The sequence below is a fragment of the Chelonia mydas genome, chromosome 11 (genome assembly GCF_015237465.2).
Source record: "Chelonia mydas isolate rCheMyd1 chromosome 11, rCheMyd1.pri.v2, whole genome shotgun sequence".
Classification (NCBI taxonomy): Eukaryota; Metazoa; Chordata; order Testudines; family Cheloniidae; genus Chelonia; species Chelonia mydas.
Genome location: NC_051251.2, coordinates 79,107,891 through 79,388,478, shown reverse-complemented (window position 1 = coordinate 79,388,478; position 280,588 = coordinate 79,107,891). Strand labels below are relative to the sequence as shown.

The following is a 280,588-nucleotide window of genomic DNA, read 5'->3' as shown; positions in this document are numbered from 1 at the left end:
ATCTGGAGGGTTGTTGAGTGTGGGTGGGAGAAGCCTGGAACACCTTCTTTGTGGGGGGAGGGATTGTTAGGGAGTTGGGGAACCTCCCCCTGCAGACTCTGGCTGACCCCGAGCCTCTCCCATTCAGTCAGGCACATCTGCCCCATCCCTGCATCCCGTTCCCCCTCCTCATGTGTCCCGTCACTCACCCTTCCCTCCATCCCCATGTGCCCCGTCACTCACCCTACCCTCCATCCGCATGTGGAGCCCCCCACCCACTCAGACCCTAGCTCAGTGCTGTCATCCTACTAGCTCCTGAGCCCACGCCCCAGTCTGTCCCCACAACTAGCCCTTCTGAACCCCAGCCTGTGGCCCCTCAGCAGCCCTGTGTGGCCCCCCTCTGCCCCCGAGCCTGGCTCCACCGGAGGCTGCTCTGATGACAGCAGCCAGCTGTTGTCGTGCCACATTGGCCCCTGGTGGGCGAAAGGAAGAGCTGCCTGAGCGTGTGTGTAGTGATGTTTATAACCCGTGAACATTGTGCTGTACGTAGAATTGAATAAACTGGTCTGACAGTTTTATAATTATTTTGTAACAATAAATATTTAGGATTTCTTGAAATAACAGTTAAAACAACAACAAAAATCAGCTATTTAGAGAAGTTAAATTTTAATGTACATGTCAATGAACATTCAAACAATACGTGCTAATTCCCTTTCTAAGAGTGTGTTTAGAGGCATGTTTTTGAAATACTGTTGAAATGTAAATTAAAATATTCTCGTATGTACACCTTGTTACAATCATAGCATTTTCTAAATCAGAAAAATCTCTTTTTTTCTTTCTCTTAGTATTTAAAATTGAGCTGTTACGTGGGTAGAAAGTCTGACAGGAGTGAATGATTCCTGTCCATCACAATCTGCAACCCCTGGGCAAGGTGATGGGTAAAGGGGGGAACAAACTGTCACGGGGCAGCAAAAACCCATTTGTGGTGCTATCTGAGTATTTCTCGCCAGTGTTGCCCCATGCTGGGAGCCGTTTGTCACAATGCACAAGGGAGGAGCAGAAACCCATTAGCGGTATCTGAGTATTTCTCGCCAGTGTCACCCCGTGCTGGGAGCCGTTTGTCACAATGCACAAGGGAGGAGCAAAAACCCGTTAGCGGTATCTGAGCATTTCTCACCAGTGTCGCCCCGTGCTGGGAGCCGTTTGTCACAATGCACAAGGGAGGAGCAGAAACCCGTTAGCGGTATCTGAGTATTTCTCGCCAGTGTTGCCCCGTGCTGGGAGCCGTTTGTCACAATGCACAAGGGAGGAGCAAAAAATTGGAAGGGGGGAAAAAGCTTGCTCCTCCCAGCAAGTGGGTGCCATTCGCCCAGCCCAGGCCCTCGATCACACCGCCCTGGGGCTGGGCTCTCACTCCCCTTCCCCTGCCCAGCCACCGAATCCCCTCCCCAGCTCTCCCCACCCCTCCCTCCTTCGCGCTGGGACTAGCTCCCCCCCATTGCTGAGTCTGCAGCACAGAGCAGCCCCTACAGCAGGACCCCGGCGCTCTCACTCCTGCCCCCGCACCATCCCTGTGGCCGCTTCGCTCCCCTCCATGGGCAGAGACTCCCCCAGGCCAGAAAATGCTGGGATGTACCTGCCACTCACTGGCCCCATCGCACTCACTGGGCTCCTCTCCTCCCCTCTGTCATTTCTGCCAGGGGCTCTTCCTCCTTGGGCCTCTCTCCCCTACCCCCTCATTACAACCGCCTCCGCCCAGCCTGCCTCTTGTGATCTGGGCTTTTCCATTCCTGCTTCTACAAACTCCTCCCTGCCCTGGATCCTACACAGCCCAGCAGCCTGCACCCCATCCCCTCATGCCTGCACCCCCATCTCCTCTCCCCCACATCAGAGGCTGGGTTCTGGAAAGTGAGAGGGGTGAGGGTGGGAAGTGGGGGGAAGCTGATGTCCTTTCCACCATCACACCAGGGGTGGCAGGAGCAGGCTGTTTCCAGAAGTGTCAAGAAGTCTGGTATTCCGGCAATGTGTGAGTGGCCAGCTTAGGTGTCACCTTCAGGGACCAGGATTCCCTCTGGCCTGAGCTCGGACTGAGCAGATTATGAGGGGAGCTGCATTTTTACCTCCAGCATTGGCACAGGGACTGAAGAAAGGACGGACTGTTCCAAAGAAGGTGTCAGTGAAAGTGAAGAGATGGGATCTGTCAGTCACATTGTAAAATGAGACCTCGCCTGCCTTATAGTCCAGGAAAATCCCAACCTGGCTGGGCTTGATGCCCACGTGGAGGGGGGTTGCGGGGAAGGTGAGGGCCTCATATTCCCTATCTCTCAGACACATAGTCCAGTATCCATTTTTTGGCAACAGGTGATCTGGACTCTTCCTGCTCACAGACTCCTTACAAATCCCCAGAGTCCATCTAGTCTTGTCTCCCACCTCCACCTCCCAGTAATGCCTCCCTCCTGTGAATCCCTCAGCACCCAGGACAAAGACACAGGGATCAAATCTCTCAGGATTATTGGGCAGATTTTGTCGTTTGGTTTTGCGTATCACACGTTTCCTATCCTGAGACAGAACAAGGTTGGGATGAGCCGTGTCTGGATCCAGAGTCATGTCCACTGGGGAGAAAGTCACAGAGTTAGTGCTGAGGGCAGGGGCTGGTCACTAAGATCTAAGGGAAATTAACCTGTGTCCCAGTTAATAGCTGTGTCGGGGTGTTGTTGCCTTAAAGGGGAGTTAGGGCCTTGTCCACCCACGGGAAAGAACTTGAGGAGAATATTGGTGTGTGAGTGTGTGTGTGTATGTGTCAGTGGGGTTAGAGGGGAAGGGCAAGACAAAGGGGAGATATCAGTGGGGGTAGAGGAGGGGCAGGCCCCAGAGGGCAGATACTAGGCTGGGAAAGCAAAGAGAAGAGGAGGATCAGGCTTGAGGGAACCAAGGGTGTGGGGAGGGGCAGGCATTGGAGGATGAGGGGTGGCCCTGGAACCAATGCAGGAGAAGCAGGTATTGGGAGTGTCAAAGGGAGTAGGAAAGGGGGAGCGTAAGAGTGCCACAGTGTAGGAGGAAGGGACTAACTGGTATTGGAGGGGGCAGGGGGAAGGGGAGGGGTAGAGGGAATGAGGAGAGAGGTGGGTGCCTAGGGTGCAGAGGGGAGCAATGGAAGGGCCAGGCCCCAGGGAAGCTCTATTGCTTTGAGGCCATGTGTGGCTGGTTTGTTACGAAGCGTAGGTCGGCGCTGTCCCCACACACACTGGATGGGCAGTCCTGCCCCAGGGGGCGCAGCAGGGACTCTCCATGCTGGCCTGATGGGCATCACCTTCCAGACAGGCAAACCCCACAGCCAGGCCCTTCCCTTGCTCAACCCGGCCTCTCCCCCAGGGCATGGGAAGGATGACTGGGCAGGGTAGAGAGGGGTGCTGGGAAGTGTACCTGGGCATTGGGGGAACAGGGGCTGTTGCTAATGAGGCTGGGGCAGTGAGGAGGGGAGGGGCCTTTACCCCACTTACTGCCTCCTCCATCTAGGATAAGCTGCACGGGCTGCCAGTCCCACTTCACACTTTATGCTACATCTTGTACAAAATGTGCCATGTGAGGTGTATATGGAAAAGTTATGATTTGCTGAAAATGATTAACCTATTTGTGTGCATGTAACATTTTTGTCTCTCACGTTATGAATATTGACTATGTATCTGTATTTCAAATGTGTGTGCTCTGGGTAACACCCACAACTAGCCTTTCAGGTACAACAATGAAAAAGCTAGACAGGGCCAATGGTCCAGCAGCGAAAACAACAGGCCATGGAAAAGGCTTGTCCTCACCTGGGGACGCTTCAGCCACCCTATGGATAATGGCTGCCATGACTCATCAAGCATGCAAGGGCATGTGACTAGACTGAATGTTACTGAACTCCATTTGGGTACCTGTATTTTTCCACAAATTGGGCTGGGAACTTGGCTTGGAACAAAGGGGTTCCTGACATATGAAAGAAACTATAAAAGGGGGAAGTGATCTCACCAAGGGGCCTCACTCCCTCTACAGCTCAACACTCAGAAACACCTAAGGAACAAAGACTGACCTGGGGGAAGTGCTGGTCCTAGGCTGGAAGAGAGGATTCCTGCCTGTGTATAGAACATCTACAAACTGCTTGTACTCGCTAACAGGGTGAGACACTGTTTGATTTAAATCCTGTCTAGTATATTAGGCTTAGATTGCATTTTTGTTTATTTGCTAGGTAATCACTTATAATCACTTAAAATCTATCTTTCTGTCATTAATAAATCTGTTTTATGTTAGCCAGTGTGAGTTTTTGAGTAAAGTGTTAGGGAATCTTAGCTCTGTTAACAAAGGCTGGTGCATATCTTCCATACAGCGAGGAGGGAGCAGAATAATTAATGAGCTTGCACCATACAGATCCCTCTCCAGTGCAAGATGGTATAATTCTGGGTTTATACTCCAGAAGGGCAGGGCTTGGGATCTTGGAAATTGGCTGGTGCCTCCATGGCTTAGGTAAAGCACTCAGGTAACTCAGCTGGGGGTGTGGCGCCACCTACTGTTGTGTTGGGTGATAACAGGGCCAGGAGGGGCTGGCTGTGTGCCATCAGCAAAAGCAGTGTGAGAGGCCAACCCAGATGGATAGTTCGGGGGAGGGCAGTGGTTCCAGTAGCTTCCAGCCTTCACCCCAGGAGTGCAGCCCACCACAGCACCTTTTTCAGTTCATTTGAAACTATTCAGAAAACTCAGCATGAATTCACAAATCGTTTCAGTCAACCCGAAATATAATTTTTTGGCAAGTTAACTAAAAACATTTTGCCCAGCTCTACTTCAAACCTCTCTAAGAAATGGAGCCCAGATCCCAGTGACTTGCAGTGAATGACTGTCAACACCCCAGCAAGGGGATTTCTCCCAGTTTAGGGAGGCCAGGTCTTGGCTTTGGGGCTGCTGCCACACCAGCCTGCCGGTCACAATGTGGCCTACACCATTTGTCCCCATGCACAACACATGTCAATTCTCCTCCCACCCACATGTAAAGGAAACCCAGCCAGCAGCTCTCACTCACGGGTGAATCTTGCCAGCATTTCCCTCATGTCAAGGCAGATTTTATACCCATTCTTCAGGGCAGGAGAAATGGCTTCTGGTGGCTGGAGTTTCACATGCTCAATCCTGTGAAGAAAACGTCCCACGATCACTCATCTGCTCTGCACCCACATTGCTCATGGGAACAGAAGGAGAAATGGAAATCGGCACAGACCTGATCAATGTACTTTTCACACCCTGAAAGGAGACAGAAAGACAGGGAGCTGGGTTAACACCATGTGCAAAATCCTTCAAAAAAAGGCTTCAGACTTTCCATTCTCTACCACATTGAATCCACAATATTTAACACAGCCGCTTCTGTGCAGGACACTCAGCAGTGATCACCGATTTCAGGTGCCCCATCACCCTGGCTCTAACTCTCAGAGGAGCTGAGTGTCATGTGACAATGGCACAGACGGGGGGGATGTGACATTCTGCGAACACTGAACAAGGAGCTGTGTTGGGACAAGGAAACAGCAGAATCCCTAACACACCTCTGTTTGTCCCGCCACTTACCTGCAGAGTTTCCACCAAACTGTTCCCAGCCTCACACCTGTGTGGCTTCCTGCTGCAGATCTAAGGAGACAGGGCCCAGATCCTCACCCTGAGCAGCTGCAGCTCCCATTGCTTCAGCTGTTGTGTGGGTGCTCAGCCCTTCTCAATATCAGCCCCCAGGTATCCCACGCTGGCACCCAGAGATGGAGGCCCCCAGCACCAATGGCCAGTGATGAGATTCTCGGCCCTTTCATTTCATGAATTTGAGAGTTCACTTTGTCTTGTGTTTCCCCGCTCTGGACGCCCCCTTGTCACCACTGAGAATCTCTGCTCATCAGCAGCATTGGGGCAGGTTCCAGCTGGCGCCGCAGGGACCACATCAGCCCCTTGCTCCTTCTGCTCCACCCGTTCAACAGGCAAAGCCCCCGCTGTATCTGCCTTTCTCTCTAACATAGACTGCGCGTGTCGGCACCGACAGGATGTCACGCCTGGGCTTCTGTTCATGTCGGGAAACTGTCAGAGCAGGCGCAGGAAATAGGATTGGTCACTAATTCCTGGGATCTAGTCACTGACCAGAGAGTTTAAGGCCACAGGATGGATGGGGAGATTGTTAACAGTCTCACCTGCAGCAGTTCAGCGGCCCGTTGCTGACACTTCTCCTCCATCTCTGTGATGAGATTGATCAGTGCAGCACTCTGCTCTGAGAGCTTTGTTATATTGCCCTGTAGTCCCTGCAGACTCTCCCTCTCCTCCTCCGCCAGTCTCCGCAGGAGCAGCTGCTCTTCCTCACTCAGAAGCTGGTGCAGTTTCTTAAATTCACGTGTGATCGACCGTCTCCGATTCTCCACTTTGTCCTTTAGTAAAAAATGGAGAAGGAACAAACTGCAGGAGCCAGAGCTGGGCACACACTGAACTGAGTCTGCTCGGGGTTAGGGAGCAGGGCTGCTAGTCTTGGGCTGCGAGGATCACGTATCCATATGAGGCTTTAGAGTAATGGATCACCATAAGGGAAATGCAAAATGCCCTTCTGAGAAAAAGTACCTGGGTCACACGCCCAATCGCTGCTCCTGTATCTCCACCCCCACCCCCTCCCCTGATCTGGGGGTGGGAGTCTCAGGGGCAGGGTGGGAGGGCAGTGTCCCTCTCCTGTAGATCCTGGTGCTCTTGCTGGATTGGGGGCAGGCAGTGGCCACCCTTGGTGACCCTTTGAACAGTGAAGCTGGGGTGGGAGCATCTGGCCTCTCCCTGAAATCAGAGGGTCCCAAGAAGACCCCTGTGGTAAAAAGGGCGAGCTGGGACCAGGGACTCGGGGGCGGGGGGAACAGACTGGGGGAGGATAGGATCAATCATGGGGAGTGGGATAGGGGTCCACACACAGAGGCAGTGGTACATGGGTGCCGGACAAAGCTCAGCAGAGGGGCAGTGGTACATGGGTGGGGGTCAGCATATGGAGGCATGCGGGAATAGGGGCAGGAGCTCTCCTTACTACACAAGCTGAGGGACCAGGCTGTCCATCAACATACATCATAGCTCTGATTGGCTGCCCTTCACTATCAGGAAGGGGAAAGGCAGCCAATCAGAGGGGATTTCCCCTCAAACGAGGGGTGTCTCCTGCCCACTCTTTAGAAAGGTCTGACCCCCCCCCCCATTGGCTGCTCTGGCTGCATGAGGAGCGAGTGGGTCTGTGTGTACTGGACAGTGGGTGGGTGGGTGCAGGATGAGTTGGGGGGGTGCAGAGGTCAGGGTGCAGTGAGTGGGGATTGGGTGTATGGACAGTCCTGTGGTGAGTCTGTGCTGCTACCCATGGGCCAGGAACTGCTCCTCCGCCCAGGGCTGCTGCACTAGGATTCCTGTCAGAGACATTTCCTGCTCCTGGCACCATTGCACTGTCCCAGGGCAAACAGCCAGAGCAGGTTATAATCTCAGCCTGCAGCTTTACAGCCCCGCATCCCCAGGAGCACTGCAGGGGGAAGGGCTCAGGGAAGGATGAACCCAGACACCCACCTGCCAATTAATGTATTTCTTCTGCTCTTTAGATGTCAGCTCCAGGGCCTCCTCCAGTGCCTGCCTCAGAGGGCCCAGGGCTTCCTGGAGTTTCACCTTCAGGGGCACCGTGTGAGATAAACATCCATTAGTCTGCTTGTCTGTTGGGTGGAGGCTGCAGGAGGCAGGGTCGGTGAAAGCAGAGGCCCTATAGGACCATGTCTAGACCCCAGCTACTGGAGTCATGTGATTACCTCAGGCTCTTGGCATCATTAAAAATGCATGATTCAAACCCTCCGGGTTGCAAATTAAATATTGAAACATGCCCTGAGTGTGACAGACACAGTGACACCTGCCTGAGTCTGCAGAGAGCCTGAGCCAGTCACCCAGAAAGGTAATGCCATGTGTCTCTAGGGGGTGTTAACCTGCCAACCGTACCCCCGCAGAGGACGCTGTGTGTGGCAGGAAGGGGAGAGCTCTTCCACCCACCAAAAGAGAGACAGTACTGCGGGGAGAGGGGATTCCCTGATCCTGTATCTCCCTTTCTCAGCGGAGAGGGGACCCCCCCGCTCCTGTCCCCAGTGTCCCCAAGGGGAGGGAGCCCCCAGCCACACCCCCTGCCTGTTCAAAGAAGTTTGCAGGCCCCACCCGCAGCAGACAGCCCTTGGGTGTATGGTCCCTTTTACGGCCACTGCTAGTGGGGCAGGGTCATAGCAGGGCCCGGTGACAGTGTGTGGAGCCTGGGCCTTGGGTGGCCTCAATCTGGTCCTTTGTGAAATGCACATTTCAGTAACAAAGCCAGGAGAATGCCCTGGGCAGAGATAGCAGGGTCAGCGCTGCAGGGCCTGGAGCATGGTCTGGCTGAGATGCTGATCCTGGGGGAGACTCTTCCGCACCCGGCTGTCGCACCCAGAGCCCTCTGGAACGCAGGAGTTTAGCTGAAGTGTCAAGACACTGAGTCCAGCCCAGGCCCTGCAGCCCCTAGCACTAACCAGGGCAGGGGAATCCTCGCGTGGGGGGGAAGATCTATGTGTCTATGGTGCAACACCAAGCACAGACCATGGGGCCCAGGATCCAGCCCCATCTCTATTCCCCTTTCCCCATTTCCTCATCTCACAGGTGTCATTTGTTTGGGGGATGTCATTCATCTCAGTCCAGCTCCCAGTGTCCCACACTGGACATACCTCCCTCTCCTGCTCTCACACACTCCACTTCCTCTCCCCTTTGGGCCCCTCTTCAAACAACCCTCCCTCACCGAGCCCCACAACACACATAGACACCCATGCTGGGTAAAGCCCCAATGGGATACGCCTGGGTCTCCATGGGAGATGCCTGCAAAATGGAGAATCCAAGGCCTTTCCTTCCTGATGTTGCAAAGTTGCAAGCAAGCCCCAAACCTACAGTCTGAGCCAACCCCTCAGCCCTCACCCACACACTGACGAGGGAAGAGCACCAGTCCTGGTTTCCTCCACTCAGATGCCATAAGGTGGCCGTGGTCACCTCGCATTGGAAGCCCTGCCTGGCAGAGAGATGGAGCCAGACGGACCCCTCACTGCCCAGCCTGGCAGCACCTGGATCCCTGGATCCACCTCCCTTAAGTCGTGTGAGGTCCCACTCCCCCCCTCCCAGCAGCTGGCTCTGGAGAAACACAATGGGGCATTTAAGGGGTTCCTTCACCAAGAGCAGCAGTGATTCCTACCTTATAACCCTGGGCAACTTCCTCTGTGGGGACCACATAGATGGCTTTTCCATCCTCCTTACAGAAAAGTTGGAGTTTTTCCTTGTGTGTCTCACACAGATTTTCATTCTGAGCTTTCTCAGGCTGTAACCTCAGTGGTTTGATGCTCTCTACAATATTGGCCAGCTGCCTGTTTGGCCTGAAATTCCCTTTCTGGAACAGCGCTCGGCACTCAGGACAGGGGAACTTTGTGCCTGATTCAGGCTTCCTTTGCGCACAGTACTGGGTGATGCAGGCTTGGCAGAAGTTGTGCCCACAGTCTATGGTCACTGGCGCCGTCAGATACTCCAGGCAGATGGAGCAAGTGGCTTCTTCTAACACTTTCCCTATGGGCGCTGCTGAGGCCATGGCTGTCTTCTGTGTCTTGCTGCCTGAATCAGCTCTTCACATGCCCAGAATAAGGTGAGAACAGGAGGGGGGGGGGGGGGAGAAGGGGGGGTGCCACAGAGAAGGTGGGAAAGTGAAATGGGGTGAGATGAAGAGAAGAGACACGATTATTGACCTTCTGTAGGGTTTTGGAGCCTCATATGGAGATGGATTTGACTTCACTTCGTTAACATTAACTCTTTATTTTGGGGTTGGGGGCAGCTATATCAGAGGAACCCCTTGACCAAATGAGTCCAACTTGCACCATTCACTCTAACCCAGCCCTAACCCGACACAATAATATTTAAAGTAATCTGAGTCTGCAGGGGGATTTACAGCACTTGGAACTATCGGCTCTTTGAGAGGAAAGCTCTGCTCTTGAGGCAAAACTTCCAAGAAACGCCCATTTCCTGGAGCAGACTGAGTAATAACATGCCCAGCAGTCAGACAGCCTCAGACCGCTGTCAAGGGACCGGCTCCAACTCAGTCTCTGGCAGGGATGAAAGTAGAAATAAGGACTTACCGGTACCGGGCTGGGTTGGGGCCGGCTCTGGCCCCCGGAAGGGGCTGGGCCTTGGGCGGAAGGGGCGAGGATGGGGGCGTCAGAGCCAGCCCCGACCTGCCCTGTACCAGTAAGTGCCCTCCTCCGCTAGGGTAGCAGCGGCAGCTGGGGGATCCAGCAGCAGTTTAAAGGGCCCAGGGCTCGGCCGCTGCTCCTGCTCTGGGCCCTTTAAACCGCTGCCGGCGCCCCGGGCTGCCGCTGCTACTCCAGGGCTCTGGCAGCAGGGCTCCAGGGGCTATTTAAATGGCCTGTGGCTCCAGCCGCTGCTGGAAGCCCCAGGCCTTTTAAATTGCCACCTGGGGAAGCCGGGCAGCCCCAGTACGGTACGGTACAGGGCGTACCAGCTTACTTTCACCTCTGGACTCTGGTCTATACAGCACGGTGCCTTGAGCTACCCCGTGACCGATGTCAGCTGTGCTTCTACACACACTTGTCGGCCACAGAACAGCAACCAGTGTGTCAGGCAGACTGGAGCTGGCGATTAGAGCTAACTCTAATCCCTCCTAACAACTCCAGTATTGCTTCCACAAAGGGGCCCTGGGTGCTGGACGTTACCTGAGCTCAATCCTGATCAGCTGAGATCCACGTGGGGCGGTTCAGAGCCAAAGGTAGAGCCGTAGGTTTGTGCAAAAATCTAAGAAGCGAGCAGGAAATGTCCCTGTCCCTTTTTTGGAGCAGTGTATGGTCTGAGGTCTTTTTCTGCAGCCAGATTAGGAGAAAGCAGGAAGTCACATCCTCACATTCTATCTAAATTACATTAAAACATGTGATTTTGGGCTGTTAAGGAGGTGATCCTGCCGTAAGAGCACCCAGCGTCACCAGATAAAGAAACAGATCTTAAGACGTTTAAAGAAAACCTTGTTTGACAGCATCCTGTCTGGCAAGGAATCACTTATGAACAGTTGTGGGTGTGAAACCTCCACTTCTTTATTGTTTTGCCATTATGGTCCCTGCTTCTCTCTTCTTTATTGTTTAGCTGCATGGTTTCTGTTCGGTTCTTTGCTTCTTTATGTCTATTACATAACTACTAATTTTGCAAGTTTGTAAATGAGCTAAGGTGGTAGGGTCTGGGTGGGTAGAGAATTTTTTCTCAATATGGTAGGATTGGTCAAGGAATTACTTTGTAATACTTTAGTAAATGATTAGTTAAGGTACAGCTAAGCAGGACTCAAGTTTCACTATATAAACTGGGGTCCAAAAGGAAGTTCTTTGGAACCTAACTCCAGGACACAGCCCCAGAGCAGAGCTGCCAGACCTCAACACTCTGCCGACTATATCGTGCAGAAACTGGAGTTCCCAGGTTACCTGATTCTTACTGGTTGGCAGAAAAAGTTCGTCTGTTGGGAGTGGTGAGCAATATATACTTAGTGTGTGTATTCTGTTTTGGTGATTGTTAATAAAGAGATGTTAAGTAGGATATTACTGTGTAAGGCTCTTTCACTGGTAAAAGACCCTGCAAACCCACAGAGTGTGAGGTTATACCCTGAGCCCAGGGAAGGATGAAGGTGGGTGCCTAAGTTAACAGGGTTACACCTTGAGCCCTAGGAAGAGGGTAAAGATGGGTGCCCCTAGAGTGTGCAGATAACATGAGGGACTGTATCTTGGGAACCCCTCCCTCAGATAACCTTAAATTTGGACCAAGAACATGACCACAGACCTCGACAGGTCACAGCAGCTTTCCAGAGAGCCCAAACCAGCATGTGGATTTTAGAGCACTTCAAAGACCAGCTATGAAACAATAAGCTCATCTCAGCCTTATCTATATTGGTGTAATAAAGCAGGAAGAGATTAGGTATTGGTGGTTGTCAGGGCCTATGACCTCGAGCCTGGATCTACAGAGGCACAGCTAGGGATCACTGTGGTGCGATGGTGCCGCAGAAATTACCACCCAAGGGAGCCAGCGTGACGGCACCCTGCTGCCCTCTGATTTGCCTAGCACCCTATTTAACCCTGGGCATTGTCCAGGAAGTTGTCTGGGAAACCCCCGGGTTTGGCTTGCTGTGACTCTACACTTTGCCTTGTCTCCTGATTGCCGGTCTCTAATTGCAGCCTGAGTCTTGCCTCCTCGCTGTGGCCTGGCTGTGATCTCAGGTCTCCGACCCTGGCCGGACTCTGTCCATGATCTTGCTTTCCTCTCAGTCCTGCTCAGTGACTGCTGTCACTCATGTGCAGACCTCAGCCCATCAGTGATGCCTAGGCAAGGCTGCCTAGGCCCTGGTCCCTTACAATGGGGTCGGCTGGATTCTCAGTACCACCAAGGGAGAGTTTCTTAAGCTGAAATTGTAGCACAAATCCCAAGAGAGAAGCCAGTGCCTGCCCTCCATCAGGGAGCCATTGACAGCTGCTGTCAGGAGAGCTGAGTGGTGGAGGTTCAAGGGCAGGTTCTCGGGCAGAGGCCCCCAGCTCCCACGGATGGTTCATGGCCTTATTTTTCAGAGGGTGCGAACCTGCAGTCCACCTCCGTTTCAATGGGAGCTGGGGCCTCTCAGCACAGCTGAGGTGCCAGGACAGAACTGGGGGTTGTGAACTCCTGCCCCACATATGATGACTCAAACAGATCAGTCTGGCTACTCTCAGCTTTACCCACAATGGGCCAGATTTCCAAAGGGGTTTAGGTGCCTTCAGGCCCGTGTAACAAAAGGAGGATTGGGGGCTGCTTGCTCCACCGATTGCCATGGAAATTTCCAGAAAAATTTATACCTTGCCCTGGTACCACTTGTCCCTACTTTGCCCATTAGTGGGGCTCAGGGCATAGGGGGCGGCAGGGCGTGAGGATGGGCAGAGGAGATGAAGTGTGATGCTTGGGGGGAAGAGTGGGGATCCTGGGCAGAAAGGGGAGTGTTGGGGACTGAGAGGAGGCAGTAGCAGGCAGTGCTGTGCTGAGGGGGATGTTACAGGGGGTCTCTGCAGCTGGGAGCATCTGTGCTGAGCGGTAGAGACATGGCACCATCTGGGCTATTTGCTCCCCTCCTGCTCCCATTTCCTGTTGTGGAAGGAGCCAGGATTGATCAGAATCCAGCCTGTTGGCCCAGCCCCAGGGATCCCATGGACACCCCAGCCCGCCCCTCAAACCCTGCTCGGATGGGGGCAGGGTCCCTTTCTTGGGGCTGCTGCTGTTGCTGCCCTTAGGACAACACTGAGAGGGGATCCTGCTGCCTCCTTGTCTCAGCCCACAACAGGCCTTCAGCACCAGCCCTGAGCCTCCCTGGACCTTCTACTTAAACTTAGAATTCTGTCCAAAGGCGGACATTCTGCGGGGGCTGGAGCCAGCCCCTGGGGCAGCCCCGGGCTCTGCCCGCACCAGCCCCGCACCCGGAGCCTGCAGGTGAGGGGAGAGACCCAGGGGAAAAGGCTGGGGCCAGGCAGGAAAGTGACTCTGCACAAACGGACCCGCATTACACAATCACGGTTACCGGGGGGGCCTGCGAGTCCCAGAGCTGCTGCCCTCACTGATCCCCCTCCCAACTCTGCTCCCATGAGCGTCCAGGAGAGTGAACGCTCTGAAGGAGGAAAGGGGAAGGAGGGGGAGAGACTGAAAAGGGCAGCAGGAGCAATAAGTTAGGAGGGAGAGTCCCAGCTCCCAGATCTGCTTGGATCCACAGGTGATGTGATGGGAGGGGAAGGGAGGTTTCCAGTTCCTCTTTGCGGATACCCCAGGCATGAGAAGGTTTGGGGGGCTTCTGTTCAAGAGAGGAGAAGCCCTGTCTGCACAAACCCTTCGCCTTGGGGATTAAAACCCTGGTGGCCCCAAACAAGCCCTGAAGCTGAGCCACATACAGCCCCCAGTTACTGATGAGCCCTGCCCTGCTGTTGTCCTACTCTGGGCCTGGGGGCTGGTGAGCCCACCTGTCTCTGCGCCCTGCCCCAGAGCAGAGATCTCTCCTCTCCAGGGCATGCAGGTAGAAGTGGGATCCCGCATCAGCTCTGCCCCAGCTGCACGGAGACAAATTGTTCTGTATCCTGGGGAGAGTCAGAGACACACGGGACCCTGAATCTGTCTCCAGGGTCTGGGGCTCTGTCCTGGCTCAGGGCCTGAATGAAGAGATGGTGGGGGTGGGGTCAGTCACTCCTCACCTTTCTGTCTCTGGGCTCTGTGTCTCCCCAGGCTGTCTCTGATCCTGGGAGCTGCCAGGCCCCCTGGCTCCTCCCGAGTTCGGTGCCTCTCTGCATGCCCCGGAGAAAGCAGCCCTGTGTCATCTCCACCCAAAGGTGCCAAACTCCCTTGGGGCCTGGGGAGAGAGACCGCCCACAGGCACAACAGCCCGGACCTGTCAGGGTGCGTCCTCCCCACCCTGCTCTGCACGGAGCAGCTGCTGCAGACTTGGAAAATGACACAGGCCATTTGGCAGCTCCCTCTCATTCACTTGGACTGATCTTCTGTTGCTCACCACTGTGTGAACCAGGAATAACAGATTTAATTTCATTTCCCTGTTCCCATAAAAGTGCTGCCATAACAGCAACCGGCCATTTCTCTTCTGCAAACTTCCTACTGCTGCGGGGTGAGTTGGAAATAGAGATTGGGATGAGAAGCCATGTCCCATCCAGGGAGGGCTCTGTTCCTCTCCCCTTAGGACTGTGATGAAAGGGGAATTTTCTGTAATATTTTTATGAAGCCTATGTGTATCAGTTTCCCTCTGTACTTTGCATTGCTGCCCGGGGGGGTTAACCTGCTCCTGGAGCAGCACAGGAGACATGGGGTGTGTGTGTCACCTAGCTGTCTGGAGCGGGCTGAATGGGTCAGTGAAGGGCTGGCCAAGGCCCACCATATCCATGGAGAACCCGAAAAGACAATGGAGCCACAGGGACCAGAACATTCACACCTAGCAATCAGTGACCAAGAGGAAGGAGATTTTTTCCCCACTTCTCTGCAGAGAAGCAGAGCAAAGCCCCAGCCTGAGAGCAAAGGAAAAGGTGTCACGTGAGGGGTTAAGTGCTGGCCTCTGGAGAGACACAGGACTCTCACCTTGGCCTGACAGAGACAGAGCCTGAAGTGGCGGCCAGAGCAACTTGGCTGGTCATTGCACTGGCTTGGCCAGGTGGATGACGTCTCTCAACCTTTATTTCTCTCTAACCTAAGGAATTCTGCTGCTCTCTTTGCTTGATTAATAAACCCTATTCCATGACGAAAGGGCTGCCATACTTGCGGAGGGGCACTGGTCCCTGTAGAGTGCACAAGCCTCTGACGAGGAGCCTGTCTCAGCTGGACTCCCTGGGCAGAGCTCATGGTATGAAATGGGAGTGCTGAAGCCAGAGGTTGAGTCTCAGAGGCCGTGTGGTCTACCCTCAAGGAAGAGTGAGACCCCTTTGGGGGTGTCATAACCATACAGCTAAGGGTAGCATAAAATCCTTCTTTACCCTGTAAAGGGTTAATTCCTCTTTTACCTGTAAAGGGTTAAGAAGCTCAGATAACCTGGTTGGCACCTGACTAAAAGGACCAATAAGGGGAGAAGATACTTTCAAATCTGTGGGGGAAGGTTTTTTGTCTGTGTCTCTCGGAGCCAGCCAGGAAACAGGGCAGGGAAAAATACATCTCCCTAAGCTATATCTGAACTAAGCATCTAGTATTGCAGAAATAGTAAGTAATAGGAAAGAAATGCATTAGGTTTTCTTTTGTTTTAGCTTGTGAATTTTCCCTGTGCTAAGAGGGAGGTTTATCCCTGTTTTTGTAACTTTAAGTTTTGCCTAGAGGGGAAATCCTCTGTGTCTTTGGGTCTTTTGTTATTCTGTAAAGTACTTACCATCCTGATTTTATAGAGGTGATTCTTTTACCTTTTCTTTAATTAAAATTCTTCTTTTAAGAACCCGATTGATTTTTTCATTGCTCTTAAGATCCAAGGGTTTGGGTCTGTGTTCACCTATACCAATTGGTGAGGATATCATTCTCAAGCCTCCCCAGGAAAGGGGGCGTAGGGACTTGGGGGGGATATTTGGGGAAGGTAAAGCTCCAAGTGGCCCTCCTGAATGTTTGTTTAAATCACATGATGGTGGCAGCGATATTAAGGCAAGGAAGGAATTTGTGCCTTGGGGAAGATTTTAGCCTAAGCTGGTAAAAATAAGCTTAGGGGGTCCTTCATGTGGGTCCCCACATCTGTACCCCAGAGTTGAGAGTGGGGAAGGAACCCTGACAGGGGGTCTGCCACACAGAAAGGGTTCCTGTGGGGGCACAGCACAGATCCTGTAGATCCATGACCAGGACACAGAAGGATGAGGTGACGTTGTTGTAATAATTGGGGCCTGTTAGGCTCACAACTGAGGTAGGCCTAACTATGGGAAAATGGATGGAAGTTTCTGAAATGATTTAATCACCTGCTGTCAGGGTTCCCTCCCCACTCTGAACTTCAGGGTACAGATGTGGGGACTCGCATGAAAGACCCCCTAAGCTTATTTTTACCAGTTTAGGTTAAAAATTCCCCAAGGCACAAATTCTCCCTTGTACTTTGGATTAGGTAAACGCTGCCACCACCAAGTGATTCAAACATTTACGGTGGGCCACTTGGAGCCCTATCTCCCACCTAATATCCTCTCAAGGCCTACACCCCCTTTCCTGGGGAGGCTTGAGAATAAACAAGATGAGCACAGACCAACCTTGGGTTTTTAGGGACACTAAAAACTCCAATCAGATTCTTAAAGAAAACAGAACTTTATTAAAAAGAAAAGTAAAAGAAACACCTATGTAAAATTAGAATGGGAGATAATCTCACAGGGCAATCAGATTCAAAACACAGAGGATTCCCCTCTAGGCAAAACTTAAAGTTACTAAAACAGGGATAAACCTCCCTCTTAGCACAGGGAAAATTCACAAGCTGAAATAAAAGATAATCTAACGCATTTCCTTGCTATTACTTACTATTTCTGTAAAATTAGATGCTTAATTCAGATATGGCTTAGGGAGATGTATTTTCCCTGTCCTGGTTCCTCGCTGACCCCAGAGCAAACAACAAAGAGAACAAAAGCAAACCCCTGCCCCCACAGATCTTGAAAGTATCTTCTCCTCTCATTGGTCCTTTTGGTCAGGTGCCAACCAGGTTACCTGAGTTTCTTAACCCTTTACAGGTAAAGGAGGAATTTTAGGCTATCCTTAGCTGTATGTTTATGGCACCTGCAATAATAAACACCGAAGGGAAAAGGTAACGAAAGTCCAACTCAGCCTGTTACATAAGACTGTTTATAAAAAACCGGTAAAAGTGAAAAACAGAAAAACTAAATGAATCTAAACAAGCAGGACTTTTCTGATGCACCTGAAGGATTGTGTTGAGACCATCTCTAGTAAACAAAAAGAGTGGGGAACCAGAAGTTAATGGGCCAAAAATTGGAAGTGAGGCCTAATTGGTGAACAGAAGACTAAGAGGATGGACAATTCTGTCCATCACCCTCTTTCAGGGGCCCTTCAAAAGATACTTTGTGGGGCAGGAACATGTGGGGGGACTGCGGGATTCCCAGAGGGGGGCAACTGTCACCGCCACCCCAGGGACTTTGTCCTTCACCCGGGGATCTCAAAAGTCATTGCATCATCAGGAAGCCCAGACCTCTGCACATCAGTGGGGACACCCAGCCACCACTGTCACACCAGAGGACATGCCATCTGGAGACACGTGAGAGCCTGCTCTGTCTCCCCTTCCCTTGTATGTTCCTTCTACCCCCACTATTTGTCCTCCTGGCCTGTCTCTCTCCTGGCTTTCCATTTGATCCTAAGATCAGCCACCCACACGGCACCAGCACAGTAAGAGAAGATGACCCATCCGGCTCTGCCCAGCCTGAGGGAGACTGGAGAGAAGAGGGACCAGACCAGCCAGATGACATCCCAGACCACAGACCGGAAGAGGAGCCTGAGCCCCAGGTAATGGCTTCCATGGCTGACCTGCCAACCCAGAGCATCCGTCTGTGACTTACCTGCCACCGGAATCCTGAGAACACCAACAAAAGCCCCATTTCCACCCCACACACCCCTTCTCTGTTTCTTTACCAAACTACTTTTGTTGTGTCTTGAAAACCAAGAACACAAAGAGCCCATTAAAATCAGCAGTGGACACAGACAGCACATTGGCTGTGAATAATATTTCTAAGGAAAAACAAACACAAAAGGATCTGGTAGAAGAGATTTCGATATATAGGAAAACAGAATTTGAGGTTGGGGATCATGGTTTGTTAATTGATGTGAGAAGGAGAACAAGAAAGGGGGGAGGGTCATATCTTGATCAATGATTATATGTAGCTAGAAAGCTGCAAATCACATGAATTAATAGTAGCAGAAGTTCTAGGAATATTATTATCTTGTGTGAGTTATTGAAATATTTTGCTTTATTAATTCTGTCTCATCATTTTTTTCACCTATTACTTGGCAAAGGTGCAGTGTGAGTCCTGCATGTGCCCTAGCTTCCAGAGGGAACCAGTCAAGACAATAAGGAGAGAGAGAGAGAGAGAGAGAGAGAGAGCAGCTGCACATGTGCGTAGTTGTGATGTTTATGACACATGTACATTGTAACTGAACAAACCTGTCTGACAGTTTAATTAATAATAATTAATGACACAATTGGTTCCTGAAAATTGCATCGTAAGTTGAAACATCATAAAGTTTAAACCAATCATCATAAGTCAACTCAGGGGATCAATTCAGAAATGTCGTAAGTGCTGTTTTTCATAAGTTGAATGTCATAAAGTCAAGAACTGCCTGTACAAATGATGCTACATAGACAAGGCAAACTTTAATGGAGATTTGAGCCTGGGCCCCTCGCTCATACCGCCCTGGGGCTGGGCTCTCACTCCCCTTCCCCTGCCCAACCACTGAATCCCCTTCCCCAGCTCTCCCCACCCCTCCCTCCATCGCGCTGGGACCAGCTCCCCTGCCCCGCTCCGCCCCCCCATGGCTGAGTCTGCAGCACAGAGCTACCCCTACAGCAGGGCCCCGGCGATCTCACTCCTGCACCCACACTGCCCCTGTGGCTGTTTCACTCCCCTCCATGGGCAGAAACTCCCCCGGGGGCAGGAAGTGTCGGGATATTCCCATTGCTCACTGGCCCCATCACACTCACTGGGCTCCTCTCCCCCCTGGGTCATTTTGCCAGGGGCTCTTCCTCCTTGGGCCTCTCTCCCCTCCCCCCTCATTATATCTCCCTCCCAGTCTTCCTCCTGTGATCATGGATCTCCCCTTCCCTCCCCACCTTCAGCATCCACCTCTGACACTGCACCCACCCAACCCACAGCCCCTTCCCCCACAGACCAGCAGCTCGCTCCCTCCACCCCTTCTCTCCCCCTCTCCCCTTTCACAGCTCACAGGCCTGGGGCTGGGAGCTGAAGGTTGGGGGAGGCAGGTGATGCCCTTTACACCCTCCCCACAGGAACAGGCCTGGGGGCTAGCCTGCGCTCAGAGGGGACAGTCTCTGCTGCAGGGTCACTGTCAGGGACTGAGATTCTCTCCAGCCTGAGCTGGGACCGGGCTGATTATCAGGGGAGCCGCATTTTTACTGTCAGCATTGAGACCAGTATAGAAATAAGGGTCCTGGAGAAGGTGTCAGTGAAAGTGAAGAGATGGGACCTGTCAGTCACATTGTAAAATGAGACCTCGCCCCACTCAGAGTCCAGGAAAATCCCCACCTGGCTGGGTCTGACACTCACGGGGAGCAGAGTCGAGGGGGAGGTGAGGCCCTTGTATTCCCCATCCCTCAGTCACACGGCCCAGTATCCATTGCTAGGTGATGCAACAATCCACTTTTTCCTGGTCACAGATTCCCTGCAAAGCCCCAGAATCCAGTGAGGATTATCTCCCACCTCTACCTCCCATTGATGCCACCCGCCCGTGAATCTCTCAGTGCCCAGGACACTGGGCAAAGGATCAAATCTCTCAGGATTGCCGGGCAGATCCTGGTGTTTATCTCCACGTCTCACACGTTTCCGATCCTCAGACAGTACGAGGTCGGGATGAGCCGTGTCTGGATCCAGAGTCATGTCCACTGGGGAGAGAGTTACAGAATCAGTGTGGGGATACAGTCGCATGAGTGACATAGATACAGTATCCCCAATAATGTCACAGCAAACCTGGTGGCTGGACTTTGTCCTCACCAACAACTATTTCACATTTGGGGACAATATATACCTTCAAGTCAGTGGCATTGCTATGGGTATCCGCATGGCCCCACAGTATGCCAACATTTTTATGGCTGACTTAGAACAATGCTTCCTCAGCTCTCGTCCCCTAATGCCCCTACTCTACTTGCACTACATTGATGACATCTTCATCATCTGGACCCATGGAAAAGAAGCCCTTGAGGAATTCCAGCAGGATTTCAACAATTTCCATCCCACCATCAACTTCAGCCTCGACCAATCCACACAAGCGATCCACTTCCTGGACACTACAGTCCTAATAAGTGATGGTCACATAAACACCACCCTATACCAAGTGAAACATACTGACTGCTATACTTACCTACATGCCTCCAGCTTCCATCCAGGACACACCACATGATCCACTGTGTGCAGCCAAGCTCTAAGATACAACCACATTTGTTCTTTGACAGAGACAAACACCAATAAGATCTCTATCAAGCATTCTTAAAACTACAATACCCACCTGCTGAAGTGAAGAAACAGATTGACAGAGCCAGAAGAGTACCCAGAAGTCACCTACTACAGGACAGGCCCAACAAAGAAAATAACAGAACGCCACTAGCCATCACCTTCAGCCCCCAACTAAAACCTCTCCAGCACATCATCAAAGATCTACAACCTATCCTGAAGGACAATCCCTCACTCTCACAGATCTTGGGAGATAGGCCAGTCCTCACTTACAGACAGCCCCACAGCCTGAAGCAAATACTCACCAGCAACCACACACCACACAACAAAAACACTAACCCAGCAACCTATCCTTGCAACAAAGCCCGGTGCCAACTCTGTCCACATATCTATTCAGGGGACACCATCATAGGACCTAATTACATCAGCCATGCCATCAGGGGCTCGTTCACCTGCACATCTACCAATGTGATATATGCCATCATGTGCCAGCAATGCCCCTCTACCATGTACATTGGTCAAACTGGACAGTCTCTACGCAAAAGAATAAATGGACACAAATCAGATGTCAAGAATTATAAAATTCAAAAACCAGTCGGAGAACACTTCAGTCTCTCTGGTCACTCAGTAACAGACTTAAAAGTGGCAATTCTTCAACAAAAAAACTTCAAAAACAGATTCCAATGAGAAACTCCTGAACTGGAATTAATTTGCAAACTAGATACCATTAAATTAGGCTTGAATAAAGACTGGGAGTGGCTGGGTCATTACACAAACTGATATCTACGTCCCAATGTAAGTTCCCCCTACTGTTACTCACACCTTCTTGTCAACTGTTTGAAATAGGCCATCCTGATTATCACTAAAAACATTTTTTTTTCTCCTGCTGATAATAGCTCACCTTAACTGATTAGCCTCTTAGAATTGGTATGGCAACCTCCATCTTTTCATGTTCTCTGTATATATATATATATATATATATATATATCTTCCTATTGCATGTTCCACTCCATGCATCTGATGAAGTGAGTTCTAGCCCACGAAAGCTTATGCTCAGATAAATTGGTTAGTCTCTAAGGTGCCACAAGTACTCTTCGTTCTTTTTGCGGATACAGACTAACACAGCTACTATTCTGAAACCTGTCATGGAACACTAAACTGTATTTTACTGTTCAGCCACTAGGCGGTGCTGTGTGTCACAGCCCTTATTTAAACTGACGCCAGCCAGACCTGGCAGAGCATTGAAGGGCCTTGGGATGAACACATCTGGTGTGTACCTGGCTGAGAGGGAAGCTCTGTAGCCAGTGCGTATCTGTCACAGCAGCATGACAGCAGTGGTGGAAGCCCGGTGCTATTGCCTACCTTTGCTACGGCCAGAGGGCCTGACTTACAGAGTACAAGCTGTTCTGAACTACGCCATGATGAAGACTAGGGGGGATTTTGCCAATCACATGAGTGACATAGGACTGTGGGGAACACAACTCCTGGTCTCTACATTTTTTCACAATTCAGTGATGAGAATAAAAATATGGTCAAAAGGGCCTTGTAGGATTCCTTGTGGCAGCCGGGCAGGAAGTGCCCCCCGGCTGCAGAACATAACCGAGTGTTAGCCAGGGTCAATCCTGCCTTTAGGTAGAGTTCGGCTTTGGGGGACCAGGTAAGGGAGGTCATGGGGGCCAGCCCTTTAAGGGGAGTCAGGGCCCAGCCTGCCTGTGACAGCGCAGGGCCTTCCCCATTGCACACGGGGACCCTGGGGTGCAGGGAGCTCTGGTTACTGCCCCACACATTCACCCAGCGACTCCCCCAAGCTGCCGGACACAGGTCCCTGGGATCAGAGTTCAGGCAGTCGAGTGGCACTGGGGCTGGTAGGGTGGGTGGAAGGAAAGGGTTAATCCCAGCACGGTGGTGCTTTGCTGCCCGGCCCTGGCTGGTGTCTGCCCTCTGGGTGCAGCACAGGGCGTGTGTCTCTGAGCGGATCCCTGCCCACTCGCCCGGCCATTTGTCCCCAACACAGAGAATCCAGGTGCCGAGGGAAGGAGCAGCCCCAGCAGTGCCGCATGGGCCCTGGCACGGGCTGAGCCTGCGAGCGCAGCAGCAGAGGCAGCGGCAGAGAGGGGGGCTCAGCCAGGCAAAGCGGCGGGGTCCCCACCTGCAGGGGAGGGGTCAGCGCTGGGGCAATAGGCCAGGCTGGGTCAGGGGCTGGGAGCTCTGGCAGCGAGCGCGGTACCAGCACCTACAGCCCTGCTGGAGACCCTGTGCCCAGCCAGCCGGGAACCCAGGTCTCAGGCACCATTTGGGGGTGGTGCCAGGAGCAGCTGCAGGGACCTAGGACCTCTTCCAAGGGAGGGGGCTGGAGTCACTGATACAGGATTGGCCTCAGGTACCTGCATATCCAAGGGAGGGGGCTGGAGTCACTGATACAGGATTGGCCTCAGTTACCTGCATATCCTCTTGTGAGTCCTGGAACAACCGGCAGAGAAAGAGAGGTGAGAATTCACACAGCAGAGTCACCCAGAGCAGGGTTCGTTGCAGAGACTGTGGGGCAGACCCAAAGTCCTGACACAAACAGACCTGACTGTTCAGCAGCAGCTATAGCCAGGTACGGACATGGGCCTGCTCCCCACAGCACCCGGCTCTGCACCATCTCACAACAGACCAGGGCTCAACAGGCTCCAACTCCCTCTCCTCTTTTCTGTCCCACATTCCCGTGTCGGGTTTCTCCCCTGTGCAGATCCCGTCACACACGCCCAGCCTGGGGGCTGCTCCATACAGGGGAACAAGCTCCCAGCAGCTGTCGTGCCCTGCCCTAGCACAGAGACCCGGGAGTCTCACCTCTCTCTGCAGCCAGCCCCTCTGGAAGGAGAGAGAGAGAGAGAATAATTAGTCACAATCCCTGTCTCACCACTACTAGAGTCACAGCTCTTTCAAGCTGATACAATATCACAGGACAGGCTGGCGACCAAGGCACAAGGAGGGAGCTTCTCCTAGATATTTAGGCACCTAAAGATGCAGGTAGACACTGAGTGGGATTTTCAAAAGGGCTGAAGCAGGTTAGGCAAGTCCATAGGAGTTAGGTGCTTTGGAGGTTCCCACCAGACACCTAAATACCATTGAAAGTGTGGCCCAAGGTGCTTAAACACCAGGGCCCTGATGCTCAGCTGGTGTCAGTCAGGGAGGCTGAGAATCCATTATAACGTCTCCTGTTAACCAAGAACATCAGCCCCTGCGCTCAGATAGCCAGGGAGAGAGCAGGAGACAGCACTGGGCACACAGATTCATGATTATGAATTATCTGCTCTCCTGAAATCTTCCCCTTTGGGCTCTGCTCTGAGCAGCCAGGGAAGCTGGGACCCCAAGGGCTCTCCCAGGATCTGGGCCCCTCTGGGCTGGGCAGTCACAGTGCTCTGAATGAAGCTCTAATCCACAAGTAATACGGGCACACAGGATCTGATAATAACCCAACCTGCTGGGCCAAATCCCTCCCCCTGCCCTGCTCGAATACAATGAGAGAAACCCGCAGCAGCGCCCCTTACCCAGGAATCCCGTCACAGCCTCCTGGAGATTGTTCTCTCGAGGGAAATCCCGGATTTTCTTTTCCAGCTCAGGGGACTTGGGCCTTGGAGACATAGCCTTCTCATCCCTGCAGAGACACGAGCGTGTTTATTCCTCCCATTCCTCGGCCCTAAGTTCCCGCCCCCCCCTCCCGAGCCAGACGGGGAGTGGGTGGGAGCTGGGCCACAGGCAGGGCTAATGGGGCCATGACCTCTATTTCCCAGGGAATTTACTGCCTGCACAATCTGCCAGGACCAGCCTCTCCATCCAGAGAGAAAACCCAGCCTGGGCAGGGCCAGCCCCAGCTCCCCTCACACCTGGCCCAGCCCCACGTTCCCCACCAGGACCTGGAGGGGCTTCTCCCAGGGATGAGAGAGGGGTCCATTCTCCAGGCCTACCCGTTCCTCAGCTTCTCCTCTCAGCCTCCAAAGGGCCTGGTCACTCCCCGTGGGGTGGGGGTTCTGGGACCGAGACACTGCCCCACTAGGGCCTGGCTGGGACACTCAGCTCTTTCCCCACAGGCCCCAGGGTCCCCTTCACACGGGACAGGCTTTGGGCCATGACAGAGCTGGGGCCAGGTCCTAGCTGGGCCCTTGGAGTGACAGGCCCCCAGCCCCATTAATGATCCCCTGAGCCAGCCAGGCCCCCAGGGAGGGTTCTGCAGCCCAGAGCTGTGGGGCACTCCCCTCCCCAGGGTGGGTCACACAGACCCAGCGGCTTCAGCCTCAGGGCGATGGGGACGGAGGGGGGCTGGATCCAGAGGGTGAGACCGTCCCACGGTTGGGCCGCTGGGGGCTGGTCTGTAGCCTGGGCTCTGAGTCTCTTCCCAGCACAACGGGGCGTGAGGGGCAGACGGAGCCTGGACGTACCTGCTCACGGCACTTCTGACACCCTAGAGGGGAAGGAGAGACAGAGCAGAGAGTCAGTGCCCATGGCCCAGCCGGCCCCCTGCCCCAGACGGGTCACTCTGCTCCCCCAGACCCGGCCCCACAAGCTGCTCCCCCAGTGGGGTGGAGACTGAAGGGCTGTGCTAGTGAGAGCAGAGCCCCTTTCACAGCAGCTGCCCTGCAGAGACGGCTGGGCCCCCTGCACTGAGCCCCAGGGCTGGGGCTGGAACAGCCTTTCACCAGCCTCCCCCCACCTCCCCGACAGCCCAAACTCCTGTCTCTCTGCAGCCCTGGGCCCCTGGCCCTGCAGACGCCCCGGGCCGTGCTCCCTGCACTGAGTTACCCTGTCAGCCCAAGTGACTCAGGGGCCGTCTCCTCCCTGCACTGGGCTCTGGGTGCATCTGACACTGTCTCACCTGCAGCAATTCCAGCACCGGCTGCTGACGCTTCCCCTCCAGCTCTGTGATCAGGGCGCTGAGCTGGGAAATCTCCTCACCCAGGTGGGTGACATTTTCCTCCCTCCTCCTCCCAATCTCCTCGTCCAGCTCTCCCAGCCGGGCCAGGAGGAGGCGCTCCTGTTCAGCCAGAAACTGGCGCAGCCCCTCGCACTTGGACACCGCCAGCGGCCGCTCCACTTCCGTCTGCCTCTGGGGTGCACAGAGAGACGCAGGGGCAGGGCAGGGACACGGGGAGAGCGGGTGTCATGGGAAATGGTACAAAACCTTGTCCGGGCTCCACAGAGCCTTTCATTCAATATCTTCGCCAGAGTCACTGTGGCTACACTAGAGCTTTTGCCAGTATAAAAATGTGACCCAAAATCACCAGCCCCCAGCCCGTCCCCATCACTGTCCCAGCACCAGAGTGAAGTGCAGACCAGGCCGTGGCAAATGGTGCTTCCCAAACTGCCCAACGGCATCACTGGAACATCTGACACTCAAACCCTGGGATCAGCAAAAGTCTCCCCCTGCTCCGCCCCGACCCCTGCCACATCTGTGTCTGTTCAGTGTTTTACTGGCCTCTCCCTCTGGCCCCCACTCCCAGTGCTAGAGAGACAGAGCCAGAGGCTGCTCCCAGCTACCTGGTGTAAACCCACTGACCCCAGTGGGAACTAACACCAGGGTCCCAGAGGAGCCTGACCCTGACCCCACTGACTTCGGTGGGGTCACTGCTGATGTACACCAGGTCCCTGAGAGCAGAGTCTGCCCTGCACTGGTTACAATGACCCTGATCTGTCTCCCTGTAGCGACCCTGGAAACCCTTTCACCTTCTGAATGCCCCAGACCCCAGCCAGCGCAGAGACCCCCTGCTGCTGTCGTTGACACCCCTGTGCAAAGCGGCCGGGCAGGGCAGGGCACCTACCAGGAGCCTCTCCCTCTCCTTGTCCCAGTCGGATTTCAAGCCCAGGAGCTCTTCTGTCTCCTCCCACAGATGCTGCAGGCAGCTCAGGATTTGCTCCTGCAAACAGACAATGGCTCTGGGGGCTGGTTTGGGGTCACTGGTTTGTGCCCAGCGATAACATCGTCACTGAGCAGAGTGAGGCTGTGGGAGCAGGTCCCCCTTCTCCAACCCTCTGAAAAAGTGACCTCAGCTCCAAGGGAGCTCCCGGCACCGCTGCTGGGCCTGGCCCACTCCGCCCCAGCACCATCATCTCCAGGCGGTTTCCCGGCCATAGGTCTGGTGCTCTTGATCAGTCCCTGGGAGGAGCTCTTTAGTGTGGCAACCCCTTAAGGTCACACTTTTTCCAGTGAGGAAAGTCACCTGGCTTCACCGCCTCCTGACTCTGAATCTCAGAGTCTTCAGCACCCCGCTTCACGTCAGCAAGTCCACCTGAGTGGGACACCCAAGGGAGACTTGTAGGCCCCCAGGGAGCCATGTACCCCCACTTCCTTACCCTGGAGTGACTCTCAGCCAGCATTGTGAAAGCAGGGGGGTTATTACAGGGGCAGTCAACAGGCAGACCGCGGGCCAAATCTGGACCACCAGATGCTTTTGAGCAGATCCTGAAATCTTTTTATTATTTTATTATGATCACGATTGTTATTATTTTTTTATTATTTTCTCTGAAGTCTGGACCTTGACTATGCCTTGACCAAGAAATTTGGACCTTAATTAAAAATAACTGACTCTCCCTGTTTTTTGACATGTCTGGAACACAGCGCAGAGAGTCCTTAGTTAACACAGAGAACGGAAAGGTCCATCTGGGTCAGTCCCAGAGCCCTCTGTCCCCTCTGTCGTCCGAGCCCACAAGCTGCTCTCCTGCCTCCAGATGCCCACACTTAGAACCCCACCCCAGTCCTTTGTCCTCCAGCTGGGCACACTTGGCTGGCTTCCCACGGAGCGTGGGCTGTCCATGGTCATTTATTGTTTGGTGCCCAATGTCCAGGCAATTGGAATGGCCATTGTCTTCTGGGACACTCCATGGGCATGGGGCCCCAGGTAGCCAGCTGTCCCTCATGCCTATATCTCTGGGTCTCTACAAGTAACACCTTTCCCCCCTCCCCTCACCTACTTAACCATGGGTAAGGCTAAGATTTTGTCAGGGATATTTTTAGTAACAGTCACGGCAGGTCACGGGCAATAAAGAAAAATTCACAGAAGCCCGTGACCTGTCCATGGGGAGTTCAGCTGCGGGGTCCCCACACCGCTCACAGTGGCTGGGCAGCTGTGGGGGCTTGCTTGGAGCTACAAGCTGAAGTCACAGAGGTCTCTGGAAGTCACGGATTCCGTGACTTCTGCAACCTCTGTGAAAAACTCATAGCCTTAACCATGTGTAACCCATGCCTGCTTGGTGTGGCGCTCTGTCCCCCTTCAGCAGCACCTAGACCAACTAACGATGTGTGAACCTCCTACAGTCTTGGAGAAGAGAACGGGTCTTTCAGCTCACGCAGTAGAGGCTCGTCCATTCAGCTCCACAGGTCCCCCTCTTTGATCCCAGCTGACGACAACTGGGATCTGTGGGTGTTAAACATGCACCACATAGGGGACACTGAGGCACACACAATATTCATCCAAAATATTATGAAAAATTCCCACTGCCAGCAATCCCGTTATTAGGCAGCTCCCTGGCTCTAACCCAGGGCTGGTCAGACACATGGGGGGGAGGGGGGGGCGCTCTGTAGCTGCAGAGAAGCTGCCCCTGTAACTCCCAGCCATGCAGATAACTGTTCCCTACCCTGTGCTCCTGGGTAGCCTCCTCCATGGGAACCACCGTGTGAGTGCGGTGCGCCCAGGATCGGTCACACACCAAGCAAAGGGGGGGTTGATCCTCCTCGCAGGAGAGTTTCAGAGCCTCCTGGTGCCTGTCACCCACTCTCTGCCCCTCGGGCTCTGGCCCCGCCTGCAGCCTCAGGCGTTTCACTAGCTCCGCCAGGTTCCCCAGCTGCCCGTGGGGATGCAGGTCTCTCTGCAGGGCGGTTTCTCTGCACTGGGGGCAGGAGAAGTTTGGCTCCAGCTCCCCCCAGCACTGGCTGATGCAGGCCCGGCAGAAGTTGTGCCACACTCAATGGTCACCGGGTCTGTGAAATACTCCAGGCAGATGGAGCAAGTCACTTCGTCCTGGAAGCTCCCAGCTAGGTCCCCGGCAGCCATGGCCCCGCCACACCCGGACCCAGCCGCTGAGGGTTCGTTTCACTTTCCTGCGCTGAGAGGAGCCTGTTTGGCTGGAGCTGGGGCGTTTCCTTCCTGCTGCTCCTAGCAGGGCCTGTGCTGAGCTGCAGCGAGTCACCCCCAGTGTCACAGCCTAGGGGTCAGGGGAGACAGAGCCAGGGCTAGCGAAGCGTTAACACCAGCTCCTCTCCCCCCCCTCACCCAATCTGTGCAGAGCCTGGCGCTGGCTGGGGACTGGTTCTGAAAGCCCCTGTCCCAGTGAGGGCAGCAGCTGAGGTTGGGATGGAGGGAAGGGGATGGAGCAGCTGAGAGCGTTTGTGGCTGGTGCTGGGAGAAGTGGGGAGAATACACAACAGAAATTAGAAACTCTGCGGCCCCTGGGTCTGAGTTAGTTATAAACCCTGTTACATGATGCTGCTGCCTCCATTGGCAAGTTTGGTCGATGAAACTAATGTCGACACCAAAAAATCGACAAAAAGCAATGACCCCAATGCGAGTTTACATTTGCTCCCTGTGTCGACAGATCGTGTCCACATTAGGGGCACCACTGTCACCAGGGGTGGCAAGTTGTATGGGCCCTTGGTGCCCGGGCTCCAGCAAACTCAGAGCCCAGGGACCCAGCTCCACCAATGTTCGGGGCCAGGTCTCTCCCCTGGCTCCGCCTGCTACCCACGCGCGCCCCCTCCCCCGCATGTCCCCCGGCCCCATCTGCCTCCCCTGTGAGTCCCTGCCTGCCCTAGGCAGCGGGTGGTTGCCCGCTGCAGCTCTGCACTGAGCTCCATCACCGGCCGCTGCTGGCTACAAGGGAATGGTGCTGGGGGCAGGCTGAGGCGGCTGCTGTTGCAGCTGTGGGGGGGGGAGGGGGCAGGGGAGAGGAGGAGGCGCATGGCAGACCCCCCTCACAGGGGACTCTGAGAGGGAGAGGCTTATCCTGGATGGACCTCCTGAGCAGCAGCCTGGGGGGGCTTGGGTGAGTGTTGGGCTGGGGAGAGGCCCTCCCTCCCCACAGCTCACTGTTGCTAGTGGGGAGAGGGCTGGGGGAAGTCCTCCTCTCTGGCCTCCTGCCCCAGCCCCGGGGCAGCCTTTCTGCTGCACCCTGAACTTCTCATCCCTGGCCCAGCACCATGCCCCACACCCCAACCCTCTGTCCCAGCCCAGAGCCCACACCCAGCACCCAAACCCCCTCCCAGAGCCTGCAACCTACACCCCCTCCCACACACAAACTCTCTCCCAGAGCTTTAGGCAGGTGTGGTGGGGCGGGAGTACCACCAAAAATGATGCAAACCTGCTGCTCCTGTCTGTTGCTAGGTGTTGTGGGAAGGCGGAAATGGAGCACGGTGCATCCTGGGATGTGCAAAATGTCCCGTCATGCACTACTTTGTGTCCCAGCCCTCCAATGGTTTCCGGCTTCCTTTTGCACCGTTTTTCCAACAGTCAGTCTTTGCAAGCGCGCGACAGCATCTGCAGTGAGCGAGGATGGATCCTGCACATCTCTCCTATGAGCTGTTAATTGTCGTGAGGACATCACACATGGCAGCACAGTTACTCGCGAAGTTACTGACAGAGGGGGAATCGCAGGTGCCCAACATTCTGCATGATATGGACAGCAGCAACGTAGTGCTTTTGCCATTCACAGAGCAGCTGCATACGGTAGACCCTCGCTTTTGGGCTAGGAAAATAAGCACTGATTGGTGGGATCGCATTGTCATGCAGGTGTGGGATGAAGACCAGTGAGTATAGAACTTTAGGATGCGTAAAGCAACCTTCCTAGAGCTATGTGCTGAGCTGGCCCCCGACCTGCGGCACAAGGACACCAGAATGAGAGCTTCCCTTTCGGTAGAGAAGCATGTTGCAATTGCTGCGTGGAAGCTGGCAAGTCCAGACTACTACTGGTCAGTCACAAATCAATTTGGAGTGGGGAAGTCCACTGCTGGGGCTGTATTACTCCAAGTGTGAAGGGCAATAAATCACATTCTACTCTGGAGGACCGTGACTTTGGGAAATGTGCATGAAATAGTGGATGGCTTTGCAGAGATGGATTTCCCTAACTGTGGAGGGGCGATTGATGGCGCACACATTCCAATTTTAGCACCAGAGCATCTTGCATCAGAGTACATCAATAGGAAGGGATACTTCTCTGTGGTGTGGCAGGCGCTTGTAGATCACCGTGGACATTTCACAGACATCAATGCAGGCTGGTCTGGAAAGGTGCATGACACACACACATCTTCAGGAACAGTGGCCTGTATAGAAAGCTGCAGGCGTGGACTTTCTTTCCAGACCACAAGATCACAGTGAGGGATGTGGAAATGCCCATAGTAATCCTGGGAGACCCGGCTTACCCCTTACAGCCCTGGCTCACGAAACCTTACACAGGGCACCTGGCAGCAGCAAGGAGCGTTTTAACTGTAAGTAGAGTCAGAATGAGCTCTACCCTGACATCTGGTGGTGAGCTGTGGAAAAGGACTTCAGGGGCTGATCTCTTCTGTATGGGCACACCCATCCTGCCTAGCATGATGGGACTGCTTGCTCAAATAATCACTTTGGCTGCTGTGGGATCCCCAGTCTCTTTGTTATTGGGGCAGGAGTAATAAAGCGTTGTTATTCTGGTTATGTGAATCCAGGACAGTAGAACTGTACTTGGCATTTTATGACTGAGGGACTCGCTCTCAACTAAGTAGCACTTGCTAGGCAAAGGACATGGGTTCCAAAGTCTAGTGAATTGAGAGAGGTTGGGTGTAGGGTTGTGTTTACAGAGTGAATTTTGACTTCATTAGGAGTCTTGTTATATACTGCAGAGCTGAAATCACTGATCTGTAGGTCTAAGCCTTAGACCTGCTCTAAGTTAGTTGTTCTGAGAGTGCCAGCACTGAGGTTCCCCTGCTAAGAGCAGAAGTCACTGACAGCTGTGTTAAGTGGGGCTGGGGGCTGAAATAATATTGATGAGCAGCTGGCAGATAGGAGTGGTCAGGGAGGTGAGGTGAGGCTGGGGATGAAGACTGCAGCAGAACCCCACGGAGAGGTGTGGCAATTGGCTGTTGACCTGAGCAGTGGAGCATGTAAGATTCACCCATACATCCTGCCCCCTTCCACCCAGGCTGGGAGGTAAACTATGCAGATGAACTTCTGAACTCTGGGGGTTGCACTGACCAAGTACAGAAACTGTGGGAGGGGTGACTTTTGGGTTGCTGGACTCAAGAACCATTTTGGGGCTGCACTGACCAAGAACAGAAACCATGGGTGGAGTGACTGTTGGGTTGCTGGATTTAAGACCCTGAAGGGAAAAGTTTCAGAGTAGCAGCCATGTTAGTCTGTATTCGCAAAAAGAAAAGGAGTACTTGTGGCACCTTAGAGACTAACAAATTTATTTGAGCATAAACTTTTGTGAGCTACAGCTCACTTCATCGGAAAAGGACACTGCCAAACTTACGTGGGGGTGGGTCTTTTGCTCATGGTTTATGTTATGAATCCTGTTTGCGGTGTTCCCCACATAATGCTGCACGGTTTCTGCATAATCTGATGAGATTCAACAAGGACAAGTGCAGAGTCCTGCACTTAGGAGAGAAGAATCCAATGCACCGCTACAGACTAGGGACTGAATGGCTCAGCAGCAGTTCTGCAGAAAAGGACCTAAGGGTTACAGTGGACGAGAAGCTGGATATGAGTCAACAGTGTGCCCTTGTTGCCAAGAAGGCCAATGGCATTTTGGGATGTATAAGTAGGGGCATTGCCAGCAGATCAAGGGACGTGATCGTTCCCCTCTATTCGATACTGGTGAGGCCTCATCTGGAGTACTGTGTCCAGTTTGGGGCCCCACACTACAAGAAGGATGTGGCAAAATTGGAAAGAGTCCAGCGGAGGGCAACAAAAATGATTAGGGGACTGGAACACATGACTTATGAGGAGAGGCTGAGGGAACTGGGGATGTTTAGTCTACGGAAGAGAAGAATGAGGGGGGATTTGATAGCTGCTTTCAACTACCTGAAAGGGGGTTCCAAAGAGGATGGCTCTAGACTGTTCTCAGTGGTAGCAGATGACAGAACAAGGAGTAATGGTCTCAAGTTGCAGTGGGGGAGATTTAGGTTGGATATTAGGAAAAACTTTTTCACTAGGAGGGTGGTGAAGCACTGGAATGCGTTACCTAGGGAGGTGGTAGAATCTCCTTCCTTGGAAGTTTTTAAGGTCAGGCTTGACAAAGCCCTGGCTGGGATGATTTAATTGGGGATCGGTCCTGCTTTGAGCAGGGGGTTGGACTAGATGACCTCTTGAGGTCCCTTCCAACCCTGATATTCTATGATTCTATGATTGTTTCCCTCCTTTATTGAAAGGCTTTTGCTACACTCAGACTCTGTGCTTGTGAGAGGGGAAGTGTTGCTCTTAGAGGTGCCCAGGGGGGTAGTATGTAATTGTCCCAGGTACTGGGCGGGGGCTCGAGCTGGTTTTGCATTGTGTTAGTGAAACGGAACCCCTAGATACTGAACCCAGCCCTTGTTGCTGCCAACTTTGACGACCAGAAGGGTTGCATAATAACATGCTGAGCAGGTGCAGCATGCTAGTTGAATGTGCCTTTGGCCATTTGAAAGCTCGCTGGAGGTGTCTCAATGGCAGGCTAGACCTTACCGAGGATAATATTCCCGTGGTCATAGCTGCATGCTGCACTTTGCATAAGCTGTGTGAATCTAAGGGTGAAATGTTTGCTCAGTTGTGGAGCACTAAGGCAGAGCACTTGGCTGCACAGTTTGAACAGCCGGATGCTAGGGCTGTCAGAGGAATCCAGAGGGCCGCTATTAACATCAGAGAGGTTCTGAGGAACCACTTTGACAATGAGGGGCACTAACACATGTCTGCTTTGGAGGTGCTTCCCTGGTGCATCCATGTTAAATTTTGAGGCCCAAGATCCGTGCAACAAAATGCTTTAGAAGCCTGTTCCTGATGCTGAACTGATTGCTATATGATTTTGTAGAACACAGAATAAAAACATTGTACCATTAGAAACCTTTGCCTTTATTTATTGTTAAAAAGGGTAAAACCTCACAACTGTGTGCAGCTCCAACCATCATTGTCCAAGCTGTGAGAGGGGTGGAGTGATGGGGAAACTGAGGAGCACCATAAAGTGAAAATGAATGTGTGGGCGTAGAGAGGGGTGGGGTTGGCAAAGAATTGTGCATGTGCACATGCTGCAGTGGAGGTCGACCATGGATCTGCTCAGTCTGCAGCTGGATCAAAGGCTTGAACATCTCTGTCTGATCCTCCATTAATTTTAACATCTACTCAGTCGCTTGATTCTCTTTTCTGTCCTGCCTTTTGGCTTCCCAGCACTCTTGTGTTCCCTAGTCAAAGCGATGCAGCACCTCTCTGAACATATCTTCTTTGCTGCATCTTGGCTTCTTCCTTATCTGCTGAAGCCGGTCGGCAGGGTGTGTTCCTCAAGGTCTCGGCTGCTGTGGACAATACATAGAAGAGGGATTGTTACAGGGAATGGATCACTTGAGGTTTACCTGTTCTGTTCATTCCCTCTGGGGTACCTGGAGCTGACCACTGTTGGAAGACAGGATACTGGGCTAGATGGACCTTTGGTCTGACCCAGTCTGGCCATTCTTATGGTCTTATGTTTTTACATTCCAGCAAATGATTGAAACATTTTGGTAATAAGGGCCTTTTGCAACTAGTAGCAATCACTTTATCACTGGTTCTAGGCAGGCACACAGCTCCACAAGCACCCAAATCATGGTGAGTGTCGGGATTGGGGGGAGAGTGGTTGTGTGTATGGACAAAACAGTCACGGCTTGCAGTGCAGCTTTCCCGGGAACTCATTCTAAAAATTATCAAATACTTTTCCACAGGCGGGCACATCTCTAGCTGACATCTCACTGCTGCAGGTAATCAGGGAAACCAGGGCGCAACTACTGCATTCCTGCAGCTTTCACCCTGATTTATATGCAGCTCAGCTATGTGCCGCTTTGGTCCCAGCTCCAGTGATTGCTAAATGGTAGGGGACAGTTTCCTACAATGGAGGAACTAACAAGGCTGCAATCCCTTGGAATCTGCGGCAGAGGATTAACAAGTATCTCTTGGAAATTTTCCAGAGCCTCTCTCTGGAGAATTCCATGGAGATCTCGATGTCCATTGACACCCTGCTTGGCCATACAGATTAGCTACACAGGGCAATGTCCAGCTCTCATAAAAACACAACCTGCCTCCCACTCTTCGATTCCTGACACAAGCCACAGCAACTTACACTGCGTCTCATCTGCTTCCTGCTCCCTGGAGAGCACTTCTGGAGTGAAGAAAAGTTCCTGGCTGCCTGCCCTACCAGGAGATCCTGCTGGGCGCTCTTCACCCTCTTCTAGCTCCACTTCTTCATCAAGAATTTCAGACTGCAGGTTAGCCCCTCTTTTTGCTGCCTCCAAAGTATCCACGGGGCTATCAGCGATGGAGGTGGGGTTACTGCCAAGGATAGCATTCAGCTCCTTATAGAAGCGGCAGGTCTTAGGTGCACCACCGGAGCGATGGTTTGCCTCCCTCGCCTTATGGTAGGCCTGCCTCAGCTCCTCTATCTTCGCTCTGCACTGCTGCGTGTCCTGATCATAGCCCTTTTCATACAAGCCTCAAGAAATTTGCCCATATGTGTCCCAGTTCCTACGGGGTCACTTTCAGCTGCGACTAAACAGACTCCTCTCCCCATATACTGATCAGATCCAACAGCTCCACGGTGGTCCAAGTGGGAGTGCATTCGGTGCGATAGCCAGCCATGCTTACCTGTGTTGGGGACACTGGGCATGGCCACTAGGTAACTCAAGGGGATGGAAGACCACGAGTGTCGATGAAGCCCCCTCGCACTAGGCCCAAGTGACCTTGGCCCCCCCCACCTGGAGGCACTCGCAGCAGTTATGCTGAGGATCTTGCAACAATATGTTGCAAGTGCAGACTGTCCAAAACCGAACAAGGCCAGACAGGGCAGATATGGCAAAACAATGCTGAACAAAACAACTCCATATATAGTTTAACAGATGGTAAAAAGATAAAGGGAATTAGCTGGTATACCGGATTGGCTGGCTATATGGATACTTAGGGCAGCTTGCTATTGGATAAGTATGCTGAAAAAAAGGATGTATAAAAGTCTGTGTAACTTCCTGCTCTGTGTGCAGGATTTGAGATTAATGTCTCCCTGTACCACTTGAAGCTTCAAATAAACTTTTCCGCTTCTCCACCCCGTTGTGATTATTGGGCGACGCATACCGGGCAACGAACCCTGCTGTTGCTTGCCTCGGGCACTCTGTGCCAGCAACACCTGGGAAGATACCAGCACACCTCTTCACACTGAGCCAGCAAACAGGAAATGGGATTTAAAATTCCCAGGGATTGCAAGGTGGATTGCCTAAAGGGCAGCGGAGTTCAAACTGCTGAGCAGAGTGGCAGCATGGGTATTGTGGAACACTTTCTGGAGGCCAATAAAAGCAAAAAAAGGCGTGCTGTCTACACTGGCTGTTTGTTGACAATAAAGGGAGGGGAAAAGACAAAAGTATCTCACAGAGGTTGAAGTTTTTTGTTGCCAAACTGGGAGTTTTTTCCAACAAAAGTCCCATTTCAGTTTGTACGCTCTCGCTGTTTTGTCGCCAAAAGGCAGTTTTTGGTGACAAAACTTGCCAGCGTAGACAAGCCCTGAGTTAGTGATAAAGTCTGTTACATGATGCTGCTGCCTTCATTGTGATTTGGGATCCCAGGCTAATCAGCTGCTGCTCCCCAGGGGGGTCTGTGCCAAGGAGAGACCTTCATTAAAGCCCCTTTCTGTGCCCACCCCAGGATGGGTTTCCTGTGGCTGGAACCAGCCCCCCAGGCAGCACTTGGCTCTGCTGACACCAACTCCTGAGCTGGAGGCTCTAGGTGGTGAGAGAGACCTGGGGGAAAGTGCTGGGGCCTGCACGAAAGCAAAACTGCACAAAGGGCCCCAGGAGCCTTTGATCTCGCTGCCCCTGGGAATCTGCCCCTTGTTGTTCATGTGCCTGCAGGAGGGCTCTGAGCTGTGTGAACATCAGTGAAGCTGCTGCCCTCACCCAGCTCTCAGCTCTGCTCAGGATCTGCCTGGGGGAGCTACAGGGAGACCCAGGGAAGGAGAGGCCTGGAGGGAGCTGCCCACAGACAGGGCTGGTTTACCCAACAGGCAGACTAAGCACGTGCTTAGGGCACCAGCAAAACAGGGGGCATCAAAAAAAAACTAGATTTTTTTTTCTGAAAAAATTTGATATTTGATATTTCAAAAAAAGCATTGAAGTAGTCATCATGGGAAAAATCAGAACTTTGTTAGACTTCCTTACACTCCACTACACACTCAGAGACTGACCCTTCTTCTATTGGTGAAACACTATTCCAGAACATGTGGATGTGTCAGAGACTGTAACTGATCATCCTACTCCTGGTGGTAAAACAGACATTGTTCTAGAAGGTGTGGATGTGTCAGAGACTGAATCTGCTCATGCTGTAAATAATAGGAGAAAAGATCCTGGGATGTGGGTTGATTTCAGAACCGATGATGTAGCTTACTAGATAGATCGTGGACCAAATGACTGTCAACACCACACTGAGCCATTTGAGAAATTATGTCGGACTTTTACCACTGGCAAACAAACAAGATATTGTCCACAAAAAATATTTTTCAGCATGAAAGCGAATGGTGAGAAATATACTTGAGAATGACTACTGTATTCACCATCAATGCGGTCTGTGTACTGTTTTGTTTGAAAACTTTTTGCATATGACCCTTCAACATCCTGGTTTGCGGCAGATGGATTTAGTGACTGGTGGAATACTGTTTTAATTGAACAACATGAAAATAGCACTACTCACAGAGATTCAATGTTGACATGTTTAAATCAGAAACAGGGCTTTGGATTGATACAAAAATTGGAAGAACGAATTAAAGGGGAGCGTGAATACTGGCAACATGTCTTGCAGTGTGTTATAGCTGTTGTTCAAACATTAGCTGAACGTGGTCTGCCTTTCCGGGGATCAAATGACACGTTTGGATCATTGCAGAATGGAAATTTCTTGGGATTGTTGGAACTTGTGGCTCAGTTTGGCCCATTTTTAGCAGGCCATATCTCAAAATATGGGAACGCTGGCAAAGGTAACCCATCATACTTATCTAAGACAGTATGTGATGAGCTCATTGGTCTAATGAGTGACAAAGTTAGTTCAGCTATTGTGGATGAAATAAGTACTGCTGGGTACTTCAGTTTATCTGTCGACTCTACACCTGATCTTTCACATATTGATCAATTGAGTATTGTACTAAGATATGTGTCTCCCACAGATGGAAAACCAGTTGAACAATTTATAACATTCCTCAATTTGAAAAGCCACACTGGTGAAGAAATGGCAAATCAAGTACTGCGTTATCTGTCCCAAGTTTGCAAAATAGATTTCTCAAAGTGCAGAGGTCAATCTTATGACAACGCTGCCAACATGTCAGGGCGTTATCAAGGAATGCAGAAGCAGCTTTTAGAACAGAACAAATATGCCATATTCATACCATGTGCTGCACACTCTCAATATTGTTGGCCGCAGTGCTGTTGATTGTTGTCCAGTGGCAGTAAGTTTTTTTCTCAACAGTCCAGTTACTTTATACATTTTTCTCTGCCTCAACACACTGATGGGCAATTCTTAAAACATATTTGGGCAATGATCGTGTGTTGAAATCTCTTTCTAATACTTGCTGGGAGGCACATGCAGTGGCAACAAGTGCAATTCTGGAGTCCTACTCAAAGACTGTGGATGCATTAGAAAGTATCGCTGAAGACCAACCACAAAAGGGAGAAACTATACGAGAGGCAGAAATATTGCAAACAAGATGCAAGAACTAGAGTTTGTATTCATGTTGACCATGATGAATGAAATTTTACAACACTTTTACCACACAAGTCAAGCTCTCAAAGAAAAAGAATTGGATTTGAAAACATGTGCAGACCTCTGTCAATCATTAGCAGACCACTTACACACTTTGAGGAATGATTTTGAAAGATTTGAAGACATATCAAAAGATATCTTGCCTGATACTAACTACAAAAAGCCCAGTCCCACAAGCGAATCAGGAAAAAACAAGCAAATTATAGCAGTGCAACAGAAACAGCATTGAATTCTAGAGACAAATTTCGTGTATCTACTTACTACACTATAATTGATACACTTGAAGCTCATATGAAGAGGAGAAGTGAAGTGTACAAAGAAGTATCAAGTAGATTTTCTTTTCTAAATGCTATGGACTTATCTGAACAATATTCACAAGGTTCCCAGGAGCTAGTTGACTCATACTCTGTTGACTTCAACATGAATCTCTGTGGAGAAGTACGGCAGTTCCACTGTTTATATGCATGCAAAGTTTAATGAAGCAGAAAAAATGAAATTCAGTCACATTGATCTTCATGACACAATATTGAAAGGGGAATACAATGTGTATTTCCCAATGTAGAGATCGCACAATGTGTTTTTCTAACATTGATGATAACTAACTGCTCCGCAGAAAGCTCTTTTTCTCAGCTGAAAAGAATAAAAAACCCTCAGAGAACGTGTCAGGACAGACTTGATTCACTTTCCCGATTGTGTATGGAAGCGGACATGCTTCATCGAGTCAGCTTCGATGACCTTATCCAGAATTTTGCAATCAGAAAATCTAGAAAGAAGCTATTTTAAATTCAGCATACATGTAAGTTTTGTGTCATTTTGAAAAATACAATTTTATTTTACAGTATGGTATTGTTTTTATTTTGAATTACATATGGGGGGGCACCATAATCTTTTCAGTGCATAAGGCCTTTAAAGGTCTTAATCCGGCCCTGCCCACAGAAAGCAGTTCTCTGCCAGAACCAGAGAAGGTTACCAGGCAGGAGGTACGTGCAAGGCCCTGAGACAGGAGGTGATTTAAATACAGTCCCTGACTGCATCACTCAGGCTCCCTGAGCTGGGACCCAGAGGAGAGGATGGGCCTGGGTCCCACTACCACCTAGGAACGGATGTGGGTAGAGACTGCCGAGAACCCTGACCAGAGGTGGTAACAGGAACAGGAATAGTGAACTTTGCCTTTGTGTTCCTGCTGTAATTTACTGTATTTCTGTATTTTGAAGTAAGAAGGGAAGAAATCTGTACAGGAGGAGTAGCAGAAAAGGGGTCAGGAGAGGCCCCGAGACAAAGGCCCAAACTTCTGGGCCTCTTGAGCAAAGGTCCACTAAAGGAGCCAGGAGCACTGAGGGTGGGGCAAGACTCCTTTCAGCTTGAAAGCAAAGAGACTCAAGTAAATCAGCCGGAGGACTGGAGTTACAAAGACTGACAGATCTAGGTTCAATCCCTGAACCAGGTAAGGGAAACTGAGGCAGGGACAATTGCAGTTTTGCTACAGACTGCCGGGGTTGCTACAACGCTAAGGTCCCTCAGTTATAGGTGCTTGTTAATACATAAGAAATTAATGGTCATTAGGCACCCAGACACTTTTGAAAATCCCACTAGGCATCTATCTGCATCTTTAGGTGCCTACATACTTTTAAACGCGTGGCCTTAAATGGACTGAGAGAGGGAGTTAGTTTCATTCTGTCAGTTCAAACGGATTTTTTTATTTGTTTGTTTTTGTGACACTTATTCAACTGCAGAACACCTGGGGGAAAAGATCTGCTTTTCCAGATTCAGCCCCTCCATTTCCAATAAGAAACCTTCTGACATAAGTGGGGGTCCCCAACCAGCCCCAGAAGCAGCAGGGAAGACCAGGCTCCACTGCCTGGAGGCTGCTGGAGGGAAACAGACAAACGACAGAATGGTTCTTTTTTTCAGGATGGAAAAGCTCCAGGAACTTGTCAGGCCTCCCCTGTGCCCCGAGAGACGCACAAAGGGGCTCAGCCCCCCAGTTATTCTCCCCTCTTCGGCTCAGCTTCAGGAACGGCCAGTTTATAAATTACTGGACACGTGTCGTCACTTATTTCAGAGTAACAGCCGTGTTAGTCTGTATTCGCAAAAAGAAAAGGAGTACTTGTGGCACCTTAGAGACTAACCAATTTATTTGAGCATGAGCTTTCGTGAGCTACAGCTCACTTCATCGGATGCACAGCATGCATGTTAGTGTTAAGGTGCCACAAGTACTCCTTTTCTTTTTGTGTCGTCACCTAGAGTTTTTGCCATTTTCTCTCACTTGGAAATAAAATCACCTCAGGTTTTGTCACTTGAACTATTGAAAAGAAAATTATCTCCCATTTTGCCTCTTTTTGTCTCTAATTATCAAATATGGAGAAAAAAATCCCCCTAGATTTCCCTTTTCTCTCACATTATTGAATATTGATCTATGACAACCCCCCAATCAGGTTCTGCCCCATTTCCCCCCTAACTCTCAAATATCCCCAAAGGAAACTGTTCAGCCTAGGGTTGCCAACTCTCCCGCACCGGACAGACCGGATGCCATTTTGCAGCGACGGCGTCAGTCAGTAGTGTCCGGTCCACCCAGTCCAGGAGAGTTGACAACCCTAGTTCAGCCCCAGGCCCCCCTGTCCCAGTTGCTGCCCCCTCCCAGCCCAGCTCCCCCTCCCCCGACCAACTGCCAGTTACCTGCCCCTCCCCCGCTGCTGTCCCCTCCCAACTGCCATGCGAAGCCCAGCTCCCCGTAGCCCCTGGCACCTGGCCGGTACAGACTGGCGAGTGGGGGGTGCGGGGGCTTTACCTCCCGGGTCCCACTGCCAGGGTGGGTCTCCCTGCTGAACTCCCCCCGCCCCCCATGGCTGAGCCGGGCTCTTTGCTACTCCAAGGGCGGTGGCTCCTGGGAGCTAATAGGGGCCACCCCCCAACACTGTGCTCACTGCCTAGATACGTGCCCAATTCTCACACCGCCCCACAGCCCCACTCAGCTGGACAGAAACCCCAGCAATGGCAGACACGCCCCGTGCACAGAGCCAGTGACACTAATACACACACCCGAGGGGGCTGGGGTTTGAACCGTCTCTGCGCGGCCACCCCTGAGGCTGCCGTAACCTCTCTGGTGTCTGTTTGGTCACTAACACGCCCCCGCAAAGTCTCCCTGCCCCAGCTGCTGAGCCAGCCCGGTAACACGTCAGCCCCAGGCCAGTCCCCGTGGGTGGGGCGCTTGTGGCTGGTGGGGCGCTGTGCTCCGGGGTCTGTCTCGTCTGAGGGGGCCGGTGACCCACGGAGCCGGCTGGGTCTGACGCAGCCTTTCCGCTCCCAGGATTTCTCTGAATCCTCCTCACGCAGGGTCCCGAGCTTAGCTCTCGGCTTCCCACTCGTCCTGAGGCTGAGGGACTGTCAGTGACCAGGCTGGAAGCTGAGCGGCGGGGGCCAGCTGAGCTCCCGTGGGGCCGTCCCTCCCTTCCCCACGCTGGGCCAGGCCCTGTGGGGACCAGCTCTAGGGAGTTTCCCGGCTGAGACCTGGGAACAGGGAGAAAACAGCTGCACAGTGCAGGGAGCTGGACGGTCCCTGCTCTCTGGCTCGCGCTGCCCTCTCCTCCCTGGCAGCTGTCACCCGGGGGAGGGGATGGCTCCTCCCTGGCACCTGGGCTCTGGAGTCAGGAACCCCCCAGAGCTCCCCGCTCATGAGGCAGCTGCTGCTTCAGCGCCGTCCCTCCAGCCTCCTCCCTGCTTCAGGGGTGGGGGGTCACCTGGCAGGGGGCAGCAACGGCCGGGATGTAAACTTCAGCCCTGGCTGGGCCCCAGTAAGTGTCACCGCCCCCCTTATGGTCAGGGGTTTACAGCCCCCCCTGCCCTGGTAACGCGGCGTGGCTCCCTGCTGCCCGCGTCAATGGCAGGGCCGAGGGACCCAGCACATCCCTGAGTGTTGAAGGAAAGTTCCCTTGGATTTCGCCCTTTTCTCTCTGATAACCCAATATTGACCAAACCCCCAAAGATTTCCCCCATTTCCCATTGAATTCCCAAATTAGATGTAAAACACCCTTCAGCTCGGCCCCTTCTCTCTCGTTACTGGTGATTGATATAAGATCTCCTCACACTTTCTGTCTAATTCTCAAATACTGATGTAAAATCCTCTCCAGCTCTGGGCTCCCCAGTCCCTGTCTGCCACCACATCTTGTTCTGAAGGGAAACTGTTGCCCTCGGTCATTACCCCAGTGCAGGGGAGGGGAGCTAACCCCCAAAGGACCAACTTTCCCCTCATGTCTGAGCATCAGATTGTTTCCACCTTTACATCAATTAAACCCCATCCTTTCCTCTTTAATAATTGAATGTTGATATAAAATCTCCTCTGGCTTTGCTCTTTCCCATATAATTATGAGTTACTGACAGAAAATTCTCTCAGATTGGGGTTTTCCCCCCTCACATTTTAAGTGCAGCAACTTCTCCTTTTCTGGAGGGAAGCTGTTGCCCTGAGTCATTCTCCATGTTGGGGGGCTGCAGGGAAAGGGGCTCAAACCCCCCAGTGACTAACTTTCCCCTCATGTCTCAGAATCAAATTGTTTCCCCCTTTACACTCATTAGAATTGACCTGTCGGTGGTGACCATCAGAGCCAGGAGCCCTCCCCATTTGGGAAACGGGGTCTCTCAGCTGCTAGTGGGACACTTGGCCAGACCTGATCTGGTTTTAGTCCCAGATGCAGCAGGATGAGGGGTCACTCCCCCCTCCCCCAAGGGGGGGTGCTCTTTGTGTGACTGGGTCCCTGCTCCCCACAGGCAGCGCACAGAGTGGCTGAAAATCTGCACTTAACCCTGCCCCCCCATGCCCCAGCCCGGCCACTGACATGGCAGACTGGGTGCTGTAGGTGATGCCTGGGCAGGGAGTGGGGTGGAGCAGGAAGCTCCTTTGGCGAGTTGGAGGAGACAGCAGTGGGGAAGGGGCAAGTGATTGGCGGCTGGGTTGAGTTAATTATTTAATCTTTTGGAGAAATGGGGCACAGGCTGCAGGGGATTTTATATCAATATTTAATGAGTAGTTGGGAGTTTAACCCAGTCAGTCGAGATCCGGCCAACTGCCCTGTTAGCAGCCAGACAGCACCGCTCCTCCATGTTCTGTTCTGTTCTATTCAGTCCTTACAGCACCGTCTAGCTGGGCACCAGCCAGACAACTCGCATTCGTCCCTGGGATTCTCTCCTGCTCCCTTCTCTCCCCAATGGCAGGGATTTTAAATCTGTTTAACCGTTGGTGGATGTGGTGCCTGCCGTGCTCTGTGTGCAGTGACTGGAAGTTGCTCTAAGCAGGACCGGTTTAACTTTTTGTGGGCCCGGCGCCAAGCATATTGGTGGGCCCCCCTGGGGAATGAAGGGGCCAGGGGCAAGAGCACAGCAGGCAAGGTGGATTTGATTTAAATCACAATTTAAATCACTGGTCAGAAAGACTCGATTTAATCATGGTTTTCTACATAAAAGTGCATTCTTGTTGGTTGTTATAACCTTAATACATATTTTTCACAACTCAGAGATAGATGTAGGTTTCATTTTTAGAAGGTACACACTATACATTTTTAAACCGTGATCTATTTTGAAAACTTTTCAGATGAGTTTTACAGCTATATCAGAAAATGAATGATTGTTTGGTTATTTCATTTACTAAAGATAATTGAAGCAGATATTTATGAAGTCACTGGGAGGTGAACTATCTCCAGTTCAACAAGTTAATCATTAATATTTGGAGGATTTTCTTGCCAGGCTGTATTAAGAGGAGAACATCACCAGACAGACATTTAAATTCTTTTACTTAACTAAAACAACAACGTTAAGTATTCTGGATTTTTTTCTTCAACAGCAAACATAATATTTTAACAAAAAAGCATATGTCTCTCGCTTCTCACATTTATCTCCAGACTTCTTCTCCTTGTCCAGATCTATTCTGCCCCCAACAATCTTCTATTCATTGAACTTTTTGAAACTTTTCACTTTTAAAGAGAGGTAAGGGATTGACTCTGTGTACACAAATTTGCAGAGGGACAATAGAGTTGAGGTCTGTTATTTCTCACCTCTATATATTATTTATTTATTTAAAACATTTTTGCTGTTAACAAGTATGTTATCTCTGGAGACACAAATCCACAGTTTGAGAACTGCAAAACTAAGCATCTCTGATGGTATCTTCTAGACTGAGCACTGAGCCCCACTGGGTAGATAGAAAGATTAACCTAAATAATCTATACAGAAGCCTGTGGAAATTGGTGAGGCTTTTTACCAAACCTTGTCCAGGAAGTGGGGTACAAGGTTTTGGGAAGTATTTTGGGGGGAAAGACGTCTCCAAACAGCTCTTCCCCAGTAACCAGTATTAGTTTGGTGGTGGTAGCGGCCAATCCAAGGACAAAGGGTGGAATATTTTGTACCTTGGGGAAGTTTTGACCTAAGCTGGTAAAGATAAGCTTAGGAGGTTTTTCATGCAGGTCCCCACATCTGTACCCTAGAGTTCAGAGTGGGGGAGGAACCTTGACATGGATTAGGTCCCTACTCCATGAACTACTGGAACTCATTTACAAAACTTTTCTTAAACATGGCATGAATATATTGTCTCATACTATAGAATTAGAATTTATAATCCCTGTTCCATGATGAGATATAATACATCTTAATTAAAACTATCTTTAGATAGGTTTTTTCCTCAAAAATCTGATTTAAATGTAAGCAGAGTCAGGATGAGCTCCACCCTGACATCTGGTGGTGAGGTGGCAAGTTGGCATCTGGTGGCAAGTTGTGGAAAAGAACTTCAAGGGCTGATCTCATTTGCATAGACACACCCACCCCGCCTAGAATGAGGGCATAGCTGCCCAAATGGTCACTTTGGCTGCTATGGGATCCCCAGGGTCTCTGTTACTGGGGCAGGAAGAATAAATTGTTATTACCCTGATTATGGGAAACAAGGACAGTGGAACTGCACTTGGCCTTTTGTTATGATGGAGGAACTCGGCATCAACTAAGTAGCACTCGCTAGGCAAGGGACATGGGTTCCAAAATTCTGTGAATTGAGAGAAGCTAGGAACAGGTATTAATACTTGGTGGCATGGGCCCCCTGGTGAGGGCCTTACATGCTAATTGCACTTCCTCCTTTCTCCACTGTGGAATATCAGAGCTAATTTTGATTCCATTAAGAGTCTAGTTACAGGCTACTGAGCTGAATTCACTTTAGGCTAATGGTGCACCAGAACTGAGGCTCCCCTACTACAAGCTGAAATCACAAAAGAGCTAAACTTACTAAGAGCTGGTTTTAGAGTAACAGCTGTATTAGTCTGTATTTGCAAAAAGAAAAGGAGTACTTGTGGCACCTTAGAGACTAACCAATTTATTTGAGCATAAGCTTTTGTGAGCTACAGCTCACTTCACGAAAGCTTATGCTCAAATAAATTGGTTAGTCTCTAAGGTGCCACAAGTACTCCTTTTCTTTTTACTAAGAGCTGCAATCACTGAGTGTTGTGCTAACTAGTGGGGGAGCCTGAAGATATATGGTGGAGCAGTTTGCGGGACACGGAGCGGCTGGTGGAGCAGAGCATAGAATCATAGATTCATAGAATATCAGGGTTGGAAGGGACCTCAGGAGGTCATCTAGTCCAACCCCCTGCTCAAAGCAGGACCAATCCCCAATCAAATCATCCCAGCCAAGGCTTTGTCAAGCCTGACCTTAAAAACTTCCAAGGAAGGAGATTCTACCTCCCTAGGTAACGCATTCCAGTGTTTCACCACCCTCTTAGTGAAAAAGTTTTTCCTAATATCCAACCTAAACCTCCCCCACTGCAACTTGAGACCATTACTCCTTGTCCTGTCCTCTTCTACCACTGAGAATAGTCTAGAACCATCCTCTCTGGAACCACCTTTCAGGTAGTTGAAAGCAGCTATCAAATCCCCCCTCATTCTTCTCTTCCGCAGACTAAACAATCCCAGTTCCCTCAGCCTCTCCTCATAAGTCATGTGTTCCAGACCCCTAATCATTTTTGTTGCCCTTCGCTGGACTCTCTCCAATTTATCCACGTCCTTCTTGTAGTGTGGGGCCCAAAACTGGACACAGTACTCCAGATGAGGCCTCACCAATGTCGAATAGAGGGGAACGATCACGTCCCTCGATCTGCTCGCTATGCCCCTACTTATACATCCCAAAATGCCATTGGCCTTCTTGGCAACAAGGGCACACTGCTGACTCATATCCAGCTTCTCGTCCACTGTAACCCCTAGGTCCTTTTCCGCAGAACTGCTGCCGAGCCATTCGGTCCCTAGTCTGTAGCTGTGCATTGGGTTCTTCCATCCTAAGTGCAGGACCCTGCACTTATCCTTGTTGAACCGCATCAGGTTTCTTTTGGCCCAATCCTCCAATTTGTCTAGGTCCCTCTGTATCCTATCCCTGCCCTCCAGCGTATCTACCACTCCTCCCAGTTTAGTATCATCTGCAAATTTGCTGAGAGTGCAATCCACACCATCCTCCAGATCATTTATGAAGATATTGAACAAAACCGGCCCCAGGACCGACCCCTGGGGCACTCCACTTGACACCGGCTGCCAACTAGACATGGAGCCATTGATCACTACCCGTTGAGCCCGACAATCTAGCCAACTTTCTACCCACCTTATAGTGCATTCATCCAGCCCATACTTCTTTAACTTGCTGACAAGAATACTGTGGGAGACCGTGTCAAAAGCTTTGCTAAAGTCAAGAAACAATACATCCACTGCTTTCCCTGCATCCACAGAATCAGCAATCTCATCATAGAAGGCTATTAGATTAGTCAGGCATGACCTACCCTTGGTGAATCCATGCTGACTGTTCCTGATCACTTTCCTCTCGTGTAAGTGCTTCAGGATTGATTCCTTGAGGACCTGCTCCATGATTTTTCCGGGGACTGAGGTGAGGCTGACTGGCCTGTAGTTCCCAGGATCCTCCTTCTTCCCTTTTTTAAAGATTGGCACTACATTAGCCTTTTTCCAGTCATCTGGGACTTCCCCCGTTCGCCACGAGTTTTCAAAGATAATGGCCAATGGCTCTGCAATCACATTCGCCAATTCCTTTAGCACTCTCGGATGCAACTCGTCCGGCCCCATGGACTTGTGCACGTCCAGCTTTTCTAAATAGTCTCTAACCACCTCTTTCTCCACAGAGGGCTGGCCATCTACTCCCCATGTTGTGATGCCCAGCGCAGCAGTCTGGGAGCTGTCCTTGTTAGTGAAGACAGAGGCAAAAAAAGCATTGAGTACATTAGCTTTTTCCACATCCTCTGTCACTAGGTTGCCTCCCTCATTCAGTAAGGGGCCCACACTTTCCTTGGCTTTCTTCTTGTTGCCAACATACCTGGAGAAACCCTTCTTGTTACTCCTTGACATCTCTTGCTAGCTGCAGCTCCAGGTGCGATTTGGCCCTCCTGATTTCATTCCTACATGCCCGAGCAATATTTTTATACTCTTCCCTGGTCATATGTCCAACCTTCCACTTCTTGTAAGCTTCTTTTTTATGTTTAAGATCCGCTAGGATTTCACCGTTAAGCCAAGCTGGTCGCCTGCCATATTTACTATTCTTTCGACTCATCGGGATGGTTTGTCCCTGTAACCTCAACAGGGATTCCTTGAAATACAGCCAGCTCTCCTGGACTCCTTTCCCCTTCATGTTAGTCCCCCAGGGGATCCTACCCATCCGCTCCCTGAGGGAGTCGAAGTCTGCTTTCCTGAAGTCCAGGGTCTGTATCCTGCTGCTTACCTTTCTTCCCTGTGTCAGGATCCTGAACTCAACCAACTCGTGGTCACTGCCTCCCAGATTCCCGTCCACTTTTGCTTCCCCCACTAATTCTTCCCTGTTTGTGAGCAGCAGGTCAAGAAAAGCTCCCCCCGTAGTTGGCTCGTCTAGCACTTGCACCAGGAAATTGTCCCCTACGCTTTCCAAAAACTTCCTGGATTGTCTATGCACCGCTGTATTGCTCTCCCAGCAAATATCAGGAAAATTAAAGTCACCCATGAGAACCAGGGCATGCGATCTAGTAGCTTCTGCGAGTTGCCGGAAGAAAGCCTCATCCACCTCATCCCCCTGGTCCGGTGGTCTATAGCAGACTCTCACCACGACATCACTCTTGTTGCTCACACTTCTAAACTTAATCCATAGACACTCAGGTTTTTCTGCAGTTTCATACTGGAGCTCTGAGCAGTCATACTGCTCCCTTACATACAGTGCTACTCCACCACCTTTTCTGCCCTGCCTGTCCTTCCTGAACAGTTTATAACCATCCATGACAGTACTCCAGTCATGTGAGTTATCCCACCAAGTCTCTGTTATTCCAATGACATCATAATTCCTTGACATCACCAGGACCTCCAGTTCTCCCTGCTTGTTTCCAAGGCTTTGTGCATTTCTATACAAGCACTTGAGATAACCTGCTGATCGCCCCTCCTTCTCAGTATGAGGCAGGAGCCCGCCCCTCACAGACGTTCCTGCCTGTGTTTCCTCCTGGTATCCCGCTTTCCCACTTACCTCAGGGCTTTGGTCTCCTTCCCCCGGTGAACCTAGTTTAAAGCCCTCCTCAGTAGGTTAGCCAGTCTGCTCGCAAAGATGCTCTTCCCTCTCTTTGTAAGCAGTTTGTTGGAGGCCTAGAGCAGCCCATGGGGTGGCTGGCAGAGTGGAGCCCCATGGAGGGGTGGGGCCATCAGCTTTGGACCACGTAAGGTGCCCCTTAACTCCCCCAATCTCCACCCAGGTTGGGAGGTAAAACTCTGCAGATAAACTTTTGGACTCTGGGGCTGCCCTGACCAGGGACAGAGACTTTTGGGTCATTGGACTTTTGGGACTTTGGGTGATTTTGGGTTGCTGGACTCAAGAACTAAAGGGAAAGGACATGCCCCAATTTGCTTGGGGTGGGTTTTTTGTTCATGGGTTGTGTTATGAATCCTGTTTGTGGTGTTTCCCCAACATAATGCCACATTATTTCTCTCTGTTATTAAAAGGCTTTTTGTCACACTCAGACTATGTGCTTGCGAGAGGGGAAGTATTGCCTCTTGGAGGCGCGCAGTGGGGGTGGTATATATTTGCCCCAGGTCACTGGGTGGGGGCTCGAGCCGGTTTTGGAATGGAACCCCTAGATACTATTGTGTTATTGGAATGGAACCCCTAGATACTGAACCTGGCCCTTGTTGCTGCCAACTCTGACAGGCAGAAGGGTTACATAAATAAAAAAAAAAGGAAAGTGAATGTCTGTGAGGCTCTCATGACCCCCATAGTGTGTGTGGCTGGTAAACCATTTGCACCATCTGCTGAATCAGCCATGTCACTAGAAGTGTACAGTGAAGCCCTTTTAACACCACAAAGCCAACCTGCTTCCAGCCTCCCTTGCCTGACCTCAGCACAACACTCACCCAGCTCAGGCTCCCCCGCTCCCTCCCCAGAGACAGCACTGAGGGGGGGAACTGCTGGGTACAGAGCAGGGCAAGGAGGGGTCAGGTGTGTGGCTGTACAGGAAGGTGCCCAGGCGAAGGATGTGGAGTTGGGGAGGAGCCATGTGGTTGGGTGAACATGTGGTGAGAACATGTGGTGCCCCTGGGAGACAAACTGCTTGGGGGCACCTTCCCATGAGTTGGTGCCGTTTACCCTCGCTCACACAGCCCTGGGCCTGGGCTCTCACTCCACTGCCCCTGGCTCAGCTACCAAATTCCTATCCCCAGCTCTCCCCACTACCCATCCCTCCATCACGTGGGGACCAGCTCCACCACACAACTGAGTCTGCAGCACAGGGTGGCCCCTACAGCAGGGCCCTGGCGCTCACTGCTGCCCCCTGTGGCCGTTTCACTCCCCGCCATGGGCAGAGACTCCCCCAAAGGCTGGAAATGCAGAGATGTTCCCATCTCAGAGTCAGATAATACAGTTAATGGCCTTGAGGGGACCTAGGAATCCCCCAGACTGACTCCCCCTGCTACCTCCTTCCCACTGCACAGATACAGCCCCGCCGGCAGATAACGCTGAGTGAGGGCCTATCAGGGCAGATAAAGGTCTCTCTCGTGCTGGTCACTGTGTGTAACGGTGATGTAAATTCCTTTACCAGGCTCTGGTCAGCATCCCAGTCATCTCCTCTCAGGGGCATCAACTTAGCAATGTCCACAGCCAGATCTCTATGGCAGTGACTGGCTACAAGAGCTTCCTGAACCAACAATCCTTCCCCGATGGCAATGCTATCCAGGTCTCAGAATGGCTCCCAGAGGCTGCTCACGGGGTGTTGTAGGGCTCCTGGGGTAATATTCAACAATAGTGATACATTCAAACCCAGGAGCAAATAGGCAAAATTTGGCCCCATCCCAACTTTTAAACAGGGGTTGGGTCATCCGGTGAACTAGACACCAGAGCAGGGGAGTAACAGTTGCCTGGAAAGCAGTGTGGAATAGTGATTGGAGGACAGTCAAAGTGATGCGCAGCAGGCTTGTGTGCACACAGACAACAGATGGATAGAACTATTTGAAGCATAGGTAGCCCACTTTGCAAGAGGACTCCAGAGTTCACAATAACCACAGAACTAGTGTGCTGTGAAGGGTTGTAGTGTGTGTGCGCATACATTTTAAAATCAGATTAATTCAAATTAATCCAGTTTAACCCCGCTGTGTAGACATGTAGGGTGGCCAATGACCATCCCTAAAATACTGGACATTCCAGAACTTCAGGAACAGGATGAACCTGCCCTCACTGGTGTGACCCTGGCCCCGCCGCCATGACTTTGCAGGCACTGTGCATATGAAGTCAAGCTGTACAGAGGAAGCCATTTTGCAGAGTGTGCCACCCTGCTCCCACCAGTGTGTCCGAGGTCATGCTGGCAGAAGCAGCATGGCAAGCTCTGCAAAATGGTGTCCTCCATAATGATACCAGACAAAACCACGTATGGTACTAGACTGGGATAAATCTTTCCAAAACCAGCACTGTCCAACTTAAACTGGACAAATGGCCTGCCTAGAGACAAGCCTTAAATAAGTTTTTTAATCCATTTAGTTAAACCTGTGCGAAAGGCTATGTGGACAGTCTTATTGCGGTTTGAACAAGGCTTATTTCAGCTCATCTCAAGTCAATTAGGAATCAGGTCATTGTAAACCTCCATAAGATGCATTTAAAAGGAAATAAGAGGAGCATCGACGCAGGGGTTTGCTCTGGTTTAACTAAATTGGTTTAAACAACAATTTCAGGCCATGTCTACACTGGCAAGTTAAAATGCTCTAACTTGCTGGCTCAGGGGTGTGAAAAATCAACGCCCTGAGCGCAGCAAGTTTAAGTGCTTTAAGGCACTAGTGTGGACAGGCTCCGATCGACTCCCCTCGTGGAGGTGGATGACCAGGAGCACAGGGAGCGCTCTCTCCCACTGCGTGTGCACGACCACACTTGCACAACAAAGCGCTTATCGTGGTCCAGAGTGGTTTATTTTGGTGTAGCTTAAGCCAGTGAGGCCATGTCTACATGTGCAGATGTAAAGTGCAGGGAGTTAAACCACCCATCAGAGAGCGCTCCAGGGAAAGCGCTGCTGTGTGTTCACACTGTCCACTGCCAGCGCAATTGCGTGGCCACACTTGCGGCACTTGCAGTGGCATTCGGAGCGGTGCACTCTGGGCAGCTATCCCACAGAGCACTTCTTCTCCTTCTGCAACTAAGGGCTTGTGGGAAGGCGGAAGGGGGGATCACGGGGCATCCTGGGTCCTGTCCCAATGCCCCGTCATTCATCTCTTCACATCCCAGCAGCCCCACTGCTTCCATCTCCGTTTGGCACCATCTTTCAATGGTTTCTGTACTGTGTGCTCTGTCTGCCACTTCGGTCTGTTGGAATGGATCCTGACCTGGTGAGGAATGTGCTGATGGATCTCACTAACACCTCACAAATGGCAATCCAGTTACTCCTTAAACTACAAAGTGACGATGAGGAGTCCGACGATGATATCGCCACACATACTAGCTACAAGACGAGACTGGCACAATGGCGTGGGAATGTTACCCTTAATGGGACAATGAACACAGCAGCGTTGCCAAGGAACCTGTGGAACCGGATTGCCCAGTATCTACATGTCAAGGTTCCTCCCCCACTCTGAACTCTAGGGTACAGATGTGGGGACCTGCATGAAAACCTCCTAAGCTTACTTTTACCAGCTTAGGTTAAAACTTCCCGAAGGTACAAATTAATTTTACCCTTTGCCCTTGGAATTTCCACTGCCACCACCAAACTTTAACTGGGTTTACTGGGAAACGTAGTTTGGACACGTCTTTTCCCCCAAAATCCTCCCAACCCTTGCACCCCACTTCCTGGGGAAGGTTTGGTAAAAATCCTCACCAATTTGCATAGGCGACCACAGACCCAAATCCTTGGATCTGAGAACAATGAAAAAGCATTCAGTTTTCTTACAAGAAGACTTTTAATAGAAGTAAAGAAATCTCCTCTGTAAAATCAGGATGGTAGATATCTTACAAGGTAATTAGATTCAAAACATAGAGAATCCCTCTAGGCAAAACCTTAAGTTATAAAAAAGACACACGGACAGGGATAGTCATTCTATTCAGCACAGTTCTTTTCTCAGCCATTTAAAGAAATCATAATCATAATCTAGCTAGATTACTTACTAAAAGTTCTAAGACTCCATTCCTGTTCTGTCCCCGGCAAAAGCAGCATACAGACAGACCCAGACCCTTTGTTTCTCTCCCTCCTCCCAGCTTTTGAAAATATCTTGTCTCCTCATTCGTCATTTTGGTCAGGTGCCAGCGAGGTTACCTTTAGCTTCTTAACCCTTTACAGGTGAGAGGATTTTTCCTCTGGACAGGATGGATTTTAAAGGGGTTTACCCTTCCCTTTATATTTATGACACTACATGAGATCTTTAATGAAATCTGTGAGGCCGATTACCAAGATGTGAGAGAGTGCATCAATGCCCTGTTCTGCTGCTAGGGACCACAGAGACCCAAGCCTGCTTTCTGCAACTCTCCTTGCCCCCCAACCCTCCTCTCCCCAACAACCCACTTCCCAAAATCAAAGGCGCTTACCAGGGTGCCTCCTCTGATCTTTGCGATTCCCCAAGTTCCAGCTGCTGCGACTGGCTAGCTTCCTCTGGGCTTGAAAACAGCTCCTGGCTGCATACATCTATGGATGCTGATCCTCTGTCTCTGGGCTCCACTCCTCCTCAGCACCCTCGCTCCCGATTTCCTCCTCCTGGCTGGCATGGCCTGTGAAGTGTCCATGGTGCTCCTTGAAGTGGAGGTGGGGTTGCCCCCAAGTATTGCATCCAGCTCCTTGTAGAACCGGCAGGTCGTGGGGGCAGCACTGGAGCGGTGGTTTGCCTCCCGCGCCTTGTGATACGCATTCCGCATCTCCTTCACTTTCACACTGCACTGCACTGTGTCCTGGTCATGGCCCCTGATATCGTCCATAGGTATCGTAATCCTATGGCTGGAGTGCAGCTGGGACTGCACAGCCTCCTCTCCCCAAATGCTGAGAGGTCTAGCACCTCGGCATTGCTCCATGCTGTGATACCAGTCAGCTCTGTGTTCTTGGGGAGTATCCTGCCTGTCTGACCCACGAAGGACATCCACCCCTCCACTCCAGCCTCTGCTTGAACCAAAATCAGTCAGAGAAAAGACTTGCAGAGAGCTGTGAAGGGTGGTGGGAGACACCTAGACCCCTCCTGACAATGGTGACAAGATTAAGGCAACTCCCATAGCCTCATCTGCATCAGAGATGGGACAGGGAGGCATCTCCATTAGCACATAGAATGGAGAACAGAGATTCCAAGGCAGGAACCGCACTGAACTCTGGGAGCAGAAAAGCAGGGAAGCATGGCATCATGGGGGATCTCTGCTCCAAATGTTAATGAACCTATGCCTGCACACACCCAGCTCAGCAGTTATCAGACCAATTCTAGTAATAAATCCTTGACTGATGTCCAGAATACTGAAGGAGACTAATTGCATTGTGAGTTCCCTGGAAGGAACACCACCCATAGCCAAGAGTGATCAGCTCCTATTGTTTCGCCCAGGGGTCTCAAACACGTGGCCCACGGAGCTATTTGCTGCGGCCGCCAAGCTCCTCTCCCCCGCCACCCCCCCAGCGCACCATGTCCCCACTCCTCTACCTACCTCCACGCGCTTCCTGCCGCCAAACAGCTGTTTGGCGGCACTTAGCCCTTTCCAGGAGGGAGGGGGGAGGAGCGGGGAGTCACGTGCTCAGGGAAGGAGGTGGAGAAGAGGCAGGGCAGGGCGGGAATTTGGGGAAGGGGTTGTAATAGGGGCAGGGAGGGGGCGGAGTTGGGGTGGGGACTTTGGGGAAGGGGTTGGAATGGGGGCGTGGAAGGGGTGGGAAGAGACGGGGCAGGGGCAGGGCATCATGGAAGGGGTGGAGTCGGGGCAGGGGCAGCGGCGGGGAGGTGTCAGTGATGCGGCCCTCAGGCCAATGTACTAGTCTTCATGTGGCCCTCCTGGTAATTTGAGTTTGAGACCCCTGGTCTAGCCTAAAGAAAACCCTTGAGTCATCAGTTTACCGATAAACAAATCTAGTGTTCTCCCTTGAACCATTGTTGTTTCTCTACAAAAACTCCTACCTATGTTCAAGTAAGTGTTCTGATGCATGGATCCAAACTCTGTTTGTTTAGGCTCTCCTTGTGTAGTTATCACTATTATTCAATAAATAACTTTTATGGTTAAACTGGTTGCTTCCCTCTCTCTCTCTCTTTGAACTTTACTCTTTTGTGTTTTTAGCTTCCTCATTTACTCTGCAGCAACGCTTCTCTTATCTAAGCTAAAGATCCCTGTAGTGCCCAAAAATCCTGTGGGGTTTGCTCATCAAGTGGGTTACGACCAGAACAATTGTAACGTGAAAGTGGGGATAGGGACGTGCTGAATCTGGGACATACGAGGGTGGCAACTGGGAAGTGCTGCTCGATCCAGACCATTGAGTCCAGGGGCATACGAGCGTGGCCGCCTGGAAGTGCTGTTTGACCCCGCCTGCTCAGGCTTACTCTATTCCGGTGCGGTACCTGTGGCATATAAGGGGTTGGCTTGAAAGTGCTGATTGACCCGGTCCACTCAGACTTGCTCTGTTAATGTGTGTGTGTGTTCCTCTGGTTCTGGGGCTGGAGGAACCCAGCCCTGGGGAACCTAGGTCCTGCAGGATAGCTCCATTGGGAGGGGACTTGCAGAAGGGAGAAGCAGAGCTCCATATGAAAACACAAGCAGTACATGGATAGAATTACAGAACCCTGCCCCCTTCCCCCCCGAAAAGTAACCCTAATAAATGAGCATACTCCAAAGTAACGGGCACATCTGGTAACAGCTGGGGATCGCCTGGCACGTGGAGGCATGGTCACCTGGAAAGATGCGCAGAGAGCGCTCCATGCCTTGCTGAATAAATAGGAAGGAGACTTTCCAAATTCCCAGAGAATTTTAAGGGCAGGTCTGACAGTTGATCACCTGAGGCCAGGACAGTAGAGTTCAAACCGATGACCAGAGTGGCTAGAACAGGCATTGTGGGACATGTCCTGGAGGCCGATGAGAGCGCAGCAATAGAGCAGGGCGTCCACACTGGCACCGCGGCGCTTTGGCCCGGGCGCAGAAAGCTCTACGCCTCTCGCCGAGGTGGATTACCAGGAGTGCTCCAGCCGTGGCGTCGGGGCGCTCTAAGTGCCTTGCCAGTGTGGACACCTCCAGTTTAGAGTGCCCAGGGCTGATTTAATGCGCTCCAACTTGACAGCACGTGAGGTGGAAAGAGAACATGTGAAAATTATATATCAGCATGGCTGTCCAGAGCAGATACTGGCAGATCTGGGTTCTGAATATAATAACGAGGTAACAGTTTACATTTGGTGTTATTGTCACTACATGGTCACCTACACAATCATGGCCTTGTGACGGGGCTGTTGGCAGCTACCAGCTGAGCCCTTTGAAAGCCAGCACCCTGGTCAGTGAGCGCACCCAGGGCACCGGGTGCAGTTAGAGGAGGAGGGACAGAGTAGTTTGGGTTTGGAAGGACAGCGGGGATCACTGGCACCTGGAGGGGGCCTGATGAGGTCACTAGTTCAGCGCTGAGAAGAAAGCAGCAGTATAAAAGGCTGAACCAGGGAGCAGGAAGGGGGGGCCACATAACTGCTGCTAGGTTGTGATGCACCATAAAGGGTAATAGAGACACTTGGTGGAGGTTCCCTGGCAGACTGCCTGCTGCTTAATTCACACAGAGGTCTGCCAGCCAGCCAGAGTTGCAGGAATCATAGAATCATAGAATATCAGGGTTGGAAGGGACCCCAGAAGGTCATCTAGTCCAACCCCCTGCTCGAAGCAGGACCAATTCCCAGTTAAATCATCCCAGCCAGGGCTTTGTCAAGCCTGACCTTAAAAACCTCTAAGGAAGGAGATTCTACCACCTCCCTAGGTAACGCATTCCAGTGTTTCACCACCCTCTTAGTGAAAAAGTTTTTCCTAATATCCAATCTAAACCTCCCCCATTGCAACTTGAGACCATTACTCCTCGTTCTGTCATCTGCTACCATTGAGAACAGTCTAGAGCCATCCTCTTTGGAACCCCCTTTCAGGTAGTTGAAAGCAGCTATCAAATCCCCCCTCATTCTTCTCTTCTGCAGACTAAACAATCCCAGCTCCCTCAGCCTCTCCTCATAAGTCATGTGCTCTAGACCTCTAATCATTTTTGTTGCCCTTCGCTGGACTCTCCAATTTATCCACATCCTTCTTGTAGTGTGGGGCCCAAAACTGGACACAGTACTCCAGATGAGGCCTCACCAGTGTCGAATAGAGGGGAATGATCACGTCCCTTGATCTGCTCGCTATGCCCCTACTTATACATACCAAAATGCCATTGGCCTTCTTGGCAACAAGGGCACACTGCTGACTCATATCCAGCTTCTCGTCCACTGTCACCCCTAGGTCCTTTTCCGCAGAACTGCTGCCTAGCCATTCGGTCCCTAGTCTGTAGCGGTGCATTGGATTCTTCCATCCTAAGTGCAGGACCCTGCACTTATCCTTATTGAACCTCATCAGATTTCTTTTGGCCCAATCCTCCAATTTGTCTAGGTCCTTCTGTATCCTATCCCTCCCCTCCAGCGTATCTACCACTCCTCCCAGTTTAGTATCATCCGCAAATTTGCTGAGAGTGCAATCCACACCATCCTCCAGATCATTTATGAAGATATTGAACAAAACCGGCCCCAGGACCGACCCCTGGGGCACTCCACTTGACACCGGCTGCCAACTAGACATGGAGCCATTGATCACTACCCGTTGAGCCCGACAATCTAGCCAGCTTTCTGGAACTGATGGGGGAGCCCATTCATAGTTAGAAATTTAAAAATGAACATTGCCAGCAATCTCTTAATGACACCTCATGCTGTAAATTGTTAGTGACAACACACTTGTATGTCTTGTCAGATATGTTAATATAAATGGGGGGTCAGTCCATCATTGTGACACAGCGAAGCTCACCAAGACACGTCTGGGCAAGTGACATACAGGCACATGGATTGAGGGTACAAAATGAGGGATGTTGGCATCATGGCTCGGCCTTTCTCTTCCCCCACGTATGCTGGAAGGGGCGGGGCCTCAGGCAGAAGTGGTGGGGCTGGGGGCTAGCCTCCCCCAGCCAGCCTTTCAGCACCGTCCAGCGCGCAGCACCTGGGGCTCCTGCTATGAGTTAAAGGGCTCAGGGCTCCAGCCACTGCCGCTACTGCTGTGGCGGCGGCAGGGGCTGGGAGCCCCAGGCCCTTTTAAATCACTGGGCCCTGGGGCAGCTGCCCTCTTTGCCCCCCCCATCAGCTGCCCTGCCAGGCAGGCCCTGAACTCTTTGATAATGATTTCTTTTCGTATTTAAGTCAATAATGTTTTTCATTCTTGAAGTTCAGGATTTTGCCCACTAATAGTTTTATAAAAGTTGAATTCAACACTACAAGAAATTCACCATGAACGATTTTATGCACTTGTTCTACATGGTCGCCTACGCCCTTCACCCAGGGGTCCCCAAACTTTTCCCCCGAGGTCTGCCTGTGCAGCTGCAATAGGCACAGTGGCCCAGTATTCACAATTCTGGAGGAAAAATGATCCTAACTGTTACATCGGTATAAACTATAACACTGTGACTAAACAACGTGCAGGTTTCCTTTTGCTTTATAACACACTGAGGCAATGGGTTCTCATCTGACCCCATAAAGAAGACTCCAAACTTCAACTATGTCTCATCTTACATGTTTACACTTACTTTATGTTATTGGCTGGCTCATTTCGTTTTGCTGTAGCTGGTCCATGACTTTGATGATCTTCTCCACCCATGCACCCTTCTCAAAACCTTTTCCAAAAAAAAAAAGTGACCCCCCGATTAGACTGAAATACTGCTGGCTGTTTTTTACAGTTGTAAATGGCAGACTTGTGTGTACATTGCTAGGTCACTTTGCAGTAATATGCACCGCTGTACTCACGAGAATTAAACCGGCCATATTGCAGCTTCTTTAAAAAAAAATAAGAAAGAAAGAAAGAAAGAAAAAGTTTATTCTATGTTCTGTCCAACATATACAGCTCAAAACACGACATTTATGTAGCGTTTACTTAGCTTATATGAGTCACACGGTATTAAACATTTATTAAGAGCTTGACTGGAGCATGCAGTTACACCAGTGGACCACCCAGGAGTGAGGGGCCGTGGCCCATATTTTGGGAACCCCTGCCTTCACCCTTCTCAACTTGAGAACATACTCTTCTCAGACATGCAACCCAATATCCAGCTATCCACTGGCATAGCCTTAGTGCCTGCACTATAGTTAGACATCTATAGCTGGCCTGTATCACCTGACTGGACCTGGGGGCTGTTTAAGCGTCCTGTAGATTTCCAAGCTCCCTGCAGCCTGAGCTCTGGGACTCTCCCACCTCACAGCCCCCCAGGTCTCAGCTGGCGTCCAGAAGTCTACACTGCAATTAAACAGCCCCGGAGCTAGAGCCAACCACAGGGCATGGGCCAACCACAGATGTCTAACTGCTGTGTAGACACACCCTTAGAGATCTAAGGAAAAATGGCTCCTGATAGCACGTCTGGGGTTTTTTATGGTTCTTCTTAAGCCAGTGAGAGTTCAGTCATTCTTTCTGGTTCTCTATCAGTTCAACTGGTTGATTGCTAGTGCCCTAGAAAAGTTTTTGAATTGCAAGGGGGAAAAAAACATTTATGACACTAATGGGGCAGTAAGTATGTGCCAATAAAATGTTGTGACACTTTTGTAGCGCTACAGTTGTGTGTTAATCAGACGTTGTTTAAACTTAGAGCAAACAATTGCAGTTAATAGGTAACCACCAATTCCAGACCTTTGCAATATAGGCTTAAGAGTGTAAATAAAATGAGTTTATCACTGCCTTTCAGAAATAGGGCCTAACTATACTCCATTGTAAGAAAAAGTAAAGCTATGTTTAAAACTCTGTTTTTATTTAAAAATATTATATTGTAGCATAAAACCTATGAAAAGAGTTCCCTACAAACACAAACCAACAGCAACTGTTTGAAATGGTCCCATCTGTTCAATATTTGGAAATGCTGAAGAGTAATAACCTAAGGAGGGCATTTACAGAGCAAAGTCTCCAAACCAGGCTGTCGGCTCACTCAGGAGGAAGGGGAATATCCTGGCACTGAAGAGGCCCAACCATTTATGACTAAGCAGGTCTCACCAGGGTAAAGATTTGCCACATTATTTTGTAATTTTCATTGTTACCGGAGGGCAATAAGCAACTCTCTCCAGCCTTGGCACAGATGTGTTTTGCCTTGTTGGCTCAAAAAGAAGAACATTGGTCCATTTCAGTGACAGGGGCAGTTGCTCTATTTGCGGGGTCAGTGATTAAACCAGGAAAGGAACTGGGTGAAATTAATTTTCTTTATGCACTAAATGGATCCACATATTCATTTCTGTAGGTGTATTTTTATTGTCTCATGGGCCGTTTCTATGTGTAATTTGCATTTGGGAGCAGGGTTGGATCTCTATCCATGTTATCTTTTGTACTGCTGTTGCAAAGTGTGCATATTTCATGAGCAGTATGGTAAATTATGAAGATACGGCACTAATGAATTTGATCTGGCAAACACCTGGGAGATTCCCGGTTCTCTGCAGTCCCACAGAAGAGTGCCTGAAGCAACTTTCCCCTCCCAGGAGTTCTTTGGGCACAGTCCTGTTTCATTAAGAAATCCCCCGGAATGGGAGCCATGAAACAGGAATATCAGGATCCTGGCAGTTCAGGGCCCAGGGCAGCCAGCTGGGTCCAGGCTCCCAGGTGGGTGTCCCCAGAGCTGTGCAGAGACTAGAGTGACTCTCCCCTCCCTGCTCCGCTCTGTGGGCTGTCTTTGCCTGAGAATCACACTGGCCTTTGCTGATGTTTTATCACATGGAAAACTCCTGGGTCCTTGGCTCCGACTCCCGGCCTCTTGTCAGTCTCCCTCAGCCAGTCGTGCTGCCCATGTTTGCCCTCCCATACGGTCTCTGCATGGCAAATTATTCTCACCCCCACCTACCCAGCTTTGCCATCTTACACACACAGGATGTTCTGGCCCTGCAGCTGCTCTGTGTCCATGGGAAATGTCACAATTCTGCCCTGGAGTCACACAGCAGCAGGGACAGATGCTGGAGACGCTGCTGGAGAGACAGAGATGGGCTGCTCCCCATCTGGAAATGTCCATCTACCCATCGTCTCCAGCTGTGTGTGTCCTCTGAGGCTGCCACCTGGCCAGGGCTCCTGGATTCTATTTCTGAGGCTGTTTCTCTCCTGCCCCAATTCAACCCCTTGTGGAGGGGAAGGGAAGACCCAAAGATCAAGCCAGAGGCCATCAGAGCTGCAAGAGCAAAGACACGGATGTACCTGCATTCCCGCTTCTAAAGCTGGATGGGCCAAGACATCAGTGAAAGGGCTGAACATGGGGGAATGAGTGATTCCTGCAGAGGGAAACAAATTGCCCAGTCTGGGACACTTGGCCTCTCCCCCTCCCAGAGCTCAAGAACCAATGAAATTCCCAGGCTGCTCAGGAAAATGAGATTTGCCAGAAGTTTTATTTGCATCTTATTTTGGGGGAGGGAACAAATAACTGAACAATACTGAGAAAATCATTCAATGAGCAATAAAGACTCCACAGACACCTGACTTCCCAGAAATTTCAGACCTCTCCCTGCCACCCCATGCAGAAATGGGGAGAAAATGCCTCCCAGGGCGGCAATTTCAGGAATAATCCCAGTATGCAATAATGTGAACGGAGCCCCGGGCTGAAAACAGGGACAAGGAACTTCAGCTAAATCTTTCAGCCTGCCCCTGACAGAGATAGCTGGGAAGGGATGGGAGAGGGTTAGAGAATACTGCAATACAGTAATAATAATAATGTCACTTGCCTGGTGCCTCCATCTTATTGAGACACACAGCACACACGTCAATAGTGGTGTCACTTGATTCTCTAGGGAATTGGGCAACTGTTCATTATCCCCATGATTCTTCCCATCTCTACAGATGCAGAGAGAGGAGGAGGGGAAGTGGCCGGCACTAGTCTGTATGGCGTTTCATGTGGCGTGTTAGAGAGGTCCTGGTCTTGTATCTTTCCCCACAGATGGAACATTGATAGGGGCACTCTCCCGTGTGCCTTCTCCGATGGATTTTGAAGCCAGATTTACTTTTGAAGCTCTTCCCACAGTCGGGGCAGATATAGGGTCTCTCTCCTGTGTGGATTCTCCGATGGTCAGTAAGGTGATGGCTGTGACTGAAGCTTTTCCCACAGTCGGGGCAGTTATAGGGTTTCTCTCCCATGTGGACTCTCTGGTGTACAATAAGGTCAGAGGTGGAAGCGAACCTTTTTCCACACTCGGGGCATCCGTAGTGTCTCTCGCCCGTGTGAGTCCTCCGATGCCTAGTCACATGCCCTCTCTGAGTGAAGGTTTGTCCACAGTCAGGGCATTTATGCCATTTCTCTCCCATGTGGATCGTCTGATGCATAATAAGGCCTGACCTCTGACTGAAACATTTCCCGCAGTCAGGGCACTTATGGGGTCTCTCTCCTGTGCGGGTTCGCTGATGTCTAATAAGGATTGATTGGTCATTGAATTGTTTTCCACACTCAGGGCAGTAATAGGGGGTCTCTCCTGTGTGAGATCTCTGATGTCTAATAAGGTGTTCTTTACAACTGAAGCGTTTCCTGCACTCAGCACATTCAAACCGCTTCTCCTTAGTGCAGGTTCTTGGCTGGATCGTGGCCTCATTGGGATCCTCCGAACCTCCCCCTCGGTGAGTGGATTCACCCAGTGTCTTCCCTGGGGGGTTTCCCTGCTGCTTCTCTGGCCTGCACTGAGTTTCTGGGGCTTGTCCCTGCCCAGGACTCTGGGGATCATCCACTTCACACCTTCCCAGCAACGTCCCCTTTGGTTCCATTCTCTCAGGACCTGCTGGACAAGGATTCTCTTCGCTCACAATCTCATCACCTGCTGGGACAGAGAGAATCCGGACAGGAGTCAGTCCCTGTGTGGGGGGAATGGGAAGGTCAGAAAATGGAACGGGGAAATGGGGACACAAACCAAAACAATGGCTGGGAAGAATGATATCCATTTAACCAATTTCTCACCTCTGGGGATGTTTCTCAGGACCTCTCTAGCCTGGGACCCCTGGACATTGGGGACCCATGGCTCTTCCCCTCGGTCCAGCTGGGAGATCACGCTGGGCTTGGGAATTGGAAAACCTGCTCCGCGAAAAGAAATGAAGTGAGAGCTGAGTTTTACCATTGTTCTCAGACGGCTGTTTCCAGGTGTGCTGGGTGGGTGGGTGCCCTTGTTTAAACCAAAGGGATAGGAAGTGTTCCTGGAGAGCCTTTGGGGAGGGCAGAAGGGGATTCTGGGATCTCCACTCACTGGGGGATTTTATGACTCTGGTACAGCATCACTGTGCAAACTCTTTACACCTTCCCAACCTTACTGAGCCTGGGACTATGGGACTGATTCCCCTGAAATCTAAGGGATCAGGGAAGAACCCTGGGGAGAAGCCGACCTGGGCACGTCAAAGATGCCCAGTTTCTAACACCAAGGGGACAGGAATCCTTACCCAGCGAGATCACGTTCTCATAGTTCTCCTGCATGACGTCCCTGTAGAGAGCTCTCTGACCCGGGTCCAGCAGGGCCCATTCCCCCTGGGTGAAATACACAGCCACCTCCTCAAAGGTCACCGGCATCTGTATCAACAACAAGAGTCCCCCACTTACAACCTGCTGTCCCAGCCACAGCTCTCCCCCCCACCCCAGCTCAGTCACAGAAAGAGCTGGGAACATCCCCCTCGGCCACAGAGAGAAGGAACAGTCCTGGGGGCTGGGAGGAGGGGGGAAATTTCGGAAAGATTAAATGAAAAGCACGCTGTTACTATGCTGAAACTGAGATGCCCAGAGCTGCCAATTCTGGTGATTTTATCCTGGATCTCACAGTGCTTATCTGGGATTTGAAAAATTTCTCATGATCGCACCATTCCTGGCAATGAAATCACACATTTTCCCCTATTTGAAATGGCCACCTTCTCCCATTGTGAGGGAGGGCCTGATGCCAAAATGCCCTTACTCAAGATGGCCACTATTTCCCTACCCTTTGGCATGTGGAAGAGAGGCTGTCCTGAGTGAAGGTGGCCACCAGCTCCCATTGTTTTCACAGAACCATAGAATTGTAGGACTAGAGGAGACCTTGCAAGGTCATCAAGTCCAGTCCCCTGCACTCATAGATTCATAGATATTAAGGTCAGAAGGGACCATTATGATCATCTAGTCTGACCTCCTGCACAATGCAGGCCACAGAATCTCACCCACCCACTCCTGCAATAAACCTCTCACCTAAGTCTGAGCTACTGAAGTCCCCAAATCATGGTTTAAAGACTTCAAGGTGCAGAGAATCCTCCAGCAAGTGACCCGTGCCCCATGCTACAGAGGAAGGTGAAAAACCCCCAGGGTCTCTTCCAATCTGCCCTGGAGGAAAATTCCTTCCCAACCCCAAATACGCAGGAGGTCAGACTAGACTATCATAATGGTCCCTTCTGACCTTAAAGTCTATGAGTCTATGAGAACATGTGCTGGGTCATCATCTGAGACTGCTATAACATGAAACATATGGCAGAGTGCCGGTAAAACGGAGCAGGGGACATACAATTCTCCCCCAAGGAGTTCAGTCACAAATTTAATTAATGCATTATTTTTTTAATGAGCATCATCAGCAGGAAGCATGTCCTCTGGAATGGCTATCGAAGCATGAAGGGGCATACATCTGTTTAGCATATCTGGCACGTAAATGTCTTGTAATGTGGTCTACAACAGTGCCTTGTGAATGCCTATTCTCACTTTCAGGTGACATTGTAAATAAGAAGCAGGTAGCATTATCTCCTGTAAATGTAAACAAAATTGTTTGTTTTAGCGATTGGCTGAACAAGAAGTAGGACTGAGTGGACTTGTAGGTTCTAAAGTTGAACATTGTTTTGTTTTTAGGTGCAGTTATGTAACAAAAAAAATCTACATTTGTCAGTTGCACTTTCATGATAAAGTAATTGCACTACAGTAGTTGTAGGGGATGAATTGCAAAATACTATTTCTTTTGTTTATCATTTTACAGTGCAAATATTTGTAATAAAAATAATCTAAAGTGAGCACTGTACACTTTGTATTCTGTGTTGTATTTGAAATCAATATATTTGAAAATGTAAAAAAAATCCACATTTTTTTAATCCCAATTAATTTTTTTGAGTTAATCACGTGAGTTAACAGCCATTAATTGACAGCCCTACTAAAAAAACCCTGCTCTCGTTTGGAAAGGGCTGCTGGGTATCACTGCAAATCCTGGCTGAGGTGCACTGGGCCTTGCAGAGTGGACAGGTCTCTGCCCGGGACCCTGGCTCACTGGGCAGAGCACACAGCATGAAGAAGCAGAGTTGGATCACTCTAGGGCAGCATTTCTCAAACTGAGGTCTGTGGACCCTGGGGATCTGCAAGGGTACTCCAGGGGGTCTACGGGCCCCACGGATCAACTCCTCCCCATCCCTCAACTCCTTCACCTCCCTCCCAGCGTCTCCTGAATGCCGGGGAACACTGCCGAGGGCTGAAGCATGTAACTTAGCTTTGCAGGGCCCCCTTTGGTATGGGGGCTCTGGGCAATGGCCCTGCTTGCCATCTCCTAATGCCAGCCCTGCACTTTGGACCCCCCTAAAACCATCCTGTGACCCCCCAGGGCGGGTGCAATCACCAGGCTGAGAGACAGAGATCTGGATGAATTGGTACCACCTGGAAGACCTCTGTGTACACCCAGGGGTATGTGTGCCCCTGGTGGAGAACCACTGCTCCAAGGGACTGTTTAAAAGCTAGGGGGTGTAGCACCGATCCTGTGGATCTGTGACAGCAGCTAGGAGGCAGATTGAGGAGGGTGCAGGGGGATAAGAGGGGTGGAGGCAGGAGGGAGGCCTAAGATTGGACAGGGGGATGTTGGGAAGGCAGGAGGCAGAGGAAGGAGCTCATAGGGGGATGTCTTTGTGCAGGAATGGGAACAGACCAAGGCTTAGACACAGGGATGAGTGGGCAGTGGGGAGGCAGGCTGAGGAGGGTGACAGGGATTTGTTTGTTGCAGGGGACTGGCAGGAGAAAGCTGGACTCTGCACAAACTGCCCCTCCTCACCCCATCTCGGTGAGTTCCAGAGCTGCTGCCCTTACTTCAGAGATGGTCCCTGCAGCCTCAGATCTCAGAATCTGCTCCCTCTTACAGGGCACACCACATTTCAAACCAATATGCACCTGCACGAGGATTTTGGAGCACACAGAATCACTGACTTTCACACAAGAAACTGTTCTCCTCCTTAGCTAGGGGAGTCGGTGTTCCCCTGTGCATCTATTGGCATGGTGTAAAAGCCAGAATGGCATTTTAATAAATACAATTATTGCACAAAAACAAAAATGCATCCGATGAAGTGAGCTGTAGCTCACGAAAGCTTATGCTCAAATAAATTTGTTAGTCTCTAAGGTGCCACAAGTCCTCCTTTTCTTTTTGTGGATACAGACTAACACGGCTGCTACTCTGAAACCTGCAGAAAAACACTGGATCAAGTTACAGACACGTAAGAACAACATTTCAGTAATAGGAACCCACTAACGACACACGGTTATTAGCCCATTCCAGCGCAGAACCTTTCAAAAGGACCCAGAACACTTGGTTCCGAGGCAGCTTGGGAACCACGCTGTTATATATATATATATATATTTATAATGAACAGAAGAACACGAGACTGCAGAAAACCGCTTCTGAGCCTATCTTCAAGTGCCCATGCTGGGCAGCAAACGGCTTTATTAATAAAACCAAAGTGCCACAGAGAACAAAAATATAACAGAATGAGCCACAGCAACATTTTCATAACTAAAATTAACTTAAAATACAGCAAATACAGTTAGCCAAACTTGAGAGCATTTCGCTAATAAGAACTGATTAATAGTGCACTGTCGTTAGCCCATTCCAGTCACATCCACGTTTGGATCGTCTGTAGTCTCAGAGAATAGGGAAACAGAAGCTCATGTTGAAGCACTTTCTGCCAGGGCTATTTCTAGACCCACACATATAAATCCCGCTCTGATTTCATATGAACTTTGCCCATCACAGACCTTGAACCCAGCATCAGATAAAAACCCAGATTGCTCAACTTTCTCTATAGAAAGGGCCAAAAATCTAATCTGCAGGGGAAAAAACATATCTGTGTCAGGCTTACACACACACACACACACACACTTTTCTTTAATGTGTAAGAACAGCAAAACATCAGGGCAGGCCTTCACTACCCGCCGGATTGGCAGGTAGTGATCGATCTATCGGGGATCGATTTATCGTGTCGCGTCTAGACAAGATAAATTGATCCCCAAACGCGCTCCCCGTGGACTCCGGAACTCCAGCTCACGAGAGGTGGAAACGGAGTCGACGGGGGAGTGGCCGCAGTCAACCCACCGCCGTCCTCACGGCCAGGTAAATCTACCTAAGATACGCCGACTTCAGCTACGCTATTTTGCATATCTTAGGTCGAACCCCCCCACCCAGTGTAGACCAGGGTTAAGCGTCCTCCTGGGTTGAAGAAGAAGGTTAATGTCTCCCTGCTGGACCTCTCTAGTTCCTGAGGGCGAATCTGCAATACCTACACTTGCGTGCAGGGCCGTACACCTGACGCTCCGGGTAAAGCAGCGGAAGAGAGAAGTGTCAGGGTGTTTGGGCCTCTGGAGCTGTGTAAATGAGGAATTTGTAGCCCCTCTGCAGCCTTCCATATTGACTCATTTTGTTACCCCGAAAAATGGATTCTTGGCCATTCCAGGAAAAACCTGCCTGTTGCCCCCTTAGGCTGTCCTTCAGAAGGTATACGTTTCCAGGGCTGTTAAGAGAAACACTAAAGGACCTGGATATAACAATCCGATGAAGTAATTGATACAGGCAGTATTCTTTTCCAAAACAGTCTCCTTTTATTAACGAAGCTAGTAATCCCTCGTACACTACAGTCTAAAAATCCTAAACAAGGCACAAAGACCCTTACCCAAATCCCCTAGTGCAAGTGGAAAGAGCATTCAAACTACAATGGCACGCTGTTTAAACGAGTCTAAGCGAAGCACTTTGTTACAAATGGGCAGTTTGCAACCAATCGCCGGCAGCAGGTTTTGAAAGAGCTTTAAGGATTACATAGGTCCATTGCAATCAATAACAGAGTTTTCTGCATTCTTATAAGCATACACACACACGCACGCCAGTCCTATATACTATCCTGCTCTGTAATTTAAAACAGCCGGCTTCCTTTATAAATCCATGGGTACCCCTTTAACTTGCAGTTGCTGCCTGCTTCTCTGCCCTGCTCACAGCCGCTTTCCTCACTCTGTCCTGCGTTCGTTACTGTATCAATGTTGCTGCCTCAGCTTCCTTCGGAACTCGAAACTGTCTTTCCAGCTGTTCTTCTGCCCTCTTGGTCGGCCCGGCGCTCTCTCCCTCCGGCAGCTCTTCCAGCAGTTCTTGCTGGCTGTCAATTCCTCCCTCCGTCTCCATACAGCTGTGCTCTCTCCAAATCCAAATCTGCTTCCTGGCAGCTGTTTTTTTATTCTGCACTTTGGCTCCTTCCTTATAGGTCTTTCTGTTCTTAGCAGCCATTACCTCATTCGCAGATGCTCAGTATCAGCCATTCTCTCCCAGCGATGATGGACAGTGCTGATCTGTAGAACTAGTTGTAACCTGTCTGAGCGGCCTGTGACCAGTCAGCTACTGACCTCTCTCTCACCGCTCATCCCACACATGCAGAGTAGCCATTAGCCTGGCAGAGGCTGGCCGTTGTTTACCTCTGGATAATGATTCTGCCGACCCCTACACACACACACAGCATTTTGCCATCTTAGAAATTCCGGGGTTTCTGTAGGGTGACCATATTTCCCAAAGGGGAAATGGGATACCGTGTGAGGCTAGCCAAAGCCCTCCCTCCACCCCTATGCGGGGCTGGCCTGAGCCGCTCACCCCTGCCCCCTTCCCCCCCCGCATGAGGCTGGAGCTTGTGTCGCAGCTCGCCCCCCATATGAGGCTGGCATAGGCATTGCTGCTCGCTTGAGCTGCTCCCCTCCCTCATGTTCCTCTGCACTCTACATTTTTGACAAAAGTGGGAAACTTGTTCAATCGGCAAGAGCAAACGGGACAAATGCCCATTTTTGCCAAAAAAAAAAAGTCAGGATGGCCGGAACAGGGCTTAAAAAAAGGACTGTCCCGGCAAAACAGAGCACATGGGCACCCTAGTTTTCTATCCGCTGAGGAGTGGCAGTTCCCATCTTAGCGTGAAGTAGCTCTTGCTTGTTCAGAATAGAGATTCGGCAGACAGTGTGGAGGCTAGAGAGTTTCCCTAGGAACAACACCTGCCTCTTCCTTTGTATATATCTGATAAAGATCAAAATGCTCAAGGAAAGCTGGTGTCTCTTGGTGCCCTTGAAGGGAGCAGGGCAGAAGTTCTTAAGCTGTGGGGCCCACCTCCCTAAGGAGGCGTAGGCATGCACCAGGCAAGGTGACATTTAATTTTTTTGTTTGGCCAGGCAGCTCCGGCGCCTGGCTGAGCTATAGCTGATGCTGCCGCTAGATGCCACTGTTGAAAGCGCTCAGCTGCTAGGGTAGGACTGCTGTTCTGGCTGCCCCCAGTAGATGCCACGGTAAGGCTCACTGGGTCCGGCAGAGAGAGGTTACTCCTTGCCTGTGCAGAATAAGAATGCTGCAACCCGTGTGGACAGGTGGAGCACAGGTAAGGGGGCAGTGGAATCAACTGCCTCCTTTCGTTCTCCTGCTCTCGGGAAGGATACATGCAAAGGTGAGCTAAATGTGTGGGGAGAAGGGCACAGGCACAGACCCAGGAGAATGTGCATCTTCTTCTCCAGCCAGCTGCACTGCTTATATGAGCTGTGGGGGCAAAGTGACTGCTTCCAGTGGGCCAATGAGAGTGGCGGTGGGAGAGAGTGATGTTGCTAGAACCACCATTTAGATTTGTCTTTCAGCCATCTCCCTGGTGTCTGCAACTTAGGAAGTCACTGATCAGGGAGAGGTGGAAACTTTACTCTCCCAATCAAAAAAGAAATTCGTCAAACAAAGTATAACTCCCACCCTTTTCCTCTGAGTCTAACTCTCACAAGTTTTCCATCACATGAGACAAATTGCAACAACTTCAGAGAGGGAGTTTTGGTAGGCTGTGTGTGTGTGGGGGGGTGTGTGGTAATTTTGTTGAGGCATAAATGTCCCTGTTTCTCTTCCACACACAGACATGAGGTACGCGTCCATCATGATACTGTACCAGATTTAGGCAATGTTCACCACTATTTCTGATCATGCAGAAAATTCGCACCTGCTTTTGGCTGGTACCGTTTAGTCAGTGAAAAATTCTGGCAAGCTCAAGATCATGCATGAGAGAAAGAATCTGAAGGCTCGTTTCATTCCTGAAACCATTTCTCTTCTAGAACTAATTCTTGACTACAGTTTGCTGCTTACCCAGTATTTTCATCTGTGCTCCCCTGAAGTATGGAGCCCTGGCATTTCCCGCCAGCTTGCAGCTTTCAGTCGGTGTCAAAAATGCACAAAGCCACGGAGCGGGTATGGAAATCCCACGGCCACAACTGATATGTGGAGTAAAGAGCTCCAGAATAGGCCTCTCAATTTCTAGGTCCCTGTTGTGGCTGCCAATAGTTCAGCTGGTAGTGAGTGCCACATAATTGCAATACAGTATTCCCTTTTACTCACCCTGCTCTATGATCGGTTGCCTCTTGACAGCTGTCCAGCCGGCAGCGTGTCTGACTCTTCACTGTGCAAAGCATGATTTGTCCAAAGCTTTGAGGAAGCTTTAACGAAACCTGCAGTTCATAAAGTGCACAACTGTAGTAAAATACATGGTTTAGTTTTTATTTTCTCCAGCATGAGTAGATTTGTTTGTATGAATAAATGGGGACCACTTTCAACCCAAGAAAGGGCAGGGGGAGGGATAGCTCAGTGGTTTGAGCGCTGGCCTGCTAAACCCAGGCTTGTGAGTTCAATCCTTAAGGGGGCCATTTAGGGATCTGGGGCAAAAATTGGGGATTGGTCCTGCTTTGAGCAGGGGGTGGGACTGGATGAGGTCCCTTCCAACCCTTATATTCTATGAAGAAGCACTGGATATTTTAAGAAGTCCTACTGAAGAAAAAAATGGACTCTGTGACATGATGTACCTCAAAATAGCACCCTGTAACCCCCATATTCATTATACATAAATGGTTGTGATATTTCATAAAAAGCATGCCATGTAAGGTATCGTATGAGAAGTCATGATCTACTGAAACTCATTGGTCTGTCCCATTATGCATATCATTAATGTGTATGCAGTTATGAGTTTTTGCTGTATGGTTGGTACTGAAACACGTTGTAAGTTCGAGAATCTCTACTGCCAGGTGCGTGTTAATCAGCCACTAATCAACTTTATGGCTCAGTTGCACATGCACAGTGGGGGTTTACTCGTTCATGGCTGATCTGGGATATGTCTGGGCAAGTGTCTTCTAGGCACATGGACAGGGGTCGGCACCACCATGTTGCACGATGGACACTTGACAAAATCACTGGACTTAGTGACAGACATTGGAGGGTGGTTATGTCATTCAGTCATTCAACCCGCAAAACAGCACACAATTTTCCACACTGAAAAACCCCAGTAACCTAGCTAGCTAGCTAATAATAACAACAATAATCATAAATTCAACTCACTTTAGCGGTTTTGAATGTACCTCACCACCACAGCTACACTGAAGTCCTTTGTTCGGGGGGGTGGGGGGGTTGCAAGTGGGAGGGTGGGGCGCAGGCTCTGGGAGGGAGTTTGGATCTAGGATCAGGAGGAGGCTCCCTGCCCTCAGCAACTTATAGTCTAACAACCAGATTCCAGTATTGTCTAACCCAAGTGCTTAAAACACCAAATATTACAAGGCTTGTGATAAAACCATGAGAGTTGGCAACACAGATTTTGATACCCTTCCCCAAGCTGAACAGACACTTACTCCACTAGAAGTCCATTGACAAAGTGCCTGCCCCAATACATGCTTTCAACCTCCCTTCTCCAAAACAGACAGGGGCAGGGGGTTGGGATGCGGGGGAGGGGGCGTGGTGCTGGATGGGGTGGGGGAGCACTCACCTCCAGCAGCTCCCCACAAGCAGCAACCCGTGCCGTGCCTGCTTTTGCTGGCGGAGGTGTGGCCAGGCAACTCTGTGAAGGTCATGAACACTGCCTCCATCTGCAGGTGCCGCCTCCTGCAGCTCCCATTGGCCACAGTTCCCGGCGGCCTAGCCAATGGGCTGGGAGCTATAGAGTCAGCGCTTGGGGAGCGGGGACAGAGACAGCGTGCAGAGCCGTCTGGCTATGCCTCCGCCACTCCCACCAGTTACAGCAGCAGGGACGGGGACAGGGAGCTGCTTGAGCTGCCAGAGATGAGCGCCCCCCATCCGACACCCCAAGCCTCCCCAAGCCCCCACCCCGAGTTTCCTCCCGGACTCAAACTCCCTCCCAGAACCCGGCTGTGCCATGCAGCCTCTCCCACCCCAGCTCCCTCCTGCCCTGAGCCCACAGACCTAAACGTTTTTATGGTGGACACCTGTCTCAGTGTACAGACACGTTGCCGACCCATGCACATGGACTGAGAATATAAATTGAGGGACAGTGGCATTGTGTCTTAGTCTTGCTCCCCCCCCCCACTCTGGAATCAACAGGAACACTGAGAACACAACAACTTCACCTACGGAGACTGGTCTAGGTGAAAGAAGGAAACCTGTGTATTATGAACTGTAACATCCAGAGGGGTGAGGAAAATTGCTGCTGTAAATACTGCCTGGTGTAATAAGGTTTAAGATTTAGATTGTGCATTTATCTTCTACTTTCTTTGGTAACGATCTCCAACCTTTTTATGCCTATCACTTATAATCACTTAAAATCTCTCTTTCTGTAGTTAATAAATCTGTTTTATACTTTACCTAAAACCATGTATTTTTCTTGAAGAGCTTGGGAAACCTCAGCTTACAAAGGTTTACAAATGTTTTTGCATATCCTCTCCACATCGAGGAAGGGACGGACCACAAAATAAAATTACACCAGTCAGGCTTTTGAACAGGGCAGGACGGTACAGCTGTGATGTGCAAAGCTGAGGGGTAACTGGCTGGTGCCTTTCTCTGTGTGATTTGTGAGAGGCTTTGGGGTATTCATGCAATCTAGCTGGGTGTGTGGCTCCACATGCCGTTGTGCTGAGTAACAGTGTATGGAGGTGTTTGCTGGTTGTCACTAGCAAAGCATTGTGAGAGACAGCCCAGGCTGGAGAGTTGAGGGGGCACAGTGATACCCTATTTCCAGGTTGCACCCCAGGGATCCCGTCACAGACTCTCCCAGCCCCTAAACCCCAAAATGGAAAGCTGTTCCTGTACAACGACGAAAGGCAAAAGGATAGAGAAGATGACTGGAGTTATGATCAACACAAATGGATCCACAAAGAAGGTATCTTTCGCCAAAGGCGGATCCTCTGGTAAGGAAGACATGTTTTTGAAGACTGATTGATACAGATGAAGTTATGTTTCACAGATATGGATATTAAGTTCCTGATGAATGTGTGGACAAGCTGATTGTTCATTCTTTGGGACAAGATGAAATACCTGAGCTACGTGTGCCCCGTGGAAATATGAGAAAATATCCCTTGAGAGCTCATATTCATACGCTGCCATCCGTATTCTCAGAAGCCATGGAGTGGAAACATTTAGGCCTGTCTAAAATGTACCAGTGAAAAACTGCATAATCTGATGCTTCACCTGCCCATAAGAGAGTGACACTAGGCAGCTAAAAAATAAACTAATGTATGTGTAACCCTTCTGCCATGTGCAGTCAGCAGCAACCAGGCCAGTTCAATATCTAGAGGTTCCCTTTCAACAGTAGAACACAGAACTGGCTCAAGCCCCCATCCAGTAACTGGGAAAATTACACACTATCTCTGGGCACCTCTTAGAGGCAATCCTTCCCCTCTCACAAGCACAGAGTCTCAGTGTAGAAAAGAAACTTTTACTGAAAGGAGGGAAATCACTTGACATTAATTAGGGAAAATGCTGCAAACAGGATTCATACTCATGAAATTGTGAGCAGGACGCTGACCCCAGAGTCCATGGGGCAGAGTCTTCTGCCTCAGGTTCTTGAGTTCTACAACCAAAAGTTCCTTTACCATGCCCCCCTCTACTCCCTCATCACACCCTGCTCACAGTGGTTGTCCTTGGTCAGTGAGGAGCCAGAGTGAAGAAGTGCATCTGTGTGAGGTCACCTCCCACCTGGGGGTGTGGGGAGAAGGCACCTTGCTTGCGCTGCCCTCTGAGCACTTGCTCTGGCTGGCCGCCCCGCCAGTCGCCGTTCCACTCCACTGGCCACTCTACCAGCTGCTGCACTGCACACTGTCACCCTCTGCTGCCACTTGCTTCTCCACTGTGACCTCTGCAAGTCAGCCTCTTGACGTTCCCCCCACCCCAGCTATTAGTGACTTTCAGCTCTCAGTGATTATCAGCTCTTGAGGGGGGGAACTTCACTGCTGAAGCAGGCTGGGCAGAAATGCTGTCCCACAACCAGTGATTTCAGCTTTAGTGAGCACTTACCAAAATGGAGCCCTACTTAGCTCTGTCTTTGAACCGTGGGGAGAGGCAGGTTAAACCATGCCTGGGGCTCTGAGACAGAGCCAACACCTTCTGGCAGGGACACCTGTCCCCACCCCCTCTTATTTTCACAGGGGTCCAGCCTTCGAGCCTCTGGCTTAGCAAGTTCATTTCAGTTGAGGGTGCCCCCCTCAATCCAGACAGGCTAAGCAAAGATGCTGACTTTTACTTCCCCCACCCCCGGGTGCTCCACCTTCTCTCTGCACTGAGGGCCTATCTCCTAGGGCCCTGCCTTCACTCCGCCTGTTCCCATCCCCACAAGGCCCCCACTGGCTGCTTATTGGTCTCCACCCTCCCCCAAGCTGCTGATGGCAGTGTCACCTATCAGCTGTTTGGCATTGCCCCCAATTAGCTGCTGGGAGGGGGGAGCTTGAGCTAGCTTGGCCCTTGTCCCCGGCCGCTGAGCCTGGGCAGGAAACGGGCCGCTGCTGCCTCCCAGCCAGACTCTCTCAGGCAGAAGTGGCTCCGTCCTCGTTCCCACCCAGCTTGCAGGGAGAGTGGCCAAATGTGCGGTGGGAAGGCACTGTGAGAGAAGGAAAGAGAGTAAACTCCCTTCCCCTGAGGTAATGTCAGGCAGGAAGAGAGCTGTGGCCCGAGGCTGCATGCAGGGCGGGGTTGGGGGTGGTACTGTGCAGGGGAGACACATGGGGTGGTCATGTGTCCTCCTCCCCTTTAGATTGTGCCCCGCCCCGTCTAGGGAGGCACTAGCTTTCTATGCAGCCAGGGGACCTATCTCAGGCTTTTGCTCCGCAGCCATTACATTTCTGTGTGGAGTATTTCCAGGCCGCAAAGCTCCCTGCCTTCCCTGTGTTATTCCCAGCTCAGACAGTCTGCCCCAGGACACCTGCTTGCTGTCTCTTCAGAGTGTCACCACACAGCTCCTGATATACAACCCTATTTTAGTCTTCACGTAAAAGAACTCCAGAGAAAACATATTGAAAACAATGAACGAGCCTTCATGCATGCTCATAAGCTTACCAGAGTACACCTGAACCCTTGTGGAGGGGAAGGCAAGACCCAAAGATCGAGCTCAGAGGCCAGCAGAGCTGCAAGAGCAAAGACATGGATGTACCTGCATTCCCGCTTCTAAGGCTGGATGGGCTGGGACATCAGTGAAAGGGCTGAACATGGGGGAATGAGTGATTCCTGCTGAGGCAAACAACTCGCCCAGTCTGGGACACTTAGCCTCTCCCCCTCCCAGAGCTCAAGAACCAATGAAATTCCCAGGCTGCTCAGAAAAATGGGATTTGCCAGAAAAGTTTTATTTGCATCTTATTTGGGGATAAAAACCACATAATTAAGTAATACTGAAAAAATAATTCAATGAGCCATAAAGACTCCACAGACATCCGAATTTCCAGGAATTTCAGACCTCTCCTCATCCCCACCATGCAGAAACAGGGAGAAAATGCCTCCCAGGGCGGCAATTTCCAGAATAATCCCAGTGTGCAACAATGTGAACTGAGCCCCTGGCTGAAAACAGGGACCAGGAAACCCAGCTGAACCCTTTGGCTCGGTAAAAGTCCCCCTGGGACATAGAGCGCCGGGAAGGAATGGGAGAAGGTCAGAGAATAATGCAATACTGTAATAATAATGTCAAGCTCCCGGTGTCTCCATCTTCCTGAGACACACAGCACACACGTTAACAGTGGTGCCACTTGGCTCCCTAGGGCACTGGGCAACTGTTTATTATCCCCCCGTTCCTCCGATCGCTACAGATACAGAGAGAGGAGGAGGGGAAATGGCCGGCACTAGTCTATGTGGAGTTTCATGTGGAATATTAAGGAAGTCTTGGTCTTGTACCTTTCCTCACAGACAGAACACTGATAGGGGCACTCTCCCGTGTGTCTTCTCCGATGGACATTGAAACCAGATTTTTGTCTGAAGCTTTTCCCGCAGTCGGGGCAGATATAGGGTCTCTCTCCTGTGTGGATTCTCCGATGGTCAGTAAGGTGATGACTCTGAGTGAAGCTTTGTCCACAGTCGGGGCAGCTATAGGGTTTCTCTCCCGTGTGGACTCTCAGGTGTATAATCAGGTCTGAGGTACAAGCAAAGGTTTCTCCACACTCTGGGCATCCATAGGGTCTCTCGCCCGTGTGAATCCTTTGATGTCTAGTTACATGTGCACTCTGAGTGAAGGTTTGTCCACAGTCAGGGCATTTATGGCATTTCTCTCCTGTGTGGATTCTCTGATGTACAATAAGGCCTGATCTCTGACTGAAACATTTCCCACAGTCAGGGCACTTATGGGGTCTCTCTCCTGTGTGGGTTCGCTGATGTCTAATAAGGTTTGATTGGTCATTGAATTGTTTCCCACACTCAGGGCAGTTATAGGGGGTCTCTCCAGTGTGAGATCTCTGATGTCTAATAAGGTGTGATCCAGAACTGAAGCATTTCCTGCACTCAGCACATTCAAACCGCTTCTCCTTAGTGCAGGTTCTCGCCTGGATCGTGGCCACAGTGGGATCTTCCAAACGTCCCCCTCGGTGAGTGGATTCATCCAATGTCTTCCCTGGGGGGTTTCCCTGCTGCTTCTCTGGCCTGCACTGAGTTTCTCTGGCCTGCCCAGGACTCTGTGAATCATCCCCTTCACACCTTCCAAGCAATGTGCCCTTTGGTTCCATTCGCTCAGGACCTGTGGGACAAGGATTCTCTTCATTGCTCTCACTCACAGTCTCCTCACCTGCTGGGACAGAGAGAGAATCCAGACAGGAGTCAGTCCCTGTGCCGGGGGAACGTGAAGGTCAGAAAAGGAGAACAGGAAAGTGGGGAAACAAACCAAAATAATTGCTGGGAACACTGACAAATCAGGAGTTGAATCCTGCCCCCTCCCACCCAAAACCTTTCCATGAAGAAAGAGAGAAGGGGAAAATCAGCTACCTACATGTACTGTATTTAATGTTTTCAAAATGTTGCGCATGTCTATTCAATTTCATGTCTATTCCAATTTATGGGTGTGAATGCTGAATGCACTGTAATTGGAGAGTTTCTGTAGTGGTACCCACTGGGGTGGCACATGCGCCATACATGCTCTCATGCATCCAGGTGAGGACATGAAGGACAGAGCTCCCCCTGCGCCATCTCAGTTCATTTGCACCATAGAATCATAGAATATCAGGGTTGGAAGGGACCTCAGGAGGTCATCTAGTCCAACCCTGTAGGATTCATAAAGGTTTATGCGCTTGGCAACATTCAGGGCAAACCCGGAGTGTTGTGTAGGAGCTGTGCACACACAGCTCCTCTCAAGGGCATGAACCTTGGAATCTCGCCCAGATGACATGAACCATGGGAAGCCTCCCAGGACTGGGCTCAAGGCCTGAGAGCAAGGAATGCGGTAGATAGAAATTGGTAAATAAGAATGTTAAACAAAGCCAGTGTATTCCTTTTATCTGTTGGAGAATGTAATGCGCGGGGGGAGAGAGAGAATAACGGGGAAGGTGGAAAGCTGACAGGCGGAAGCCTGTTAGCAGAGACCAGCCGCTTGCTTGCTAAAAGCTGTGTTCTGTCTTGTCATTGAACCGCCACACAACCCTCTGCTCAAAGCAGGACCAATCCCTAATTTTTGCTCCAGATCCCTAAATGGTCTCCTCAAGGATTGAACTCACAACCCTGGGTTTAGCAGGCCAATGCTCAACCCACTGAGCTATCCCTCCCACCAGCATCCTGTCATAATGGACTCTGAAGGAGAAGGGAGCAGAGCCGGTGCTGGAATAGATATGTGCAAGATGTCCTGGAAAACAACCAGTACAGGTATGTATTTTTTTTCTTTGAGTGATTCTGTGTGCCTAGTCCACTTCAGGTGACTCCCAAACAGTGTTCTATGGAGAAGGGTTTGAAGTCTAGCTGCTCTGTAATTGCTTTTCAGAATTTCCAAAGCTAGCGCAGTCTCTGGAAGTGGCTGAAGGGGCACCGTGCTTGGGAACAGTGTGAATTGAAGACCAGGTTGCTGTCCTGCAGGTATCTGGGATTGAAATATCCTGTAGGAAAGCTGCCGAGGCTCTCACACAAGGTGCTGTCAGCTTGGAAGGAGGTTTTAACTTTGCAAGATCATAACTTGTAGTGAATGAGAGGTGATCCTCCCAGAAATTCACCGTATGGGACCTCCTGTCCTCTCATTCTCTCCACACAGGAAACAAAGAATTGTGTCAAAGACTGAAACTGTTTTGTCCTGTCCAGATAAAACGCAAGGGCCAGCAGACATCCAGCAAATGATGTTTCTCCTCAACCTTACGTGAACATGGTTTGGGGGAAAAGGGAGGGAAAAAGATGGTTTGATTGAGATGGAAATCGGTAACCGCCTTTGATGAAGAACTGTGGATGAAGCCTTAAAGCAACTTTATTCTTATAAAAAGAGTACACCAAGGGGTGGGGGGAGTGATATGAAATTCATGCTTGTGGTTTCCAAACCCTTCTAGTAGAAGTAACTGCCACTGGAAAGGTGATCTTAGCTGATAAATCAGGCAGGCCACTGGTCTGGTATTAAACCAGATAGTCCTGCTTTTCTAGAGCACTTCCTCATCCGTTACTCAGACAAAACTGGTTTTGTCCCGTATCAGACAGGAGATGCCATACTGAAGAGCGCATCGCTCTACCCCTGACAGTGTGTCCTTGCATGCTGGTGAGTGTGGGGTGGCGTGTTCTTAAAAATTCCACCCCCCACGTGCAGTGAGCTCACACACACCATGCATGAGAAGTCACACTCGTGGGGTGGGGTCATGTCAGCAAGAACAGGCTCATGACATTCTGGGAATTACCGGAATGTCCTGTTTTCCGGGAGTGCATGAGTGGCCACCCATGATTTTGTGGGTGTTGGTCCTGCTTTGAGCAGGGGGTTGGACTTGATGACCTCCTGAGGTCTCTTCCAACCCTGATATTCTATGATTCTATGATTCTAAGTACTGAAGAGGACAAAAGCCATAGGCTCAAAGGGAGATCCTGTGGAGGAGACAATACTAATCTCTAATCTCAGGGTTGTTGGCACCGTAACTTGAGAAAAAAGACTAGTTATTTCTTTCACAAATCTTATTGGCAGAGTGTGTCTTCACAGCACAATTAGCCTGAGTTATAAGGTGAGTCTTACCCCTTACTCAACTCCCGCCCACACAAAACTCTCTTAAAAAACAGTCTGGAGAAGCCAGCCCAGAGGTTGGAGGGACGCTGCATAGGCTCTAGTACAGCTATTGCACGCACTCATATGACACGGGGTTCATCGGCAACATCACTGAGATCTATGTCTAGATCTACCGTTGTGGTATCTCCACTGAATGCTCTATTTTGTCACCAAAAATTGTAATGGAGAGAATCTAGATCTCCCTCTCTGGAACAAGAAGTATAGGGTTCTTCTTCTGAATCTGATAATGAATATGGGCAGTCGGTGGCCATTGGTGGTGTGATACTAGGAGGACTCACCAGAGTACAGCCTCTGGATCTGTGCCTCTTGGCGGTAGGTTTTAATGTTGGTACTGATGGCTTGAGTCATATAGGAACAATCTGTGTAGAAGAAACCGGTACTGGAGGCTTTGAAGATGCCGAGAATGCCATGGCTGATGGTATTGGTCCTACAGATGTTCTAGCCAGTGATGAGGGCATCTCCAACTGTAATAAAGGCTGTCCCTATGAGTAGTCAGAGTTGGACCTTGTTGCACCAAAGGGGAATCCTGCACCCACAGACAGAGCAAATCTCATGACATTGCATGAGCATCAGGTGTCGTGGATCACAATAATGTTTCTGGCAGTACTGAAGTTGATGCCTTTATCACATTGTCAGAGCCATTCTCAAGGAAACATGCTCTGGTCCTGGAGTCAATGGCTGGATTTCCTGCTCTGACTGACTGTCAGCACTGGGCAGCAGCTAATCTCTACCTGCTCTCTAACCTTGTTACCTGAGAGTTCCCATGGGGACTCTGCTGAGGCTTTTCAGCTCCCAGGGTCCAGTTCTGAAGAAGAAAAGCTCTTTGATTTATAAGTGAAGTCTTGCTGTGAGACTGACTTACAGCTCTTACAGGATATGGTGAGATAAGGGGAACAAAGATCCATAGGAAAACTCCTGGTCTAGGACAAAGTACTGGACTCCAGATGACTGAGGTCTGAGAAGAGATGTACAGCACACTCCACCTTATGTCCCTATATTTTTGTGTTCTTTTCTTGAAAGATCCATAAATAGAGTATTTGTCTCTAATGTGCCCCTCACCGAGTGTGAGGATTGTTCAGTGGATTAAACACCCTGCAAGTGAGACAGTGCTGAACTCTAGGAGACTTTGACGTAACCAAGCCCCTAGGTACCAGGTAATAGAGCCGCAGAGAAAAACAAGAAAAAACAACTTTATAAAATAAGAAAGAATCAAATCTCCAGTGGGAAAAACAGGGGTGCGCAATAAGCTACTAGAACTATTTACAGAAAAAAGTCTCCTCGGAAGAAAGAAGGAAACCTGTGAACAACAGCCGATGGAGAGCTCTGACCACCAGCCACTGCCGGTGAGAAGGAGCTGTCTGGGTGCTGGGTGTCTCCACCTTTTATTCCTTTGCCTGGATAAATGAAGACATGCATGGCAAACTGACAGGAACCACCAGGGAAAATTCTCTGGCTATAGGTCACTCAGCTCTCACACACCTGGAAGGAGAACAGCCAATTTTGCCTCCACATCCCATCTGAACAGTCAGGGAGCAGGGAGCTACTGTCAAGAGTCCGTCAGAGTGAGTGGAAAGCCATGAATTACTTCTGCCAGCAGGACACGACACATGCTAGGCACAGTCCTGACCTGGGGACACTGAGTTAGAACCGGAGGAGCTCAGGGGGCCTGCATGGGAATCCCAGCACTGTAAGTCAATGACGGACGGTTTCCACATGCGTTTAACCAATTTCTCACCTCTGGGGATGTTTCTCAGGATCTCTCTAGCCTGGGACCCCTGGACATTGGGGACCCATGGCTCTTCCCCTTGGTCCAGCTGGGAGATCATGCTGGGCTTGGGAATTGGAAAACCTGCTCCGCGAAAAGAAATGAAGTGAGAGCTGAGTTTTACCGTTGTTCTCAGACAGCTGTTTCCAGGTGTGCTGGGTGGGTGGGTGCCCTTGTATAAACCAAAGGGATGGGAAATGTTCCTGGAGAGCCTTTGGGGAGGGCAGAAAGGGATTCTGGGATCTCCACTCACTAGGGGATTTTATGACTCTGGTACAGCATCACTGTGCAAACTCTTTACACCTTCCTAACCCTACTGAGCCTGGGACTATGGGATGATTCCCCTGAAATCTAAGGGATCAGGGAAGAACCCTGGGGAGAAGGTGACCTGGGCACGTCAAAGATGCCCAGTTTCTAACACCAAGGGGACAGGAATCCTTACCCAGCGAGGTCACATTCCTGTAATTCTCCTGCATGACGTCCCTGTAGAGGGCTCTCTGACCCGGGTCCAGCAAGGCCCATTCCCCCTGGGTGAAATATACAGCCACTTCCTCGAAGGTCACCGGCATCTGTATCAATAACAAGCATCCCCCACTTATAACCTGCTGTCCCAGCCACAGCCCCCCCAGCTCAGTCGCAGAAAGAGCTGGGAACGTTCACAGAGAGCAGGAACAGTCCTTGGGGATGATGGGGACGGGGGTAATTTCTGAAAGATTAGCTTAAAAACATGCTGTTACAGTGGTGAAACCATGACTCCAGTAATTTTATCGTGGGTATCACAATATTTATCTGCGAATTGACATGTGTGGTCTCAGCATTCCTGGCAGTGAAATCGCACATGTTCAACATGGCTGGCCTCTGCCATTGCTTTTGTGATAGAGGAGAGCCTGATGCCGAGATGCCCTTACTCAAGATGGCCGCCATTTCCCCACCATTTGACGTGTGGAAGAGAGGCTTCCCCTAGCGAAGGTGGCCACCAGCTACCATTGTTTTCACGGAGGCTGAAGCCAGGCTCTCCTGGGGGGACGTGGCTGGGGTTCTGGGGTTGGCAGACTGAGTACAGAGCTAGAGACGGGAAGAGGAAGAAACAAGTGGACGGCATGTGTGGGGGGGTGAGCTGGCAGACTGGGAAGGTCACAGGGGACGTGTGTATGGCGGGGCGGGATGCAGAGGAGGGCACATATTTGGGGTGGCAAACTGAGGAGGGATGAGGGGGACAACAGGGAGTCAGTTGGCAGGGGAAGGAGGATTTGTGAAAAATAGAATGAAAAGGGATGTGTGTGGGGAGGAGCTTAACCAAGAAGAGTGCAGGGTCATTGGGGTGGGGGCAGGCTGAGGGGGTGCAGATGGATGCGTGTTGGGGTAGGTGTGACCAAGTGGAAATTTTCTTTAATATTTTCTGTGATTCCTATGTGCATGTCTCAGTTTTCCTCTCTACCTTGCATAGCTACCCAGTGGGTGCAGGAGGGTTAACACCTCTTCTGGAGAAGCACAGAAGACATGCAGGGGGCCAGGAGTGTGGGGGGTGTGGTCATCTTGCTGTCTGGGGTGGAATGACTGGGCCATTAAAGGGCTTGCTGGAAACCAACCCCCAGATCAATGGAGAATCCGAAAAGACAGCGGGAGCCCCAGTGGCTGGGACACACCCCTGGCAACGACCCAGAGGAAGGAGATTCCCCCCCAACCTCCCCCATGGCTGGGCTGGGAAGATGAGCTGAGGCCCCAACTGGAGAACAAAGGGGAAAGGTGCCAGGTGGCAGGATTAGGTGCTGCCTTCTGGAGGGACATGGAGCTCTCGCTTTGGACTGACAGAGTCTGACTACACAGCAAAGAGAAACCCGCTGCTGGCCTGTCCCAGCTGACTTGGGCTCATGAGGCGTTGGCTGAGGGGCTGTTTCATTGCTGTGTAGACTTCCAGGATTGGGCTGGAGCCCCAGCTCTGGGACCCTCCCACCTCACAGGGTCCTACAGCCTGGGCTCCAGCCCAGATGTCTACACAGCAATGGAACAGCCCCACAGCCTAAGCCCCACAGCCCGAGTCAGCTGGCACAGGCCAGCTGCGGGTGTCTAGTTGCTATGTAGACACACCCAAAGAGACAGAGCCGGTAATGGAATCCATCACAGATTGGCTGGCTGATTGCACTGGCCTGGCCAGGACGGGCTATGGCTAAACCTTAACCGTAGCTTCTCTCTGCTAATCTCAGGGCTTCCCCATGCTGGGTCCCAGCTCAGTAGTAAACCCTGCTCTGTTTGGAAAGGGCTGCCGGATGTCACTGCAAATCCTGGCTGAGATAAACTGGTCCTTGCAGAGCGGGCAGGTCTCTGCCCAGGACCCTGGCTCAGCAGGACTCGCTGGGCAGAGCTCACGGCATGAAGCAGCAAGGCTGGAGCCCAGACCCTCGTTCTTGGTGGCGGTGAGGCCGTTACAGAAGAGTGGGACCACTTAGGGGTCTGGCCAACTGAAGGGGATCCTCCAAGGAGCTTTTTAAAAGCTGGGGGGGTAGCATGGATCTTGTGGATCTGCAACAGCCACTAGGAGGCAGACCAAGTTGTCGCCAAGGGCGGTGAAGGCAGGAGGTAGGCCAAAGATCGGACAGGAAGTGTGAGCGTGGGCAGGAGGCAGATGAAGGAGGTCACAGGGGTATGTGTTTGGGAAGGGGTGGGAGCAGACCGAGGGCTGGACAGGAGGATGCATGGGGGGTAAGTGGGAGGTGGGGAGGCAGACTGACCCTTAAGGGCACACAGGGATTCATGTGTTGTGGGGAACTGGCAGGAGATCGCTGGAAGAGGCCCCGGGAGGAGGGGAGGATAAGCAGCAGGAGATGGGATACGGGAGGCAGAATGAAGAGGATGCAGGGGGTTACTTGTGGCAGGGGGGTGGGTAACAAGCTGAGGAAGGTGCTGCAGGTGTGGAGGTTCAGGGAATAGGCAGCAGACTTGTTACCCCAAAATAGATTTTGGGTGCCCCTAGGTAATGACCTGCCTGTTGCTCTCTTAATCTGTCCTCCCCAAGGTATAAATTCCCAGGGTTGTTAAGGAAAATACTAAAGGACACAATATAACCTTCAGATAAAGTAACTGACACAGGCAGTATTCTTTCCTAAACAACAGTGTCCTTTTATTAAAGTAACAATGCCTCCTACAATCTAATCTAGAAACAGGAATCAAACAAATCCCTTACTGCAAATTACAAAGCATTGAAACTGCAACAGCATACAGTTTAAATGATTCTAAGAGAAGCACTTTGCTAGAAATGGCCAGTTTGTAACAAATTGCTGACAGCATTTCTTAAATTGCTTTCAAGTTTGCATAGTTAGCTTGCAATCGGTAACACAAATGTATGCATTCTTATAAACTCAAAGACACAAATCCTATATACTATCCTACACTATGTCTATTCTCTACTATAATTAAAAGAATAGCAGGCTTACTTTATAAGTCCATTGGTATCCCTTTAAATCGCTGTTATAAATGCTTCGGTATTTTTCTTTAATCGCTATTGCTTTTCAGTTCCTGGTCAGTCAATTTTGCTCCGCTCTGTTTTTCTTTCTCTCTCTCTGAAGCACCTTTTTTAATATGTTTCCAGTAGCTCTTCTCCGGCTTCCCTGCCTGTCCCACTTTTTCTGATCAACTCTCTCTTTCTTTCTAATCCAAACCCTTCTGCATGCTGGCTCTCATCTAGTATACCTTTCTAGTCTTGGAAGCAATTACTTCATTTGCAGATGCTCAGTATTCACCACTACCTCAGAGCTAAAAGAAAGAGGAGTACTTGTGGCACCTTAGAGACTAAAATTTATTTGGGCACAAGCTTTCATGGGCTAAAACCCACTTCATCAGATGCATGCAGTAGAAAATACTATAGGAAGATATATATGTTCAGAGAACAAGAAAAAATGGGGGTTGCCATACCAACTCTAACAAGACTAATCAATTAAGGTGGGCTATTATCAGCAGGAGAAAAAAAAACTTTTGTAGTGATAATCAGCATGGCCCATTTCAAACAGTTGACAAGAAGGTGTCAGTAACAGTAGGGGGAAAATTAGCATGGGGAAATAGTTTTTAGTTTGTGTAATGACCCATCCACTCCCAGTCTTTATTCAAGCCTAATTTAATGGTATCCAGTTTGCAAATTAATTCCAGTTCTGCAGTTTCTCGTTGGAGTCTGGTTTTGAAGTTTTTTTGTTGAAGAATTGCGACTTTTAGATCTGTAATTGAGTGTCCAGGGAGACTGAAGTGTTCTCCTACTGGTTTTTGAATGTTATAATTCTTGATGTCTGATTTGTGTCCATTTATTCTTTTGTGTAGAGACTGTCCGGTTTGGCCCCTCTGTACATGGCCCCTCTGCCATGACCAGTAAATGGTCTCCCCGACTTCTGCATGTCCTGCTCCCTCCCCTTTCCACTGCACAGTCAGGCAAAGGCCCTGCCTCCACAACCCCTTGATAATCCCCTACCTGAGCTGGCTTCACGGAATCCATTTCCCATCCCCTGTGACAAGGTGACAATCTGGAGTGAATCTGGAGCGAAACCTGGTTGTTACTCTGCAGCCTGTCAGGGTGAAAAGGGCATTGAAGAGGTTTCAGAACGGGCTTCAGTTCACTCCCTGATTCCACTGCCCAGGCCCTACACACTTGGGGCTGTCTACACTGGCAAGTTACTGTGCTGAAACTTTCTCGCTTGAGGGTGTGACAAATCACCCCCGAGCGCAGCAAGTTTCAGTGCAGTAACTTGCCAGTGTAGACACGCTCCTAGTGCTGGAAGCTACGCCCCTCATGGAGGTGGTTTTCCTACAGCGCTGGCGCCATGACCACATTATAGCATTAAAACGCTGCCGCTGTCAGTGTAGACAAAGCCAGACACCTAGACTCTTCACGCTGGGAAAACCCTCACTCTCTTCAATTGCACTGGTAACCGGGATCATCCTGTGAACTTGCTCCCACCATCATTTTCCAGGCATTCCCCTCCTGCCCATCCCCCAGGTGAACGTGCAGATGGCGTCTGTGGCACAAAAGCAGCTTTGTGCACACGGAAACCTCGCAGGGGATTGCCACATTTTGGGGGGCCATGAGTGTCTATTTTGCCTCTGATTTCCTGGTTTCTATGGGAAGCCACTAAACCAACACTCCCGCCCTGCCCCTCAGGGGCAGTCAATAGGTGGACCACGGACCACATTTGGACCCACCAGAAGCTTTTGAATGGATCGCAAAATCTTTCTATTTCCATATTATTGTCGCTATTGTTATTGCGGTGTGAAAAATGTTTGGGGTCTGGCAGGGTCTGTGGAGAAGAGGGGGCGGGGCAGGGTCTGTGGGAGGCAGTCTCTCCCCATGGGGGCGGGGTCTGTGGGGGAGTCTCCTCAGGTGGGGGGGCAGGGCAGGGTCTGTGGGAGGGAGTCTTTGCCCCATGGGAGGGGCAGGGGGCGGGGTCTGTGGGGAAGAGGGGGCGGGGCAGGGTCTGTGGGAGGCGGTCTCCCCCCATGGGGGCGGGGTCTGTGGCGGAGTCTCCTCAGGCGGGGGGGCGGGGCAGGGTATGTCGGAGGGAGTCTCTCCCTGTGGGAGGGGCAGGGGGCAGGGTCTGTGGGGAAGAGGGGGCGGGGCAGGGTCTGCGGGAGGCGGTCTCTCCCCATGGGGGCGGGGTCTCTGGCGGAGTCTCCTCAGGCGGGGGGGCAGGGCAGGGTATGTGTGAGGGAGTCTCTCCCTGTGGGAGGGGCAGGGAGTGGGGTCTGTGGGGAAGAGGGGGCGGGGCAGGGTCTGTGTGAGGCAGCCTCTCCCTGCAGGAGGGGCGGGGTCTGTGGGAGAGGGGGCGTGGCAGGGTCTGTGTAAGGCGGTCTCTCCTTGTGGGAGGGGCAGGGGGCGGGCTCTGTGGGGGAGAGGGGGCGGGGCAGGGTGTGTGGGAGGCGGTCTCTCCCCGTGGGGGCGGGGTCTGTGGGGAGTCTCCTCAGGCGGGGGGCGGAGCAGGGTCTGTGGGAGGCGGTCTCTCCCTGTGGGAGGGGCAGGGGACAGGGTCTGTGGGAGAGGGGGCGTGGCAGGGTCTGTGTAAGGCGGTCTCTCCTTGTGGGAGGGGCAGGGGGCGGGGTCTGTGGGGGAGAGGGGCGGGGCAGGATATGTCGGAGGGAGTCTCTCCCTGTGGGAGGGGCAGGGGGCGGGCTCTGTGGGGGAGAGGGGGCGGGGCAGGGTCTGTGTGAGGCGGTCTCTCTCCCTGTGGGAGGGGCAGGGGGCGGGCTCTGTGGGGGAGTCTCCTCGGGCGGGGGGCCGGGGCGGGGTCTGTGAGGGAGGCTCTCAGGCAGGGGAGTGGGAGGTGGGGGGAAGGGCCGCACTCACCGGTCCGCAACGGCTCCGCGCCGCGCGCCGCCAGGCCGAGCCCCGCCCTCTAGCCCGTTCGCCGCCTGACCCAGGCTTGACAAGCGGAGCGCCGAGCTGCTCGGCCCGCCGGCCGACGTCTCTGGCTGCCGCTTGCAGCCCTGAAGGCTCTGTCTCAGCCCACGCTGCGCCCCCTGGTGGCGAACACGCCCGCTGCAGGGCGGGGGGCGGAGACACGAAGCCCCTGGGTGTCTCCCCCCGCTCAGCTCCCACCTGCCCGGGGCGGGCTCGGGGGGGGGGGTTCATGGTTCAGGCGGAGGAAATGCAGCCAAAGGGCTTGGAGGGGGGCAGGATCGGACTCCAGCGGGGCTTCCTTCCCCCGCCCCCGTGCGGGGGCGCAGACAATGGGCAAGGCAGGGGCGCCCTCTCGGTGGGGGAGCAACTTTAACCGGGATCCCTTTTATCCCCCCCCCTCACAGCATGCAACATACAAGTCTGCTGAGTTACTTTGCACAAGAAGGAGGACGTTTCCATGGCAGCTCCGCTCAGCGCTCCCAGGGGCGCCAGCCTCCAGGAGTCAAGGTTCATCTTTCATTAAAGATCGTGTCGTGTGATGGACCCCCAGGAATACACCCATCCCAAGCTGGCCGCCCGAGCAGAGGCAGAACCAGTGAAGGGACTGAAGGCAGAAGTTTAGGGACTCATTACCGGCACGTTTCCCAGTGTGGACTTTTAAAGGGGTTTGGGTTCCCAGGTCGGAGTCCAGTTTTCAGCTGGAACTCCTGGTCAAAAAGTGACCCTGGCAGCTCCAGCCTTTAGTTGGCGGCACAGCAGGGCTAAGGCAGGCTCTCTGCCTGCGTTGGGCATTACCCCTCCAGCTCCTACCTGCAGGGACAGCCAGGGGGCTCGGCATGCTGCCCCGCCCAGGCGTCGGTTCTGCAGCTCCTATTGGCTGGGAACAGTGGCCAATGGGTGGTGCCTGTTGACTGGGCACCGTGCAGAGTCACCTGGCCACACATCCGCCTGGGAGCTGGAGAGGTGACATGCGTCTGCTTCCGGGAGTTGCTTGAGGTAAGCACCTCTGGGAGCCTGCACCCCTCACCACCTCCCACGCCCCATCCCCCTGCCCCAGCCCCTAGCCCCCTCCCACACTTCGAACCCCTCAGCCCCAGCCCGGAGCCCCCTCTTCCACCCCAAATCCCTCATCCCCAGACCCACACCACAGTCCGCACTCCCAGCCGGAGCCTTCACCTCCTCCCGCAACTCAACCCCCTGTCCTGCCCAGCACGGTGCAAATGAGCGAGTGAGTTCAATCACTCTGGAAAGTCCTGCTCGGGGCGACTGGTCCCTGGAAAGATCTGCCATTGCAACCACATGCCGTGTTTTCTCAAAAGCTCAAAATAGGAGAAGACAGGGACTACTTCTAGCCTCCATCAGCATCTATTATGAGCCTATGTAGTTTCTTAAAAACAGCTAGTGGCCTACCCAGCATCTCTGCTTTCACCCTACACATACCGTCTCAACACGCCAGAAATGTAATTATCAGATGACAGGTGGTTGCATCCTTGCCTCAGGTAAGAAAATTAGGGAGGAAGCCAATGTGTTAAAGGTCATGGCTTGTCTTAGTTTCTTTTCATCTATGGACATAGGACTGGAAGGGACCTTCTGGGTTACAGAGTTCAGTCTGTGCTATCGCAGAGAACCCCATATATAATCTCGTTCACAAACTTTTCACAATCCCTCCTTGAATAGGTTGTTTCCCCCAGCTCCCCCCAACCCCCATCCCATCCAATTCCAGTTGGGAGGCTGTTCCAGAACCTCACTCCTTTGATGGTTAGAATTGAAACCTCCTCCTTATTTCCAGCTTCAGTGTATTTATTGCCAGTTTATACCCTATATCCCTAGAAGGAAAGACCTGCATTGCCATCTTATCTTTATCAGTTCCCTCTAGAACAAAACAATGAATGTTTGTGCTAAGCCAGAATTCTCGTTTCTCCGGTACAGGGAAGAATTGGACCAGCTTAGCTAGCTACAGGGGGACCCGGTGTATTTCTTTTCAATTGGAGATAGAGTAGGATAGGAAAGATAAAGAAGAGTCATAGTCACAGCAGATCACCTGCCTAGCCCTGATCACCAGCCTGAGTTCTGGAGGCATTGTGGCAGAGACGGCAATTAAGGAGGGGAAGGAGGAGGTAGCGGCTGCTTGGGTTTTATTAGGGAGCATTTCCCATCCATGCACAAGGGGCAGCGTGGCAGGCAGAACAGAGGTGTTTACGGGAGATGCTGCGTCATAGGCTAAAATCCAGATGCATTACCCTGCTCACACTTCAATCTCTGGCTGAGACAAAACACCATCCAATGTCCATTGATGTCCTTAGAAAGGGCAGCAGCCTCTAGACCGTGCCCTCAGTTATTGGAGAGTTGCGGGGGGACACAGTCTAAGGGAAGTCCCTACAGACCAGACCCAGAAAAATGGGTAGATCTTCCCCTTGAAGGAGGACGTGAAGGCGTGGATGGGGGCCATGGTGTCTGCATCATAGAAGCACACAACCCCACCTTCATAGTCCAAATACACTCTGATCTTGCTGGGGCTCTGGGGCGGGTCCAGCGGGCTCCAATCTGCAGTGACTTCCCGGTACTGGCCCATGGAGAGCTGGATGGCCCAGGTTCCTTGCTCGGGACTGAAATTGAACCATCCCTTCCTGCTGGCGGACTCCTTAGTGACACCCAGAGCCCAGCCCCCTGTGCCGGCCACCTCCATGTCCCAATAATGCATCCCTGATATGTAGCCATCAGAGCCCAGCACGCAGGAGTAAACATCGAATCTCCCCGGGTCATTGGCCAGAGCCAGCCTTGTGTTTGTGGCTGTCACACTTCTCCGATCCTTGGAAAGGGTCAGACTGGGGTGAGCTGTGTCTGGGTCCAGAATGACATCCTCTGTGGAGAGAGACAACCCAGCAGGGGAGATCCTAGGCTTACAGATAGAAGCAGCAAAGCCTATTGCAGTAGCTCAAACAAGAGCTCGTCCATTCCCCTTTCTCAGGCTCTGGAAACTAACTACAGCACGGAGGACCCTGGGCAGAGATTCTCATAGAACATAAAAACATTTACAATTAGGGCTGTTGATTACTCGCAGTTAAATAATGCGATTAACTCAAAAAAAAATTTTAAATCACATTTAATTAATTGTGATTAATCACAGTTTTAATCGCACTGTTAAACAATAGAATACCAATTGAAATTTATTTAATATTTTGGATGTTCTTTTGTCTACATTTTCAATTATATTATTACAATTACAGCACAGAATACAAAGTGTACAGTGCTCACTTTATATTATTATTTATTACAAATATTTGCTCTGTAAAAATGATAAAAGAAATAGTATTTTCCAATTCACTTCATAAAAGTATGGTAGTGCAATCTCTTTATCATGAAAATGCAACTTACAAATGTAGGTTTTTGGTTACATAACTGCACTCCAAAACAAAACAATGTAAAACTTTAGCGCCTGTAAGTCCACTCAGTCCTACTGCTTGTTCAGTTAATCGCTAAGACAAACAAGTTTATTTACATTTGAGGGAAATAATGTTGCCCACTTCTTATTTACAATGTCACCTGCAAGTGAGAACAGGTGTTCGCATGGGACTGTTGCAACCGGCATTGCAAGGTATTTACATGCCAGATATGCAAAACGTTCGCATGCCCCTTCATGCTTCGGCCACCATTCCAGAGGACATGCTTCCATGCTGATGACACTCCTTAAAAAAATGCATTAATTAAATTTGTGACTGAACTCCATAGGGAAAAATTGTATGTCTCCTGCTCTGTGATTTACTCACATGCTTTCATATATTTCATCTTACAGCAGTCTCGGATGGTAACTCGGATGTGCTGGACATGTTCATTTTAAGAACACTTTCATTGCAGATTTGACAAAACACAAAGAAGGTATCAATGTGAGGTTTCTAAAGATAGCTACAGCACTCGATTCAAGGTTTAAAAATCTGAAGTGCCTTCCAAAATCTGAGAGGGACGAGGTGTGGAACATGCTTTCAGAAGTTTTAAAAGCGCAACACTCCGATGCGGAAACTACAGAACCCAAACCACCAAAAAAAAAGAAAATCAGCCTTCTGCTGGTGGCATCCGCCTCAATTGATGAAAATGAACATGCATCGGTCCACCCTGCTTTGGTTCGTTACCAGGCAGAACCCGTTATCAGCATGGACGCATGTCCCCTGGAATGGTGGTTGAAGCATGAAGGGACATATGAATCTTTAGCACATCTGGCCTATAAATATCTTGCATAATCGGCTACAACAGTGCCCTTTAAATGACTGTTCTCACTTTCAGGTGACATTATAAACAAGAAGCGAGCAGCATAATCTCCTGAATACATAAACAAACTTGTATGTCTCAGCGATTGGCTGAACAACAAGAAGGACCGAGTGGACTTTAAGCTCTAGTTTTCCATTGTTTTGATTTTGAATGCAGTTATTTTGTACATAATTCTACATTTGTAAGTTCAATTTTCATAATAAAGAGATTGCACTACAGTACTGGTATTAGGTGAATTGAAAAATACAATTTATTTTGTTTTTTACAGTACAAATATTTGTAATCAAAATATATATACAGTGAGCACTGTACATTTGTATTCTATGTTGTAATTGAAATTAATATATTTGAAAATGTAGAAAACATACAAAAATATTTAAATAAATGGTATTCTATTATTGTTTAACAGCATGATTGATTGCACGATTAATCACAATTAATTTTTTTAATGGCTTGACAACCCTATTTATAATCAGAGACTTGGGAGAGGACAGGTATCCCCAAGGCCCAGATTGTGAGAGGTGGGAAGGGGCGGCTATACTGTGTAATGGGCACAGGGCAGCAGAGGGTGGGGTGGGGAAGGGGAAGGGGTGGCTATACTGTGTCATGGGCTCAGGGCAGCAGAGGGTCGGGTGGGGAAGGGGAAGGGGCGGCTATACAGTATCATGGGCACAGGGCAGCAGAGGGTGGGATGGAGAAGGGGTGGCTATACTGTGTCATGGGCACAGGGCAGCAGAGGGTGGGGTGGGGAAGGGGAAGGGGCGGCTACACTGTGTCATGGGCACAGGGCAGCAGAGGGTGGGGTGGGGAAGGGGAAGGGGTGGCTATACTGTGTCATGGGCACAGGGCAGCAGAGGGTGGGGTGGGGAAGGGGAAGGGGTGGCTATACTGTGTCATGGGCACAGGGCAGCAGAGGGTGGGGTGGGGAAGGGGAAGGGGTGGCTATACTATGTCATGGGCTCAGGGCAGCAGAGGGTGGCTATACTGTGTCATGGGCTCAGGGCAGCAGAGGGTGGAAAGGGGAAGGGGCGGCTATACAGTATCATGGATTCAGGGCAGCAGAGGGTCGGGTGGGGAAGGGGAAGGGGAAGGGGAAGGGGCGGCTATATTGTGTGATGGGCTCAGGGCAGCAGAGGGGAGTGGGGATTGTCCGTCTCCCTGCAGAGGATGGGAGAATGGGGTATCTCGATGGTGTGGCTAGCTGGTGCGTAGCGCCCCGTGAAGTTGCACCGGGGCCTGCAGGGGTCTGTTTCTTTGATACCCTGGGAACCATGCAGTAGTTACCTTTTTCTCTGTAGACCTTCATCTTGGGGTAACCCCGCAAGGAATCGGAGCCCAGGAGGACAGCTAGGATGTGGGGAACGAAAGGGGGATATGGGATCTGCAGTGACCGACCAGCCTCCGGCTCAGGAGCTAAAGCAGCTGTCCGGAGTGGATCCTTGGAGGAGAATCTCTGCTGCTGTGGAACGAACCTGCCAGACATAACTTCCAGTTTCTGTGCCGCCATCCCACGGGACTGTCCTTTCTATGGGACTTGTCGGTATATCTTTGAGCCACCCCACCCCCATTGCCAGACTATCCCACCTCCCTTAGCCAACATTAAATTATCCGCACAACCCCCCTATAAGGGCATGGGACCACTACACCCATTTTATGGAGGAAAAACTGAGGCATAGACAGACTAACTGTGATCACACAGGAGACCTGACCCCAGCTCCCCCTGCTTTAATCTGCTTGACCCCACTCCCTTCCACAAACCAGGAATGGACCCCAGGAGTCCTGGCTCCCAGCCCCCCTGCTCTGACCCACTTGACCGCACTCCCCTTCCAGAGATAGACCCCAGGAGACCTGGATCCCAGGCCCGCACTAGACCTCACTACTCCCCTCTCCAAACCAGGGATGGACCCCAGGAGTCCTGCTTCCCAGCCTAGTGCCCTATCCGCTGACCCACCCGGTCCACCCATACAAATTGCCCATTATGAGGGACTCGCCTCATGCCTTCCTACCTGCTCAGGCCCAGCTGCTGCCTGACCCCTCCTGGCCCATACAGATCCTTTGGGGGCTGCTTATCCAATCCCCATGTGTTCCCAGTCCCTGAAGCGCCTGCCGAGATGAGGCTGGGTGCCTGGCCTTGCCCTCAACAGTGCTGGGCAGTTGGAATTTGGTTTGGGGCTGGGGGCCAGGCAATCTCCCACCCTGCTGGGTTCAGTCCTCTTCCCTCCGAGGGGGCTGCCAGCAGCCTGGAAAACAACTCAAAGTGCGACGCGACAAGGAGGGTGGACTTTTGTCCCAGTCACAGGTCACCTCTAATCACGCTCGGGACATGGCAACCCTGGGTGCAGGAGACAGCTAATCTCCTGCTCTGAGATAGCTGCGGCTTGTGCCTCTGCGCGTGGAGGCAGCAGTAACAGACAGGACTCCTGGGTTCTCTCCCCGACCCTGGGAGGGGAGTGGGGGCTGGTGGTTAGAGCAAGGGGGGCTGGGAGCCAGGACTCCTGGGTTCTCTCCCTGACTCTAGGAAGGGAGTGGGGGCTGGTGGGTTAGAGGGAGGGGAACTAAGAGCCAGGACGCCTGGGTTCTCTCCCCGGCTCTGGGAGGGGAGTAGGGGCTGGTGGTTAGAGCAGAGGGGCTGGGAGCCAGGACTCCTGGGTTCTCTCCCCGGCTCTGGAAGGGGAGGGGGGGCTGGTGGGTTAGAGCAGGGGGGCTGGGATCCAGGACTCCTGGGTTCTCTCCCCAGCCCTGGGAGGGGAGTGGGGGCTGGTGGTTAGAGCAAGGGGGGCTGGGAGCCAGGACTCCTGGGTTCTCTCCCTGACTCTAGGAAGGGAGTGGGGGCTGGTGGGTTAGAGGGAGGGGAACTAAGAGCCAGGATGCCTGGGTTCTCTCCCCAGCCCTGGGAGGGGAGTGGGGGCTGGTGGTTAGAGCAGGGGGCTGGGAGCCAGGACTCCTGGGTTCTCTCCCCGGCTCTGGAAGGGGAGTGGGGGCTGGTGGGTTAGAGCAGGGGGGCTGGGAGCCAGGACGCCTGGGTTCTCTCCCCAGCCCTGGGAGGGGAGTGGGGGCTGGTGGTTAGAGCAAGGGGGACTGGGAGCCAGGACGCCTGGGTTCTCTCCCCAGCCCTGGGAGGGGAGTAGGGGCTGGTGGTTAGAGCAGGGGGGCTGGGAGCCAGGGTGCCTGGGTTCTCTCCCTGACTCTAGGAAGGGAGTGGGGGCTGGTGGGTTAGAGGGAGGGGGACTAGGAGCCAGGACGCCTGGGTTCTCTCCCTGGCTCTGGGAGGGGAGTGGGGGCTGGTGGGTTAGAGCAGACGGGCTGGGAGCCAGGATGCCTGGTTTCTCTCCCTGGCTCCATGGGCGGGCGCGTATCTGAGGCACAGGGAGGCATGGCCTTCCCACACAGGTGCCGCAGCCAAGTCGGGGCGGGGAGGGGGGTATCTGAGGGCACCCGGGTCACGTGCCACCCCCCCATACGCAGAGCTGCCCTGCTGTCTGGGGCTCCACAGACTCTGCAGCTGAACGCAGCCCCCTGGGCCCTAGAACCAGTCGTGCTGCCCCCCTGCGTGCTGGGAGCCTTCCTGTTTCCTGTGGGGCGGGGTAGAGGGGTGGGAGAAATGAGGGAAGGGTCGTGAGGGTGGGGGTAGAGGCAGTGGGGAAGGAAGTGGGTGGAATAGGGTGGGGAGGGGAAGGTGGGAGTGAGAGGTGGGGAGTGGAGAAGAAAAGGGGAATCGCAGGGGGAAGTAGGAGCCCAGCATGAGGCGTCCCCTCAGCAGCCGCTGGGCCTCCCCCGTTAAGCAGGCCCATTGAACCCTCTCCCGGACAAGCCCCAGCCCCCTGCACCTGGGTCCCTCCGATGAGCCTCCCACCCCCAGATACCCGCCCCACTGAGCTCCAACAACCTGCACCTAGACGCCCACCACATCAAGCCCCACTTCCCCAGCACCCAGACCCCCCCCACCAAGTCCCATCTCTCACAACCAGACCCCCCCCCGCCCCCGCTGAGCCCAACCACCATCACCTGGATCCCGCAGAATCCCATGGCCCCTGCACCCAGAACCCAGCAACGAGCCCCTGTGCATCCAGATCCCCCCACCGAGCTGCCCACACCCAGATTGCCCCACACACAAACCTCTCGCCCCACACTTGGATCCTGCTGGGCTGAGCCCGCCCTCACCTGGTGCGCCTGGCACAGGGGGGCAGGGCTCTGGGTTGTTTCTGGGGCAGGCCCAGCCCTTGCACTGTGTCAGGGTCAGGTGCAGCCTCACTGCTGAGTCGCTGTACTGGAGGAGGTGGGGGCTTCAAGTTGATTGCCCACCTCAATGCCGCTGGTGGCCTGTGCGCCCCACTGCTAGAAATGTGAAAAGCTGGGGTTTTATTAATGCCCCTCCTCACCATCACAGACTTCCAGGTGACGTTGGACCCGTCTTTTAAGGCTTGATCTCAAGGGCAGTCTTTCCATTGATTTAAAAAGGCAGCAGATAGGGGACTTAATTAGCCTGTGCCTCAGTTTCTCCATCTGAAAGACAGGGATAATAAGAACACGAGCCTGCCTCACAGGAGTTTGTGTAAATTCCTTGGTTTTGGTTAGGTGCTTTGAGGTCCTCCGGTGGAAAGTGCTTAGAAGTGCAATTTTTCAAAGTGTTTTTTACAATTCCCAAACCTTTATGTTTTGTTCATGCAGCAGGCCCTCCTCCTGGATCACAGGAGAATTTCAATTTGGGACTTTATGGGACGTAGGGTGACCAGATATCCCAATTTTATAGGGACAGTCCCGATTTTGGGGTCTTTTTCTTATACAGGCTCTTATACCCCTGTCATAAATATAAAGTGAAGGGTAAACACCTTTAAAATCCCTCCTGGCCAGAGGAAAAACCCTTTCACCTGTAAAGGGTAAAGAAGCTAGGATAACCTCGCTGGCACCTGACCAAAATGACCAATGAGGAGACAATATATTTTCAAAGCTGGAGGGGGAGAAACAAAGGCTCTCTCAGTCTGTGTGATGCTTTTGCCGGGAACAGAAAAGGAATGGAGTCTTACACCTTAGTAAGTAATCTAGCTAGATACGCGTCAGATTCTGTTTTGTTTAAATGGCTGATAAAATAGCTGTGCTGAATGGAATGGATATTCCTGTTTTTGTGTCTTTTTGTAACTTAAGGTTTTTCACACTTGCTGTCTGGTTACTCTAATGGGATGACACCTCCTCCCACTGTGTGATGCTGGAGTAGCTTGCGGGAAGCAGGGCCCGGCCAGGCCTGCTCCCATCATAACTTTCAAAGTAGGAGGTGGGAGGGCTAAGCAAAGATGCAGACGGGCCAGCCAGCCCAGTCAGCATGCTGCTGGGAGGGCTGGATCACTTGTGGCACCAGGCATCCGATGCTGTCTTGTCCTCTGGGCCAGTGCCAGCTAAGTGGGACTGGGTGGCTGAGGCTGAACAATAAATGGCCAGGAGCAATGGATCCCCCTGGGCCAGAGTCCTTCAGAGCATTCCCACGGATAAGCAATGGGCTGGGGTCAATTAGGTGTTTTTTATTTGCCCAAATTCTGCAATGGGCAGGGGGAGCACGCGGGGGGTGGGGGGGGGAGAGCTTGAGTGGGAGGAGCCTCGGGGGGGGGAGAAGGGTGTGGAGGGAAGGAAGGGGGCAGAGGGAGGAGGGACGTGGTGGTGGAGGGGAGAGGAGGTATTGGTAGGATAGGACTCAACTCTTTTCAGTGGATGGGAGATTGCATTTGCCTGGTGGCTAGCTCCTCATGAGAATGGGGTTGGGGTTTGGTTCCTTCACCCCTCGGGATATCGCGCCTGCCAGTCTGGCGCATAGAGCGGGCACCACCATGCTGCCTCCGTGGGACTTTTTGCCTCCTTGGTTCTGTGAGCTGAGCGGGTGTCGTTGTTAAAGTAGCAGCCAGCCTTTATTTTCCTGCCAGGAGCCATGTCCCTGGGCAGTTCTTATTCATTGCCTGAGGCACTTGCTGCTGGTGAACGTGTAAACACGGGAAGTGCTCCAGCTTAGTTTGTGTGAAGTGAAAATGAGGGGGCAGCTTTTGCCATCTGATTCCAGCTATTTCTTCCTGTCAGGGGGCAAATGCCAGCTCAGGGTGAGGCCTGGCAGCTTGTTTTATTGTGTGAAGAAAGGGCAGAGCTTTCTCAATTAGCTTTCACTGCTGCTTGCCATTATATGTTCCCCAGGATCAACGAGAAGGGGTTGGGGCACTTGCAGGCTGCCTGCATGTCCACTATCCACATATAAAAAAACCTGTGACTGACATTTTTTATTCCCAAGATTAGTGCTTTTAATTAGGTACCTGCTGCATGTCTAGTCTTCACACACACACAGTGGAGAATATGCTCCGTTTTGTTTAGAAAGAAATTGCAGAAAAGTGGAGGGTTTTTTTTCAAATATCATTTACTTGGGTTCAGGAATTTGGCTGGAAGGGGACAAGCACGCGGTGGCGGGGAGGGGGAGGGAACAGTGGGGAGGCGTGGAGCCTCAGCGGAGCAAGGGGCATGGCCTGGGGCAGAGCAGGGGTGGAGTATGGGCGAGGGCAAAGGCAGAAGAGGCGGGCTGGGAATTACTGCCTCCTTCCCAAGTGGAAGCTTCACCCACTGCCCATGCCTGGTTCTGGGAGGGGAGAGGAGTGGAGTCTAGTGGATTAGAGCGAGGGGGGCTGGGAGCCAGGACTCCTGGGTTCTCTCCCCACCCCTGGGAGGGGAGTAGGGGCTGGTGGTTAGAGCAGGGGGGCTGGGTTTTGGTGACGGATGGAGCTCTCAGTGCTTATCTGGCTCCCATTACTGTCGTGTCTGAACATCTCACACTTTGAGCATGATGAGTTCACCCTCACAGCCCCCTCTGAGGCAGGGAGCGATGGTTACCCCCCAAGATACAGATAGCATGGAGGCTTCAGGTGACATGGGCAGTTTTTGGAAGAGAATCACTATGCTGCAAAATAGCCTCGTGGGGCCAGTGGAAGCTACGTTGTATAACCAGCCCAGTGACTCCAGTGAGGTTACTCCAGATTTCCACCGGGCTGAGGGAGTGGAGAATCCGGTCGGTATGTGTATTACTGTATTACCTTGAACCATCCAGTCACTTTGTCCATGGCAACAAATAGTATATTTTTACAGAGCAGAAAGTACTGGGCCAGACAATCAATTGGTGTAAACTGGCATTAATTCCAGTGAAGCAACACTGATTTACACCAGCTGGGATCTGGCCCCATTGACTCCAATGAGCTACAGCCCATTGACCCCAGCTGGGATCTGATCTCGGTCACCGTATGTCTGTGCAGCGCCCGGCGCGACGGGGGCCTGATCTGGGTCACCGTGTGTCTGTGCAGCTTAACTACCCTAAAAATTTGAACGGTTTTTCTGATAACTAACCTAGGGTTAGTTATTCTCCCTTGCTGTAGATTTAGCCCATTACTTCTTGTCCTGCATTCAGGGAACACGATCACCATCTGCTTTAGAACAGCCCTTAATATATCTGAAGACTGGTCCCCCCAGTTCTTCTTTTCTCAGGACTAAACATGCCCAGTGTTTTTAACCTTTTCTCATAGGTCATGTTTTCTAGACCTTTAATCATTTTTGTTGCTCTTCTTTGGACTTTCTCCAATTTGTCCACATCTTTCCTGAAATGTGGCGCCCAGAACTGGACACAGTACTCCAGCTGAGGACGTATCAGTTCTGAGTAGAGTGGAAGAATTCTTCTGTATTGCTTACGACACTCCTCCTAATATATCCCAGAATGATGTTTGCTTTTTTTGCAACAGCATTACACTCATTGACTCATATTTAGTTGTGATCCACTATGACCCCCTCAGATCCCTTTCCGCAGTACTCCTTCCTAGGCAGTCATTTCCCCTTTTTTAGATGTGCAACTGATTGTATATGTAAGTATATTATGTCAACACTGTTGCCTTTATCAACCAAATTTGTTATCTCATCGAAAACAGATATCAAGTTAGTTTGACAGGATGTATTTTCTATAAACCCTTGTTGATTTGCATAATTACACCACCTCCCTTTAATTCTTTATTAATTGAGTCCTGTGTCCCCTTACTGAAATGGACTGGGGGTTTTTTGGTTTGCCCTCTTCCGGCACCAAAAGAATGGGGAAGGGGTGATGAGAAATCAAGACCCTAACACTGACAGTCCCCAGGGCGAAAGGGGAGAAGCCAACGCTCCAGGTCAACCTGGTTGACAAGGCAGGCAGGCCAATGAGGGAGTGAGGACCATGGGGTCCTGTCCTTCATGTGAGCTGGAGGTGGCTGAGCGGAGCGGGGCTGAGTTAAGGGGAGCAGCCATAGGCACCGACTCCGTGGGTGCTCTGGGGCTGGAGCACTCACAGGGAAAAATTAGTGAGTGCTCTGCACCCACCAGCAGCCAAGCTCCTGCCCCGCCTCCCCCCAGCCCCACCTCCGCTCCGCCTCCTCCCCTGAGGGCGCCGCGTCCCCGCTCCTCCGCCTACCTCCCAGCAATTGCCACCGCCAAACAGCTGTAGCCAGCTCCGGGAGGGAGGGGGGAGGAGCAGGAACGCAGCGTGCTCAGGGGAGGAGGCGGGGAAGGGGTTGGAATGGGGCGGGGTGGGGCAGGGTGGAGTTAGGGTGGGGGGCTGAGCACCCAGGGGTGCAAGCAGAAGTCGGCGCCTATGGGAGCAGCAGCCAGAGAGAGCCAGACAAGCAGCCCAAGGAGCTGTGCTGGAGGCAGAGTGGAGCTGGGGCTGGGGCTGGGCCCCATCTCAGGCACTGCGAGACCCATCTGGGCCCCTTTGAATTTTCCTGAGCACGCCCTTCCTGGCAGACGCACCGTAGCCTGGGCACCACGGGCCATGCTCACGTTTGCAAATACCCGGTGGGTGGAATTTCAGACTGTGCCCATTCTCCTGAGCTTAAAGCAACAGGGCTCCTCGGAGCTGCAGCATTTCGGGGAAGCCCAGGCCCTAAGAGCAAAGTGCGTTGTTAAAACAAATACAAAAACTGAGCAGCATTGGAGACTGCGCAAGGGCTGGTTTTGGGACAGGCAATGCATTGCTGCTCAGGCAGAAAGAGGGGACAGAGAGGAGAGTGGGCAGCTCTGTGGGGCTTTCCATCAGGGCCAGGCAGCTGAGACAATCTCCTTGTGAGTCTGCTGCAGCCTTGGTGCTTTAGGAACTCCAAAGGAGGCCAGGGATCTACGGCAAGGATTGCGCCCCCTGCCCTTCTTTGTCGCTGCAGTAGTTTACGCTCCCCACCCACTCTGAGCACCCAGCCAGCAGCCACCGCTTTCCGGCCGCCCAGCTCTGCAGCCAGAGCGCAGAGCGGCGGCTGCCAGGCGAGCACCCAGCCCTGAAGGCAGCGCCGCAGACAGCAGCAGTGCAGTAGTAAGGGTGACAATACCATACAATGCCGTGCTTACTTCTCCACGGCTGCTGGAGACGACGCTGCCTTCGGAGCTGGGTGCCCGGCCAGCAGCTGCCGCTCTGCAGGAGCACAGCTCTGAACGGGCACAGTAAGGTTTGTTTCCTAAAGTTTTGCATGCCACCCCCCAGAATACATTCTGTGCCCCTCCAGGGGTCTCACCCCCCCAGTTTGAGAACCTCTGCCATAGAGGTTAAACCAGAGCTCTCTCTATTAGCTACGTAACTAGATGGCTCCCAGATTCTGAGCATGCAGCTCGGAGCGTGTCCAGCTCCTGTGAGACAGCCCCGCGGGCACTACACAGGGCTCGTTTTAGACAGGCCCACAGTACAGTACATCTCCCTTCCTGCATTCTCTAATTCCCCCCTCTCTCCCCAGTCAACAACATCTCAAACAGGCTATGGCCTTGACCCCAGGAATGAGGCCTCAGTAGACTCATAGAGCCCTGCTGGTGCTGTGGGTCACCCTTTCCCCCCGGGGTGTCTGGCCATGGGAGTGGCCCAAATGTGAGATCGGGGGTGATGCAGGTGCCATGTCCAGCCAGGACAAACCGCTACCCAGTGATGGCTGGTCTGTGTCAATCTATGGCTGGGCCAATGAGAGGATGCATGGCCCCGTTTCAAGACTGGCATTGGAGACAGGCTGTGATGGGTCCCCTTGAAGAGAGGCTTTGCTGGGTACCATCAGAGGAAGGCTGTGGTCCTCTCAGGCACTGCAAGACCCAGCTGAGCTCCTTTGAAATCTCCACCCTGGGTTCATTTTTCTGGGCAATCGATTCGTGGCAGATGCAGTGGGTCATGTTTTCTTTTGGAAATACTCTGTGCCTGCAGTTTCAGATTGCGCCAGTGCTCCAGACTGCAAACCACCCCACTTCAGGGAATTCGAGCCTTTACAATGCAAAGTGCAATGTGGATTGTTCAAATAAATACAAAAATTGAACAACAGGAGAGATTACACAAGGGTTGATTTTCTGGACGGCAATGTCTGTGTTATCTGGGGCAGTGGATTATTTCTGCAGCTGCAATAAAACCAGTTCTTCTTTTGGGTGGCAGCTATTCCACCCCAGATCCCCAACTGCCATAAACCGGCTTTGCACCGCTGGGGGCTCTGGGGGGGAAGGGAGAAGGGGCTCAGGTCAGGCTCCACGTCGGGCTCCGGGGAGAAGGGAGAGGGGGCTCGGGCCAGGTTCCATGTGGGGCTCTGGGGGGAAGGGAGAGGGGGGTTGTGCCAGGCTCCACGTGGGGTTGGGAGAGGGGGGTTGGGCCAGGCTCCACGCGGGGCTCCGGGGGGGAAGGAAGAAGGGGGTTGGGCCAGGCTCCGTGTGGGGCTCTGGGGGAAGGAAGAAGGGGGTTGGGCCAGGCTCCATGTGGGGTTGGGAGAGGGGGGTTGGGCCAGGCTCCACGCGGGGCTCTGGGGGGAAGGGAAAGGGGGGTTGGGCCAGGCTTCACACGGGACCCTGGGGGGAAGGGAGAGGGGGGTTGGGCCAGGCTCCACGTGGGGGATGGGAGGGGAAGGGAGAGGGGGGTTGGGCCAGGCTCCATGCGGGACCCTGGGGGGAAGGGAGAGGGGGGTTGGGCCAGGCTCCATGCGGGACCCTGGGGGGAAGAGAGAGGGGGGTTGGGCCAGGCTCCATGCGGGACCCTGGGGGGAAGAGAGAGGGGGGTTGGGCCAGGCTCCATGCGGGACCCTGGGGGGAAGAGAGAGGGGGATTGGGCCAGGATCCATGCGGGGCTCTGGGGGGAAGGGAGAGGGGGGTTGGGCCAGGATCCATGTGGGGCTCTGGGAGGAAGGGAGAGGGGGATTGGGCCAGGCTCCATGTGGGGCGCTGGGGGAAGGCTCCCAGGGTTGCCTCGCAAAACAAGTCTGTGTACTTTTTCAGGACAAACACTTCCTGTCCTCTTCACTTAAGGATTCAATATAAATGCGTTCATTAGTCAACTTTTGGACTGAAATCTTTGCTTCTTCCAGTACTTTTTCAATGGCTAGCTCTCGGATTGATCCAAATGTATCTTCTATTGCTGGACAAAGATCTACTACTGTTGTAGCAGATGCCTGGATAGCACTGTTTAATGACCCTAGTGGTTTCAACAGTAGACTTACAAGAAAGAAAATGGCAATAGTCTTCTCTGAACGTAGTCGCAAAAGTAATCCACCAGCCTCACTACTTAGATCCATCTCATCTTGGTAGATACTTTCCAAAGCCAGTCCGGCTGGAATAATTTTAAGACAACAGCCAAGGATCGCTCATGAGAAAGCCAGAGGGTTTTCCCAGGTTGGACTAATCTGAACTCCAGTCCCAGTGTATCTTCTATATTTTCCAAGATATTCAGTCTTTTTGGACTCTTGCTGAAAAAAGAATATAATGAAGACATTAAATTTATAGCTTTTTAAATGTCTTTGGAAGAGTCTGCAGCTTGTACTAGTGCTAGTTGGAGTAGATGGCCTCTGCAGTGTGTATGGGAGAGATTAGGGTTACACTTTTCTCTGAGCAAAGCTTGTGCTCCACCATGTCTTCCAGAGGAGTTTGCAGCTCCATCAAATGCACAAGCAGCCATCTGTTTGGGGTCCAACTGACAAGCATTTAACTCTTCTAAGATGTGGGTTGTCACAGATGCCGCCGATGTGTCTTCTATAACTTGAACATCTAGAAATGCATCTACTGGCCTACCCCTGACATCAAGATAACATACACAATGACTTAATATTTGATGACCATTTGCATCGGTGCGTTCATCAGCCATGCATGCAAATTTTTTGAATGTGGTGAGAGAGTTCTTCACTTTTTCAACTCTTGAGTCTTTCACTGTTGCACCACATGCGTCTAGCCAGTCAGTTGGTTTCTTGCAGAAAGACGGTGAGCATTTGCTGGTCTTGTTCGGAACCAGTGTTCAACTTCAGGATGAACAAGTGTCAGTTCACTTAACATTGGCCTCCAGTTTGTAGTTTTGTGGCATCTCTTGCTTAAATAGAAAGTAGGATGCCACAGCCATGTTTGGTCACATGAACTGCGTTGTGTCTCCAGCATTCTTAACAGCCTCATTAACTTTCACCGGTGTTGTCCTTGGTCAGACTCAGAGTTCAGAGGTGCTTTCACATGAATTCATCTCCCAGGTGGGGGTCAAGAAGGCACCTTGGTCGTTCCTCCAGCTGCTCAGTGTTCGCTCTGGCCACTGTTGTTCGTTGTGCCACCGTTCACTCCATCGCTCTGTTGCCAATGGCCCTGCGCCGTCACCTTCTGCTGCCACCTCCACTGTGACCTCTGCGAGTGGGTCTCTTGAGGTTCCACCGGCTCTCAGTGGAGGAACCTCACTGCTAGTGCAGACTGGGCCGTCTCTTCCACAGAAACACTGTCCCACAGCAGGTCTACGTGCTTAGACCTGATTATTAGTGATTTCAGCTGCAATGGTCACTGAACAGAACAAAAGACCATCTATGGAGCCTAATCAGCTCTGTCTTTAAACAGTGGAGAGGGGCAGGTCAACTAGTACTTGTGACTCAGGCAGCCCATCAAGCAAAACACCTGCCCCCACCCGCTCTCTCGATGCCCTCAGTCAGCACAGGCTAAGTGCACTTCTACTGCCCTTTACTCAGACAATAGGAACAACAACATTTCTTCCCCCACCCCCCTATTCAAGGGATTTGTAACCCAACCCCAGCCAAAATCTATCACTTGGGCAACTGGATACCTAGGTAGATAGGTGTGAATGTAAATACCAACTGGTCCTGAAGCCTTTCCCCCAGCTCATCACTAGCTGTCAGGGAGAGCTCATTTAGCCTTTGCTTACAAATCATCATTTGAAATTATTAGGTTGGCCAACATCACCGGCATGAATGCACTGACATTGTCATAAAAAACAACAGCTGTATAAGGAAGCTAGTTTGTGTTCATACTTTTCAAATCTACTATACTTTTTCAGATACATGTATTTTATCATACACTTTATATGCTTTTAAAGGGTGTATTAATGTTTTAATTTTCCAAACAATCACTAAATTGGCAACACGGCATGTAACTAGTTCACAAAACTGGGGGGTGGGGGTGTTGTGGAAATTTCAGGGGGGTGTACACCCTCCCTAGAGGGGGTGTAGGGAAATCCTTACTCTGGGGGAAAGGGAGAGGGGGCTCGGGCCAGGCTCCACGTGGGGGTTGGGAGGGGAAGGGAGAGGGGGGTTGGGTCAGGATCCACGCAGGGAGAGAGTGTGGGAGGATATATTCATTCACTGTCTGGCTTGCCTGGGGGCAGGGTCTCAGGGAGGAGAGAAGGAGCAGGGCTGAGGGTCTGGGGGGCGAGGGGAAGGAGGAGCAAGGGGTGGGGCCAGAGTCCTGGCACTCCTGTGGGGCCCTTAAGTTGACCAGGGCTACTGGGCACAGGCCCCGTCAGACCATACAGTAATCCGCCACAGATAAATGAAAACAATGAAGTTAACAGCCCATTAGTTTTCATGAAGTTGAAACACCAGCTACACTCTTATATATTTAACAATCACTTTGCTCTCTGATACACAAACGACTTGGCCTGGGGCTCTGGCATGAGCTGGCACCTGGTCTGCCAGCGTAATAGGGTGGCAAAAGAGCCACATGAAAACTCCCCATGTGCACCCTACAAGTGTCATCTGACAGCCCAGACCCAGGGGAGGACATAAAACTGCTCTGAACCATGAACTGGAAACTGGACTGTAAGAATCCTGAAAGTGCCTAGTACGCCAGACACCACCAGGATGGGAAATTGTTGTTGGCATCGCTGGATGGCGTTTGTGGCCTTGAACTGCCCGTGGTCGCTGGTAAAAGTGACCTTGCTCAGTTGGTCTTGAAGGGGGAAGAGATGTGACAAAGATAGGAATATTGGTCATATACTCCAGGTTCCTGTGGACTTTGCACAGCTATACACTGAGTGTGAAGGGAAGGGACAAGGGGTGTGACACACGCACACCTCGTTGGAGAGCAGAGTTGTTAACATGCAGAGCGCACACAAGTGATCGGGGGATCAGAAGAGACAAAGGAATTCCCATTGGCCAGGATGTTCACACCTAGCAGCCAAGGACCAGGAGGAAGGAGATCCCCCCCCCCCCCACCTCTGTGCAGGGAAGCCCAGCAAAGATCCCTAACAGGAGGACAAAGGGCAAAGGTGTCGGGGAGGGGCAAGTGCTGAGCTCATAGACACACAGAGCTCTGCATCTGGGACTGACAGACAAAGGCAGTGAGAGCAGAGATCTTTCCTACAGCAGCAGGGCCCAAGGGAGGCCTGGCTTAGTCTTATCTGTGGCTTCTCTCTGCTGATCTCAGGGATTCCCCATGCTGGGTCCCAGACCACTAATAAACCCTGCTCTATTTGGAAAAGGCTGCCGGGTGTCACTGCAAATGCTGGCTGAGGTGCACTGGTCCCTGCAGGGCGGGCAGGTCTCTCCCCAGAAGTCAGGCTTAGTTGGACTCGCTACGCAGAACTCGCAGTGTGAAGCTGGAGGGCTGGAGCCCAAAAGCTCAGTCTCAATCCAGGAGGTGGTGAGGCTGCATTACCTCTCCTGAAGGAAGTGTGGGACCCTTTCGGGGTCTGGCCCACTGAAGGGAATCCTCCAAGAGACTGTTTAAAAGCTGGGGGTAGCACCGATCCTGTGGATCCATGACACCCCGCCTCCAAGGAACCCCTCTTCCACCATGGCACTGCTCTAATCCCCTCTCAGACGTCTCCCATTGCTTAAAACTCTTTGTGATTTGCCTGCCCACAGCGAGCAAGGCTGGTCCCACAATCCATTTCCGTCCTTGAAAAACATCTCTCCAGCTGCATTCTGGGCAGGCAGAGAGAGACCAGCATCCCTGGGTGCATGTTAATGCTGGCTCCAAAAACTGGCATGCTCAGATTTCACCTTGATCTGAGAACAGACGAGGCAGGCCTGGGAGAGGCTGAGTCACTGTGTTTACTTGGCTAGCCCCTGGCAAGGAGCCTGCAAAGAACAAAATCACACACAGCTCCCAGGATCCTATTAATAGGAGGGGACCTAGCGAGGGTGTGACAAATTGCAGGTGCCCAGCACTCAGTGCTGATGTCTCACCGAACTGAGAAGGATAATTTAATAGACCTCAGACTTTGGTCAAGCCTGTCTAGCCCTTAGACAATAGTCAAGCTTGTTCCTGTGTATAAGGGGCAGGAGGGGGGGCAGAATGGAAAATTTTAAGCAGAACAATTTGTAATAGACAGGCATGTTAAAGTATAACCACAACAGTAGTGTTAGAAAGGATGTTAAAACACAAGAGAAACACTTGTGAGTAACAGGAAAAAGCTTGTTTTTCTATAGCCCAAATAAGGGCGCTTGTTTTAATAGATTCCTAATAAGGCAAAATATCGATGCGGAAGTGTAACTGGTTGTGGTTTTAAGCTATATACGCTCCTGTGTTTCTGTATTTGGCAAAGCAGGGCGCCCTGGCTGTCTCTCAATTGCATGCACATGCTTGAAATAAGTGGGCCTCAGGCTGGTTCTGATCCAAACACAACGCGTGGTCATTTTTCCACAACAGAACCATGGACCTGCTGATGCTCCTGGGCTGCGTCTCGCTGTGGGTGGGGCTGGCTCTGGCTGAAGTGGGGTCGTTCCGTGACTGCAGAAACTTTTTCTACCAAAGAGCTGAGCCACAGGGCTTGGACATGGCTAACACAGCCGAGATCTGCCAGAAGTACCACAATCTATACTACTTTGCAACTCTCTATGACAGGGCCAACCGGATCCCGTGCTGGTCGGCGTACAAGCTGGGTGATGCTGCCTGCCCAGGGCAGGCCAAGAAGATGAGCCAGTGGTTTGTGGAGCCCCAGGTCAGTCCCAGAGCTCTGTGTAATGCACTCCAGGGGTCGGAATTGCTTAGGCAGCCCATGAATAAGGGGGTGCAAGGAGAAATGGGTGGAGAAGGAAAAGGGGAGGGGTCACTCTTCAAGAGAGCTTGGGCCGTGGGACGCCCTGCCGCACGGGGAATTGGGCCGTGGGACGCCCTGCCGCACGGGGAATTGGGCCGTGGGACGCCCTGCCGCACGGGGAATTGGGCCGTGGGATGCCTAGTTGCTGCTGCCTTCATTGTTCTTGGACTCTCTTGGATCTCTGTCTGGGTCTGGACCCTAGATCTTGGCTTGATCATCCTGCTCCAGCCATGCAATCCTCTGCAGCTCGTTTAACTTCCCAGCACGTACCCCTCTCCTCCCGCCCAGCTCAGTGATGCTCGTCTCAGGAAGGTGGATGTATGTCATGTCTTGCTGTCTTCTGGGACTAAACTTCTTTTTACTGCTGCAAGTTAATTATTGCAGAATACTCTTGGTGCATTCAATGTCCCACCCTCTGCACCCACTCTCATGGATTCCCCAGGATCTGTGCTATGCCCCAGCTTTTAAATAATCTCTTGAAGATACCCCTTTAATGGGCCAGACAACCCCCCTCCCACCAAGGGTCCCACTGTTCCTTAAGGGCGATCCCCACAGCCTCAGTGTCACTGAGACTGAGCCTTGGTGGGGTCCAGCACTCCAGCTTCACACCGTGAGCTCTGCCCAGCAAATCCAGTTGAGGTAGATTCCTGGTCAGAGACTTGTCCCCTCTTCAGGGATCAATGCATCTCGGCAGATATTTGCAGTGACATCCGGCAGCCTTCTCCAAACAGACCAGAAGGGTTATTAGTCAACTGGAATGAAGCATTGGGAAGGGCTTTAAACTAGGTTCACCGGGGAAAGGAGACCAAAGCCCTGAGGTAAGTGGGGAAGTGGGATACCGGGAGGAAGCACAAGCAGGAGCGCGTGAGAGGGGAGGGCTCCTGTCTCATACTGAGAAAGAGGGGCGATCAGCGAGTTATCTCAAGTGCCTGTACACAAATGCACGAAGCCTGGGAAACAAGCAGGGAGAACTGGAAGTCCTGGCACAGTCAAGGAATTTTGATGTGATTGGAATAACAGAGACTTGGTGGGATAATTCACATGACTGGAGTACTGTCATGGATGGATATAAACTGTTCAGGAAGGACAGGCAGGGCAGAAAAGGTGGGGGAGTAGCACTGTATGTAAGGGAGCAGTATGACTGCTCAGAGCTCCGGAATGAAACTGCAGAAAAATCTGAGAGTCTCTGAATTAAGTTTAGCAGTGTGAGCAACAAGGGTGATGTGGTGGTGGGAGTCTGCTCTAGACCACCGGACCAGGGGGATGAGGTGGACGAGGCTTTCTTCCAGCAACCCTCAGAAGTTACTAGATCGCACCCCCTGGTTCTCATGGGAGACTTCAATCACCCTGATATCTGCTGGGAGAGCAATACAGCAGTGCACAGACAATCCAGGAAGTTTTTGGAAAGTGTAGGGGACAATTTCCTGGTGCAAGTGCTGGAGGAACCAACTAGGGGCAAAGCTCTTCTTGACCTGCTGCTCACAAACCGGGACGAATTAGTAGGGGAAGCAAAAGTGGATGGGAACCTGGGAGGCAGTGACCATGAGAAGGATCCTGACACAGGGAAGAAAGGAGAGCAGCAGAATACGGACCCCGGACTTCAGAAAAGCAGACTTTGACTCCCTCAGGGAACTGATGGGCAGGATCCCCTGGGAGAATAACATGGGGGGAAAGGAGTCCAGGAGAGCTGGCTGTATTTTAAAGAATCCTTATTGAGGTTACAGGGACAAACCATCCCGATGTGTAGAAAGAATAGTAAATATGGCAGGTGACCAGCTTGGCTTAACAGTGAAATCCTTGCTGATCTTAAATACAAAAAAGAAGCTTACAAGAAGTGGAAGACAGGACAAATGAACAGGGATGAGTATAAAAATATTGCTCGGGCATGCAGGAGTGATATCACGAAGGCCAAATCACTCCTGGAGTTGCAGCTAGCAAGAGATGTTAAGAGTAACAAGAAGGGTTTCTTCAGGTGTGTTAGCAACAAGAAGAAAGTCAAGGTAAGTGTGGGCCCCTTACTGAATGAGGGAGGCAACCTAGTGGCAGAGGATGTGAAAAAAGCTAATGTACTCAATGCTTTTTTTGCCTCTGTCTTCACGAACAAGGTCAGCTCCCAGACTACTGCACTGGGCAGCACAGCATGGGGAGGAGGGGACCAGCCCTCTGTGGAGAAAGAAGTGGTTCGGGACTATTTAGAAAAGCTGGACATGCACAAGTCCATGGGGCTGGATGCGCTGCATCCGAGAGTGCTAAAGGGGTTGGCGGATGTGATTGTAGAGCCATTGGCCGTTATCTTTGAAAACTCATGGCGATCGGGGGAAGTCCCGGACGACTGGAAAAAGGCTAATGTAGTGCCCATCTTTAAAAAAGGGAAGAAGGAGGATCTTGGGAACTACAGGCCAGTCAGCCTAACCTCAGTCCCTGGAAAAATCATGGAGCAGGTCCTCAAGGAATCAATTCTGAAGCAATTAGAGGAGAGGAAAGTGATCAGGAACAGTCAGCATGGATTCACCAAGGGCAAGTCATGCCTGACTAATCTAATTGCCTTCTATGATGAGATAACTGGTTCTGTGGATGAAGGGAAAGCAGTGGACGTGTTGTTCCTTGACTTTAGCAAAGCTTTTGACACTGTCTCCCACAGTATTCTTGCCAGCAAGTTAAAGAAGTATGGGCTGGATGAATGGACTATAAGGTGGATAGAAAGCTGGCTAGATTGTCGGGCTCAATGGGTAGTGATCAATGGCTCCATGTCTAGTTGGCAGCCGGTATCAAGTGGAGTGCCCCAAGGGTCAGTCCTGGGGCCGGTTTTGTTCAATATCTTCATAAATGATCTGGAGGATGGCATGGATTGCACCCTCAGCAAGTTTGCAGATGACACTAAGCTGGGAGGAGAGGTAGATATGCTGGAGGGTAGGGATAGGATACAGAGGGACCTAGACAAATTGGAGGATTGGGCCAAAAGAAATCTGATGAGGTTCAACAAGGACAAGTGCAGAGTCCTGCACTTAGGACGGAAGAATCCCATGCACCGCTACAGACTAGGGACCGAATGGCTCAGCAGCAGTTCGGCAGAAAAGGACCTAGGGGTTACAGTGGACGAGAAGCTGGATAGGAGTCAACAGTGTGCCCTTGTTGCCAAGAAGGCCAATGGCATTTTGGGATGTATAAGTAGGGGCATTGCCAGCAGATCGAGGGACGTGATCGTTCCCCTCTATTCGACATTGGTGAGGCCTCCTCTGGAGTACTGGGTCCAGTTTTGGGCCCCACACTACAAGAAGGATGTGGCAAAATTGGAAAGAGTCCAGCGGAGGGCAACAAAAATGATTAGGGGACTGGAACACATGACTTATGAGGAGAGGCTGAGGGAACTGGGGATGTTTAGTCTACGGAAGAGAAGAATGAGGGGGGATTTGATATCTGCTTTCAACTACCTGAAAGGGGGTTCCTAAGAGGATGGCTCTAGACTGTTCTCAGTGGTAGCAGATGACAGAACAAGGAGTAATGGTCTCAAGTTGCAGTGCGGGAGATTTAGGTTGGATATTAGGAAAAACATTTTCACTAGGAGGGTGGTGAAACACTGGAATGCGTTCCCTAGGGAGGTGGTGGAATCTCCTTTCTTAGAAGTTTTTAAGGTCAGGCTTGACAAAGCCCTGGCTGGGATAATTTAGTTGGGGATTGGTCCTGCTTTGATCTGAGGGTTGGACTAGATGACCTCCTGAGGTCCCTTCCAACCCTGATATTCTATGAAGTCTTCAGGTTAGCAGAGGGAAGCAAAGGGAAGACATGGTCCACCCTGGCCCAGCCAGCTCTGCACCCAGCCACAGTGTTGTGTAGGAAGGAATCACTTTGGCCCTGTCTCTCTGTATCTTTATCCATCAGTCTAAGGCATAAGCCCTGTGTCTCTGTGAGCTCAGTTCATAACCTTTCCAGGTGACACCTTCCCCCTTTGTTCTCCATCTCAGGCCTTTGCTGGGCTTCCCTGAAGAAAGATGGGGGGATCTCCTTCCTCCTGGCTGTGGGTCATGAGGTGTGAAGGTCCCAGCCACTAGGGTTTCCACTGTCTCTGCCAAACCCTCCGTGACCCAGTCATTCCTCCCCAGACAGCTACGTGACACACACACACCTCATGTCCTGGCATTTTGATGCTTCTATGCCTATTGGGTAGCAATCCCTAGTCCCGTAAGTCACTGCCCTGCACAGCATTCAGAAAACCATTACAGAAAATCCCCAATTCTGTCACACTGGGGCTGTGGGTGGGATTCCAGAGAATGGGAGCACTGGGGTGAGATCCCGGGGGTTGGGAGGGGTAGGAAGTGATGTTCCTGGAGGAGAGGGGGGGAGGCATGGGAAGGGGGGGATCCTGGGGGAGGGAGGGAAGGAAGGAAGACCCTAGGGAGGGAGGGACAGGGGTGAGATCCTGGGGGAGAGGCGGGTCCAGGGTCTGTGTGAGATCCCACGAGAGGCAGGGGAAGCCCAAACAAAGCCAAGATGTTTTGACCTTGTGTGTCCCCAGCTGGCTGATCCGAGTAAGTCCCCAGAAATGAAGACGGAGGCTGAGTCAGCACTGAGCCTGGCCGAGCGGAGATCCAGCCAGGCCATCAATGAGGATTATGAAGACACGTCATACGACCGGGGGCACCTGAACCCAAATGCCTTCCAGTGTAATGATGGCCGCACAGCCACCTTCACCCTCACCAACGCCGCCCCCATGGACCCCTGCTTCAACCGGATCCACTGGTACAGGCTGGAGGAAACCCTCAAGATGCAGCTAACTGGGAGCTGTGGAAATGTGGGAGGCACCCCCTACCTGGTGACAGGGGCTGTTCCCAGTGACAGTAAGAAAATCCCCATAGAGGGGGAGGACAAGGAAGGGGACCGGAACCGGCCATACAACCGGGTCTCGGTGCCCACCCAAGTCTGGACAGCTGTTTGCTGCGACCATTGGGACAACAACCGCAAATTCTCCTTCGCCTTCATAGGAGAGAACAAGGAGGCATCCAGTCTTCAAATCATCCCTGTGGAGCAGCTAAACACAGAGCTTTCACATCTGTACAAGACTTCTGAGCCAGTCAAGGTCTTTGCAGATGACTGTGGCTCCAGGAGCCAGAAAGGACAACAGGTTTTGTCAGCAGTAAAGAAAGCCTTGTACAACAGCTTCCAGAACTTTCTAATAGACTCTTACTCCCAGCTCCTTCCACCGGTGAAAAGGAGTAAACTGGACAGGGAGACCACCCAGGTGATGACAAGCACAAACTTGGATCAGAACAAGATGCAGCTGACGAGCATTGGGTTCCTGATGGGTATTTCCAACCTGACAGACTGGCACAGTCAGTTTGAGAACACGTACAAACAGGACAACCTGGCCTGCGTGCTGGCCCCTGCTGTGGCTGGAGTGGCAAAGGCTTCCGGGATTTCGGACAGAGTCTGCACCCTCCAGGAGCAGAAACACCTGCCGAACTCTGGTGTAACAGCCAAAGGCTGGAGCTGTGTTGGGCAGACCTGTGGCGAGCATGGATACAAATACAGCTGGTGTTACACATCTTACGAGAATGACTGGGATTACTGCTGTACGGAGAAGTGCACAGTGGATCCAGGGTCTAAACGATACGAGTGCCCACGAGGAGATGGTTCCACCACGGAATGCTCACCCCAGTACTCCACGGTGACCGTCTCTGGGAAGGCCTGTCGGGCTGACCATCCCTGTGGCCTTTATGAGAAAAGTTACTTCTGGTGCTATACGGATTATCGAGACAACTGGGACTATTGCTGCTCCCCCCAGCACTACTGTGGGTACCACAGCTCTAACTACCAGTGGTGTTACAGCCAGGACCCAAAGGCAGACTGGAGGGAGTGCACCCCGTGACATGCCCACTGGGGAGGGAAGGGGCAACTGGGTGCTTGTCTGGCTCCTTCACACCACAGCAGAGAAGAAATGAACCAGCTACCTTAATCTATTAGTGCTATAGGCCCCGCCCCACGGATGCAGAGACTCCACCCATTTCCTCCATCTGTCTCTTTAGATTTTAAAATGTCATAAAAAAAAAATCTCCCTCCCACCCAGAATCTTAGACAGCACCTTCAAGCCATTTCCACAGGAGAGTCTCTTCCACCGGCTGCCCTGGGTTTGAAGGTCTCCATGCAATAGGACTGGGCTCCCTCTTTAAAACCAACTACAGACTTTGGATGCCCGACTTCAGACACTTTAAAAAAGGGTGGTTTGCACAGCGTGCTGGGCACCCGGCCTCTCCAAAACGAGCCACCGTCGGGAGACATTTTTAAACGTACCTCAGGAGTTTAGGAGCACAAGTGTCATTAGCAGTCACTGGAAGTGGTGCTCCTAAAGCTCCAAGGTGGTTTGAAATTTATCCCCATAAAGCTTCTCATTTTGTGCATCCAAAACACAGGCATTTAAGCTTTGTCATCAGAATTGGTTGCAAAAAGTCAACAATGGCATCATTCAGATAGTTTTTAAAAGTCCTTTTGTGCAGGAATTTTCCACAGATTGGCTCAAATTTTAAGCAGTGAGAGGATTAGCCATTGGAGTAATGTACTGGGAATGTGATGAATTTTCTGTCACTCAGGTCTTTAAATCAGGCTAGGTCTAGGATATCGTGGTAAAAGATCTGTTCTCATCCAACAACACGGTACTGGCCTCAGTGCAGGAATCACTAGGTGAGGTTCTCTGGCTTGTGTGGCACAGAAGCTCAGACATGATGGTTAGAAAGTTCCTTTCTGCCTCATTGATGTATATTAATCTATCAATCTGATCCGCTTTTACCAAGATACTCTTGCAGTAACTGGGACCTGCAGATCTCTCCTAATTGTCAGATCACGTGCAGGGACGTGGCGTGGGTGGAAGTTCAAAAAACATTGCAATAACCTGTAACAATGATGATAGATAGGAGGGTTACGAGAAGGGATCAGAAAGACAGGATTCGTCCAAACAAAAATGCAACCCCAGCACTGTATTAGGATCGTGACTGATAAACCAAGGAAGGACAGACTCAGAAATCAATTGACCAAACATGGTGTGTCAGAAATCAGGATAATTAGTGAATGAACTAATGAGGGGATTCTCCATTTCCCCCCTCCCCCACTCATCCTTTTTAGAGCTTCAAAAGGAGACTTTGGGGACCAGAAAGTGTGGAGTGGACTCCTGGGGGAAAGGCCAGCAGGCCTCTGGTTTGCTTCAGAGACTCTGTCCTTCATTGGTGAGCCTGGATCACCAGGCCAACACCCTGGCGAGGACACCTGGCCATCACTGCTAGACCAGCAAACACCCTGCTTGATACAGGTGAGCTCCTGCTCTGTCTGCCCTCTCCTCGCGTATCGCTTTCCCTTCTCCATTCTCTTCCTCCCCTCGTATCTCTCTCTCTCAGCTGTTCCTGACCCTGCAGCCAGCTGCACGACATGGCGCCAGCGTGACAGGAGGCTCTTTCCAGTCTGAGAAGGACCAGTGAAGGAGAGGGGCCTAGCCAGACCAGCCAGATGAGGTCCCTGACCAGCGTAGCGAGCCGGGGCAAGAGCAATGGGTATCACAGCCAATCTGCCAGCCCAGAGCCAAAGCCTACATCCGTGACTGACCAGCCACCTGGTGTCCTGAGACCATCAACCAAAGCTGTATTTCCCCCATTCATACTGTGCTGTCTCATCTCCCCCGTTGTGTCTGTCTGTCTTGTCAAGATCAGGAAAGGGAACAGTCATTCACAGGAAGCAGCTCAGAGCCCCACCACAGAACTAGTCCTTTCGTCCCCAATACAAAGGGTCTCCCAACGGGACGAGATACTCTAACCAATATCCTCCCTCTGGAAAAGAGGCTTGCAGAGGCTTCGATTAAATTTCTCTTCCTTAATGCTCCATTTCAGTCCCAGAATGATTTGTGCTTTGTTTTCAATCCTTTTTCTCATGTGTAGCCTAATCAATCAATTATTAAACTGTGGCATGGATTTTCTAGTGTGTTGTCATGATTCTGAGCAGGCCACGGTCGCTGAACTCACCATGACAGGTTTCAGAGTAGCAGATGTGTTAGTCTGTATCCGCAAAAAGAAAAGGAGGACTTGTGGCACCTAAGAGACTAACCAATTTATTTGAGCATAAGCTTTCGTGAGCTACAGCTCACTTCATCGGATGCATGTAGTGGAAAATACAGTGGGGAGATTTTATATACACAGAGAACATGAAACAATGGGTGTTACCATACACACTGTAACGAGAGCGATCAGGTAAGGTGAGCTATTACCAGCAGGAAAGCGGGGGGGAGGGGGGGAGGAACCTTTTGCAGTGATAATCAAGGTGGGCCATTTCCAACAGTTGACAAGAATGTGTGAGGAACAGTGGGGCGGGGGGGGGGGAGGGAATAGTTTTACTTTGTATAATGACCCATCCACTCCCAGTCTCTATTCAAGCCTAAGTTAATTGTATCCAGTTTGCAAATTAATTCCAATTCAGCAGTCTCTCGTTGGAGTCTGTTTTTGAAGTTTTTGTGTTGAAGAATTGCAACTTTTAGGTCTGTAATCAAGTGACCAAAGAGATTGAAGTGTTCTCCAACTGGTTTTTGAATGTTATAATTCTTGACGTCTTATTTGTGTCCTTTTATTCTTTTACGTAGAGATTGTCCAGTTTGGCCAATGTACATGGCAGAGGGGCATTGCTGGCACATGATGGCATAGATCACATTGGTGGATGTGCAGGTGAACGAGCCTCTGATAGTGTGGCTGATGTGATTAGGCCCTATGATGGTGTCCCCTGAATAGATATGTGGACACAGTTGGCAACGGGCTTTGTTGCAAGGATAGAACTCACCATGTGTCCCTGCTGTACAGTGACAGGGCCAGGTTAACACCTTTGACTCTCTGGGCCCATTAATGCCATTGAAATGATCACACCATGCCCCAAACTTTCTGTTCTGGGTTCCCCTCTGCTCTCTGCAGCAGGGATCCAGAGAGTCCCTGTTAACTCCTTTGGGGATAAGAACCGTGGGCTGGTGCAAGGCTGGAATGAGTGAAATGCTCAGAACTTTTGCAAACTGAATATATATTTGGTGCACTGAACCCTTGGGGGACATTGGCTTTTCTGTTCCTCTGGGAGCTCGGTGGAGGGATTTTACGGAACCAAAGCTGACATATTATGTGTGTCGCCAGCTGGCCAGCTTGGGGCTTGGGCAAAGCAGCAGAGACAGAGTGGAAGTTAAAGAGGGGGCACATACCTAGCCTCGAAGGACACACACAGAGCCTTGCGGGGGCGGGGGGCTGGATCTGGATCCTGACTGACAAATAGGGCACCCAACCGCATGCCCCAGAGAGACCCAAATGGCTGGCACTGCCCTAGTGTGTGAGCTCAGCGTGGCCAACCCCAAACGTTCAAAATCACGACTCAGATTCCCCCCAGAAAGCATGAGGCTGCCCCAAAGTCATGCCTTGAGGAAGTGTATAGGGTGGCGTATTTTTTTGGTCTGTCTTCTCAGTTTGAGCTCCCACTGCCGTGTGTGTGTCTGTGTGTGCTCCCTACACACACTCCCTGACATATCGTGAGTAAAGGGAATTTGGCCTCCACACCCAAACTGCGGTCCTATTGCACAACATTGTACAAAGGGCTGCCGGAAAGTGTGGAGCTTCCGGCTTCTTCCCACCCCCACCCCAAATGCCAATCAATTAACTCTGCACCCGCCCAGCCCCACATCTGTCCATCCCCAGCCCATTCATTGATTAGGTCTCCCCAGCCCCTTATGAATTTTTGTGCCCCCCTCCCACCCTTGCATCTGCCCCGACTCCCAGACCCACATCAATTCTGCCCCACCAGCCCCACATCTGTCCTTCACCCCCAGCCCCACTTCTGCTCCTCCTGCAGCTGTGGAGGGTTCTTCCCCCACGCCTCCCATGGAGGACAACTTCTCTCCCTTCCCTCCAACGGCAGGGGTCAAAACGGCACCTCTGATTACAGAACGGTGAGCGCTTCCCCAAGACACACACTGTGTTAGTGGGCAGGAGGAGGAGATCCCAGGGCCACGGACTAACTGGCATGGCTGGGTGACCACTGCAGGTTGTGGGTACAGAGGGGTGTGTTCGAGCATTGAGCGCCAAGTGGTTTTCTCCTCCCACATCATAGTGCAGAGAAATGGCAGAGGCCTAATCTCAGCGCCAGCTCTGGGATGTGAATTTGGGATTGTTGCCATCACTGAGGGCACATCACGATTAAAGACAAGACAAGTAAGCCATGTGACAAACTGGGTTCCCCTGCGGGAGAACCGGACCCCTTTACACAGGATACCTTACTCCACACACTTCAACAGCACAATAATATTGTATACAGCCAGTTGATCCGACTGCTTATTCTTTGGGGCTCAGACCCGCTGTTTTCCCCCTGTGGTGTCTGGACCCTGATTGTCACAAGCCAATTATTAATTATGAATATTTATCACCAGAGGAAAGGAGGGAGGGAACCAATCCAGAACACAAGCCATGAACAAGGGTGTAACATTCTATACCTTGGGGGAGCGTCCCAGAACCCCCATACAGTATTCCTCATTTCTATATCAGCTCGGTCTTACATACAAAGCAGGCCTTGTAAGGGATCACAGTGCGGGCATCGGGCAGGGCATTCCCAGCAGGTCGGACAACGAACCCACACTGTAAGTGCGGCTGAGCATCCCTGGATTGTTAGCACAGGTAAGCTGTGTGTGCTTTTCTTGCTGAATGAGCGAGAGGTGTCCCTTGGAGCTGGTCTCTTCTCGTGCACTGCGGCCATTGGTGAGCAGTGACAGAATTCTGGGCCTGGCAGGTCCCTGTCCAGGTTGGGGCAGACTTTTGAGCGTAAGTTGTATATTTAACACTTTCCTAACACAAGGCTCATCCTCCCACTTCAGAGAATAAGGAGTGTGATAAAAGTTGGACAGTCTGAACAGGGCTGGCCTTACCATGAGGCAAACTGAGGCGGCCGCCTCAGGTGCCAGACTGTGGGGGGGGCGCCACTAGGACCCAGAGTGTAGAAAATGGTGTCTGCTGCTGGTGCATCTGGATTCTCTCTGCTCTAGATGCACAGAGAGGGTGGAGTGCTGTGCTGGAGAAAGGAGGGCACAAGAGACAGAACAGGCAGGCAGGAGAAAAGCAGAGAGGGAATAACAGAAAGCAGCAGGAGCTGCAGGGAAAGAGAGGAGAAGGAGCCTCTTATGTACCTCTCTAGCACCCCAGGAGCCTGGACTGATTAACTCCAGCATCTCAGGGAGCTTCCTGTTTCCTGCTGCTTCCCTGACCCACTTGAGGAGAACAGGCAGTCAGCTGAAGTAGTAGGAGCCAGTTAGGCCCTTAAGACGCTGACATCTTCCCTCACTCAGGCCCTGCTACCAGCCTGCTTATTTGTCCCCTTCAACTGAGTGCTGGGAGCCACTATAGCTGGCCCAGAACAGCAGCCATGAGTGAAAGAAGAGAACGCCCCTCTGGGGCAGCATTCAGCAAAAAGAAAGAAAGCAAAGGAAGCTTTTCTATCTAAGCAGGAAGGAGTTCTCCTGAGATACATAGACACAAATATTCACGGTGAGCCTTCCGGCCCCAGTGAGGATGTGAGTGGAGAGGAGATGCCTGATCTTCCAGTTAGTAAGAGTGCAGGTGACCTAGCAGCTACTGCAGCATCCATATCTCCATCTCAAACGGATGTAACCATGCACATTCCTGAAGAAAAGTGTAGATCAGAGAAGAGTGTGGTGGAGGTGCAAGAAACAGCTGCTACTGAGTTTAGTTCCTTAAGTCTAGATGATCCAGGACTGCGGACCCACTTGAGCAGTAGCCTGAGGGACTTCCTTGTACTGCGTGGGCTACAGCAAGTGAAAAACTTCATGTTCCCCAAAGACAATGAAAATAGAAGTTTCCATCCAACACATTACTGGTGTGAAATCCCCAATGGTGACAAAGTAGAGAGGCCATGGCTTATGTACTCAAAAACCCAGAATGCTGCATACTGTTTTTGTTGCAAACTCTTCCAGTCTAATGTTCCAGCCACATTGGGTTCTACAGGAACAAAGGACTGGAAAAATCTGGCTAGAAATCTGGCATGCCATGAGAAGGCAGCAAATCACCAGAGAGCATTCCATAGGTGGAAAGAGCTTGAGATGAGATTAAGGTTAAAGGCCACCATAGATGATCAGCAACAAGAGAAGATTGCATTAGAGTCTCTTTACTGGCAAAATGTTCTGAAAAGGTTCATTGCCATTGCGACAATGCTTGCAACCCAAAACCTCGCACTGCGTGGCACTTCAGATCAGCCGTATGTGCCAAACAATTGAAACTTCCTTAAAATTGTGGAGCTGATGGCTGCGTTTGATGCTGTACTCCAGGAGCATCGAAGAAGAGTCACCACCCAAGAAATGTACACACACCACTACCTTGGAAAAACAATTCAAAATGAGACCATACAGTTACTGGCAACAAAAGTCAAACAGAAGATTGGGGCAGATCTGAAGTCAGCAAAATATTACTCTGTTATTCTGCACTGCACACCTGACATCAGCCATACGGAACAAATGATGTTCATGGTGCATTTTGTAACAACAACAGAACCTAGTGAAAATGTCCCTGCAGTGGTGACTGTCAGAGAGCATTTTCTAGAATTTATTGACATTGATGATACTACAGGAGTTGGTGTGACAAATGTGCTTCTTAAAAAGCTGGAAGATATGGGAATTGCGATAGCTGACATGAGAGGTCAGGGCTACGATAATGGTGCCAACATGAGAGGAAAGAACAGAGGAGTGCAGACACGGATCTGAGAGTTAAACCCTCAAGGTTTTTTTGCCCCATGCAGTTCTCATTCATTGAACTTGGTGGTCAGTGATGCAGCATCAGCTTCGAGCGAGGCTGCTGAATTTTTTAACATAATTCAAAGCATCGATGTATTTTTCTCTGCATCAACTCATCGATGGCAAATTTTGAATCAACATCTGGGAACATCCTTTCTGACACTGAAACCATTGCATGCCACATGATGGGAAAGTCGAGTGGAGGCAATAAAACCTATCAAACACCAAATTGGAAGACAGATGTGCCATAGTTGCCATTATTGAGGATAATGCTATGACAGGAACTGTTCGTGGGAGAACAGTGGCAGAGGGAAATGGAATCACCAGAAACATAAATAACTTCCAATTTCTGTGTGGTTTAGTGTTGTGGCATGACATACTGTTTGTGTCAAAAATATAAAGGGAAGGGTAAACATCTTTAAAATCCCTCCTGGCCAGAGGAAAAGCCCTTTCACCTGTAAAGGGTTAAGAAGCTAGGATAACCTCGCTGGCACCTGACCAAAATGACTAATGAGGAGACAAGATACATTCAAAACTGGAGGGGGGAGAAACAAAGCATCTGGGTCTGTCTGTGTGATGTTTTTGCCAGGGACAGAACAGAAATGGAGTCTTAGAACTTAGTAAGTAATCTAGCTAGATATGCGTTAGATTATGATTTCTTTAAATGGCTGGAGAAAATAAGCTGTGCTGAATGGAATGGATATTCCTGTCTTTGTGTCTTTTTGTAACTTAAGGTTTTGCCTGGAGGGATTCTTTATGTTTTGAATCTAATTACCCTGTAAGGTATTTACCATCCTGATTTTACAGAGGTGATTCTTTTTACTTATTCTTCTATTAAAATTCTTCTTGTAAGAAACTGAATGCTTTCTTCATTGTTCTTAAGATCCAAAGTTTTGGGTCTGTGGTCACCTATGCAAATTGGTGAGGATTTTTATCAAACCTTCCCCAGGAAGGGGGGTGCAAGGTTTTGGTGAGGTTTTTGCAGGGAAAGACGTGTCCAAACGGCTTTTTCCCAATAATAAACCCAGTTAGATATTTGGTGGTGGCAGCGAAAGTCCAAGGGCAAAAGGTAAAATAGTTTGTACCTTGGGGAAGTTTTAACCTAAGCTGGTAAAAGTAAGCGGAGGTTTTCATGCAGGTCCCCACATCTGTACCCTAGAGTTCAGAGTGGGGAAGGAACCTTGACAGTTTGAAATAAATGTTGTAAGCAAGAGACTCCAAGGTGTTGATCTTGATATATCTGGAGCAATGGAACAACTGGACAAAGGAAAGTCATACCTACAATCTTACCGGTCAGATGAGGGATTTCAAAACATTCTGAAGAGTCCACAGAAGTTGGCAGAGGAACTTCACACTGAAGCTATTTTCCCACCCATTCAAGAATACAAGAGTCACCGAAGAAGAAGACATTTTGATTACGAGGCATGGGATAATCCCATAAGAGACCCCAAACAACAATTCAAAGTTGAATTCTTTAACCAGGTGCTAGACTGTGCAATACAGTCAGTTGAAGAATGTTTCATGCAGCTCAAGGAACACAGCAGTATATTTGGGATGTTGTATGATATTCCAAAACTCCTCACTATACCTGAAGAAGACCTACGCCAGCAATGCAGGGCACTAGAGACAATGTTGACACATGATGACATGCACGGTATTGATGCGAGTGATTTAGGTGATGAACTGAAAGCCCTTTCAAGATACATTTCAGCAGGATCAACTCCAAAGGCTGTTCTGGAATATATGTGCACAAATAAGACGACCACCCTCTTTCCAAATGCTTTTGTTGCTCTGCGCATACTTCTAACACTTCCTGTAACAGTTGCCAGTGGAGAATGCAGCTTCTCCAAGCTGAAATTAATAAAAACACATCTACGCTCCACAATGACACAGGAGAGGCTGGTCAGCCTTGGAACCAGCTCAATAGAGCATGAGCTGGCCCAGACTGTGGATCTTCAGCAGGAAGCAGTTCAAATCTTTGCAACCAGGAAGGCACGGAAAGCACCACTTTGACTATTCAAACAGATAAAAATGCCGGTGTTTACTATGCAGACAAGAAAAGTTACATTTGCCATTCAGGCATTTGAAAGTTAAGTGTTACTTAAAATTTTCGAAGAAGGCATTTTAAGTTGCTAGTTCTCCTTTATTGGGATAAGTAGCAGAGCAGAACCATGAGAGGAGTAGAACAGGAAGAAGGCGGAATTGAGACCTTTCAAAGTTTTGGCCCATGTGAGGGGCATGGGGGGCGTCATTTGAGCTCCCCGCCTCAGGTGCCAAAATGTTGTGGGCCGACCCTGGGTCTGAAGCAGGGGGGCTGGAGCCCAGGGGCTCAGCCTTGGAGGCATTGAGGCCATTTGGCCCACCATGAAGGAAGAATGAGATCACTTCAGGGTCTGACACACTGAAGGGGTTCCTCCTAGGGATGGCTTAAAAGCTAGGGTGTTGTATCAATTCTGTGGATCTGGGACAGGTGTCTATGAAGGAGAATTCATGGATGGATTTATAACATTCTCCTGGCTTCACGTAATGTCTCAGGCTCATTCTACATAAAGAGCTGCTTACTTAAGCAAAAAAGACCTCAGACCAGGCCTACTCGGTAGACTTCTGCTGTTGGGCAGGGGTATGAAGAGGTGTGGTCCCTGAGCGACAGAGCTGTGCAGGCAGAAGTCTGTAGTCTAGATGCAGCTACGCCAGCAAGACTGATGAGCTTGTTTCATCTGGGGGGCTAGAATGAGCTACACTGGTAAAAGTGCGGTTTTTGCCAGTATAAATGGCTGTTTGCCAGTAGGGTGTACCAGGAAAGCTATACCAGCACCATGCTCCTAGCGTAGACATTGCTTCAGCTGTCCAGACCCTGTGATCACAGGCAAACATCAAACAAGGCTGACAGATTTTTGCCAGACTTTTCACATCCTTTTCATTGTTTGATATCACACAAGTCCAAATCATTCCTACCACTTTCCGCTCTGTTTGCTCGTCCCTCAGAGCAGAGGTAGATTTGCTACTGAAAGGTTTTATGAATCGCTTTCAACAGTGGAGGGGTTTTTCCATTGTGAATATTTCCTTTTTCACAACCAGACCACGGCTCTGTACCGAGACTGAGTTTTTAGCAGCTTCAGCACAATATTCCAGGCAGCGAATGGAATGAGTTTCAAATTCTTTCCCTGAGGACTGGCTGCTGGGATATTTGTCGTGATAGAAGAGTATTCAGATGGGCTTCCGCTCTCCCTGCGACCACGCTGAAACCCTCGCCGTATGGCGTTCTCACACACACTCACACGGGCAGCTTTGGGGACTTAGAAATTTTATTGTCTGGGACAAACCCAATGTCTCCTGTTCTGATGGAATATTTCTCACGATATTTGGGGGTCTTTCTTTAAGCCCCTATTCTTGGCGGTCTCGTAATTACAGGGGAATCTCAGCTTTCATTTTTTAAAGAAAAGTAAGAGCTGGTGTACACCCAGTCCTTGCCCTGGGAAACTACGTCATTCACGGGGGTGATTTTATATGATATAGTTAAATCAATACAATCTCTACTGAGGACATAGTTGAATCAGGACAGAGATATCCTATGCCAATATGGATTATTCCCCTTCCTTTGCAGAAATATATTATATTGGCATAAGCACCTTTAGATCTAAGGCTATGTCTACACCAGGGATCGGCAACATTTGGCATGCGGCCCATCAGGGAAATCCGCTCGCTGGCTGGGCTGGTTTGTTTACCTGCAGCATCCGCAGGTTCCGCCGATCGCAGCTCCCACTGGCCGCGGTCGCTGTTCCAGGCCAATGAGGGCTGCAGGAAGCAGCGCGGGACGAGGGATGTGGAGGAGGGAAGGATGTGGGAGTGGTCTGGGCCCTGCCGGCATTCTCACTCTTGTTCTGGGAGTGCCACTAAGTGCATAGTGGTTCCCAACACCCTTAGAGGACGGCTGGGTGCTGCAATGTAGACAGGACTGACCCAGCTCCCATTTGAGACCTGAGCTGCACCACCCCAGAGGGTGTCTGCAGAACCCTGCACGACTTGAGGGACGGGGAATGTGGATCAGAACTGGGTTCTACTGCAAACCCCATTCAGGTGTTAGCCGGGCCAGAGTCATTCTGTCCAGGGATCAGTTTCTGTGGTGGGTGGTTTGATGGTGCAGACAGGCCCACAGACGGGGAGGGGTGAGGGAGAACAGGCCACTGATGGGGAAACAGGATTGCCAACCCAAATATTCAACAATCATGAATCAGGCTCAACAAAACCCAGGAGACTGGCTTTAAAATCATGAGATTATGTAAGACTAACAGCTTTGGGGTTCATTTTATTTTCCTTCTGCTTTTTGAGCCTTTAGGGTGCACTGGGGGTCACATTTTGAAGCTTCCTCCACAGCCACGAGGGCAAGAAACTCCTTTTTCTTTGAGAATGAAGGCTGAAATCATCACCTCTTCACTTGACTCCAGTAGCTGGGGCTTTAAGGAAAACAATCATTATCATGAGCATTGGCAACACTGGGGAAGGGGCAGTGACCAGCAACGGGGGCAGCCTACTAGCAGAGAGAAAGAGAGAGAATGGGACAGAGATAAGGGAGTTACAATGGGATCGTGCAACATAGAAATGCCAGGGACAAGAAGTTTTCAACACCCTACTCCTTCACCCCAGGTCTGATTTCTCTGTATCAGGAGACATGGTGGCTGCTGGGGGAGACAGGGCTTTTGCTGGGAGATGGGCCCCTCTGCCTCAGTGATTTCTCCCGCCCTACCATCTCAGACCCCCTCACTGCAAGGAGCCCACACTTCAGTTTTGCCCTGCACCCACTACCCAATGTTGTTTAAAAGGGGTTAAAAGTGAGGCATATGTGTCTCGTGTTGCAAATGTTTCAGATCCCATTCTTTCTAAAATGAGCGGAAATGACAGTCAGAGAAACACTCCCACCCAGCTGGGGCTGAACAGAGGAAGCCATGAGCATGGGGACCGATGGCAACTAGCCGCCCGCCAAGTCACTACAGCCCATCAGCATGTGCTTCACGCCCATTTAGGGTGACCATATGTCCCGATTTTATAGGGACAGTCCCAGTATTTGGGGCTTTATCTTATATAGGCGCCTATTACCCCCCACTCCGTCCCGATTTTTCACACTTGCTGTCTGATCACCCTAGGCCCATTGAACTGAATTCACCCCCATTACACAGAATAACCAACGTGACAGAGACCTTTATCTACCCCTGACAGGGTCCTACTCAGCATTACCTGGCGGTGGTGATGGGGTGAACTGGGGGATTTCCAGGTCCTGTCAGGGCTATTAACTACCTTATCAGACTCCCAAAGAAAAGGCAAACCCAGGAGCCCAGTGAGTGCGATGGGGCCAGTGAGCGGCAGATACGTCCCGGCATTTCCTGGCCCGGGGGAGTCTCCGCCCATGGAGGGGAGTGAAACAGCCACAGGGGCAGTGCGGGGGCAGGAGTGAGAGCGCCGGGACCCTGCTGTATGGGCTGCTCTGCGCTGCAGACTCAGCCGCATTGGGGGGACCTGGTCCCAGCGCGATGGAGGGAGGGGTGGGGAGAGCTGGGGAAGGGGATTCAGTAGCTGGACTAGGGGAAGGGGAGTGAGAGCCCAGCCCCAGGGCTTGTGTGAGCAATGGACCCACTTTTCACCCCTGGCCACACAAACACACACCTCCTCACCTCTGCCTTGGACCCTGCTCCTCCAGCCTCTACCCTCCTTCCCGCCCGTCCTCAAACCTTCTTCTCTAGGGAACGCTCAGCCCTTCCCTCTATGCCCGGAGCATTTAAACACGGGTCAGTGCCCCAGGGCTGTGCAGCGCATGAGCTCCCTGGGCAGGGCCATGTCTGTGGGGCTGTCTAGGCTGCAGCCAGTGATATTAAGAATCACAATAATCCTGCCGGCAGCGCAAAGGTCTGTGAGCTAGCACATGGTGGGAACCGCAGTTCTAGTTGGCCTGTCCAGGGCTCTCTCTGCACATGGTGGGAACCGCAGCCGTGCTAGTGGTTCCCAGGCAGAGCAAAGGGGGAATAAAAGCTAGGAAGAGGCAGAACCCCAGAGAGGGGGTGAGAAAAGGGCCCCCAGCATCGCCAAGCACAGAGCGTGCAGTGAACCAGAGGCAGGAATTCAGCTCCTTTCCCTACACATTACTCACCCAGACACGGAGCACAGTACTCCTGGACTTATTCGTTATTCCAAGGGTTTTTCCAAATAAACCTGGAAACAATCTGAATGTGGGAACCGTTTCTGACTGACCCGTGTCACAAGCTGTAATTCCTGGTCCCTGATTGTCTGAGTGTAACTCTTAGAAATGGGGTTTACAGGCCATGACCCCATGGGGGGGACGGGTCGATGACAATGGGCTGGGTGCCTATGTAACCCCCCCACACTTGCTGGGTGTGAGGTTCTAGCCCATCTAGGGGCACCGAGACCACTGAGAGACAGAGGTAAAATGAGTCTGCTCTACAGCCTTAGCTAACGGCCAGTTGGCTTTGAGCTCATGCAGTAGAGGCTCCGGCCCTAAGCTCCAGAGGCCCCAGGTTCTATCCCGCCCACTCACGACCGCGTGATACCTACATCAAGGTTCTGCATCCCCGAGGGCTGAGCCCTGTCTCCTGGCCCAGGGAAGATGGGAAAACACCAAGACCCTTAGGGACTAGCCTGGGGCCCCTTCTGATGAGCAAGCTGTGACACAGGCTAGTTCCTTGCTGGCTCTATTGCTCTCCGGATGGAGCCCTGGAGGAACCAACCTCGTGTGACTCCAGTGTGGTTCCTGTTCTCGTCTCCCCAGGACTCCAGCCTCATCCAGATGCCAGTGTGGGTGAGGCGGGACCAGGCCCTGGAACTTAATATCTCAGTAGACACAAGCAGGGGATTTGCAAAGGGGAGGGGCCCAGCTGTGGTATTTTGGGGTCGGGCCTGGGGGACAGCAAGGCAATAGGGGGAATTCAGAGAAGTGGTTGCAGCAGCCCCAGCAATAGGTGACCAAGGTGGGACTGTGGCAAATCATTTTATCCCTAGGGGGGCTGGAAGAAATTGGAACTGGATAGGAGGTGTCTGAGACAGCAGGGGAAGCGCTGGCAGGATGTGGGGAGAAGGGCAGAGAGGAGCTAGGTGGGAGGTAAGGAATCTGGATCTGAATCCCAAGGGCTGCATGGCTGGAATGAACAATCCCGGCTCCTCTCACAGATGGGTTGGGGACTGAAGAAACAGATTCCAGATGTGTCTGTGTCTGCAGGTTTCCTTCACCAGAACGAAGCATAAAGAGAAATAACAGGAGTGGCTGGATGATGGTTCTGAGAGAAGGACGACCCGGAGTAGAGGGGGCAAAATGTCACCCGAAATGGGCCCCATGTGTCAAAGAAAACTCCATTCGTTGAACCCCGTGACCAGTGTGTTATCACGCAGGAGCCTCACTGAGCGCTGCCCTGTATTTGGAGAAAGGCATCACCAGCCATGTGCACGTCATTTATAGGCATCCTAAGAAGTTTCATCAGGCTGATTCCAAGGAAGACAAATTAACTGTCGCTGGGGATTGTTTTCTATAGTGAGGGACTGAAAAGAAAGGGAACAGTAACTGTGTTTTATTTAGATGTCCAAAGTACCTCCCCATCCATTTATATAATCCAGATCCTGTTTTTCAAACACACACACACAGGACACCACATGCCCAATGCCAATTGCAGAGAATTACTTTAGAACCGTGCCCCCATTGCTCTTGGCATTTCTTCAGGAGGCAGAACCCCGGCCATTCGTTAATTTCCCTTTGAGTTCACTGCACTCTGCTGGCGTCTTAACCAAAGGTTACAACCGCGAGAGAAGGCGTTAGGGCTCTGGCTGAACTCCCTGAGCTGAATGCCTGTCTCTCTCCAAGCCGCGGGCAGCTCCAGGGGCTGCTAGATCCCTTTAGACTGTAACGATGAGCCATCTGCAGCTGGGCAAATGCTGTCTTAGCTTCTCTGGGTGTTGGCTGCGGCTGCTGCTCCTCTTTGCAAGGAGGAGCTGTGCTCTGCTAGTGCAACGAGTTCTCCAGTCTCAGCACTCTCACCATCACTCACTGATTCACACACTCAGTCCCTGGGTTCCCATCCCCCTGTGCTCAAACACAGGCTCTTCCCCGCCCATCACCCATCTCTCCTAGTCCCTAAACACTGGATCGCTCAAGGTCCCTGGAGGTCTTTGTGAATAAAGGGCACAAAAGGTTCCTCGGATACCCAGTCCATAGGACACTGGCTGGGGAACCAGGCAAGATGGGGGAGAAGATTCCAGCTGAGGCAGGGAATCCCAGCAGCTGGGAAGGTGGACGGGCTGATCGGGCCTTTTCCTTTGCTGACCCTGGCAGAGCCAGAGGAGGGCTGCTGTCTCCTAACAGCAGAGATGGGTAACCAGTCTCTAAAAAGTCAAACGGTGACGACATTTGTGGAATCAGCAAATATATTAACTGTCCAAAACCTTAGTTAATGCAGAGCTAAGGTTGCCCGGCGCTGCCTTGTGCCCTTCCACAATGGGGAGAGTGGCTAAACTTACACCGCTAATATCCAAGAAATTAAGGTAAATGTCATACCCACAGTGCAACCTTAACTCTGCCCCCTTGTCGCTGGCAATAGCCACTGAGAATGGTTCAGTAACGGTGTTGCCGTAAGAAGTAGACATGAAGGACTCAGAAGATGGACCATTGCTCGTGTTGTATTCTGCAGATTTGAATCCTAGAATTCATCTGCATGCACTTGACTGCCTGCGCTGTGTGAAGCGACTAGCTGGAACGGGCCGGCAGGGCTGTCGCTGTGGTAGCAGGAGAGGTGCAGGTGTACTTCAAAAGGGTCAGTTATGCTCCATTGCAGTGCTGAGTTCTGCAGGGTCTGTCAGTAGAAACGCACAAGGGAGTGTGGCCACGGAGCCTGTCAGCCATCTGACTCCGGGGCTTACTGCGGGGCCAGTGAAAGCCATGTCCCCCAGGGAATCCTCCGGGCAAGGGTGAAGCCATGGGAACATTTTGTCGTTCTGGGGTGGTTTGTGTGGAGCACGCTCAGTTTTTGAGTATAAGTGAGAGCTGCTCACTGTGCCTGACCTACCCCAGAGTCTTCCCTTAGCAACAGAAGGTGGCCGAATTTGTCCTACACTGCTCATCAGTGCTCTATTCCTGAAGTGTTCTGTCACATCTGCAAAGGTAGAGAGCAAATGTGTGTTACCGGTACGCTGGGACTTCACTCAAAGAGGGCAGAGTTAAGGTTATGTTGTGGGGGTAGCATGTACTCTAATGTAATATTTCCTGCTTTTCATGGGGGTTAAGTTTGCACAGGGTTTCAGAGCAATCTGAATGGTAAAAGCAGCTCCTTACTGGGGGGCTGTATCTGAGGAACCCCGAGACCAAACGACCACAACCTCCCACCACTAGCTCTGCCCCCGGCCCAGATGAGGCACGGCAATTTTCAAGACAATCCAAGTCCACATGTGGGTTTTAGAGCACACAGGAAAACTGGCAGTTAAAAAGGAAGGTAGTCTCGACTTTAGCTGTAGCGGTGCAACTGCTCCGGTCTAACCCACTTCAGCCGGCCCTCGTCAGGGCACTTATTCACTTTCTCCCCAGTGGGTTCTCAGATGTCTACTGCGGGTTGATTTCTGACTGAAGCTTTTCCCGCACTTGAGGCACTTATAGGGTCTCTCCCCAGTGTGAACTTTTTGGTGCCTGGTAAGGTTTGAGCGCCGACTGAAGCTTTCTCCACACTTCAGGCAGGTATAGGGTTTCTCTCCTGTGTGAGTTGTCTGATGCCTAATAAGACCAGTCCTATCACGGAAGTTCTCCCCACACTCAGGGCACTTATGAGGTTTAGATCTCTCTCCGGTGTGGATTCTCTCATGTCTAAGAAAGGATGACCAGTTACAGAAGGTTTCCCCACACTGAGAGCATATGAAGGTTTTTGCTTCTGTATGGACTCTCTGGTGGCCAATAAGGTGTGATCTCTCACCGAAGCTTTTCCCGCAGTCAGGGCACTTATAGGGTTTTTCTCTCGTGTGGATTTTCTGATGTTTTTTCAGGGTTGGGATGCCAATAAAGCTCTTCCCACACTGAAGACATTTATGAGGTCTTTCTCCTGTGTGGGTTCTGCGATGTATAATAAGGTATAAACTCCGACTGAAGCTTTTCCCACACTCGGTGCATGTGTTTTTCCTCTCCCCTTTGGAGGATCTCTGGTGCATCATGTTTTTACTAAGATTCTTCGAACCACCGTCACGTTGAGTGGATTTACCCGCGTTCTTCCCTGGCTGGTTTCCCTGCTGTCTCTCTGGCCTGCACTGAGACCCACCGGCTTTTCCGTGCTCTGGACTCCAGGACACAGTCCCTTCAGATCTACCCAATAACGTCCCGTGAGTTTCAACTTGCTCAGGATCTTCCTGCTGAGGGTTCTCTTCCACATTCTCACTCACCATTCCCTCACCTGCTGGGACAGAGAGAGAGAGAATCTAAACATGAGTCATTCCCTGCGCTGGAGAAGGAAAGGAGAGAAACAAACCCAAATAGCACTGGAGAAACTGAAAAATCAGGAACAATATCCTCCCCAAACTTTTCCCAAGGGAGAGAGAGAAAGGGACAAATCTGGACACCACATCCCATCTGAAAAATCAGAGGTAGTGAGGGCAGGAGAGAGGGCGCTACTGCCAAGTGTCTAGAGTTCTAGGAACAACTCTGACCTGGCTAAGATGAAGCAGACCCTGGGGGACTTTAGAAGTAGGGTTGCCAACTTTCTAATTGCAGAAAATCGAACACCCTTGCCCTGCCCCCTGCCCCGAGGCCCCATCTCTGCTCACTCCATCCCCTTCCCTCCATCACTCGCTCTCTCCCACCTTCGTTCACTTGCTCATTTTCACTGCAAGGCCCGAGCAGGCACCAGGAGAAGGACAGGAGCTGCAATAGTTTGAATGTGGGAGACGGAACGTTTGACTCACTTCCCCTCACCAGGGAGAGATTTTAAACACTGCTTTTTAACTGCTTCTGCAATGCAACGAAGATACAAACAAAATAAAACAAAACCAGGCTTCATGAGCGTGGCCAGTGAAGCGACTTACGTTCACACTTCCGGTCTTGTCTCACTCCCACCACAAGCTCCTTCGCTGCTTTTGTCTTCAAAAATCCAGCAAACTCGGCACACGTCATTGTGTAGTTGAAGTGCACGAATAGCTCAGCTTTCACCAGGTCCACACGGGGCCGATTCCTTTCGTCCATCCTCAAGTTCTTCATAACACTGAAAACACGTTCCACAAAGGCGTTGGTGGGTGGTACAGCAAGCACATGCTGCACAATTTTAAGTAAGTTCGGGGCCTCCCAGCGCTTAAAGAATTCTACCCACACCTCGGAGACACTGATTCGACGGTGGCACTCTTGCTGCTGGGGGGACAATGGCAATTCAGCATCATTTGTCAGACTCTTTAGGGCTGGTAGCGCATCGTTCAGTGAGCACATTTCTGTAAATAGTTCGTCTCCGTCTACTTGAATGTCCCAGTTTGCAGTCAAAGCACACAGTTTGTCTAGCTCAAGAGGTCCGTCTAGATTGAGTGGTGCACACAGCACATAGAAAGAGTTTTCGCTGAAATCAAACCACTTTTCTAGGTACTGCAGCATGCGTGTGTAAGCCCGTTGGGCATCTCCAACAAATTTATTCTGCTCATTAGGCGGCAGTTTCTTCAAGAACTGTGTCACCTTGTACCCATAGAAGCCTTGCTCTTGTCGGTTCTGAATCTCTCTTCTCAGCCTGTTGAATACGCCATACAGTTCAGTTACCTGAACGTAATCACTTTCAAGAACCTTTATGGTGTTGTTAAATTGGCTCAGAATGTTGTGCACGAAGTAGACGTACAGCTCGGGAAGCGTAATAATGTCATCATCGGATACTGCATCCTCTTGCTCAGAGAGAAAGGCCCATATTGCGCAGCTCACTTTTTCCTCTCCCTTCTTCACAAAGTAAGATTTGAGGGCAGGCCAATGCTTCAGTAACCTGTCTACGGCAGTGAAAAGGGTCAAAAAATGTGTAGGTACATGGCGTAAGATTTCCGAATAGTCTGTCTCCAGGAAGTCAAAGAACTCTTTAAGCTCACTAACGTTCTTTGCACTGGACGAGAATTCACTGAAAACCTTGATGACCAAGTTCTCTACATCATAAGAGAGCATTTTCAAGCCATGTTTTGCTGTGTTGTGCACTATGTGAGTGCTGCAATGCCCTGGCACAAGGTTTGGTAAATCCAACATTTGTTTTAGGTGCACCAAAACAGACTTGTGCTTTCCAAAATTGACAGATGCGTTGTCTGCTCCATATGCCACAATTTTATTATGTATCAGACCAGCATTTTGAAGACAACTTCTTATGTTGTTTGCGATTGCCTCTGAGGTCTCATCTGCATCCTCGAAAAAGTCTAGGACACATGTGCAGCTTCCCTTATCTTTATTAAAGTAGTGGAGGGCAACTGGGAATAATTTTGTGTTCCCTTTATTCCAAGCATCTGTCACTATTGAGAACGATGCTGATCCAATGTCTTGCACAGCCAGTTTTAATGAATGAGGGGCTAATACATTCTCAATCAAAGCCTCCGCTTTTGTCCTTCCACAGTGAATTTTGGAAGCTATCTTGGAATCAGTGAAAATGGAGGGGTACAGTTTATTTCCACAGTCTTGAGAATGGTAGCTGTGGTGGTGTTTAACTCCATGGTATGTTAAGAGCAATTCAGCCGTGCACACCTGTTCTTCTTCGGAGGTATCAGGCAATATGAAGAATTTATCGATTATACTGGACTGGACTTGTGCTCGTACTTTGATTTCGTGACCCGCTGTCTCTGCATGATGCTGGATAGCTTTTACAGAATCAAACTGAATCTTGAATTGAACACGACAAATAGAACAGTATCCCGACTCTTCACTTGCCTTTGAAAGCCAATTCCGATACTCTGGGAGTTGCAACCACTCGTCTTTAAAAGAGCACAGCCTTCGAATCCTTTTCTTTTCGGGTTCCGCCATTTCACCTCGCACTAGTGTGACTGCAGCACAATTTAGCTGATAGATAAAACAGTGTTGACTGTGGATGGGGAAACGCTAACTACATTACTGACCGTTGATGCCGGGTGGCTTAGCTCTTTAAAGGCTAGTTGGTCCCTACTGCTTCTGATTGTAGACTGAAAAAGTTATTCAAAGATTCAATCAAATATATTGTTTTGACAGATATATTACGCTAATTTCAGGTTTTATTTTTTACAGCACACTAGAAAATGATAGAAAATTATTGTAACTGGACTTATGGTGTCCGGTCAATACTTCTGATTGCACAGGTCCCCGTAAAACTGGACTTTTTCTATTCTATTCTATTGTATTATATTAGCCTCTATAATTTGTCATAAGCTATTTTCTGTTTTCAGTGGAGCTCAAGTTAACACAGGTGTTTTGACCAGCGTGTGTAACATCCGGTTCTGCAAAGACCTCTCTATATTTGCATCAGTTCAATTAGCACCACCCTGCGAACAGCATGAAACTGCAGCTGGCACATCAAACAGAAAACGGCTTGCTTACAGTGTCACCATTTTTCATGGTTAGTACAGTTTTATTAAGCCATGACAAAACGATGTGAGAGCTATAAGATAACAATATCATTTACTTTGGATACCAGCTGCTCTCAAGATTCACAAAACAAGGCATTAACCTGTTGATATATTAACTCAGCTGTGTTAAGATAATAGAGTCAGAATTTTGTTTTAACCTTTAAGACAATAAAAAACCCACCCAGAAGAGAGCAGGGCATAGTTTAAAAAATATCTATCTGCCATATACATGTAAGATGGGGATATTCAATGGTCATCATCCTGTCCTGACGCTTACACTGTCACCTCATCTCAAAATATCGCCATATTGGTGATGGGCAGTTGCAATGGGGTGCTATTTTTATGGGTGTCAAGTAACCTTGAGACTTGTGGCCACACCAAAAATGGTGGTTTACTTGCACAATCTGGAGTGAAGGCAATCCTTAATTTATAGGATTTGGACCCTCTGCTAGAATAGTGGTTATTGCTAAATGCTGTACAAAAGAAGAGGACACCGGCTAACTGGAGAAAATGCATGTAATAACTAACACCCCCACCCCCCCAAAAGCCATGTTTTAAAGGTTTTATATACATATAGTTAAAGGAAAACAACAGTACATTACATGTAAAATTGGTTATAAATGGCCCTAGGTAGATTTCAGTAACATCAAACTGCATTCTGCTAGCTAATTATCATTACGATTAAACATCCACCTTAGTGCAAAATACTGGGTAGGTGCTTTAGGGCTCAGACTAACCAAAAAGCAAGATTAATGCAGGTCACCTTTTCCGTAACTCAGTCGATACAAAGCTACTACTCACTGCTTTTTACCACTGAGTAATTTATATTGGAAAAAACAAAAGGACCTGAAATACTGGATTAATTACATTCCTATTATGTGGGGACCAGCCAAAAGTCTCACCATTCCAATGCAAAAATACTAGCTGTATAGAGGACAGAGAATTAGATTAAATCCAGTGATATATCTTCTAGGTAATATTTCTTTTAAAAAGTGCTACATGGTTCCACCTTAAGTGCTCAACACATTGAAGTAATGTTGTAAACATTATTTATTTGTATGACAGTAGCACTTACACCAGACAATTGTGCTAAGCAACGTACACATCTGTAACATACAGTCCCTGCCCCAAAGACGTTACCGTCTACATATGAGACAAAAGGTGGATCTAGCGAACAGACAGGGGGAGCAATGGCAGTGCAAGCTTCTCTGTGTTGCCCTCACCAATGTGCCTCAGCTGTGCAGTGGAGCCTCCCAGCCATGAGGTATCTTGTTGCTCTTGATTCCCACTTCTGTCTCTTTGCTGGGAGTGCCAGTTGTAACACGAACGTGGGACTGAACCTAGGGCATGATGCTGCAAGCCCTTGTTCACCTGAATATTCTTATGGAACCGAATGGGACTAATTACTGGCCTACAGCTGGATTCACACCCTTGACGTGAAGAGGAAAGGGTCTGGCTCCCGTTAACCAGTTTTCTGAGCCTCCTAATCTCCCAGCCCTTCATTGTTGGGAGACTGTTCTCCACACTAATAGATAAGGCTACATTTTAGTCCTGGGTATTTTTAGTAAAAGTCATGGACAGGTCACGGGCAGTAAACAAACATTCACAGCCCCTGGCCTGTCCATGACAGTAACATTCCAACATGGCCCCAAACGAACTGACAACAGGAGCCCTTGGAAAAAATTCCATCCCAAGGAAATAAAAATTCTCAAAAAAAGGAGGAGAAGGGTTCAGCAGGTCGACCTCAGGGGGATAAAAACAGCTGGTGACCCCGAGTCCCCCAAGCCTATTTCTCACAGCCACTGGAGCTCCCCTACAGAACAAAACTGAATTAGCTGGAATTACTTACCAGCTTCTAAACAACTCACAAGAATGAACTAGCATACAAGGTAATTAGCTGTACCACAAGGCCATATTACTCACTCACCCATCCTTAGCATGTCCTCTGCTCTGCCTCCTGGTTATCAAGTACCCCTCTGCCTGCTGCCACCCCCTCCCAGACAAGGGTTCATATTTAGCTCCTGAGTTGGGAGTTAGATGCTATCATATCTTGTGTGGGCAAGGTTTTCCTTATAAAAGAGCTTTCCCTTTACCAAGAGTCCTCAAAAAGAATTTTAGAAATTAAACATATAAATCCTAGTTCTGTCAGAATATGTACTTCAGCAGGGTTGTTATTAAAGATCATGTATATTTTCTTAATCATGTATGATTGTACGTTAATGTCTCTTTTGGTACTAAAAACAACTTTTTGAACATTAATTTTACTTACATTTGCTGTTTCAAATTTAGAAGCAGAAACAGAAATCCTGAATGATTCAGCCTGAATCGTTCTGTTCTTTGAGCTGGACTTCTCCACTCTGTAGCTATGTTTCTTTGTCTGTGTCACCCATCACAGTAGTATCTAAGCACATAAATACTAAATTACAGGACTTTTATAATCTCACTGTGATTTTTACTTTGTAATATCACCCATAAATACGTCGCAATTTCAGCAATGGTGGGACTTTTCCAAATCCTTGATTGGATTTAAAGTTTGGACATGTTTTTAATTATATGGCCTGAACACTAAAGGGAAATCTCAGTAAGGAGTATCAGATACTGTGGTGGCTAGAGCAAACAGGGCCCTTAATACCTAAGGACAGAACATCTGGGAACTACTAAACTTGCTTTTCATTCCAGCAGCTACAGGACCTTCATTAATTTCTTGTGTATTGTAGTTCATTTGGGAAGTTTTGCAGCTTTAACAAACAGGTTTGACACTTGCTTAATTCTCATCCCCAACCTCTAGCTTGCTCCCTGCCTGCGGAGGTTAGCAAACACAGTGGGGGTGGCAAGGGTTAGCCCATAGCACTGCTATAGGCCGCAGACCCAGGCAGGGCCAGGCCACTGCACCAGGGCCCAGGATCGGCGAGAGCCAGAGGTCCGAGACCAGAAGGGCCCCACTGGTGAGCTGGGAAGAGGCTGAGGCACGCAGCACCGACAGGATGTGGGGCCCTACAGGGGAGGATGTGCAGGAGTCCCTGAAGGCCACAGGACCCCGAGAGGGGCTCTCTCGTCTGCCTCCCCTCCAGCAGCCCCATTCCCAGAGCCCCTTGCAGCGCTCTGAGATGGGGATACCTTGAGCTCCTGGGTGCTGGCGACGGGGAGACAGAGGGCAGGGTCACCTCCAGGGCATGGACCGCAGCTCAAGTCTTGGTCAATAGGAGCTGCTGCTGCGTGAGGGCAGCACGTGAAGCCCCCCTGGCCACCCCTCTGCCTGGGAGTCGGACATGCTGGCCATTTCCCGGGAGCCGCGCGGAGCTGGGCAGGGAGCCTGCTCAGCCCTGCTGCACCTCACCAACAGGCCGTTAACGGTCCGGTCAGCAGTGCTGTCAGCCACCAGGGTCCCTTTTCAACTGGGTGTTCTCGTCGAAAACTGGACACCTGCCAACCCTATTTAGAAGGCGCTGGTGGGAATTACAGCTTCGCTTGCTGATACTTTACTGTGTCAAGTGATTTGATTCCTCACCCTCTCAGCAGCTCCCTTTCCTTTCCCTGGCTTTTCACCCCATTCCAACCAGGAAACCACATCAACCCTGAAAATCCTGCTCAGGGGTAAGAGAACAAGCGAGACCTGATGATTCTGCGGGATATTTCTCACAAAGCATGTTCCGTGATTTTAAACCTGAGCCCGTTATAACGCAGTACAATCCTAAAAACAAACTCAGCAGTATGTCTTCGTCAGTCACATTTCTTTCCAAATACAGACAAATTCCTTCAGTTCAAAAGGTGTATGTACGGGAGGGGAGGGGGATCCGAGAACATGTTATATAAATATTTTTAAAATAGCGGGAACGGGGGCAAGGTGTGAGGAGCTTTGTTTTTTTTAATCAAACTTTGAGGATGAGATGGAAAATGGCAAAATCTGAGGAGATTTGATATTAATAGTCGATAACTGGAGAAAAATGTGAGGGGATTTTATATCCTTATTCAGTAACTAGGGAGAAAAGAGGCGACTCAAGGGGAATTTAGATCTGTACTCAGAATTGGAGAATTCAATAAGTAATAGATAAGATGGTAAGAAAACTGCTTTGTTGCAGAAAGCACAACTTTTAGCACACACCACAAATGTGAGTGGCGTTGCGACCCCGTGCACCAGGTTGCAACACTCACCTTCGTTCCCTCTAAGCTGCGTGGCCGCGCACCAAGCTCTCAAGAGCCGCCCAGGCAGGTGGGGAGAGGTGCCCCTCCCCCGGCCCAGCCCAGGCCCACCGGAGCTGCCACTCTGTGGGGATTGGAGGAATGGGGCACGGTATCCATCCCCTTTGGAGGGTACAGGACTCTGCCGCCCACCTGACACTGAACAAGGGTTTAGGGCCTGTTTGTGTGTGTCCGTTTGTGGTACTGACTGCACCGAAACAGCTACTTTAACGAGCCGTGGCCATGACTTTTGAACAAAAATACACCCACACCCCCAACTTTCTTACAGCATTAGTAAGAGATAATTAGAGAGAAATTGTACAAAATCTGGGGAGATTTTATCTCTATCTTGCGTAACTGATGCCCCCAGGTCAGCCACCAACATGGGCAGCAGGGACCTCTGGGTGATGCTGCCTTAACAGGGGCAGGGACAGGATGAGCTGGAAGGTCCCGGGGCAGTTGGGAGCGGCAGGAGTGGAGGGTGGACAGGGGGTTGGCAAATTGGGTCAGGGCAAACTGGGGTTCATCTCAGTTGAGGACACTAAGGGACAGATTTTTAAGCAATATTTATGCACCTAAAGACACAGATGGATGCTTCTGAAAACCCCACTAGAGACCTATCTGCATGTTTAGGCACCTAAGTCCTTTTTAAAAATATGGCCCGCACTCCAGCAATGGAGGAGGGGCCGGTGATTGGCAGCTGGGGTCGGGCATGGAAGTTGGGCTGAGGGGAACTGTGGAGTTGGGGTGTGGCAAACGGGCTGGGCAGTTTATTGATATTCCATAATTTGGGGAAATGGGGCACTGTCTGCAGAGGATTTCATATCAGTATTTAATGAGTAGTTGGGAGTTTAACCCAGTCACTCAGGGTCCAGCCAACTGCCCCGTTAGCAGCTGGGCAGCACCACTCCCCCGTGTTCTGTTCTATTTGGTCCTCATCCCTGCAGGGTCCCAGCACCGTCTAGCCGGGCACCAGCCACACGTCTCGCATTCGTCCCCTGGGATTCTCGCCTGCTCCCTCCTCTCCCCAAAGGGGAATTTCCATGAGGTTTTTTAAAATGTAATTTATTATTTGTGTGTCTGTGGATGTGATGCCTGTTGTCTCTGCGAATTACTGAAGGCAGGTGTAAAAAGTGCACCTGGCCCTGGGAAGGCAGCATGGGGATGCTCTTGTCCCACAGCCTGGGAGTGGCTCCTGAGAAAGCTCTATCTCCAGCCCCGATGAGCTCTACCCCACCTGCTCACGGCTACGCTGTGCCCGAGGAACGGAGCTGTGGACCATGGCTCTTCTCCTGAAGCTTCAAATGATATTTAGGTCCCCTGGGCCCAGACCACTGAGCAGCAGAGACTGAATGGGGGGGAGGCTCCCGGCTGTGATGTTTACTACATATGGGGCAAGACAGCAAGTGAGTCAATTTTAATGTACATAAAGTGTGTGTGGGGGGGGATTAAGACATGAGGGGGAAAGTTGATTAGTGGGGAGTTTATTCCCCTTCTTCAGGCCCTCTCCACATATCTGCGATAGTAACTCAGGGCAACACTTTCTCTGCAACACAAGGGGAAATTGTCGCAGATTAAAAGGGTAGGAAACATTGCATAATCCAAGGTTTGTATATGTTGTGTATTATTAGTAAGAAAATAAGGCAACATCAGAGGGATAATCTTCAAGAATTTGAGAGGGGGGGAGAGAAGGAGGGGGAGAAAGAAAGAACATTCTGTTTTTACCCCCCTTCAGAAACATCAGGGCAGCTGAGTCTTGTCTCTCCTGTTGTTGCTGGGGGGCTGGTTAGGTAACTGCCATGTGCATCACAAGTTTTCCCTGCTTCTCTTTGAAAATGGGGGGCATTGCTGAATTTTGAACAAACAGATATTTTCTTTCAAGTATTTACTAGAATCAAACCAATTAAAAAAATGTTTAAACTATCTGAATAAAAGTCCCTTCTCCTCTCAATCAAGTCATACAGCACCAAATTTTCACAGGCTCTGAGCACTCATAGCTACCACTGATTTCTGGTGCAGTGATGGGAAATCTGGCTCTGAGGTACTATGGGGATTAGTGCTAAAAAAAATCCTGAGATAAGGCAAATTAAAATTGATTCTATTTCTTCAATGCTACAGATCTACTAGTTCTCCAGGTGCCACAGCCTCTCTTAGGAACGTTAGGGTACTTAAGACAAGAACTTACAATATTTACAAACAAACATAGCAGAGGAGAAGAAAAAAAAACTTTGGACCTTTTTACTGATCATAAAAAAGCAAAAAGGGTCACAAAACTGGCCAGTTTGTTCTTCGGCAGGCCACCTTTAAAAACCCTGGGTACACCATCTGACTCGCTGTTCTGGCTGGAAGCAACAGAAGCTAAGTAAACTGGCTAAACCTGTAATCAGAGCTCTCTGCCACCGTGTAGTCGCTCTAATAAATAGCATGCGGAGGGGACAGGGAAAGTGCCAACACTAGGAGAGGAAATGTCTCCCTTTGGGGATGAAATGTGACAGACCTTTTCTCCCCAGCAAAACATCACTATTTTTAAAGCCACTATTAAGGCCTGGGTGTGTCAAACAGAGATTTATTAAGGGGCCCCCTTGCTCTGTGTGTGGCCTCAATAAAAAATAGTCAGTTTGCTCAGATGTGGGGGGGAGGGAGGGAGGGCAGGACCCTGATGCTTCCAAGAGATCTGTGTGCAGCATTTCAGGGACCGTTGCATTATTCCCAGCAAGAGGTGTGCGTGAGGAAAGGTTCATAAACACACACATGCTCCACGTCATGCTGGGCCCGACATGTCGGACAAAGCAAACACATCACTGCCAACACTTCCATGTTGGGTAGATTTGTCTGTCTGGCAACGCAGGCTTTGAGGGTGGAGTGGCTGGGAAGGGGGTTAGATTAAATAAAGGAGGAATAAAGCCCTCCTCCCGTGTCCCCTGTGCTACTTGCTCTTCTCCTCTCCCTGTTACTTCCTGTTACTTGTTAAACCTACCACATTTCAAACTGTCTTTCCCTCTCCTCCCCTTCCTTCCTTCCTGTTCTCTCCGTCTTATTTTCATCCTTTCCCATCCTGGCAACTCTGCTCCCCAGAGATACAGCGGAGAAACCCCTCCGGGGGCCTGTTTATGACCCCACGGCCATCCCTTTCTCACTATTATCCTCCCATTCCCAGGTTTGCTCCTTGACCAGTCAGCAAGTGTGAAAAATTGGGACAGGAGATGGGGGGTAACAGGAGCTTATATAAGAAAAAGATCCCAAAATCGGGACATCTGGTCACCCTAGCTGAAGGCAGCAGCCCCCTTGCCCGTTTCCTCGGCTCTGATCCCTCCTACATACATATTAACAAGTGAGCCGATTCCCCAGGGTGCAAGATCTGAGGCTCCTGGGGCAGTCTGTGCAGACAGTCACTTTCCTGCCCATCCCCAGCCCTTTCAACCTCTCCCTCACTCCTCTCCCTCACTCCCCAGGGGTCTCTGCCTCAGGAGTTAATCCCAGCAAAGATGGCGGCAGCAGAAAGCCTTGCAACAGGCTGCACAGACAGGCTCCTGTTCTTTAATCTCCCTGCAGCCATCACAAGCACTGTCAGCCGAAACATTCCAGTGACCCAATTTTGGGTCCCAATCCACAGGTTGGAAAGTCCGGTCTAGAGCACATGGAGCCCCCTCCCCAAGGCGTGGGAGCATGTGTAATTCTGTGTGCAAGTGAATGACAGAACGGTAGGAGACGTGTCATTCCATGTGTAACAATCTACAGAATTGTAATTTCAGTTGTCTCACCCTCTGCGCTGTGGCGGGGGGACTCGGTGTCACCCGGCTCCCAGGTCCTCCGGTTGCTGGACATTTTTACTACAGTGTCATCAGAACTGGGCTGAGTTGGGCATCACTCGAAAGGCCTCCCTCCCATGAACACGCATGTACCAAGCACGTTTGTAATTTGTTTAAATTATACTTTAACACAGGCACGTCGTCCCAGGCAGCCTCACAAAGATAAACTGTGGCCCTTGACCGACGATCCTGTGACAAGGTGGGTGAGGTCATATCTTTTACTGGGCCAACTTCAGTGAAGGTGCTGCAAAGAAGGGCTGTCTTAGAAAAAAAGAGGAGTGGGTATTGGGGGGACATGGTCTTAAACTGCTGCAAGGAAGGTTTGGGTTGGACATTAGGAAAAACTTTCTAACTGTCAGGGTAGTTAAGCACTGGAACAAATTGCCTAGGGAGGTTGTGGACTCTCCGTCACTGGAGGTTTTTAAGAACAGGTTAGACAAACACCCGTCAGGAATGGTATAGTTACTACCAGAGAGCCATGCCATCCATAGGACGGATTGGGGCAGTCACCCCGGGCCCTGCGCTTTGGGTGGCCCTGCTCCTCCACCGCACCCCCGCCTCAGGAGGACCTGGCAGGGCCAGGGCAGTGCGGGAGCAGGGGCCAGCAGCCGTGCTACCAGCCTGGCCCTGCTGCGCCCTGCCAGCTCCTGGCATCGCTCGGAGGCAGGGCTTGGGGGAAGGGGTGAAGTAGGGGCGGGGCCTAGGGTGGAGTGTGGGGGGTTGTCCCGGGCCCCACACCCCTCCTAGGGATGGCCCTGGTTATTACATGGTCTTGCCATGAGTGCAGGGGACTGGACTGGATGACCTTTGAGGTCCCTTCCAGTCCTACACTTCTACGATTCTATGCCATATTTTCTCTTCTTTCTGCCTTTTCCCCCCTTTCTTGCTGTTTTAAAACTTTCCCGGTTATCTCTGAAAGGTGGCTGTACCTCTGTAATATGTAACTAGGTCTATGATTATAGTTTCTCTTTCTATCACTCATATTTGGTCACCTTTGTGAAATTGTCTAATCAACTTTATTTAGAATGGCATTAACCACATACTTCATGCATCTGATGAAGTGGGTTTTAGCCCACAAAAGCTTATGCCCAAATAAATTTGTTATTCTCTAAGGTGCCACAGGATTCCTCGTTGTATTAACCGCATTAAAATTATTTTTTTCTAATGCTTCTATATATGTATTAATACTTCTTTATTCTGCTGTTACTAAGGTGTGGACTATAATACAGACTTACACCAATCCACACCCCGAACGACATCGTTATATCAACCTAAGCCCTAGAGTAGCCAAAGCGAGGTCAGTGGGAGGGTCTCCCTTCTCCTCTCCCGGAGGTGGATTCACTATGCCAATGGGAAAGCTCTCTCCCTTCCGCGTAGAACGTCTTTACATTAAAGTACTGCATCGGTGCAGCTGTGCCAAAGCAGAGTTTTTTGTGTAGACCTGCCCTAAGGTTTTGTAAATTATTTAATGACTATTTAGAAATGCACGGACTGCATTAAAATTCGTTTTTGCTAAGAGTGCATGTTAGCAATGTATTCTTCTGCCATTAAGACAAGAAACACCTGTCTGCTGGCCTTGATTTAGAATTGCACTAAATGTACAGAATCCATACATTTTTTCTCAGAAAATGGCATAAACGCTACATTTATGCCTTTAATTGCAATGCTCCCAATAAGGCTGCGTTCGGTGGAGAAGGGACGCGCAGGAGGGCTGCTTTATACCCCAGCTGAGCGCTCTGACCACTGGGCTAAACGCCGCCTCTTCCTTGCTAACACGGCACAGGCCCGAAGGCCAAGCCAGGGTTTGCAGGTGAGACCCCCACGCAGGGGGCGGTGCCGCCTCCCTACACCCAGGATTTAGGAACCTCTCTCCAAGAGCCGAGCGGGGCCCAGTCGCATTTAAAAAAACAGGTCTTCAGCCTGCCCAGGTCCACAAAAGTATCTAATCACCCACTGAAATCAGGGGACAATAGGGTGTCCGGACGGTGGGATTTTATAGGGACAGTCCCCACATTCAGGGCTTTTTCTAATACAGGTGCCTATTACGCCCCTCGCACACACACTCTGTCCCGATTTTTCACACTTGCTACCTGGCCACCCTCATAGGAGCCGAAATATCTTTGTGGCTCCGGGCCCAGTGAATGTCCCAGCGTCGCCCCCAGGCTGGAGCGGAGCTCAGACCCCAGCAGCCCTCTCCCGAAGTCCAAGTCAGGGCCCTAGCCGTGGGGCAGTTTAACCAGACTGTGGAGGGGTCCGTCCCGGGGCCCCATAACCCGCCGCCGCCCCTCCCCCCGGGGGCCCCATAACCCGCCCCCCCGGCAGGCGGGGGCCGAGTCTCGCTCACCTTTGGGGGGTGCGGGGGGTCCCCGCGAGGAGACGGGCCTGGGCCGGGCCAGCAGCAGCGGGGGGTTGCGGGACACGGGCGGGGCCAGCAGCAGCGGCGGGGTTGCGGGGCCGGGCTGAACGCGGCAGTGAATCCGATTCACTTCCTGCCAGGGACTCGTTTCCACGGGACACGGAGCCCGCGGCTGCCTCCACTGTGGGCTGGGCTCACACCCGGGCGGAGCCGCTGCTGGTCCCCGCGGGGGGTGCGGGGAGAGCCCGGCACGGACCCCCCCTCTGGCCCCGGCCGGGGGGACCCAGCCCCCTCCCGGAGCCCGCAGGTGAGGGATGGAGGCAGCGGGAGCCATGGGGGGGGGGGAGGTTCCCAGCTCCGCACCCCCCCCCCCATTCCCTGCAGCCCCCCGCCCCTGGGCAGTGCCTGGCCTGGGGGCGGGGAGAGGAAAAGCCAGGCCCTGCTGGGGGGACGCGCTGCCCGGGGTCGCCCGGAGCGGCTCCTCGGTCCTGCTCCGTCCCTGCCGGGCCAGTGTCCGCTGCAGGGGCCTGTTGAATGGGCTTCTCCCCCCATCCAGGTCCCCAGCTGCGTCTCCGGTGGCAGGCAGCCCGGTGTGCATCCTTCGGGCTGGACTCCTCTGTCCCGGGAGGCACGTACAAAACAGCAGTGGTTTGGGCGCGGGGGGGGGGGTAATATTTTTCTAATTAAAAAATCTCTTTTCCGTCCCAGCAACGTTAGTGCCGTCGGCTCTGCATTTTACCACGAGCCTCCCGGGGCGGGACAAGCCGGGCTCTCAGACCCGGACCCCGCTCCGGCAGGCTCAGCACTTTTTCATAAGTCTTAACTGAGCCGTTTCCGTAGGACCGCGGAGTCTGGACCATCCGTCCGCAGGGGAAGAGTCGGGGAGAAATGGAGGGTTTCACTGGACACAAGCCCCTTCTGAAACCTCCGGTTTCCCTTCTCACCCTGCCAGGCTGCAGAATCACGTCCCCGTTTCGCTGGTGATGGTCCCATCCTGCCAGGTGCGCGGGAAGGGAAATGGCTGCGGGGGACCCGGTGACCTTCCAGGAGGTGGCTGTGTGTTTCACGGAGGAGGAATGGGCCCTGCTGGACCCGGGTCAGAGAGCCCTGTACAGGGTCGTCATGCAGGAGAACTATGAGGCCGTGACCTCGCTGGGTAAGGATTCCTGTCCCCTGGGTGTGAGAAGCATCTGGGTCAGATTCTGTGCAGGAATCTTCACTGGTCCCCCAGAATTCAGGGGGATCAGGCCATGTAATTTGCAGCCCCTTTGTGTAAGATACCGTCCCTGGGTCAGGGAATGTTCTGTACCTCAGTGGCCATAAGCTGATTATTGTGGGGAGAAATGGAAATTTATTTGGGGGTGAGGGATGGGGACAGATGCAGGAAGGCAAGTGGTAGGTGGAGGGGAATGGGAGTTAGGGGGAGGGGTAATAGGGGGCACAGAGAATCCCTGACAGGGGAGAGATGACTTGAGAGTGGGGGGAGATGAAGGGCACACTGGAGGGGAGAGATGGCGTATAGGGAATAGGGGGCAGGGAGGATGGGGAGAGGGGGAAATGGGGACACATAGAGTCCTTGCCATGGAGTAGAATGAGGAGCCCTGCTATGGGAGGGGGAGGGAATGGAGCACACAACACACACCCTGGAAGGGGGTGATGGGGTGGAAGGAGTCCCCGGTGTGTGCAGTGAGCTTGGTCTGCACAAGCAGCGAGGTGTGTGACCAGAGTGATGCAGAAGAATTGTGGGGGCTGTTCTCTGCACAGACACAAAAGAGGAAGGCTGCTCTCCTGTGTCAGGAACCGGTCTGGGACTCAGGAGACAGGGGTAGATCCCTGGTTGTGCCACAGACTCCCTGTCTGGGCTCTTGGCAGTCACTTAGGCTGGTTTCAGAGGGCCCAGAGGGAGGTGACTTGCACACCTCTCCCCTTATGCTGCTTTGAAAGTCCCAGCTGTGATCTCTCTGGGCCTCAGTTTCCCCTCTGTGAAGTGGAGACTCTGCCCTTTGTCTGGCTCGTCTCTTGACAGCGAAAGCCCTTTGGGGCAGGGACTGTGTCTCACTGTGTGAATGTTGGGGGCCTGCTGTCAGAGGAAGGGTGACCCAGTGGTTGGGGCACTGACCTGACGCTCTGGAGACCCAAGTTCAATTCCCTGCTCTGCCCCTGACATCGTGCCTGACCTTATGCTAGTAACCTGGGGCTAGATTCAGAGAGAAACTTAGCTGTGGTGACACTGAGCGTTGCCGGGTCTAGCTGCTGGGACTCACAAAGCCTGCATTATGTGCCTGCGCTCCCTGTAGTGAGGAGAGATGGCACATCTGGATGGGATTCACAACAGCCAGCAGCCTAGGTGGCTCCTCCCCTAACCTCGCCAGCTAGAGATGCCCAACAGAGGGGTGTTTGCTCAGCCCTGCCCCTCTCTCTGAAAGAAACGCCTAAATCCCGTCTGCAGGGAGGCATCTCGCTCTGCCTTGGAGTCTCAGCTGCAAGTGTGGGCTGTGGGCGATCTCCGGCTTCAGCCCCCTCTGTGCCAGAGATCTCTGTTTGGTGTCTCGTAGTCCTCAGACCCTGTGCTAATGGTACAAGGACAGACAGATAAGTACCACTGACAGCACAAAGGGGCCCTTATTCCAGCTGCTGCTGTAATTAATACTCTCTTTCCCTCCTGCAGTGGCAAAGGGTAACAAGAATTCCTTGTGCCAAACTTTCTGTCTCTGCTGGGGTTCCCCATCGTCAATGCTCTTCTGTTCTCCCTCCCTGCTTTAGGGGCTGCAGAAGCCCCAGGACTGCAGAGGTCCGTATGGAGGGGCTCCGCAGTGCCAGACGGTCGACAGCAGCAGTGGGGAACTGATTGTCATGCCTGGCTAATTCTTTTGCTCCTGATGGCTGTGTGGAGTTTGCATTCAGTCAATGCTGCCATTGTTTGAGGTTCACGAATTTCCAGCAGTGAAGCATGATGGGAACTGAACAGGTTTACAGGGCTTTGTGTCTGCGTTGGAGTAAAGCTGTGAGCAGAGAAGTTACTCCGGGTCTCTGGGGCTGTGGTGCACAGAGTAGCTCGAGTGGCTATAAAGGGCAGTTCTGGCGTTTGACATCCGTGCCCAGTCCAGGGTAGCTGGCTGCGCTGTGGGAGCAGAGATTTCCTGGAAGGAAATGAGCTGGACAGACCTGAGGGGAGGTTTTGTGCTGCTGTGTCTGAGGAATTATCTGTGCGGTTGTCACTGTCTCCAGCACCATGAGCCTGGTTTATCACCATGTCAGACAGTGTCTCTGTCCACTGCTACGGGGAGCTTTTGGGAATCAGTGGCTCTGGAAAGGGCCAAAGGGTTGTGGTGGAAGCCATCTGAATATGAGCATCCAGTGTGATGCTGTAGCTAAGAGAGTTAATGTGATCCTGGGGAAGCTAAACAGAGGACTATGAAGTAGCAGTAATGAGGGGCACCTCATTAGTTTGTCATATGGCATTAATTAGAGCATTAGTGGGAACTGCGTCTAGTCCTCGTGTTCACACTGCAGAAAGGATGTTGATAGATTAGCACGGGTTTAGAAACGAGCTACAAGAATGATTAGAGGACTAGATAACCAGCTTTATAGTTTCATAGTTTTTAAGGCCTAATCGGATCATTGTGATAATCTTGTCTGGCCTCCTCTGTTACACAGGTCAATAGGAGTTACCTGAATTAATTCCTGTTTAAACAAGGTGATTCTTTTCGAATAAAACTCCATTCTTGATATAAAAATTTTCAGTGATGGAGAAACCACCAGAGCCCTGGGTAAGTTTTGTCCAATGGTCAGTTAGCTTTACAACTTACAACTTATTTCAAATTTTAATATCTCTAGCTTTTACTTCCAGCCATTGGCTCTTGTTGTACTTTTGTCTGCTGGAATGAAGCACGATCTATTGTTTTAATTTCTGTTCCCTGTGTAGGGACTTTTAGATTGTTATCAAGTCACCCCTTAATCTTTTTTTTTGATAGGCTAGATGGGTTGAGCTCCCTTATAGACCGTTTTCCGATACTTTTATAATTCTTGTGGCTCTTCTTTGAGGCCTCTCTCTAATTTTTCAGCACCCTTCTGTAATTGTGAGCACAACCCTGGTTTGCAATTATATATTTAGACCTATCAGTTAGCCCCTTTAATGTGTGCCACATTTGTTTTGTATCATTCTAGTTTTGTTAATTTTGTTTTTTCTAGGTTTGTTAATCAAAATGGCATGAGCTACCAAGTCAAATGTCTGAGGACCAGATTTTAACTATATTGAACTGTCCAACTCCAATTGGGAGTACAGTAAATGAACACTAACTGTATTACATTAACATACTCTATTTATCAGTCAAACATGTAATCTCATCAAAAAAGGATACCAGGTTAATTTAGTATTTATCGACCCCTTCTCCTTTTTTCTGCATTATCATTCTACCCTTTCCATCTAGTAATGTACTTTTAAAAGTTCCTTCTTATGCTCCTTTATTCTGCAGACTAGAGAGTTTTCTTTGTGTCACTTTGCTTCCCTTATCAATTTTCTACAATTCCCAATTTCTAATATATATATGCTTTTGTTTCCCATTTAGCTGGTGGTTGTTGGTTAATTTACTATACAATATGTCCTTCCTTCTTCTTTGCAGAATTGTGGCTTTTTTGGAAATCTACTGAAATGTTATTGAACAGTTCTACACACGCATTTGCATTTGTCTGTTATAAGTTCATTCTCCCAGCAGATTTGCCACATAGTTGTTTGTAGCTTTGTGAAACTGAAGTGAGCTGTAGCTCACAAAAGCTTATGCTCAAATAAATTTGGTAGTCTCTAAGGTGCCACAAGTACTCCTTTTCTTTTTGTGAATACAGACGAACACGGCTGCTACTCTGAAACCTTTCTAAAGTGTGTGTCTGTTTATGTGCGTATAGATATAGATATATTCTTGGTTTAGAGTTGGTTCCATTTCCACAAACCAAATGCAATCTGAGCAATGCGGAGTGAGCTGCATTGCCATGTTTGAGCATTACCTTTGGATTAAATTCTCCTTTGTAACTGAAAGGTGTTAATAAATTGCACTGCAAATAAAATAAATAAATAATGGAATTCTGCAGTATCACCAAAGAAGGAGTGAACTCTTTCATATACTTTAACATCTCTTTTTCAAAATGTCTGTGTACCGTGATTTAGGCTATTTGCTCATAATAACGCTACGACAGAGGAGTTTAATGAAACGTTGATCGATTACAGATTTTTTTTTCCTTTTTCTGTATGTGGTAGGTAAAATCCTTATATTGTGGTAATTTTTGCAATGTTGAAGGAACTGGGCAGGTTTAGTCTATAAGAGAGAAGGCTTTAGGGGCACATGATAACAGACCTCAAGTATGTAACAGGCCTTTAAATAGAGAAGGGTGATGAATTGTATCATATGTTCACCAAGGGGCAGGACAAAAAGGTATGAAGCAGTGGAGATTTCAGTGAGATATTAGGAAAAACTTTCTAATGCTAATGGATATATTGTCACTGGAGAAGGTGGTGTAGGGAGGTTGTGGAATCACTGGAGGTTTTAAAGAGGAGTTGAGAGAGACCTGTTATTAATGGTGAAGTTTGCTTAATCCTCATTAAGCATGGGGGGAGAGTGCCGGGGGGCTGGACTAGATGACCTCCTGAGGTCACTGCCAGCCTTACATTTCTGTTGTTCTGTTTCCAGTTCCTCTTTCTCTGTGGAGATGAAGTCTGCCGTAGAGTTCCCCTGTGTTGGATGTAACACCTTTGGAGTTAGACATTTTCATCTTTTTAAAGAAATTCTGAGACCACTTTATAGTGAGAGACTTAATGAGCTCAATCTATTTATCTCAACAAAGAGAAGGTTGAGTTCTGACCAGTCCTATTGAACATGTTCATACATTATCTGGAAAAAGGGGTAAACAATGAGGTGGCAAAATTTGCAGATGATACAAAATTAGTAAAGATAGTTAAGACTAGGGTGACCAGTCAGCAAGGGTGAAATTTGGGACAGGGGGTGGGGGGTAATAGGAGCCTATATAAGAAAAAGACCCAAAAATCAGGACTGTCCCTATAAAATCGAGACATCTGGTCACCCTAGTTAAGACCCAGGCAGACTGTGAAGAGCTACAAAAAGATCTGTCAAAACTGGGTGACTGGGCAACAAAATGGCAGATGAAATTTAATGCTGATAAATGCAAAGTAATGCACATTGGAAAGCATAATCCCAACTATACATATAAAATGATGGGGTCGAAATTAGCTGTTACCACTCAAGAAAGAGACCTTGGAGTTACTGTGGATAGATCTCTGAAATCATCCACTCAATGTGCAGCAGCAGTCAAAAAAGCAAACAGAATGCTGGGAACAATTAAGAAAGGGATAGATAATAGGACAGAAAATATCATCTTGCCTCTATATAAATCCATGGTACTCCCACATCTTGAATACTGTGTGCAGATGTGTTCGCCCCACTTCAAAAAAGATATATTGGAATTGGAAAAGGTTCAGAAAAGGGCAACAAAAATGATTAGGGGTATGGAATTGCTTCCATATGAGATTAATGAGACCGGGGCTTTTCAGCTTGGAAAAGAGACGGCTAAGGGGAGATATGATTGAGGTCTATAAAATCATGACTGGTGTAGAGAAAGTAGATAAGGAAGTGTTGTTTACTGCTTCTCATAACACAAGAACTATGGGTGACCAAATGAAATTAATAGGCAGAAGGTTTAAAAAGAAATAAAAGGAAGTATTTTTTCACACAACGCACAGTCAACTCGTGGAACTCTTTGCCAGGGGATGTTTTGCGAACAGGGACCGCTAACGCAGTTTAGAGAGGGAGTTCTCCAGGTGAAGGAGAAGCAAATACGGGACCCTTGGAGTAAGTGGCTGTCTGTAGTGTGTGTTTGTGTTTGGGGGTTACTTGCTGTGTGCTGAGCTTGTGTTTTGTCTGTCTGTTTGTTTGTTTATTTGAAGGACTGTGTGCTGTGGCCAGCATTTGGAAGCTGTGAGCTTCTAAATAAGGTTTGAAATCTAGAAGTCTCTGTTCAGTGGCTGAGACTTAGTTAGGGGGCCAGGCTATCAAGGAGGCTATCACTGCTATAAAGCAGTGAGCAAGCGATCAGGGGAGTTTCGAGAGGGAGTTTGGCAGGGGAGTGGGAAGGGGGCGAGGTACACTTGCCATTCTTTAAAACCTTTTAACTAAACTATAATGAAAACTTCTTGATTTAAACAAAAACCCTATCATTAATCTAGGTAGCTGTAGGAGAAAATGCAGGCAGAAGCCCAGCAGCAGAGTAGGGGCTATCCTGTTTATTGCACTCAGTGTAGCATGCATGATTATCTGCCCTGTGGGCAGGTGGCATATGTGTGCATTTGGTGCAAGGAGCTCCTGGCCCTCAGAGATCGCGTACAGGCTTTGGAGGCCAGGGTGGAGGAACTGGAGGAGCTAAGGGAGGCAGAGAGGTATGTTGATGAGGCTTTCTGGGACACCGTAGATTTGTCCCACCTTCGGTCAGACAGCCCCTGCGCTGTTGAGGAAGATGAAAGACCCAGAGAAGGAGAGCAGTCAACGGGAACAGAGGGAAACCTTCCCATAGTGAGGACCCTCCTTCCAGATGATGCTGAGGTATCCTCTCACACTGAGGTTACCTCTTCGGGGGAGGAAACTCCAGTCATTAGGAAAAGGCAGGTGTTAGTAATGGGAGATTCGATCATTAGAAACAAGGATAGCTGGGTTTGTGATGACCGGGAGAACCGTATGGTGACTTGCCCGCCTGGTGCAAAGGTTGCGGATCTCTCGAGGCATCTAGATAGACTTATGTGTAGTGCTGGGGAGGAGCCGGTGGTTGTGGCACATGTAGGTACCAGTGACGTAGGGAAGGGTAGGAGAGACGTCCTGGAGGCCAAATTTAGGCTGCTAGGAAAGAGACTGAAATCCAGGAGCTCTAGGGTAGCATTCTCAGAAATGCTTCCAGTTCCAGGCGCAGGGCCAGGTGGGCAGGCAGAGCTTCGGAGTCTCAATGCGCGGATGAGACGATGGTGTAGAGAGGAGGGGTTTAGATTTATTAGGAACTGGGAAAGCTTTTGGGATGGGGGAGCCTATACAGGAAGGATGGGCTCCACCTAAACCAAAGTGGATCCAGACTGCTGGCACTTAACATTAAAAAGGTTGCAGAGCCGTTTTTAAACTAAGAGATGGGGAAAGCCGATCGCTGCAGAGGCACACGTGGATCGGACAGAGACTTCTCTTCTCAGAGAGTCTATTGATAGAGATTCTCTAGGTTTTAGTCAGGAGGAGAGGCTGGAAGAGGATAAAGTATGGGCCAGATCAGACGAGAAACATTCACATCAGAAAAGGGCAGACAAATAAACAGTGACAATTTTTAAAGTGCTTGTACACAAATGCTAGAAGTCTAAATAATAAGATGGGTGAACTAGAGTGCCTCGCGTTAAAGGAGGATATTGATAAAATAGGCATCACAGAAACCTGGTGGAGTGAGGAAAATCAATGGGACACAATCATTCCGGGGTACTAGATATATCAGAAGGACAGAACAGGTCGTGCGGGGGTGGGAGTGGCACTATATGTGAAAGAAAATGTAGAATCAAATGAAATAAAAATCTTAAATGAATCCTGTCAGGGTTCCTTCCCCACTCTGAACTCTGGGATACAGATGTGGGGACCCACATGAAAGACCCCCTAAGCTTATTTTTACCAGCTTAGGTTAAAAACTTCCCCAAGGCACAAATTCCACCTTGTCCTTGAACAGTATGCTGGTGCCACCAAGCGATTCAGACAAAGAATCAGGGAAAGGAGCACTTGGAGTCCTATTCCCCCAAGCCCTACACCCCCTTTCCTGGGGAGGCTTGAGAATAATATCCTCACCAATTGGTACAGGTGAACACAGACCCAAACCCTTGGATCTTAAGAACAATGAAAAATCAATCAGGTTCTTAAAAGAAGAATTTTATTTAAAGAAAAGATAAAAGAATCACCTCTGTAAAATCAGGATGGTAAATACTTTACAGAATAACAAAAGATTCAAAAACACAGAGGAACCCCCTCTAGCTTTAGTTTCAAAGTTACAGAGAAAAAACAAACAGGGATAAACCTCCCTCTAGCAAAGGGAAAATTCACAAGTTGAAAACAAAAGGTAATCTAACGCGCCTTCCCTTATTTACTTACTCTTTTTGTAATATCAGAGACTTGTACAGGATGGTTTATAGGAGAAGGAGTTTTTGACCTGATGCTTCTCTGCTTTCCCCAGAGAACACACAAACAAAGCCTCCCCGCAGATTTGAAAGTATCTTCTTTCCCCATTGGTCCTTTCGGTCAGGTGCCAACCAGGTTATTTGAGCTTCTTAACCCCTTACAGGAAAGGAGGAATTCTAGGCTATCTTTAGCTGTATGGTTATGACAAATCCACATGTTCCATAGAATCTCTATGGATAGTAATTCCAGGCTCTAATAAGAATATAACAGTAGGGATGTATTATCGACCACCTGACCAGGACAGTGATAGTGACGATGAAATGCTAAGGGAGATTAGAGAGGTTATCAAAATAAAGAACTCAATAATAGTGGGGGATTTCAGTTATCTCCATATTGACTGGGTACATGTCACCTCAGGACAAAATGCAGAGACAAAATTTCTCTATACTTCAAATACTTTAAATGTTTTTTAAGTACATCAGAAGCAGGAAGCCTGCTAAACAACCAGTGGGGCCTCTGGATGATCGAGATACAAAAGGAGCACTTAAAGACGATAAAGTCATTGCAGAGAAACTAAAAGAATTCTTTGCTTCAGTCTTCACGGCTGAGGATGTTAGGGAGATTCCCAAATCTGAGCTGTCTTTTGTAGGTGACAAATCTGAGGAATTGTCACAGATTGAAGTGTCACTAGAGGAGGTTTTGGAATTAATTGAGAAACTTAACAGTAACAAGTCACCAGAACCAGATGGCATTCGCCCAAGAGTTCTGAAAGAACTCAAATGTGAAATTGCGGAACTATTCACTATGGTTTGTAACCTGTCCTTTAAATCTACTGTACCCAATGACTGGGAGATAGCTAATGTAACGCCAATATTTAAGAAGGGCTCTAGAGGTGATCCTGGCAATTACAGACCGGTAAGTCTAACGTCAGTACCGGGCAAATTAGTTGAAACAATAGTAAAGAATAAAATTGTCAGACACATAGAAGAACATAAATTGTTGCACAAAAGTCAGCATGGTTTCTGTAAAGGGAGATCATGTCTTACTAATCTATTGGAGTTCTTTGAGGGGGTCGACAAACATGTGGACAAGGGGGATCCAGTGGACATAGTTTACTTAGATTTCCAGAAAGCCTTTGAGAAGGTCCCTCACCAAAGGCTTTTACGTAAATTAAGTTGTCATAGGATAAGAAGGAAGATCCTTTCATGGACTGAGAACTGGTTAAAAGAGAGGGAACAAAGGGTAGGAATAAATAGTAAATTTTCAGAATGGAGAGGGGTAACTAGTGGTGTTCCCCAAGGGTCAGTCCTAGGACCAATCCTATTCAACTTATTCATAAATGATCTGGAGAAAGGGGTAAACAGTAAGGTGGCAAAGTTTGCATATGAACCTAAACTGCTCAAGATAGTGAAGACCAAAGCAGACTGTGAAGAACTTCAAAAAGATCTCACAAAACTAAGTGATTGGGCAACAAAATGGCAAATGAAATTTAATGTGGATAAATGTAAAGTAATGCACATTGGAAAAAATAACCCCAACTATACATACAATATGATGGGGGCTAATTTAGCTACAACTAATCAGGAGAAAGATCTTGGAGTCATCGTGGATAGTTCTCTGAAGACGTCCACGCAGCGTACAGCGGCAGTCAAAAAAGCAAACGGGATGTTAGGAATCATTAAAAAAGGGATAGAGAATAAGATGGAGAATATCTTATTGCTCTTATATAAATCCACAGTACGCCCACATCTTGAATACTGCATATAGACGTGGTCCCCTCATCTCAAAAAAGATAGACTGGCATTAGAAAAGATTCAGAAAAGGGCAACTAAAATGATTAGGGGTTTGGAACAGGTCCCATATGAGGAGAGATTAAAGAGGCTAGGACTTTTCATCTTGGAAAAGAGGAGATTAAGGGGGGATATGATGGAGGTCTATAAAATCTTGAGTGGTGTGGAGAAAGTGAATAAGGAAAAGTTATTTGCTTGTTCTCATAATATAAGATCTAGGGGCCTCCAAATGAAATTAATGGGCAGCAGGCTTAAAACAAATAAAAGGAAGTTCTTCTTCACACAGTGCACAGTCAGCCTGTGGAACTCCTTGCCTGGGGAGGTTGTGAAGGCTAGGACTATAGACAGAGCTGGATAAATTCATGGAGGTTAAGTCCATTAATGGCTATTAGCCAGGATGGGCAAGGAATGGTGTCCCTAGCCTCTGTTTGTCAGAGAGTGGAGATGGATGGCAGGAGAGAGATCACTAGATCATTACCTGTTAGGTTCACTCCCTCTGGGGCACCTGGCATTGACCACTGTTGGTAGACAGAATATTGGGCTAGATGGACCTTTGGTCTGACCCAGTATGGCCATTCATATGTTCTTATGACTTGATCCTGGTACACAAAGGTTAACGTGGGAAATAGGACAGGGGTCTTCAGTCTAGCAAATAAAAGGAAAAGAAGCTGCTATGGTGGGAAGCGGAAGCTTGATCAGTTCAAGCTAGAGATGAAGTGTAAATACAGAACAGTGATGTGAATTAACCACTGAAACGTCTTCCTCAGGGACCAGGTGGATTTTCCGTCGCTTGAGAAATGTAAATCAGACCTGGAGATCTCTTTGTTACAATGGGGTCTTTCTGAATGGGCGAACAGGTTTCAGGGGGTTCGCCAAACAGGGCCAGTGTTAGACTTGCTGCGGCCCAGGACAGAAAGCTGAAGCCCGGGGCCCTGAGCCCTGCCACCTGGGGCAGAAGTCGAAGCCTGAGCAGCTTCGCTTTGTGGGGCCACCTGTGGCGCAGGGCCCTAGGGAAGAGCCTGGCTTGCTACTCCCCAGCCCTGGCTCAGTTGCTGTGGCACTGGGCCGAGGAGTTTTTATAGCATGTTGAGGGGGGGCTCAGAAAGAAAGTGGCTGAGATCCCCTGCTCTAGGTTAACGAGATGATGCGGATTTGACGCAGAAATAGCTGGCCTGAGTTGTGTAGGAGGTCAGACTAAATGAACTAAATAAAGGTCCTTTTGGACGTCAAACGTCTGGTTCTATACCTGCAGGTGTGTAAGTTACCTGGATACTTGTTAGTCTTGTCTCTGGATTCAGGTCCCAGGTCCAAAAAATCTTCCCTTTTCAGAAAAACACCTCAGAAAATGCTTAACTCCACCTAATGTCAATTGGTGGGACTCAAGCTCTGAGATTTAGGTGCTTTGCTCAAAGAGGTGCCTGGCAGACTAAATAGATGGACTTGCACTTGTTCATTGGGATGGAGCGTCCCCCGCATTTCAGCCCATGTGGGAGAAGACTGGATATTTCTCCTGCAGAGTTCCCTTCTCTGGGTCTGTGCTGTATGGAGCAGGCTGAGGGTGTGAGGGGAGCCAGCACCAGGCTGATGGTATCAGCCAGGGTCCCATGGGTGATGGGGAAGAGCTGAATGACCATTGATCAGCATGGGGGTATGGCCTTGGTGCTAGTCCATCATGACTCATGTGTGACCCATGGAGCCCCTCAATGCCAGCCGGCAGAGGGCACCCCATAGCCTAACTCACACCAGGCCTAGCATGCTCATTGCCGCAGCTCACTGCTGTCATAATCTGTATCTAAAAGGGGTCATGTGAGGAATCCTAGGTGAGCTGGTAACAAGCTGGTGGTCATGATCAATATGAGTGAGTGATGTACCTAGGAGTGCTGTATAAATAATTATAAACGTGTGTTGAAATATGTTCTTTAAACATATTTCAGTGCATAAAGCCAGCCTGTCCTAGACAAAAGAAAATTGTTTCAAAAGCTTGATTGTGTCTCCAGTGTAAACTGAAGCAGGTGAGGCTCAAAAGAATGGAAGTACATCAAACTACCAAGTGGGGGAGATGCCACTTAACAATCATGGCAGGGGATGGAGGGTGCAACTCCTGGAATCCTTTCTGCCACTGGAAACGGGGCAATGAACTTTGGGAGATTTGAGCAGAGCCAGAGAGCTATGGCATCCGTCACCAGAGGAATACGAGAGGCCAGAGCTCTGATCTTCTGAGAAAAGGGGATCTGTCAGTCAAAAGGGGTTGAAATCTCTGGGAACTTACTAGAGGTGAGAAACCTGCTTAGACAATGACTGTAAGTTGACACAGTTAACTTTGAGTCACTAGAAAGCATGTTGTGTTTGTAACATTTCATAGCTCTCTCATGCTTCCTTGAAATCACTTAAACCTACGTTCTGTCATCGTAAACTTACTCTGGTTTTACTAGAAAAGCATCTCAGTGCTGTTCTATTGAACTGACGTGTGGGAATTCGGATAAACTACCAGGCTGGTGTGTGTTCTGTCTCCTTGAATGCAACAAGCTTAATGACGTCTGTGAGGGTGAAGTGGGAGGGCCTGGGCGTGGCCAGGGATATGGTTTTGGGGAGACTCAGGGCTGGAAGGGCTGTTGGGGTCCCTTTGCAGGGAGTACCCAGGCTGGTGGAAGCCAGGGTGAGACCATTGCTCTGTGAGCCTGCTGCAGGTGGCAGGGATCTGAGCCAGGCTGCGCAGGGACCCCTACTTCTCTGAGTGAACCCCCAAAGGATCACGCTGTGGCGGGTTGGGATGTCACCTGAGACACCGGGACACCATTGAGTCAGACTCTTCTGCCAGCCTGGGCCCCCTTTACCTGGACTTGCTGGGCTAGTCTACCCAGCCTCTTCCAGCCAAGCACACACAGGCAGGGCCACAGAGATCCGCTCTGAGTCCGTTCAGCTTAAGGGACTTGCCACAACACCCAGATGTCCACTCCCCCTTTGGAGTAGAAACCACACATTATATGAAATTCTCCTCTTCTCTCAGTGTGGAAGAGATTATGCAAAATTTCTCAGCCACACCCCCGTCCCCCAGTTAGAAATCACATAAACTGGGTTATATTATAAACCAGAAATAAATTTATTAACTATAACAGGTGTATTTTAAGTAGTTAAGGAGGCAGCAGACAGAACAAGGCAGATTACTAAGAAAATAAAACAGACCTTGCAAACTAAGCATAATACACTAAAGAAACTGGTTACGCGTGAGTTCTCACCCTAAATGTCATTCTAATAATCTTCTTCACAGGCCAGATGCCCTTCCAGGGTGGGTCCAGTTCTTTCCCCATGTTCATCTTAATTGTTTCCAGCAGTCATCTTGGGCTGGATAGCAGGGGAGAACTGACCACCAGGATTACCTCAGTGTGACAGGTTTGGTCACAGAGCCCATCTTGGGACTGTCACCTGATGCGCTGAAATTACTTCTGAGCCTGTTTTCCCTGCCAACCTAGGCCTCCAGAACCCTGTCTTGTTGAGCCAGACACGCTAGCCTGCTACAACACAGACCCAGGGTCTGGGCCACGCCCCCAAAGCTGCAGACCTAAACTGAAAACAGCTCAGCAAGGTACCTGTCTTCAGCGCCCAGCTCCCCAGCCCCAATGGGATCTAAACCCCAGAAAAATCTGCCTTACGCTGTATAAAATTTTATACAGTATAAATTCATATCATTCGCCCTCTTTAGCACTGAAAGAGCGATATGCACAAACTGTTTGCCCCTCCCAAGGAACAATTACTTACACTGGGTTTATTAATAAACAAAAGTGATCTTATTAAGTATAAAAAGTAGGATTTAAGTCGTTTTAAGTAATAACAGACAGAACAAAGTAAGTTACTAACTAAAATAAAACAAACACGCAAGGCGAAGCTTGTTACGCTAAGAAACTGATGGCATGTAATATCTCACCCTCAAAGATGTTCCAATAATCTTCCTTTACAGACTAGACTCATTCCTAGTCTGGGCCCCGTCCTTCCCTGATTCAGTCTTTGTTAGTTCCAGCAGACATCTTAAGTGGTAAGCAGGGGTTTTCTCATGACTGGCCATCTCCTTTGTCCTGCTCCACCCCCTTATATAGATTTGGCAAAAGGCAGTTCTTTGTCTCAGTTTGACAAAAAAAAAAAAACAGCTTCTCATGGAAAAGTACAAGGTTTAAGATGGATGCTGGTATCAGGTGACACGGTCACATGTCCCTGCAAGACCCCAGTCTCCATTACCCACAGGCTGGCTCACATGTATACAGGCAGGCTTGCAGTTAAACAAGGCCATTTGCAGCTAATTGTCCTGGTAAATGGGAGCCATCAAGTTCCTAATGCCCCATTGAGGGCCCTCACCTGCTATGACTACATCAGTAATACAAGTTCATACCTCATATTTCTAACTTCAGATATAGGAACGATACATGCATACAAATAGGGAAATCAAATTCAGTACATTATAACTTTTTCAGTGATATATTACAAGAGCATATTCCATTTATGTCATATTCATATTCCTAAGCATATTTTCATAAAGCATATGGAGTGCAATGTCACACTCACTCCTGGCCCTTAAATAAGATTTGCATAAGGTAGGAGTCCTTTGTTTCCTAATTTGACCACCCTGCCCCCCCCCCCCCCCCCCCCCCCCCCCCCGCTTCTCATGGAAAAGTACAGAATTCCAGATGGGTTCCAGCTCCGGTGATGTGGTCCCATGCTTCTGCAAGGCCCCTGTAGCCATTCTTCACAGGCTGACCCACACATTCAAAGGAAGAAGAAGCTCTTTTACAATTCATTGTCAGTGCTGATGGTCCATTAGCACTGTCTGGCTTTTCCATTGTTGTACCTGAAGTGTCAGCAGTGGGAGTGACCCAAAGCAGCAAATATGAAAAACAGATGATACACAGGTATCCTAACTTCATCTACAAAAATGATCCATGCATACGAATGGGATAATCATATTCAGTAAATCATAACCTTTCCAATGATACCCTGCAAGAGCCATCTTGCATAAACTATATTTCAGTTATGTCATAATCATGTCATAAGCATATTTTCATAAAGCATATGAAATGCCACATCACACACACTACACAAGGAAGTTCTTTGCTTTCCTTGCTGCACTGTGGTGGGGTCTAGTGATCATCTTTCCAGCCCAGGGGTGGAGGTTCCTCTCTTCATTTCCTCACAGCTTAAATTAGGCATCAGCGAGAGGCGGCAATAAAGGACCAAAGCCCCAGTGAGCCAGTTGCTGCCCAGACATGTAGCGAGAGACAGTCCCCACTCCAGAGAGATCTCCTCCCATTCTGGCTGGCATTGTGGAGGGATAGGAGTATGTGCGTGGGGGCGGGGGAGTGGCAGTGATGGGGACATAGTTGTACCCCCCCATACCTAGAGAGGGTAGCAACACTGCACAGCTCCCCAGGGGAGTAAGTTGGGGCCATTCCCTAGGCAGAGTGGAGGAACCCTTGCTCCAGACCAGTGCATCAAGGGATTTGTACGATTTATAGCCCAGTCCCTGTAGGGTGGGGTTGGGGAGGGGAAGGAACCTCTCTGGGTTTTCCTGCTCAGACTCTGGATTTTGTAGTACAGGTCGTACCTCTCTAAACCAGCACTCCCTGATCTGGCAACATCCGTTGTCTGCCATAGGTGGAGCGCGCTGGCAGTTCCCGGCCAGGAGCACAGATGTGGCCCCAGGTTCCCATCGCCAGCCCCTCTGCAGCTGCCCGGGGTCCCAGCCGCTGGCCCCAGGTCCCCCTCAGCCCCCTCTGCAGCCGCCCATGGCAGCTGCCAGGTTACTAGCCGCTGGGCTCCGCTCCTGGCCCCGACCCAGGGCTCCGCAGCCACCCCCAGCTGTGGTCCCAGCCTTACCCTGTCCACGCCCCTCACTGCCCCAGGCTGGGACCACAGCTGGGGATGGCTGCAGAGCCCGGTCAGGGCCAGGAGTGAAGCCCGGCGGCTAGGAACCTGTTGGCTGCAGAGGGGCCGGCCAATGTTGACTTCCCTTGGTCCAGCAAATTCCCTGGTTCATCACCGGTCAGGTCCTGAGAGTGCCGGACCAGGGAAGTACAACCAGTAACAGTGATATGGAATGAACCTGATCAACATTTGTTTCCTTGTACCTTACCAGGATTTCCAGTTTCCAAACCAGACACCATCTCCTGGCTGGAAGAAGGGGAGGAGCCGTGGGTCCCCGATCTCCAGGGCTGTGAGGAAAGGGAAATCCCAAGCAATCCCCACACAGGTGAGGAATCATCCAACTCAGAAACCAGTTGTTGTCTCCTTTGAGCAGACGTTACTCATGCATTTTCATCATGCCTGTCTGACCCTTCAGCCCTGTCCGTCATCTATACTTGGGGGTGGGGAGGAAGGATTGATCCCTTTCTCTCTCCTCTGGAGAAGGATATGGATGGAGCAGGATTCAGCTCTTGATAGTTCAATATCCCCAGCAGTTATTTGGATTTGTTCCCCCCTTTCCTGTTCCCCTTTCTGAGGTTCCCTCTTTCCTGGCACAGGGACTGACTCCTGTCTGGGTTCTCTCTGTGTCCCAGCAGGTGATGGGATGGTGAGCGAGAACGAGGAGGAGAATCCTCAGCAGGAAGGTCCTGAGCAAGTGGAACCACAGGGGACGGTATCGGGAAGAGATGAAGGGGACGTTTCCCAGAGTCCCAAGCAGGGAGAAGCCTGTGAGAGTCAGAGCTGCACAGAGAGTCAGCAGGGAAACCACTCAGAGGAGACACTGGTTAAATCCACTCACAGCAGAAGAGGAGTGAAGAAAGTCAAGGAAACTATTCAACAGAGAATCCCCACTGGAGAGAGACCCCACGTGTGCGGTGACTGTGGGAAAAGCTTCCGGTACAGATCAGAGCTTATTAGACATCAGAGAATCCACACATGTGAAAGACCTTACAAGTGTCCAGACTGTGGGAAAAGCTACAGACACAGGTCAACCCTTAGTGGGCATCGTACACTGCACACAGGAGAGAAGCCCTATAACTGCCCTGACTGTGGGAAAAGCTTTGGTCAGCGCTCACTCCTTATTAAACATCAGAGACTCCACAGAGGGGAGAAACCCTACAAATGCTATGAGTGCGGGAAAAGCTTCAGTCGGAACTCAAACCTCCTATCACATCACAGAACTCACACAGGAGAGAAACCCTATAACTGCCCTGACTGTGGGAAAAGCTTCAGATACTGGTCAACCCTTTTCAAGCATCAGAGAATCCACACAGGAGAGAAGCCCTATAACTGCCCTGACTGTGGAAAAAGCTTTGGTCAGTGCTCAGCCCTTATTAAACACCAGAGACTCCACAAAGGGGAGAAACCCTACAAATGCAATGAGTGTGGGAAAAACATTAGTCGGAAACACCTTCGATCACATCAGAGAATCCACACAGGAGAGAAGCCCTATAACTGCGCTGAGTGTGGGAAAAGCTTCAGGAACAGCTCAATCCTTATTCTCCATCACAGAATCCACACGGGAGAGAGACCTTATGAATGTAGTGAGTGCAGGAAAAGCTTCCGTCAGAAGAACGCCCTTCTATCACATCAGAGAACCCACACAGGAGAGAGACCCTATGAATGTCTTGAGTGTGAAAAAAGCTTTAGGAACAAGGCACACCTTATTAGACATCAGAGAACCCACACAACAGAGCGACCCTATGAATGCCTGGAGTGTGGGAAAAGCTTCCGTGAGAATTCACAATTTCTATCGCATCAGAGAATCCACACAGGAGAGAGACCCTATATCTGCCCTGACTGTGGGAAAAACTTCAGGCAGAACTCACACCTCCTATTACATCAGAGAATCCACACAGGAGAGAAACCCTATAACACCTCTGGCTGTGGGAAAAGCTTTGGTCAGCACTCACCCGTTTTTGAACATCAGGGACTCTACATGGGAGAGAAACCCTACAAATGCAGTGAGTGTGGGAAAAGCTTCACTCGGAAGTATTCCCTTCTCTTACATCAGAGAACCCACACAGGAGAGAGACCCTATAACTGCCCTCTCTGCGGGAAAAGTTTCTATGAGAGAGCAGCCCTTATTCAACATCAGAGAATCCACACGGGAGAGAAACCCTACAAATGCAATGAGTGTGGGAAAAGCTTCTGTCGGAACACATCCCTCCTCTCACATCAGAGAATCCACACAAGAGAGAAACCCTATAACTGCTCTGACTGTGGGAAAAGCTTCAATCAGAGCTCAGTTCTTATTGAACATCAGAGACTCCACATGGGAGAGAAACCCTACAAATGCAGTGGGTGTGGGAAAAGCTTCACTCGGAAGTATTCCCTTCTCTTACATCAGAGAACCCACACAGGAGAGAGACCCTATAACTGCCCTGTCTGCAGGAAAAGTTTCTATGAGAGAGCAGCCCTTATTCAACATCAGAGAATCCACACAGGAGAGAAACCATAGAAATGCAATGAGTGTGGGAAAAGCTTCTGTCGGAACACATACCTCCTATCACATTAGAGAATCCACACAGGAGAAATCCTATAATTGCCCCATCTGTGGGAAAAGCTTCAGCCACAGCTCACACCTCCAATTACATCAGAGAATCCACACAGGAGAGAGGCCCTTTAACTGCCGTGACTGCGGAAAACCTTCAGTCACAGGTCAGCCTTTGTCTCTATCTGGATAATCCACACAGGGAAGAAACCCTTTTAATGTCCAGAATGTGGGAAAAGCTTCCCTGTGAGCTCAGCCCTTACTACACAGCAGAGACTTCACAGTGGAGAAAGACCCAATGAATGTATTGACCGTGGGAAAAGCTTCAGTCAGATCTCACACATTCAACCACATGACACAACACACATGAGAGACAGACCCTACAAGTACCCTGGTTGTGGGAAATGCCTTATGTCACAGCTCAAACCTCAGAACCCATAAGAGAATCCACAAGCAACACAAACCCAAGAAGCATCCTGGCTTGCAATGGGCCAAGTAAACAACACTTTTGCCAATTCCCACAAATCTCAGAGGGTCAGACCAGATGTGGCTGGAGTGGCCATGTAACGAGGACGGCATAATTATTAAAGCAGAAAATGAAATCACTTTCCTGGAGCAGAGCTGTTTAGAACTGGGGGAGGTTTAGGCTGGATATTTGGAAAAACTCTTTCACTAGGAGGGTGGTGAAGCACTGGAATGGGTTACTTAGGGAGGTGGTGGAATCTGCATACATCCAATGAAGTGAGCTGTAGCTCACAAAAGCTTGTGCTCAAATAAATTTGTTAGTCTCTAAGGTGCCACAAGTCCTCCTTTTCCATTCTTAGAGGTTTTTAAGGCCCGGCTTGACAAAGCCCTGGCTGGGATGATTTAGTTGGGGATTGGTCCTGCTTTGAGCAGGGGGTTGGACTAGATCAGGGGTTCTCAAACTGGGGGTCGGGACCCTTCAGGGGGTCACAAGGTTATTACCTGGGGGGTCACAAGCTGCCAGCCTCCACCCCAAACCCCGCTTCGCCTCCAGCATTTATAATGGTGTTAAATATATTTAAAAGTTTTTAATTTATAAGGGGGTCGCACTCAGAGGCTTGCTATGTTGAAGGGGTCACCAGTACAAAAGTTTGAGAACCACTGGACTAGATGACCTCCTGAGGTCCCTTCCAACCCTGATAGTGTATGATTCCATGATAAGAGTCTGAGATAAGTCTTCCACGTTGTGATGGGATCTGAGTATAATTTTCAACCAGTTTTCATTGAGGTTCTCCATTGATGTTTGGTTTTATATACCTAAAATCAACCTTATTTTATATGCTCTGACTTCTCATTAAGTGTTGATAGTACTGTAGGCTGGGATCCGCCAAGGGACCTAGGTGCTGTGACACTCAGCAATGTCAAGACTAAATTTTTAGGCACCTAGAGAATCACAGGAACAACACTGGAGCAATGAAGCCTGATTTCGGGGCACTGGCTCCCTGTACAATGAATGGAGAGAGGTATGATTGACAAAAGACAGCAGACTAGGCAGGGCACTGCCTAAGCTAATCAATGGGAGATTGGCACACAGTTCTCTGGCTATGGTCCTGCTCATATTTTGCATCCATTTGTGGAATGAATTTTGTTATGTGCACTGAGGTATGTGTGGATGTGCGCCACCAGTAGAAACAAAAAACCTAGCTATAATCTATCTTTTTAAAGAGTTACCATAGGATAATTACTTCAGCCAGGACAGTTGGGCATTTTAGAACTCACAACTCAAAGAATTAAATTTAAGTGTAAGAGAGAAATAAAAGTATGAAATGCACAGACCAGTCAAAGAACTAAAACAACAGCACTTTGAAAGAATAAAATTGCAGAGAATAAATGTGCATTGCGGGAAGTACCAAGAAGTAACACCCACAACAGTAATACAAGTATGTGTTGGGAGGTGAGTGTGAAAGAGACTGTGTGTGTGATGTGTGTGTGTGTGAGAGAAAGACACTGTGTGTGTGTGAGAGACAGAGAGAGACACTCTGTGTGTGATGTGTGTGTGTGTAAGTAAGACACACTGTGTGTGTGAGAGAGAGAGATTGTGTGTGTGTGACTGTGTGTGAGTAAGACACTGTGTGTGTGAGAGAGACACTGTGTGTGTATGAGAGAGAGGGGGGAGGCAGGGACATTGTGTGTGTGAGAGAGAGAGACTGCGTGTGTGTGTGTGAGAGAGAGAGAGACACTGCGTGTGTGTGGTGTGTGTGTGAGAGACACTGCGTGTGTGTCAGAGAGAGAGGGGGAGGCAGGGACATTGTGTGTGTGTGTGTGAGAGAGAGACACTGTGTGTGAGAGAGAGAGGGAGAGAGAGACACTGTGTGTGTCTGTGTGTGTGTGCACGCGTGTGTGTGCGTGCAGGGGGAGGGTATGAGAGACGCCCTGCCCCTTTAAGCAGATCGACACTTACCAGTCTGAAGGCTGCTTGTTCAGATACAACAGCAGCCATCAGCAGCTCCGTTCCACGTGTCCCCCCCCCACCCCGCTCTGCAGAGATGGGGTACATGAGCGGGGGGAGGGGGACACCCTGACATCAGCGCCCCCACCTTCCTCCCCGGTCTGCGCAGCAAGCAGGAGGCTCCTGGGACGGGGCAGAGCGGGGCGGTAGCTGACTGACTGCTGGGGGGCTGCGCACAAGGAGGGAACACGGGTGTGTGCTAACCCTCCCCCTCTCGGCTGCCGGAACCTATCTCCGTTTGGGATTGACAAAGCGGGAAAGGTGGATGCTCCTCTGCCGCGGGGCCTGGTCCAGGCGGTGGGTTCAGACGCCAACTAAGTCTGCACAAAACAGTGAGGAAAAATCTCCTAAGAACATCACCGGACGAAGTTCCAGGGTTTGAAAATCAGGCAACGTTGTGACTAAAACTGAGGTGGTGCCGATTTCAACTGCCACGTTTGCACCAGCAACAGCCAGAGTTTCTGCTCCCACCTTGTCTGAGTGGTGCTCAGGTCACTGGAGCAGGCTTCCTAAATTGATCTTACTGCCTAAACGAGCTGCCCTTCAAATCTTTGGTTTGTGGAAATCCATTGCTTGGGGCTAATTTTCTGTTGTTGCCTTGTTTCAACTCAATTTCTAACTTTAAGAGCTACTGAGAACTGGCAACTCTGTCAGTCACTGTCTGTTACACACACACCCGCCCAGTGCTGCCTTTGCATGTGTGAGACAGCATTACCGGCTGGTGAGAGAAACATCCTGACATCTCTCTCCCTTGGGACGCCACTCTGCATGTGTGAGCGAGAACAGCCATCTTCTGAGGCTCACTTCAACCTTTGTGTTGGGTGAATACTTCTACATTGCTTTCAGCACCGTTGTGTGTTTCTAACTACAGAGTTGTCCTACTTTATACTCCAGACTAGCCTCATTCCTGTCCTGGGGTGGGAATTTCATTGGTTCCTATTTTACCTTTGCCTATTTTAAACTAGGAATTTGGGGGAGATGGTTGGGAGATGTCCAGGTAATCTCCACGCCAGAATTAAGCATAGAGTGGAAAGAAAATGAAGTAAGAGTGGATACAGCTGTAGGTAGGAGGAAGGGCAGTGTAGATACAAGTCTAATAGGTTATACTGGTAGTAAAATAACCGTGCCTAATAGGGTACAGAATGTGAGTGAGGCTAAACAGCAAAAATTAAGATGTTTGTACACTAATGCAAGGAGCCTAGGTAACAAAATGGAGGAACTAGAGTTACTGGTGCAGGAAGTGAAACCAGATATTATAGGTATAACAGAGACCTGGTGGAATAGTAGTCATGACTGGGCTACAGGTATTGAAGGGTATGTGCTGTTTAGGAAAGACCGAAATAAAGGTAAAGGTGGTGGAGTAGCACTGTATATCAATGATGAGATAGAATGTAAAGAAATAAGAAGCGATGAAATGGATATGACTGAGTCTGTCTGGGCAAAAATTAAATTGGGGAAGAAAACTATTAGAGCCTCCCCTGGGATAGTGCTTGGGGTGTGCTATAGACCGCCGGGATCTAATTTGGATATGGATAGAGCCCTTTTTAATGTTTTTAATAAAGTAAATACTAATGGAAACTGTGTGATCATGGGAGACTTTAACTTCCCAGATATAGACTGGAGGACGAGTGCTAGTAATAATAATAGGGCTCAGATTTTCCTAGATGCGATAGCTGATGGATTCCTTCAGCAAGTAGTTGCTGAACCGACTAGAGGGGATGCTATTTTAGATTTGGTCTTGGTGAGTAATGAGGACCTCATAGAGGAAATGGTTGTAGGGGATAATCTTGGCTCAAGTGATCATGAGCTAATTCAGTTCAAACTGAATGGAAGGATTAACAAAAATAAATCTGCAACTAAGGTTTTTGATTTCAAAAGGGCTGACTTTCAAAAATTAAGGAAATTAGTTAGGGAAGTGGATTGGACTGAAGAATTTATGGGTTTAAAGGTAGAGGAGGCCTGGGATTATTTTAAATTAAAGCTACAGAAGCTATCGGAAGCCTGCATCCCAAGAAAGGGGAAAAAATTCATAGGCAGGAGTTGTAGACCAAGCTGGATGAGCAAGCATCTTAGAGAGGTAATTAAGAAAAAGCAGAAAGCATATAGGGAGTGGAAGAAGGGAGGGATCAGTAAGGCAAGCTACCTTATTGAGGTCAGAATATGTAGGGATAAAGTGAGACAGGCTAAAAGTCAAGTAGAGTTGGACCTTGCAAAGGGAATTAAAACCAATAGTAAAAGGTTCTATAGTCATATAAATAGGAAGAAAACAAAGAAAGAAGAAGTGGGACCGCTAAAAACTGAGGATGGAGTGGAGGTCAAGGATAATCTAGGCATGGCCCAATATCTAAACAAATACTTTGCCTCAGTCTTTAATAAGACTAAAGAGGATCTTAGGGATAATGGTAGCATGATAAATGGGAATGAGGATATGGAGGTAGACATCACCATATCTGAGGTAGAAGCGAAACTCAAACAGCTTAATGGGACTAAATCGGGGGGCCCAGATAATCTTCATCCAAGAATATTAAAAGAATTGGCACAAGAAATTGCAAGCCCATTAGCAAGAATTTTTAATGAATCTGTAAACTCAGGGGTTGTACCGTATGATTGGAGGATTGCTAACATAGTTCCTATTTTTAAGAAAGGGAAAAAAAGTGATCCAAGTAATTATAGGCCTGTTAGTTTGACATCTGTAGTATGCAAGGTCTTGGAAAAAATTTTGAAGGAGAAGGTAGTTAAGGACATTGAAGTCAATGGTAAATGGGACAAAATACAACATGGTTTTACAAAAGGTAGATCGTGCCAAACCAACCTGATCTCCTTCTTTGAGAAAATAACAGATTTTTTAGATAAAGGAAACGCAGTGGATCTAATTTACTTAGATTTTAGTAAGGCGTTTGATACGGTGCCACATGGGGAATTATTAGTTAAATTGGATAAGATGGGCATCAATAGGAATATTGAAAGGTGGATAGGGAATTGGTTAAAGGGGAGACTACAACGGGTCCTACTGAAAGGTGAACTGTCAAGTTGGAGGGAGGTTACCAGTGGAGTTCCTCAGGGATCGGTTTTGGGACCAATCTTATTTAATCTTTTTATTACTGACCTGGGCACAAAAAGTGGGAGTGTGCTAATAAAGTTTGCAGATGATACAAAGCTGGGAGGTATTGCTAATTTAGAGAAGGACAGGGATACCCTACAGGAGGATCTGGATGACCTTGTAAACTGGAGTAATAGGAATAGGATGAAATTTAATAGTGAGAAGTGTAAGGTCATGCATTTAGGGATTAATAACAAGAATTTTAGTTATAAGCTAGGGACGCATCAACTAGAAGTAACGGAGGAGGAAAAGGACCTTGGAGTATTGGTTGATCATAGGATGACTATGAGCTGCCAATGTGATATGGCTGTGAAAAAAGCTAATGTCGTCTTGGGATGCATCAGGAGAGGTATTTCCAGTAGGGATAAGGAGGTTTTAGTACCGTTATATAAGGCACTGGTGAGACCTCACCTGGAGTACTGTGTGCAGTTCTGGTCTCCCATGTTTAAGAAGGATGAATTCAAACTGGAACAGGTACAGAGAAGGGCTACTAGGATGATCCGAGGAATGGAAAACTTGTCTTATGAAAGGAGACTCAGGGAGCTTGGCTTGTTTAGCCTAACTAAAAGAAGGCTGAGGGGAGATATGATTGCTCTCTATAAATATATCAGAGGGATAAATACCAGAGAGGGAGAGGAATTATTTAAACTCAGTACCAATGTGGACACAAGAACAAATGGATATAAACTGGCCACTAGGAAATTTAGATTAGAAATTAGACGAAGGTTTCTAACCATCAGAGGAGTGAAGTTTTGGAATAGCCTTCCGAGGGAAGTAGTGGGGGGCAAAAGATCTATCTTGCTTTAAGATTAAACTCGATAAGTTTATGGAGGAGATGGTATGATGGGATAACATGGTTTTGGTAATTAAATATTCATGGTAAATAGGCCCAATGGCCTGTGATGGGTTTTAGATGGGGTAAGATCCAAGTTACCCGGGAAAGAATTTTCTGTAGTATCTGGCTGATGAATCTTGCCCATATGCTCAGGGTTTAGCTGATCGCCATATTTGGGGTCGGGAAGGAATTTTCCTCCAGGGCAGATTGGAAGAGGCCCTGGAGGTTTTTCGCCTTCCTCTGTAGCATGGGGCACGGGTCACTTGCTGGAGGATTCTCTGCTCCTTGAGGTCTTTAAACTACAATTTGAGGACTTCAATAGCACAGATATAGGTGTGAGGTTTTTTTGTAGGAGTGGTGGGTGAAATTCTGTGGCCTGCGTTGTGCAGGAGGTCAGACTAGATGATCATAATGGTCCCTTCTGACCTAAATATCTATGAATCTATGAATCTATTTTAAATAACAAAAGCAGGGTACTTTGAGGTAGTTCTCTTTCTGTATTTGAGCAACAGCGTGTTCAGCCGATGATGTATGGCATTGCCTTTAATAAAAAATAACCAGTGTAATAATGGCCATATTAGCTTTTGTGTGGTTGGCCCTCCTTTCAGTTGTATTATCTTAGCCAAAATATCCAGTTTCCTCTAACTTGGTTTTTATTTCAAAAGTTGTAATACCAAGTTGCATTAGAGTTGCTCTAATCTAATCACGTCATTGAGCTTATTCTTGGTTACCGGAAACTGTTTCTTCATAAAGGTCCGCTGTTGAATTATTTTCATAATGCTTAGCTACTAGTTCATCTTAATTAGCATAATACAACCTGTCGATGCTGTTAGGAGACACTCACGGATCACACGCAGTTTTTTGAATGTTAAACCCAATTTTATACCACTCGTCCATTCAGTGTAGCTAACCAACCTTTTTTTCATTTACATTGTATTTTAGAATGTCATGTTTAGTTAGGGGGTTAAGTTTTGCTACATTGTATCACTTGTTTTATTTCCCTTTTTTATCTGGTGTATCTTGTTTGCATACATCTTGTTGATTTAATTGATTAGTGGTTTCTTAATTGGCAAACCAGTTGATTACTGAAATAAACATTTCTCTATTTCAAATCCAAGTTCAATTGTTTATTTTTGGACTTCCCTTAATGCACAGGAAAAAGAATCCTTGGTAAACGTTTGTGGTTACTTCCTTAATGCATTAATAACCATAATCAGTAATTCCATGTTTTCATTTGCTTTCCTTGAACCACTCAGATAAGAAGCAATTAATAATTCCACCTAATTCTTGAATCTCCTAATTATCAGTTTTGATAATTGTATCATTCTGTTTGTAAATTTACTTTGAGTATTATCTGGTGTTCAACCCCTTTGTACCTCACACTCCTGTCATTCTGGGAAACCGTCTGCATTGGGTCACTGGGACAGGAGAAAGGAGCTGCTTAACTCTACTCTGAGTCATTGCAGATTTGCACTGAAATGGGCATTTGGAAGGCTGAAAGGAAGGAGGAGGAGCCTCCTGTGATGCTGCTTCCCATATTTTTCATAGTAATATTATGATATAGTTGTGTCATAATCATAACATATTTTATGCAAGCCGGGCCATGTTGAGGTAGCATCATAAAGGTTATGATTTACTGAATATGATTATCCTCTTTGTATTCATGTATCTGTGATGGGTTGGATCACAGAGACCCCCTTAGGACTGCCACCTGATGTGTTGAGACTACCTCTGAACCTGTTTTCCCTGTGTAGCTCAGGATTTCAGAACCTTGCCTTGTTTGAGCCAGACACTCTACAAACCCAGATCCAGATCTGAACCACATCCCCGAAAAGCTGCAGGCTTAACTGAAAACAGCTTAAGAAGTGTTCCTGTCTCCAACACTCAGATGCCTAGCTCCCAGTGGGGTCCAAACCCCAAATAAATCCGTTTTACCCTGTATAAAGCTTATACAGCGTAAACTCATAAGTTGTTTGCCCTCTATAACACTGATAGAGAGAGATGCACAGCTGTTTGCCTCCCCCCCCCAGGTATAATACATACTCTGGGTTAATTAATAAGTAAAAAGTGATTTTATTAAATACAAAAAGTAGGATTTAAGTGGTTCCAAGTAATAACAGACAGAACAAAGTGAATTACCAAGCAAAATAAAATAAAACATGCACGTCTATGCCTAATACAGTAAGAAAGTGATTACAGATGAAATCTCACCCTCAAAGATGTTCCAGTAAGCTTCTTTTACAGACTAGCCTCCTTCTAGTCTGGGTCCAGCAATCACTCCCACCCCTGTGGTTACTGTCCTTTGTTCTAGTCTCTTTCAGGTAACCTTTGGGGGTGGAGAGGCTAACTCTTGAGCCAGCTGAAGACAAAATGGAGGGGTCTCCAGGGGCTTAAATAGACTTTCTCTTGTGGGTGGAGACCTCCTCCTCCCTCCTATCCAGAATTCAGCTCCAAGATGGAGTTTTGGAGTCACCTGGGCAAGTCACATGTCTATGCATGACTGAGTTCCTTACCAGCCAGGCCACATTCCTGGGAAAACCCAGATGTGGATTCGTGTCTCCAAGTTCATTGCTGGCTTAAGTGTTTCTTGATTGGGCACTTACTGAGAATAGTCTTTTCTCAGGAAGCTGACCAACTGTTTCACTGAGGCTACTTAAAATTAAACAAGTACACAGCCAATTTTCATAACTTCAAATACAAAAATGACACATGCATACAAATAGAAAGAATAGATTCAGTAGATCATAATGACAGGTTTCAGAGTAGCAGCCGTGTTAGTCTGTATTCGCAAAAAAGAAAAGGAGTACTTGTGGCACCTTAGAGACGAACCAATTTATTTGAGCATAAGCTTTCGTGAGCTACAGCATCCGATGAAGTGAGCTGTAGCTCACAAAAGCTTATGCTCAAATAAATTGGTTCGTCTCTAAGGTGCCACAAGTCCTCCTTTTCTTTTTAGTAGATCATAACCTAACCCTAACTCATCCACCCAACATGGCAGCGCCCAGCAATCTCTGGAAGCAGGGGCATGTGCAGGAATTTAAATTTTACTGCTTTGGGGTGGGGCATATTGGCGAAGGATGTGAAACTCCTCTGGGGAGGGGGAGAGCAAACTGCTCCAGCAATGGGGCCTGGCGAGGGGCACAAAAGTCCGCAGGCTCCTGGGCTGTGGCAGGGAGAGTGCGAGAGCTCCTCTCCCCTGGGGCTGTGCCAGGGACAGTGAACTTTCCCAGCCCCGGGGCTGCAGTGGGCAGAGGGAACTCCTCTGGCTCCTGGGCTGCAAAGGGGGGATTGAACCTGGCTCATCCAGGTCCAAGCTGAGCTCTCTAACCCAGAAGAGCTACACGGTGGGCACCATCTTTGCCTCCGCTGGCCACTGTGTGTGGGGTGAGGAGACTCCGAACTTGTTCTCACAAGGAACAGCTGAGGCACCAGGGCCACCTGCTCCAGGAGAAGGGTTCCTGGCTTGTCATCACAAAATGTGGTGTGCATCCCATTCTTAGGTGCATTCCTCTCCCTGCTCATTGCACACTCAGCCTGAGCATCACAATGCCTCAGGCCCTGGTGGGACCAGGTCTGGGTCCTTTAGCCCAAAATGTCACCACTCTCTCTGGTTGACGGCTCTTCTCCAAAACCAGAAATGTTTGCACCCCCAGCCCTTACCTGTACTACACACAGAGAAGTGTGTCCATGGTAACAGTGACACCCCTGTGCAGTGTGTTGGTGTGTGTGGTGGGAGAGGTTGGCAGAGACAACTTGCCCCTGGAGGGTTAGGGTGTGTGGGGAAGGAGTGTAGGGAGATTTTCTTTGCAGCAGACTGTAACAACATCACAGCACCTCCCAGCACCCTATGTGTGTGGCCTGTTAATTAGGGTTGGTCACACTTTATACAAGATAATAGCAAGATATTTTAGATTGTTGAGAAGTATTGTAGAGGTTAAGTTACAAGTTGTATTATGTGCCTTGTTATAACAAAGAAAGTATGTTCTCTGTAAATGTTCTCTGTATGTTCTCTGTTTGCATGAATGCGGAGAGTACGTAAAGGGAAAAAGATAAGCATGAAGGCCATCATTAACACCAGATGGTCAAGGGAGGAGTGGAGAGACTTGAAGACATCAGGAGCTTATTGCAAAACATCCATGCCTAACAAAGGGCAATATTGATGACCCTGAAACTAAAAGTAAATGCCCACAAAGATAAAATAATGTGGATGTCGAGACCCTGACCCTTCCCATCCTGGAAATGTTGTCCCTCCCCCTTCCCCCCAATTGGGATGCTGGCAAAAGGGCTGATCACAGGACTGATTACAACCTGACTGTGCAAGACCCTTAGGGTATGTCTACACTACGGAATAAGGTCGAATTTATAGAAGTCGGTTTTTTAGAAATCGGTTTTATATATTCAAGTGTGTGTGTCCCCACAGAAGTGCATTAAGTGCATTAACTCGGCGGAGTGCTTCCACAGTACCGAGGCTAGAGTCGACTTCCGGAGCGTTGCACTGTGGGTAGCTATCCCACAGTTCCCGCAGTCTCCGCTGCCCATTGGAATTCTGGGTTGAGATCCCAATGCCTGATGGGGCTGAAACATTGTTGCGGGTGGTTCTGGGTACATATCGTCAGTCCCCCCTTCCCTCCCTCCCTCCGTGAAAGCAAGGGCAGACAATCGTTTCGCGCCTTTTTTCCTGAGTTACCTGTGCGGACGCCATACCACCGCAAGCATGGAGCCCGCTCAGGTAACCGTCACCGTATGTCTCCTGGGTGCTGGCAGACGCGGTTCTGCATTGCTACACAGTAGCAGCAACCCCTTGCCTTGTGGCAGCAGACGGTACAATACGACTGGTAGCCGTCCTCGTCATGTCCGAGGTGCTCCTGGCCACGTCGGCTGGGAGCGCCTGGGCAGACATGGGCTCAGGGACTAAATTTTTGGTGACTTGACCAGGTCATTCTCTTAAGTCCGGCAGTCAGTCCTATTGAACCATCTTATGGTGAGTAGGTAGGCAATATGTCCTTCTGCACCGTCTGCTGCCAGCCAAAGATGTAAAAGATAGATGGAGTGGATCAAAACAAGAAATAAACCGGATTTGTTTTGTACTCATTTGCCTCTTCCCCTGTCTAGGGGACTCATTCCTCTAGGTCACACTGCAGTCACTCACAGAGAAGGTGCAGCGAGCTAAATCTAGCCATGTATCAATCAGAGGCCAGGCTAACCTCCTTGTTCCAATAAGAACAATAACTTAGGTGCACCATTTCTTATTGGAACCCTCCGTGAAGTCAACCCTGTAACCCCTCCCTGCGTCAGAGCAACGGCAAACAATCGTGCATCTGAGTTGAGAGTGCTGTCCAGAGCAGTCACAATGGAGCACTCTGATTGGGCTAAAACATTGTCGCGGGTGGTTCTGGGTACATATTGTCCGGCCCCCGTTCCCTCCCTCCCTCCGTGAAGGCAAGGGCAGACAATCGTTTCGCGCCTTTTTTCCTGAGTTACCTGTGCGGACGCCATACCACCGCAAGCATGGAGCCCGCTCAGGTAACCGTCACCGTATGTCTCCTGGGTGCTGGCAGACGCGGTATGGCATTGCTACACAGTAGCAGCAACCCATTGCCTTCTGGCAGCAGATGGTACAGTACGACTGGTAGCCGTTCTCGTCATGTCCGAGGTGCTCCTGGTCGCCTGTGTGAGGTCGATCAGGAGCGCCTGGGCAGACATGGGCGCAGGGACTAAATTTTTAGTGACTTGACCAGGTCATTCTCTTTAGTCCTGCAGTCAGTCCTATTGAACCGTCTTATGGTGAGCAGGCAGGCAATATGGATTGCTTAGCAGTCCTATTGTACCGTCTTCTGCCGAGCAGCCATGAGATGTGGATGGCATGCAGTCCTTCTGCACCGTCTGCTGCTAGCCAAAGATGTAAAAGATAGATGGAGTGGATCAAAACAAGAAATAAACCGGATTTGTTTTGTACTCATTTGCCTCTTCCCCTGTCTAGGGGACTCATTCCTCTAGGTCACACTGCAGTCACTCACAGAGAAGGTGCAGCGAGCTAAATCTAGCCATGTATCAATCAGAGGCCACGCTAACCTCCTTGTTCCAATAAGAACAATAACTTAGGTGCACCATTTCTTATTGGAACCCTCCGTGAAGTCAACCCTGTAAGCCGTGTCCTCAGTCGCCCCTCCCTGCGTCAGAGCAACGGCAAATAATCGTGCATCTGAGTTGAGAGTGCTGTCCAGAACAGTCACAATGGAGCACTCTGATTGGGCTAAAACATTGTCGCGGATGGTTCTGGGTACATATTGTCCGGCCCCCGTTCCCTCCCTCCCTCCGTGAAGGCAAGGGCAGACAATCGTTTCGCGCCTTTTTTCCTGAGTTACCTGTGCGGACGCCATACCACCGCAAGCATGGAGCCCGCTCAGGTAACCGTCACCGTATGTCTCCTGGGTGCTGGAAGACGTGGTACGGCATTGCTACACAGTAGCAGCAACCCATTGCCTTCTGGCAGCAGACGGTGCAGTATGACTGGTAGCCGTCCTCGTCGTGTCCGAGGTGCTCCTGGCCACGTCGGCTGGGAGCGCCTGGGCAGACATGGGCGCAGGGACTAAATTTTTGGTCACTTGACCAGGTCATTCTCTTTAGTCCTGCAGTCAGTCCTATTGAACCGTCTTATGGTGATCAGGCAGGCAATACGGATTGCTAGCAGTCGTATTGTACCGTCTTCTGCCGGGCAGGCAAGAGATGACGATGGCTAGCAATCGTATTGTACCATCTTCTGCCAGGCAGGCAAGAGATGAGGATGGCTAGCAGTCATATTGCACCATCTTCTGCCAGGCAGGCAAGAGATGAGGATGGCTAGCAGTCGTACTGTACCATCTTCTGCCGAGCAGCCATGAGATGTGGATGGCATGCAGTCCTTCTGCACCGTCTGCTGCCAGCCAAAGATGTAAAAGATAGATGGAGTGGATCGAAACAAGAAATAGACCAGATTTGTTTTGTACTCATTTGCCTCTTCCCCTGTCTAGGGGACTCATTCCTCTAGGTCACACTGCAGTCACTCACAGAGAAGGTGCAGCGAGCTAAATCTAGCCATGTATCAATCAGAGGCCACGCTAACCTCCTTGTTCCAATAAGAACAGTAACTTAGGTGCACCATTTCTTATTGGAACCCTCCATGAACTCCTGCCTGAACTACTCCTTGATTTAAAGCCACCCCCTTTGTGGATTTTAGCTCCCTGAAGCCAACCCTGTAAGCCGTGTCGTCAGTCGCCCCTCCCTCCGTCAGAGCAACGGCAGACAATCATTCCGCGCCTTTTTTCTGTGCGGACGCCATACCAAGGCAAGCATGGAGTCCGCTCAGCTCACTTTGGCAATTAGGAGCACATTAAACACCACACGCATTATCCAGCAGTATATGCAGCACCAGAACCTGGCAAAGCGCTACCGGGCGAGGAGGCGACGTCAGCGCGGTCACGTGAGTGATCAGGACATGGACACAGATTTCTCTGAAAGCATGGGCCCTGCCAATGCATGCATCATGGTGCTAATGGGGCAGGTTCATGCTGTGGAACGCCGATTCTGGGCTCGGGAAACAAGCACAGACTGGTGGGACCGCATAGTGTTGCAGGTCTGGGACGATTCCCAGTGGCTGCGAAACTTTCGCATGCGTAAGGGCACTTTCATGGAACTCTGTGACTTGCTTTCCCCTGCCCTGAAGCGCATGAATACCAAGATGAGAGCAGCCCTCACAGTTGAGAAGCGAGTGGCGATAGCCCTGTGGAAGCTTGCAACGCCAGACAGCTACCGGTCAGTTGGGAATCAATTTGGAGTGGGCAAATCTACTGTTGGGGCTGCTGTGATGCAAGTAGCCCACGCAATCAAAGATCTGCTGATATCAAGGGTAGTGACCCTGGGAAATGTGCAGGTCATAGTGGATGGCTTTGCTGCAATGGGATTCCCTAACTGTGGTGGGGCCATAGACGGAACCCATATCCCTATCTTGGCACCGGAGCACCAAGCCGGCAAGTACATAAACCGCAAGGGGTACTTTTCAATAGTGCTGCAAGCTCTGGTGGATCACAAGGGACGTTTCACCAACATCAACGTGGGATGGCCGGGAAAGGTACATGACGCTCGCATCTTCAGGAACTCTGGTCTGTTTCAAAAGCTGCAAGAAGGGACTTTATTCCCAGACCAGAAAATAACTGTTGGGGATGTTGAAATGCCTATATGTATCCTTGGGGACCCAGCCTACCCCTTAATGCCATGGCTCATGAAGCCATACACAGGCAGCCTGGACAGTAGTCAGGAGCTGTTCAACTACAGGCTGAGCAAGTGCAGAATGGTGGTAGAATGTGCATTTGGACGTTTAAAGGCGCACTGGCGCAGTTTACTGACTCGCTTAGACCTCAGCGAAACCAATATTCCCACTGTTATTACTGCTTGCTGTGTGCTCCACAATATCTGTGAGAGTAAGGGGGAGACGTTTATGGCGGGGTGGGAGGTTGAGGCAAATCGCCTGGCTGCTGGTTACACGCAGCCAGACACCAGGGCGGTTAGAAGAGCACAGGAGGGCGTGGTACGCATCAGAGAGGCTTTGAAAACCAGTTTCATGACTGGCCAGGCTACGGTGTGAAAGTTCTGTTTGTTTCTCCTTGATGAAACCCCCCGCCCCTTGGTTCACTCTACTTCCCTGTAAGCTAACCACCCTCCCCTCCTCCCTTCGATCACCGCTTGCAGAGGCAATAAAGTCATTGTTGCTTCACATTCATGCATTCTTCATTCATTCATCACACAAACAGGGGGATGACTACCAAGGTAGCCCAGGAGGGGTGGTGGAGGAGGGAAGGAAAATGCCACACAGCACTTTAAAAGTTTACAACTTTAAAATTTATTGAATGACAGCCTTCTTTTTTTGGGGCAATCCTCTGTGGTGGAGTGGCTGGTTGGCCGGAGGCCCCCCCACCGCGTTCTTGGGCGTCTGGGTGTGGAGGCTATGGAACTTGGGGAGGAGGGCGGTTGGTTACACAGGGGCTGTAGTGGCAGTCTGTTCTCCAGCTGCCTTTGCTGCAGCTCAACCATACACTGGAGCATACTGGTTTGGTCCTCCAGCAGCCTCAGCATTGAATCCTGCCTCCTCTCATCACGCTGCCGCCACATTCGAGCTTCAGCCCTCTCTTCAGCCCGCCACTTACTCTCTTCAGCCCGCCACCTCTCCTCCCAGTCATTTTGTGCTTTCCTGCAGTCTGACATTATTTGCCTCCACGCATTCGTCTGTGCTCTGTCAGTGTGGGAGGACAGCATCAGCTCGGAGAACATTTCATCTCGAGTGCGTTTTTTTTTTCTTTCTAATCTTCACTAGCCTCTGGGAAGGAGAAGATCCTGTGATCGTTGAAACACATGCAGCTGGTGGAGAAAAAAAAAGGGACAGCGGTATTTAAAAAGACACATTTTATAAAACACTGGCTACACTCTTTCAGGGTAAACCTTGCTGTTAACATTACATACATAGCACATGTGCTTTCGTTACAAGGTCGCATTTTGCCTCCCCCCACCGCATGGCTACCCCCTCCACCCTCCCCCCTCCCTGTGGCTAACAGCGGGGAACATTTCTGTTCAGCCGCAGGCAAACAGCCCAGCAGGAATGGGCTCCTCTGAGTGTCCCCTGAAGAAAAGCACCCTATTTCAACCAGGTGACCATGGATTATATCTCACTCTCCTGAGGATAACACAGAGAGAGAAAGAACGGATGTTGCTTGAACGCCAGCAAACATACACTGCAATGCTTTGTTGTACAATGATTCCCGAGTACATGTTACTGGCCTGGAGTGGTAAAGTGTCCTACCATGAAGGACGCAATAAGTCTGCCCTCCCCAGAAACCTTTTGCAAAGGCTTTGGGAGTATATCCAGGAGAGCCGCGAATGCCAGGGCAAAGTAATCCTTTCACATGCTTGCTTTTACACTATGTATAGTATTTTAAAAGGTACACTCACCGGAGGTCCCTTCTCCGCCTGCTGGGTCCAGGAGGCAGCCTTGGGTGGGTTCGGGGGGTACTGGCTCCAGGTCCAGGGTGAGAAACAGTTCCTGGCTGTCGGGAAAACCGGTTTCTCCGCTTGCTTGCTGTGAGCTATCTACAACCTCCTCCTCCTCATCATCTTCTTCGTCCCCAAAACCTGCTTCCGTATTGCCTCTATCTCCATTGAAGGAGTCAAACAACACGGCTGGGGTAGTGGTGGCTGAACCCCCTAAAATGGCATGCAGCTCATCATAGAAGCGGCATGTTTGGGGCTCTGACCCGGAGCGGCCGTTCGCCTCTCTGGTTTTCTGGTAGGCTTGCCTCAGCTCCTTCAGTTTCACATGGCACTGCTTCGGGTCCCTGTTATGGCCTCTGTCCTTCATGCCCTGGGAGATTTTGACAAAGGTTTTGGCATTTCGAAAACTGGAACGGAGTTCTGATAGCACGGATTCCTCTCCCCACACAGCGATCAGATCCTGTACCTCCCGTTCGGTCCATGCTGGAGCTCTTTTGCGATTCTGAGACTCCATCATGGTCACCTCTGCTGATGAGCTCTGCATGGTCACCTGCAGCTTGCCACGCTGGCCAAACAGGAAATGAGATTCAAAAGTTCGCGGTTCTTTTCCTGTCTACCTGGCCAGTGCATCTGAGTTGAGAGTGCTGTCCAGAGCGGTCAAAATGGAGCACTCTGGGATAGCTCCCGGAGGCCAATACCGTCGAATTGTGTCCACAGTACCCCAAATTCGACCCGGCAAGGCCGATTTAAGCGCTAATCCACTTGTCAGGGGTGGAGTAAGGAAATCGATTTTAAGAGCCCTTTAAATCGAAATAAATGGCTTCATCGTGTGGACAGGTACGGGTTTACATCGATTTAACACTGCTAAATTCGACCTAAAGTCCTAGTGTAGACCAGGGCTTAGATGCTAATGGAAGGGGAAGGTGCACCAGGCAGCATAGGAAGGCAAGTTGGGCCAGTGGTTTGGGGATTTAATATTTCTGGGAACTAAACGGTTCAGATCTTAAAGTCTCTGGTGCCAATGTCATTTTGAGCACTCTGGGGTCAGGCAGTGGGAAGCACAGCAGGCTGAGAAAGCGCCAGCTCTCATCCACCCAACATGGCAGCGCCCCGCAAGTCTCTGGAAAAAGTTATTAAATTCCTCTGTACAGCTGTACTGCAATACAGCACGTAACGCGGCGTGGTGGAGCTCCCGTCTGCAGCAGTGTTAGGCTGGGTCTGCTCCTGGGTTTCAGGCACTTCACCACGACCCAGCATCCCAGCTCAAACAGGCAGAGATACACGGGCTCTTTGGCAAAACCGTCTCCCAGTCAGTATCTAGGGTCACTGCCCAGACACTTCCTATGCCAAGGTTTGGTGGTGGCACCCCCAGTTCAGCTCCTCATACTAGGGCAGGCCCTGGGAGCATGGCCGTAGGTCCTGTTCTCCTCCCTTGTGTTCTGGTTGCTCTGCCAGAGCTCCCTTCTTCCTGGTCTAGTACCAGGCAGTGTCCCAGGAGTGACTTCTCTTTCATTTGCTCTTCCAGTCGCTCATAGAGCCAGGCATTCGGTGACTTGTTCAGATGAACTGTGCGTGGTCCTCTCCCCAGAGGAGAGTCAAAGGATTGTCACTCAAGCAGTAATTCTTCAAACACAAAATAACGTTTGTTTAAAGGAAATATTTAGTCACGAGGTATTTAATAATCAGAGAAAGAACGGGCTATGATACACGACTCCTAGCAAAAAACAGTTTCATTGCATTTTGAAATCATAGTAAGGCAATGCAATAGACTACACAAACCACAAAACAGACACAGTGTTGCATAATACAGTACACACAGACCCTTCATATATATATATATATAAAGCCTTAATCCAATGTTACAACACAGTACACAACCTATTACAATACAATAGATTAATCCCCTGTACATATGGATAAAGTTACATTACAATATGACCCATTAAAAGGACATGACTGAGGACATTCCACAAGTGGTGATCGGTCACTTGGGGGAATGCAGGTGGTGGCTTTCATCCAACTTTATTGACAATTGTACCTGTGCATTCCTTATATTTAAAAATCATTAAACTGACTGTCCATCGTCTCAATCCCTCTGACCCGTCTGCTGGTTTTTCTGCTCAGTCAAAATGATTTCAGCTCTTTGATGGATTCCTCTGCCTGCTTCTTCAATCTCTGTTTTCTGCTCTACTCCGCCCGATCTGCTCCAACTGCTAACCACCCTCACACACTCTCAAGTCTATCAGCTCTCTGCCTTATGTATGATTTTTGACCCTCTCTGATTGGTTGCTCTTTCAATGCCAATAATTAGCCTAGTTGTCTCCAGGTGGGGTGATACCTCTTCAGACATTCAGCTTGACCTGTCAGTCCTGCTGGAGCTACTTGAGAACCTCCTCCTCACCTGACTGACTCCTTTCTGGTATTTGGAACGAAGTTAATCTCACCGGCCAATGGGAGCTGTGGGGGCGGTGCTTGCAGTCACAGGCAGCGCACGGAGACCCACTGCCCCCCTCCTCCCAAGGGGAGTGCCAGCAGCCGGCCGCTTCTGGGTGCGGCGTGGGGCCACGGCAGGCAGGCAGCCTGCCTGAGCCCTGCTACACCCCCAGCCGGGAGCCACCTGTGATAAACGTCTCCTGACCAGAGCCTGCACCTCACACCCCCTCCTGCACCCTAATCCCCTGCCCCAGGTCAGAACGCTCTCCTGCACCCAAACTCCCTCCCAGACCCTGCACCCCAATCCCTGCCTCAGCCCAGAGCCCCCTCCTGCACCCAAACTCCCTCCTAGACCCGGCACCCGCACCCCTCACTCCTGCACCCCAACCCCCTGCCCCAGACTCAGCCAATGCACGCTCCACAGTTGAGAATGTTACATGGATTGTGACAATCCCCCCTGCCATATAACACGTCCTTGGGTATGCATCCATCTTCCAACCTACTCGGCGCAACCAGCGCGGTCGTCTTTGCTTGAGCTGGGCAATCACACTTGCTAATTTGCCCTTTGAAGAATCTCTGAGTTGGTGACTTCATCTTGCTATTTGGTGTTGAGTATGCGGCGTAAACAATGTAAGTGGAAACTCTTTAACCTTTTCTCCTGATGAGCATAAGCTGTCCATGTTTTCCCACCATACATGGGAGTGCTGAGGATGCAGGATTCGTACACTAGCATTTGGTCTTGATGGTCAGCTTTGAGTTGTTCCATGCTCTTTTAGTTAGTCTGCTAAAGGTGGCGGCGGCCTTTCCAATGTGAACATTTCTTCATCCAGTGAGAGGTTGGTGGTCACTGTTGAACCTAAATAGCTGAACTTTTGGACTACGTCTAGCTGGTTTGCTTTTAAGGTGAAGGATCTTGTGGAGCCCCCTGTCCTAATACAACTGTTTTCTTAATGCTGATGGTGAGAGCAAATGCCTGACAGGCACTTGAAAGGCGGTCCATGAGTTCTTGTGGTAGATCTTCATCATGAGCTGTAAGGGCAGCAGCATCAGCTAATAGAAGTTCCCTGATTATCACCTCTTTGACTTTGGTCTTTGACTTAAGTTGGGACAGGCTGAAGAGTTTCCCATCTGATCTTGTGTGGAAATACACTCCATCTTTCATGCCCTTAAACGCACAGTTTAAGAGTACTGAGAAGAAGATTCCAAAGAGTGTAAGGGCAAGAACACATCCTTGCTTCACTCCGCTTTTCATCTCACAGCTGTCCGAAGTGGACCCGTCAAACTAAACAGTTGCCCTTGCTCTCATGTTGTTGTGGAATGAGCGTATAAGCCATTACAGGGTTGGTGGGCATCCTATCTTTCCTAGTATTGTAAATAGACCGGCTCTGCTGACTGTGATGAATGCTTTGGTTAGGTTCACCACCAAACCGGCAACCCTAGCAATTCACAGACAATCCACTCTGCTCTGTTCCAACCTCCTTGGGCCCTGCCCACTGGTAAGAAAAGAAAAGAAAAACAGGGCTGGAAGATGGTGCCCAAACCCCTTGTCCTGGGAGAGATGGCCACAGACTGGGAGACGTTTGCCGAAGGAAGGGAGGAGGAGGCGGCAAAAGAATGTGGTGTAGAGAGTTCTGCAGCCAAGCAGCATCAGGGAGTGTGGCGAGGGAAGGCAAAAGCCTACAGCACCCAGTAGGTCTCCCACCCAAGGACTAACCAGGCCTGACCCTGCTTCGCTTCCAAGATCAGACGAGATCAGACATGTTCAGGGTGGTACGGCCGTAGACGCTGCTGCTTGCCGCTTTGCCGCTCTTTAAGTGAGTCCACAGCCTGCGCCTGCCTCCATCACACAACAAACGCCGCCTCCCTCCTACCAGCTCTCACCCGCCTGCCTCCCCACCCCATCGCCCCCACCCCGCCCGCACCACGCTCCGCAGCCCCCACCCCTGGCCTGCCCACACAGCTACACCTCCTCCCCATCCCGCCCCGCCCACACCACGCTCCACAGCCCCTACCCCTGGCCTGCCCATGTCAGCCACGCCTCCTCCCCTCCCCACACTCCACAGCCCCCACCCCTGGCCTGCCCACACAGCTACACCTCCTCCCCATCCCGCCCCGCCCACACCACGCTCCACAGCCCCCACCCCTGGCCTGCCCACACAGCTACGCCTCCTCCCCTCCCCACACTCCACAGCCCCCACCCCTGGCCTGTCCACGCCAGCCACGCCTCCTCCCCTCCCCACGCTCCACAGCCCCCACCGCTGGCCTGTCCACGCCAGATACGCCTCCTCCCCACCCCGCCCACACCACATTCCACAGCCCCCACCCCTGGCCTGCCCACACAGCTACGCCTCCTCCCCATCCCGCCCCGCCCACACCACTCTCCACAGCCCCCACCCCTTGCCTGCCCACGCCAGATACGCCTCCTCCCCACCCCGCCCACACCACGCTCCGCAGCCGCCACCCCTGACCTGCCCACGCTAGCTATGCCTCCACCCCACCCCACCCGCCCCACACTCCACAGCCCCCACCCCTGGCCTGCCCACACAGCTACGCCTCCTCCCAACCCCACCCCGCCCACACCACGCTCCACAGCCCCCACCCCTGGCCTGTCCACACCAGCCACGCCTCCTCCCCTCCCCACGCTCCACAGCCCCCACCCCTGACCTGCCCACACAGCTACACCTCCTCCCCTCCCTACGCTCCACAGCCCCCACCCCTGGCCTGCCCGTGCCAGCTACGCCTCCACCCCACCCCGCCCGCTCCACACTCCACAGCCCCCACCCCTGGCCTGCCCATGCCAGCTACGCCTCCACCCCATCCCGCCCGCTCCACACTCCACAGCCCCCACCCCTGGCCTGCCCACACCAGTTACGCCTCTTCCCCTCCCCGCCCCAAACACCCCCCCCCAGTGAATCCCGCCCTCCCTTCCACGGCCTGCGGCGCTGGGGCTGAGCTCCGGGGTGTGATACCGGCCCAGGCCGCTGCTGCCTCTGTGTGAGAGCCGGCCCCCCTCGGGCTCTGCCTGCCCCCCAGACCCCGCCCCCTGAAACCCCTCCAACAGTCACTGCCCGAGGGGAAGGGAGAGGAAAAGCCCCGTCCCGCCTCTGCCTGGTGCCCGCTGCTGGGGGGACGCGCTGCCCAGGGGGGGTCCCCACAGGTCGCTGGGGGCTGGGGGTCTGCTAGGGGTCGGGGGGGTCCGGGGCTCCTCACAGGTTGGGGGGGTGTCCGGGGGGTCCGCTAGCGGTCGGGGGAGTCCCCACAGGTCGGGGGGTCGGAGAAGGGATAGGGGTCGGAGGGGGTCCAGGGGTCCCCACAGCGGGTCCTTGGCCCTGCTCCGCCGTCAGCTCCGGGCAGGCGGCTGTGCAGCGTCTGTCTGCGGGGCTGACGGCTCGGAGCCGATATGGCCCTGCTCAGGTCACTGGCAGGCTGCTCCCGGTGACTGGTCTCGGAGGTTGGGGGGACACACGGCTCGCCCCTGTTTGGAAAGCATTCTGGGAGGAAGGGAGAGAAATGACCCTTTAATACTTCGAAAATGATCCAGTTTTGAAGAGCTCCAGCCTCCTTGGGCTGCACGTGTGATGGAGAGATCCCAGGGAGCCCCTCTCCTCTCTGTAGCCCAGTCAATCTCTGTTTCCGAGGGTACCCAGCCTGGTTGTTTGCCAGTCAATCACACTTATTTACTGACTTAAGTGCCAGCCCTGCAAATATTGACACACATGGTGTGTGTGAGCATGAGTGGCCCCCTGCCCTTCACTCCCTGTAGATATTGGTGAGGATTTAAAACGGCCTTAGTTGATTTTGGGGTGCTGGGAGGGGTTGTGTCTGTGCTGTGTTACAGGACCATGTCCTTACATACCGGAGCCTATATAGGGTGACCAGATGTCCCGATTTGTTAGGGACAGTCCCGCTATTTGGGACTTTTTTCTTATATGGGCACCTATTACCCCCCACCCCCTGTCCCGATTCTCACACTTTCTATCCGGTCATCCTTAGCCCATAGCTAATGTTCTCGATCTGTATTCAGGTAGCTGAATAAATGCTCTGACTGGCAGCCGTGCTGGGCACCTGATGGTGACCCTCATGTCTCAGGCTCGGCATGTTTCAAACTCAGGCCACTTATTGAGAGAACTGAGCGTGGCTCTAAGAACCGAACATTAGGTTGCTGTTTTTGAAAACTCGGGTCAAGCCTTTCACCAGTATGGCAGAGTCTAGAACGTCTGTCTGTAGGGGACAAACCCAGGAAGAACTGGGATATAAAATGGACTAAAAGCCCTTCTGAAACATCCTCAATTACCTTCTCATCCTGCCAGGCTGCAAAATAACATCCATATTGTGCTACAGATCTGCCCATCCTTCCAAGGGACAGGGAAGAGAAATGGCTTCCCTGGAGCCCGTGACGTTTGAGGAGGTGGCTGAGTATTTCTCCAAGGAGGAATGGGCCCTGCTGGACCTCACTCAGAGAGCCCTCTACAAGGAAGTCATGCAGGAGAGTTATGAGATTGTGACCTGGCGGGGTAAGGATTCCTGTCCCCTCAGGTATTAGAAGTTGGGTGGTCTTTGGAGCAAAGGGGTCAGATTCTGTGCAGTTTCTTTAACTAGTCCCTCAGATTTCAGGGGGAATCAGATCTGATTTCAGGGGGATCAGATCTTGTGTGCAAGAGACTGTCCCCTCCACATCCCCTCCCATGTGACAGGCAATTCAGGCACATAAAAACCGAGGCTGGTTCCACCATTCTGTGGGTCTTCTGGCCCCTCAGCCATCTCAGCCATTGGACCAACGTCTTGTGACTTAGCTCTGCCTAAGTCCTCACTGGCCAGATTTTCAAATGTGCTTCATCTCCATTTGCACATCTTCTGTCTCTGCCAGCTGTGTTAGTGTGAAGCCCCAGATGTTCTCAGCTCTCTTTCACCAGCCCAGATGGGCATGGACCATAGTCACGGGACAGGATCCAGTTACCATTAGCGTCTCCAGGGACACCTTTTGTGCCCATGTGCTGAATTCTTGGAAGGAAGGTGGTCTTCCTGGTGTCCTTGCCTGGCCGTGACTGATTTCTGCGAAAGGGTTCCTCGCAGGAAGAGGGGCTCGGTTCCTGTGCTGAGTGAGGGTTCATGAAGTAGCCTGCTGAGACAACAAAGGCCTTACCTGCAACTGGAAGACTTTCCTCTGTCTGCCTGTAACACAATAGTTATTGAATGCTGCGTCGAAGCAGTTCCAAAATTCCAGGCAATATTCTAGGCAGCCATGGCCAGAATTCTATCCATCGTGGGGGGAAATGCAAAAATGGAAGGCAAGGAAAGGGGGATCAGATGCAGCCCTTGCCATCTGTTTAGCACAGCCATAGTTTCAGGCACCTCTTCGATTATCTATAGCTCATCCCATCCTGGCCCATCCTCCCAGGAGAGTTTGAGAGCAGAAACGCTTCAACGGGAGAGACTGAAGGAGACCCGCATCAGATTATCCCACAGACAGAGCGGCGGGCTTCCCACCGCCCAGGGGAATATCCTAACCACGGGGCTAAAAGTTGGGAGGGAGTTCTCTCTCCTCCCTGTTGTATGGAAGTTTGTCTATAGCGATGCAGTCCGGTAGGCGAGCTCTGGGGACTCTTGCCAAATTGGGTCCCACGGCAAGTCAGGCAGAGGCACGCCTGTCTTCCCCATCTGTAGTGGTGCTGGAACACTGTCTAGAGTGGGGGTGCAGTGCCCCCCCTTACCCCTTCTGCACTACCCACCCCCATGGGAGCAGGGCCATGGCTCCAGGAGGGGGGAACATGGATAGGGGTAAGGGGGCCGAGGCTGGCATAAAACCTGAGGGTGCTGTAGCACGCCCCATGCCCCTAGTTCCTGTGCCCATGCCCGCCTGGAGACCTGGCGAGAGAGGCCCTGCGTGTGCTCAGAGGTGCTGAGAGAACGTTTACTGCAAAAATTAGGTGCCGCTTGAGTTTCAGGGCCTACGGGGTTCGGCAGCCGCTGAGCAGGGATTTGGTTGAGCTCAATGGGGCCCGATTATAGGACTTGGGCACCTAAATCCTTTTGTGAATCTAGCCCTGGGTCTCAGTTTCTCCATTCCCCATCTGTAAAATGGGTAGAATGGCCCCTCTCTACCTCACAAGGGAGGGGTAAGGATAAATACATTAAAGACTGTGAGCTGCTCAGACACTATGGTAATGGTGGAGGCCATGTCAGAACCAGTGGCCGCAGAACAGGGCCCTTATTTCAGTTGGAGACACCAAGTGCTGGTGTAATGAATAGTCTCTTTCCCTCCTGCGGCAGCAGCCGTGGCAAAGGGTTACAAGAATTCCTTGTGCCAAAGTCTCCATCTCTGCTGGGGCTCCCCATCGTCAATGCTCCAGTTTGCCCCATCCCTGCCGGAGCTGTTGCAGGTGCCCAGGACCGTGGAGGTCTGTGTGGAGGATGGCAAGCGAGTGTCATGCTTGGCTAATCTTTCTGCTCCTTGGCCTCTTGGCGGGGTAGAGTTTTCATTCAGTGAGTGCTGGTGTTCTGTGTTGCAAAGTGTAGCTCAAATGGATGCAGAGGGGCAGTTCTGGTGTTTCTGAGATCCATGTCCAGGCCAGGGTGTGGCTGGCTGCACGTGTGGGACTGGAGGCGTCCTGTGAGAATAGGAGCTGGAAAATCTAACGGAAGGTTTTTTGCTGCTGTGTCTGAGAAATTATTTGTGTGGATGTCCAAGTCCCCCAACACCATGAGCCTGTTTCATCACCATGTCAGACAGCATCTCTGTCCATGGCTCTGGGACCCTTTGGGGAAGCAGTGACTCTGAAAAGAACCAAAAGGTCGTGGTGGAAACATATCTTCCAGTGCAATGCTGTAGCAAAGACGGCTAGTAATGATTCTAGGATAGATTAGCAGGGGAATAGGGAATAGCAATAACGAGGCGATATTACCTCTTTAAATGGGATTGGTTAGACCATTGATGGGTGCTGTGTCTAGTTCTGGTGTTCACACTGAAAAAAGGATGTTGTCAAATTAGCGCAGGTTTAGAAAAGAGCTATAAGAATGATTTGTCAACTGGAAAATCTGCTTTAGAGATTCATATTTTATAAGGGCTGAATGGACCGTTGGGATCATCTAGTCTGACCTCCTGTGTGTAACACAGGCCATAGGAGCTCCCCTGAATTCCCCTAAATTACTATTTAAAATAGAGCACATCTTTTAGCAAAAAAAAAAACAAACCAACCCAAATCTTGATTTTAAGAATTCCCAGTGATGGAGAATCCGCCGTAACCCTTGCTAAGTCTTTCCCAATGGTCAGTTGCCCTCACTGTTCAAACTTTGCAACTTCTGTCAAGTCTAAATTTGTCTCGCTTCAACTTCCAGCCATTGGATCTTGTTATACCTTTTTCTGCGAGACCAGAGAGCCCATTATTGTTACGTTTCTGTTCCCCGTGAGGGCATTCATAGATTGCGGTCAAGTCTCCCCTTCACCTTTTCTTTGATCAACGGGAGAGATTGAGCTCCTAGAGGCTTTCATTATAAGGCCTGTTTCCAATCCCTTTATCACACTCATGTTTCTTCTCTGAACCTCCCCCCCCCTCACCAGGCCGAATTTTTCAACAGCCTTATTGAATTGCTGGCACCAGAAATGGACATTGTATTCCAGCGGTGGTCGTATGATTCTAAAACACAGAGGTAATATGACCTCTCTGCTGGTACTCGAGAGTCCCCTGTTTATGCCTCCAAGGTGTGCAGCAGCTGCTCGGGCCTCAGTGTCACACACCGGAAGCTCCTGTTCGGCTGATTATCCACCATAACCCTGACACCTTTTTTCAGAGATATTGCTTCCAAAGAGAGTCTCCCAGCCTATGAGGGTGGCCTGCATTCCTTGTTCCTAGAGGTATCATTTTACATTTGGCCATATTGAAGCCCACAGTGTTTTCTTGCACCCATCTCACCAGGCAATCCAAAGGGCTCTGTATCAGTGACCTGTCCACTTCTTTAATTACCATTACCCCAGTCTTTCTGTCATCTGTAATCTTATCAGTGATGATTTTATGCTTTCTTCCACAACACTGATAAAAATGTTAAATAGCTTAGGGCCAAGACTGGACCCCACTAGAAACAAACATGCTTGACAATGATTCCATTTACAGCTATGTTTTGAGATTTATCAGTTAGCCAGTTTTTATTTTCTAAGCTGGGGGCAAGCAAACAATACGTGTTTTAATATGGCTAAATATAAATGAAAACATCTAGGAACAAAGAATGTTGACCATACTTTCACAAGGGGGGAGGGGGGACTCTGTCCTGGGAAGTGGTGACTTTGGAAAAAAAATGGGGAGTTGTTGTGGATAATAAGCTGAACATGAGCTCCAGTGTGATTTTTGTGTCCAATTGCTAATGCAATCCTTGGATGCATAAACGGGCCTCTCAGGTAGGAGCAGAGAGAGTTATTTTACCTCTGGTTTTGGTGCTGGTGGAATACTGTGTCCTGTTCTGATGCCCATAATTGAAGAAGGAAGCTGATAAGCAGGAGAGGGTTCAGAGAAAAGCCACAAGAATTATTAAAGGATTAGAAAACCTGCCTTATAGTAAATGACTCCAGGAGCACAATCTATTTAGCATAACAAAGAGAAGATTAAGGGGTGACTTGATCACAGTCTAATAAATACTTACGTGGGGAACAAATATTTAGCAATGGGCTCTTTATCTACCAGAGAAAGGAATAACAAGAAGCAGTGGGCTTAAATTGCAGCAAGGGAGGTTTAGGTTGAACATTAGGAAAAACTTCCTGGCTGTCAGGGTGGTGAAGCCCTGGAACAAACTGCACAGGGAGGTTGTGGAGTCTCCGTCATTGGAGGTTTTTAAGAGCAGGTCAGACAAGGGATGATCTAGAATCTAGACAAGAAAATACTTAGTCCTGCCATGAGTGCAGGGGACCGGACTAGATGAGCTCTCGAGGTCCCTTCCAGTCCCATGATTCTATTATTTCAATGCCTGGAAGTTGAAGCTAGAAAGATTTAGACTGGAAATAAGGAATACATTTTTAACAGTGTGTAATTAATCTTTGGAACAATTTACCAAGGGTCAGGGTGGGTTCTCCATCTCTGACCATTTTAAAATCAAGATTTGATGTTTTCTTAAGGATCTCTTCTAGGAATTGTTTGGGGGAAGTTCTTTTAATGGCTTGTGTTACACAGGTGATCAGACTAGGTGATTACAATGGTCCCTTGTGGCCTCTGACTTTCACTTGTTCTTTTTTATAATGTCTGTGTAGCACCTTGTGGACAATTTGCCTCATAATAACTCCAAAACAGAGACATTAATGAAACCGTGATCCAGAAATATGGGGCCTATTTTTGCCTTTTCTTTTCTCTGTGTGATGGGTTATATCCTCCCATTATGCTAATCTTTGCAACATTGAAGGAATCGGGCATGTTTAGTCTAGAGAAGAGAAGGCTCCGGGGACACATGATACCAGTCTTCAACTATTTAGAAGGCTGTTATAAAGAGGATGGTAATCCATTGTTTTTCATGTCCACCAAGGGCAGGACAGGAAGGAATCAACTTAGTCTGCTGCAAGGGAGATTTCAGTTAGATATCAGGAAAAAACTATCTAGACTCTAAGAATAGTTCAGCACTGGGAAAGCCAAGCAGGGAAGTTGTGGAATCCCCGTCATTGGAGGGCTGTAAGAAGAGGCTGAAAAAACTCTTGGCAGGGATGGTTTAGGTTTACTTAATCTTGCCTCAGCCCAGGGGGAAGGGTTTGTTGATCTCTCTGAGTACGACTACACTAAGACAGGCCTCTGACTCATGGTTAAGCTTAAGCCCCCCTTCCCTGCACACACACCTCACTCTCACATGGTTCAGCAAGCTCTTGGGACCCACAGCCTAGGACCCTGCTACGAAGGTAGGGCAAAGCCCTGTCATTTTGCAGCATATATGCAGCTCGAGATGGAGACCCAAGTGAGAAGGCTGCAGAGTGTAGTACAGACGCGTTAGCATGGCAACAAGACCCACATCCGGCACTTGTAAGCCAGGTTTACAGTTCAGTGAGGATGTTCAAGCATGGGTCCCACAGACCTGTGTTTACAATGCAGCAGTGTAGACATACCCTTGAAGTCCCTTCCAATCTTGCATTTGTATGATTCTGTGGCTTACACCTAAGCTATTACTAATTTGTTCTAACTTTTACTAATGTTTTCTAACCAGTTCTTCTTTATTTGTCAAGATGAGGTTTCGAATTTCCCCATTTTGGATGCCACACACTTTGATATCGGACGTTTTACTCTCCAACCTTTAGAAATTCCGAGGACAGTTTATAGTGCGAGACTTAAGAAGCTCACTATGTTTACCTAAACAAAGAGATAGTAGAGTGGTGACTTGATAGCCTAAAAATACCTACAAGGGGAAGAGAAGAGGGCTTTTCAATCTAGGAAACAACATAGTTTGGGAGCTTAATATAGTATAATCGTATTCCGTGGGCATGTTCGTGATAGAAAGGTAAGGGAAGTGTCATTTGGTTCATAAAAATCTACAGAACCGTAATTTCCATGGTGTCACTCTCTGCAGCTTGGGAGGGGAAACTGACTATCCCTCCAGGCTCCCACTTCCAGGTTCCTCCAGTTAGTGGAAATCTTGATAATACAGTGTCATAGGGAAAGGGTTGAGTTGGGTATCATTCAAAAGCCTTTTCTTCCGTGAACATAATGGTACCAAACATGACAAACCTAGAACAATCGTGTAGATACCTAATAGAGAAAATGTTTAAAAATCAACTTTTTTAATTTATATTTTAACACAGGGACACATTACTTACATAGAAAAAACCCTGATCGTTGGTAATCCTAGGGAAGTTAGCCTTGACATATGGGACTGAAAACCCTTGTTCATCAAAGTCATCACCATTGTCATTTCCATCTAGGCCGCCACTTCTAGACACGTGGTCACACTGATCCCTGTCTGCACTGCACTCGTACGTCTCTGTGCAAGGCAGGCTGCTGGCCAAACATCTGCAGGGCGGTGAGCATCTGGTCTTTGCACGCGAGCATTCCATTAGCTGTAGGATTGATTCAGGAGCGTGAGGTATTTGGCTGGAGTGATCAGTCCATCCTTCAAGACCCATCCATGCCTGGTAGGGGAGGGGAGTTTTGGGTGTGCTTGATGTAGGAATAGCTGGTTGATTTTCTCTGGCCTGTGTGATGCAGGAGGTCAGGCTAAACGACCGTAATGGTCCTTTGGGCCATCGCATGTCTGATTCTAAGTCTTCAGGTTTGTAATTACCCGGATACCCAATTAGTCTTTTCCTTGGGCTTGGGTCCCAGTTACAACAAGCATCCCTCTTCAGTGAAGAACTGAAGTGTGGGCTTAACTTCCAGTAATGTCAATGGGGCTCAAGCCCTGAGCTAGAGTGCTTTGTGCAGGGGGGGCACCTTGGAGATAATTCAGATGGGATTGGTGAGATTTGTCGGGCGGGGGGTGTCTCCCACGTTGGAGCCCGGGGGAGTAGAGGTTGGAGAATAATTGCTCCTCCCGTAGAGTTTCCCTCTCTGGGTCTGTGGTTTGTGGAGCAGACTGGGGGAGTGAGGAGACCCAGAACCAGGCCTATAGTGTCTGCCCCTCTGTGGGAGCAGAGTGGGTCTCCTGGGTGATGGGGAAGGGCCGACTGACCCTTCAGCCCCTACCTCTAGTCCATTGTGACCCCACGGAACTAGGCTCTTCCCTCTCTGTGCTGGACAGGGAACAGGTGTTTAACGATCTTCTTTTCAGGCCCTGGTTGGCATTTCTTCTGTTTGTTTCTTCACCACTTGTACGGAGAAAGCACCTCAAGGCCCCAGTACAGGATCACAGCCCCGTTGAGGCGGGTGCTGCATGGAGAAATAGGGATAGTCTCCACCCCAAATTGCTCACACTCATAAGTAATAGCTTCCAGTTCTGGCTTGTGTTTTGGAGGGATATGGGGGAGGGGGATGGAGAGAGGAGTTAATTGGCAGTGACGGAGGCTTAGATGCAAACAAGATACCTGGAGAGGGTAGCAGCTCTGCTCAGCTCAGGTCCCCAGGGGAGTAAGTCAGGGCAACTCCCTAGGCAGAGTGGAGGAAGCCTTGCTCCAGACCAGCACGTCTCTTGTACCATTTATAGCCCAGTCCCTGCAGGGTGGGGCTGGGGAGAGGAAACACCTCTCTGGGTGGGCTGCTCAGACCCTGGATCTGGAATACTAACGGCCCTGACCGTAATGAACAAGATCAACACTTGATTTCTTGCCCCCCAGCAGGATTTCTAATTTCCAAACCAGATGTGATCTCCCGGCTGGAACGAGAGGAGGAGTCGTGGGTCCATGGTCTCCAGGGTTATGAGGAAAGGAGGATCCCAGGAGACATCCACAGGGGAGAGGAATCAGTGAAACTGGCTCCGCTTTTATATTCTCATGGCAGGCATCCTTAATGGGTTTTCACCAAAGATATCTGACCGCAAAAACCCCTCCTCTCATCCACACACGGAGGAGATGGGGAGGCAGAATCGCTCTCTTCCTCTCCCTCCTCTGGGGAAGATTTGGAGGGGATTTATCCCTGATTGATCTATGAATTTATTTATCTAATAATATAAATAACCCAGCGGTTATTCTGGTTTCTTCTGCCTTGTCTCACCCAGGCCAGGTTTGTCCCAGCAAGTGACACATCCTCATGGGAGACATCAGTCATGGTTTCCCAGTCACCTGGCAGTCGCTCTCTTTTTCTCTGACTCTCTCGATGGGATGTGAAGGCAGAATCAATCCCATCCTTTCTGTCCAGTGGGGAAGGGGTTTTGAGGGGGAATCATTACTAGAGTTTGTACCTTGCTTACCCTTTCCCCCGGCACGGGGACTGACTCCTGTCTGGGTTCTCTCTCTGTCCCAGCAGGTGATGGGATGGTGAGTGAGAACGAGGAGAAGAATCCTCAGCAGGAAGATCCTGAATCAGAGGAACCACACAGGACAGTACGGGGAACATCTGAAGGGGGCATCTCCCCAAGCCCTGAGGAGGGAGAAAACCGTGAGAGGCCGCGTGGGCCAGAGAGGCAGCAGGGAATCCAGTCAGCAGAGAGATGGGGTAAATCCACTCACAGGAGCAAAGGGGTTAGGAAAATCAAAGAAATTGTCCAGGCGCGGATCCCCGCTGGAGACAGACCCTACAAGTGCAGTGCCTGTGGGAAAAGCTTCCACTGGAGATCAGTCCTTATTACTCACCAGAGAATCCACGCTGGCGAGAAGCCCTATAAATGCAGTGACTGTGGGAAAAGCTTCAGGGACAGCTCAGCCCTCACTAAATACCAGAGAACCCACACGGGGGAGAGACCCTACAAATGCAATGAGTGTAGGATAAGCTTCAGTCACCACTCAGCCCTTGTTACTCACCAGAGAATGCACACAGGAGAGAGACCCTACACGTGTGATGACTGTGGGAAAAGCTTCCGCTGGAGATCATCCCATATCACTCACCAGAGAATCCACACAGGAGAAAAACCTTACAGTTGCCCTGACTGTGAGAAAAGCTTCAGACAGCATTCAAACCTTATTAAACGTTCCAGAATCCACACAGGAGAGAAGCCCTGTAAATGCCCCGACTGTGGGAAAAGCTTCACTCAGAGCTCCTGCCTTACTGAACATCAGAGAATGCACACAGGAGAGAAATCCTGCGGAAGCCCCAACTGTGGGAAATGCTTCTGTAACAGCTCAACTGTCATTAACTATCAGAGAATCCACCCAGGAAAGAGGCCCTATAAATGCCCCGATTGTGGTAAAAGCTTCTCTCAAAGCTCCCGCCTTACTGAACATCGGAGAATGCACACAGCAGAGAGACCCTATAGTTGTCCCAACTGTGGGAAACGCTTCTTCGTCAGCTCAACCCTCATTCACCATCAGAGAATCCACACTGGAGAGCGACCCCATCAGTGTCCCGAGTGTGGGAAAAGCTTTGTTCGGCAATCACAACTGGTTATACACCAGAGAATCCACACAGGAGAGAAGCCCTATAAATACAATGATTGTGGGAAAAACTTCAGTGACAGATCAGATCTCACTAAGCACCAGAGAAAACACACCGGAGAAAAGCCGTTCAAGTGCCCCGATTGTGGGAAAAGCTACTGTTTCCAATCAGACCTCACTAAACATCAGAGAATCCACACAGGAGAGAAACCCTTCAATTGCCCCAAATGTGGGAAAAGCTTCGGTCGGAGATCTGACCTTATTATACACCAGAGAATCCACACAGGGGAGAGACCTTATGTATGCCCCGAGTGTGGAAAAAGCTTCAGTGACAGATCAGACCTCACTAAGCATTGGAAAAAACACACAGAAGAAAAGCCCTACAAATGCCTTGAGTGCGAGAAAAGCTTTGATTGGCACTCCAATCTTATTATGCATCAGAGAATCCACACAGGAGAGAAACCCTACAATTGCTTGGACTGTGGGAAAAGCTTCAGTCACAGTTCAACCCTCCCTATGCACCAGAGGATCCACACGGACGAGAAGCCCTACAAATGCCCTGGGTGTGGGAAAAGCTTCAGGGATCAACTCGGCCTTTATTAGGCATCAGAGAATCCACTTGGAAGAGAAACGCTAGAAATGCCCATGTCTTCGGATAGACCATGTGAATAACACCTGTGCCAATTCCCAGGAATCTCAGAGGTCAGGCCGGAGTGGTGATGTAATTAGGACGTGCCATAGTTATTAAAGCAGAGAATGAAACTGCCTTCCTGGACTAGAGCTGTGCAGAGCAAGAGGCTGAGATAAGATATCCACCTTGTGACTGGATTTGATGATTACTTCTCAAGAAGCTCTGGATATCCTCTGTTCAGTTCCTACATTTAAGTTAATTACCCACAACTGGTCGATTCATTCTCTAATTTAGGGGTGTTCTTGGATTCCTTGCTGACACTCAGATCCCCAACATCCACAAGTAACAGTTTCTATCATCTCCGGTTGGCTAGGAGATGTCTTAGTGGATGAAGACCTGGCCTTCTTCAGTCACACCTTTGTCACTGCATGGCTGGACTACAACAAGGTGATATACCTGGGCATGAACTCATCAGCGCTTAGGAAATTCCAGGTAGTACAGAACACTGCAGCACATCTTCTACCATGGACACATCAGGCCATAGAACATCAAATCAAGTTCAAGATCTCAGTCCTTATCTCCGTATCCAGGGCCCTGGATAAATAAAACACCATCTACAGCTCTGGGATAAAAATCATGGTCAACATCTTTGCTCCTTTTGCATAATGGAACTTTCTACGATAAGGGTAAAGCTTGTGTGTGCATGAAACAGAACTTTCTTGGGGGATAGTCTGAGACTGTGGAATAAGCTCCCCCAGGAACTAAGGACCATCACAAACCTCCCCACCTTCTGCTCCCAACACAAGCCACATTTTTGTGACCCTGCCTTCTCTAACACAAATACATAGCATCACCTATATTAAATAAGTCACTGCATTTTTTTAATTTATTAAATATTTTCAATCTTTTTTTCCTATAACAAACAGAAGGAATTCCAGGTGCCAAAATTCAGAACAAGTTTAAAAGTACCGTACGTCAGAAAAGAAAAACGACCAAGACGTTTACGCGTTGTTTGGACTCCCATGTATTAATCACATTCCCAGCACGCTAGTTTTTATGGCGCATATAAAAATAAATAAATAAAAATTAAAGTAATCAAAATCAAAGAGGAAAAAGGCTGTGGGGGTTGTGGAGAGGAAGAGGAGAAGGGATGGGAAGGAAGAGGATGATTTATTTCCTATCTTTCATCCAGGTCTCCTGCAGGGATCATTAGTCCACAACTTCTAGTAAACTGTCTCAAAGAGAATCAAATTTTCCTGGGGTTTGCTATGTATTGTATGTCATCCTTTCCTTTGCAATCAGATCTGCCAAGCAGCTATACCAGCCTCTGTGCCCTGAGGGGGGATTTACTTTTCCAGTGTAGCAAAATGTGATGTCTCAAAAGCCATTCCCTTTGGTATAGCCTCCATTTGCTGGATATATGATCCCTTCTGCAGGTGTCTGCTTTAAGGCTGAGTGAAGCCTCTAGAATCTTGCTAATTCTGGTTTTAATATCATCCCAGAAGCTTGAACAACAGGATGTGACAAAAATATGAGCACACATTGCTCCTGCACCCCACACCTCCAACACAGATCATCAGGGATAGCTTTAATTTTGTAAATTCTTTGGGGTGGCCGATTCCACGTAAAGATAATTTTTTTTGTTTATTTGTCTATTGAATGGCGTGGAATTGGAGATCTAGGATCACTTCTTTCATATTTTGTATTGCTCAATTCCATGATGGGAGTGAGATTTTTTTTGGCAATTCTTCGTTCCATTTTTGCCTTATTGCATGTTAACTTTTGGTGGGTCATTAGGAACTCAAACGTCATCGCTGCCAATCTGGTGAAATTGTACAACTCTCTACAAAATGTAAGATGTTTGGGAGCTTTGGACAGAACAAGTGCATCTGGGCTGAATTCGAAGGCGAGGAAGTGAATAATTTGAATTTGTTGCAGCAGGGATAGCAGGCAGCCTGGACTTGTTCCTCTCATTAATGAGAACGGTTCTGAAATATAGCTCGTGGTGATCACCCGGCAGGAGGGATTAGTGTAGAACAGTTTAATTCAATTAACAAAGTGGTTGCTGAATTTCTTTCTCTTAAGAACCATAAAGATATAATCGCAGGCAACCCTACTGAAGTCTTCTTAATGCTACCAAAAGTTTCTTTGAGTGCTGCGATATTACATTGTGTTGACGAGATACGGAAGGTTGTAATTAGCTAGCTATGTAAATACATTGAAGCTAATTTCCAGGAATGTCAATATACCTGATCAACTGAGTATAGAACAAAAGCAACAATAATAAGAGATTCTATTTAAAAGTTAATCTGCTGCTTTATATACTGGTGACATGGACAGATAAGCTCACGGTTAATGGGCTACAGAGAGAATCCAGTTTGTGTAACTCAAACTGGAGTCTGATAGAATCCCTGAAGTCAGGTGTCTACACAAGTAAGTTTGTCGGGTGTGTGTTTCCCGCTGTAACTAGATCAGGATAACCACAGTGAAAGAGTCCACACAGCTCTGTCCTTTTTCAAAAAAGGGAAGAAGGAGGATCCTGGGAACTACAGGCCAGTCAGCCTCACCTCAGTCCCTGGAAAAATCATGGAGCAGGTCCTCAAGGAATCAATTCTGAAGCACTTAGAGGAGAGGAAAGTGATCAGGAACAGTCAGCATGGATTCACCAAGGGAAAGTCATGCCTGACTAATCTAATTGCCTTCTATGACGAGGTGACTGGTTCTGTGGATGAAGGGAAAGCAGTGGACGTGTTGTTCCTTGACTTTAGCAAAGCTTTTGACACGGTCTCCCACAGTATTCTTGCCAGCAAGTTAAAGAAGTATGGGCTGGATGAATGGACTATAAGGTGGATAGAAAGCTGGCTAGATTGTCGGGCTCAATGGGTAGTGATCAATGGCTCCATGTCTAGTTGGCAGCCGGTATCAAGTGGAGTGCCCCAAGGGTCGGTCCTGGGGCCAGTTTTGTTCAATATCTTCATTAATGATCTGGAGGATGGTGTGGATTGCACCCTCAGCAAGTTTGCAGATGACACTAAACTGGGGGGAGAGGTAGATACGCTGGAGGGTAGGGATAGGATTCAGAGGGACCTAGACAAATTGGAGGATTGGGCCAAAAGAAATCTGATGAGGTTCAACAAGGACAAGTGCAGAGTCCTGCACTTAGGACGGAAGAATCCAACGCACCGCTACAGACTACGGACCGAATGGCTCGGCAGCAGTTCTGCAGAAAAGGACCTAGGGGTTACAGTGGACAAGAAGCTGGATATGAGTCAACAGTGTGCTCTTGTTGCCAAGAAGGCCAATGGCATTTTGGGATGTATAAGTAGAGGCATTGCCAGCAGATCAAGGGATGTGATCGTTCCCCTCTATTCGACACTGGTGAGGCCTCATCTGGAGTACTGTGTCCAGTTTTGGGTGCTACACTACAAGAAGGATGTGGAAAAATTGGAAAGAGTCCAGCAGAGGGCAACAAAAATGATTAGGGGACTGGAACACATGAGTTATGAGGAGAGGCTGAGAAAACTGGGGATGTTTAGTGTACGAAAGAGAAGAATGAGGGGGATTTGATAGCTGCTTTCAATCACCTGAAAGGGGGTTCCAAAGAGGATGGCTCTAGACTGTTCTCAGTGGTAGCTGATGACAGAACAAGGAGTAATGGTCTCAAGTTGCAGTGGGGGAGATTTAGGTTGGATATTAGGAAAAACTTTTTCACTAGGAAGGTGGTGAAACACTGGAATGCGTTACCTAGGGAGGTGGTGGAATCTCCTTCCTTAGAAGTTTTTAAGGTCAGGCTTGACAAAGCCCTGGCTGGGATGATTTAATTGGGGATCAGTCCTGCTTTGAGCAGGGGGTTGGACTAGATGACCTCCTGAGGTCCCTTCCAACCCTGATATTCTATGATTCTATGAAAATAACTACACGACATTCTGGTTGGATCGCCCGCAGGGAGGTGTTCTGCTGCTGGACTCTCTGCCTGGCTGGATTAGGCTCCAAGTGCATCATGGGTTCCCTCTTGGAATTCTGGGGCATGGGGTCAAACTAGCAAATGCCCACAATTCTTCGCCTGACATCCTGTAACTCATCTGTTGTTGTTGGGTTTTTTGTTTTTAACTTGTTTTTGTTTTTGCAGATCAGCACAATTTTCAAACTGCTCTCAGGCAGCAGGGAGAAAACACCACTGAGCTGCACTATCGTGCCATTCATTCAAATGAGGTGCTCCATATGTAATGGCAGCCGGCTGGTGATACAGCCAGAGGAGGAGTGGAGCTCTTTGCCTCCAGTGTCCTTTCCTGCATGTCCTGTCCTTTGTCCGTGAGCTCCCTTGCGAGCCTGCCGAAAGGAAACCGCCCTCCATGCTTGATGCCTTGGCCCTCTGGTGGGATGCAGTTAAAAGACCAGTGTGCATGTTCTCCCTTCTCTCTCACTTCCACAGGAGGTTGCCAGGTGTTAATGACAGATAAGGACCCTGCTGTTGCAGGTGCGATGGGGAAACAGCATCATCTCAACGCTCGACTCCGTGCCAACAAGGATCAAATGTTGCTTTTTTCTTAAATTTGGAATGCCACTCCCATGTGCTCTTCCCAGTCTGAGCTGAGCTTGGAGATGCCATCATTTCCAGCTTGCTGCCCCTGCCTGCAATGATGCCTGCCGAAATAATTGCTGAGTGGTGGGAAAGTGTCTTACTGTGGCAGAAGAAATAAGGCAGCCCACCCCAGAAACCTTTGGCAGAGGATTACAGATTACCTCCAGGAAAGTTTCCTCAAGCTCTCTGGAGGATTCACGGGACATCCCCATGCGCATAAACAAACTGTTTTGTGCCTGGGCCAGGGAATGAGAAGTGGATAACCAGTAGAGGTAGAGGGGTTATATCACTATCACTTGTAACACAAATAAAGAATAGTAAATGAGATGTATCCCTTCAATAGTAATGCAAACTGCACATTTACCAGAGGTGCCTTCCCCGGCACCACGCTGCCTTGCCCGTGCTGGAGCGTTGGGGCTTCCTGGACTGCTCCGGGGTTAAAAACAGCTCCAGGCTCACCGTGACTGGATTCCCTGGTCGCCTGCCCCCATTCTCCTCCTCCTCCTCCTCTTCCACACAGTTGACCATGGCCCGTGACTGTGATGTGTCCACGGGGCCCTTGGTGGTGGAGGTGGGGGCAGAGCAGAGCATGCAGCTCCTTGTAAAAGGGGCATGTCCGTGGCACCAGACCAGAGCGACTGTTTGCCTCCCTTGTCTTCTGGCGTCTGCTGCAGTTCCTCACTTTTACACGGCACTGCTGCGAGTCCCTGGCCACGCCAGGAGCGATCTGCTCATGGATATCCGCTTTGCTCGGGCTAGATGGGAGCTCTGCCTGCACAGACTCTTCTTCCGACGGAGCTGGGAGACCCACCACCTTCGGCGTAGTCCAGCTGGGAGCACAGTCGAGCGTGGAGCCAGCACGCTCAGCTGGGCAGTTGCTAGGTGAGCCAAGCCAACAGAAAATGGAATTTCAAAAACTCGCAGGCCTTTAACAGGGGAGAGGCATGTTCTTATGTGCCTGGCCACCAAGAAGCAGAGTTCAGAAGGGTGAGCAGAGTGGTCCTGGTGGGTCAGTGTGGGACGCCTCCCAGAGGCTGCTAAAATCGACGTAAGTAACACAGGGTCCTAACAGTGCTGCGAGGACGTAAGCGCCAGCCGCCTCTCGTTCCGGCGGCGTTATGCCGGACCAGCGGGCGACCTGGCCTTGCGGCGTAGACTCTGAGGTAATTAGGTTGATTTAAGCCGCCTTGCACCAACCGAACTCTGCAGCGTAGACCCAGCCTGTGATCTGGGCAGTAAGCTTGTCAGAATGAAGAACTTCACGGAAATGTGCCACAAAAAAATATGTGCCCTAAATACAAAGCTGTGAAATTACACTGTAAAATAAGAAATGTAGGTAACTCAGTAGGAAATCTGTATCTGCGCATGCAAGGTATCTATGAGTGTACACCTCAGCGTTTGCAAGCGGGTGGATTATTTACAGAAATACGGATTAATAAATTTCCAATTACTAAACCAGGAGGGCGGGTCAAGCCCACGTGGGGAAGGGGCCCACAAAGGGTTAACGCGGCCCCGCGCCCGCCGCCCGGGGAGCGCAGTGCGCAGGCGCCGCAGGGGCGGGGGGCTGCTGGGAGTTGTAGTTTCCACGCCGCTGTGTTCCGCAGGGGCCCCGGGACCCGCGCGGCCAGCGGCACTACGCGTCCCAGCATGCCCCGCGCCACGCGGCCCACCGCCCCAGCGCCAGTGGGCGGAGCGCACCAGAAAGCCCCGCCCCGCGCGGGAAGGTGGGGGCCTGGTGCTGGGGGCGGCTCCCGGCGCTCTTCCCGCTGCGGCCCCTCCCCCTCGGAGCTCCTGGCCCCCCCGAGCCCCCCTCCTGGGGGGAGGGAGCCTGCGTGGGGGTCCCTGGGGGCCGGGGGGGTCCCTGGGGGCCGGTCCGTGCCGGCTGCCGCGCCCCTGCCCCGGGGATGCCCCGGCCCCGCCCCCCCCAGTGCTGCGCAGCGGGGCAGTTGCGGAGCAAGTCGGGGTGCGCTGGGGGAGCCGGGCGACTCCGTGTGGGGGGGCGGAGGAGAAGCGGGGGGGGGTCTGGGCTGAGGTGGGGGTTGGCTCAGTGTGGGGGGGGTAGCAGAAGGGGGGCCGGGGCAGTAGCAGGGAGTTTGAGGAGAGCCTGTGTTAGGGGGTGAGTCGTGGGGGGGCGGAGGAGAAGCGGGGGGGGGGTCTGGGCTGAGGTGGGGGTTGGCTCAGTGTGGGGGGGGTAGCAGAAGGGGGGCGGGGCGGTAGCAGGGAGTTTGAGGAGAGCCTGTGTTAGGGGGTGAGTCGTGGGGGGGGCGGAGGAGAAGCGGGGGGGGGGGTCTGGGCTGAGGTGGGCTTGGCTCAGTGTGGGGGGGGGTAGCAGAAGGGGGGCGGGGCGGTAGCAGGGAGTTTGAGGAGAGCCTGTGTTAGGGGGTGAGTCGTGGGGGGGGCGGAGGAGAAGCGGGGGGGGGGTCTGGGCTGAGGTGGGGGTTGGCTCAGTGTGGGGGGGGTAGCAGAAGGGGGGCCGGGGCAGTAGCAGGGAGTTTGAGGAGAGGCTGTGTTAGGGGGTGAGTCGTGGGGGGGCGGAGGAGAAGTGGGGGGGGGAGTCTGGGCTGAGGTGGGGGTTGGCTCAGTGTGGGGGGGGGTAGCAGAAGGGGGGGCGGGGCAGTAGCAGGGAGTTTGAGGAGAGGCTGTGTTAGGGGGTGAGTTGTGGGGGGGGCGGAGGAGAAGCGGGGGGGGGGGTCTGGGCTGAGGTGGGGGTTGGCTCAGTGTGGGGGGGGTAGCAGAAGGGGGGGCCGGGGCAGTAGCAGGGAGTTTGAGGAGAGGCTGTGTTAGGGGGTGAGTTGTGGGGGGGGGCGGAGGAGAAGTGGGGGGGGGAGTCTGGGCTGAGGTGGGGGTTGGCTCAGTTTGGGCGGGTAGCAGAAGGGGGGCGGGGCGGTAGCAGGGAGTTTGAGGAGAGGCTGTGTTAGGGGGTGAGTTGTGGGGGGGGCGGAGGAGAAGCGGGGGGGGGAGTCTGGGCTGAGGTGGGGGTTGGCTCAGTTTGGGCGGGTAGCAGAAGGGGGGGCGGGGCGGTAGCAGGGAGTTTGAGGAGAGGCTGTGTTAGGGGGTGAGTCGTGGGGGGGGCGGAGGAGAAGCGGGGGGGGGAGTCTGGGCTGAGGTGGGGGTTGGCTCAGTTTGGGCGGGTAGCAGAAGGGGGGCGGGGCGGTAGCAGGGAGTTTGAGGAGAGGCTGTGTTAGGGGGTGAGTTGTGGGGGGGGCGGAGGAGAAGCGGGGGGGGTCTGGGCTGAGGTGGGGGTTGGCTCGGGGGGGGTAGCAGAAGGGGGGCGGGGCGGTAGCAGGGAGTTTGAGGAGAGGCTGTGTTAGGGGGTGAGTTGTGGGGGGGGCGGAGGAGAAGCGGGGGGGGGGGTCTGGGCTGAGGTGGGGGTTGGCTCAGTGTGGGGGGGGTAGCAGAAGGGGGGCCGGGGCAGTAGCAGGGAGTTTGAGGAGAGGCTGTGTTAGGGGGTGAGTCGTGGGGGGGTGGAGGAGAAGCGGGGGGGGGTCTGGGCTGAGGTGGGCTTGGCTCAGTGTGGGGGGGGTAGCAGAAGGGGGGGCGGGGCAGTAGCAGGGAGTTTGAGGAGAGCCTGTGTTAGGGGGTGAGTTGTGGGGGGGGCGGAGGAGAAGCGGGGGGGGTCTGGGCTGAGGTGGGGGTTGGCTCAGTTTGGGCGGGTAGCAGAAGGGGGGCGGGGCGGTAGCAGGGAGTTTGAGGAGAGGCTGTGTTAGGGGGTGAGTCGTGGGGGGGCGGAGGAGAAGTGGGGGGGGAGTCTGGGCTGAGGTGGGCGTTGGCTCAGTGTGGGGGGGGGTAGCAGATGGGGGGGGCGGGGCAGTAGCAGGGAGTTTGAGGAGAGCCTGTGTTAGGGGGTGAGTTGGGGGGGGGGGCGGAGGAGAAGCGGGGGGGGTCTGGGCTGAGGTGGGGGTTGGCTCAGTTTGGGCGGGTAGCAGAAGGGGGGCGGGGTGGTAGCAGGGAGTTTGAGGAGAGGCTGTGTTAGGGGGTGAGTCGTGGGGGGGCGGAGGAGAAGTGGGGGGGGGAGTCTGGGCTGAGGTGGGCGTTGGCTCAGTGTGGGGGGGGTAGCAGAAGAGAGGGAGGTGACAGTCCTGGGGGCGCGGGGCAGTAGCAGGGAGTTTGAGGAGAGCCTGTGTTGGGGGGTGAGTCGTGTGGGATGGGGACAGGAGGACCCCGGGGGGAGAGCCCAGGTGTGAAGATTGGGGTAGGAGCTTGAGGCTGGATTGTGGTGGCCTTTGTGGTGAAGTGTGTGTTGTCTCTCAGCGGCCCTTTCTCCCTGCAAAAGATGGGCACCCGCAATATTCCTCCCCACACTCCACCCCATGGTTTTGGAAACATTATTGTACCAAAGTAGAAAATGAAGATTTCAAAACATGTATTTAGGAAACATAACTTTGGGTGGCGGAGATGGTGGTGGGGAGATGCAGGTGCAGGGTGACCAGATATCAAGTGTAAACAATCGGGGGTGGGGGGGGGGTGGTAAAAGGTGCCTATATAAGAAAAAGCCCCCAAGAAAAATCGAGACTGTCCCTATAAAATCGGGACATCTGGTCACCCCATGCAGGTGCAGCACCACTGACTGCTACATCCGGGCTTAATATAGCTCATAAGTGTGAGAATTAAGCACTTCTGTTCAAGGCCCCCAAGCAGGCCCTGAGTGTTTAAACAAAAAAGACAAAACTAACAAACAACCCCCTTCCACGCAAACCAAATTCAGTGGTGTTCTGGGTACATGGATGTTAGCCCAGTTTGTTCCCTGGGGGCTGAGTGGAGGTCTCAGTGTGGCTTCAAATATCTTACTTTGTTTTTGAATAAATGTTTTCATCCCCATGCCGGCAATATGGCGTCAATGGTGCTGTCAGGCCGGGCCCACACTTGGAAGGGGCCCATCACAACCACTTGGTGGCCCGCAAACATGTTTGACGCTGGGCCTGCAAAAGGTGAATCCGGCCCTGGCTGTGCACGAGGTGTGGTTCCCAAGCCGTTACAATCGCAGTGTAAAAGCAAGAAGAGGCCCCCCCACCCCCCCGTTATGAGGAGACTGACACAGCACAGAGGGCCCCCAGCGTTACACGGGGGGTAGTCGGTCCGCTCTGACTTGGCATGCATGCCAGCAACAGGACAACATGCCCCAGCCTCGGATGTGCTGCTGCGGTGCATGTAGCTAATGCATCAGCCTCCCAGCTGGGGCTGAACGGGGACGCGTGTGCCAGTGACTTCGTACTAACTTTTCTAGACAAGCCCTTTCATGGCGAGACAAGGTGTGCCCCAGGCCCCAGCGGGCTGCCCGGCCCGGGATGGCCCCGGGGGGCACCTTTCTGCAGGACTCTGTCTCTGCTTAGACACGCTGGGCGGGGTTTCTCTCGGTTCGGGAAGGGGAGAAGGCTTGTGGCTGGCGTCCAGCAGCGGAGGGGTTAACGCTGTAGCTCCAGACTCGGGGGGTTCCTGCTGCTGGGGGAGTGGGGGGGCTGGACTCCCTGGGACACAGACCCCCGGGCTCTGGCCGCCCCAGCCCCACCCAGAGCACGCAGGTGAGGGGCGGGGGCAGCAGGAGCAATGGAGGGGGGAGGGTCCCGGCCCCGCCCCCCATCCCATTCCCTGCAGCCCCCTGCCCCGGGGCAGTATCTGGCCTGGGGACAAGGGGAGGGGCAGGGAGAGGAAAAGCCAGGTCCTACTTCTGCCTGGTGCCGTGGCTGGTTTTCATCCTATGGCCCATGGCTCCCCGGGGGCCTGCAGACTGTGCCTAGGATTCCCAAAGGGGTCTGCGCCTCCATTAGAAATGTTTTAGGGGTCCACAAATGGAAAAAAGCCACTGGCCTAGTCCCTGTTAAAACCACTGGCCTAGTGCCCGCGCTGCTGGGGGCATGTCCTTGGGATCCCCCAAAGCAGGTCCTTTGACTCTGCTCTTTCACTGCCGCTGGGGGCCCTGGAGCACAGTGACACTGACAGCGTCAGCTGCCCCATTTCAGTCTCAGGGACCTTTTCAAGTGCTTCTAACATACCCAAATGACTGGACGGAGCTGGAGTCTGCTATAGTCTGACAACTCCTGTGTTCATCTTTCCAGTAGAGAGTCTCTCTCCCGGGTGAATTTGGTTTGCAAGTTTGATGGAAAACCACTTAGCTTGTTTTTGAGAAGGAGCCTGTGAAAAGTGGCTGGAAAAACTCTGTTGTGAGGTAGGTTGGGGGAGAGGGTAGAAAAGAGTCACACATATGGGGGGAGGGGGGAATTGTTACACTGAGAGACTTAAAAGCTCCGTAAATTGAATTTATCCTAAAAGAATAAATAAGTTGAAAACTAAGAGGTGACGTCATTTTAAGTACAGGTACCTTCACAGATGGGAAATACTGGTTACCAAAGCACTCTTTAGTCTCGCGGTTAAAGGCCACACAGGAACCCATAGCAGGAAGCTGAAGCCAATGAATGCGGATTAGCAATTGGGCATACGTTTTCAGTAATGAAGATGATTAATCCCTGGACCAAAGGCAGTTGTGGATTCTCCATCTCTTGATGTCTTCAGATCAACACTGGATGACTTGCTGGTCGAACAGGGACCCACACCAGCCGGGTGAAAATGAGCGAGTGAGTGAGGGTGGGTGACAGCGAGCGACGGAGGGAGGGGGGATGGATTGAGCAGGGTTGGGCCTCGGAGGAGGGCCAGGGCAAGGGTGTTTGGGTTTTTTCAGTCAGAAAGTTGGCAACCCTAAATGGGCTGTGCCTACAGGAAATCAGAGTAGATAAGCTACTGGTCCCTTTTGGGTTCAGACTCTATGAATCTTAGGCTCTCATCTCACAGAACTCACATATATGTTTAATATTTAGCATCTGCGTGGTCTCATTGACTTAATTTAATCTCAGTCACTGATAGGGCTTTAAAAAGCCTGCATGGGTTTAGTCCTTGTGTGCGGGGGTGGATCTGTGTCATAAATACAGTGATGAAGGCCAGGATTTTTAGAAGCAGGAACCTAATGTAGATGCCTGCAGCTGTGTTCAGGCAGCTGACTAATTGGCCCGATTATCAACAAAGCTGGACACAGAACTGCATCCCAATGTTGCAGGTTCGGCATTTCTGAACCTTTCTCCAGCCATTTATTGAGAGAACTGAATATGGTTTGGGGACCGAACTTTAGGTGGTGGATTTTTAATATCATGGCTCAAGCATTTTCCCAGCATGGCAGAGTCTAGGATGTCAAGGAGGAAAGAATCAGGGTGTGAAATGCGCTCAACCCCCTCTAGAACATCCTCAAATGCCCTTCTCACCCTCACAGGCTGCAGAATAAAATCTTCATTTGCTCCAGTTTGTCCCATCCATGGAGAGACAAGGAAGGGAAATGGCTGCAGTGGAGCGGGTGGCTTTCGAGGAGGTGGCTGTGTATTTCACCCAGGGGCAATGGGATCTGCTGGACCTGGGTCAGAGAGCCCTCTACAGGGTTATCATACACAAGAATTATGAGACTGTGACCTCGCTGGGTAAGAATCCCTCTTCCCTCGGGTATTAGACACTGGGGGGAAGGGGTCTGTGCAGAATTCTTCACTGGTCCCCCAGATTTCAGGGGGATCTGTCCTAATTGTCCCCAGATAGCGTGAGACTGTTCCCGCTGCATCCATTCCCACAGGACAGGTGATTCAGGGACATGATGGTCCTGCTCTGTCCTGAACCAAGTTTTTCATGTGAGACGAAAACTCTCTATTTCCCCATCCCAGGTCAAGTTCCATTCTCTGGGTTCTCAGAAATGGACTCAGCATCTCGTGTCTCAACTCTGCCTAAGTCCCCAGGGGCCAGATTTTCAAATGTGCTTCACCTCCATCTTGCCCGTATTCTGCCTCAGCTGGACTCAGTCTTCAGAGACCTGGCTCAGTTCCCTGCCCTGTGGCCTTTTGCAAGTCACATAGACTGTGTGCGCTTTGGTCCCCGACCTGCCCAGCAGCGGTCATTGCTTTCTTGTTTCACGGGAGTGGAAGGATCATTATGTTTAGTACTGCGAGGAGCCCAGTTACGGGGTAACGGGGGAGGGGGGCCTATAAATACCACTGTAGCCCAATGGGGCCTTGATTTCCACTGGGGATTCCAGGTGTTGCTGTAATTAATAATTTGGCTTCCCGCAGCAGCAGCTGTGGTGTAAGAGTTACAAGAATCCCTTGTCCTGAAGTCTCTTTCTCTGCTTGTGTGTAAGCCATCACCAGCCTCCCTGTTCCCGCTTTAGCTCCTGCAGGTGCCCCAGCCAATGTTCCCTCTAACTTCCCCCATGCAAGTGTGGAGTCAATTTTGTTCTGTGCAATGATATGGAGGTGATGTGTGGCAGGGTGGGGCTGAGGGGTTCGAAGTGTGGGAGGGGGCTCAGGGCTGGGGCAGAGGGTGGTGATATGGGGGGCGGAGTGAGAGCTCTGACTGGGGGTGCAGGCTCTGGGGTGGGGCTGGGGATGATGGATTTGAGGTGCAGGAGGGGGCTCAGGGCTGGGGCAGAGGGTTGGGATGCAGGGGGGGTGAGGGCTCTGGCTGGGGGTGTGGGCTCTGGGATGGGGCTGGGGATAGGAGGGAGCTCACATCTGGGGCAGAGGATGGAAGGGTTAGGGCTCTGGGGTGGGGCCGGGGATGAGGGGTTTGGGGTGCAGGCTGCCCCAGGGCTGTGGTGGGGAGAGAGGACTCCCCTCAGCCCTCTCTCACTGCAGCAGCCCAGGGCCAGGGTAGAGCACCTCTTCCCACCGGGGTTGGGGGCCGCGGGAGAGGCAACTGTCCCCATCCGCAGCAGCTCCCTGGCTGGGGCTGAGGAGCCTCTCCTGGCTGCAGCAGCTCCGGAGCTGGGCCTGGGGGAGAGGCACCTCTCCCCGCCTGTGCGGCCTTGATAGCTTGCCGCACAGCTTAGAGGGAACTTAGCCCAGGACCATGGAGAATGGGGAGGGTGTGACCCAGGCATCCCCTGGTGCCAACTGGCAGAGGACACCCATGGGGGCATAACGTTTTTCAGGAATCCCCTGGGTCAGAGACCTGCATAATAGTTCACTGAAGGGTGGCATAGGAGGGCTCATGCAAGGGCCAGTAGCCCACTGGTTGTCACCACTGTGAAATGTGTGGGTGGATAATATTTGAGGAATTATGTATCTATTGTGACAGGGTCAGGCCAGATGGCTATAGGAGTGTAATAGAAGGCAGATATATTAGCCCCAGGTTAAACAGGTCCCTTTTCCCTGGGTAAGATAGCAGGAAAGGTTCCAGAGCAATCAGGAACCTTCTGGAGACAATTAAGACAGACACGCTGATTAGAACACCTGCAGCCAATCAAGAAGCTGCTAGAATCAATTAAGGCAGGCTAATCAGGGCACCTGGGTTTAAAAAGGAGCTCACTTCAGTTTGTGGTGTGTGTGTGAGGAGCTAGGAGACAGAGGCACTAGGAGCTGAGAGTGAGAACGCGGACTGTTGGAGGACTGAGGTGTACTAGCATTATCAGACACCAGGAGGAAGGTCCTGTGGTGAGGATAAAGAAGGTGTTGGGAGGAGGCCATGGGGAAGTAGCCCAGGGAGTTGTAGCTGTCGCACAGCTGTTCCAGGAGGCACTCTAGACAGCTGCATTCCACAGGGCCCTGGGCTGGAACCCGGAGTAGAGGGCGGTTCCAGGTTCCCCCCAAATCCTCCCAACTCCTGGTCAGACACAGGAGGAGTCGACCTGGACTGAATTCAGAAAAACGGCCAAGCTGAGGGCTTCCATGAAGCTCCAAGGCGAGCAAATCCACCAATAAGCGCAAGACCCACCAAGGTAGAGCAGGAACTTTGTCACACTGTATTGAAAAACTCAGGCAGCAGGTAAGTGTCAGCCATCTCCCTGCCTGGCCGTGGCTGTTCCGAATGCCTCACACTGTGCGGCTGTTTGCAGATTGAGCCGGGTGTCACCTGAAGAGAGTGAGAAGTCTATAGGAGAGGAAAGCGACAGGAAGACAGAAGCAGCAGTGGCGTGTTCTTTGGATGACTAAAGACAATGGAGGGATCTGGTATGTCTGGGAGCCACTTAGGTGGCAAACTGACAGCCCGCTTCTCATGAAAAAGGGTCCCAGCCTCCTGGCTGTAAAATACTGCAAGGACTTAGGGTGGGCCCCACTGTATTAGACCGGAGAGATTCTTGTTTCATTCAGTCCCAGCTCTAGAAGAATCCCGTGAGGGTCCAGCAGCCCAGGGGCGGGGCACTCCAGGGACACACTGGGAGGGCTGGAGGGTTGGAACGTCCCTGCAGAGTGACAGCAGGCTCCGGGGAGAGCTCATGGTGACAGTGGCTGGTGGAGGTGGGGAGCTGAGGCCCAGTGGGCACAGACAAAGCTCCCCCATGCCAAGGGCAGGTGTAGCGAGGTACCTGACGATGCCGGGAACCCCCAGGAAGCGTCACACACGAGAGCTCTGACAATAGCAGCAGAGACTTAAGGAAACCCCTGTGGTGCTTCGCTAACAGGTCTTTGTGCTCCTGGGCCTCTTGGCTGGGTAGCGTCTTCATGAGTTCCTGGGGATGGGGCATGATGGTCACTGCTGTTGCTTCGTGGATTAGCGGGACTCTGTGCCTGCGGCTGAGCCCAGGTGAGACTAGAGTGGCTCCTCTGCCCCTCTGGGCCTGTGGTGCGCAGGGGAGCTGGAGTGGATGAGCTCAGCAGCCCTTGCTAATGGAAGAGTTCTGGTTTGTGTCTGAAGTTGGGAGCAGCCCGACATGGCTGGGGATGGGGGCAGGCCTGGTGTTTGGCACCTGTGTCCAGCCCAAGGGGTGGCTGGCTGTGTGTGTCCAGCCCAAGGGGTGGCTGGACATTGTCTGTGGGAAACGCTGGATGTAACTTCACTGCAGATTTAACCGACACCAGAGGGTGAGCACTGGGGTTAGTCTAGCCAGGCTGGGAGCAGCCCCGCTGCAAAGCCCTGCCCGAGTGACTGTCCTCCCTGGTGCTGCACTCACCTTGTGTGTGTCCCTGTAACTTCTGGGGGCCCGTCCCAGGGGTCTTAGCACTGCAGGCAGCTGAGCCACTCTATGAATTATGGGAGAACTTGTGTGTCATTGTAGGCACAGGGTGAGAATTGGGGGAAGGATTTGAGGGATTATTAGCACTCGAGTAATATAACCTGCATCCTCACTGCAACGTGAACTGGTTACCAGCCTGAGTGAAAGCAGCACCTGGGATTAGCCTCTGCCCCCTCCCCCCCCAATGAGCCAGCCATTCTGGCTTTGCTTGTGTTTGAGGCATTAGGAGACTATTACTGAATACTGTGTCCCGGTCTGGTGTCCACACTTGAAGAGGAATGTTAACACTTTGGAACGGGGCTATACAAGTGCCACAAGAGTGATTCGAGGTCTGGAAAATCTGCCTTAGAGTGAGTGACTAAAGGAGCTTTGTCTAGTTAATTTATCCAGGAGATGGTTAAGCTGTGTTTTGAACAGAGGTCCTAGGTACCTAACATGGGGAGTATATTTCTGACAGCTGAGAGCTCCTTAATCTACTAGACAAATTCAGAAGGAGATCCAGTGACTGGAAGCTGAAGTTGGATAAATTGACTAGTCATAAAGTGAAAATGTTTAAGAGTGAGGTGAGTGAACCACTGGAGTAACTTACCCAGGGATGTGGTGGCTTCTTCATCATTAGGAGTCTTTTAATGAAACCTGGATATCTCTTTCTAATAAATAGAGTCTAGCTCAACCACAAGATATGGGCTTGATGCAAGGAATCTCAAGGGTGAGATTCTCTTGCCTCTGTAGTATAGAGGACCATAATATTCCCTTCTGACTTTATCATCTGCGAATGTATGTTTGCAGTTATGCAGATTAGTCAAAAATCTGGCTAGCCTTGTCTGTTGATTCAAGCCACAATTCAGCAAACGTCCCTATTTATCAAGCACATAAACACATGATTTCCTCCATTAAAGTCAATGGGTCTCAAGCACTAAGTTTCAGTGGTGTGCTCCACAAGGCAGCCTGGGAGATTATGGGGGGGGTGTTCAGTGGGATCTGTTTGTACGGAGTATCTCCTGCATCTAAGGAAAGGAAAGAGGGAGAGGACAATGCACTTACTTTCACAGACTCCGAGAACTAGTACATGTGGTCCCATGGCAAGAAAATCTAAGGGAAAAAGGCATTCAGGAGAGCTGGTGGTTTCTCAGAAAGTATTTATGACACGACAGCAAACTCTCCCGATGACAGGAAAAGACAGGAAGAATAGCAAGGGGCCAATATGGCTGCATCAGGAGGTCTTGAATGACATGAACATTGAAAAGGAACCCTACAAAATATGGGAACATGGACAGATTGCGAAGGGCGAGGATGAAAGAACAGCAGAAGCATGTGGGGAGAAAACCAAAAAGTCTGAGGCGCAAAATGAGTTACAAATAGCAAAGGACATAAAAGGCAATGAGAAGAGATTCTGTAAATAGATAAGGAGCAAGAGAAAGACAGAGGACAATGTAGGCCCACTACTTGGAGGGGTAGGAGAGCTAACATATGACAACATCAAGAAGGTTGGGGTGTAAAGGCCTTTTTTCTCTCAGTCTTTATTTAAAAAGTTAATGTTATCCAGATGCTTAACACAACTAATGTCAAAAACAAGGGGGAAGGAACAAAACAGACTAGAGAAAGAACAGATTGAATACATCAAACTTATTTAAATATTCTTTAAGTCATCAGGGACTAATAAAATTCACCCTAGGGTACTGAAGGAACTAGGGTACTTGAGGTCCCAGAGACTGGAGAAGGGCAAACCTAGTATTTATTGTTAAAAGGGGGAGCAAAGATGACTTGGGAATTGTAAGCCAATCATTTGATACCGACGTAGACACTGAAGCAAATTATTAAATAATCAATTTGTAAGCACCTAGAGGATAAGTAATAGCCAACATGGATTTGTCAAAAATAAATAAAGTCAAGTCCAAACTGCTATACTGAGAAAGGACAAATTAAATACGCAAATCCACAATGGGGAATGACTGGCTAACCAGTAGTACTATGGGAAAGGATCTGGGGGTTATAGTGGATCACAAAATGAATGTGAGCCAACGATGTGATGTAGTTGCAAAACTGGCTAATACCGTTCGAGGGTGTATTAACAGGAGAGTTGTTTGTAAGACACAGGAAGTAATTGGTCATTTCTACTTAGCACTGCTGAGACCTCGGTTGGGAAATTGTGGCTGTTTCTGGGTGCCATGCTTTAGGAAAGATGTGCACAATTGAAGAGTGTCCAGAGGAGAGCAATGAAAATGATGAAAGTTATAGAAACACGATCCTATGAGAAAGGGCAAAAAGAAGTGCCCACGTTTAGTCTTGAGAAAAGAAGACTGAGTGGGAGACCTGATACCAGTCTTTACAGATGTTAAAGTATTATAAAGAGGATGGTGATCAATTGTTCTTTACGTCCACAGAAGGTAGGACATGAAGTGATGGGCTTAACCTGCAGCAAGGGAGATGTAGGTTAAGAAAAACTTTCTACCTGTAAGGACAGTTCAGTAGTGGAATAGGTCACCAAGGTATGGTGTGAAATCCCATTCACTAGAAGTTTTTAAGGACGGGATAGACAATCACCGGTTAGGGTCGCTAGGGTATTTGGTTCTGACTCAGTGCCGGTGTCTGGGACAGGTGACCTCTTTCCAGCAATCCATTTCTATGATTCCGAGATACGAGCTGTCATAGAAGGAGAATGTCGACTCCACCTGCAGAGCTGTCCTGAGGTGTATGAAGCAGGCAGAGGGCGTGAGGAGAGCCAGCACCAGACCTGAGGTGTGGGCACCAGTCACTGGTGGGGGCCCAGCATGCCTCATGCATGGTGGGGAAGGGCTGAATGGCCTCATATGGGGGCCCTACTACCTAGTCTATCATGACTCAGGAGAGGAGGCTCTTTGCTCTCTGCATTGGACGGGGGCAGGTGTCAGGATCTTTATTTCCCAGCCCTGGGTGCTATTTCCTACTCGAACTGGGGAAGCACCTAGGTTGCTGACTCAGGGATCATGGCCCTGTTAAGCCCGGTGTTGCATGGACAAGTACTAGGAGATTCCCCACGCCAAACTGTTCACAGTCTGGGTAACAGCTTCCTGTCCTGGCTTTGTTTGGGAAGGGATATGGGTATGTGAAAGGGGGAGGTGGGACTGGCAGTGATTACAACTCCAGATACCTCCAGCGTGTCACAGCTCTGCTCAGCTCCCCAGGGGAATAAGTTGGGGCCATTTCCTAGGCCAGGTGGATAAACCCTTGCTCCAGACCAGTGTGTCATGGGATTTTGTATGATTTATAGCCTAGTTGCCATAGCATTGGGGGTGGGGAGAGGAAGGAGTCTCTTTGCATGGCCTACTCAGACATTAGGTCTGCAAGGAGTAAGAGCCCTGACCTTAATGAACAGGATCAGCACTTGTTTCCTTGCCCCCCCAAGCAGGACTCCCAATTTCCAAACCTGATGTGATCTCCAGGCTGGAACGAGGGGAGGAGCTGGGGTCCCTGATCTCCAGGGCTACGAAGAAAGGAAGAACCCGAGAGATGCCCTCATGAGTAAGGGATCAGCTAAAGTGATTCCAAAACCAGTTATTCTATACTCCTGGCAGATGTCATTTATTCATTTTACACCCAGCCTGTCTGACTCTTCAGCCCCTGCCTACATCTGTATTCGGAGGGTGTGAAGGAAGGATGGGTCCAGTCCTCTCTCCTCTGGGGTGGGACCTGTGGGGGAGGATAGGATTCAGCTCCTGATACTTCAATCTTCTCAGCAGTTATTTGGGTTTGTTCCCCTTTTTCCTGTTCCCTTTCTGAGGTTCCCCGTCCCCCAGCACAGGGACTGACTGCTGTCCGGATCCTCTCTCTGTCCCAGCAGGTGATGGGATGGTGAGTGGGAACAAGAAGGAGAATCTTCAGCAGGAAGATCCTGAGCAAGTGGAACCACAGGGGATGGTATTGGGAAGAGGTGAAGGGGACGTTTCCCAGAGTCCTGAGGAGGGAGAAGCCCGTGAGAGCCAAAGCAGGCCAAAGAGGCAGCAGGGAAACCACTCAGAGGAGAGACAGGGTAAATCCACCCACAGGAGTAGAGGAGCCAAGAAAATAAAATAAACTATTGAACAGAGAATCCCCACTGGAAAGGGACCCTACTTGTGCGGTGACTGTGGGAAAGGCTTCAGTCAGACTTCAACTCTTATTCACCATCAGAGAAACAACATGAGAGAGAAACCCTACAAATGCAACAAGTGTGAGAACAGCTTCAGTGTGAGCCCAAAGTTTCTATTACATCAAAGAACCCACACAGGAGAGAGAGACCCCATGAGTGCCCCATGTGTGGGAAATGTTTTCCCAGTGTGAGCTCCAATCTTATTCAACAGCAGAGAATCCACACGGGAGAGAAACCCTATAAGTGCCCCAAGTGTGGGAAAAGCTTCAGTCAGAGATCGACCCTTCTGTCACATCAGAGAATGGACACACGAGAGAAACCCTATATCTGCCCGAGTGCCTGAGGAAAAGCTTCGATCACACTGCATATCTCACTAGTCACCAGAGAACGCACACGGGGGAGAAACCCTACAAATGCAGTGAGTGTGGGAAAAGCTTTAGTCAGAGTTCAAACCTTTATACGCATCAGAGAATTCACACGGGAGAGAGACTCTATAACTGCCCTGAGTCCAGGGAAAGTTTCAGACTGAAGTCAACCCTTGTTACTCACAAGAGAATCCAGATGGCTGGGAAATGGTTTAAATGCCCTGAATGTGGGAAAAGCTTCAATTTCATCACATCCCTCAAGAAACATCAGAGGATGCACAGTGGAGAGCAACCTTGTAAGTGTCTTGACTGTGGGAAAAGTTTCTGTAGCAGCTCAGCCCTTTGCAATCACCAGAGAACCCACCTTGAGAAGAGACCCTACAAATGCAATGAGTGCAGGAAAAGTTTCAATCAAAGCTCCAACCTTATTCACCATCAGAGAATCCACACAGGAGAAAGACCCTATAATGGCCCCGACTGCGGGGAAAAGCTTCAGTCGGAAATCAACCCTTATTAAGCACCAGCAAACTCACACAAAAGAGATGCTATAAGTGAGCTGAATGTGGGAGAGGCTTCAGTGCAAGCTCAATCCTCATACACATCGCAGACTCCACACAGGAATGTCCTGGCTAGGAATGGGCCAAGGAATAACATCTTTGTTGAGTCCCACAAATCTCAGAGGGCCAGGCCAGGCTGGAGTAGCCATGTAACAGGGACCTGCAAGTATTATTAAAGCTGAGCATGAAATCATTCTCCTGGAACAGAGCTGTGTAGACTAAGAGGCTATGATAAGATTCCCACCTTATGATGAGATTTGTTTGTTACATACCAACACCCCACACCCCTCAGCAGACACGCAACCCCACATACACTTCCCCGTGCACCCGCTATGCCGGGGTGGCCAACCTGAACCTGAGAAGAAGCCAGAACTTATCAACGTACATTGCCAAAAAGCCACAGTAATATGTGATGATTATATATATATACACGCACACGATCATTATATAAGTTGACAGTGTAGATTTATTATACATTTATAATGTATAGTTAATGATAATAACAACTTAATCTTTTACTTAATGGGATTTCTGGCAATCTTTGCTTTCAACAATCCCCTTGAAGTTTGGTTTGTGTTCAGTTGTGCTCACGGAGCAGTTCTCTTAGGTGGCTGTCTGTCAAAATGGATCAGTGCTTGGATTTCACATGTTTGAGTGTCAAGAAAACAGACTCACAAAGATAGATCGAGGCAAATATCAAGATTAATTTTAGGGCTGCACCTCTGATGTTGGGGTATTTATCCTTTGGTACAGATTTTCAGAAAGTTAAGGGTCCCCTCTGTCTTCTGAACAGATTCCAATCTGTCATCTTCCAAAAGTTTCTATTATTTCCATCTGGGATGTTGCTTCATCAGTGACTAAAGGGGGTTTCAGACAATCAGTTTCAGCACTAAAAGGGTCAATCAGAAATCTGATTTGAGGTCTTTTCTGCTGCAAATCTTGGAGTCTTTCCTCAAAACTGTCCTTAAGATCTTTAATCACGCTTGCATACCTAGTTGTGCTCTGTTTTAGGGGTTCTGCTGCGTCTTTTTTTGTTCTGGCTTGAAGTTGTGACATTGAGGGAAAGTGTGTCAGCTCTCCCTCAAGCATTTGTCTGTGAAACAACTGCAGATGGTTTCGTGAACGCAAATACGCCTTGCACTAGATCAGACAGCAACTGGAATTTTCCTTGTAAGTCCACGTTTAGTTTATCCAAATGTAGCAGCATGTCTGCAAGAAATGCCAAGTCTAGAACCCATCCAGGATCTGTAAGCTTGGGGTGTATCCTGTGCTTCTCCTCCATAAACAATTTTACCTGTTCCAGGAGCTCGAAAAAATGAGAAATAACTTTACCTCTCGGGAGCCATCGAATTACAGTGAAATGGCAAATCGTCAGGGGAGTCATCTTCATCGAGTTCTTCAATTAGATTTTGAAATTGTCTGTGACTGAGTGCATTTGAGAGAATGAATTTCACAATGTCAAGACATGATCAAATTTGAGATTTTTAGATACCAGTTGCTCCCGATGAATAATACAGCAAAATGTCCAAAATTCGGGAAAGCTCTCGTCAGACTTACAAAACCCTACTAATCCATTCGCAGATCCCCACATGGACGAAGCCCATCCATTGCAATGGTAGTGAGCTTGTGTAAAGACAAGTGGCTTTCGCAGCTACCAACATCAACACCTCCTTTAGATCTCGTCCACGAGTTCTGTCCTCTAGTGACATGATATCGAGGAGTTCTTCCCTTACACCACAGTTGTCAGACACAGTGTGGACAAATACTGATAATAAGGTTTATCCTGTGAAACAAAAGTGATGCTCGTATACTCACACTGCTGAAGTTGCGAGTGCAGTTGCGATTCAATGTCACTGTTCAGGTCGGAGATTCTGCGTTCTATTGTGTGGCATGAAAGCTGCAGGCCAGAAATTTTCTTCTGTAGATTCTCGTTCTCTGGTGACAAGGTTGGAATCACATCAGTGAGGCACGTTTTTTATAGGCACCATGTGCTTTATTCAAGCACACTTGACCCTGGTGCCAGCCAGGGGGTGCTGGACCCCGGCTCTGTCCCAGGCCCCGACCCGCACTCAAACCCTTTCCCCAAGTCCCCACCCACACCTCTGCCCCGCCTCTTCGCCCACCCGAGCCTCTCGCACATCGCAAAACAGCCGATTGCAGTGGGCAGGAGGCACGGGGGAGAGAGGGGGCGCTGATAGGGCTGCCAGGGGGTGCTGAGCACCCACTGTTTTTTCCCCAGAGTTGGCTCCTAGCAGGAGCCACATATTATCTTTGAAGAGCCTCATGCGGCTCCAGAGACACAGGTTGGCCACCCCGATATACAGGTTTTGCAGTGCGGTCGAATGGCTCTCAGCACCCCCACTATACAAATTGTTCCAGCGCCCCTGCTGCTCCCCAACTTACGAAGGTGGCTGCTGCCCCTTGCCCCGTCACGCCTCCCAGAGTTGTCTGAGGGGCAGGCGTGTCCCAATCCGGTGCCCCATGGACCAGGAATTAGGATTGGATCTCAAAAAACCCCCACTGGCTCGTCAAACCTGCTGGACCGTCGGTGTGTCCCCGAGCAGTCGCTGGGGATGCACCAAAGCCTCTGTGTCCACTGGCGAGGAAGAGGCTGGTGCCCCGGACAGCCTTACCCACGGAGAGGAAGCAGGATGGGCCGGACCGAGCGCAGAGTAGGGGCTGGTGCAGGATCGGGGGTTGGCTTCACGGGGTGGGGGCGGGCGAGGGGACCGCTATGCTCCATTCAATAGAACCTTTGTCCCTGAACGTGGACTTTTTGTAATGACTTTAGGAATTGTTTTCTTTCCAGAGAGACGCCGGACCGAACTAGGATGCTAACAGTGACATTCTATACCTAGGGAGAGCGCCCTGTAATCCCCATATTCCTCATTTCTATGTAATTGTGATATGGCATATAAAGCAGGCCGTATGAGGGATCTATGGCTAGGTTACGGTCTGCTGAATGTCACCGTTCTCTCTAAATATGTATATCATTATCAGGCCATCATTATCTTGTTGTTTCACTGTGTGACCTTGGGCAGGTCACATCATTGTTCCGTTTCCTTCTCTCTGGAACAGGGTTTAATGGTATTTCCCTGCTTGGCTGGCATGTTAACTGTCAGAGAAAACCTGAAACCACATAAGGAAATGGAGAGAAACTACAATCTGCACAGCCCTGGTGCGAACAAGTGGCTTTGCCGAAGTAAACCAGCGTGTGTTGTCGTATTGTCACTAACAGCTCAGAGATTGGACACGCTGGTGTGCCACAAGAGAGTCATCTGTCTGCTGCCTCAGGGCTCAAACCCTAAAATGTAGAAAACAACACAGCCCCCTGCTGCAAAAGCAACCCCCAGCATCAGCACTGCAGAGCACACACGGTAGAACAACCACTGGCAAAATGGTGTGAACGCCACGGCACTCACCTTGTGCTCCCAGGGTCCTTAGAGGCTGCTCCCTGGTGTGTCTGACTCTGCAGGGACCTGCTGCCCGCGCTCCATGGCAGATACAGTGATGGTGCATGACATCCTCCAGCAGGACATGTGGGATATGTCCGTGGCTGCGACCTCTGAGCCCCCTTCCCTTTGTCACATAGCCCAGTGGGGTGTTGTGATGGAGAAGTCAACCGCTAAGGGGCCTGTGGTGCATGCAGTGGGCTCAGCAGCGGCCGCTCTCTCCTGGCAGTCAGAGCTGGCCCCCTGCCCATGTGCGACGCTAGGGACTGTGCTGGGAACAGCAGTACCCCAGGCTGGAGGAGATCGAGGGGGTCTCTCCCACACCCTGACCCTGGGACAGAGTCTGGTTCCGATCTTGCAGCCGGGGATCCCCCTGGCTGGTGGCTCTAGGGACGGCTCTCTGAGCAGAGACAAGGACTAGAGAGAATTGGGCAGAGAGGCGTGTGGCTGGGGGAGGAACTGGGAGCATGTGGGCCACTCCGGCCAATGTGGGGTAGCCCTGGGTGGGCCACAGCCAACCCACTTAGCATACGGGCCCAGCTAAATATGGGTCCCTCTGCCCAGCCACGTCGGGGGTCTTGGGGCAATCCGCGCTCGTCCCCAATCCCCAGCACCATTAATCGCTGCGCGTTACTCACACTCATAATCACAGAGCTCCATGCCCATATGCGTGATCCGTGCAGCCACCCCAGCTCGCAGCACACGCCCCACAGCACCGCCCCCGCCTGGCTAATCCCCCTGGCTCACTCACTTTGCCTTGTCCCCTCCACCACCGCCCCCAACTTGACTTTTTGCCATCAATTCTCTCCAGTCCCTTCCCTCCAGCTACCCCATCCTGATCATGCCTCCGCAAAAAGCAGCATCAAGCCACAGTTAGCAGCATGTCTCGCCGAACGCCAGCGAAGCCCCCAGCAGCTCACGTCAGACAAGGAGCTGCAGGGGCGGAAGTAGTTTTTGAGCACAGTAAGGGGCTCTGTGTGTCTGTGATGGGGGTGGTTCCCCCATGTAGTCATTTATTTGTTTATTCTCAGAGGCCACAAATCCCCCACCCAGCAGGGAGCTGAGAACTGACATATTCACTGCAGTTACTGAGGGTGTCCTGACAGGGTGGATTGAGGGCAAGACAGCCATTTCTCATTCTCCACCCCACTGAGCCAGTCCCCAGCTCTGTGGTCAGATTGTAGGCTCTGTGTCCTGGAGGGGAAATGCCCCATGCATGCCCCAACCCCAGCCATGTGCCCTATCAAAGGCCCTTTTTGAAGAAGGGGGAAGGCTACTCATGGTGCCACTTGTCCTGCCTGAACTTTGAAAACGGACACCTTCAACACAAGAACTGGAAACTCAGGAAATGCAGAGCTAAGATAGGGCCTCCCCCAATTTCCCAACCAACTGTGCCCCAGGGGATGCGACAGAACCCAGCACGCTTCTTCGCTGCTCAGCCAGTGTCTGCTCGCCGCTGGCTGGCTGATGCTGGAGCACTAAAAGCAAGTCCTTGGGGAGGCTTTCTCTGAGGACCCCTTACCCGATGTGACGAAGCGGGACTGTTCTTAATGTTTCCTCTGAATAGTGTGGGGGTGCCTCAGTTTCCCCTAGGCAGTTCTTAAGTATCTAGGTAGTGGGGTAAGGGGGTATGATCATTGCAGAGCCCTAGAGGGCAGGTGTGTGCAGGGGTCTGGACACAGAGAATGGCCGACACCTTGTCTCCTGGCAACTGATGGCCTGGGCCCTTCCCCCCTGCGAGGTGAGAACTAAAGGGCTGGAGAACAAAGGAAGCAGGTGCCCTCCTGGCCCGGGAAAGGGACATAGCCCAGAGGAGGGGGGGCTGAAGAGAGTTTCAGTTGGAGGCTGGCTGGGGACATGGAGTGAAGTGCAGACATGGTTGTCTGGCTCACTGCCCCCCAAAATGGACCCAGCTGAGGGGTCCTGTTCTCTGCACCTACAAGCTCTGTGTTAGACCATGTTCCTGTCATCTAATAAACCTTCTGTTTTCCTGGCTGGCTGAGAGTCCCGTCTGACTGTGGAGTTGGGGGGCAGGACCCTCTGGCTGCCCCAGGAGCCTGCCTGGGCAGACTTGCTGGGGGAAGCGCACGGAGGGGCGGAGGAGGCTGAATGCTCCGAGGTCAGATCCAGGAAGGTGGAAGCCGGGTGAGCTGTGTGTCCTGAAGACAGGCTGCTCCCAGAAAGGAGACTCCCCCAGAGTCCTGCCTGGCTTCGTAGGGAGCAGTTCCAGAGCATCGCCCAGGGACTCCGTGACACCCACCTGCCCCCAAATTTGGAGCACCAAGCCTCCGCTGGACCTTGCTGGAGCAGAGCTAGTTTCATGGCAATCGGCCTGGGCATGTGCGTTTCATGACAGAGCGACAGCAGGTGTGACGACACAAATCTCAACCTTCCCCTTTTGCAACTAGGTGCAGTTCCCGCCAAGCAAAAGTGACCATCTTGGCTACTTCTCAGGACTTGCTACCGCCTGGCCAGGGTTGCAAATCAGGATGGATGGGGTTTTGGTCGAAAACACTCACGATTTGCTTCCTCCTTGCTATTGTGCCAAATTGATTTTACCGCCTGATCCAGGGATGGTTGCGAATCAGGAGCAATGGGGTTTTTTGTTGGAAAACAGTCACGATTCCCTCCCTTCTAGCTAATGTGCACAGTTGATGTATTTCATGATTGAGGCGTGGTGCTTCATTTTGCATGTGAGTACGTGAAAAGGGAGGTAAGGTTTGGGGGTACAGAGCATGCCCATAAGCCCAAGGTGATACCACAGTGGCCCCTTTCATTTTATTCACTGGCTTCCTCCTTGCTTATTTCCAATGACTTGGCTGCCCATGCACCTGTCACTGGTCCAGGGATGGCTGCAAATCAGGAGGGATGGGGTTTTGTGGTCAAAAACACTCACGATTCCCTCCCTCCTAGCTAATGTTCGGGTGAGTATGCTCAGTGCACCCAAAGTAGGGAATTGGGAGAGGGAGCTTTTTGCATCATTGCACCGGCCCTGCGATCACAGCTCACAGCCGCAGGAACCTCTCCGTGACGGGGCTCAGACAGATGCTCCTGGGGCTCAGAGGTTTCTGCCTCTCCGGCTGATGGAGTGTGAGACTCTCGGTGTGGCATGGCCTGAGGCGCTGCTGAGGAGACAATTGCTGGCAGAGGTGTGAACTGTCGGGGGGCACAGGTGCGTGTCACTGCCCGGAGTACGCATCAGAGACAGAACCGAGGCCCAGGGATTTTTGTAACGCTGGGAAGCCAGACTTGTCCTTGCTACCGTTGCAGAGCTGAGCTATGGGGAGCCAAGTGATATAAGATTATTGAGGCTCAGGGCCACTTTTTTCTTTAGGGCATCAGAAGTAACTTCCAAGAAATGAAACATTTGAAAAGCAGGTAATTTGGGTGGGGGTCTGTATCTCATGAACCCCATAACCAGGGGACCCCAAATTTACAACACAAACTCTGCCTCAGGCCCTGCTTTAGGGCAGTGATTTTTGAGCCAATCTGACTATGCGTGTGGACATCAGAGCACTTTGAAAACATCAATTTTAAACAGAAACTTCAATGTGCCCTTAACTTTAGCCAGGGGGATGGGACAGGAGGAACAGGGCAGTGGCTGTGGGGCAATGAATGGGGTGGAGTGGAGAGAGCTATGTGGAGTGGGGCAGGAGTAGACAGTGGGGCTGGGCTGGGATGACTGTCACTTGTGGGGTTGGGAGAGGAGCAGTGGTCTGGATGGACCAGGGGGTGGAATTGCAGGGGAGGCTGAGGGAACAGGGCTGGGGTGGGGGGATGAGGGCAGTGGGTCAGGGTAGGCAGATCAGGGGAACTATAGGGGAGGCTGAGGGCAGTGACCCTTTCCCTTTGAGAAAATATCGTTGTTTCAGGGTAGGGAACAGTCTCTGTCAATGGTTTCCCCAGACTAGGAGCAGAAGAGGAGAAAGATTTGAGTCAGAGTGGCAGAGTTTCAGGCCACAAGAAACTGCCAGATAATCTGATCTGACCCCCTGCACGTCCCAGTCCACTACCCCCCACCCAGTGAGTGACCCCTGCAAAGAGACCAATCATCTGGATGGGACCATCTGTACACTATTCTCTTGTCTGCCGCAGGCAGAGTAGGAGGGACTGAGGTGCACCGGATCCTGCGGCCCCTGCAAGGGCAGGGAATTGATTTGGAGATTCACCCGAGGATTCGAGCAAGTGACCCAAGGTCCCTACAGTAAAATCCCTTCCCGAGCCCCAAAATGGCAATCGATCAGTTTGACCCTGAGCATGTGAGCAAGACACACCAGGCAAGCATCTGAGAAAGATCAAATATTGAGCCAGTGGGTCCATGGCCAATCTCTGATGATTCAGAGTCCTACACTGTGCTGGGTTCTCAGTGACTTGCATTAACTCAGGAGACAGAGAGATAAAGAAAAAGAGAGAGGGGGCCCCCCAGAGCTAAGCGCTGCAGAGCAGAGACTCCCACACTGGGCATCCCCTTCCAAGGAAGGCTGTTACTGGGGAGCTGGAACCTGTTCTCCGAATCCCACTCCATCTCTCCCAGCTCTCTCTCCCCTTCCTTCTCAGTTCAGCCCCAGGTGAAAGTTTCCCCCCTGAAATCGGGATCCCAGCCCCACCCCAAGATGCTGATTGGTCCATGATGGGGTTTTACTCCTCAGGGACCAAAATCAAGCAGTCCAAGAATGGGAAGGCACAGCCGGAGACTGGCCCTTCCAGATCCTGGTAATGATGGAGATGAGCTCCCAGCCCGGAGGTGTCTACACCTGGCAGGTGGAGCACATCAGCCTGCAGCGCCCCCTCTTACTAGGGTAAGAGACTCTGAACCAGGCACATTCCCTGAGGCCTTGGGGCACCCCTAGCTCTGTGGAGCCCTCGGGAGACAGGGGCATGTCTCAGACCTGTCCCCATCCCTGGGGGCAGAGAGCAGGGACGTTACAAAGGGAAGGAGAGGCTGGGCTTAGCCCAAACCACCTGTGCTCTTCTATTCACAGAGGCGCAGGCCGACTCTGCCAGGGACAAGATGCTGGCTGGGGTCGGGGCTCTGTGCTGTGGTTGGTCTTCATGGTCCTGGGATTGCTCATCTGCCTGAGGAATAAGAAAGGTGAATGGCTCCGGGACAGCACTGCGGCACCAGGAAATGACTCCCCAGTGGGGCCGTGACAAAATCGCACTGGAGGGTTTCACTAGAATTTTGATTCACCACAATTTACTTTAGCTTCCCCCTCCAGCATGAATCAAGTTCTCTTGTGACCAAGGAGCTTCCTGCCCATCTCTCTGCCCACAGCCAGGAAGTGTGGGGCTAATCCCAGCTCCTGGCTTCCCATAAATCTGAGTCAGACCATTCCGATTCAGAGCTACAGTTGTGGCCCTCCTGGCCTCCCCTCCCGGTCTCCTCTCTAGCCCCCCACACTCCTGGAACGGCACGGAGTTGCAGGCACAGTTGGTGGTGTCTGTAAATCAGCCAATTTTTCTCTAGTTATGAAACAAATACACTTCCCCTATTAAAAATATGGAGACCAAACTCACATGAGAAACGCAACAGCAATCCCACCCCTGAATTCTGAGGCTTATTTATTGTACCCTCTACAGTTGCTTCCTTTTTGCCTCAATGCATAAAAAGCATGTAATAACTTGCAGGTCAAAAGGCCGAGTGCATGACACCTGCGTTTCTGTTACGTACGTGGGTACCCTCCGCCCCCCACCCCCCGCACACCACCACCACCCTCAGTTCACCCTCCCAGCACTCTCACCATCTACTCACACCCTCAATACAGCCCCTGCCACCCCATCAGCCCTCACCTTCCTCACTTCGGCTGTAAGGATTAGGGCTTTTCCTCTAGCCACATGACTTATGAGGAGAGGCTGAGGGAACTGGGATTGTTTAGTCTGCGGAAGAGAAGAATGAGGGGGGATTTGATAGCTGCTTTCAACTACCTGAAAGGGGGTTCCAAAGAGGATGGATCTAGACTGTTCTCAGTGGTAGCAGATGACAGAACAAGGAGTAACGGTCTCAAGTTGCAGTGGGGGAGGTTTAGGTTGGATGTTAGGAAAAACTTTTTCACTTGGAGGGTGGTGAAACACTGGAATGGGTTACCTCGGGAGGTGGTGGAATCTCCTTCCTTTGAGGTTTTTAAGGTCAGGCTTGACAAAGCCCTGGCTGGGATGATTTAGTTGGGGCTTGGTCCTGCTTTGAGCAGGGGGTTGGACTAGATGACCTCCTGAGGTCTCTTCCAACTCTGATGTGCTATGATTCTATGAAGTTTGAGGACTTTGTCTGCAGCCAGATTAGGAGAGCAGCAGCCATGAGCTATTACATCCTCACATCCCATCTAAACTACATTAAAACAGGGTAATATCAGGCTGTTAGGAAGGCTCCTGTCCTAATGGCACCCACCATCACCAGATAAAGGAACAGATCTTAAGGCGGTTAAAGAAAACTTAGTTTGACCCATTGTGTCTGGCAGGCAATCACTTATCAATAGTTGTGGATGTAAAATCCCCATTTCTTTATGGTTTTGTCTTTATGATCCCCACTTCTCTATTGTTTTATCTCTGGTCTCTGTCTGGTTCTTTGATTATTTTTGTCTGTGACATGGCTCATTTTGCGAGGTGTGAATTAATTAAGGTGGTGAATTAATTAAGGTGGTAGGACTGTTTAGAGAATTTTGTTACACTATGTTAGGATTGGTTTGTAACATTTTAGTACAATGATTGGTTACAGTACAGCTAAGCAAGGCTCAAGTTTCACTATCTAAAGTGGGGTCCAAAAGGAAGTTCTTGGGAACCAACTCCAGGACACAGCTCCAAGGTCAGAGCTGCCAGACCTCAACACCGAGCCTCCCGAGATGACCTGGTCCTGACTGTCCAGCAGGGAAAAGTTATCTGCCTTTTTGGGACTGGGAGTAGTGAGCATTTTAGGGTTAATGTATGCTTTTTTGGGTAATAACTGTTGCTGACGAGAGGGTAAGTAGGATATTACTGTGAAAGGCTCTGTCACTGGTAAGAGACCCCCAAACCCGCAGTGTCAGGCTCTGCCTGAGCCTTTGGCATGGGGAAAGGGCGGGTGCCTACATTAAGAGGTTTACACCTTGAGCCCTAGGGCCAGGGTAAAGGTGGGTGCCCCTAAAGGAGTGTGCAACTAACAGAGAATTGTGTGCTGGTAACACAGCCCGCCTGCGGTCCCCAGGCCATAGTTTAGCCCTCCCGCCCTCAACTCCGCTCCTCTGGGTTCTTCACCCTCCCCAGGCCTGGGGCCTGCCCTGGGGTCCCCTCTCTCCCACTTCCCAGGCTGGCAGGAGATCAGCCTGCCGGGGGCTGACAGCGGGAGCCTCTCCTCAGCCCCACAGCAATGTCCTGGGGAGAGAACTCAGCTGAAAAAATATATCGGTGACATCTGAGAGTTCTAGCCCCGGAACAGAAGTAAGGCTTCATTTGACTTAGAAATCGCATCTCTGGCGATGAATTGGGGAGCGCTGGCATGTCTGTCCCTGGCACAGCATTGCTCTGCAGGTGGCAGGGGTGCCAGATCCCAGGGGAGGGGGAACGGGCGGGAGAGGTGTCTCTCCCGGGGCGGGGGGTGTTTCTGTGTAAGGGCCACACACCATTTGACCCTTCTGCTGTCTAGCGCTGAAAGACAGCGCGGTTGAGACTTCTGTTAACTGCCTGCCGGAGCTCAAATCCCGGGTCACCAGGCCTGAGTGCTAGGCCTGAGACCGGCTCTGAGACAGCTGAAAACAACTGCTCCGCCTGCCCGAGGTGAGGCCCAGCCGCTAACTGCTGGAGCCCCCCCAGAGCTGGGCTGAGCCGGGGGAGCTCAGGATGTGGCATCGCCGAGGTGGCAATAGAAACAGGTGGCAGCAGAGCCGGCGAAGGCCCGTGGCCAACGGGGCGGAGACACAGCCGCACAGCGGTGCACAGAGTGAACGGTGGCACCTGGGAGCCACTTGCAGTCATGGCCGCAATAGCAGCTGAGGCGTCCCTCATTGTAACCGGGGTGGGACGTGAACTCCCGCCCCGTGAATGCAGCTCTGAACGCCGGGTCTTTGCTGGCCAAGGACAGCAACCATGAGAGGGGCGGAGGGGGGAGGGGGAAATGAGCCTTTGTTTGTTGGACTTTCCCAATGCAAGGTGAGGAGCTGAGGCAAAGGACACTGCCCAACGTACTCTGGGGGTGGGCGTTTGGCTCGCGGTCATATGCTGATGACTAGTGGTGATGGTGTTTTACCACGATAGTGCCGGGCTCCTTTCCTCTTTCTATTAAAGGTTTTCTTTGCTATACACGACTCAGTGAGGGGGAAGCATTGGCTCTCAGAGGCGCCGGGGGTGGTGGTTAATTTTCCCAAATTACGGGTGGGGACTCAAGTAGGTTCTGTGCTGAATTGTTATGAGGAACCCCTCGATGCTGAACCCGGCCCTGGTTGCTGCCGACTCCCCCCGGCAGAAGGGTGGCATTTGTACGGCAGGGGCATGCAATGAAAGGCCGTCAGAGTCTCCACAGCAGGGCGAGGCCAGGACAGCGTGGCAGCTACCACCCCACACAGGAGTCAGGACACCTGGGTTCTGTCTCCAGCTCTGCTGCAGTTTCACTGTGTTACCTCAGGCAGGTCACGTCACCTCCCCATTTGCTTCTCTCTGGAACAGGGGTTAATGGTATTTCCTTGTTTGGCTGGTGTGTTAACTGTCAGAGCAAACCTGAAACCACAGAAGGAAATGGAGGGAAACCACGATCTGCACAGCCCTGGTGCGAACACGTGGCCTTGCAGCGATAAACCGGCCTGGGCCGTGGCACTGCCACTCGTACCAGCCCAGGGACTAGACGCGCTGGTGTGTCAAGGACGGTCACTCGTGTGCTGCCTCGGGGCTCAAATGTCGACCCTAAAAGGCACAAAACAACAAAGCTCCCGGCTGCAAACGCCGACAAGCCCCGGCATCGGCACTGCAGAGCACCCACGGCACAACTGCCCCCGAACGACCCCTCGCTGCGCGTCCAGGGGGCCGGGCGGCTGCTTCCCCGTAGCTCCTGCTGTCTCGCAGCGCAGGGCCCCGCTGCCCCTGCTCCAGGGCAGGGACTGTGATGGCTCCTGGCTTCCTTCGGCAGGACGTGGGGAGTCTGTCTGGGGCTACGACTGCCCTGGCCTCCTTCCCGCCGTCACGCAGTTCGGGGGGGGTCACCCTGTGGGACTGCGCCCCCTGCTGGGGGGCAGCAATTGTGTGCTCATTCTGCGCTGGGGGAAATAGGACTCTGTGGGCGACAGGCTCAACCCCCAGACCTGCCCTCACCCCATCAAAGGGGTTTAGAGATGAGCCTGGCTGCTGAGGATGAATATGGGGAGAGGGAGGGGTCGGCAGGGAGAGGGAGGGGCCACTGGGAGGGAGGGCAGATGGCGGGGGGCTCTGCCTTCCCTTCCACTCTGACTCTTCACCCTCATCTCCCCCCTCCCTTGGGGCAGCCAGGCCCAGCCCCACAGGGCAGGCCTGTCACTGCAGCATGAGTGGGGGCGGACTCCCTCTCCAGGCCCCCAAACCTCCCCTCCACGCTAGGCCAGGTTTGGCTGCAGTGCCAGGGCAGAGGGTGCAGCTGTGGGCTGCCCCTGGGCAGGGTGAGGAGCAGGACGCTGGCCACCAAGGCGAGCCCTCCATACCGGCCTAGTTTGCCTAGGCGCGGATCCGGCCCTAGTTCTGACCTTGCCGCCGGGGCTCCCCCTCCCGCGCGGCCTCCGTTCCCCGACTCCCTCTGCCCTGATTGGCTCGGGGCTGGCAGCTGCGGGCACAGAGCCGAGCAGAGACACACAAAGAGAGAAGTTGGTGACGAGGCTTGTGGCCTGGGGAGGAACCAACAGCCTGTGGGCGACCCTGGGCCCCTCGTCCCACCGCACTGACACCGGCCAGAGCCCGGATCCCCTTCCCCTGCCAGGATGCTGCTCCCTCTGCTGCTCCTCCCCTGGGCATGGGGGGCCCTGGCCGGTAAGTGGGGATCCCCCTCCCTGCCCTTTTTGCTGCTGGGGGAGGTTGCGCATGATATAATGCCAGGGCCAGGGTGGGGCAGCACCACATAAGAACGGCCGGACTGGATCAGACCAAAGGTCCATCTAGCCCAGTATCCTGTCTTCCGCCAGGGGCCCCAGAGGGAATGAACAGACAGGAATCATGCAGTGATCCATTTCCTGTCACCCATTCCCAGCTTCTGGCAAACAGGGGCTAGGGACACCATCCCTGCCCATCCTGGCTAATAGCTATTGATGGACCTGTCCTCCAGGAACTCATCCAGCACTAGTGACCCTTGCTGGGGTGCAAGAGGAGGGGGGAGGCAGGTTAGGGTTCAGCAGGAAAACCCTGGACCTGGGGAGCATTAACGAGACTGAGACGCCCTAATCTCTCTCCTCACCCACTTTGCCCTCCACTTGTTTCCTCTCCCCTCCCTCCCGCAGCCTCCCCTCCTGTCCCCCCAGGGTCTCTCACCCTCCGGCTGCTCAAAACCAACGTCTTCCACAACGCCAGTTCTAGCAACATGGAGGGGATGGCCCTGCTCGGAGACCTGGAGACCCACTTCATGGATTGCAGCACCTGCAGGATCCGCTTCCTGCAGCCCTGGGCCCAGCAGGGCCTGACCCCGAGGCAGTGGCAGGACCTGGAGACAATGTTCCATGGCTACCTGTCCAAATTTATCTTTCTCATGAACAAAGTGGTTAAGGATGAAGGAGAGCACTGTGAGTATGGAGCGGTCCCCACGTCCAGCAGGGAGCTGAGAACTGACACACTCACTGTAGTAACTGAGTGTGTCCTGACAGGGTGGATGGGGGTCAAGACAGCCAGTTCCTGGCCCTTAGGCTGAATGAAGCCAGGGTGCCCTAGAAGGGAATAGCCCCATTTTCCATTCTCCACCCCGCTGAGCCAGTCCCCCAGCTCTGCGGCCAGATTGCAGCCTGTGCATCCTGGAGGGGAAAAGCCCCATGTCCCGTCCCCTGACCCTGTTTTTCACTGCCATTTGCCCTACCAAAGGCCTTTGCTGAAGGAGCAGGAAGACTGCTCACAGTGCCACCTGTCCTGCCTGAATGTTGAAAAGAGATACTGTCCAGTATGAAACACCCAACATAAGAATTGGCAGGAAATGCAGAGCTAAAATAATGCCTCCCCCACCCTCACAACCAGGGGACAGGAGAGAACCCAGCACAGCTCTTCTCAGCCCAGTGTTTGCGCTGGGTGTCTGGTGCTGGAGCACTAAAAGAAGGTCCTCGGGAGAGACTTTCTGTCAGGAACCCCTTAACTATCCTGCCCCCAAATTTGCACCACAAAGTCTCCCCTGGACCTTGCTGCGGCAGAGCTAGTTTCACGGCAATCGGCCTTGGCATGTGGTTTCAGGACAGAGCGACAGCCGGCCCTGTGATCACAGCTCTCAGCCGCAGGAACCTCTCGGTGACGGGGCTCAGACAGATGCTCCTGGGGCTCAGAGGTTTCTGCCTCTCCGGCTGACGGAGTGTGAGACTCTTGGTGTGTCACGCCCCGAGGCTGCTGAGGAGACAATCGCTGGCAGAGGTGTGAACTGTCTGTGGGCACAGGTGCGTGTCACCGCCCAGCGTACGCACCAGAGACAGAACCGAGGCCCAGGGACTTTTGAAACGCTGGGAAGCCAGACTTGTCCTTGCTACCGGTGCAGAGCAGAGCTCAGGGGAGCCCAGGGATGTAAGTTAATTGAGGCTCAGGGCCATAATTTTTTCTAGAGCATCATCACAAATAACTTTAAAAAAGGTAACATTTAAAAGGCAGGTGATTTGGGCAGGGGATCTGTATCTCACAAATCCCATGACCAAGAGACCCAAAATTTGTACCACAAACTCTGCCTCAGGCCCTGATATAGTGCAGTGATTTTCAAGCCAATCTGACTATGTGTGTGGACCTCAGAGCACTTTGAAAACATCAGCTCTAAACAGAAACCACAATGTGCCCTTAACTCCATCCAGGGCCGCCCCACAATCCCGCTGCCGTCTTGTGGCCTAACACCCTAATTCCACCTGACATGTATTTATTTCCCCTGTCTCTCTATTTCTGCCCCCTCCCCCGCCCCGCTCTCCCCACTGACCTCCAGCTGGCCCACTCTTATTGCCCCTGCCCTTCTTGTTCCAGACCCCTTTGTTACCCAGTTCTCCCTTGGCTGCGAGCTCCACCTCAACGGCACCTCACGGCAATTCTATGACGCCGCGATGAACGGCGAGGATTTCATCAGCTTCAACGTGGACTTGGGCACCTGGGTCGCTCAGCGTGGGGATAAGTTGGCCCTCAGCATCCGGGACCTTCTTAACCAGGATAAGAGCACGTCTGCCACAACTCAGTTCCTCCTGAGAACAACGTGTGTCAGTGAACTCCAGAGCTTTGTCCAGTACGGGAAAGAGTCTCTGGCGAGACAAGGTGAGGCTGGACACCACTCCCTGCTCACTGAGATGCAGCTACTTCTGGGGTGGGGTGCGGGGGGCTGTTTAAACAGGTGTCGTGTACCAGTGCAGCTATAGCTGGGGTGGAGCGCAGTCGCGATTTCATAGCCACACTGCACAGCACTTTAAGACAGGACGTGAAGGGGGATTCTGTCAGCAATGCTAACTGCAGAACTGGGGTCTGGCCAGGAGAGCGGGGCCAACGCCGGACCCCGGGGGATGGAGCTGGGCTTGGCGAGTGAGTCCCTGAGGCTCAGACTGAATCGTCGCTCTCCCCCGCCCCGTCTCTCTCCCCCTGTCTCAGAGCGGCCGGTCGCCGTGGTGTTTGCCCGAGCGCCTCCCCCAGCCGGGACCCCCGCACCGTTACTGCTGGTTTGCCGGGTCACCGGTTTCTACCCCCGGCCCATCCGCGTGGCCTGGCTGCAGGACGGGGAGGAGGTGGGGCCGGGCTGGCGCCTGAACTCCAGCGGGATCCTGCCCAACGCGGACCTGACCTATCAGCTGCGCAGCTCCCTGGCCGTGGGGCCGGGCGACGGGCACAGCTACGCCTGCCGGGTGGAGCACAGCAGCCTGGGGGGCCAGAGCCTGCTGATCCCCTGGGGTAGGTGCACGTCCCCGGGGGGTGGGGGGTGCAGTCGTGGTCTCTGGGGGCTTTTGCTGCCCATCTCAAGCAGGGTGGGGTCCAGGCAGTGAGACTGGGGTGAAGGGAGGCAGAAGAGGTGTGTGGGGTGTGTGGGGATGGATCGGGGGAGCAGGGAGGAGGAGCTGAGGGGAATGGGACAGGACTTGCACAGGAGGGGCAGGGTGGGGGCTGAGGGGAGAAGTAATGGGATGGGGTGGGGAGAGCTGTATGGAGTGTGGCAAAGGGGAGACAACGGGGCAGAGGTAGGGAGGGCTGGGGGGGTTGGGGAGAGAGGCAGGAGTCCAGAGGCGATCGGACAGAGGGGACTAGGACTGGCATGCGGGAAGGCTGAGGGGCTGGGAATGTGGGGGGAGCAGTGGGGGTGGGAAGATGGGGGACAATGAGGGAACAGGGTCAGCGTAGCAGTGTCTGAGGGCAGTGGGGGTGGGACAGTGAGGAAGGCAGAGAGAACAGGGCTGGGGTGGGGGCGCTGAAGGCAGTGGGTCAGGGTGGGGGGAGCAGGGGGGACTATGGAGGAAGCTGAGGGAACAGGGTCCATATTGCCGTGCCTGTTCCCAGCACATCACCCCCTGTGTGTTACAGGGCACAGCAGGCCCTGGGGCCCCGGCCTGGCCATGGGCATCACGCTGGGGGCTCTGGCCGTAGCCACCGTGGCCGTGGTGCTGTGGTGGAGAATACGCAGGTGAGTCCTCTCCCTCTCTGGGGTGGGGGTGGGGAGGCCGTTACACCCCATAACCCATCCCCTCTGCTCTCTCCATCCAGGGGCCACCGGGACGTCAGACCAGGAGAACCCAGAGCCTGAGGGGGCGGCACCGGCTTAGACGTGGGGATCAGCCCCCCACTTGGGGCCATGGACCTTGGGGCTGAATCTGCCCCCAGCTCCAGAGCAGAGGGCCCTGAGGCCCCGTCTGGGTCGGGGCACTGGGAGATCGGGGCACTGGGTGGGGAGGTGGGATTCCTCTCCCTCTGGGACATTTGGGGCATGTTGGACATGTGAGGGTGTGGTGGGATCCAGGATCCACATGGAGCCAGCACAAGCCTGTACCACTCAGTAAACTCTGCAGAGAGGCTCTGCCCAGCGGGCCCCTCTGGGGACTGCAGGAGCCAGGGCCTGGGGGCAGGGTGCAGACCCGGCTACATACACAAAGGGAGAGGGTACAGGTGGGGGTCATGGGTGTCCATAAATCTCTGCATTAAGCATCTTCGCATAACTCTGTATGACTTTGTATTCTGCCTCTTCATATAACCTTGTATTTGATATAGGAACTTGGTATCAAATCCTTGTATAGAAACTTTGTATTGAGCCTTGGTATGTTATAACCCCTAAGGATAGTTAAGGTAGAAGAAAAATGCTACTCCTAGTGAAAAGAAACTTTGTCAAGTGGGCTCACTACAGAAGAGCAGACATATTGACACCTTCTTTTGAAAACACCCTCTTCTGTGAAAATAAATGTGGCAGCATTAAGACCACATCCAGAAGGAAGTGCCACGGGTGACCAATGGGCACAGACACAGATTTTGCATCTGGGGTAGATTTGCATGAGAGGGAAGCTGCTATAAATGTGAGGTGTCTTGCAGAGGACCCCGGGTCTCGTCTTGTGAACATTGGAGCATCAATCAGGATCGACAGAAGCTCGGCTCCACCCCCTCCCCCATCTAACTCACCTGGCCGCTGAAGTTAAGGGGAGCGACTAGGTGGTGACAGCAACAAGATGGGGTGTGCGTGTGTGCGTGTGTGTGTGCGTGTGAGTGCATGAGTATAATATATATCATGTGCCTATGATACAGTGTTGATTGATACATGGATTACCAATAAATGTGGCACTTTGCCTTATCCCCCCTGAAAAGATCCTGTACAGAACTTTAAGTACAACACGGGAACCAGGAGGGTCCTGGCAGGGCATTCGGGCTGAGCTGGGATGGCCGGGAAGCAAGCGGATTGGCCTTGGGACATAGCCCAACTACCTGCAAGGAGCCCAGACAACACTATGGCCCGTGGGGCACCAGGGAGGCCGCTCCAACTCGCTGGCTGGGCTGAGAGGTCCTGGGTGCAGGACCCATCTCCAGAGCTGGGTATGGGGCACCATGGGCTCTCTGAGGATAGCTTCTGTCCTTTTCATAGAATCATAGACTATCAGGGTTGGAAGGGACCCCAGGCGGTCATCTAGTCCAACCCCCTGCTCAAAGCAGGACCAATCCCCAGTTTTTGCCCCAGATCCCTCATTGAACTGGGTTTAGCAGGCCAATGCTCAAACCACTGAGCTATCCCCCCCCCCCCCCACCATTTTGTTCTGCATCTGTGCGAAACCGAGCACTAGGGGGTCCTGGGCACGACTGGGGTTCCTCGACCCTGTGGTAATCCAGCAGCATCAAGGGCCAGGTTCAGTATCTAGGGGTTTCCTTTCAACAATACAACACAGAACTGGCTCGAGCCCCCACCCAGTGACCTGGGACTAGGAATGCCTTTGACACACATGGGGACACCGGCACCGCAAAATGGTGTCCGGTCCGGGACAGCTGGCAATCCTACCTGGGAGAATTACACACCATCCCCCTGGGCGCCTGGAAGAGGCAATACTTCCCCTCTTGAGAAGCACAGAGTCTGAGTTTAGCAAAAAAAAACTTAATGGAAGGAGGGAAATAATGCGGCATTAATCTGGGGAAACATCACAAACAGGGTTTATAAAAACATAAACCATGAGCCAAAAACCCACCACCAAAGCAGTGTCCTTTTCCCCTCTGCACCCCACTCACTGTTGCTATCCTTGGACAGTGCAGACCCAGAGTTCAGAGGTGCATGTGCAGAGGTCACCTCCCATGCAGGGGGAGGTGAGAGGGGGGAAAGGGGTGGTAGGGAGGCAGTTTACTCGCTCTGCTGCTCAGGCCCTCACTTGCCACCCTTCTCTGTGGGGTTCTGCTTTGCCCCCCTCCCCCCAGCTAGGCCTCCCCACCAGCCACCCACTCTCTCACCAACCACACCTCTCTACCAGCCACCTACCAATTCAGCTGTCAGTGATTACAGCGACTGGGGGGAGCCTCCCTGCTGGTGTACAGCAAACAATGGTAGATTAGGCAGCCTCTTGCATCAGAAACCATGCCCAAAAGCAGGCCTAATACTTCGCCCTAGGTAGCAGGGGCTGCAGCTTGTAACAAGACTCTCAGCTGAATATAAATTAGCTTTGTTATTACAGAAGTGAGAGCAGACTAGTCACAAGACAGCCAACACCACCTACCCGCCTTTCCAACTGACGCTCTTTGGAACCCATGTCCCCTACCTAGCGACTGCCATTGAGTTGGGGGTGAGTCGCTCAAGGAAAAAATGCCAAGTACAGTTCTGCTGTCCTTGATTCACACAACCAGGATAAAAACTCTTTATCACCCCTGCCCCCATAACAAAGAGACCGGTATCAGAGGGGTAGTCATGTTAGTCTGTACCCGCAAAGACAACGAGGAGTGCGGTGGCACCTTAAAGACTGGGGATCCCACACCAGCCAAAAGTGGCCATTTAGGCCAGCAGTCCCATCATGCTGAGCACCGTCTGAGAAGAACAGATGGGCCTGGCACCAGAGCTGATCCAGAGAACAGAAGTGTGTGCTGTCTGCCTGGTGCTAAGATACGGGATGTGGCCCTGAGGCTGAAGAGGATCCTAACGGGAGCAGAAAAGAATCCACTGATCGTCCCTCATGTGGGAACAAATGATACGGCTAGATTCTCGCTGGAACGTATCCAGGGAGACTGTGCCAGGCTGGGGAAGACGCTTAAGGAAATGGAGGCTCAGGTGATCTGTAGTGGGATTCTGCCTGTTCCTAGAGAAGGGCATCAAAGGTGTGACAAGATTATGACTATCAACAGATGGCTCAGGCAGTGGTGCTAGAAGGGGGCTTTGGGATGTCTGGCCACTGGGAGGCATTCCTGGACAGAGGACAGTTCTCTAGGGATGGACTTCATCTGAGTAGGGAAGGAAATAGACTTCTAGGATGGAGGCTGGCACAACTGATTAAGAGAGCTTTAAACTAGGAATTTGGGGGAGATGGTTGGGAGATGTCCAGGTAATCTCCACGCCGGATTTTAGCCTTGAGAGGGAAGGAAACAAAGTAAGAAAGGATACAGCCGCGGGTAGGAGAATGGCTATAAGGAGGAAGGGCAGTGTGGATACCAGTCTAATAGGTGATACTGGCTGTAGAATGACCGTGCCTCATTGGGTAAAGAACGTGAGCGAGGCCAAACAGCAAAAATGAAGATGTTTGTACACCAATGCGAGGAGCCTAGGTAACAAAATGGAGGAACTAGAGCTACTGGTGCAGGAAGTGAAACCAGATATTCTAGGAATAACAGAAACAGGGTGGAACAGTCATCATGACTGGACTACAGATGTTGAAGGGTATGTGCTGTTTAGGAAAGACAGAAATAAAGGTAAAGGTGGTGGAGTAGCATTGTCTATCAATGAGGAGGTAGAATGTAAAGCAATACGAAGCGATGGAATGGATAAGACAGAGTCCGTCTGGGCAAAAATCACATTGGGGAAGAAAACTACTCGAGCCTCCCCTGGGATAGTGCTTGGAGTGTGCTAGAGACCGCCAGGATCTAATGTGGATATGGATCGAGCCCTCTTTAATGTTTTTAATGAAGTAAATACTAATGAGAACTGCGTGATCCTGGGAGACTTTAACTTCCCAGATACAGACTGGAGGACAAGTGCTAGTAATAATAATCGGGCTCAGATGTTCCTGGATGCCATAACTGATGGATTCCTTCATCAAGTAAAGAAGGACTTGTGGCACCTTAGAGACTAATACATTTATTTGAGCATAAGCTTTCGTGAACTACAGCTCACTTCATCGGATGCATTCAGTGGAAAATATAGGGGGCATACACACTGTAGCGAGAGTGATCACTTAAGGTGAGCTATTACCGGCAGGAGAGCGGGGGCGGGGGGGGGGGGGGCGGAACCTTTTGTAGTGATGATCAAGGTGGGCCATTTCCAGCAGTTGACAGGAACGTCTGAGAAATGGGGGGGGGGGGATAAACATGGGGGAATAGTTTTACTTTGTGTAATGACCCATCCACTCACAGTCTCTATTCAAGCCTAAGTTAATTGTATCCAGTTTGCAAATTAATTCCAATTCAGCAGTCTCTCGTTGGAGTCTGTTTTTGAAGTTTTTGTGTTGAAGAATTGTCACTTTAAGTCTGTAATCGAGTGACCAAAGAGACTGAAGTGTTCTCCGACTGGTTTTTGAATGTTATAATTCTTGACATCTGATTTGTGTCCATTTATTCTTTTACGTAGAGACTGTCCAGTTTGGCCAATGTACATGGCAGAGGGGCATTGCTGGCACATGATGGCATATATCACATTGGTGGATGTGCAGGTGAACGAGCCTCTGATAGAGTGGCTGATGTGATTAGGCCCTGTGATGGTGTCCCCTGAATAGATATGTGGACATAGTTGGCAACTGGCTTTGTTGCAAGGATAGGTTCCTGGGTGAGTGGTTCTGTTCTGTGGTGTGTGGTTGCTGGTGAGTATTTGCTGCACGTTGGGGGGCTGTCTGTATCAAACTGGATACTGTTGCTGTCCAAATACAAGACAGACAAGGCTTTAAGCAAGCAAGCAGGCTGGTCTGCTGACGGGCTGGTCTGCCTGTCAGCTTTCCACACTCTCTTTTATTCTTTCCCCCGTCCTGCGCATTACATACTCCAACAGATAAAAGGAATACACTGGCTTTGTTTAATATTCTTATTTACCAATTTCTATCTACCGCATTCCTTGCTCTCAGGCCTTGAGCCCAGTCCTGGGAGGCTTCCCACGGTTCATGTCCTTTGGGCGAGTTTCCAAGGTTCATGCCCTTGAGATGAGCCGTGTGTGCACTGCTCCTACACAACACTCAGGGTGTGCCCCGAATGTTGCCAAGTGCATGAACCCTGCATGAATCCTTCAGGATACAATTAACTTAGGCTTGAATAGAGATGGGGAGTGGACCTCATAGAAGAAATGGTTGTAGGAGTCCCCCTGCGGGGGACTGAGGGGGTCAGGTTCCCCTCCCCGGGGGGAGCTGGAACCCACGATTTGTGTTATAACCGATGACCCAGATCACACAGCTCCCTGGCACAGGGCTCCCAGGGCAGGGATTCAATGTAGCTCTGGGCCTGGTGGGGAGACGGGGCCTACCCAGAGGGCACAGGCAAGTTCAGTAGGGGATCCTGGCTCCCAGAACTAACCACTACTTCATAAACTTGCTTTATTTTCTCAGACAGTGTCTTTTGGATCAAAGTGTCTGGGAACTTCCATTTGAGATAACAGGGTCTGTGCCTAGCACAGGGGTTGGCAAACTTTGGCACGTGGCCCATCAGTGTAACCCTGCTGGCGGACTGCAAGACACTTTGTTTATGTGGACCGTCCGCAGGCACGGCCCCCCGCAGATCCCAGTGGCTGCAGTTCACTGCTCCCAGCCAATGGGAGCTGCTGGAAGTGATGCGGGCTGCAGGGACATGCTGGCCGCTGCTCCTCACAGCTCCTGATGGGCCATGTGCCGAAGGCTGCTGACCCCTGGCCTCGCATTCTCTATTAATAAAACAGTGGACTTTCTATGAGCTTGTATTGTCCAGGAGGGTGCGACACACATTTCTGGGGCCAAGTCTGGGACTGGGAATTTGCTCGTGTCTCTCTCTAATAGAATTCAGTAGTGGCTGGCGAAGAGCACACATATAGTATATCTGGGGTGATTTCCGTGCTGGAGGCTCTGTGAGAACAGACCAGGAGTGGTTGCTCTCATCCCAGGTTGGAGAATTGAGGGGATGTGGATGTCCATCAGTCCAGATAGTACCCGGGTAATGTCCCAGGGTGGCTGAAGAACTGTTGCAGCCAGAATCCATGTTAGAAGTGGGGCTAACTCTGGTAAGGTTATTAGCATGCATGTAGGTTCTTTTGTTGTTTTCAATGTTTTCTTTGTAATGCTTTTTAACTTAAGAATAAAGAAGGCTTGCTTAGGAAATGTTATCATAGAATCATAGGAGATGAGGGTTGGAAGGGACCTCAGGAAGTCATCTAGTCCAACCGCCTGCTCAAAGCAGGACCAATCCCCAACTAAATCATCCCAGCCAGGGCTTCATCAAGCCCGGCCTTAAAAACCTCTAAGGAAGGAGATTCCACCACCTCCCTAGGGAACCCATTCCAGCGCTTCACCACCCTCCTAGTGAAATAGGCTCGGGAAAGGCCTGTCAAAGTGCAAAGGGCTCCCAGTGGCATTCGTGTCAAGGACACGAACAGAGACGGGCAGCAACAACCAATGAGATAACCTGCAGAGTTGAACCCTAGGCTGCCTACATCAGCAGGGGCACCTTCCCTGCTGGGAGCCAGGGAAGCCTCAGTACTGCAGGAGGGGACTAGAGGAGACTGACAAGGACGTCGAGGCCATGGCTGGCCATGAGCGCCCAGTGCAGAGTGTGGTGAACAGGGCATGCACGATGTGGGCTGCATGCACAGGAAGAGGAGGAGCAGGAGCACATCAGTGGGGTCACCACTGCATATGGCTCTGGTGAGACTGGCACTGGCTCCCAGGTCCAGTTCTGGGCTCTGCCTTGCCCAAAGGACATGGAGACACTGGAGAGGCTCAGAGACGAGCTACAAAGATGAGTCAAGGCTCAAAAACCTGCCTCTTTGGGAAAGCCATATGGAGCTACATATAGTTAGCCTAGCCAGAGATGGTGGAGAGGGGCTTGATGTGTCTCCAAGTACCCAGTGTGACGGGATGCCCCCAGGGTGCAGCCTGGGACTGTGGGACTGCTCTGCCTCCTAACTCTCTCCAGCCTGGGCTGTCTCTCACAATGCCCTGCTAGTGACTAGCAGCAACCCCGCCAGATGCTGTTATCACTCAGCACAACCAATGTGGAGCCCCCCACACCCAGCTGGATTGCATGAATGCTCCCAGAGCCACTCCTGAATCACACCGGGAGGCACCAGCCAGATCCCCCCAGCTCCCAGCCCTGTACCTCAGGACTATGCCGTGTATATTATTAATTGGTTCACCACTTCATCAATGGAAAGTGGATATACAGCAGCCTTCAATAACAGCAATTTACCTTTCACTTCAGGCAAACTCGCTGGTAAAGTTAAACAGGTCAACAAGTTTATTGACTATAAAATATAGATTTTAAGTGGTATTAAGTGATAGGCAAAAAGTCAGAGTTAGTTGCCAAAAGAAATAAACACCTAAGCACACAGTCTGAACTCTCAACCCTCATAGATGGGGCAACAACTAGATGAAGCCGTTTTTCTCTCCCCACTGGATATTGCAGTCCATAGGATACAGACTGAAATCTGGGCCAGTCTTTGGAGTCTCAAGTCTTCAGTGTCCTTGTTGCTTGCAGTGTAGGTGGGTGAAGGAGAAAGGCCCCTTCTGGACACAGTCTCTATTTTATACCCTCAGTCTCACGTGCTTGGGGAGCACAAGTCCAGGCATGTCTGGGAGCAACAGTGAGTCTCCAAGGTCAGGCTGAGCAATTCCCCTGGTGTGGCCTCAGGCAGGTGAGTCATTGCATTGTTGCTCCCTTGCTGGACAATGGCTGTGGATGGTTGTTTCACACCCTGCTTGGGCGTTGGTCACTTTCCTTGCTGTTGCCTCTGGGGGAGCTAATATCTGGCTGATTCCCCAATTTACAGCATGTTTCAGTGAAAACCGTACAATTCTTGTCATTTCATACGCATTGAGGATATACATATCTAGACAGAACTGTGACTTCTGGCAGATCATAACCTTTCTCCTGATACCTTACAGTCCCAGCAAAGCTCAGGGGCAACCCCTCCTGTGTTAACCTTTTCCCTGCCCAAGCTGAGCCCCACATACCCTCTCACTGACTCTGCTGCCTTCGGGGAACCTTTGGGAGCCTCTGATCCAAGGTGCCAGGAATGAGGCATCTGGGGCTCCGGGATCCTCACAGCCAGGGCTGATTACACTCCAAGTGGTGACTGTGGGGACCCCAGTAGGCCCTGGTGGGAGGGTCCAGCCGTGTCATGCAGATGGCAATACATAATTAAGAGTTGTTTCCATTCATTGAGCAGGTTTTATTACAGGATCTCCACTCTCCTCCTACAGCTGAGGATAGAGCCCAGAAGTCCTGGCTCCCAGCAGGGCAATCGCTAGGCATTCGCAGAATATGCAGCTGCGTAGGACACCAGGAAATCTGGGGCCCCAAATTGCCCCGAATTTCGTGTTGTCCTAGGCAGCTGTGTGCTGCGTATGTGGCAGCAGTGGCTCTGGTGGCCAGCCCTATCCCCCGGCCGGCCCCGCCATGGGCTGCACCCACTACAAGGGCCATCACTAGGGGGCTGCGGGGCTCAGGACAACTCGCCCTCTGCCCCTGCTCCTCCCCACCCCCACGCCACCCCTTCCCCTAAGCCCCCACCCCTGCTCTGCCCCACCCATCTCTTCCTGCCTCTGCCCCACCCTCACCCCACCCCGTCCCCCAAGCCTCCTCCCCTGAGTGACGCAGCCCAGGGTGGGGGATTAGCGGTGGGTCTGGCGCTGGCGGCAGGTGTCAGGCCCGCCCCCGCACTCGCCGGTGGTGGTGGGAAGCAGAGCGACCCTGCCCTAGTCTGCTCCACTCCGCTGGCTCCCAGCCACGTCACTCCGCTTCCCGCCATCGGCAAGTGCGGGGGTGGTCCCGATCCCTGCTGCCGGCGCCAGGCCCGCCTGCTAACCCCCCTGGTCACCCTGGGCCCTGCAGGGCCCCCCGAAGCCTGGGGCCCGGGGCAGTTGCCACTGTTCTTGCCGCCTCCTGCCTGCTCCCCCGTCCTCTCAGGTGAGTCTCCCTGCCCTGCTTCTTCCCCCACACAGCTCCTGCCCCTGCAGCCCCACAGCCCTCGAGCGCAGAACCCCGCCCCGTGGAGGGGCCGCTCCCACCTGATAGGGCAGCACCGTTGGTAGGGATGGCCCTGGCTCCCAGCCCCCCTGCTCTAACCTCTAGACCCCACTCCCCTCCCTGAGCTGGGACTAGAACCCAGGAGTCCTCACGCCCACCTCCCGGCCCCTTTCTCCATGCTTACGTCTGGTGGTGAGCTGTGGAAAAGGACTTCAGGGGCTGATCTCATTTGCATGGGCCCACCCACCCTGCCTAGGTGCTCAGCATGATGGGCTTGCTGGCCTAACGGTCACTTTTGGCTGGTGTGGGATCCCCAGTCTCTTTGTTATTGGGGCAGGGGTAATAAAGGGTTGTTATCCTGGTTGTGTGAATCAAGGACAGCAGAACTGTACTTGTCATTTTTTGACTGAGGGACTCACCCCCAACTCAATGGTACTTGCTAGGCAGGTGACAAGGGTTCAAAGCCGAGTGACTTGAGAGTGGAGCTTGATGTTTGTATTGGGGTGGTGGAAGCAGGAGTTCTTTTGTACAGGCATCGGGTGTCTCTCAGTTATGTAGGAGGTTTAATTTTGATTCAATAAAAAGCTGTTTTATATGTTGCAGAATTACAGCTATTAATATCTAGGGCTAAGTATTAGACCTGCTTTTGGATAGTGTCTCTGATGCAAGAGACTCTCCAGTGTGTGTGAGCTGGCAGGGAGATGTGACCAGGAGGGTGGCTGATGGAGAGGGCCAGAACAGAGCCCCTCAGAGACTGGAGCAAGTGAGATGCCTCCTTACCTCCATCCCCAAGGTGGGAGGTGAGCTCTGCAGATGCACTGAGAAAGGACAGCAACTGTGAGTGGGGTGCAGAGAAGGGATGGGCACATTAATGGGACTTTTGGGTTGCTGGACTTAAGAACCCAAGGGGAAGAGGACACTGCCCAACTTGGTGGTGGGTCTTTTGCTCATGGTATATGTTTATAAACCCTGTTTGTGGTGTTTCCCCAAATTAATGTCCCATTATTTCCCTCTTTTTATTAAAAGTTTTTTTTGCTACACTCAGACTCTGTGCTTGCGAGATGGGAATTATTGCCTCTTCGAGGCACCCAGGGGTGCGTGTGTAATTGTTGCAGGTCACTGGGTGGGGGCTTGAGCCGGTTTTGTATTGAAAGGGAACCCCGAGATAATGAACACGGGCCTTGTGGCTGCCAGCTCTGATGGGCAGAAGGGTTGCACTGGACCCCTTGTGCTAGGTGCCGCGCAGACACAGAACAAACCAACAGAATCTATCCCCAGAGCCCGTGGTGCCCCACACCCAGCTCTGGAGGGGCCTTGCCCCCAGGAGCCCTCAACCCAGCCAGTGGCTTGGAGCGGCTTCTCTGGCATCCCATGGGCCATTCTGTTGTCAGAGGGCAGCTGGGCCTATGTCCCACGGCCAATCCGCTTGCTTCCCGAGCACCCCAGCTCAGCCCAAATGCCCTGCCAGGATCCCCTCCTGGTTCCCATGGCCCCCACCTTACCCTCTCCTTTTGTGTATGTAGCTGGGCCTGAACCCTGCATCCAGGCCCTGGCTCCTGTAGCCCCTGGAGGGGCCTGCTGAGCAGCACCTCCCTGAAGGGTTTCCTGAATGGCACAGGCTAGTGCTGGCTCCATGTGGATCCTGTATCCCAAGCGTCCAACGTGTCCTAAACGTCCCAGAGGGAGGAGAATCCCATCCCCGAATCAGGGCCCTGAACTCCCAGTGCCCCGATCCAGAAGGGGCCTCAGGGCCCTCAGCTCTGGAGCCAGGTGCGGATTCAGCCCCAAGGTCCGTGGCCCCCAGAGATGGGCCGATCCCCACACTTGGGCCGGTGCCGCCCGCTCAGGCTCTGGACTCCCCTGGTCTGACGTCCCGGTGGCCCCTGGATGGAGAGAGCAGAGGGGATGGGTTATGGGGTGTAACGGCCTCCCCACCCCCACCCCAGAGAGGGAGAGGACTCACCTGCGTATTCTCCACCACAGCACCACGGCCACGGTGGCTACGGCCAGAGCCCCCAGCGTGATGCCCACGGCCAGGCCGGGGCCCCAGGGCCTGCTGTGCCCTGTAACACACAGGGGGTGATGTGCTGGGAATGGGCATCCTGTTCCCTTAGCCTCCCCTGCAGTCCCCCGTGCTGCCTCCACTCGACCCACTTCCCTCAGCCTCCCGACAGCCCCCCCGCTCCCCCAGCCCCGACCCACTGCCCTCAGCCTCCCCACCCTGACCCTGTTCCCTCAGCCACCCCGTCAGTCCCCTCTGCTGCCCCCACGCAACCCACTGCCCTCAGCCTCCCCACAGCCCCCCCTGCTCCCCCTGCCCCGACCCACTGCCCTCAGCCTCCCCACCCTGACCCTGTTCCCTCAGCCACCCCGTCACTCCCCTCTGCTGCCCCCACCCAACCCACTTCCCTCAGCCTCCCCACAGCCCCCCCTGCTCCCCCTGCCCCGACCCACTGCCCTCAGCCTCCCCACCCTGACCCTGTTCCCTCAGCCACCCCGTCACTCCCCTCTGCTGCCCCCACCCAACCCACTTCCCTCAGCCTCCCCACAGCCCCCCCTGCTCCCCCTGCCCCGACCCACTGCCCTCAGCCTCCCCACCCTGACCCTGTTCCCTCAGCCACGCCGTCAGTCCCCCCTGCTGCCCCCACCCGACCCACTTCCCTCAGCCCTGCCCTACCTCAGCCCTGTTCCTTCTGCCATCCCCACCACCCCACCTCCCCTGCTCCCCCTGAAACAGCCCCACTGCCCTCAGATGCCCCTACCCTGACCCTGTTCCCTCATTGTCCCCCATCTTCCCACCCCCCACTGCTCCCCCCACATTCCCAGCCCCTCAGCCTTCCCGCATGCCAGTCCTAGTCCCCTCTGTCCGATCGCCTCTGGACTCCTGCCTCTCTCCCCAACCCCCCCAGCCCTCCCTACCTCTGCCCCATTGTCTCCCCTTTGCCACACTCCATACAGCTCTCCCCACCCCATCCCATTACTTCTCCTCTCAGCCCCCACGCGGCTCCTCCCATCCCAGTCCTGTCCCATTCCCCTCAGCTCCTCCTCCCTGCTCCCCCGATCCATCCCCACACACCCCACACACCTCTTCTGCCTCCCTTCACCCCAGTCTCACTGCCTGGACCCCACCCTGCTTGAGATGGGCAGCAAAAGCCCCCAGAGACCATGACTGCACCCCCCACCCCCCGGGGACATGCACCTACCCCAGGGGATCACCAGGCTCTGGCCCCCCAGGCTGCTGTGCTCCACCCGGCAGGCGTAGCTGTGCCCGTCGCCCGGCCCCACGGCCAGGGAGCTGCGCAGCTGATAGGTCAGGTCCGCGTTGGGCAGGATCCCGCTGGAGTTCAGGCGCCAGCCCGGCCCCACCTCCTCCCCGTCCTGCAGCCAGGCCACGCGGATGGGCCGGGGGTAGAAACCGGTGACCCGGCAAACCAGCAGTAATGGCGCGGGGGTCCCGGCTGGGGGAGGCGCTCGGGCAAACACCACGGCGACCGGCCGCTCTGAGACAGGGGGAGAGAGACGGGGCGGGGGAGAGCGACGATTCAGTCTGAGCCTCAGGGACTCACTCGCCAAGCCCAGCTCCATCCCCCGGGGTCCGGCGTTGGCCCCGCTCTCCTGGCCAGACCCCAGTTCTGCAGTTAGCATTGCTGACGGAATCCCCCTTCACGTCCTGTCTTAAAGTGCTGTGCAGTGTGGCTATGAAATCGCGACTGCGCTCCACCCCAGCTATAGCTGCACTGGTACACGACACCTGTTTAAACAGCCCCCCGCACCCCACCCCAGAAGTAGCTGCATCTCAGTGAGCAGGGAGTGTGTCCAGCCTCACCTTGTCTCGCCAGAGACTCTTTCCCGTACTGGACAAAGCTCTGGAGTTCACTGACACACGTTGTTCTCAGGAGGAACTGAGCCGTGGCAGACGTGCTCTTATCCTGGTTAAGAAAGTCCAGTGGCTTGAGGACCAACTTATCCTTGCGCTGAGTGACCCAGGTGCCCGAGTCCATGTTGAAGCTGATGAAATCCTCGCCGTTCACCGCAGAGTCACAGAATTGCCGTGAGGTGCCGTTGAGGTGGAGCTCGCAACCGGCAGAGACCTGAATAACAAAGGGGTCTGGCACAGAAAGGGCGGGGGTAATGAGGACGGGTCATTAGGAGGTCACCGGGGGGCAGGGGAAGGGGGCAGAAATAGAAAGATGGGGGAATAAAGACATCATGTCAGGAGCAATGAGGATGTTAGGCCACAAGATGGGGGCAGGGTTGTGGGGCGGCCCTGGATGGAGTTAAGGGCACGTTGCAGTTTCTGTTTAAAGCTGATGTTTTCAAAGTGCTCTGAGGTCCACACACATAGTCAGATTGGCTTGAAAATCGCTGCTCTCCATCAGGGCCTTAGAGTTTGTGGTGCAAATTTGGGCTCCCTTGCTCATGGGTTTTGTGAGATACAGACCCCCTATCCAAATCACCAGACTTTTAAATGTTAATTTTTTAAAAAGTGATTTGTGATGCTCTAGAGAAAATTATGGCCCTGAGCCTCAATAAACTTACAACCCTGGGCTCCCCTGAGCTCAGCTCTGCACTGGTAGCAAGTTTCAGAATAACAGCCGTGTTAGTCTGTATTCGCAAAAAGAAAAGGAGTACTTGTGGCACCTTAGAGACTAACCAATTTATTTGAACATAAGCTTTCGTGACCTACAGCTCACTTCATCGGATGCATACTGTGGAAAGTGTAGAAGATCTTATTATATACACACAAAGCTTAAAAAAATACCTCCTCCCACCCCACTCTCCTGCTGGTAATAGCTTATCCAAAGTGACCACTCTCCTTACATTGTGTATGATAATCAAGGTGGGCCATTTCCAGCACAAATCCAGGGTTTAACAAGAATGTCTCGGGGGGGGGGGGGGGGGGGTAGGAAAAAACAAGGGGAAATAGGCTACCTTGCATAATGACTAAGCCACTCCCAGTCTCTATTCAAGCCTAAGTTAATTGTATCCAATTTGCAAATGAATTCCAATTCAGCAGTTTCTCGCTGGAGTCTGGATTTGAAGTTTTTTTATTGTAAAATAGCGACTTTCATGTCTGTAATCGTGTGATCAGAGAGATTGAAGTGTTCTCCGACTGGTTTATGAATGTTATAATTCTTGACATCTGATTTGTGTCCATTTACTCTTTTACGTAGAGACTGTCCAGTTTGACCAATGTACATGGCAGAGGGGCATTGCTGGCACATGATGGCATATATCACATTGGTGGATGTGCAGGTGAACGAGCCTCTGATAGTGTGGCTGATGTGATTAGGCCCTGTGATGGTGTCCCCTGAATAGATATGTGGGCACAGTTGGCAACGGGCTTTGTTGCAAGGATAGGTTCCTGGGTTAGTGGTTCTGTTGTGTGGTATGTGGTTGCTGGTGAGTATTTGCTTCAGGTTGGGGGGCTGTCTGAAGGCAAGGACTGGCCTGGCTCCCAAGATTTGTGAGAGTGTTGGGTCATCCTTCAGGATAGGTTGTAGATCCTTGATAATGCGTTGGAGGGGTTTTAGTTGGGGGCTGAAGGTGACGGCTAGTGGCGTTCTGTTATTTTCTTTGTTAGGCCTGTCCTGTATCAACTGCATGAAAAAACTTGTACAGATACAGACAGACATCATCTTCCTTTCCAAATGCAAACAGATGGACATCGTACCGAAAGGACTGAAGGTAAAAAATCCATTACAATCTACATACCACACAGACTATGCTGACAGCTTGTGCCACGCGCTCTCAGAAAAACTGCGGAATCACCTGATCAACATCCTCTACAGCAAACAGGGAAAGATTAAGAATGAGCTCTCAAAAATGGATACTCCTATAAAAAAACAACCTTCCACACAAACTTCCTTGTGGCTGGACTTTACTAAAACTAGACAAGCCATTTACAACAAACACTTTGCTTCTCTACAAAAGAAAAAGGACACTAAACTTTCTCAGCTACTACATGCCACAAGGGGCTACAGCAATGGTTTCCTCAACCCACTCAGCAATATTGTTAATCTATCCAACTATATTCTTAGCCCAGCAGAAGCAGCTGTCCTATCTCGGGGCCTTCTCCTTCTGCCCCTCCACCCCCACGAACATGATACAGTTCTGTGGTGACCTGGAATCCTATTTTCGACGTCTCTGACTCAAGGAATATTTCCAACATACCTCTGAACAACATACTAATCCACAGAGACCTCCCTACCAACACTACAGAAAGAAGGATTCTAGGTGGACTCCTCCTGAAGGTCGAAACAGCAGACTGGACTTCTGCATAGAGTGCTTCCGCCGACGTGCACGGGCTGAAATTGTGGAAAAGCAGCATCACTTGCCCCATAACCTCAGCCGTGTGGAACACAATGCCATCCACAGCCTCAGAAACAACTCTGACATCATAATCAAAAAGGCTGACAAAGGAGGTGCTGTTGTCATCATGAATAGGTCGGAATATGAACAAGAGGCTGCTCGGCAGCTCTCCAACACCACTTTCTACAAGCCATTACCCTCTGATCCCACTGAGAGTTACCAAAAGCAACTACAGCATTTGTTCAAGAAACTCCCTGAAAAAGCACAAGATCAAATCCGCACAGACACACCCCTGGACCCCGACCTGGGATATTCTATCTACTACCCAAGATCCATAAACCTGGAAATCCTGGACGCCCCATCATCTCAGGCATTGGCACCCTGACAGCAGGATTGTCTGGCTATGTAGACTCCCTCCTCAGGCCCTACGCTACCAGCACTCCCAGCTACCTTCGAGACACCACGGACTTCCTGAGGAAACTACAATCCATCGGTGATCTTCCTGATAACACCATCCTGGCCACTCTGGATGTAGAAGCCCTCTCCACCAACATTCCACACAAAGATGGACTACAAGCCGTCAAGAACACTATCCCCGATAATGTCACGGCTAACCTGGTGGCTGAACTTTGTGACTTTGTCCCTACCCATAACTATTTTACATTTGGGGACAATGTATACCTTCAGATCAGCGGCACTGCTATGGGTACCCGCATGGCCCCATAATATGCCAACATTTTTATGGCTGATTTAGAACAACGCTTCCTCAGCTCTCGTCCCCTAACGACCCCTACTCTACTTGCACTACATTGATGACATCTTCATCATCTGGACCCATGGAAAAGAAGCCCTTGAGGAATTCCACCATGATTTCAACAATTTCCATCCTACCATCAACCTCAGCCTGGTCCAGTCCACACAAGAGATCCACTTCCTGGACACTACGGTGCTAAATAAACGATGGTCACATCAACACCACCCTATACCGGAAACCTACTGACCGCTATTCCTACCTACATGCCTCCAGCTTTCACCCTGACCACACCACACAATCCATCGTCTACAGCCAAGCTCTGCGATACAACCGCATTTGCTCCAACCCCTCAGACAGAGACAAACACCTACAAGATCTCTGTCAAGCATTCTTACAACTACAGTACCCACCTGCGGAAGTGAAGAAACAGATTGATAGAGCCAGAAGAGTTCCCAGAAGTCACCTACTACAGGACAGGCCTAACAAAGAAAATAACAGAACGCCACTAGCCGTCACCTTCAGCCCCCAACTAAAACCCCTCCAACGCATTATTAAGGATCTACAACCTATCCTGAAGGATGACCCAACACTCTCACAAATCTTGGGAGCCAGGCCAGTCCTTGCCTTCAGACAGCCCCCCAACCTGAAGCAAATACTCACCAGCAACCACATACCACACAACAGAACCACTAACCCAGGAACCTATCCTTGCAACAAAGCCCGTTGCCAACTGTGCCCACATATCTATTCAGGGGACACCATCACAGGGCCTAATCACATCAGCCACACTATCAGAGGCTCGTTCACCTGCACATCCACCAATGTGATATATGCCATCATGTGCCAGCAATGCCCCTCTGCCATGTACATTGGTCAAACTGGACAGTCTCTACGTAAAAGAGTAAATGGACACAAATCAGATGTCAAGAATTATAACATTCATAAACCAGTCGGAGAACACTTCAATCTCTCTGATCACACGATTACAGACATGAAAGTTGCTATTTTACAACAAAAAAACTTCAAATCCAGACTCCAGCGAGAAACTGCTGAATTGGAATTCATTTGCAAATTGGATACAATTAACTTAGGCTTGAATAGAGACTGGGAGTGGCTTAGTGGCTTAGTCATTATGCAAGGTAGCCTATTTCCCCTTGTTTTTTCCTACCCGCCCCCCCCCCGAGACGTTCTTGTTAAACCCTGGATTTGTGCTGGAAATGGCCCACCTTGATTATCATACACAATGTAGGGAGAGTGGTCACTTTGGATAAGCTATTACCAGCAGGAGAGTGAGTTTGTGTGGGGGTGGGGGGTGAGAAAACCTGGATTTGTGTTGGAAATGGCCCACCTTGATTATCATACACATTGTAAGGAGAGTGATCACTTTAGATAAGCTATTACCAGCAGGAGAGTGGGGTGGGAGGAGGTATTTTTTCATGCTTTGTGTGTATATAATAAGATCTTCTACACTTTCCACAGTATGCATCCGATGAAGTGAGCTGTAGGTCACGAAAGCTTATGCTCAAATAAATTGGTTAGTCTCTAAGGTGCCACAAGTCCTCCTTTTCTTTTTACTGGTAGCAAGGACAAGTCTGGCTTCCCAGTGTTACAAAAGTCCCTGGGCCTTGCTTCTGCTCTGGTGCGTACGCTGGGCGGTGACACACACCTGTGCCCACAGACAGTTCACACCTCTGCCAGCAATTGTCTCCTCAGCAGCGCCTCAGGGCGTGACACACCGAGAGTCTCACACTCCATCAGCCGGAGAGGCAGAAACCTCTGAGCCCCAGGAGCATCTGTCTGAGCCCCGTCACCGAGAGGTTCCTGTGGCTGTGAGCTGTGATCACAGGGCCGGCTGTCGCTCTGTCGTGAAACCACATGCCCAGGCAGGTTGCCATGAAACTAGCTCTTCCCCAGCAAGGTGCAAGGGAGACTTTGTGGTGCAAATTTGGGGGCAGGTGGGTAAGGGGTTCCTGAGAGAAAGTCTCCCCCGAGGACCTTCTTTTACTGCTCCAGCACCAGACACCCAGCGCAGACACTGGGCTGAGCAGCTGAGAAGAGGCGTTCTGGGTCTGTCCCATGCCCTGGGGCAGCGCAGGCTGTGAGGGTGCGGGGCGGGATTTGCTTAGCTCTGCATTTCCTGCCCTTCCAAGTCCTGTGTTGAAGGTGTCAGTTCTCAGTGCTCAGGCTGGCCAGGTTCCGGTAGCATGAACAAGGGCCTTTGGTTGGGCACCTGGCTGTGAAAAACCATTTGCCACTCCTCAGGGGACGGGACACGGGGCTTTTCCCCTCCAGGGTGCACAGGCTGCAATGTGGCCGCAGAGCTGGGGGACTGGCTCAGCGGGCTGGAGAATGGAAAATGGGGCTATTCCCTTCTAGGGCACCCTGGCTCCATTCAGCCTAAGGGCCAGGAACTGGCTGTCTTGACCCCCATCCACCCTGTCAGGACACACTCAGTTACTACAGTGAGTGTGTCAGTTCTCAGCTCCCTGCTGGTTGTGGGGACCGCTCCATACTCACAGTGCTCTCCTTCATCCTTAACCCCTTTGTTAATAAGAAGGATGAAGTTGGACAGGTAGCGATGGAGCATTGTCTCCAGGTCCTGCCACTGCCTCGGGGTCAGGCCCTGGTGGGCCCAGGGCTGCAGGAAGCGGATCCTGCAGGTGCTGCAATCCAGAGAGTGGGTCTCCAGGTCTCCGAGCAGGGCCATCCCCTCCACGTTGCTAGAACTGGCGTTGTGGAAGACGGAGGTTTTGAGCAGCCGGAGGGTGAGAGACCCTGGGGGGACAGGAGGGGAGGCTGCGGGAGGGAGGGGAGAGGAAACAAGTGGAGGACATGTGGGTGAGGAGAGAGATTAAGGCGTCTCAGTCTTGTTAATGCTCCCCAGGTCCAGGGTTTTCCTGCTGAACCCTAACCTGCCTCCCCCCTCCTCTTCCACCCCAGCAAGGGTCACTAGTGCTGGATGAGTTCCTGGAGGACAGGTCCATCAATAGCTATTAGCCAGGATGGGCAGGGATGGTGTCCCTAGCCCCTGTTTGCCAGAAGCTGGGAATGGGTGACAGGAAATGGATCACTGCATGATTCCTGTCTGGTCATTCCCTCTGGGGCCCCTGGCCCGGGCCCCTGGTGGAAGACAGGATACTGGGCTAGATGGACCTTTGGTCTGATCCAGTCCGGCCGTTCTTATGTGGTGCTGCCCCACCCTGGCCCTGGCATTATATCATGCGCAACCTCCCCCAGCAGCAAAAAGGGCAGGGAGGGGGGTCCCCACTTACCGGCCAGGGCCCCCCATGCCCAGGGGAGGAGCAGCAGAGGGAGCAGCATCCTGGCAGGGGAAGGGGATCCGGGCTCTGGCCGGTGTCAGTGCGGTGGGACGAGGGGCCCAGGGTCGCCCACAGGCTGTCGGTTCCTCCCCAGGCCACAAGCCTCGTCACCAACTTCTCTCTTTGTGTGTCTCTGCTCGGCTCTGTGCCCGCAGCTAACAGCCCCGAGCCAATCAGGGCAGAGGGAGTCGGGGAGCGGAGGCCGTGCGGGAGGGGGAGCCCCGGCGGCAAGGTCAGAACTAGGGCCGGATCCGCGCCTAGGCACATTAGGCCAGCATGCAGGGCTCGCCTTGGTGGCCAGCGTCCTGCTCCTCACCCTGCCCAGGGGCAGCCCACAGCTGCACCCTCTGCCCTGGCACTGCAGCCAAACCTGGCCTATCGTGGAGGGGAGGTTTGGGGGCCTGGAGAGGGAGTCCGCCCCCACTCATGCTGCAGTGACAGGCCTGCCCTGTGGGGCTGGGCCTGGCTGCCCCAAGTGATGGGGGAGATCAGGGTGAAGAGTCAGAGTGGAAGGGAGGGCAGAGCCCCCCGCCATCTGCCCTCCCTCCCAGTGGCCGCTCCCTCTACCTGCCGACCCCTCCCTCTCCCCATATTCATCCTCAGCAGCCAGGCTCATCTCTAAACCCCTTTGATGGGGTGAGGGCAGGTCTGGGGGTTGAGCCTGTCGCCCACAGAGTCCTATTTCCCCCAGCGCAGAATGAGCACACAATTGCTGCCCCCAGCAGGGGGCGCAGTCCCACAGGGTGACCCCCCCGAACTGCGTGACGGCGGGAAGGAGGCCAGGGCAGTCGTAGCCCCAGACAGACCCCCAACATCCTGCCGAAGGAAGCCAGGCGCCATCACGGTACCCGCCCTGGAGCAGGGGCAGCGGGGCCCTGCGCTGCGAGACAGCAGGCGCTACGGGGGAGCAGCCGCCCGGCCCCCTGGACGCGCAGCGAGGGGCGGTCCGGGGGCGGATGTGCCATGGGTGCTCTGCAGTCCCGATGCCGGGGCTTGTCGGCGTTTGCAGCCGGGAGCTTTGTTGTTTTGTGCCTTTTAGGGTCAACATTTGAGCCCCGAGGCAGCCCACGAGTGACGGTCCTTGACACACCAGCGTGTCCAGTCCCTGGGCTGGTACGAGTGGCAGTGCCACGGCCCAGGCCGGTTTATCGCTGCAAGGCCACGTGTTTGCACCAGGGCTATGCAGACCGTGGTTTCTCTCCATTTCCTTCTGTGGTTTCAGGTTTGCCCTGACAGTTAACACACCAGCCAAACAAGGAAATACCATTAACCCCTGTTCCAGAGAGAAGCAAATGGGGAGGTGATGTGACCTGCCCGAGGTAACACAGTGAAACTGCAGCAGAGCTGTAGACAGAACCCAGGTGTCCTGACTCCTGTGTGGGGTGGTAACTGCCAGACTGTCCTGGCCTCGCCCTGCTGTGGAGACTCTGACGGCCTTTCATTGCATGCCCCTGCCGTACAAATGCCACCCTTCTGCCGGGGGGAGTCGGCAGCAACCAGGGCCGGGTTCAGCATCGAGGGGTTCCTCATAACAATTCAGCACAGAACCCGCTTGAGTCCCCACCCGTAATTTGGGAAAATTAACCACCACCCCCGGCGCCTCTGAGAGCCAATGCTTCCCCCTCACTGAGTTGTGTATAGCAAAGAAAACCTTTAATAGAAAGAGGAAAGGAGCCCGGCACTATCGTGGTAAAACACCATCACCACTAGTCATCAGCATATGACCACGAGCCAAACGCCCACCCCCAGAGTACGTTGGGCAGTGTCCTTTGCCTCAGCTCCTCACCTTGCGTTGGGAAAGTCCAACAAACAAAGGCTCATTCTCCCCCCCCCTCCCCCGCCCCTCTCACGGTTGCAGTCCTTGGCCAGCAAAGACCCGGCGTTCAGAGCTGCATTCACGGGGCAGGAGTTCACGTCCCACCCCGGTTACAATGAGGGACGCCTCAGCTGCTATTGCGGCCATGACTGCAAGTGGCTCCCAGGTGCCACCGTTCACTCTGTGCACCGCTGTGTGGCTGTGTCTCCGCCCCGTTGGCCACGGGCCTTCGTCGGCTCTGCCGCCACCTGTTTCTATTGCCACCTCAGCGATGCCACATCCTGAGCTCCCCCGGCTCAGCCCAGCTCTGGGGGGCTCCAGCAGTTAGCGGCTGGGCCTCACCTCGGGCAGGCGGAGCAGTTGTTTTCAGCTGTGTCAGAGCCGGTCTCAGGCCTAGCACTCAGGCCTGGTGACCCGGGATTTGAGCTCCGGCAGGCAGTTAACAGAAGTCTCATCCGCGCTGTCTTTCAGCGCTAGACAGCAGAAGGGTCAAATGGTGTGTGGCCCTTACACAGAAACACCCCCCGCCCCCGGGAGAGACACCTCTCCCGCCCGTTCCCCCTCCCCTGGGATCTGGCACCCCTGCTGCCTGCAGAGCAATGCTGTGCCAGGGACAGACATGCCAGCGCTCCCCAATTCATCGCCAGAGATGCGATTTCTAAGTCAAATGAAGCCTTACTTCTGTTCCGGGGCTAGAACTCTCAGATGTCACCGATATATTTTTTCAGCTGAGTTCTCTCCCCAGGACATTGCTGTGGGGCTGAGGAGAGGCTCCCGCTGTCAGCCCCCGGCAGGCTGATCTCCTGCCAGCCTGGGAAGTGGGAGAGAGGGGACCCCAGGGCAGGCCCCAGGCCTGGGGAGGGTGAAGAACCCAGAGGAGCGGAGTTGAGGGCGGGAGGGCTAAACTATGGCCTGGGGACCGCAGGGGGGGCTGTGTTACCAGCACACAATTCTCTGTTAGTCGCACACTCCTTTAGGGGCACCCACCTTTACCCTGGCCCTAGGGCTCAAGGCGTAACCCTCTTAATGTAGGCACCCGCCCTTTCCCCATGCCAAGGGCTCAGGCGGAGCCTGACACTGCGGGTTTGGGGGTCTCTTACCAGTGACAGAGCCTTACACAGTAATATCCTACTTACCCTCTCGTCAGCAACAGTTATTACCCAAAAAAGCATACATTAACCCTAAAATGCTCACTACTCCCAGTCCCAAAAAGGCAGATAACTTTTCCCTGCTGGACAGTCAGGATCAGGTCATCTGGAGAGGCTGGGTGTTGAGGTCTGGCAGCTCTGACCTTGGAGCTGTGTCCTGGAGTTGGTTCCCAAGAACTTCCTTTTGGATCCCACTTTAGATAGTGAAACTTGAGCCTTGCTTAGCTGTACTGTAACCAATCATTGTACTAAAATGTTACAAACCAATCCTAACATAGTGTAACAAAATTCTCTAACCAATCCTACCACCTTAATTAATTCACCACCTTAATTAATTCACACCTCGCAAAATGAGCCATGTCACAGACAAAAACAATAAAAGAACCAGACAGAGACCAGAGATAAAACAATAGAGAAGTGGGGATCACAAAGACAAAACCATAAAGAAATGGGGATTTTACACCCACAACTGTTTATAAGTGATTGCCTGCCAGACAGAATGCGTCAAACTAAGTTTTCTTTAACCGCCTTAAGATCTGTTCCGTTATCTGATCCTTTATCTGGTGATGGTGGGTGCCATTAGGACAGGAGCCTTCCTAACAGCCCAATATTACCCTGTTTTAATGTAGTTTAGATGGGATGTGAGGATGTAATAGCTCATGGCTGCTGCTCTCCTAATCTGGCTGCAGACAAAGTCCTCAGGCTTCATAGAATCATAGCACATCAGAGTTGGAAGAGACCTCAGGAGGTCATCTAGTCCAGCACCCTGCTCAAAGCAGGACCAAGCCCCAGCTAAATCATCCCAGCCAGGGCTTGGTCCAGCCTGACCTTAAAAACTTCTAAGGAAGGAAATTCCACCACCTCCCTAGGTAACGCATTCCAGTGTTTCACCACCCTCCAAGTGAAAAAGTTTTTCCTAATATCCAACCTAAACCTCCCCCACTGCAACTTGAGACCATTAATCCTTGTTCTGTCATCTGCTACCACTGAGAACAGTCTAGATGCATCCTCTTTGGAACCCCCTTTCAGGTAGTTGAAAGCAGCTATCAAATCCCCCCTCATTCTTCTCTTCCGCAGACTAAACAATCCCAGTTCCCTCAGTCTCTCCTCATAAGTCATGTGGCTAGAGGAAAAGCCCTAATCCTTACAGCCAAAGTGAGGAAGGTGAGGGCTGATGGGGTGGCAGGGGCTGTATTGAGGGTGTGAGTAGATGGTGAGAGTGCTGGGAGGGTGAACTGAGGGTGGTGGTGTGTGCGGGGGCATGGGGGCGGAGGGTACCCACGTACGTAACAGAAACGCAGGTGTCATGCACTCGGCCTTTTGACCTGCAAGTTATTACATGCTTTTTATGCATTGAGGCAAAAAGGGAAGCACTGTAGAGGGTACAATAAATAAGCCTCAGAATTCAGGGGTGGGATTGCTGTTGCGTTTCTCATGTGAGTTTGGTCTCCATATTTTTAATAGGGGAAGTGTATTTGTTTCATAACTAGAGAGAAATTGGCTGATTTACAGACACCACCAACTGTGCCTGCAACTCCGTGACGTTCCAGGAGTGTGGGGGGCTAGAGAGGAGACCGGGAGGGGAGGCCAGGAGGGCCACAACTGTAGCTCTGAGTCGGAATGGTCTGACTCAGATTTATGGAAAGCCAGGAGCTGGGATTAGCCCCACACTTCCTGGCCGTGGGCAGAGAGATGGGCAGGAAGCTCCTTGGTCACTAGAGAACTTGATTCATGCCGGAAGGGGAAGCTAAAGTAAATTGTGGTGAATCAAAATTCTAGTGAAACTCTCCAGTGCGATTTGTTCACGGCCCCACTGGGGAGTCATTTCCTGGTGCCGCAGTGCTGTCCCGGAGCCATTCACCTTTCTTATTCCTCAGGCAGATGAGGAATCCCAGGACCATGAAGACCAACCACAGCACAGAGCCCCGACCCCAGCCAGCATCTTGTCCCTGGCAGAGTCAGCCTGCGCCTCTGTGAATAGAAGAGCACGGGTGGTTTGGGCTAAGCCCAGCCTCTCCTTCCCTTTGTAACGTCCCTGCTCTCTGCCCCCAGGGATGGGGACAGGTCTGAGACATGCCCCTGTCTCCCGAGGGCTCCACAGAGCTAGGGGTGCCCCAAGGGCTCAGGGAATGTGCCGGGTTCAGAGTCTCTTACCCTAGTAAGAGGGGGCACTGCAGGCTGATGTGCTCCACCTGCCAGGTATAGACACCTCCGGGCTGGGAGCTCATCTCCATCATTACCAGGATCTGGAAAGGCCAGTCTCCGGCTGTGCCTTCCCATTCTTGGACTGCTTGATTTTGGTCCCTGAGGAGTAAAACCCCATCATGGACCAACCAGCATCTTGGGGTGGGGCTGGGATCCCGATTTCAGGGGGGAAACTTTCACCTGGGGCTGAATTGAGAAGGAAGGGGAGAGAGAGCTGGGAGAGAGGGAGTGGAATTCGGGGAACAAGTTCCAGCTCCCAAGTAACAGCCTTCCTTGGAAGCGGATGGGAGTCTCTGCTCTGCAGCGCTTAGCTCTGGGGGCCCCCTCTCTCTTTTCTTTATCTCTCTCTCTCCTGAGTTAATGCAAGTCACTGAGAACCCAGCACAGTGTAGGACTCTGAATCATCAGAGATTGGCCAGGGACCCACTGGCTCAATATTTGATCTTTCTCAGATGCTTGCCTGGTGTGTCTTGCTCACATGCTCAGGGTCAAACTGATCGATTGCCATTTTTGGGGCTCGGGAAGGGATTTTACTGTAGGGACCTTGGGTCGCTTGCTCGAATCCTCTGGGTGTATCTCCCAAATCAATTCCCTGCCCTTGCAGGGGCCGCAGGATCCGGTGCACCTCAGTCCCTCCTACTCTCTGCCTGCGGCAGACAAGAGAATAGTGTACAGATGGTCCCATCCAGATGATTGGGCTCTTTGCGGGGGTCACTCACTGGGTGGGGGGTAGTGGCCTGGGACGTGCAGGGGGTCAGATCAGATTATCTGGCAGTTTCTTGTGGCCTGAAACTCTACCACTCTGACTCAAATCTTTCTCCTCTTCTGCTCCTAGTCTGGAGAAATCATTGACAGAGACTGTTCCTTACACTGAAACGACAATATTTTCCCAAGGGGAAAGGGTCAGAAATGTCTCTTTCAGGGGTACACAGATGAACAGCTGATCCAAACCACATACTTTTGGAAAGTGCACCAAGAAGAGCAGTGTGAACACCAACAGACCAACAAATAAGAAGAGAGACACTTAAGTGATCTACAACTGACTGTAACACAAAACTAAAAGCCCCCGATTCTAAGATCCCAGATAAAAACAAACACTAATAACCAGCCTGAAACAAAGACAAAACATGGGAACATCACAATCCCGATACTGACCCCACAATTGTTTTCACTTTTCACTTTCTTTGAACCGAAAGATTTTCTCAGCTGGGAGAGGCCCCGCTCCTGGAAGCGCTGCAATAGCAGGCTGACTTGTGTAATGCGCAGAGCAAGCCCCTACTCCACCACCAACACACAGCTCTCCAATGGAGAACAGATCAGACATCACACTGGTAAGAACACATGTAACTTAAAAGATAACATTTATGTTTCACAGTCCAAGAGACACAGACAAGGTTTTCATCTCAAGGCCAAGAGACCAAACATCAAGACACTTGGTCACAGCCTTTGATAGACCAAGAGACTACTTACACTTGGTCTTAGCTCCGAGGAGCTGAGAACTGCAACCCGACGCAGCCCTCCCGCTCCCGCCGCTTTCTACACCAGCAGGAGCAGCTCGCAGACGGACACCAGGCAGCATTAACAAGACTTTGAGAACTATGGAACTAAGTGGCAATCACTGCCCCAAAATCACTCCCCTACAACCCTTCAAAGCAAGAACTCTCCGCACCGGCTTCTGCTCGCAGACAGAGAATTCCTTCCGCCTGCTTCGTTTAATTCATGTGGCCGGCTTCCCTGGCTCCTGGGAATGCTAATGTGCATAACCCGCCCACTGACATGTAACGCCACCTGTCAGCGTCAGCACTTACAGCAACAGGTCAAAGAGACTGGGCCAGCGCTAGGCCGGAGCCCGGTGCCCCTTTGGGCCCTGGCACAGCTATCTGAACCAGTCCAGCAGCGTGTGGCAGACACTCACAGGTTCGCTCACCACGAGTCCAGCGCCTTGTCTAGCCACTACCCAGATGCCTGCCCTGCGCTGACCCCCAGCTTTTGCACTAAGCTCAGGAAAACAGGAATAGAGAGCTGTGCTGTGCAGGGACATCATGCTGAGGGCAGTTTTCTGGTGGCGGGGTGGGTGCAGGTCAGCGTGATGGAATTTCTGGTCTGTAAAAGTGGGGGGCCCACCAGTGCCCGAACAGTGGCCCTCCTACCCCATGCCAGCCCGCTCCACCCCATTCCATGAGTCCCCTGACGCCCCATGCCTTCCCCCAGGCCCTGCCCCATTCCTTCCCCATGAGGCTCCAGCCTTACGACGCCCATTCCCCCTGCCTTCGCAATTCCCCTTCTCCCCAAGCGCTCAGCCTCGCGCCACAACTACCCCCTAGTCCCGCCCCTAAACCCCCCCTTTCCCCGAAGCTTCGCCCCGCTGCCACCACATTCTCTCCCATGGGGACACAGATGAAACCCTGATCCAAACCACACACGTTTGGAAAGTGCATGAAGGGGATCCGTGCGAGCACAGACAGAGAATAAAATAAGAAGAGAGCCACTTCAGTGATCTATAAACAATAGTAAATGTAAGAAAAGCAGTCCCCCAACGCGAGAGACCCAATTACAAACAAAATATAAATAACCAACCCAAAATAAATGAGTAATATATGAGCATTACAAAGCAGACACTAACATAAGAAATATTTTTCACTTTCTTTTAACCAGAAGATTCTCCCGGATGGAAAGTACATCACTCCTGGAAACACTGCAATACCCCAGGTTGATGCATGGGATGGATGGAGTAAGCCCCTAATCCAGCTCCCTGTTTCAAAAATCCATTTAATATACAGTTCTCAAATAGAGAACATATCAAATATTAAACTGATAAGAACAGATTTAAAATTTTTCTTAAAGCTAATTTTAAAAAATTATACAGAACACAGGTTAAGAAAAGCGTGTCTGTACATCTGAGTATCGTGCTTAGATTATCCACAATTACGAAGTTTGTTTTAAACATAATAAGGTACACATAATACATAATCAGCAACAATCCAAATTAAGGTGGATAAATTTAACAATACACTTTAGGTATTAACATCAAAGTATTTGGGTACATCACTCATGAAAAGTTATACAGAGACTTGGCTGTGGGAAGCAAATATATCAATGAGTGAAGACTGTCCCTCAGTATTACAGAATATAGGTAGGTTGTCCATTTAGAAAATACAACCCACTAGGGAAGTATTTCAGTTAATTGCTAACTGCATTTTCCATTGGCACTCCAGCTCATCTCTCCTGGTCTTGCTTATGCCCAGTGATGTGTTCTAGGTAGATGATCCTCACCCACCGAATAGCATCCAACACCATGAGTTACCACATCAACCAAACATAACATTAAGCAATTCTCTGGACACTCACTCTTCTGCCAGGGCTCGCTGGTGATGACGATTCCCGGTTGCAGTTGGCTGTGTGTGCCATATACTCCACCTATGGCACCAGGATTCCTAGTCCTTGGCGTGCCTCGCACCACGTCCCATCGCGGCCTATATGCTTCCCCAGCCCTCGCGAAGCATCGCGGGCCTAAACGAAGCACAGTCTCCCCCCTCTCCGACTCCCACAATGCTCCGCTGGCACCAATATCCGCATATTTGGTCAAGTGGCCCTGCCCTCCTGCAGCCCACCCACGCATGGCTCCTCCCCTTGCCAGCCCCAGCTGCGAGCCAAACAGCAGCCCCAGGAGCCCCCAGATCCTGCCTGCGTTTTCCCCAGGGCAGGCGGCCGTAGCTGGCAAGGGTGCAGGAAACTTTCTAGAAGTGGGGGGCCAAGACCCAACTGCTGATAGTGGGGGTCACAATTTAAAGGTTTGTCCCCCCCAGGAAGCCCCCACTTAGGCTCAGTTTCCCCTCCCTGCAGTTCCCAGCTGTTCTCCTACCGTGCCCTCAGGGGCACCCCTCACCAGCTCCAGCAGCTGCCACTGAGGGACCCAGCAGGGCCAGCAAGCTCTGGCAGAAATGGGGAGCACATGACCCCACATGACCCTCCACGTTGCCTCTGAATGGCACCCCTGTGCAGGGGTGTTAAAAAGAGGGGCCATGCCCCCCCCCGGGTCCGCTGGGTTGTGTCCCCACTTGCCAGTTGAGCAGGGTTTGGTCTGGTCCCTCCTTGGCTGGGGACCTGAATGGAAACCAGTGAGCTGCAGGGGGCTTAGTAGGGGGTGCTCTCCCCTTGCAGTCCTTGCACCAGCGCAGCCCTAGGGGGGCCTGTGCTGCAGGGCGTGGGGTATGGGCGCTCTCCCCTCGCAATTGGCGCTGGTCCAATGCACCCCCACAATGCTGGGGGGCACCTTGTAGCTGCCTTTCCCTGACACCGGGAAGTCCGAGTGCGATTCTCACAGCAGGGGGTCTGCACTGTTGAGGGAAGTGCTGAGGGACCCCATGCCATGGGGGTCAGAGGGTCCATCATCCCACTGAGGCTCCAGGGGGGCTCAGTCTCCATGAGTCAGGCACAGCTTGGCCTTTTCACCGCTCGCACCATCCATCTCCCTACGGGGCTTATAAGCCCCCAGTCTCAGCCCCTCCCCATCTCTGCTGCATTCACCCGCCACCCACCATGGGGCAGGGCAGGGCTAGGCCAGGCCATTGTCCCACTGGCACAGCTGGGGTGGGAGGCCCAGAGAATTTAGTGACTGGCCCAGGCTCACACATGGAGTCACTTGCAGAGCCAGAAATTGAACCCCAGGATCCCAGCGCTTGAGCTCCTGGGCTCTCTCCTCTCCGCACCCCCCTGTCATGTCTGCACAGGTTCGGTTCATTGGCCCAGACCTGGAACTGAGCTTGGGAGATCCTTTCGGAGTGTCGGACCCTCCCAGAGGGCCCCACGCTACCTTCAGGGAAAGCCACATGGTGTCACCGCTTAGCAGCCCTGCTTCACACCGAGCTCTTCCTTCAGCAAGTCCATCTGGGTTGGAGCCCTCTGTGAGGCTTGAACCCCCAAAGGGAGCGATTCCCCCCATTCAGTACTTGCAGGGACTCAGCCAGCCTTGGCAAAGCAGGCGGGTTTATTCGGTGACTGGAACTCAGCGCAGGCCGACACAGCTCAAGGAAATGGAAGTTACAGCAGAGTTCCTTTGCGGGATCTCCGAGCCCCAGCCAAGCTGTGTGGCCCCCTTAGGTCCTGCTCTGTGCGTCTTTATCCCGTTCCCCTCTTTGTCTCTAGTTTTGCTCCTCCTCAGTCCTTTGTTCTTGGCCAGAGTATTGTCGCTCAGCCTCCTTCCTGAGAGGCAGGAAGTCTGTACAGCTCTGGGTCGCTGGGCCTCTGCAAAGAGTAAACAGACATTTCCCCCCCCCCCCACCGCTGCAGCATATAGGGGAGACTGAGGTGCATACAGTATTCATACAAAATATTACAGAAAAGTCCCACTCCGCCCCACCCTCCACCTGCCAGCCCGCTAACAGCAGATTGGAGCTGGCACCCCCAGGAGGGCGAAGGCCCCCGTGTCCTATTCCTTGCCCCACAATGGCCTGCTGGCGGAGTAGCACCGCTCTGGGCCCTGCCGTGCAGACACAGCACACAGTAGCAAGTGTCTGACCAGGAATTTGTCCATCTCTTCTCAGCGTGGCTCAGGGCTGCTGTTCTACCTTGTAACAGGCTGGTCGGCGCAGCCCCCCTGCTCTCACCCACTAGACTCTGCTCCCCTCTCCTAGAGCTGGGGATAGAACCCAGGAGTCCTGACTAAAATTCCCCACCTTGCTTGAACCCACGTCACATCCACAGCCCAGACTATTGCTGGATTACCGCAGGGCCGAGAAACCCCAGTCATGCCCAGGACCCCCGAGTGCTCGGTTCCGCACAGATGCGGAACAAAAGGACAGAAGCTATCCCCAGAGAGCCCATGGTGCCCCACACCCAGCTCTGGAGATGGGCCCTGCCCCCCAGGACCTCTCAGCCCAGCCAGCGAGTTGGAGCGGCCTCCCTGGCATCCTGTAGTGTCGTCAGGGCTCCCAGGGGGTAGCTGGGCCTATGTCCCAGGGCCAATCTGCTTGCTTCCCGGGCACCTCAGCTCAGCCCGAATGCCCTGCCGGCATCCCCTCCTGGTTCCCGTCCCCCCTGCCTGGACCTTCTCCCTTTGTGTATGTAGCCGGGCCTGAACCCTGCACCCAGGCCCAGACTCTTGCAGCCCCCAGAGGAGCCCGCTAGGCAGTGCCTCCCTGCAGGGTTTACTGCATGACACAGGTCAGCTCCGGCTCCATGCCGATCCTGGATCCCAGTGATCCCACAGGGCCTCTGGCACAGCCCCTGGGCAGGCCCCTTCATGGTGCCAGACCCACTTAGTGTCTCACTCTGAGACTAGGGTAAGTGACGTGGCTTGACCGCCTCCTGGGACCGAACCTGGGAGTCTTCAGCCCCCCTGCTTCACTTCGGGAGCCCCCTTCAGCGAGTCCACCTGGGTTGGACACCAGGGAGAGCCTTGTGCCCCCAAAGGGAGTGTTCACCCTGCTGCAAACATCTGCAGGGACAGCAGAAGGGTTTGTTAGCTGGCTGGACCACAGAGCAGACAGTCCTTGGTTAGCACAGAGAGCTACAAGCGTGGTAAGCCCTTAGCCCTCGGAGCCCTTTTGTCCCAGCTTCCGGCCACCCACACGCTGCAACCCTCTACCTGACCCCTCCTGAGCCCTTTGCTCCCCAACTGGTTACACCCAGCTGGCTTTCTGCTGAGGGGTCGGCCACCCATGGTCGTTAGGTGCTAGGTACCAAAGGTAACAGCTCTCCATCACAGCTGAATCTCTGGGTCCCACGACCTAGTTAACCGTGCAGCATGTAGGGGAAACTGAGGAACACACAGTATTCATACAAAATATTACAGAAAATTCCCATTCCATGACAGCCCACAAATGTCTAATGTGCACAGAACATCCCAGGGGGAGGAGAATGCCACCCCGACCCAGGGCCCCAATTTCCCACTGCTCAGATCCAGACTGGCCCTTAGGGCTCTCAGCTCTGGGAGGGAGTTTGGGGTCCGGAGGGGTGTGTGGGAAAGAGTTTGAGGGTTGCAGGCTCGGGGAGGGAGTTTGGGGGTTGGAGGGGGGGTGGGAAACGGGAGGGGGGTGCAGGCTCGGGGAGGGAGTTTGGGGAAGGGAGGGGGGTGCAGGCTCTGGGAGGGAGTTTGGGGGTGGGGGTGCAGGCTCGGGGAGGGGGGTAGGGGTGCAGGCTTTGCGAGGGAGTTTGGGGAAGGGGAGGGGGGGTGCAGGCTCGGGGAGGGGGGCTGCGGAGCTCTCCTGGGGCTCCTAGGAGGGGCGTGCCGGGGGGTCTCCAGCCCAGCTGCCCCCAGGCACCGCCCCCACCAGTTCCCATTGGCCGCAGGGGGCTGGGGGCGGGGCCCAAACCCACCCCCAGGGGTCCGCAGCCAGGTGGAGCGAGGCTCCGCTGCGCGGCCGGCGGCGAGGGGGGGCCCCGGGCTGTTTGAAATGGCCGGGGGGGGCAGGCACCAGGGGCCCAAGGGGCGTCCGCCCCCGGCGCCCCATAACCCGCCCCCCCGGCAGGCGGGGGCCGAGTCTCGCTCACCTTTGGGGGACGCGGGGGGCCCCCGCGAGGAGACGGGCCTGGGCCGGGCCAGCAGCAGCGGGGGGGTTGCGGGACACGGGCGGGGCTGGGCTGAACGCCGCAGTGAATCCGATTCACTTCCTGCCCAGGGACCCGTTTCCACGGGACACGGAGCCCGCGGCTGCCTCCATTGTGGGCTGGGCTCACAGCCGGGCGGAGCCGCTGCTGGTCCCCGCGGGGGGTGCGGGGAGAGCCCGGCACGGACCCCCGCTCTGGGCCCGGCCGGGGGGACCCAGCCCCCTCCCGGAGCCCGCAGGTGAGGGGCGGAGGCAGCGGGACCCATGGTGGGAGGGAGGTTCCCAGCTCTGCTCCCCCGCTCCCATTCCCTGCAGCCCCCCGCCCTGGGGCAGTGCCTGGCCTGGGGGCTGGGAGAGGAGAAGCCAGGTCCTGCCTCTGCCCGGTCCCCGCTGCTGGGGGGACGCGCTGCCTGGAACAGGGTGGGGGGTCCCCCAACGCGGCTCTTTGGATCCTGCTCCTTTCTAGCAGTGGGGTCGGGGACTCTGTGCCTGCGAAGGGTTAATATGTGAGGCTGAGATTCAGTCCGGGTGTTTTTAGCAAAAGTCCTGGACAGGTCACAGTAATAAACAAAAATTCAGGGCCTGTGACCTGTCTCTGGCTTTTGCTATAAATCCCCCGACTGAAGCTCTACTCCTGAGCCCCACTGCTCCCCAGGGCCCCTGCTCCAGCGGTGGGGGCTGGCTGCCCAGCAGGCTGTTGCTCTGAGGCCCCCACGGCTGCCCCCAAGCCCACTGCTCCAGCCACCCTCGGGGAGGGATGCTGCTCCGGCGCTCCCCGGGGTCAGCCATACCAGCCACTACTCAGGCGCTCCCCACAGCCAGCTGCCCGGGGCCGGGCCTGTGGCCAGCTGCACTGGCCTGCGGAAGTCACGGAATCGCAGCCTTATTGAGATGGTCTCGGTGGCTTCGGTCCTGGTGGGAGGCTTCGTGTGCGCACCACACTAAAGTGACCAAGGGTTTTCCCATCATGGCAGCGTTTCAAGCTCCTGTCTGCAGGGAAAAAGCTGGGGACCGGTGGGGAGAATGCGGTTGTGAAATGGACTAAAGCCCCGTCGGAAACCTCTGCATTCGCCCTCCCACCCTGACCGGCTGCGGAATAACACTCACGTTTCACAGCAGGTCTCTCTGTTCTCCCCAGGGAAGTGGCGGGGAAATGGCCGAGGCGTAGCTGGCTCGGGTGAGAGATTTTCAGGGGCCTGCTGGTGGGTCTGTGATGGTGGAGGCAGGACGGGGCAAACCTGCTGCTACATGTCCTGCCTGAGGCCTGATTTTTGGAACGCCCCCAGGTGTGGGGGGGAGGGTGAAGGGGCCCATTTCTGGAGGTGAAAACAACCCCTTCCTGTACAGGACTGAGAAAATGGACCAGACTCCCACTGCTGCAGCCTGAACCTGTCAGCCCAAGGCTGCTGTGAAACATGAAGGGAGATGCCCTGTCTCTTCGGATCCAGCTGCTGGGAATCGAGAGATTGTTGGGATTCCTGTCCTCTGGCTAGTAGGGGTGAGATAAATGTAAGGCCTCCCGCCACCACCTCTGCTGGGGTGGGGATAAAGAGCTCTCTCTTTCCCTCCAGCCCCTGAAACCTGCTGGCTTCTCTGTGCAGGGTAGGGGCGGCTGCCCCTCCCAGAGCTTCCTCTTCTTTCGGCACTCCTCCACTATTTATAATGGGATTGTGGCTGGGGCACCAGGTTCTGAGTTTGTTACAGACAGCGGTGACCTTTGAGGAGGTGGCTGTGTATTTCACCCAGGGGCCGGGGGCTCGGCTGGCCCCCGGTCAGAGAGCCCTCTACGGGGACGTCACAGAATTCTGAGACCGTGACCTCGCTCGGTCAGGGATTCCTGCCCCCTTGCTTATTAGAAGCTGTGGGATTTCTGATATGCCCAGTTTCACTTCTGCTCGAGGTTCTTCCATGGGCACATCAGGGAATTGAGTCCCAAAGGCTGCAGATCCCAAGGGAAAGTGACTTTCACCTCCACACTACCACCCATGAGACAGGGGAGTCAGAGATGTAATGTAGACGCTAATTCATCCCAATCCCTCCAGCTGTCAAGAAGCATGACAGTTATCAGCGCATGTTAATTCTCATTTGCACACAAAATTCCTGCTTTCAATTCCTGAGACTTGCTCCATCTATGGAAGGGCCCTGGCTTCTGCAGGTTCAGACACAGGCAAGTGTTTCATATCAGCCGTGTCTGAGTCAGCAAGTCCCCCAGAGCATACACATCCTGGAAATTCCTCCTTGGGATGGGACACAACCCCTGCCCCCCCCATCCCCCCCACCCTATGCAGACCTCTGCTTTTGCCAAGTGGGTTCAGTGGCCACGTTCCCGTCCATTTGGATTCCGTGTAACCCCCTTCATGGCGTGCGGCCCGGTTATAATCGGAGACGGTTCCTTGTGAGAAATCCTGAGTGCGCTCTGATCTCATCTGATTTCACCCCACGAGCAGGAGTCCCCCTACCCAAACCTGACACAGTCGCCCGGCTGGAACGGGGGAAAGAGCTGCGGGTCCCGGCTCTCCGGGGCTCTGAAGAAAGGGAGATCCCAAGAGGCGCCCATGCAGGTGAGAGTTGGTGAAAGTGAGACAAACTGTCCATTAAGTGAAGGAAAAAGCTGGGTCTCTTACACAAATGTGCTGCGAGTAAGGTCCTCTGATTCTGGCTCATCTCACCCCAGCCAGGGTTGTAGCCAGCAGGTCCAGTACCGGGTTTACAGTGGCACCGGGCCCACACTTGGAAGGGGCCCCGGTGCCTGGAATGTTACCCCTCCTGCCTCTGCCTGCATCCCCAGGCTCGCCCCTGCTCAGCTTCTTCCCCCTGAGACCCTGCCTGCTGCTCGCTCCTTTCTGCCCCCGGCCCCACCCGCCTGCTGCTTGCTCCTCTCCGCCCCCGGCCCCTTCCCTCCTCCCCTCAACTCGCCGCTCTCTCCTCTGCCCCCTGGCTCCCCCAGCCTGCCGCTCTCTCCTCTCTGCCCCCGGCCCCTGCCGCTCTCTCCTCTCTGCCCCCTGGCCCCCCCCCCGCCTGCCGCTCTCTCCTCTCTGCCCCCTGACCCCCCCCCCCCGCCTGCCGCTCTCTCCTCTCTGCCCCCTGGCCCCCCCCCGCCTGCCGCTCTCTCCTCTCTGCCCCCTGCCCCCCCCCCGCCTGCCACTCTGTCCTCCCTGCCCCCTGCCCCCGCCCCCGCCTGCCGCTCTCTCCTCTCTGCCCCCTGGCCCCCCCCGCCTGCCGCTCTCTCCTCTCTGCCCCCGGCCCCCCCCCCCGCCTGCCACTCTGTCCTCCCTGCCCCCGCCCCCGCCTGCCGCTCTCTCCTCTCTGCCCCCTGCCCCCCCCCCCACCTGCCGCTCTCTCCTCTCTGGCCCTCCCCCTAACCCCCACCTGCCACTCTCCCCTCTCCATCCCCTGGTCCCACCCGCCTGCCACTCCCTGGCCCCGCCTCACCACTTGTTCCAGAAGTGACACACTGGGGGGGCAAGTGGGGGGTCAGTTGGCCTCCCCACGATTTCTGCTTGGCGGGCCATGGGGGAGGGAAAGAGGCTCTGTCCTCCCCAGGCAGCCGCCACCCAGAACAGAGCGGCTGGTGTGCAGAGTCGCTGGTCCTACCCCTTCCGCTCCTTGCCCAGGTCTGTCTGGCAGGGACAGGGGCCAAGTGAGCCTGAAATGTGCCGGGGGTGGAGGGAGCTGCTTCTCTCTGCGCCATGGCCCCTCCCCTCACCCGCTGCTCACTCCCCTCTCCCCTCCCACTTCCTGCTCACTTCTTGCCACCTCCTGGCCTCTCCCCCTGCCCACTACTTGCTCCCCTCCACCCCCTTTCCCCCGTCGCTCACCCTTAAGGCATAGCCCTCCCACTTTTAAAAGTGATGGGGCCATGGCCCTCTGACCCCCCCACATTGCGGCACCCCCATTGCCAGGTGTCAAGTTTTCGACCAGAAAGTCGAGGCAAAAAGGGGACCTGGCAGTGTGTGGTCAGCACTGCTGACCGGACACTAAATGTCCGGATACGGGAGTAACCTCAGCCAGCCTCCCCACCGGAGGGGCGGGAAGAGCAGCGGCTTCTGCCTGGAGGAGCTGCAGCTCAGCTGGAGAGAGAGAACTGGCACACAAGGACCCGGCTCCTGCAGAAGGAAGTAGGTGCCAGCTCTGCACCGCCCCGGGGGGATCCTGTCCACCCCTCCCCCTGCCTCGCTGTGCTTGCCCCCAGCACCTGCCTCGCTCCAGATGTGGACTGCCCCTCCCTGCCCCACCCCACTGTGCTCTTGGCCCGGCCCCTGCCTCACTCCAGCTGGTGACTGACCCTTCCGCCCACCTGCCACACTGTGCTTGTCCCCGGCCTCTGCCTCGCTCCAGGGACCTACCTGGGCTCCCTCCACATACACACTCTGCCCTTTCATTTTCTTTCCACGCTGCATTTGTTCCCAGGAAGGCACGTGGCATCGGAAGGTCAGCAGCGTATGTGCACACGCTGCAATCTGCCACAGGCGTGAGTGAGGTGCAGGGCGGGAGACCGTAAATAGAGGAGAACGAACAAACCAGTCCCAGCGATAAAGAAAATAAACGACGAAAAAACATTTACGTGGTGCTCAGAAACAGAGGCGTAGAGCAGAAGGCGGAACTGCATTGCACAAGCAGTTACTTCGTTAATAACAGCATAGAGACCGCCGGTGACCATACTAATCCTACTAGCAGTGCTCATAGTGACGATGAGTGTGTAATTGATACTAGTACGTGGCGGGTCCAGCCTACGTTGGACATGGTTCTGAAGATCAGGCTGTTTCTTCTGACAAAATCCTCTCATCAAAGAAAGAACCCAGCGATAACCTGCTGCTGCAAAACACACTAGTACGATTGCCTTCCTCCGATGCCGCTCTCTGGACGGTTGATGCTTTCACCCAAAGTACTGCATAGACGTGGGCCCTGATTTCTGCCGAAATCGCGATGGAAAATAGGCAATGTCATCAAGACAACATAAGGGCAGAACAAGGTAATTATAACTTTTCTATGTTTTTTTTAATACATTACTTGAGTGTTTTTTGAGATCAATTTTTCCCAGAAAGGGGTTGACGTCACTATTCATTTTGAGAGACAATTGAAATAAGCAGATTTGTGCTGTCTCTATCTAAATGTAAAAATGTACATTCTAGGTTTTGCTCACTACTACACTATGAGCTGCTTACTCTCTCAATGCCCCACGCGTGTGCCTGTATTCAGCAGAAATGTTGAAGAGTATTCATTAGTATTAATTTTTTTATTTATTTTAGGAAACTCTGTGATACAGCCTTCAATCAAGTGCCCCTGAATGGTGAAATTATTGAAAGGCCCTGGCTCATATACTCACCATCGACTGGCTGCCTCTTCTGTTTTATGTGCAAATTGTTTTCTCCGAACAGCACATCTGCACGAGCCAAGAGAGGATTTGATTCATGGGATCACATTGGCAGACTCGGTGACCATGAAAGATCTACTGAGCACCGACAAGCTCTCACCGCTTAGACAATGTGTTTATCGAAGACTCGAGCCCTTGATAAACATACAGCAGATGGAAATATTAAAGAAAGAAATTACTGGACAGAAGTGTTGAAGCGAGTCATAGCAACAATAAAATTTTTGGCAATACGAGGTCTGGCACTGAGCGGGACGAATGAAACCTTTGGCAGTCTTAATAATGGCAACTTTTTGGGCTGCTTAGAGCTCATAGCAGAGTACGACCCTTTCCTGGCCTGCCACATCAACAACTATGGGAATACTGGTCATGGCACAACGTCTCATCTATCATCGACAATCTGTGAAGAGTTCATTAAACTCATGGCTGACAAGCTAAAACAGGTCATTGTGGATGAGCTAAAACTGGCTAAGTATTTTTTCTTCAGCACTGATTCCACACTAGATACGAGCCATACCGATCAGCTGACACTTACTGTGCGCTACGTGCTGAATAACTGCACGCCCGTAGAACGCTTCTTGAATTTTGTTCCAGTTACATCGCATACAGGTCTTCATCTGTTTAATGTCATCAATGGAACCCTGAATGACAAACTAAATATCAATCTAAAGGACTGCAGAGGTCAAACATACGACAGGGCTAGTAACCTGCCCGACACTTACTCCGGTGTGCAAGCTCGGGTAATTGCAGGCAACGAGAAAGCAGTGTACATCCCATGCATGACCCACTCACTCAACCTACGTAGCGTTGCAGCTGCAGAGTCATGCACGGATGCAATTACATTTTTTCGCTTTATCCAAAACCTGTATGTATTTTTCTCAGGATCGACTTATTGCTGGGGGGGGGCCTCTTGCGAGATTCTCTGCACAAGGAGACATGTGAGGCCAGTAAGAGAGAACTTTTCCCGAAGCGCCTCAGTGACACAAGGCGGCCAGTTCAAGCGGGTGCACTTTGCAGTTTATCGTGCAACTACAAATCTGCTGCAGGCTCTTGGTGCGGACACGCTGCAGAATGGCTACACACGAGCAGAGGCAAACTCTCTTCAGCTGGAACCATGGCTCGGTTGGAGGCTGCATTTATGACAACGTTTTGGAGTAGTGTCCTGACAAGAGTAAACAAAACAAGTCAACTTCTGCAGTCTGAAACAATGGACTCAGGCGGACTGTGACACTGCTGAAGTCACTCTCTGAGTTGCTGGCAGCACCATGGAATAGCTTTGAGGACTACCATGAATCTGCGATGTCTTTACGTTCTACAGCAAACTTCCAGTTAAAGCAGCAACATCATCCAAAGCGTGTGGCTGATGATAGCGAAGAACCCGCTGTCGTGCTGACTGGTGAAGAGAAGTTCAAAGTCGAATCATTCTACGCCATAGTTGACTCACTTGGCAGCCATCTCAACAGAAGAATTCATGCATATTCAGAAATAAACAACCGTTTCTGTTTTTTAACGGGTGACCTTGACAGTACGGCTGTGAAAGAGTCTCTCAGAAGTTTAACTGAATTCTATTCAGGTGACCTCAATGAAGAGATCTTTGGTGAATGGGTACAGTGGTGCTCACTGGTAAAGCAACTTGCCTCCAAGCCGTTATCACAAGCTCTGCCTACACCACTGCAAATGCTGACCATAACGAACACGCAGAATTTGCAAACAGTCTTTCCAAATGTCTTTGTTGCGCTTCACATTTACCTGACACTCCCAGTCTCAAACTGCGGTGGTGAAAGGTCGTCTTCACATTTAAAAAGGATAAAAAGTGCTTTACATGCTACAATGATTCAAGAAAGACTTAACAGTCTTACTCTGTTATCCATTGAATCGGGGATGCTAAACTCTGTAGGCTTTTCCAATTTAATAGAAGTGTTTGCTGCTGCAAAGGCACGCCGAAAAATCTGAAGACGTTTTTCATCCCTGTAAATAGCCCAATAGCTACATGCAGTGGTTTGGTTGAGTGAGTTATTCACATTCATACTTGCTATGTAATATGCAAATTACTTATCTGACGCAAGATAAGTATGAATGACACTGTAAATATATGCATCCGATGAAGTGAGCTGTAGCTCACGAAAGCTTATACGCAACTAAATTTTTTAGTCTCTAAGGTGCCACAAGTCCTCCTTTTCTTTTTGTCTTCCGACAGTGGTCAACGCCACGTGCCCCAGAGGGAATGAACAGAACAGGGAATCATCAAGTGACAGACGCTCTTGCAGCCCCTCCTGGAAGAATCAGGGGGAGGGAGGGGATTTTATATATATTTTACAAATGACTAGAAACGCTCTCACAGCTGGCAGATTTCCTGTGGCGGGACTCGAACCCAGGGCACGATGTGGCCCTTAACCTTTGTCTCCATTGCAGTCCAAACTCAGCAAGGCAGGTGTGAAAAGGGAAACAAATAAAAACACAACCTACCTTGTCGCCAGAGGCCCAACCCCCAGCTGCAAATATCCCCCATGCTATTGTCAAAGTTTGACTCAGACTCACAATTTATCAGACCACTCTGTTTTATTAGCAAAGCTGCTCTGCTAATACATTTAGAAGTGAGCCCCCCGAGTGGGGCTTGTGTCTCTTAATTTATACAGTTTTTTGGAGAACAAGTTACAGAGAAGTTACAGACAAAAGAAGAAAAAGATTTTAGTCACCACCCTTCGAGATCCCTGAGACCAGTCACGTATCTTCAATTACCTGCCACCCTTAACAATCCCCTTTAACAGCTTCCAGTTATCTTAACTAATTGCCCTTCACACCATCCATTCTGATGCCTGCTTCTTAGACGTGCTGGCTCTATCTTAATTGCTTCTCCATTCAAAAGCTAACTGTCCCTAGGTGTGCTCCCTCAGATACTTTGTAACATGTTTTGGCATGCCCTCTCATATACAATGTATCCAGCATGTCCCCTTATACAGGGTTGTATTTATACAATGTTATACTTCCACAGGCATCAGAAGTAACTTCCAAGAAATGAAACATTTGAAAAGCAGGTAATTTGGGTGGGGATCTGTATCTCATGAACCCCATAACCAGGGGACCCCAAATTTACAACACAAACTCTGCCTCAGGCCCTGCTTTAGGGCAATGATTTTTGAGCCAATCTGACTATGCGTGTGGACATCAGAGCACTTTGAAAACATCAATTTTAAACAGAAACTTCAATGTGCCCTTAACTTTAGCCAGGGGGATGGGACAGGAGGAACAGGGCAGGGGCTGAGGGGCGAATGAATGGGGTGGAGTGGAGAGAGCTGTGTGGAGTGGGGCAGGAGTAGACAGTGGGGCTGGGCTGGGGAAGACTGTCACTTGTGGGGTTGGGAGAGGAGCAGAGGTCTGGAGGGACCAGGGGGTGGAATTGCAGGGGAGGCTGAGGGAACAGGCTGGGGTGGGGGGATGAGGGCAGTGGGTAGGGGTGAGGAGAGCAGTGGGGACTGTAGGAGAGGCTGAGGGATCTGGGGTGGGGGGCTGAGGGCAGTGGGTCAGGGTAGGCAGATCAGGAGAACTATAGGGGAGGCTGAGGGCAGTGACCCTTTCCCTTTGAGAAAATATCGTTGTTTCAGTGTAGGGAACAGTCTCTGTCAATGGTTTCCCCAGACTAGGAGCAGAAGAGGAGAAAGATTTGAGTCAGAGTGGCAGAGTTTCAGGCCACAAGAAACTGCCAGATAATCTGATCTGACCCCCTGCACGTCCCAGGCCACTACCCCCCACCCAGTGAGTGACCCCTGCAAAGAGACCAATCATCTGGATGGGACCATCTGTACACTATTCTCTTGTCTGCCGCAGGCAGAGTAGGAGGGACTGAGGTGCACCGGATCCTGCGGCCCCTGCAATGGCAGGGAATTGATTTGGGAGATACACCCAGAGGATTCGAGCAAGTGACCCAAGGTCCCTACAGTAAAATCCCTTCCCGAGCCCCCAAAATGGCAATCGATCAGTTTGACCCTGAGCATGTGAGCAAGACACACCAGGCAAGCATCTGAGAAAGATCAAATATTGAGCCAGTGGGTCCATGGCCAATCTCTGATGATTCAGAGTCCTACACTGTGCTGGGTTCTCAGTGACTTGCATTAACTCAGGAGAGAGAGAGATAAAGAAAAGAGAGAGGGGGCCCCCAGAGCTAAGCGCTGCAGAGCAGAGACTCCCACACTGGGCATCCCCTTCCAAGGAAGGCTGTTACTGGGGAGCTGGAACCTGTTCTCCGAATCCCACTCCATCTCTCCCAGCTCTCTCTCCCCTTCCTTCTCAGTTCAGCCCCAGGTGAAAGTTTCCCCCCTGAAATCGGGATCCCAGCCCCACCCCAAGATGCTGGTTGGTCCATGATGGGGTTTTACTCCTCAGGGACCAAAATCAAGCAGTCCAAGAATGGGAGGGCACAGCCGGAGACTGGCCCTTCCAGATCCTGGTGATGATGGAGATGAGCTCCCAGCCCGGAGGTGTCTACACCTGGCAGGTGGAGCACATCAGCCTGCAGCGCCCCCTCTTATGAGGGTAAGAGACTCTGAACCCGGCACATACCCTGAGCCCTTGGGGCACCCCTAGCTCTGTGGAGCCCTCGGGAGACAGGGGCATGTCTCAGACCTGTCCCCATCCCTGGGGGCAGAGAGCAGCGATGTTACAAAGGGAAGGAGAGGCTGGGCTTAGCCCAAACCACCTGTGCTTTTCTATTCACAGAGGCGCAGGCCGACTCTGCCAGGGACAAGATGCTGGCTGGGGTCGGGGCTCTGTGCTGTGGTTGGTTTTCATGGTCCTGGGATTGCTCGTCCGCCTGAGGAATAAGAAAGGTGAATGGCTCCGGGACAGCACTGCGGCACCAGGAAATGACTCCCCAGTGGGGCCGTGAACAAATTGCACTGGACGGTTTCACTAGAATTTTGATTCACCACAATTTACTTTAGCTTCCCCCTCCAGCATGAATCAAGTTCTCTAGTGACCAAGGAGCTTCCTGCCCATCTCTCTGTCCACGGCCAGGAAGTGTGGGGCCACATGACTTATGAGGAGAGGCTGAGGGAACTGGGATTGTTTAGTCTGCGGAAGAGAAGAATGAGGGGGGATTTGATAGGTGCTTACAACTACCTGAAAGGGGGTTCCAAAGAGGATGGATCTAGACTGTTCTCAGTGGTAGCTGATGACAGAACAAGGAGTAATGGTCTCAAGTTGCAGTGGGGGAGGTTTAGGTTGGATATTAGGAAAAACTTTTTCACTCGGAGGGTGGTGAAACACTGGAATGGGTTACCTCGGGAGTTGGTGGAATCTCCTTCCTTTGAGGTTTTTAAGGTCAGGCTTGACAAAGCCCTGGCTGGGATGATTTAGTTGGGGCTTGGTCCTGCTTTGAGCAGGGGGCTGGACTAGATGACCTCCTGAGGTCTCTTCCAACTCTGATGTGCTATGATTCTATGAAGCCTGAGGACTTTGTCTGCAGCCAGATTAGGAGAGCAGCAGCCATGAGCTATTACATCCTCACATCCCATCTAAACTACATTAAAACAGGGTAATATCGGGCTGTTAGGAAGGCTCCTGTCCTAATGGCACCCACCATCACCAGATAAAGGAACAGATCTTAAGGCGGTTAAAGAAAACTTAGTTTGACGCATTCTGTCTGGCAGGCAATCACTTATAAATAGTTGTGGGTGTAAAATCCCCATTTCTTTATGGTTTTGTCTTTGTGATCCCCACTTCTCTACTGTTTTCTCTCTGGTCTCTGTCTGGTTCTTTGATTGTTTTTGTCTGTGACATGGCTCATTTTGTGAGGTGTGAATTAATTAAGGTGGTGAATTAATTAAGGTGGTAGGATTGGTTAGAGAATTTTGTTACACTATGTTAGGATTGGTTTGTAACATTTTAGTACAATGATTGGTTACAGTACAGCTAAGCAAGCTGACGAGAGGGTAAGTAGGATATTACTGTGTAAGGCTCTGTCACTGGTAAGAGACCCCCAAACCCGCAGTGTCAGGCTCTGCCTGAGCCTTTGGCATGGGGAAAGGGCGGGTGCCTACATTAAGAGGTTTACACCTTGAGCCCTAGGGCCAGGGTAAAGGTGGGTGCCCCTAAAGGAGTGTGCGACTAACAGAGAATTGTGTGCTGGTAACACAGCCCCCCTGCGGTCCCCAGGCCATAGTTTAGCCCTCCCGCCCTCAACTCCGCTCCTCTGGGTTCTTCACCCTCCCCAGGCCTGGGGCCTGCCCTGGGGTCCCCTCTCTCCCACTTCCCAGGCTGGCAGGAGATCAGCCTGCCGGGGGCTGACAGCGGGAGCCTCTCCTCAGCCCCACAGCAATGTCCTGGGGAGAGAACTCAGCTGAAAAAATACATCGGTGACATCTGAGAGTTCTAGCCCCAGAACAGAAGTAAGGCTTCATTTGACTTAGAAATCGCATCTCTGGCGATGAATTGGGGAGTGTTGGCATGTCTGTCCCTGGCACAGCATTGCTCTGCAGGCAGCAGGGGTGCCAGATCCCAGGGGAGGGGGAACGGGCGGGAGAGGTGTCTCTCCCGGGGCGGGGGGTGTTTCTGTGTAAGGGCCACACACCATTTGACCCTTCTGCTGTCTAGCACTGAAAGACAGCACGGATGAGATTTCTGTTAACTGCCTGCCGGAGCTCAAATCCTGGGTCACCAGGCCTGAGTGCTAGGCCTGAGACCGGCTCTGAGACAGCTGAAAACAACTGCTCCGCCTGCCCGAGGTGAGGCCCAGCCGCTAACCGCTGGAGCCCCCAGAGCTGGGCTGAGCCGGGGGAGCTCAGGATGTGGCATCGCCGAGGTGGCAGTAGAAACAGGTGGCGGCAGAGCCGACGAAGGCCCGTGGCCAACGGGGCGGAGACACAGCCGCACAGCGGTGCACAGAGTGAACGGTGGCACCTGGGAGCCACTTGCAGTCATGGCCGCAATAGCAGCTGAGGCGTCCCTCATTGTAACCGGGGTGGGACGTGAACTCCTGCCCCG

General features: G+C 51.4%; 12 protein-coding genes and 1 non-coding gene across 36 annotated transcripts; 5 read left to right on the top strand and 8 right to left on the bottom strand.

Moving 5' to 3' along the window:
• Positions 1-2,031: 2,031 nt before the first annotated feature.
• On the bottom strand, positions 2,032-28,745 carry LOC102942783 (E3 ubiquitin-protein ligase TRIM39). Its single transcript, XM_043525590.1, is given in 7 exon segments — positions 2,032-2,591; positions 5,030-5,133; positions 5,222-5,244; positions 6,165-6,395; positions 7,546-7,641; positions 28,314-28,636; positions 28,639-28,745. Coding segments are annotated over 7 exon segments (1,428 nt in total). The 5' UTR covers positions 28,730-28,745.
• LOC122462445 (E3 ubiquitin-protein ligase TRIM11-like) lies at positions 19,765-24,957 on the bottom strand. Its single transcript, XM_043525591.1, has 3 exons — positions 24,236-24,957; positions 23,142-23,162; positions 19,765-20,137 (listed from the first exon to the last, which is right to left on the bottom strand). Exons 1-3 carry the CDS (start codon positions 24,327-24,329, stop codon positions 19,854-19,856), a joined length of 399 nt encoding a protein of 132 aa, XP_043381526.1. The 5' UTR covers positions 24,330-24,957; the 3' UTR covers positions 19,765-19,853.
• Positions 28,746-58,437: 29,692 nt separating the features above from the next.
• On the bottom strand, positions 58,438-75,970 carry LOC119567429 (zinc finger protein 25-like). Its single transcript, XM_037913179.2, has 5 exons — positions 75,827-75,970; positions 70,901-71,010; positions 63,714-63,840; positions 63,241-63,354; positions 58,438-63,100 (listed from the first exon to the last, which is right to left on the bottom strand). The coding sequence occupies exons 3-5, from the start codon at positions 63,838-63,840 to the stop codon at positions 62,172-62,174; spliced, it is 1,170 nt and encodes a 389-aa protein (XP_037769107.1). The 5' UTR covers positions 70,901-71,010; positions 75,827-75,970; the 3' UTR covers positions 58,438-62,171.
• Positions 75,971-76,089: 119 nt separating this feature from the next.
• Positions 76,090-88,363, bottom strand: LOC114021904 (zinc finger protein 251). Of its 8 annotated transcripts, none has more exons than XM_037913174.2 (5): positions 88,064-88,189; positions 86,198-86,291; positions 82,187-82,313; positions 81,715-81,828; positions 76,090-77,534 (listed from the first exon to the last, which is right to left on the bottom strand). In XM_037913174.2, exons 2-5 carry the CDS (start codon positions 86,219-86,221, stop codon positions 76,600-76,602), a joined length of 1,200 nt encoding a protein of 399 aa, XP_037769102.1. In that variant the 5' UTR covers positions 86,222-86,291; positions 88,064-88,189; the 3' UTR covers positions 76,090-76,599. The 8 variants fall into 8 exon arrangements, with proteins under 8 accessions (XP_037769102.1, XP_043381037.1, XP_037769104.2 ...); XM_043525102.1 differs by having other exon boundaries at positions 76,090-77,531; XM_037913176.2 differs by lacking the exon at positions 86,198-86,291 and having other exon boundaries at positions 88,064-88,363.
• A 1,492-nt stretch (positions 88,364-89,855) lies between these two features.
• On the bottom strand, positions 89,856-94,807 carry LOC119567430 (E3 ubiquitin-protein ligase TRIM7-like). 3 transcript variants are annotated; one of them, XM_043525108.1, is made up of 3 exons: positions 94,573-94,807; positions 93,665-93,739; positions 89,856-90,979 (listed from the first exon to the last, which is right to left on the bottom strand). In XM_043525108.1, exons 2-3 carry the CDS (start codon positions 93,684-93,686, stop codon positions 90,453-90,455), a joined length of 549 nt encoding a protein of 182 aa, XP_043381043.1. In that variant the 5' UTR covers positions 93,687-93,739; positions 94,573-94,807; the 3' UTR covers positions 89,856-90,452. The 3 variants fall into 3 exon arrangements, with proteins under 3 accessions (XP_043381043.1, XP_037769108.1, XP_043381042.1); XM_037913180.2 differs by having other exon boundaries at positions 89,857-90,979; positions 93,665-93,852; positions 94,387-94,806; XM_043525107.1 differs by having other exon boundaries at positions 89,857-90,979; positions 93,665-93,852; positions 94,576-94,806.
• Positions 94,808-108,145: 13,338 nt separating this feature from the next.
• Positions 108,146-116,605, top strand: LOC102942341. Of its 3 annotated transcripts, XR_005227453.2 has the most exons (3): positions 108,146-108,560; positions 113,173-115,953; positions 116,039-116,605. XR_005227453.2 is itself a non-coding variant. In XM_037913172.2 (2 exons), the coding sequence occupies exons 1-2, from the start codon at positions 108,273-108,275 to the stop codon at positions 114,520-114,522; spliced, it is 1,638 nt and encodes a 545-aa protein (XP_037769100.1). In that variant the 5' UTR covers positions 108,146-108,272; the 3' UTR covers positions 114,523-116,605. The 3 variants fall into 3 exon arrangements, 2 of the variants coding, with proteins under 2 accessions (XP_037769100.1, XP_037769101.1); XM_037913172.2 differs by having other exon boundaries at positions 113,173-116,605; XM_037913173.2 differs by lacking the exon at positions 108,146-108,560 and adding an exon at positions 108,587-109,477 and having other exon boundaries at positions 113,173-116,605.
• A 12,393-nt stretch (positions 116,606-128,998) lies between these two features.
• LOC114021903 lies at positions 128,999-268,246 on the bottom strand. 7 transcript variants are annotated; one of them, XM_043525094.1, is made up of 5 exons: positions 268,184-268,229; positions 138,518-138,593; positions 137,279-137,410; positions 132,496-134,454; positions 128,999-131,867 (listed from the first exon to the last, which is right to left on the bottom strand). In XM_043525094.1, exons 4-5 carry the CDS (start codon positions 134,432-134,434, stop codon positions 130,999-131,001), a joined length of 2,808 nt encoding a protein of 935 aa, XP_043381029.1. In that variant the 5' UTR covers positions 134,435-134,454; positions 137,279-137,410; positions 138,518-138,593; positions 268,184-268,229; the 3' UTR covers positions 128,999-130,998. The 7 variants fall into 7 exon arrangements, with proteins under 7 accessions (XP_043381029.1, XP_043381027.1, XP_037769097.1 ...); XM_043525092.1 differs by lacking the exon at positions 138,518-138,593 and having other exon boundaries at positions 128,999-131,870; positions 132,496-136,822; positions 268,184-268,246; XM_037913169.2 differs by lacking the exons at positions 138,518-138,593; positions 268,184-268,229 and adding an exon at positions 145,342-145,508 and having other exon boundaries at positions 132,496-134,470.
• On the top strand, positions 145,509-169,499 carry LOC114018199 (zinc finger protein 883). Of its 2 annotated transcripts, none has more exons than XM_043525095.1 (4): positions 145,509-145,660; positions 146,306-146,509; positions 162,456-162,569; positions 162,877-165,576. In XM_043525095.1, exons 2-4 carry the CDS (start codon positions 146,371-146,373, stop codon positions 164,742-164,744), a joined length of 2,121 nt encoding a protein of 706 aa, XP_043381030.1. In that variant the 5' UTR covers positions 145,509-145,660; positions 146,306-146,370; the 3' UTR covers positions 164,745-165,576. The 2 variants fall into 2 exon arrangements, with proteins under 2 accessions (XP_043381030.1, XP_043381031.1); XM_043525096.1 differs by having other exon boundaries at positions 145,523-145,660; positions 162,880-169,499.
• LOC102943233 (zinc finger protein 135-like) lies at positions 187,851-219,945 on the top strand. Its single transcript, XM_043524813.1, has 7 exons — positions 187,851-188,149; positions 195,862-196,024; positions 196,416-198,154; positions 198,510-198,676; positions 210,052-210,223; positions 217,562-217,750; positions 217,933-219,945. Exons 1-7 carry the CDS (start codon positions 188,011-188,013, stop codon positions 218,190-218,192), a joined length of 2,829 nt encoding a protein of 942 aa, XP_043380748.1. The 5' UTR covers positions 187,851-188,010; the 3' UTR covers positions 218,193-219,945.
• Positions 231,342-237,196, top strand: LOC119567359 (antigen-presenting glycoprotein CD1d-like). Of its 2 annotated transcripts, XM_037912562.2 has the most exons (6): positions 231,343-232,177; positions 232,642-232,920; positions 234,335-234,616; positions 234,944-235,240; positions 235,865-235,964; positions 236,045-237,196. In XM_037912562.2, the coding sequence occupies exons 1-6, from the start codon at positions 232,129-232,131 to the stop codon at positions 236,082-236,084; spliced, it is 1,047 nt and encodes a 348-aa protein (XP_037768490.1). In that variant the 5' UTR covers positions 231,343-232,128; the 3' UTR covers positions 236,085-237,196. The 2 variants fall into 2 exon arrangements, with proteins under 2 accessions (XP_043381039.1, XP_037768490.1); XM_043525104.1 differs by lacking the exon at positions 235,865-235,964 and having other exon boundaries at positions 231,342-232,177.
• Positions 244,746-257,840, bottom strand: LOC119567358 (antigen-presenting glycoprotein CD1d). The gene is made up of 6 exons (XM_037912561.2): positions 255,476-257,840; positions 254,721-254,999; positions 248,964-249,245; positions 248,341-248,637; positions 247,101-247,200; positions 244,746-247,020 (listed from the first exon to the last, which is right to left on the bottom strand). Exons 1-6 carry the CDS (start codon positions 255,522-255,524, stop codon positions 246,981-246,983), a joined length of 1,047 nt encoding a protein of 348 aa, XP_037768489.1. The 5' UTR covers positions 255,525-257,840; the 3' UTR covers positions 244,746-246,980.
• On the bottom strand, positions 263,363-263,554 carry LOC114022628. The gene has a single exon (XR_003566655.2). It is a non-coding gene; the product is annotated as a U2 spliceosomal RNA (small nuclear RNA).
• Positions 268,247-268,357: 111 nt separating the features above from the next.
• LOC114018898 (zinc finger MYM-type protein 1) lies at positions 268,358-275,765 on the top strand. Of its 5 annotated transcripts, none has more exons than XM_027819762.3 (5): positions 268,358-268,478; positions 269,587-269,737; positions 270,687-270,800; positions 272,650-273,211; positions 273,489-274,774. In XM_027819762.3, exon 5 carries the CDS (start codon positions 273,724-273,726, stop codon positions 274,750-274,752), a length of 1,029 nt encoding a protein of 342 aa, XP_027675563.2. In that variant the 5' UTR covers positions 268,358-268,478; positions 269,587-269,737; positions 270,687-270,800; positions 272,650-273,211; positions 273,489-273,723; the 3' UTR covers positions 274,753-274,774. The 5 variants fall into 5 exon arrangements, with proteins under 5 accessions (XP_027675563.2, XP_027675561.2, XP_043381040.1 ...); XM_027819760.3 differs by having other exon boundaries at positions 269,587-269,748; XM_043525105.1 differs by lacking the exon at positions 268,358-268,478 and having other exon boundaries at positions 268,521-270,800; positions 273,489-275,765.
• Positions 275,766-280,588: the final 4,823 nt, after the last annotated feature.

Bases quoted from the DNA above. Each gene is read 5' to 3' on its own strand.
- LOC114021903 (XM_043525092.1), bottom strand. From the start codon at position 134,434: ATGGCGGAACCCGAAAAGAAAAGGATTCGAAGGCTGTGCTCTTTTAAA. The intron at 131,871-132,495 runs GTAAGTCGCTTC...TCTCTGTCCCAG, and splicing joins ACAAGACCGGAAGTGTGAAC to CAGGTGAGGGAATGGTGAGT.
- LOC119567430 (XM_043525108.1), bottom strand. From the start codon at position 93,686: ATGAAGGTCTACAGAGAAAAAG. The intron at 90,980-93,664 runs GTAACTACTGCA...CTCTCTCCACAG, and splicing joins GAAGGTCTACAGAGAAAAAG to AGGATGTCATTCTGGACCCA.
- LOC114018199 (XM_043525095.1), top strand. From the start codon at position 146,371: ATGGCTGCGGGGGACCCGGTGACCTTCCAGGAGGTGGCTGTGTGTTTC. The intron at 146,510-162,455 runs GTAAGGATTCCT...GTACCTTACCAG, and splicing joins TGAGGCCGTGACCTCGCTGG to GATTTCCAGTTTCCAAACCA. The intron at 162,570-162,876 runs GTGAGGAATCAT...TCTGTGTCCCAG, and splicing joins CCCAAGCAATCCCCACACAG to CAGGTGATGGGATGGTGAGC.
- LOC122462445 (XM_043525591.1), bottom strand. From the start codon at position 24,329: ATGTCTCCAAGGCCCAAGTCCCCTGAGCTGGAAAAGAAAATCCGGGAT. The intron at 23,163-24,235 runs GTAAGGGGCGCT...CGGTTGTTCCAG, and splicing joins GGCTGTGACGGGATTCCTGG to GACTCACAAGAGGATATGCA. The intron at 20,138-23,141 runs GTAACTGAGGCC...CTCTCTCCCCAG, and splicing joins ACTCACAAGAGGATATGCAG to TGGACATGACTCTGGATCCA.
- LOC114021904 (XM_037913176.2), bottom strand. From the start codon at position 88,348: ATGAACCCCCCCCCCCGAGCCCGCCCCGGGCAGGTGGGAGCTGAGCGG. The intron at 82,314-88,063 runs GTGAGTGCGGCC...TTATTGATACAG, and splicing joins CGCGGAGCCGTTGCGGACCG to ATGCCGGTGACCTTCGAGGA. The intron at 77,535-81,714 runs GTGAGAAATTGG...TCTCTGTCCCAG, and splicing joins CCTGAGAAACATCCCCAGAG to CAGGTGAGGAGACTGTGAGT.
- LOC119567358 (XM_037912561.2), bottom strand. From the start codon at position 255,524: ATGCTGCTCCCTCTGCTGCTCCTCCCCTGGGCATGGGGGGCCCTGGCC. The intron at 255,000-255,475 runs GTAAGTGGGGAC...TCCCTCCCGCAG, and splicing joins GGCATGGGGGGCCCTGGCCG to CCTCCCCTCCTGTCCCCCCA. The intron at 247,021-247,100 runs GTGAGTCCTCTC...CTCTCCATCCAG, and splicing joins CTGTGGTGGAGAATACGCAG to GGGCCACCGGGACGTCAGAC.
- LOC102942341 (XM_037913172.2), top strand. From the start codon at position 108,273: ATGGACCTGCTGATGCTCCTGGGCTGCGTCTCGCTGTGGGTGGGGCTG. The intron at 108,561-113,172 runs GTCAGTCCCAGA...GTGTGTCCCCAG, and splicing joins AGTGGTTTGTGGAGCCCCAG to CTGGCTGATCCGAGTAAGTC.
- LOC119567429 (XM_037913179.2), bottom strand. From the start codon at position 63,840: ATGCCGGTGACCTTTGAGGAGGTGGCTGTGTATTTCACCCAGGGGGAA. The intron at 63,355-63,713 runs GTAAGGATTCCT...TTCGCGGAGCAG, and splicing joins TGAGAACGTGATCTCGCTGG to GTTTTCCAATTCCCAAGCCC. The intron at 63,101-63,240 runs GTGAGAAATTGG...CTGTCCCAGCAG, and splicing joins CCTGAGAAACATCCCCAGAG to GTGATGAGATTGTGAGCGAA.
- LOC119567359 (XM_037912562.2), top strand. From the start codon at position 232,129: ATGCTGCTCCCTCTGCTGCTCCTCCCCTGGGCATGGGGGGCCCTGGCC. The intron at 232,921-234,334 runs GTGAGTATGGAG...TTCTTGTTCCAG, and splicing joins TAAGGATGAAGGAGAGCACT to ACCCCTTTGTTACCCAGTTC. The intron at 234,617-234,943 runs GTGAGGCTGGAC...CCCCTGTCTCAG, and splicing joins AGAGTCTCTGGCGAGACAAG to AGCGGCCGGTCGCCGTGGTG.
- LOC114018898 (XM_043525105.1), top strand. From the start codon at position 273,724: ATGTGTTTATCGAAGACTCGAGCCCTTGATAAACATACAGCAGATGGA.
- LOC102943233 (XM_043524813.1), top strand. From the start codon at position 188,011: ATGGCTTCCCTGGAGCCCGTGACGTTTGAGGAGGTGGCTGAGTATTTC. The intron at 188,150-195,861 runs GTAAGGATTCCT...CTTGCCCCCCAG, and splicing joins TGAGATTGTGACCTGGCGGG to CAGGATTTCTAATTTCCAAA. The intron at 198,677-210,051 runs GTAGTACAGAAC...CATTTGCTCCAG, and splicing joins CAGCGCTTAGGAAATTCCAG to TTTGTCCCATCCATGGAGAG.